The following is a 265,000-nucleotide window of genomic DNA, read 5'->3' as shown; positions in this document are numbered from 1 at the left end:
TTTTCTGCCTGCCTGTTTGCCCCCCCCCCCCTCCCCCCATCCCCCTTTCTCTCTCTGTCTCTATCTCTCTTTCTCCCTCTCTCTCTCTCTTCGGTATATCTCTCCCTTTCTCTCCCGTCCTTTCCGACTTCCCGGACATGAAAGCTGAATAGGTGTCGATCTTGCTCTGCTGTTTGACTTTCTTCCATGTGAGATCAAGGGATCAAAAGGGAGGCTTGGTTTAGACAGACCTACCATGAACGCCAACGCGATGTTTACCAGCTGGGAGTCATCACAGACAATACACGTCAATGTTCCGACATCCTGTCTAGGTAGGTTGATCTCGTCACCACCATCTGTTGCGTTCCTGTCCCATCCATTTCTCCCGTTTACCATCTCTCTCTCTCTCTCTCTCTCTCTCTCTCTCTCTCTCTCTCTCTCTCTCTCTCTCTCTCAGCAGACTGAGGGAATGTCTCAGCGTGTGCCAGAAACCTGCTTTTCTCAGACCACATGTGGAGGGTGCAGGATTTCGGCTCCGGGCGTCTTCTCCAACCCGAGATCGCTAACACTGATTACAGGCTGTAGTCACAACAGAAAGTGAAGCCCCCACTGTGTCACTGATGCCAGCATGAGTCAGTCACTCACTGGGGAATGCAGTAGCCTCCTCACCCCTTACCTTGTGAGTGCAATGCAATTAGCTTATAGTCTGTTTCATAGCGGTGGTCCTAAAGTGTTGATTACTCTGACCACATCCGTCCCAAATCCCAACAGGCTACCCCAACCACCACCACCCCCCTCTCTCTCATTTTTAGAGGCATCCACTCCAAACCCCAATACACACCCTCTCTAGTTTTTTTCTTCAAAGAACCTTGCTTGTTTAAACTCGAGCTTTTTGATATTTTGCACAAAACCTGGTGTTCTATGTAATCAGTCCTTCGGCTTTTCCATATAACAGTGTTGCAATTGTTTAGTCTGAGTTTATTGTGATAGCATATGTAAAGCCTCGTGTTTTACATAACCTTTTGTTGTGCCATCGGGTTTGAAATGTAGACGGACAAACGCATATTTCATATTGTTCCATGAAAAAAAAGTAGTTGTATCGTTGTTTACATAGTTCATGATGCAGGATTAATGCGCTGTTTTTCATTCCTTATCACTTTCTATCTCCCTAACTCTGTGTGTGCGTGCGTGCGTGCGTGCGTGCGTGCGTGCGTGTGTGTGTGTGTGTGTGTGTGTGTGTGTGTGTGTGTGTTGTATTACTCTCTATCTGCTTCCATTCCCCCTCCCCCCTCTCTCCCTCAATACCATATCATTTCGTCCTGAATGAATGAAGCACTGTTTCGTGCCACAGTGACCCACGGTCATCACCACGATCCCTTACTGTCCTTTTGTACTGGACAACAGAGCTGACCTGTGCCAGCTGCTGTAAGTGACACCGGTAGACCTGAACAGCATTAACACTGCCAGTTGTGCCAAGTCCAACCATCACTGTATTTAATTCACCCCGTCAGTACACGCGTGCCCTGTTGTAATTTACGTTACTTTCTCTCTCTCTCTCTCTCTCTCTCTCTCTCTCTCTCTCTCTCTCTCCAGCTTTAACTGTCATAGCGTTTAGGTTGGATGGTCGATTCAAAGAAGCCGACATTTGTATCGTTTTTGAATATACACGGAGAAAGTGCAAATTAACTGAATATGTATAGGTTTACTTTTCTTTTAGGTTCATCACGCCGTGAGTTTGTCGAACGTGGGTATAGCCGTTTTCGACATAAGTGTTTTCTATTGTCTTGCAGCAGGTTTGTTGCTGCGACTTTGATACATATTATATTCATGACTATTTGGTTTGTATGTGTTAAACGATTTTTCTGATGTGTCCCATGCCAACAGGACTGTAATGTCAATGGCATTAAAACATTTTTCAGTTCAGTTCAGTTCTCTCTCTCTCTCTCTCCGCCGACCTCCCGCCTTGTGTTCGCTTCCTCTGGCTGGTCTGTCAAATAATAACAGTAATAATGAAACTGAGTATGCACACATACATACATACATGCATACATACATTAACGCAATCCGTTGCAACTTCATATCAACAAATCTTAGAAAATACAGGACTGGGGTAGAAAATGTTCATCGTCATGGATCACTTGAACCTGAGGACTAATTCAACCTGTATCTTTTAAGCTCTGTTGATAAGATATTGCTACAGATTACGTTAATGTCCGTACAAGTAAAACAAGTACATGCAGTTAGACAAGAGTTTTTACCTTGAATGGTTTCCCTGATTATTAATCGATCGATCAGTCACTCAATATACCAGTCTCTTTTCCCTTCCTCAGTCCGTCTGCTTCATGCCCAATAACTCTCTACGTGCGTGTGTGTGTGTGTGTGTGTGTGTGTGTGTGTGTGTGTGTGTGTGTGTGTGTGTACGCTTTTCTATTCTTGTTCGTCAGCTCTGTGTGTGTGTGTGTGTGTGTGTGTGTGTGTGTGTGTAGTACGCTTTTCTTTTCTTGTTCGTCAGCTTAGTATTTGTTCAGGGATTCAAGATCTGACAACAGCCACGCGATAGTCTTCTGTTTCTCAAGGGGTTTTTTCTGCCCCCCCCCCCACACACACACACACCCATCCCCCCGCCCCCTTCATCCCCCCTTCTTTCTGTGCCTCTCCTAAACCACCACCCTCTACCCACCCACTGATCTGTCTGCTTTCTAACTCACTATGGCTACTGTCCCGTGTTCGTGCCGGCCGTCTCTTTTTCAGGATCTGTGTAGCTAATCTGGCCATTTCTTTTTTACACTACGGCTACTCTGCAAATTTTAGTTGGATGCCTGAGCTCACATACACATTAAGCAGGTTTAGATATAAATAATCCTGGCTCTCACCAAGTGTGTGTGTGTGTGTGTGTGTGTGTGTGTGTGCGTTCGTGTGTGCCCCGGGAAGGCGGGGAAAGATTGTCTGTGAGTCTGTATCTGTCAATATATATGTGTCAGTTTGTGTGAATACCACATAAATTTTCCACGAAATGCCTCTCTCTCAAGTGTAGAAAAAAAAAATCTCAACAAGAGCAACGCAAAAACCCAACGAATCCAGACACTTCACTGAAGCCCGTACCACTCAGTTAAATCAGGCCATGTCTGATAAAATGACTGATAAAACTGACCAGTACTCTCGCCCGCTAGTGCTCTCACGTACGCCTATGTCTTGGAAGAACCAATAACTGTGCGATTATTCAACCCTTTCCCTAAACACCTCTGCAGCACCGTTGGGGGGCAGGGGCGGGGAGTGTGTGGTATCTCAGTGACTGATAAACCCCACGTGGAGCGACGATGACTCATCTGTCCTACTGGTTGCTTGTTATCATCAGGCCTGTGCTCACGTTTCTGGACACTGCTGCTGCTGCTACCGTGCCAAGTGCAACATCTCTTTCTTTCTTAAGTTTTGGAATGCTAAATGGCATGTAGTTGCTCAAAAGCTAAACAAATGCGGCTTCGGATTTTTTTGTTCTTTTTCAGCTTTAACCGACAAATTCTTAATTGGCAAGGGTTCGTTTTTATGAAAATATGAAGGGCATGCTCCTGTTCTGATGAGTTTTGACTTGTGGTCAAGAGGTAAAAAGATGTTGAAAAGAAGAAAAAATAAGTTTTTCTTTCTTTCTTTCTTTCTTTCTTTCTTTCTCCATGACAGCGTGTCGTGCGACACAAAGTGCACCACTCCATTCATTTTCGTCACTTATTTTACGTGCACTGAAACGCATGCAGTACACACGTTTATCATCTCACCCGCGAAGGACTTTTCAGATGACTCACTGACTGAAGGTTTGGCCCATTGACTTGCATTTGACCAATGGGAGATGGAAGAAGGGGGAGGGTTATCTCGAATCTTCCGGGACCATTGCTTCCTAGTCCAGACCTCCTCTATCCAATCCGTCGGTGGAAACCATTCGACATGATACGCATCTCCGTCTCGCTCAACCACGAACCAGATCCGTGCTTTCAACGCGCTTCCTTATTCATCTATCTCAAACACTGACATCACATCGGAAACAAGGGCATGTGTTCCGTCGGTATGAGTCCTGTCTTGAAGCAGGGACCAGTGGAGACGTCGGGTGGGTGTGGCAAAGGCAGACACTCTTAATTGAGTCTTTAAAAGAAGATCGGAAGTGTACGCTTTGTGTGTGTGTGTGTGTGTGTGTGTGTGTGTGCGTGTGTGTGTGTGTGTGTGTGTTTGCGCGCGCGCGTGTGTGCTTCCAACAATGTGTGTGTAAATGTGTGTGTGTGTGTGTGTGCGAATGTGTGTGTGTGTGTGTGTGTGTGTGTGTGTGTGAATGTGTGTGTGTTTGCGCGCGCGCGTGTGTGCCTCCAACAATGTGTGTGTAAATGTGTGTGTGTGTGTGTGTGTGTGAATGTGTGTGTGTGTGTGTGTGTGTGTGTGTGAGTGTGTGTGTGTGTGCGCGCGCGCGTGTGTGCCTCCAACAATGTGTGTGTAAATGTGTGTGTGTGTGTGTGTGTGTGTGTGTGTGTGTGTGTGTGTGTGTGATTTTGTTTGAGTATAAGTGTATGTGTCAGGCATTTTCACAAATATATGTTCAGAACACCTTCCTGCAACAAAACATAGTTTCATGAAAGCTTCTGAATAGCAACTGCATACTGACGATTATACATCAACCATTTGGTGTGTGTGTGTGTGTGTGTGTGTGTGTGTGTGTGTGTGTGTGTGTGTGTGTGTGTGTGTGTTTATCCGTTTGTTTTGTTAAAGTATTTTTTGCAGTGCATGTAGTTATGATACAGTTAAAAACACTACGATCAGAAGTTTTTAGCAGTGCAGTCATTGCTACGCATTAAATAAATATACACATGGAGAGGTGGTGGCGAGACGTATCTGTGCACAGCACGAACACACTCACAAAGTCACACACACACACACACACACACACACACACACACACACACACTCACACGCACGCACTAACCCGGCCGGCACTCACGCACACTCACTCACGCACATACACACACACACACACACATTCACGCTCACGCACACACACAGACACAGACACACACCACACACACAGGCCGGGCAGACAGATAGAGAAGGTAGAGCAAGATTAACGACATGCTCAGATTAGTTCTCCATTAGTAAAGACTTCCTGTCAGACATGGGGCACGGCTGTAGGGGGAGGTGCGGGGCGAGCGAGTGCCGGTGGGAAGTGGGGAGGGCCGGGGACGCGGCGGTTGCCGGTAGCGGCATGTCTGACATTGACCTTGACCAAAAACATATCTCTGCTTTGATAAACAGCATGCACTCGTGTCACAAGTCAAAAGACTAGTGGTATGAACAATAGGCCAAATGTGGGCCATGCTGTACTCAATGCAGTTCCCATTCACTATCTGATCATCACATTTGCACTGCATCAGTGCTGGCGAACGTGCCGGTTTACAGTATTTACATGCTGGGGTGTGCACGGGGACAAGCGGCATGCACTTGCGCGTCCGTGATGCTAGCCACATCTATTCCTCTCCCTCTCTCTGTGTCACTGTCTGTCTGTCTCTGTACCTTTTATCTGTGTCTGTGACAAACACACACATGCGCGTGCGCGTGCACGCACACACACACACATACACTCACTGTGAAGCACACACACACACACACACACACACACACATACACACACACACACACACACACACACCGTGCCACACACACCGTGCCACACACACACACACACACACACACACACACACACACACACACACACACACACACACACCGCGTGCAATAACACAGGCCAAAATGCACTGAATGTTCTTATTTGCACACACAGACACACACACACACACACACACACACACACACACACTTCTTCCCCTTCACTGCTTTGTGTAACTGGCAGAGTGAACGTTCACGCCTTGTGAACACTACTTATTCCGTCTTGAGGAGAAACGTTGTGGATACTGCACCCCCTCCCACCACACACACACGCGCGCGTGCACATTTTCGCTTTTTCATTCAAATACATATGCACTGACAAATATTACGCGCGCGCGTGCGTACACACACAGACGCGTACATACATACACAATTATGCTTTTACATGCAAACACATACGCACAAATATCACACACACACACACACACACACACACACACACACACACACACACACACACACACACATGTATACGATTACGCCCACACGCTGTCCCATTAAAACAAGACTGATAGCTCAGCCGCAAGCTGTTTTTCTCCACCGCGTGTTTACTCTTTTCAGGTAGGTGCAGATCTTTGTCTCCAGTGACGTTAACCAAGAAAAGAGGAGGGAGACGAGATGGGGCGAGGTGGGGGAGACTGAGATAGACAAACTGCCGGGAGGGAGTTGGATAAACAGAGAGACAGACGGGAAGGTAACGACAGACCATACAAACACAACCCCCAGCCTAACCCCCAAGCTCCCCAAAAGTGGCCCAAGTGCACACTTGCGTTTGCAGGTGTGTGTGTGCGGTGTGTGTGTGCGGTGTGTGTGTGCGCATGCCTTCGGTGCGTGGCGTTTGTGTGTGTGTGTGTGTGTGTGTACATGTATGTGCGCATGCGTGTATATGCGTGTGTGCTGGTATGTGTGTATGTGCACGCGCGTGTCTGCGGGTATGCGTTTGCATTATTGTCATTATTCGCTGCTCATTTGATAAAGATCGTTTCAAACTGCTGTACTGTCCACCGTGTGCAAACCTCCAAACACAAGAGAACCTTTCACTGGTTAAGAGCTACACTCTTGATTCTGCTCTGTCTGTCAGTAGTCAGTGAAGCAGTTTTGTCACTTTCAGTTTCAGTTTCAGTAGCTCAAGGAGGCGTCACTGCGTTCGGACAAATCCATATACGCTACACCACATCTGCCAAGCAGATGCCTGACCAGCAGCGTAACCCAACGCGCTTAGTCAGGCCTTGAGAAAAAAAAAAAAAAAAAAAAAAAAAAACAGGGGTCAGCGCCTCCTGGTCAACGATCGACATCCCAGTGACAAATACAAGAATCGCCACAATGTCAGTTTGTGCTCCCAGGAAAAACAAGAAAGGCAAGGCCTTCAAGACTCACTTGTGATAAATTACGTCCCCTAGCATTAATTACAGAGTAATTTCCCTTTTTTACTACCTGCACCAAAACGTTTGCAAAATAAATAAAACTTCCATGCTTAGCAAAAGAAGTTCCCGTTTGAACAAAAAAATGATAATAATGACTCCTCTTGTTGTTGTGTCAGAATAAGAGGTCAAAGTGCCAAGTTTAGAGAATACAAAAAATATAAATATAACAGTAAATGCAGTTTGCGTTAGGCTTCTTTTTTTATTTTTTTGTGCCCATCCCAGAGGTGCAATATTGTTTTAAACAAGATGACTGGAAAGAACTGAATTTTTCCTATTTTTATACCAAATTTGGTGTCAACTGACAAAGTATTTGCAGAGAAAATGTCAATGTTAAAGTTTACCACGGACACACACACACACACACACACACACACACACACATACACAGACAACCGAACACCGGATTAAAACATAGACTCACTTTGTTTACATAAGCGAGTCAAAAAACGAGAAAAAACAAAACAACAACAACAACAAAACCGAGAAAACTGAAGTCTCTGTTTTCTTCTTCTTCTTCTTCTTCTTTGCGTTCGACAGCTACGCAGTCAGGGTCGAAGTCCGAGGGATGCCACAAACTCGGACGTCCGGTGAAGATCGGCTACCGTCCCCCAGAGCTTGGTGTTGAGGTCAGCACCCCCAGGCCAGGACTGCTGCCGCATCTTCTTATACAGGGGGCAGTCTTGCAGAATATGGGATGGGGTCTGGTCAGCCTGGCCGCAATCACATAGGGATGTGGCTGCCACTCCAATCCTCTTCAGGTGTGCTCGGAGGCCGCAGTGTCCTGTGCGAAGGCGGTAGATGGTAGGTCTCTGTTTTCAAATTCACCCTCGCTGAGGGGTCAGTGGAGTGTTCTGCCAAATATAGTTTGCCAACATTGCACATAGTAGGCCTACGCAAAGGACAAGGGTTTAGCAAAGGTTAAGTTGGACACTGTGTGCATGTAAAATGAGATGGAGTGTGTGATTAAGTGTGTTGTGGGTTGGTGTAGTTTGGTGGTGTGGTTTGAATGTGCGGTGTGGTTGTGTGTGTGTGTGTGTGTGTGTGTGTGTGTGTAGGTATGTTGGTGAAAATGAGTGCGAGAGGGCGAGTCTTCAAGGGTGAACTGCGATACCCACCAAATCACATGCAATGATTATGGATAATGAAAACATAAATAATGAAAGAAAGAAAGAAAATTAAAGGGGGACACTGTAACTTGAATCATATCATCTTGCAACATTTGGCCACGAGCAATCGCTGTACAAATATAAAACCCAAACCTCTCTCACATGTCTGTATTGTCCATTTTTATGGCATGTTGTGACCTTCAACTGAGACCCATGATCTCGACTCTCTGTAGAGTTTTTGTTACTATCGTGTCGAATCAATGTACCCAACTTTCATGGAGAATACATGCAAGATCTTCTCTTTCTGCGTGTGTATTCATTATCATAATATGGCATCTTTCAATATTGACCTTTGACTTCTGGCCTTGAATTTCAGTAGAGATAATGCGGTAACTGTAACCAATCACTGCACAAAGTTTGATGAAAAATTTATATAAGACGAATTATATCGAGCTTTTTTCCATTTCGACAAATAATGATCTTGACCTTTGACTTCTCAACCTGCATATCATTCCATCATATATGGGGATGACTTTAAAGCTTTAACTCAAACCCTGTGCAGTCTGTTTCTTTTCCACACATAGTTGCCGAGAAAATGTCAACGATAAAGTTTACTATACGTGCGCGCGCGCACACACACGCCGACACACACACACACCGACGCACACACACCGACACACACACACACCGACACACACACACCGACACACACACACACACACACACACACACACACACACACACACACACACACACACACACACACACACACACACACACACACACACACACACACACACACACACACACACACAACCAAAGACCGAGTGATTGCATCACCTCCCCACAACAAATTCTTAATGAAGTACCTTAAGCGAAGGCGAGTAGGGTTTTGTCTTTATTAATTTTTTTAATAATCCCAAAGTGAAAAAAAGTCACAGTCATACAGTCTGCGCCTGCCAGCCGTTACGAATTATCTCATAAGGAAGGGGGTGGGGGGCGTATAAGTGGGGGGGGGGGGGGGGTAGGCTCATCAGATGCATTTCTCCGAGTATCGATATACTTAACATTAAAAAAACAGCGATTAGCTTGTACAATAAACGGCACGAAGACGGCAACAATAAACAGGACTGGACACCCAGCACTGAAATCACTCTGATACAGAAAAAAATGTGCCCGGACTGACTCCACATGTGGTAGTCCCCCCCCCCCCCCCACCCCCACCCCCACCCCCTCATCCCCACCCCTCCATCCCCACCCCTCCCCCTCAGGGAAACGTTCGAACGCGGGAGATACTGTCATTCCGATACACCGGCAGAAGTAAATCTACAGTAGCGGTGCTGACAGGTAGAGCGAGAGAGAGAGAGAGAGAACGCGGCTGGCAGTCGGCAGGTATGAATAGACAGACGGGGTCAAGGTAAGAGCGCGTGCATGAGTCACACAGGGGCAGCCGGCAGTAAAGCGATGTGTCACCGGCAGACTCTGCCGGGTGGTGGACCCATATAGGTGATAGATCTGAATGTACAGCAACAGCTTCCTCTGTCTCTTCTTTCTCACCAGCCCCCACTCCCCCCACCCCCCCCCCCCCCCCCCCCCCGTAATAAACCGCAGCGTGTGGCCCTAACCCACATAGCGATCCGCTCGCTCATGGGCTCCTGACTGAAAACTGATATTGGGATTTTGTTTTGGGGACGGGGAGTACTGGGGTGGGGGTGGAGGGGTCATGTGTGTGTGTCATCTGATCGGTGGGGACTGGAGACAGAGGGAAGATGAGGACGAGGGAGACATACGGCATGGCACGGTATGGCATACAAGTACGCACACGTACAAAATGCACAAGCGGGCGCGTGCAGGCGAAAAGTGCAAGCTGACGAGCGAAACATGCGTCTCCAGCTGCATAGATATACAGACGTTCACGCACAGCGTCCAGTCTGCTTTTTCTTTCGTGAACATGCACGCACAGAGAATGTACGTGCGTGCGCGCGCTCCGAGTCATGCGCGCTAACACACACACACACACACACACACACACACACACACACACACACACACACAATTGCGCGCTCATACAGAAAAACCAACCAACCAACCAAACACACACACACACACACGCACGCACGCACACACACGCGCGCGCGCAAGGCAAGATGATCAGGCCTTACTGACAATCTTCCCTCTCTGATAAAAGCCATCAGTTTCTCGCGGGTAAAAAATGAAAACACAACACACACACACACACACACACACACACACACACACACACACACACACACACACACACACACACACACACCAACTTGACAAGAATGAAACTTAATTCTGTATTTAAAAAAATGTCCGTGCACAGCAACACAAACAGTCGAACACCGAGACGACATATCGCCGTTCGCCAGGAAACGAAAGCAGCAGAAGATGCACGACATTCCAGAAGAAAAGCTGAAGAATTACAGTGAAGTGGATGTAATTAGGCAATGACGACAGGCATGCTGGCCATGCTCAGGCCATAAGGTGATGACCGAGCTCCCAATTAAGGGGAATTATCGCTGTGCAATATGATGCCCTGCGCTGTAAGCCGCGTCACTGGCAGACCTCCAGCCATATACCTTTGTCTTGTCTGGAATGCGGGTAGTTTCTTGTTTGTTTTGTTTTGTTTCACTCTGTCCCTATATTGAGATGGTAAACGAATCACTTTGTATGTCTTTCTGTAGGTTTTTTTGTATTGGACAAGTGTGTAAATCCATATTTCTTAACCAAAGAAGCTCAACTTTGGCACAACAGCCAAATCTGCTGGGTTTTCGTTCGTTTGTTGGTTCTTCTGCAGTCGCGGACTGCAGCTACCGTGTTCACTCGTATCTATATCATCCGTTTTCGAGGTGTGCATGATGCTATATTCAGTTGGTGTTAAGTTTATAACAAACCGAACCCTGACATGGATAACGGGATCTTTAATGTGCGTATTTAACCTTCTGCAAAGGTATACATTAGAAGAGGATCTGTTGGTTGTAATAGTTAATCGCACGTTTTATTTGTTGTTGTTGTTGTTTTTTGTTGTTGTTGTTTTTTTTTTTGTTGTTTTTTTTTGGGGGGGGGGGTTTACATAAAAGATAACACTGAACTCAATGAAATTTTCAACAACAATATAATTTCTTCCGTAATGCAAGCGGTAGCCCCATCCTTTCAGTGACAATTTTAAGGTGGAAAAAAAGAAGTAAGAAAGAAAAAGAAGAAGAAAACACCTGCAATGCGGAAAATGCTTCGAATTCTCAAGCATTGTGACCCCCCAGTATATTATCGGTTCAACTCGAAGTAAACTAGTTATCAGTTCCATGGCACTGCATCTGCAAACCAGCGAGATATGGATTAGGTCAGTATCGGTCGATTAATTATCTCTGACTTCAGTGGAATTTTGCGACCACAACCTGGTGCGAGTAAGCGAGTTTACGATCCACTCAAATCATGCACATACAAAACTTCAGCGTGATTAGTGACGATCTTTCTCAAAACATTCAGACATAAAAACCATGGTTTGCTCATCTGATCAGGTCTCCACACACACACACACACACACACACACACACACACACACACACACACACTGTGAGCCGACCTGAAACAGTCACGACACTTGTTTGTTGGAACGGGAACACAAATAATGGGCAGACAAGTCTGAATGGGGAACTGAGGTGAGGTAGGCAGGTGTTTAGGCAGATCAACAGACAGGCCTTTTCACTGTTTATGGCTGTCCTGAAAACACTGAATCATCACATGCTTCTTTTTTCCACACTGAGCATTCACAAGCGTTTAAAAATATTCCCCTCCCCACTGGCCACCCCTTTCTCTCCCATCACACCTCCTCCAAACATTCTCCCTTCCTCTCTCCCACTTTACCCTCTCTCCCCCCTCCCTGCCCCCTTCTCTCTCAGGACCCATTACAAAAAAAAAAAAAAAAAAAGAAAACGAAGGTGGAACGGTTGTCATACTGGCCAGACAGAGGCTACATGTTTGTGTTACCTGTGCACGTTTCAAGAACATGATTTTGGTAATGACTGATCTTTGTCACGTGTGTTTTTTTGTTGTTGGTTTTTTTTACCTTGCCTGATCATACTCACACGACAAAACGTTTCTGGTGATTTTCACACGTCAAAGATTATAGTGGGCTGTGAGTGACACGATCTGGGGGGACACGGGGATCACGGACATTCATTTTGAGAAAACGGTCAGCACTGCAGTCTCACGATCGAAGGCTTTAGTTTGAGATCAGAGATTTGGAGAAAAAGAGACGTAGATGAAGAAGAAAGTGAAAAACGAGAAGGAGAAGAAGAGGGAGAAGAACAAGAAGAGAAAGAGAACAAATAGAAGCTGAAGAAGAAAGACAGAAAGAAATGATGGAAGGGAAGGAATATATAATTCGAAGAAGATAAAAAGCCAAGAAAAAACAACATCACACAAACAAATGAAAACAGACGAAAAAATAAACGCGCGCGCGCGCACACACACACACACACACACACACACACACACACACACACACACACACACACACACACACATATATATATATATATATATATATATAGAGAGAGAGAGAGAGAGAGAGAGAGATTGTACACACACACACACACACACACACACACACACACACACACACACACCATAATGCTGAGACAAATCGAAGTTCTTGCACACCAGTCGTCCGTTGACACGCACGCATAACTGATTCAGAGGGGATGAAGGCAAACGAATACAATTTCAAAAGACTTATACTTAGAAAGCGAAAAAAATTTTTTAAAGGCCTGAGGTGGTGTGAGTGACATTAGGAAAAGGTGGATTTGAAGACCAGACTTCAGTGATGGAGCTGAGTGTGAAGACTTGATGAAGCCTTACAGGGAGCTCGCACGTAGTAGATCTCTTTCAAAATTGCTGGAAGAGACATTTGTGTCCAGATTCAAACTGAACGTGGCACTTGTGAAAAGCGATTATATTAGCCGGTTTCCTTTTGTCTTGGGGGGGATAAACAAAAATATCCACTGGTGTGGCACCGTATCTCACGCACCAACTGACGCCTGGATGCTTTGCAAGTAATTACTGGGTGGCACTACCTTAAGGTCTGCAGCCTGTGACTGACACCTGAAAGCCAGTCGATCGTTGACACCGGTGAATGTCTTGATCGCTATGACTCTGTGTGTGTGTGTGTGTGTGTGTGTGTGTGTGTGTGTGTGTGTGTGTGTGTGTGTGTGTGTGTGCGTGCGTGCATGCGCGCGTGCACGTTAGATGCTTCTGCAAGTTTCTGCGTGCGCCGGCACAGCCTGCCATACATCTTATATTTGTTTTGTGAGTGTGTCTTCTTTTCGGTTTTGTTTTTGTTTTTGTTTTGTTTGTTTGTTTTTTTTTTGGGGGGGGTGGAGGTGGGGATGGAAGGGTGTACTTAAAACAATTGTGAGCGCAAGTGTCAGTGAATGAGAGTGTGCGTGGTACGATGCGTGCTCACGCGTGCGCGCCTCTGTGTGTGTGAATGTGTGTGTGTGTGTTTCTGTGCACACAAACAAACGGACGGACAGACGAAGACATTAGAGAACCAGACGACTTACCCGAATGAAGTCTCTCAACTCAATAACAGTGAAACTATCCCGGTGTGTTGCGCGGCTGCCTTTTGAAACATATGTCAATAGTTGAATGGTAACTGTGCTGCACAAGAAAGCATATCTGAGCACTGGATGATGATATCAGGTTACAACCCTCCAAAATATCTAACCAGTATATGATGATCTTAAGATTGTATAGAGTTCAAGAATAGTAACAAACATGCGATTATTTTACGTGCGTAGACACAATACGCAAGGTAGTTGATCGAACTTATTGTGGCTTTTTTTTCTCCTGCACAAGTGTGAGATATCAATCTTAGTTTTACAGGTATATACTAGTACAATGGTTACATTATATTCTCAGTGTAGCAATAGCTGCTTACAACAACCTACCAACAACAACACAAAAAATGGTGAAGAACGAACGAGAAGACGAAACTAAATTCCGATGAACGGTAAGGAAAAATAGAAAAAATGCAATTTATGGTGATAATGGAACAGCAACACGAAATTGATAACAATACTGAATAGTAATGATGACAACAATCGTGATTATGGTAATAATGACAACGTTACCAAGAACAACAACAATAATCATAGTAATGACAATTCTTCTTCTGCGTTCACTCGTATGCACACGAATGGGCTTTTACGTGTATGACCGTTTTTACCCCGCCATGTAGGCAGCCATACTCCGTTTTCGGGGGTGTGCATGCTGGGTATGTTCTTGTTTCCATAACCCACCGAACGCTGACATGGATTACAGGATCTTTAACGTGCGTATTTGATCTTCTGCTTGCATATACACACGAAGGGGGTTCAGGCACTAGCAGGTCTGCACATATGTTGACCTGGGAGATCGTAAAAATCGTCACCGTGATTCGAACCCGGGACCCTCAGATTGAAAGTCCAACGCTTTAACCACTCGGCTATTGCGCCCGTCATAGTAATGACAATAATAATGATAATGGCTCTGATGATGATGCTGACGACGACGATGGAAAACAAACAACAGCAACAACAACAACAAAAAACAACGATAACGACTTCATGTGGACTGCGACAACGAAGAAGAGATCGTTGGGTCCTCTCCACGGTAACAACCACCGTCACAGCTCAAACCAAACGTGAAGCGAATCTGTTGAACACCGTGGCAACCGTCTGCAGCGAGGTTGCTGGGTATCAGCCCTAAGACTCTCCTTCACCAAAACTCGAAGAGAACACGGTAATTTGTCAGTGCGTTGACAATTATTAAAACATGGTCTTTGCCTTGCGATACAAGAGAAAGCTGGCATTTTTAGGTCTCATTTGGAACACACGATATTTAGAGTGGAGGGCAATTTCAGTAGAGTGCATCTTAAATCATTTCTTTCAACAAAATTACGCCAGCAAAGATTTAATCATCTTTCATCCTTACCAATTTCCTCTTGGTAAAGGTTTTTGTTTCAGCTGAAAAGGTTTTGATAACTTTACACTTGATCATTTCCAAATCTATTCTATGAAAGCCCCTGTGTGTGTGTGTGTGTGTGTGTGTGTGTGTGTGTGTGTGTGTGTGTGTGTGTGTGTGTGTGTGTGTTATCAATATGACTGTAGTTGTTTGGTGTTCACATTTATCTCAAACCTCTCTTACCCCTGCAAATCACACATTTGTCAGTTTGAAACATTCGCAAGGGATATTTTCCGGTACTGTTTTCTAGAAACCATTAGCCTTATGAAATGTAATGTTTTTATACGGCGCCCAATAAATCCATCACACACACACACACACACACACACACACACACACACACACACACACACACACACACACTGACACACACTGACACACACAGGAATCACCACACACATATCAAAACAAACACACATATCACACACGTCTTCTGTCACATGCCCCAAGTCCAATCACGGACGATGGATGATTACATCAATGGGACATAAATCTTGCCACCACCACATCACCCCCCCCCCCCCCCGCCCCCCCTCACCATCACCTGAAGACCGACACAACAAGTCAATGACCAAGTGAGTGACAAGACGTACGCGTACACCCTCCACTAACATGACTGGAAACTCCCATACATCTTTCTGGCAACCTCAATTTATAATTCTTTACGCTGTCCTATCAGTCAGTAAGTTGGCATAACTGACTGCAGGTCAGGGAGGTAAAATAAATAGTTTCTCTTTGGATTTCTTGTATAGCTGAGGCTAAACTGACAGGCCAAACCCCTTGCAAGCTGTTATATAAATATATATGATACAATCATAATGTTTATCTGAACACAAATGGTTTTGCTGTTGCTGCCGCTGTTGCCATCCCCCGCGTTTCTATGGACGTTTAAAAGATGGGGAAAAGGGGGGACTGAAAAAGAAAAGAAAAGAAAACTATAGCAGAACTATTTTGACTGAAATGTCAACAAGATGCAAGGAAAAATTGCTTTGAGTTTTTTTTTCGAGCGCGATTACATCAGTTCCACTTCAAAGTAAACTTACCCGCGAAATCGTATCGCAATATCCAATAGTCCTATACCTTTATCAGTCGGTGATGAATCAATAAAACCAAGTACAATAGCGACGGGGTTCGAACTCTTGCAAAGAGATTTTCCGTTCTCCCATATCAACATAATGTGTACACCTGTTTTCAGGTCCTCATTTCGTTCATGTTCGTACGCACGGATAAGAAAGAAAAAAAGCCTGTTCAAAATTCCTTGTCAGCGTTCGATGGTCTTTTGAAACACGAAAATACCCGGTTTACAACGGAATTTGGCTTTACCATAAGTGAAGACGCATTCCACGGAAAGAAAAGAAATAGATGAATACAGCAAATCAAAAAACAAATCATACTGCATCAAACAGCAAGCTACGTATTAGATACCGACACACTGGCAGGAACCCGTTGTTTGTTGTTTCCTTTCACAACCTATGTAGGAGCTCTGTTCTATAAAATAAAATAAAAAAGTTGACGCTTTTGTTTTTACTTCCTACCCGTCTCCCCCATCCTACTCCCTCCCCCCAACCGCTCAACGCCCACTTCCTCCCGCACCCCACTCCCATGCCCTCCTTTGCAGCTTGAAACACGATGGACAATGTCCAAGGATCCATGCACTGACAACAGAACGCTGTGGTTCAAAAAAGCAAAGTATGATACCCAGGCTGGAACAATATCTCACTGGTCTGCTTGAACCCCTCACCGACTCATCGTGTGCATTAACAAAGGAAACTGGTGCTTGACCCAGAAGCCAGCACAGAGTCCGCCACATATAATCATAAAATAGCAGCAATAAAAACACGACGGAACTGACAACAATAAAAGTGAAAGACAAAAAGAATATGGGTATGGGTGTGTGTGGTGGTGGGAGGGGAGAGGAGGTGGCTATTAAGAAAAAAGAGGGTCGTCACATGGTGCCTGGGGAAAGATAATGCGTTCTGTTGCACGGCCGAACGAAATCACACTTCCCACCTTATAGTCTACCCCCAGACCTTAACCTGAAAGGGACTGTCATGAATCCTTATGTGGTCTCTGATCATGTCTTTCATTGTCCGAAATCTCGAGTATCCCGAGGCATCAATATTAATAGTCCACATACATGATTCAGCCCTCCATTTATGTAGGAAGAAAAACAGAAAAGAAGACAGGGCGAAGTGGAGTGAGAGAGTGTATTGTGGACTGAAAGTGGAGTGAGAGAGTGTGTTGTGGACTGAAAGTGGAGTGAGAGAGTGTGTTGTGGACTGAAAGTGGAGTGGAGAGAGTGTATAGTGTGGACTGAAAGTGGAGTTGAGAGGAGTGTGTTGTGGACTGAAAGTGAGTGAGAGAGTGTGCTGTGGACTGAAAGTGGAGTGAGAGAGTGTATTGTGGACTGAAAGCGGAGTGAGAGAGTGTGTTGTGGATTGAAAGCGGAGTGAGAGAGTGTGTTGTGGACTGAAAGTGGAGTGAGAGAGTGTGCTGTGGACTGAAAGTGGAGTGAGAGAGTGTATTGTGGACTGAAAGTGGAGTGAGAGAGTGTGTTGTGGACTGAAAGTGGAGTGAGAGAGTGTGTTGTGGACTGAAAGTGGAGTGAGAGAGTGTGTTGTGGACTGAAAGTGGAGTGAGAGAGTGTATTGTGGACTGAAAGTGGAGTGAGAGAGTGTGTTGTGGACTGAAAGTGGAGTGAGAGAGTGTGTTGTGGACTGAAAGTGGAGTGAGAGAGTGTGTTGTGGACTGAAAGTGGAGTGAGAGAGTGTGCTGTGGACTGAAAGCGGAGTGAGAGAGTGTGTTGTTGACTGAAAGCGGAGTGAGAGAGTGTGTTGTGGACTGAAAGTGGAGTGAGAGAGTGTGTTGTGGACTGAAAGTGGAGTGAGAGAGTGTATTGTGGACTGAAAGTGGAGTGAGAGTGTGTGATGAAGTGGAGTGAGAGAGTGTATGCTGTGGACTGAAAGCGGAGTGAGAGAGTGTGTTGTGGACTGAAAGTGGAGTGAGAGAGTGTGTTGTGGACTGAAAGCTCATCAGCGGCTTGGAGAGGGATGAGGCACAGCGTGGTGTTGGTGTGGTAGTATTGTTGTGTGATGTACCGAAACAGCTCAAAAATAGTCTTTACTATCTTCTTCCCACCAACAAAAGACTAGGGGGTGGGGGTGGGGCGAATCTTGTGCACTCTCAACTCTCAAACCCTGGTAACAAAAGCTCGTTCATATGCCCTTACACCCCTACCCTCTCCTCTCTCCTCATATTTTTCACCAAAATTTAAAAGAGAATGGCCGTGGCCAAGAGATTTGCTCACGTTGATACTGACTGAAGCTTGCGTCCAGCACCCATCTGTTATCACGCGTTGCAGTGTTAGAGCAGATTGCCTACAGCAAGGTATGCACTCAAAGCATAACGTAATCTTCATGAACCTAAAAAGACGACTGAGTGGGGTCCAAAGACATGGACCAAGTGACTTGTGAGAGAGTGTACAGACCACACGAGTGTTCAGCTCCGACATGTACAAACAACTACTTCACACAAGAGAGGCTGGGTTATTATTACAAGTTGTGGCCGAGTGGATAACAGTTCCACTCACACACGAACTCTCTCCATCACACTTTCAGTGGTGGTGTGGGTGCTTGTCTTTTGGATGAGACGATAAACCGACGTCGCGTGGGCAGGGTACTTTTAACACGTGTATGCACGAAGAACTTTCATGACAAAAATCTGCGGAAATTTTCATTTTGATGAATAAACAAATACATAAAAGCAGGCAGAAATAAAATGATGGTAGCGGAATGTGGTGCACATTCTCCTCGGAGACAGCAGCCCGATATCAACACAAACAAATGTACCATAATTAGACGGCAATTCAATAAAATACAATACAGCACAGCACAGCATTGCACAGGTTATGGAAACAAAACGTGACGTAACCAACATGTACATCCCCGGAAATGGAGAATGGCTGATACGGGTGAACGTGGAAGATGCAATTCACGAACGCAGAAAAAAAATCATCGTTTTTTTGTGGGTTTATTTTTTGGGGAGGAGGGATGTTGTTGTTGTTGTTGTTGTTGTGTGTGTTGGTTGTTGGTTTTGTTTGTTTGTTTGTTCTTTTGGGGGGTTGGGGGGGGGGGAATGGGGGGGGATGCGTGGGGGAAGTGATGCTAGAATGAAAAGGAAGAATCTCAAACGACTCCACAGTGCACTACCTGTGGAAACGTAGATCTGTCCCAGGGACAACAAATTGATAGGGGGTGGTGGTAATTTTGTCAAACACCCAAGCCGACAAGCTTGTGGGAAATGAAGCAGCCAGACCGACTGCATCATGTGGGAGACAGACGGTTTATGAATGGAGGAAGGTAGAGAGGAGGGCGAGTAAAGTAATGTATTCCTGGGCAGACAACATGCGTGTGTATGTGTGTGACAGGGAAGGGGACCGAGTAGAGCGCACGGGAAAGAGTGATGGATGGAGCGATGGAGTGCATCATTGCGGGCCACAACCTGTCATCATTGACAGTCCCGTCACCCGCTCCATTCATCACGGCCCTTAATAGTGTATCGCGGACAGGCTGAGCTTTCTCTGTCTCTATCACTATCTGTCTGTCTGGCCGTCTACCTCTCTCTCTCTTTCCTTGATGACACACGGAAACATATGCAGTTTATCACGAAGTCGTCGCATCCGAAAGACATACACCCAGAACACCACTCAAGGTCTTGCGACCACCCTCCTCCATGTGTGTGTGTGTGTGTGTGTGTGTGTGTGTGTGCAGTGTGTTGCTTTCTATGGATCGTGATGAAAAGATAATTAATAAATGTTTTTGTTCTAATTGTTTTAAGTAAAAACATTCTAAATGCCCGGCAGTAATATATTTTCTTCACCTATCACACCTTTGAGAAGTGAGTGGATGGTGACTGACCCAAGTAAAGGAAGACAGTGCCTCTCTGTTACGTACCATAAAGAGTCACTGCAACATGACATGAGTCTACATAACAACTACTACCGAGTCAGTGACTGCCTTCGGCTTGTATCAGACTGGCAAGCTTACAGCTGGACCAACAGCAAAGTGAGAGCTGAATGATTAATGGTTTCTCCACTGCAGTGGGAATTCATGTGCAGCTCTGTCTTTTGTGAAAGATTATGCCTCTCAAACTAGGAGGAAAGACTGCACTGGCTCTTAATACTGCAGTCTTGGGGGCCATTTGGCCTTTGGGGACCACTGGTCCCAATGCAGACTGTCCTAAAGCCCTCTTGGTCGAGAGAGTGGGGGATGTAACGTGGGTAAGACACCCTCCACTACAATCAAATTCTAACCCATATAGTCGTGACAACAGTTACCTCTTCTGCTGTTCTGATGGTCATTGTTGGACTCGTACGACCATCATACATTCAGTTCAAATCAGTTCAAAATACTTTATTGCATGCTTCAAGCAATTAAAACATAAAATTTTCTTTGGTCTCATTCGAATGCTCGTCAACAAATATACAAAGCGAAATAAGAAAACGAATGAGCAACTTTCACACCCTCCCCCGATCACCATACACGTCAATTATCACGTAAATCGTCCTGAGTTTGTCTTTCATTTGGCTGTCAGATTATCAAACCAAGCCACAATGCTGAAAGCCATGACACTGTCTATCAGACCTCTATAAACTCGCTGAAGAAGCGAACAGGTCCAATAATAGCATTCAAATGTTTTGCATTTTGTCTAAATGACTTGCAAACAGTGCATCATCAACACCTCGTCTAACCCTGTGCGCAAATGATTGATCCATGCGATCAACTATGCATTTAAGCAAGTGTCCACAAACAATTTTTTCCATATTTGTCTACGACAGACGTGGGAGCCACTAAGTGGAAATCTTTCACCTGTACAGCACTAGGGAACTTTGGCAATGGGACCACAGTGATCATCTTCCATAAACGAGGCATAACATGATTATCTGAAAGTAACTGAAAGACACTAAAAACTGGCCCATGCTGGTTGGTGTGAACTTTGGACACGCGACCTGGCAGGCCGTCTGGTCCGGGCGCTTTGTTGGGGTTGACACGTGAAAAACACCGTGTGATTTCTGCTGTGTTCAGTTCCTGAGGACAACGAGTAAGTGTCTGACATAGCTCCTCACATGCCGCACGGAAATCTTGCCTGTCAAAACATTGAATAAAACCTGTTCTTTTCATACACTAATACTACTGTTGCTGCTGCTGCAAAGTGCAACTATTACCACTAGAAAAGCAATGAATGTGACGAAGGCTGAGATGACGTAAAACTCGTACAGTTTGTATCTGCTACTGTCGAGATATGACGCCTCTCAGTCGGGTTGGAGACTGGAAGAAACTCGGTTTACCTCAGACCCAACAACCTATCTTGTCTCTCTTTCAAAGAGAGGAGGATTGATTCAATGGACCTCCAGGTCAGTGGTTTTTATTGAAGGGCTTAAAAATAATGTTAAAATCGCGGAACTGCCCCTCCCTTCCTCAGCCAACACCACTTTCAAATCATTCAAATGGCCTGTGTGTGTGTGTGTGTGTGTGTGTGTGTGTGTGTCAGTGTGTGTGTGTGCGCGCGCGCATGTGTGTGTGTGCGTGCATGGCGCACGTCTTGTGTGTGTTTATGTGTGCGTGCGTGTATGTGTGTATTTGAGTGTGTGTGGTGTGTGTGTGTGTGCGTTGGCATGCGTGCGCGCGTGTGTGCGCGTGCATTTGTGTGTGTATGAGTGTTTGTGTGATTAGTGTGTGTGTGTGTGTGTGTGTGTGTTTAGGTGAGTCATACAATTATATTTGCATAATCACAAGTGTCAGGTTTCGTGAAAAGTGCAAATAAAGAAAGAAAAAGAAAGGAAGAAGAAAATACGCCGAAAGGAATCATGTTGTGAATAAAGTCTTTTGAACCGGGTCTTTACATCTGTTCATATGGTTTGTTTTTCGTTTTTCTTTAATGTGAAGCTTTCAGCTGAAAGGCACAGTGTCGCATACATGTAATCGCTCTCTCTCTCTTTCTCTCTCTCTCTCTCTCGTTGACACAAAAAGGTGTATTTTGCGCGTGCACATTGTTTTTGCGTGCATTAGAATGGTGTGAGTAAAAACTTGTGTGCGCCAGTGTGTGCGTGTGTGTGCGCGCGCGCGACCGCGTGCGTATGTGTCTATGTGTGTGTGTCTGCCCAGTGTGTATAGTGTGTCTATATGCCTGTGTGTACATGCATGAGCGTTTATATACACGTGTTGCTGGGTGGACAGGTTCAGTTGAGAACAGGCTCCCTATGCGTGCATTGTACGGCTCTCCATAAAGGCTACCGACCCGGCAGTCCTGATTTTAACTAAACACCACTACCTCTCTCTCTCTCATTTCCGTCCCTGCCCCTCTTCCTTGTGCGCCTACAAAAAGACAGTCACCACCAAAGCAACACAAACAACAACAAGGCGAGAGAGAGAGAGAGAGAGAGAGCAGACAAACAAACAAACAAACAAAATTGTACAGTACATGAAACACGACCAGTGCAACCCAAGAACAGGTTCTCCCACTCTTCTGCACGCTGTATCAAAGCATAACACATTACTCGTTTCACAAACACTTCAGCCAGATTCTCAGGCACTCATGCAGGCACAATAATAATATATATACATTCATCTCTGACTCATTCATAACGCTTCTCCGGGTCCGAGGACGACTGGTAGCGTGCGTGAGCAATTCAGTGGAGGGAGGGAAGGGGTTGGAAGCGAAAAAGAAATGAAAAGGGAAGAAAACTGTCCCTTGGAATGATTGAAAACGCTGATAGCACTTTACGGGCCTCAAAGCCGCCAAGCGACAGCACTTGTTGCCAGAGACTGAAAGAGATAGGCATGTGAGTCATAGAGGTGGTTTTATACTTTTAAGTGACGCGGAAAACGGTAAGAAGGGTAATTTACCCATTTCTTGAAAGCGTATCAAGTGTCTGAGAAATGTACGTTAGAGCACGACCATACAGGTGTACGAGGGATGTCGCTTAAACATTAAATTGGAAAGGAGACAGAAATAAATGTGTGCAAGTGCACGCCGCACAAAGAAGCGTGCGTGCATTCACGCACGACAGCTAGTTTGCACACAGACACACTCACTCAGGTTCACGAGAGAGAGAGAGAGAGAGTGAGTGCAGACACGCGAGAACGCACGCGCACGCACGCCGGCGCACGTACACGCACAAAACACACACTCACGCGTATGCACATACACACGAGACGTGTACAGAGAGAGAGAAGGGGGGTGGGGGGGGGGGGGGCAGGCGAATTGCAATGTATGAACTCACTCGCTCAGTCAGTCTGACACTGGTTTTGTTCATTGTTCATGTGACATTAGTCGGGTTACAGGAAAAGAAAGAAAGAAAAAGAGGGAGAAAAAACAAAACCGCACATCACGACCTTTTCCATCTTACTTTTTCTTCATATTCTTCTTTTTCTCTTTCTATTTTTCTTCTCACGCGTACACCTTGCCTTATTTGGAATTGATTGTCGTTTCTTCAAATGCCAAGATGGCAAATGATGCAGAAATACTATCGACTGTTCACTGCCAGTTATAGAAGTGACATGCCAAATGTCACATAATTTGATATGCCCATCATTGCGTGCATGCGTGCAAACGGGGTGAACGAGAGAGCAAACTAAAGACAGACAGGTCGACAGAGAGTCACACACACACACACACACACACACACACACACAGAGAGAGAGAGAGAGAGAGAGACTTTGTCAGTATCAGTGTGTGTGTGTGTGTGTCAGAGTCACACACACACACACACACACACTGATACTGACAAAGTCTGTGTGTGTGTGTGTGTGTGCTTGTGTGTGTGTGTGCTTGTGTCAGACAGGTTGACAGAGAGAGAGAGAGACTTTGTCAGTATCAGTGTGTGTGTGTGCGCGCGCGCGCGTGTGTGTGTTAGATAAGAGCAAAATGGCTTTAATTGTATGAATTGAATTACCTCAGTGGTTGTAGTCTAAACTTTTTTGACCAGTAAAAATGCTATTTGATTTGGACTCGGAGAAAATACGGCTGTGAAGAAATCATAAATAAAATAAAATGTTATAGTTTCCATTCCCCAAGCTCCCGCCTCCCTCCTAGAACACTTCCAGCCCCAAATCATTTGTCAACAGAATGACGATTTGAGGTCAATGCATATGCAGTCATCATAGCTGTAAATTTCCTTCGTTAAACAGTGGATCTATTCCACGTTTGTCTCAAAACAAATATCAATAACACAGGACCCTACTCGCTCAGTGTGCCAGATCTGACCTTGACCAATTACAGGAATATGGCCGACTTGCGTCAACGTCGATATGAAGACATACAGACATAAAGCGAGTTTGGTGCCTACTCTGCACGCCCTTCGTATCAACTGAGGTCTGTGTCAGTTGCACACGACGAAACAAAGCAAAACAAAACAGCAGGCTATTGTGTGCGAAACGTCACAGCCGCCCACGTATTCTACATCGTCAAGGGCCATCCGGAACTATAAGTACACACCAAGCCTTCGATGATGCACACGACAGTCCCTTTTCTGTCCGCATCGACAAGCAACCTAAGATCATACTCATTTACTGTACTGTTAGGACAGGCCAACGCCAAACCTTATTCTTTAAACGTTCGTGGTTGTTGCCTTGCTTTCCGGGAGAAGTGGACCCACTTGCGCAAATGAAGTGGGGTTTTCCTGAGCGAAGGGAACGAAACCAGTCAAGACCAGTCGTGACAAAGTTCAAGTCAGTGGCGGTGGGCGTATCACCAGCAGAACAATTATTTTATTTACTTTATCTTATCATGTTTGCTTTTCGTTTATTTTCTATTGTTCCGCATTTTTCTCTCCCTGAATTTTTTCCATAAAATCTGTATGAATCAGGACGGTGGAAAGATATGAAACAAAGACTGTCGAAGAATAACAACAGCAAAACAACAAATACAGGGCACATGTAAACTATGCAGTAGCCCGCTCCCCGCACTGTAGGCCCACGTAACTGCTCCAACAGCACTGTAATTGTCCTGCTGCACATCCCGTTCTCGGAAACTTGGCCTATTACGTATCAATTCTACTGACATGCTGCCACTGACAATAATCAATTTATTTGCATGCTTTCTGAGGGTTTTCCTTCAGCGTTTGTTCTTTTTCCCCACTGTAAATTCCGGGGCTGTTTATGATGTAGGCTAGGCCTGCTGGTGTTCTTGCCACAACGACCAGAAGACATGCTGCGGTTTTTGCCATAGACATTAATCGGTCGATCTATATGTCTGGGTGGTTCTTACCACGATCCCTTTGTCCCAACTCAGCCTGCACTGTGACCTGATTCGAATTACAGGGTGTTAGGCTTGAAGTTTATGGCAGTTACGCATACATTTGCTGCTGTCTAGATATGTTCGAATACCACAAAATCTGTGACCACTCCCTAACCCCAGTGCCAGTGTAACGCGCTTCAACCAGCCGTCGGCCCACACAGTAGAGTCTACACGCTAAATGGGTGTAATTGAGTGGAAACTGAACGGATAACGAAAATCGAGGTTCCCATGTTATCAACAATAAATCTGCAATACACGCGTGCTCACGAATGCACATTTTTTAAATACTTTTTTCCTGGGACAAAACATCAAAAGCCCCACCATCATTAACCACCAGCAAATCAAAAAAAAAAAAAAAAAAGTCGACCAAACCAACGAACGTTCGTTGAAAATGTTTACTAATAACATTGAGACGGTGGACACATATATTGGCATCGAATTCTTATCCCACCCCTTCTCACTTCTTCCAAAGGTTGAGCCGTCTTATCTGAGTCTGCCTTGTTCACAGAAATTCGCAAATTATTCAAATTAATATCGTCTGCGTGTGCAGGGGAAACAAATCTTACAAACAACCACCGATTTTTCCACACGATTTGTCTTCTCATTGCACGGGAGTATCAACAAAATTCGTAAACATTCATAAATCTCTCTCTCTCTCTCTCTCCTTGTTATACAGGTGCATGCAAGTAAAGGACAAACACACACTCAACTCTCAATTCCAAATCCCACTGAACCCAACTTCTAAATTAATTAAACCCTACTTGGCTGACTTGTTTTTACACACACACACACACACACATACACATGTTAAAGACAAGGGTAAAAAACATCAGTGGTGTCAGTGGGGAGGGGGCGGGGGGGGGGGGAGTGATATGTATTTTAAACATGACTTTGTGGTTGCTGTGTTTTGCTTTGTTTTTGTTTGTTTGTTCTCATCTCCTTCACAAATTGTTTATGTTGTCTTGATCTAAATTACATGAACTCAGAATGTTTCTCGTTTTGAATCCTTTTGTTCAATTCTTCTTCTTTTTCATGGGTTGCGATTCCCATGCTCACTAGTATACATGTATGAGTGGAGTTTTATGTGCAAGACCATTTTTCCCTCGCCATATAGGCAGCCATACTCCATTTTCGGAGGATGTTTGATTCTTTAGAAATATGTTTGAATCTACATTCACTATGATTCATTCAAGTTATACAACAGGTCAGTAAGCTGAGTGGAACTGATGCACTGGTCATTGCGAGATATTGCATGGTGTGTTTGTGATCCTACAATCAATTAAGACAATGGGAAGAAGGTCTGCACATTATCAAATGAACAGGCAAGTTCTCTGTGTTGTACGTTGTCCCAAACATAACAGGGAAGGAGGGCAATGGGGGGAGAAGGAACATATTAGTTTTTTATTACTGTGGGCTGTTCAGTTTTGTTTTGCTTTGATTTGTCTTAATAGGTAAGATACATCAGTGCTCTAAAAACAATTATATTAAAATGTGTGTGTGTGTGTGTGCACATGTGATTTTGTTTGAGTATGAGTGTATGTGTCAGGCATTTTCACAAACATGTGTTCATAACATCTTCCTGCAGCAAAACACAATTTCATGAAAGCTTCTGAATAGCAACTGCATACAACTATACATCAACCATTTGGTACAACCATTTGGTACTTAAAAAAAAAATATATATCTTTAAATGCAGATGCATGGTATGTAGCTTCTATTTCACATTTACCATTGTATCTGCAATGGTTCAAAATAGGACTGGGATTTCAGTTAGTTCTAATTTTCTGATATGAAACATTAGAAACTGGAACGTCAATTAACCTTAAAACAAACAAAAAATGTTCAAATATCAACCACCATTGAACTCAGAATATTGAGAGGCCTCTCTCAGATCCAAGGAAAAAAAAATGTCTTTCAAATTAACACACACACACACACACACACACACACACACACACATACTCTTTTTTCCCCTTTAAACTGAACTGCACATTCTTACATTTCATAACTCCCCTTACAACACAACTGTTTTTGTATGACTCAGATCTCAGATGATTAAGCAGGACTCTGGAAATATGAAAGCAAGCAAACAACCACCACTTCACCATACACACAAGAGGCAACACATTTTAAAATTTTATTTTGATGAATTATAAATATCTACACTGACATGTTGTTCACTTCTGATATGACAATGCAATATCTAGTACATCTGTTTCTACATGTCGACCTTTTTATATCAACTCCCTGTTATTTTGCAAAATGGTACTCACTCATACAAACAGATCCAACCATCCATCCATTTCAAAACACAACATATACTTAAAAAATTACAAACAAATAACAACTTCCAGGAAAGAAGTGGAATGACTATTTCAACCTTTCTTAGCACAAATACTAGAAAGAACATTTCTTCCTAAATGAATTATATTCTGAAAACTGACCATTGTCTTCCTTCTTCCTGGTTCATGTCCAAAAGATTGTACTTTTCACACCAAAAATTGATAACTGACAGGGAAGGAAATGGATGGGGTGTGGAGATGGATGAATCCATAAAAATATAAATGAACTGGTCAGTGGTTCCTGTATGCATGATGAACACTGACACATCAACTCATGTATCAACACACATACTGTTCCTTGCATGTACTGATGTTTTCTCAGTATTACACTGACCACTAGGTAAGTTTTCTTTCAAAAAACGTGGTTCACCTTTCAATGTGAGGCACAAAACATTAGTCTTTTCAATTATGGTGTTTCAAATTCTTATTATATTTAATTTTGAATGTTTAAATTGATTCTTTCAATGATGTTGCCACATTCATATGAGACTTAGAGCCATTAACCATTAAGTGCCAATGTCACATTTGCAGAACGCACAGCAAGCATTTCTTCTACGTCAATTTATCAGGTGCCTTACTGGGATTGACAAGTAAAAGAAATCTACACCCAGGATATGACTAAAGAAAGATAAAATAACCTCTACAATATTCTCTTTTTCAAGTATCACCTTCCTGATATCATCATCATACCAAAGTGCTGATCTTTTTTTTCTTTTTAAAATTTGAATAATCAGATTTCAAGAACTATTATCCACTGTTAATACAGCAGCAAGCAAAACAATTAGGATTTGTCTAGCTGAATGGAACTGCCTGTGAGAGGACTTTTCCTGTAAATGACAGCTGAAAAAACACACTTGGAAGTTTTTGTGACATGCCAAATATGAATAACATTTTCAGTGAATATCATAGGTGTTTGCACAACTCATTCCAGCAAAGACAAAGAAAAGATGAGAAAAAAAAAAATGTCAATGAAGGTAATGAACTAAATGAATAAATACAAGACAGACATTTCACAATAACATGTCACTTGGCAGAAAAAGGAAGGAGGCAAAGAATAACATGTGCAAAGGCACAGAATCATTATACTTATAGCATATGGCTGGTATTTTTTACGGTACCAGGGGACTAAATCACTGTCATTTTCATCTGTGTTTTGAAGGCGTGGTCTTTTTCAAGTATAACTGTGTTTTGTTTTCTTTTTCTTCTTTTTTTTTTAATCCCAAAGTTTAGACACCCATACTCCATGTTCAAGGGCATTATAATTATTTGTACATACAGGCACAAAATGACTGTGCAAAAACTGTTGAAATACATTTCTTCCTTTGTTGCCTTGTCATCCAAGTACAGAATTATATCTTTAAATTGTTTAAGTTCACTTTTATTTTCCCGTTGTGTAGATTCATGAATTGTTGAAACAAGCTGAAATATTACATTTTTAGGAACGAATCTTCTTGGGTTCTAAAAAAATAGCCAACTAAGAGGTGTGTGTGTATATGTATATTAAATATTCACCAACCAGACATACACAAAACAAATATTCTTCCCAATAGGTACAAATTATTCCTTACTATATAGTTTTCTCCATATACATCTTAAAATATAAACAAGTAAGTAATAAATAATATTTTTGAGAATGAATATATGTGCATGACTGGAAAGGGATAAATCACCAATGTAACCATCACACTAAGAAGTATTTTAACCAGAATTGAAAGTTAAGTCAACAGATTTATACAGCATTTTAGACTTTCATTCAGGCACTTGAAAGCTAATGGACGGTTTATTCACCCAGGTGGAGTGCAAAGCATTTTAATACTTCTTTTTTTTTTCTCCTTTTTTTTAAACAGTCAATGGATACAAAGTACCTTAAAAAAAATAATAAAGGCGGCCAACTGTCGCAAACATACCATGGTATTCTTATAACCTTGTAGACAATATGCATAAAAATTGTCATAAAAAACAGAAAATTCCATGTCTAAGAAGTGACAGTTTAGTTCTTTTTTTCACAAGTTAAAAAAAGAAAGAAAAAAAGTGAGAATATATCATATTTTGACTAGGGAGTAGCTTGGAAAAGCAATGATGGACCCCCCCCCCCCCCCCCATTCCCCTCCTCTCCCTCAATTATCCTTTCCAAATTTATGTTATGGAATGGTGAGCTGCAGAGCCTAAACCAGTTCCACTTAAATTTGTCATGTACCAGGCACCTTGCCCTGTATCCCTTCCCACTGAATCTGACCTATTTCTTCTTTTCCAGTAAAACCAATAACACAGAAAAGGTCTGGTCAAACAGAAGAGAATTAATGGTGAATGCCCAGAAAAGCATATAAACTGACATTGTGTGTGCATGCATGTGTGTGTGAGAGAGTAATGAGAGAGACACGCAGATGGAAAAACATCGACATTCTCAGAGAAAAAGATAAAAATGAGAGAGAAAGAAAATGAATGCATGCCTGTATGTTAATGTGTTTCTTGCAGTGTTGCTAGAATGAAAGAACAGGGAAGATTTGAGGAGGGTGTGCTCATCAAACCAGTGTACTCTGAGACAGCATCCTCATGTGAACCTTACTGATTTCCTAACCAGACACACAGATTTCATGTTGCATAGTTTAGAATGATGATGAATAAAAAAAGAAAAGGAAAAAACCCACTGAATTTGCTCATACAGTTGATATGTGTTGCATCATTTCAAAAGATTTGTGGGCATTCACATGATAGTCAACACATAAAACACACCCAAACAAACCAATATTTGGAAAGGGCAACAACACAAAAAAACATATACATATCTAAAAGGAGAAAATTCAAAGGTGTCAAAATGGGAGGGCCATTTTGTCTCTAAACTACTGTGTTAAATGTACTGAGGCCAAAGACAAGTGATTATCTATGAAAGCAAACACCCAAAATTGAGTGACCTTTAATGCAGAAAATGAACTCTATCATTTGTTGTGAATACAACTCTAGACGTTGTTACATAAATAATGCTGGCATTAAGCTTGACTTTAATTTGGTAAAACAGATAATGTGGAGAAGGAACAGGTCCATAGCAATGTACCTCATCTGATCCATGACTGCAAACAGTCATTGTGAACTAGATATACTAACAGGTTTTCATGATTGTTTTCAATGATTAATACTTCAGTAATGAACTCTATTTATTTGATAACATGCAGCTGAATTTTAAAAAAAAAATTAAACAGCTAAAAGTGTTCTGCTGCCAATAGCTCTTTCATCTTGCAAAGAAAGATCAACTGTTGCTGAGCAATGAATTACAATGCAATGACTTTCTCATAGAACACCATGTATCAATCAGCTAAAAACAGTCATAACCAATGTCATACCTTTCTTTTTTATGGTTTTGTTTTGGCTGCCCTTACATGAAAATTGCCAGATATGTTGGAACCATTTTCTCCTAATCTTCTTTACCATTTTTGCCACTACCAAACGAAAAACGAGGGTAAATATACATCTGTCAGTTATGCATTCACGAATCACCAAACTAAAAATAGAATGGAGGCTATTGAAATCAATGTTCACATAAACCAGTACAACAACAACAATCACAATGTCACTGGCTAACAAGACAGCCAGGCACTAACCTTTTCAAAATTTACCCTTAACTCTAAGAACTAATACTTTCTTAGAAGACAAATGCACTGCAATGACGGGGAAAAAAATCAAAATAGAATCAGTCAAGCACACATCAATACTGACTGCCAATGATGGTAAATATATCATAAATTATCCAAAACAAGTCTTATCAAGGACACATTTCTTTAAATGATATAAAGTCATGCGGAAAGCATGTAAACCATCAAAGGGTCTCTCAATTCAAAGGTCTATTATTTTAAGTCTGACATCTATTAGTATACTCAAAGCAGTCTTCTGATTAAGACAACATTTAGGCAGAAAAATAAAATGGAAAACCCCAAACCTGCACATTACAAAGGTCAGTTAAGACATGTTTAAGGATATATCAAACAAGAATATTACATATCCTAAACAAAAATATGTACATCTAAAAACCAACACTGTACCTGTGCCACTTGTCTGACCACCAAGAACCACCAAAAACACAAAAAGAACATTCATCATTTCAAAATAGTTTTCATTCACAGATAAATGGCAACCTCTTGCTTTGATTACAAACAAATAAATTAATACATAAATAAACGCATAAATAGATAAATAAATAAATAAAATAACCAGTGATTTATCATGACACATTCTACTCATCAAGCTTTGTCAACACTGAGACAAGACAAAAGGCGGCACCGGATTGCAGCGCGCTCTCCCCACAGAGAGCAACCTTAATTTCATCCAGAGACATCTGTTGTGACTGACAAGCAAAACAACATGACAAAGTACAATTCTAAACAATACAGTATAACAAAACATAATGCAGTACAATTCCTTAACCACATTAATCATAACTGCATCATGGATATCAATAACAGACAGAAGAAGAAGATATTTCCAAACTTTTGTTTTGCTGACATAATAATCATACCTGTCAGTTGCAGCTGCATAAAGTGCCACAGTGATACATCTACAAAAATTGTTTAATTGAAAGGTAGTCTTACAGTATCCCACCCTTTTCTTTCTCCTACTTTGTTGCCCAAACTGTATGCCTTGCTCTTCTTTTTCATTCATGGGCTGCGACACCTACATTCACTTGTACACATGAGCGGGGTTTTACATGTATGACCGTTTTAACCCCTGCCATCTTGGCAGTCATACTTTGTTTTTTGGGGCAATGCCTTACTCTGTCAGGTGCACAACCATGTACCAAATAACTAAAATGGCCCATCAAAAGTGAGTGCCTCAAAGGGCTAAAATCTGCAACCATCTACATGTGGAGTCCAGCCAGTCCCATGGCAAACAGTGGTTGTGAGCAACGTGACTAGCTCAGCTAGTTGCTAGCCTCACCCCATCTCTCTCTCCTTCACCTCTTTTTCTCTCCTTCCATTGTCCAGTTAGTGCCTTGATACTAGTGAACAAGGAAGGAAAGATGGGTGGGAGTAAAGGACAGACTTGATCAGCATATTTGGTGAATATCACTCAGAAGCAAACAGGTCTTCCTTGACTGTGTATCAAAGTAAATGGATGCAGATATGAAACCAGATTTTATACTAAAAAAATTTTTAAAATATTTTTTTTAAAACCTATAAAGAAAAGAAAAACTACTTTGGAGACAGAGAAATGCTTAGTAGTGATTTCATACAGAGACACAGTTATGGATCCCAGCATGAACCATTTTACTTTTTTTCGTATGCATGTGCAGTGGTTTGATGTCTACAGGTGTGAATACAAATCAAAATAGAGAAATGTTTCTTTTGGTTACACTATGTAGAGATTTGTGTCAAACTAGACTGCTTTGTTTCTTCTGTGTCTGCCTATCAACCTTTTTAACAGCAGGAAACATGTCTTGGTCAATAAACCATTCTATAGGTCAGTGATTTAATTCATTAAGAGCAGTTTCATGACCTGACACAAAAATACAACAACAATAAACAAACAAGCAAACAAAAACCCAAACAAGCTGGTCTGTATGACTTCTTTACCTGAATACATTACAAGAAAAACACTGCCATAAAAACTGGATGGGTGGATATGAGCTGTGAGTGTGCTCTGACTCTGAACATCGTCCTTGTCCTGTTGCGTACACAAAAGTGTTCATGCTGTATGTCACTTCTTGTCAATGACTTATTTTATCAGGACAATATCACACCTATTTCTATACAACTATCTTGTCATGACTTTTTTTTCTTTTTCTTTTTTTTTTCTTTTGCTTAGCAGACATCCTATCCACACTGGTTCATCTGGAAATGTGGCCTCTCACATAAATACATTTTGCAACGTCCAATAGTTACAGAATGAAATCAGGGAGCTGAGACAAGTTATCGGCCACATGTGACCAGAACTAATCCCAGCCACTTGAAGCAACATAAAGCAGCTGTCAAGACACAGTGAAGTCGATGATGCTGAAATTATGTTCATATTTCACTGTTGTGTATGCAGCCTAATAAGAGTGCCATGGCTCAATGGTTAAGTGTTTTGTCACACTATGCCTTTCACTTCCTACTTTGAAACATTGTAAGCAAAGGTTAAAACACAGTGTAAACAAAGGTTAAAATACACAGTTACAAAAAGAGAGCATCGTGAATGTTATTACAAAACAGGAGATCAAAAGAAAGATGAGACAACAAATAAGCATGACAATGATAAGAAGCATGGACTAGCTCACAGTCATCACCACACAGATGTATCATTACTCATGTATAGACTGATAAATGAATGGTGTATATGTGCATTGTGTGTGTATGAATATGATGAAGTGTGTGTGTGTGTGTGTGTGTGTGTGTGTGTGTCTGTCTGTCTGTGTGTGTGTGTGTGCATTTCAGTATACAATCATATTAGTGCACATGTGCATGTGTAAGCACCTCTGTGTGTGTGTGTGCTTGTGTATGCAGGCGCAAAGGAGACTGCAAACACATGCAACTGAATGAAAGACTGTATGTGTACATGTGTTTTGTGCATGCATGTGCATGTGCAAGTACACATAAGAAAGGATTGTGCATGAGGATGTGGTCATGTTAAAATCAAACATGCTTGAAACCTGGCCTAACACAGTCATTGTGACACTGTACTGTACATCCCAAAACATCTTTTCTCTAGAAAGAAAAAATTCTGACCAAACAGTACTTTGTCCTAAATAACGCTTGTCCAAAAGACAATCACTTAAAATAACTCATTTTGTTTCACACACTTCAGCAAAAACACAGTAACCATAAGTAAAAGCTTCATAACCCCTGAAAGCACATGCTAATATCGGAATGTATTTTTAAAATAGGCAGCACACACACATACACAGGTACACAGCCTCACTGACCACTGTTCCTTTTCTATCCTCCCCACATTGAGATCAACAATGTCACATCCTGATGCATACCCACAGCAATTCATTCATTATCATTTTTTAATCATCTGGCTGACCTCATCTTGATTCTGTTCTTTAAAAAAAGTTAAGTGCTGGTAAAAACTGTAGCACTTAAAACACAAGTGGTTAAAATCAGTTCTGCTAAAGCCAAAACAAAGTATAAAACCACAAAAACTATGAAACATTCATTCCAAGCATGCAAACAAGTCTTCTTTCAAAAACCTTTTTCACGTTTTATACAGCTTGCAGATGGATTCAACTGTACAGTCCCCTGCCATTGCGTATAACATTACCCAAATCACAGCACAGCCAGAAGGAATGTTTAACAAGTCTGTAAAATATCTGAATTAAATAGCTCCAAAATTCAATAAATGTATCTCATTTAACATGTACATTATAAAATCTTAAATCTCAAGAAAGAAAAAAAAAGTAATTCACCACCAAACGATTCGTTTCAAACATGGCATAAACTGATATGTGAAGATGTCACAAATGTACCTCACCCAAAAGTCTGAATGCAATCCGTTAACAATTTCATTTTATTTTCCCTTTTTGTTCATTTAAATGAACAAAGAACATCTCATGGTATTGTATGATACCATATCACTCATGGTCTTAAAAACAGTCACTGTTTTGTTTCTCAATCTGGACAGCTTCACTGCTCCATCTGTCTTGCACTAAAACATCACTCTGTCACAAAGACACAAACAATATGCCCACTTTCTTTGAACACAACTTTTGTTTTTTAGTGTGGTCAACCTCAAAGTCATCATGTGGAATCAATGAACAATGATGATACATATTTCCTTTAAGCAAATGACATGTCCCTTTAACAATCAATCATGATGCTCCCTCTCACGATAATCAGCTTCCATTCACACCATCTCAAACAAATTCCATCCCAGTCACTTGGAACACAGTTTTCTTCACCATGATATCTGCCACAGACTTCTGAACACCCCAATGTAAGTGTTGTGGATGATCCATATTTCAATCACTTTCTTCAGTACATCAGAAAGTATATCTGACATAAACCTCCAAACACATTTCTCCACAGTGATGAAAACATGGCTTATATAAATATAAAATACACGGTGGTGGTTTACATCAGATGGCTTGAAGAGGAAATGTTGAACAGCTCACATACCGAAGCTTTTGATTTCCAAGAGGGATGGGTTCTTTTCCAAGATAGTAATGATGATCCTATCCACGTACTGTTTGAGGCGCAGACTGAAATCCTGCTCCTGCCGAAGCTGCTGCATCAGCTGCAACAAGTCCATCATTATCATCATTATTATCATCATTGATACTTATGGCCCAGCCAACCACATAGGGCCCAACATGGGCCGGAAATATCAGTCCCATAAAACTTGAAAATTTTCTTTAATATCACAGTGAAAGTATCATGAAAATTCCGAGACTTTTCCAGACCTTTGCAGAGTAATACTTATTTCCATGACTTTTCCAGCCCTGGAAATGGCTTCCCATATCTTTGAAGTCTTTTCCAGACTTCCATGACTCTGTGGGAATGCAGAGAGTAAAGAGGTTCCCTGTGTGGCTTTAGATCTCATCCTCATTGCCAATGTAAAATTTTTGGCATTGTATTTTTGTTAACTGTTAGCTTGTTTGCTTGTGTCTATACTTTTGTGTAGGCCAATAAGGGTACTGCGTTCAGGAGTTTTATTCAGTCAATACTAACAGCCACTGTATTGCTGACCCAAAGGGACCTGGAGAACTAACTCCCCCCAACTTTTAAGCTATGGGTTATCAAGGTTTTTCTCCCTTTAACTAAAACCTTGGCTCAAAGCTACAAACACTACATGGCACAGCCATGAACATACCTCTTCCTTGGTCAGCTGCTCCAGCTCCTCTGCCAGGGATTTGGCATTGGCATCCTGCAGAAGGGACTTGCCCTCAGCCACGCACCGATTCATCAGCTGGGCATTAAGATCATCATTACTGCTCTGAAGACCCCGGTTCTCCTGTCACACACACACACAAGCCAGCCCTCCTCTGTCAGTCAAAACTACCTTCATCACTCTTTCATGAGATAAACCTCTTCGTAAGTAAATTATAATTATCCCTTAAGTATAAAAAAAAAACCCAGACTGTCAACATTCTGACAAATAAGGACCTGCATACTGAAGTGCACTGAGTACAAGGAATTCACAATAAATGGAAAATGCTGCACACATACAAAATCAATCCAAATAAATCAGATTATTTGATGCAAACAGTCACGTTATAATGAAAACTGTCTTATCACACTGTCATACATATACGCACAGTCTTTGCAGAACTGGTGAATTTTTTCCTGTCTTGGCCCAACCTCAGAGCTTGTTTGAACAGGTGTCAGAGGTTATAGTTTGGCTGCACATTTGTTTTCTAAAATTCTCTCTCCTTCACTGATCACTCATACATACTTATAGAAAAGCTTTCGGTGATAAGTGAAAGATGGCTTGCTTGCATGTGATTTTACCCTGTTTACTCTCCTTCTTACAATATTAGTAATTCTGCTCTATTCTGTGAAGTTAAACTACATCTTGTAAAGGCTGCTGGATCAATTATTTCCATTTGTGCTGCAAACTGCTTGCAGTCATACAGAAAAATATGTACTGTTGCACAGGTGATTGACATTAAATTTTTCACTGATGCATGCAGGACCAGGTAACATTTCTGGAAACACAATGTGATTGATATCCATTATATGCACCGAGAACACATACATGACAACAAACTGCTGAGATCAAATATATTTTTGTTTAGATCAAATATATTTTTGCTTTGCATGTGTACACAGAAACAATGGGCATCAGTGCGCTAGAAGAGGGACAAAACTATTTTGTAGACCTGCACTGGATCTTTTTCTTACTTTGTAACTTTGGGAAGGAAAGATGAGCATAACATGATTGTTGGTTTGCATCTGTAACTGCAATCAAAATCTTTATATGGATGGTAAAATCTATTCATACAAAAGGGGGCTTCACTGACAAGATGGACAATGAAACTGATGATTCAGGAATGCTGCATATCTGAACTTTAAAGTCTTCAGAGTACTTTATCTGTGCCATGAACATAAACTGTGGTGCAAAAGTCATCTACAAGATGAGACATTGTAGTTTGAGAATTTACAACATGAGGGCAAAATGAACTCTAGTGTGCTTTTTTTTATTTTTTAAATGAATAAATAAATAAAACATAAAAAAAATACTAACAATTTAAAGCAGGAAAACATACATGCAGGTATACTCTTACTTAGATGGCAAGTGTGCACACATAAATAAACAAACATGTATTAACAACATCAAAAAGGCAAAACCCTTTATACAACAAACATCATGAATATATATATATATATATATATATATATATATATATATATTAGTCTCTCTGTCTTTCTTGTCTTCTGTTTGTAAACCTTCAAGTCTGTCTGTCTTTTCTTTTCTTTCAAAAGCTTTTTTTTTTAATTTTGCAGATGCTATGTGGTTTGAAACTTTCACAAACATCCATATCCATTTATACTGTCAAAAGTAAATCACCATATCAAATTCAGATAAAAACAGACACTAAAACTATTTTTTGTGTCAGGGTGTTAAGTCTGAAACATGCAGCAAGTGATTCCAGAAGAAGAAAAAAAAACAAACACAAATGCACAATGAAAAAAAAATCCTCCTCCCCCCCCTCCCCCAATCCCATAAAAAAACCCACTGTAATGTGGATTTAACATAATTGCAATCGCAGAAGTAATACAAAAAACCATGATGCACAAATGCAAATAAGAATATGACTAACACATGACGAATTATAAAACTTAAAAACAACTAATCCATTCCAATCAGTGTGTACCAGTCAGCAAACTGGAAGCAGGCTTAAAGTAAAGAATACAACCCACCTCCTGCATTCTTTATTTGACAGATCAGGGTGAAAAAAAATCTCTGGACTGGCAAAAAACAAAAAAAAAGCACTTATCATGTTAAACCTCTCTGCCCCACAAATGAAAAAGCAGTGCAAATTCCTAGACAAAGCAATACAACCAAATGTTAATGTGGCTGTCCTTTTTTTTTTCTTTTCTTTTTTCTTTTTTTTTCTTTTTTTTTTGAAAGAAAAACTTTCATGGAGGCTGAACAGGACACACTAAATAGAATGTAGCAAGACATTTTCTGTGTGTTATAATTTTTTTTTTTTTTTTTTTTAGCTTAATTCCTGTGTCTATAACTGGTCTAATCTAGCACATGGACTTAACGTAGCAGGAACAAGCAAAACAGACATAGTTACAACATAAAAATACAAGTACCATGTGCAAAAATTTAAGTTCAAGTTGTCTCCAAAATGGTGAACAATGAGTTAGTAAAGAATAAACAGACGAAATGGAAAATAAATGGTCTTATAACCATAAAGGGAGAAGAAAGATGAATACTGCACTCAATCAGATGTTGACAGAAGCTCAAAACACATATTCTTCCAATGAAAAAAAAAGGAGGGTGTGGTGAAAGATGAACGTTATCACTCCATTAGTCATCAGTGGAAACTGTGACTTCACAGAAATGTAAAATAATTCAAACAAATAGATAAATAACAAATAAATGAAAAAAAAACGTTCTGATAAAACAACAAGTATATACATGAAATTCATCCACTTGCAGGTGACATCACTGACAAATGCAAACAGGCTTAGGGGAGAAAAAAAAGAATAATAGAAAGGCTTAAAAGAAAACCACAAGAGCAAGCAAACGACAAAAACTGAGGCATGCAGAGACAACAGCCCCAAGACCAATTTCCATCCAACCCAGCCACAGAAGCCCGCCAGCCCTGAACGGCTGATTGAGAAGACGACAGGGAAAAGGAATACCAACCTTCAGAAGCTCTCGCCACTCTTCCCACATAGCCTTCAAAGCAAAGAAGGAGAAGAAGGAGAAGAAGAAGAAAGCAATGTTAATAATACACACCAACCGTCTCAATGTATGTTAGGATGGCAGTTTGCTCAAGTCTTAGCATCTACAGGCCCATGTTTTGTGGTTTTATTTCAATGGTTTCTTCTGTGGTTGAGATTCCAGAAAATTGGCACAATGTCACAGGCTTTCAATGAACTCAGAGGTATAAGTATGCTGTGTAATTTTAAACAGGTAAATTGGTAACATAAGAATACAAATCACATTGGTTTAAATGACTGATGCAGAAATTAAAAAACTAAATATTGTAAGTAATTCTTTATATGAACTCAACACTGTAAGCGCTTAAAAACAAGGCAGTTAGTATAGCCTGCAGTGATTCTAGGATCAGAAACACTGAGACAAACTGTATGTTACTTAAACAGGGTATCACTAATGAAACAATTAACCCCTCACTGCCAATCCAATCATGAAGGCAGCATACATGTATACACACACACACACAAATGTGCGCATACAAACACACACATACACAAGTGCGCGCGCGCACACACACACGCACACACACACAAAGGAACAAAATATAGGTTCTGTTCAGAGCACACACCAGCGGAAAGCACATCAGCCATCAGACAAGACATGCAGTTAGCACCCTAGGCTCACTGCCTCAGCACCACATGACTATCACAGATCACTTCAACATCCGATGCTGACTTTCACTGCACTGTGAATACGACAATACTTCAAACGTTTCATCTTGTATCACTCTTAACAAAAGAAGTAAAATAATGAGCAACTTCAAACTTCTATAACAAAAATAAAACTTTCCAAACATCAAAAACCAACCAGCCAACCAACTTAAACAATGACCCAGATGTCACAACAGGGTGCATAGCAGATATCCTAAATAAAAGAAATAACACAGAAAAAATAATTGAAACAGTTGAAAGTCTACATCATGACATGTTGAATAAACACATCTGATTCCACATGAAGGCAGACATCTCTACATATAACAAATGAAAACATTCTCTTCAATGAATTTTCTTTTAACAAAAGATTTCCCAGAACATTGGTGGTAACTCGCATACATTACCCACAAACTGACAAAAAGATACTGGTACACAATAAAACAACAAATACAAACAATTCATACTGGTGAGCAGGAGGAGAAGGGGATGAAGATGGTTAAGTAAACAGAAAGAAACAAGTAACCAAAACGTAACCGCAAATTATCTGGTCAATAAATCATCTGTTCAGCAGTCACTAACCGGAACACTAAATCCTATAACATACTCTTCACAAGTTCCAAAAGACTACCTTTGAAATCTTAAAAATTCATAAAGTGAAACCAGCACAAGAACAATGCATTCACACACATGAAGAATCTTACCTCCTTCAGTTTGTGGATTTCACCCTGCAGCTCCTGGTAGCGCCCTGGGAGCTCTGATATATTGCCACTGGGGGAGCGCACACCTGTCTCCACCTCAATTTTGTACTTCCGTAGTTCTTCCAGCTCTTTCCCCAGCTCATCCAGTAACTGAAGAAGAACAATGCAAGTTTCCATCAACGCTTTTTTTATGTAAAAATCATCACAGATTGCATTTCTTTTTTTTTCTTTTTAAATTGAAAAAAAAAAATTTTTTTTTGATTCACTGATCTTTAATCAATGATTCTCTTTTTTTTTTTTTTGTTTCCATATCAACAGTCTTCTTATTTGTTCAACTACTTCTTATTTGTTCATTTCTAAAAACTTGCCTATATTTCATTGAAGTTGAATGTTTCAAACAAACCAACGGTAGGCCCTCATGGCCTGGCCAATGTATTGGGTTTATATGTAGTCAGGAATCTGCTTTCCCATTCCCATTCCTCATTCTGTTTTTTTAACTCTTGGTGCGAACAACACAAAACAGGCAACAATACTGTGTTTTTACTGACACCACTGAAAGGTTACAAGTAAGGCTGGACCATTCAGACACCCAATGGACATCAGAAGGGGTCTATGTGAAGAAAAGGGGAAAAGTGGCCATCCTGAGTGAGTTAAACAGATGCAGTGTAGTGAATATAGCTAAGTGCACATGCTTTGACGTATCCTTGAAACTGAGAAGTGAAGTCCTGACAAGTCCTGTATGAACTGACCTGCCCCATGGATCTCCGTTCCCTCTGATGCATCTCCTCCTGTTTGTGATACTCTGCCTTCAGGCGTTCGTTGTCGTCGTACAGCATGTTGTACATCTCTTGTTTCTCCAACATTCGCTCCTGCAGCTCAACCTTTTCCTGTTAGGGAAGGGAACATGTATATACTTCTTCTTCTTCTGCGTTCGTGGGCTGCAGCTCCCACGTTCACTCGCATGTACACAAGTGGGCTTTTACGTGCATGGCCGTTTTTACCCCGCCATGTAGGCAGCCATATTCCGCTTTCGGGGGTGTGCATGCTGGGTATGTTCTTGTTTCCATAACCCACCGAACGCTGACATGGATTACAGGATCTTTAACGTGCGTATTTGATCTTCTGCATGCGTTTACACACGAAGGGGGTTCAGGCACTAGCAGGTCTGCACATATGTTGACCTGGGAGATCGTAAAAATCTCCACCCTTTACCCACCAGGCGCCGTCACCGTGATTCGAACCCGGGACCCTCAGATTGAAAGTCCAACGCTTTAACCACTCGGCTATTGCGGAACGTGTATATATAAACATTTAGGTTGAGGGTATGTGCTTCAATGAACAGTCAAAGGAGGACTCAAGACCCTGAAGCACTCCTGGGGAACTATTCAAAGACTGGCCCAAAACAGACAAGAGTGGCGGTTCTTCGTTGCTGCCCTACATATCAAAAAGCATCAAAAAGCATGATGGGCACAAAGTATGTACCACCCCACAGGTATTTCAATTGGGATATAAGCAAGCATTTGGATGCATGCATGATTTTTTTTTCAAACAAACAAAAAGGAAATTTTCTATCTAAAATTACGTTTAAATAACATACTTACCGTGACCCAACTAGTGCAGACTCCGGCAGGGGTCTGACATTCCTGTCCTGTGCAAACCATCCGCCCATGCGGAGCAGACGAAACTACGGCAATATTCAATTCATGTGTTCTTTTTTAGATCTGTTAGTCTGTTTTTCAATCCATCAGCCTGTCACATTCTTTCTTTTTTTTCAGCTGTCCCATTGTTCTTGCTTTTTCAAAAGTATGATTTCCACACTGCTTATCCCAGAAAATACAACAAAAGGAATGCCAGCTGTTTCATATAGAATGTTCTCTCTCTCTCTCTCTCTCTCTCTCGCTCTCTCTCTCTCTCTCGCTCTCTCACACACACACACACACACACACCCCTTTCAAAGATCAAGGCTGATTTCTAAAAGCAGTAAAAGTACTTGTACATAAATTCAAAATGCACTCTTTGTTTCTTTTCCACAGCCTACAGGGCTTTTAAGCTGAACGGCAATAAAATATGTCAGTGTCAGTGTCTTCCATAGTTACAATTCTTAAAAACATGGATATGTACGGTGAATAAAAAAAAAAAAAAAAGAGAAAAAAATATACAAACAAATAAATAAATGCATAAATTAATGACGCAGATAAAGAAACGCATTATGCACATATCACAGTTCAAAGAGAAATTTGCTTACCGTTCTCAGCTTTTGAACCTCTGTACGCATCTTGGAGGATTCACCTTTCAATGATTCATATTCACCCTCTACACGATGTAACCTACCACAGAAAGTAAGTAAACTGAGATTTTTGTCTCCCTGCAATAAAACCACACAAACACACTATATAAATATATCTGTTTTTCATAAATGAACTCACATTTACATGGACACACAATCTGGTTCACAAAATTGGCCTAACTTTGATTTAGAACAGATGTACTGGATATTTACTGAATGGCTTACTGCATTTTAGCATTCTTTTGATAAAATAACAACACAAAATGTATGTGATGGGATTTTGTGCATGTGTGAGTATAAGTGTGTGTGTGTACGTGCGCGTGCGTAAAAGCGTGCGCGCACGTGTGTGTGTGTGTGTGTGTGTGTGTGTGTGTGTGTGTGTGAGGTGAAATATAATATCAAAAATTTAATTTTCTCATCTACACAACAGGCAAAGACGTTTCAATAAGCAATATAATAAACAGCCACAAACAGTGATCTCAACATTCACAGATACCACCAACCTCTGTGTCAAATAATCCTGCTCTTCACTCTTTTCTCTGTCTCTTCTTGCCTGAAAAATAATGACCAGGGATCATTCATTCATTGTCAGACAAACTATGAAGACAAAAAACAAAAATCATATATATATTATAAATCTACCATTACTTGTAAAAAAAAAAAAAACCGACATATGTAGGACAGGTAAAGAATGTTGCATGCATCAATGCATCAAGACACATGCGTAGATAATTAAGACAAAAGTTAAACTAAAAAGATTAGTCTTTTATCAGTCATGAGTGATAATGGATATCATACTATCATAAATACTTTGCAACTAAGCAACGTAGATATAATCAAGATAAAAAAAAAAAACGTCACACTGTCATGAATATAATAGTGCTTACTCTCCTTACTTCCCTTTCAAAAGAACAAGACTCCTTTCTTAGTTGTACAGTTTTCAAGCACAAAAATGCACACATGCTTGCATGCATGCACATGTTCATGTACACATACACATACACAGAGACACACACACACACACACACACACACACACACACTAATGGTCCCAAAAAAATCATCAATCAGCAGTTATACAAAGCCAATTTCTTCTTCCAACCAAGTTATTTCAACCAAATGACAAAATATCAAACACACATTTGATTAAAAAAAAAAAAAAAAAGAAATTTACCCTGTGCCCAATTCTACCACATATATACGCATATGCGGTGACAATATCCTACTGCCAACATTGCTGTTTTCCTATGTTTCTGAAGATTTATAAAGCTCCTGCTGTATGAATTTGGGTTAAGGTCCCATAGCCTTTCATAGTAATTAGGACAGTGAATTCATATCCACTTTGTCTAGGGCTCAGCATAGGAAGGCAGGGCCCGACGCTCTCCCTCTGCCACTGCCATTTTAAGCTTCCCCAACCAAACTCAGGTAAAGTGCCTTTCTGAAGAACATACCACCAGCCTGAAACACAGCCTTGAACCCTGATCACTGGTGAACACTGGATCAGAAGTACAACACCTAACCAATTCTTCCATGGCAGCTCTTCCTGCTGTACGAATTTAAAAAAGAAAAGATCAGTACTTATTGTATTTGTAATTTAGTGTCTCTTCATGTATTTTTTGCCTTGTATTTGTCAATGTGATTATATTTACTTTGATTCCTTTTACTTGTCCGTATAAGTTTTGTGCTTACTTGAATCTTATTGAGTAGGGCTTTCATAAACTGCTGGATGCCCTTCCCATGCTTTTTGTGTTTATGTGCCTATGCTATGTTTTTCCTTTGAATAGTAAAGGAAATTTTCTATCTAAAATTACGTTTAAATAACATACTTACCGTGACCTAACTAGTGCAGACTCCGGCAGGGGTCTGACATTCCTGTCCTGTGCAAACTACTATCTGCCTATGCGGAGAAAACGAAAGTACTACGGCTGATAACCTCCCGGAAGTAGATAACCTCCCCTTTGTCCCCCTGGCTAGCGCCCTCTTTTTCCAGCAGCCATCTCAACACCTGTTCCTGTGCACTTCATACGGCTAAGTTTTTTCGCATTTCTGTCTGTCTATCGATTCTTTGGCGTTTCTGTTTTGTGTCCAATTATGTCTTCAAACAGGTCGCAAAATTATGTGGCTTGATTGGGAGATCGGGCTAAAATTAAGGCACGATCGCAATCGATTCGTGATCACTCTACCTCTGCCTCTCTCAACAACGCCAACCCCACACCACCAGTGTGCTGAATAGTTGTGTTTTTTTTAAATTATAAAAAAAAAAAAAGCTCAGTACCATTTGTTCCTGATGTTTCCGTCTCTCCTCTGTGATGCGTTCCTCCCCTCTCAGCTCCATATCGCGTAACTGTTCCTCCAGGTATATGACTCTGTGTACGACACAAACATCAACAGTTTACTTCAGGCTGTGTGCAAGCTCTGCACTGCAATGCATATGTTGTGCAATCAGTGTGTGCCTGTGAGAAATGATGGGTGCTTGAATATGTTTGATAGTGTGTGTGTGTGTGTACGCACAGATTTTACTGGGCTAATGTCTTTTCACACACACACACACACACACACACACACACACAACAAATGTGCATGCAAGCATTCACACAGACACATATACACTCAACATACACATACATGTGCATGCATGTGCTCACACACACACACACACACACACACACACACACACACACACCACAAACACACACACACAGCAGTCAACACCAGACTAGCTGTCAGCTTTACTTTAGTTACTCACTTGTTGACCAGTACACTGTTCTCTTCTTTCAGTTTTGCTTGTTTGGTTGTTGTCTCTAACTGACTGTCTGTCAGCCTCAACAACTGACCTTCCAGGTACTTTACCTGTCAACAGTTATGTACTGCATACACAACATTGGAAAACAACATGAACACTTTTACAAACAAGATAAACAATCTCTAATGCAAGCAACCAAATGGCCAAAATTGTACGCAGTAAAACAACTGAAAGAAAATAGAAAAAAACAACTCCACTTCCAGAGTTCAATGCATTAAACAATAAGCAACAAAATACATACAAACATTTCACAGTAAAGCGAAGAATGCTGACACATTTTAGAACCTGGCTCTCAGCCCAAGGTTTTTAACTTTAATTTGACCTTGAAAAGAAAATAAACTCTCTGACTGTAACAGTGATTCAGTCCATAAGACCAGGGAAAATACTCTGTAAGAGTGAATTGTGTCCACCAGACCAGTAGAAATGGACTATGGTTGTAAAAATGAATCCAACTATCAAACCAGTGAAAACAGACATTTACAACATCTTCATTTTATGATTACTAATTACTGAAAGTCTAAATGCTGCTTTTGATCTTTCTTTTTTCTTTTTTTTTTGGGAGGGGGGCGTGGTGGGGGTGGGGGGCGAGGGGGGTATGACAGAACAATCACCCAAATACAGGGATTTTATCATTAAAAAAAAAAAAATTCAATAACTTATATTAGAAAACTCGAAGTGATTTAGATAATTTCCATGACTGCTGTATGAATGACAAAATGTATCAAGGTTCCTTAAACCCCAAATGATTAACACAACTCACTCTGCCATTGAGGTCCTGAAAGTTGCCGTCAATGTCGTCAAATATTTCATCGGAGCCGTAGCTGCTGCGGCGAGTGCTGCTGGGGGTGACGTCCCGTGAACTCCGCTGCAGTTGGCTGCAACACACCATTTCCCATTATCCATATACAAGACATCAAACACTTGATCTTGTGTTGTTCATAGCACAATAAGTCATTCAACCACAAAGTACATTTGTAATGATTCTACCAAGTAACACATACAGCTGTATAACAACAACAACAATAATACTTAAAGTAAGAAGAAGAAGAAGAAATATATAGTACTTGTACAGCACAAACTCATCAAAGTGCCTCCTGTGAAAGAATACAGGAATAGCAATACATAATGGCAAACAATCACACATGAAGACCATCTATTTATCACTGATTCTTTGGGCCCAACTGAACACAGGGGGCTATATCATGGCTGAGCAAATAAATATATGAGAAAAAAATATATTCACACACAGACAAATACATACAGAAATTTACTGTTTACTAATGCATGACATCTGATTTGGTACTTTTTTCGATCATGATCAGAAATCAACAAAACAAACAAAAAATGTATATGTGCAGTGAAATACTCTGAACTAGTATGTGGAATCAATGACCTGCATCACACAAATCAGTGATTCTTACCTTGCCAGGGCTGCAGTGGTAAGTCTCCTGTTCGTGCTGAAACAATAATGCCCAGAACTCTATAAAGTAATGATGACTGCTGCACTTTGCATTGAAAAATGAAGGAGTTAAATGATGAAGAAAAAAGAGATTCCTGTGTCCACAAGAATCATTTTTACATCGCCTGCTTCCTTCAGTATATAAAGACATATCAACACTATCAAAACCTGTCAAGAAAAATAAATGAATAACACACCAGCATAAAAGCATAAAAAGAATAAGTCTTTTTTTTCTAAATGAAATTGTGAATGAATTAAAAAAAAAATTTTTTAATTTAAAATAAAGAATTATGAATGACCAAAGCATGAAAAGGTTACTACAAACAACATCAAAAACAAAAGATGCCTATTCCATCAACCAATAACCGTTGCCTAAATTCAAAACCAAATAACATGAAGTATTCAAGATTTACATTCCTTCAGTATAAATCAAACAACTGGGAATAGTAACCTGAAGTACAATTTGTAGTTACAGTAGTTTCATACAAAAAATTGTTTAATAGATACACTTCATATTTTCCAAAACAGCTAATAATTGTTCATTCATTCACATTTACATTTCTTGTGTTCGTTTCTTACCCATCCTTTTCCTGTCCCCTCCACCCACCCTATCTCTCCACACACACAACTTTCCATCTCTCTGGGGTTTTCTTCAGCAGTGATGTGTATACAGGTATAGAGATATATATCTAGAAAAAGAGAGAGAGGCTGTGTGTGTGTGTGTGTGTGTGTGTGTAAAATACATCGTTTACTGAAGAACACTTCTTCTGCGTTCGATTCTTCTTCTTCTTCTGCGTTCGATAAGAAGAACACAAATATAGGTAAGGTATAAAATAATAATTAAAAAAATAATAAAAATAAAAAAATAAAAAAGTTCTGCAAAATGTGATTCTGAAAACAATTGGGTAAGTATTAAAAAGCATTATGTGTACTGTTATGTGAAAACCTTTGGGAAGGTCTGAAAAAAATGTCCCATGTAATGTGAAACAATTGGGCAAGTATCAACAAACAAACAAAACACAAAAAAAAGAGGAAGAAAAAAAAGAAAGAAAAAAGTGTCATACACAATCTGAGAACAAGAATGATAAGTGGGAGGGTATTTGAAAAAAAAAACGAAGGCATCATGTCTAACCTAAAAACAAGTCTGAGCATAATACAGAGCAAAAAGAAGTATAATGTGCAGTCTGGAAAAATGAATTACTATTCATCCAACAACTATTCATACTGAAGATTACTCAGAAAACACAGTCTCTACCACAGGCTATATTAGCACTGAATTTCATCAGTAAGTCTTCTCCTCTTTTTTTTTTCTCCATTGTTTCCTGTCCTGTTACACTGTTCCAAACTCTTCACATTTAGGTTTCAGCTGAGAGTATAGACTAAGCTGTACTTCAAGACATGTTCTACTTTTTTAAGATATAAGTCTATTGAAAGTGTAAGAACATAAATCTTACAATTATTTTTAAAATATCTATCATCAAGACAAACATACTGAGCATACATACAAGTACAGTATGTAGTGGGGAACTGTACAGCTTTCAGAAATAGACCACATTTTTTCATGTTTATTTAAGAAAAAAAAAGAAAATATCTGCAACACTGAAAAGCATACCAAACAGACTGATAAGATGTAAAACTGTGACAGAATATGTGTGATTGAGTCCAACTGTTTCACAAACATAGATCCATGATCAAAAGTGTTAGATTTCACCATTCAAACGATTGGGTTCGTGTCAAAGAAAACCTGGTAGGTGGAGGTTCATTAGTTCCAGGAACTATCACATTGCAAACCCAGAATTGGTCAACCAGAGAAGGGGGGTGGGGGGGGGAATGAAAGGAGCAACCAAACAAACAGAATAAACAGGAGAGAACTGCTGATCCACCCTTATGGCAACATTTTCAGAAAGAAACAAGTAATACCAAAAGCAAGAACATTTTGCATGCAGGGCTGATTTACTGGACACAATCTGAGACAACTGAACCTGACAAACATGTATTTTTTGTATATTTTTAATCATACTGTGTAAACCAAGAACACATTGGTCAAATGTAAGCTTTATCATCAAATAAACTGGTTCTTGTGTTCGTGTGGGTAATCTTTCTGTCTCTGGAGCTCACACTTGGGATGGGATCCCTCTTTCACTTCACCAAACCGCTACACTCAGCTCTCGCAGTCTGGCCTAAAAAACTACCTCTTTCCAAAATAGCCCCACCCCCACCCCCCAGGCCCCCAACCCACCCACACACACCATTTTTCTCCCTCTTCCCAATGAATGCTTCTTTATCTTCCAATTTTTATGTATCTTTAAGTTTTGTCTTTCATCTCTCGAATTAGAGCTGTGCATTTGTGTGAATGACTGGTGTGTAAGCACTTTGATTTGTCTCTGAACAAGATTCAGCACTACATTATCATTATTATCATATTGTTACAATCTGTCACATCTATCAATGGTTAATGTCGGCTTCAACATCAAATGAATTTATCATGGTGGATAATCTATCACATCTGTTTGAGAATATTTGTATCAAAAGATTTACATAACAATGTGCATGGTAAAATTACTTGTTTCAAAAGATTCACATGATTAGATGATGCTTGTGGGTAAAGTCACTTATTCTAAATGGTTTGCATTATCGTTACCATGGTCAAAAGAGTAATGTTCATGAAATGATTGCACTAAAAACAAAATAAAATGAAAATAAAGAAAGGAAAAACAAAAACATAACTTTAGAAGGGTTGTTTGAAACAAACTCTAAAGCAAGTAATAAAATGAAAATAAAAGGGGTGTGGGGTAGGGGTGGGATTAATCAACAGTGTTCTGTGTACAGAGGATAATTCTATGCCACATCATACAGGACCAATCAGCACTGTATTCTGGGGAGTATTTCGCAACATAATCTCAGGGTGCCCCTGAAGTCCCACTCCACTTGGCAACTTGACAAGGAGTGTAAGCGTCCATGATCCCACGGCCACAAAAACACTGTCACTAGGTCCAGAACAACAATCAGCAATTCAACTGGTTTGTATTATCTATGAGGAGAGAAATCTATCAAATGCCACCCAGGGAAACTGCCGAAACTTCTTACAATGTAGAATCAAGTGATTTCCACTTAGGCCTGTCAAACATATAAGAGCAGAGAGTAAATTTTAGAAAATAAGCAACGCAAAACAAAAACAAACAAAAATCAATGCATGTTTACAGTACAAGCATTTGTAGGAAACATTTCAATACCAATATCACAAACAGGCAAGAAATTCAAGTGTCTACAGTCTGACTAGCTGATCTGTACTGTTATTTTCAGGCATAAAGAGTGTAAAATCTGCTACTATCAGAAACTGTTAGATCTTAAGCATTTTTTGTCTTTTCTGTGCATAAGCCTGCCAAGTTACAAAACCATAAAATATTAAAACAGTGTAACCCACGATCAAACAAGAAGGAACTAAGGATGTGCAAATAACTAACTGAGGAGTATGTATGTATACAAAGGTTTCACAAGTTGGCTAAACAATTTAAGTACTTTTCAAATATTTATTCATTTATTAGTGTGTGCATGATTTTAATACATAATCTTACTTTCAAGACATCTTTTTACCTGTATAACATCATATACATTGTATATTCATAACTATTAGAAAGTAAAGGTGAACACAAATGGCAATTGGAGACAAAAAGCTTATAAATTTTATGTACATTACCATTCCACATTAATGATTAACTTAACAAACATAGGATGAAGCAAATCTACATTCATTCTTCATATCAACATTCCATCCACCAGAAACTGAAAACACATGAAGCACATACCTGCAAAACCATAACCAAGCACACAACATGAAAGAACAATTGCTGCTCCATCTTCTATGTTTCCTCAGTGGTAATATTCTCATTCGACTAATCTCCAATTTCCCAAGCACAAGTCACACCAACATGAGACCACCCATCAGATGAAATTCTACACTACTGTGGAGTAACTTTGGTGGCATATGCAGTCACTTACTCAGTTGTGACACAACATTCAAGGAATGATCCATACAAAGGCAGCTGTCACAATACCCCTTCAATAACAATGCCCATGATTTTTTTTTCTTAAACCAAATATTTTGACATATGCTCTTGACAGCAGTACTACTTATAGACTTTTAAAACTGAGGATAAGATTGGCCTGCAGGTAAAAATTTAGAATGTCATTTTAAGACATCTGGAACTGTGATCATCTCTCTCTCTCTTTCACACACACACACACACACACACACACACATGCACACACACAAATGGAAAAGGTGTATCATTTTCACCCTTTTCATAAAGATCTGACAGCTTAACTCTGAAGTTGGTGCTTCATCAACCCCTAGTTGTGCTTTTAAAGAAACACAGCACAGTCATGAAAATGAAGAAGTAACAATTCCTTTATCAACAAGGGTCATGAGATACGGACATCAGCAGTGCCAGTCAGGAAATTTAAGCAACAGTCTCAAAGACGTGTGCATAAAGTGGATGATCCTATTCTTTTGATTTCAGATCACGGCATATTTGACACAAAACATGTGTTGGCAGGGACAAACAAATCTAAGACCTCCCAAAATGATCCCAATTACTTCTGACCTGAGCACCAAGTTGAGGACCCATTTCGAGTTATAAATAAATCAATGGCTCGTTTTTTCCCACACACTTTTTTTTCACATCACTCTCACCAACAACCCCTTACCCACATCTTTCTGCCTACCCTTTCCAATCTCCATATTTGGTTTTAACATCAACCCCAACTACTGGCAATTTAACTGATAAGGACAATCACCCAAATACAGTCCAGGGAAGAACATTCAACTAACACCAAAATGGCACTACAGAATAATAATATATTAAGACAGCAGTGTGAAGTCTAATACTGTCATTTTAGATGAACAGACTATAAAAAAAAAAAACACCAACAGTGTGAAGGCCAGTTTAATGCAGCAAACCCAGTGACTGAACCTCACAAAACCTGCCATGCAACCAACTGCGCAGTGCAAATTTGAATTTCTATCCTCTATTTCCCTGTATCTCTGTTTTGAATGAGCAGTCCCACATAATGAAATTTGCAACAGCCACAAACGAAGATAACCAAAGCAGAGTTCTACTGTCACACAAAACATTGCATGCAGAACAATCATAGTCACCCACAAAACCAAATGAAAGTAACTCTACAAGCAAGTTTAGTTACATAAGCGTGTCTGCATCAGTGAGACATGAAAAATTATGTGATAATGTTTAACTGAAGAATAAAGTAAATAAGAAAACAAAAATGCAGAAACCATGATAAACAGTTAACACGTTTTTTTTTTCTCTTCTTCAAGTATGGAGAAGCATTGCCTTTTCAACACAGAACAAATTAGACCTGTGTTTGAGCTGATGGACACAAAATATCAATTAGAATTTATTTGTATATTCAGCCCTTCTTTTCTTCACCAGTGCTTTTCCCTGTATAAAGAAACTGAAATCAACCCCCTATCCCTCACATGAGAGTTATGTAAAATTATTAAATTATGCATAAAGAAATCCATATATCTACAATAAACTGTGTATATTACTTTTAAAAAAAAATAAAACAACACAACTCAAACACAAAACAAAGCTATCTCAAATGTTAGTAAGAGATTGTGACCCAACCCAAAAACTGTTTTATAACTAAGTAGATCTCCATAAAAAAAAAAAATTAAACCACAACAAATTCAACCAAATCCTCAGTGACTAAGCAGACACTTTTATTTCTCTGTAATATATATATATATTTTTAATAAGCAGTTATGATATGCATCTATGATTGATTTTAAATAATCACAGACAAACAACAGTAAACATCAATATGTGATTTCCCCTCTTAAAAGCATCAAAGCCTAGCTGACACAAATAAAAACAGTGACATGAGATTTCCCCCACTTAAGCACTGAAGCCTTGCTGATATGTAACAAATCAAAACAATGACACTCAGAGCTGAGAGCAGAAAATTCAATAAACAGAACAATAAAGTACACCAAAGTGAATCCCACTACAAAAGCCAACAGAAGTAGCTGAAAGAAAGCAGACAAGAACAACATGCAGCACCACTGTAAGAACTACACAAAGAAACCAGTTAGTTTCAAATAATTCAGAGGGCTACAGCAAGTACCAGGCTTTTTTATGATTCCTTGATAAAATATCCTTCTTCTCTCCTCGCTTCCTGGAAGTTACTGGAGTTCTGGAATGGAATCAGTCACAGAACAAACAAAAAATACAATTGCAAGAAATATTATATACATATATATATACACAGTATATACCACAAAATTGTTAACTACTTTCATAAAAACATGGAAAGAAAATTGGGCATATGTTCATATCTTACCACAAAAGCCTGACATTTTGTGATTAATGATGAAAAAAACAATGTTTCCAACAAATCCATCACTTCAGCAAAAAAAAGAAAAAGAAAAAAAAATGCAGGTTTTCATTGATAAAAACAATGTAATAAGAAATCATTTCTGAAGGTTCAGACCAAACTAATATAATAAAGTAAGGCAAAATATGTATAAAAGTCAGATGAGTCCACACGGCTGGGTGTTCACTACCACAGTAAAAAAAAACAAACAAAAAACCCACTAAAATATGATTTACAAATACAGAAAAGAAAGATAAGCACATCAACAGCAAGTTTGCCAGTCCAAGCCCAGCTATCTGGAACTGGCTTTTACACATCAACTATATAATCAAGCTTGAGACGATGAAAACAAGAAGAAAAATGAGAAAATAAAGAAAGAAAATGGAGAACAAACATGATTCCTTAGACAACTGTTAATTGTCACATGACTGTAAATTTTCATTTGTCACACGTAATTTATCGAAGCATTAATCTGAGCAGAATAATCTAATATGATAATAGATTATTGACAAATATCTGGGAGAGCCTTTTTTTTCTTTTATATAATGTATTATTCAATATTTCTGTTTCTTCCACCACATGTAATAGTGAAAGAGTTTTTGTCAATCAATGTTTCTATATTATTGTGACGGGGTGGTAAGGTGGTGTTGGAGAAGGTGAAGACAGGTAGAAGGTGTTTGCAGAAGAGAGCCGCAGCCAGGCAAGGTAGACTCGGGAAGGCAGTGCGCTGGTTTTCTTCTTTTATTCTTTCATTCTTCCAGACCAGGAGAGTTCTCTCTTTGTCTGGCACTCGCTCACTCCTTATATTCTGTTCCGCCGAACCGCAAAGCCAGCGCCGCGAAGCAACTCACGAAACCGGCCCTCCGCGAGCCTTGAGGGGCCAAGCTTGTTTGTTTGACCAATTTTAGCGGCTTCTGACTTTCGGCTCAGGGAACTAACATAGACATATTATATATCACACAAAACTACAAGAGACGAGCATTTTCTTAAGCTAAACCATTTTCTACAAAATTAATGTAGTTAAAAACTTTAAACAAAAAGAGTCACTGAATGAACGAGCTTTTAACGAGTTCATGTATCATTTTTGTACATTACAACAATTAATACGTCGCAATATGTAATATAATTGCAACAATTAAGTAACTGAACATCCTGAATTTCCAACTATATAAAAATCATCCATAAAATCTGCTTCTAGAGAAAGATTTTTTATGTAAAAATTCAAGAGAAAACTCAGCGGATAGCTCCCGTGTCGGCACCGCTTGGCGGTGCTTTTGGCACTTGTGATCGACAATGAAATACTTCGTTTAAACCAACTACAACACAATTATACATGCACGATACTAATCAGATTGATAACAGAAATGCAAACATCTGCAAGACACGATATAAAAATGTGTAGGTATTGTAAAAACGTATTTTGCTCAAATCGGCATTGACGAATTCCAATGGCTTGAAGAAGAGATAGTTTTGTGGCGCCGAAATGCCGTCAGACATTTCGTACCATCGCATGCCTATAACTTAGGTGTACACAGAAAGCAGTACACGAGAAGAAGGCTTAATCATTTACATTTTAATGCACATTCTAAATTCCACGGCAACTATATCGATTTATAGAAAACGAAGGTATTTTGTATGTTTCAACTGAGTGGATTTCGAAGATCGCGCCAAAACTCATTCACATAAATATTAGTTTAAAAAAGTTATAGGCTTTCTGGCCAAATGATATCATTACAGTTGAGAAGTATGATCGTTCTGAAGTTCCATAACACAAAACTATAATCTCATCTATAAGGAAGTGTTTATAATTTAACAAATTGATGAAAATCATCAGACGGTTCCCTGTAAAGGGAGATAACTTGTGACCGATTTACAACTTCCTTGGTAACCTTCGGCGAGTCACAAAAATCGTCTGCTAAGCTGGCCCAACAAAGATCGTAGCCAACCCGGCTACATTATATTTTGTTATAAAATATCAACAATATTTTGTTTCTCTTTCTACAATTTCAGAATTTTGTCAACTAATAAAGTACATCGCATTCAAATCATTAATATATGTATATGCTCTTTCATCTCTTTGCACACTGGTTATCTCTGATTACCCACTTTTACTATAAAAGATTACTGTGTACCACTAGTTGGGGCAATACAGCAAAACCAGCTGAAAACTAATCATGCTTTGTACTAAGAGATGCAATTTAACACAAGGTGTATAAAATCATAATTCTTTGGACTTCGTTGATAAAAATTTTTTGTCTGATAATTCAAACACAATGAAATCTTCGTAACTAGTTTGTTCATGTATTAAAATAAACACACATGTCAAATCAATCTTTAGTCACAAACAATGGCACCCCCTTCCACTAAGAAGACACTTCAAAAATGAGTACAAACTCTTTCAGTGATAACACCAGTTCCTTTCTTTCTTTCTTCCTTTCTTTCTTCCTTTCTTTCCATCTTTTGTAAGTTTTCAGGACAAAATATGCACAAACTCTTTCAGTGATAACACCAGTTCCTTTCTTTCTTTCTCTCTTTATAAGTTTTCAGGACACACCAGAAAAAAAGTGTTAGTCTGCGTCATGGGTAATCCTCTCAGAAACGGTAAACAACACAGCAGCAGGGCAAAACACTTCTGATATAATCAAAACAAAATCTTCCAAACAAAATCAAATTGTTAAATCTCTAGAAAGTTAAGCAAATGGCAACACTGCTTGATGACATAACTGGTACTTTTAACCGCATTTAAGCCAAAATAGGCCAGACAAGAAGAAACACTTTCAAAAACGAGAAGAAGAAAAAATTCACACTTGTAGTTTCACTTCAAATCCCGAAAGATATGTAGATCCTGAAGTTAAGAATTAGAAACTGGACACACATTCAGTAAGAAGAAAACAGCAATGATAATACTCACAGGCCTTGGTCAGAGACATCAGCCTCAGATTCCACTTCACCAAAGTCCTCATAATTCTCCTCGTCTGTGATTTCAGGTCTACTGAAACAATTAATGAACTTCGTAATCCATATTAAAACATTTATTCAGTCCTCTTTTCAATAATGTATACTACTTGAATTTTAGTAAAACTTTCCTCATAGTCTTCTTTCTTTTAATAATATCTACTACTAGAATCTTTGTGAACTTCCAGCCCTCTCAAAGTAATGACAGTGGTCATGCATCACTTGTAATCACAGAAACTGAGAAAGAGAGTGCAGACCAACATACAAGGTGAATGCTATACACCCCCACTCCAGATGAGGAACATGTAATGGATAGTAAATAAACATTTCCCTTTCCTTCAGTTTAAACCACCTTTGTCAGCCCCTCTGGAACAATAATTGTTCACAAACTACATGACCATGAAATAAATAGTTTATAAAGATTCTTAAAAGATATATTAAGGCAATCGATTCAATTCTTTAATGTTTTTACAAACATTCCCTGTAACTCTGTAGACATTTCAAGTCAATGGCACAATGTAACATGAGGACAATGTATAAATTGTATCACTGTTTTGGTCAACAATTTCAAATATGCTGAAAGTAATTTACAGAGTGTGTGGCAAAAAAATATACTGGTAATCATATAACAGTATAAAATCTTTTCTTATGTGGTTTTAACTCCACCAAAATTGGAAACAAGTGCCAAACAAGAAAATTAGATGTTTTCCACTTTACTTTCTTTTTCTATGTGAGAGCATAATTTTGACTGATGTTCTATATTCAGTTTTTGTTGTTGTTGGTGGTGTTTTTTTGTTTTTTTTAGCTGATGCTGTGACTGATAACAAGGATCTCATCAAAGCAAAAATATATCAATATCAATGGTAGCCTTCACAATCTGATGCTCTAACCATGATCCAAGCCTTTTACCTGTTTTCGTTGATTTCAGAAGACCGTCCACTGATTGCGCTATCCCCCTCGTCTTCAGAAACTATGGGTGGTGCTAGCACAGTGCTGTTGAACTGCGGAACAAACAAGGAGTCATTCCCAATGGGAGCACCACTGAGAAGGTCCAGACCACTCAGACTGTCCACAAAACTGCTGTTGTTGACTGGGGTTTCAGTGCTGCTGGGTCCACTCAGGTTCTCCAGACCAGCAAAGTCATACTCAGCATATGTGGACTGGCTCGAAGGACTCACTGTTTCCTGCCAATCCAGCCACACAAAATAAAATCTAATAAGGAACTGATGAATAAATGAGTCATAAATTTAAAAAAAACTGTATTAATCAAACAAAAGAATCCATAATTCAACTGACTGCAACTTATTTTCAAAAGAAAATGGATCCTCTCTTTAGTGTTTTTGATTTTTTTTTTTTTTTCAGAAGCCCCATTGTCTGCTCCATTTCAGTGTCATTACTCTCACGCTGCTCATCCGAAGTCCCCAATACACAGCCACACCAGATTTCATCTCAGCACAAGCAGTTCAAATGGAAGTTCTATCAATGTCATTTTGACAGGATCCGATCACCATATGAAACCTTGCATTGCTAGTGAGTCACTGTGGTGGTGTTCAGAAGTGCCAATTCTGATTCAATGTATGCAACCTGACCTTTAGGTTTGGTTGAAATTAAATTCACAGTTTGTCTGGTGGACTGAACATGAATAACTGAGCAGGCAAATGTATGCACGGCAACACCCTGAGGTGACTACTATGAATGGCATCATTGTTTCCAGTCACACAAATAAAGCAGAAAAAGAATATGCTGTACTTTTGTCATCACCCACTGAAATGGGGCCACACAGCTGTTGGAAAAAAATGAAAGAACAACAAAGCGAGTAGACCTAACAAAGGATGTTTTCCTCAAATGAAACATACTGATTTCAAATCAAATAAGGAAGCATTTCTGTGAATACATCTCAAGTATACAATATACGCATGCTAAAACACAAAGCAATACAAAAACAAAACATCAACAAAAGCATTCTAAAGCTTTACCCAACAAACACACACTGAAGTTTTTAAGGTTTGACTTCCAATCAACTACTCTAAGTCAAAACACCAATGCATATATATGGCAGCTATATAAAAACATGTACTCTCTCTCTCTCTCTCTCTCTCTCTCTCTCTCTCTCTCAAACACACACACACACACACACACACACACACACACACACACACACACACACACACACACACACACACATACATACACACACACACACACGCATGTGCACACTCATGCACAAACAAACGAAGGCAAGTATAATAAAAACACAGACAACCCATTTTCACTTGTTCTGTGCACCACTCTTGAACACACAAGACATGAATCATACTTATTCTTCACTTATTTTAATAGCCTTCAATAAATTGACTTTACTGCACACATATGTACACACAGGACAGTGGTGCTACACATGAATCTGCTAGTTTACTTCTTTTTTTCTTCTTTCTTGTTCTTTTTTTTCTTTTTTCTTTTTTTCATTTTACACCTTTCTTTTCAAGGTTGGATGAAAGAAACAAAATTAAAGAAAAGGCATGAATCACATAAATTTGCATATACACATATTACATATAAAAACACCTTTCAACAGATTGTCCACACAACTAAGAGCAGGTCCCAAACAAGGTTCTCTCTATCTAACTCGGGTTTCAATAATCACCCCTATGCTATTAATTACCAGTTATCAGCAGTCCCCAAGGCTACACACCGGCAGTAACACACTAAGATAGCAAACCCTTGTCAGAGTAGATGGGTCTGTGCAGTTCCAACACACAAACATATTTTACAGCAGGAATGCTATTTGGGTTTGCACCTGTTTGGCCCCAAGTGTGCATGCAATGCTGTGTTCAGTTTTGGGTAGTCAACTGTGGAAACAACTAACTGACAAGCTGCTCTGAGACATCTAGAAAGAAAAAAAAAACACCAAAAAACCTACATGAAGCTTTTTGAATTTTGGGGAGACAGATTTTACAAAACCACAAAATTGCTGCTCTGAATAACCAATGTAAAGTAAGCAAAGTATCAACATAGAAAGTTCTATATAAAAAAAAATTTAATTAAAAGAAACAAACACTGTTTCTAATGAATCAACAATATTTCAAGAAGATTCAAGCTATTATAATTATTTCAATACATTCTGAATTAGTAAATATACAGAATAATTTCATGATCCTTCATGATAGTTCTTCTTCTTTTGCTTTGATCTGATAAATGTTATTCAACTCTTGCTGGTGATAACTAACACACATCTTGCAAGGCTATCTGTGAACACGAGTCTCAACCCTAATCAATATCACCATTGTGTTTATCAGTATGTACTGACCCATGAAATCATACAATTAAGAAACCTGCAAGTCATCAGTTACAACAGTTGCAACAACGGTATATATATACTATTACCAACATAATACTGCTACTGCTGCTGCTACTACTTTAACTACTACTGCTACTAATTATTCTTATTATCATTATTATCATCATCATCATTATAAAATATCTGATTACGAACAGAACCAGTAGTAAGTAATGTAGACTGCCACTTTGTCCAATCTGATCATATGTTTTTGTGCAGAAAAATGTTTAAACTTTGTATGTATGCATTTCACACTATCCTCACACAATAAACACAAACATCAATGCACAGTTCCTCTCTCTCTCCCCCTCTCTCTCTCTCTCTCTGCTTCACTTTTTCAGACCTTCTTTGCTCTCACATAAAACAAAGACATGAGGAGAAACAAGAAAATCAATAGTATTTGATTCAATTATTGTAAAAAGAAAAAGGTGGCAGCATCAAAGCACTGGGACTGGGCCACGTAATTACTTCAAGCTTGAAGCATTTGATAAATTATAAATCATGTCTATCCCAGGCATCACAAACTAAGACAATGCCTCTCTATGCCTGTGGGAAATTCTCTGCACAGACCCAGCTGCTGTTGATTCTGTAAGTGATGAAATCAACAAATAGCTTGTTTCACTGCTTTCAAGCTAAAATCAAATGTGTCATTCTGCACAAATAAAAGAATGCCTCTGTGTATTTATGCAGAATGTGATTCATTTGAAGCTCTTTTTTTAAAGTCAAAACACACACACACACACAAACACACACACACACACACACACACACACACACATATATATATATATATATATATATATAAGATTCAGTGTTGCATTCTGATGTATCATTCCAACTCATAAAATTATTGACCTCTGATCTTCAAGACATGGAAAACAAACAATACACAGGTCAGCTGCCACAAAAACTGTTCAAAAAAGCATACTGTGCTGTTTGTTTTCTCCATGACAACATTTTACTAAATTATTTATATCTGATTAACATTAACTTTACAAACTGTGATAAAGTCACTTACATGCAAGCCAGACAAGTCTCCTGCTATGTCCAAAGGAACGAGGGTATCCACACTGACACTGGACCGGATTCTAGATGACTGAGCTGTATTCAAAAACAGCAACGATCAATCATTCATTGCCATGGACAAAGCAGAGGGGGTGATGGGAAGACAGACAGACAGACTGACCCCACAGACAGGTAGATAAATGGGACAGACAAACACACAGACATAAGGTCAACATTTTGCATATTTTGCATGGTTTTATGATAATACAATTTTCTCAAGTTTCCGCAATATATACTATATCATATAAATATTGCAGTCATTGATATCTTTATCATTCCGAGTTCTGTAGGTATTTGATTCTGCTCTCATTATTCTTTCTTCTTCTTCTTTCCGTTACATGACCAACATGCATGCTGGGTATTTTTGTGTCTCCATAACCCACCGAACACTGACATGCATTACAGGATCTTTTACGTGCATATTTGATTTTCTGCGTGTGTATACACACGAAGGCGATACAGGCACTAGCAGGTCTGCACATATGTTGATCTGGGAGACAGGAAAATCTCCTCCAATTGAAAGTCCAACGCTTTAACCACTCATTATTGCACCATTGAAAGTAAAAATCCTAGAACTTCTTAATTTGTTTGATATAACTTTCATACTTTTCTGTATGGTTTCACTTTCTGAGTAAAAAACAGAAACAACAACAAAAATCTATCAAAAACCTACCTCTCCCATGCTAGTAATACTATATAGTTTGAATAAACTTGCAAGTTATATGTTATATTTTTAGAGGAAAAAAACCTTGTTCATGAAGCCAATCAATGGACGGCTCCATGTTTCAGAAAACAAAAATCAAAGGAAACCTGGAAATATTATACACACATATTTTGAGAGAGACAGAGAGAGAGAACTATAGATGTATGTGAATTAAGAAAGCTGGATGATTGTAATGATCTCACACATTGAAAGATATAGTAATGTCTGCAGCAATATTGTGCAAATGTATGGCAGAATAATCAATACATATATGCAGACCCACCTTGATTCTGTATGTCAATTATCTGTTCCACTCCACGGCAGAAATCGTCGTAGCTGATAAGCCCCCTTCCTTCGGGGTCTAAGAGGTTTATGACACCAGTGATTTCCTGCAGGTCAAGATAAACATCAATACATTATTTCAGGTAACACAACCCAACAAACCTTGCTTCTCCACTTTCACTTCGTGTGTAGAGACAGGCAGGTGTGGCGGCTATTGGATGTGCGGCAATATCATCACTCTTTCTGTCACTGTTAGTCCCTGTGTGCCCAAGTCTGCATGGGTGTATCACACTGTGACACATCAATATGTGTGAGTTAGTTTGTGTGTGGATGTGTGTGGGTGTGGGTGTGGTTGGGTGGGTATTGGTGGCTGCACAAGAGCATGCATGTGTGTATACTGTATGAAGTGTATACCATGTCAATATGTGTGGATGTTAATGAGCCTGTTCTATTGTTTTAAAACATTACAAAACCCCAAAGAAAATTTCTAATAAAATATCAAACAATGTAAACTGCCATCAGCTTCTTCACAGTGACACCAACAATACAAACATGTATCCCAATTTAGAAATTCTACAAGTTTCACCTTCATCATGTTCATGTTTCCTTCTGACAATGTGAAGAAAAGTAACACTAAAACGAGCAACAATTAGTCTTATTCAGACAAGTGTTTTGTCAATAGCTTCTGCTAACTGCCAAACAACGTTGAAAACACATATTCTTGTTCTATCACCAAATGCAACATCGAGCCCAGTTAGTACTCAGATGGTTGACTTCCTCAAGTTCCTGGGAGCACAGGGTGCTGTTCGCATTCCTTTAACTCCTTATCCATTTACTTGTTTACTTTATCATTATGTATATTAATTATTATCATTTTACTCCATTTCATTTTATTTTCCCTCAAGGCTTGACTAAGTGTGTTGGGTTACGCTGCTGAGCAGGCATCTGCTCAGCAGATTTGATACAGCGTATACATATGGATTTGTCTGAACACAGTGACACCTTGAGTAACTGAACAGAACTAAACTGAACATCAGGGTGCCGTATCTTATATCATTATAAAATAATCTTTTACTCTGCTGACATTCTTTCTTAACAGATTTCAAAATAGCAAGAAATATATATACATATGGTTACTGGCTGCATACATCTATCCCCTGTTAAAATATCACAATTTAGCACCCCCAGAGTTAAATATACAGTCGATAACATTTAAGAATTTACGGATCCTCTGAATGAAATAAAATAAAAACTTTCATTAGTTTAAGATATAGGATGCCAATCTTCTAAGCCTTTTCTAGAAATATATCCTTTTCAAAAATATTAGATCCACAGACTACAAGAATTTTTATCCACATGCCACTGAATTCCACATGTGTATTTTTCCAGTGTGTTATAAATATAAAATGTCAGCCTCAACAAATCGCAAGATGGACAATCAATAGCTTCTTTTTTTTTTCTTTTTTTTTTTTTTTTTAACCTTCTCTGATTCACTCATAGTGGTTGAACAGCTGTGCACCTGACTGACTCACTCTGGAGTTTCCACACTGCCTTTTGTACTGGCGAATGAGCTAAAAATAGGTATAAAAAATATCTCACTGAATACTAATAACATTGCACAGATACCCCATATCCTTTCTCTTTCTCTGTTTGTGTGTATGAGCATGTGCATGCATGCATACACACATGCGTGCCTGTGTGCATGTGTGTGTGTGGGGGGGGGGGGGGGGGTACAGATGTGCAAAAGTGTGAATTAGAAGTGAAGAGCTTATGATACTGGTACATGTTTTGATAACACAGCAATGTTAAGTCACTTTTTTTCAAAGTGTGTGTGAGCTTGTAAGCAATGAACATTTTCTAAATATTCATGAGCATATAACTGTTCTCCATAGTCTAAATCTGATTTAAGTTGTCAAGTCTGTAAACAAACTTAATTTGTAATTTCAGGAACATCTTCAATAAATCGTTTTATTATTCTTTTTTTTTTTCAACACTATTGATTGTGCCCATTAACTGGTCAGATGACATGACATTGTCATCAAAGTGGTTGTGTGTGTGTGTGTGTGTGTGTGTGTGTGTGTGTGTGTGTGTGTGTGTGTGTGTTTGTGTGTTTGTGTGTGTGTGTGAGTGTTTATAGAAAAAATCATATAACATATATCTCTTCTGCTTGTGTGTGTGCCTGTCTGTAGATGTGTGTGTGTGTGTGTGTGTGTGTGTGTGTGTGTGTGTGTGTGTGTGTGTGAGTGTGTGAGTGTGTGTATACATTTGTGCATGCACAGACAACACAGATAAAAAGAGGGACACTGGCAGAGTATTTGTTCATGTGAGTATTGATGTAAAACAATGTCTGTGTCTTTGTATGTACAATGTTAACCTTTTTATATCTTAATAAGATTTTGATACATATTCTTATAAGAAAATGAAATTAAATCTAACACACACACACACACACACACACACACACACACACACACACACACATATATATATATATAATATATATGTATACAGAGAATAGAAAGAAACATTTGATATCAATAGTGGTCACTGTTAAATGCAGTCATTCACTGAAAAAATGAACAGTGGATGAGATTTTTCCTAAGCATTCTTATCTATTGGTCTCGATCTTTACTGTCTCACTGTCACAGAGAGAAAGGGAGACAGAGATAGAGAGAGAAAAGGTGGGGTGTTGGGGGGTGGGGGTATGAGGTTGGCTTTGCGTAAAGTGTGCCATTCATCACTGCAATAGTTCATTCACGGGAGCATTAAATCACAATTACTAGTAGAAATTCATGGTAAATGAACTATGCATGTACGATTAAACAAAAATTTATATAATGTTTATCCATTAGTCTCACACTGACAGCAACTGTAGCCAACTGGCGTTCTGGGAAGCTAATGGCATTGCTCCAAAACCAGAAACATAACAAACAAGCTGTTTTTCGCTCCTGACAAATTTTCGGTTGTCGATCACTCGATCTTTTCTTAGCGATGATGTCCAGTTAAATCTTACCTCTAAGTCTAAGCCTTCAGCTCCAAAATGATCTTTTGCGAGCCCTCTGAAATGATCGACATCAATGTATCCATCTTTATCATCGTCACACAAATCGAATATGGCTTTATACCGATCTGCATTGCTTTGATGATCTTCCATATCACATCGAAAGCACACGCCCTCCCGGTGAATCACCCACAGGTATCATCTACCTTCCATTACTGGGCAGCTACCACCTTGTATCCACCACAGGATACAGGTCCGCGACTACAAATAGTTCGACAATAACGAGACTTAGAAATATACTTTTGGAGGTAAATGTGTAATCTTGATAGACCACTTATTGGAAAATAATGGTTTATTTCGTTTTAATGAGTAGTTGATTTCAACATCGCAAGTTTGTCATCCATACTTTTTGATTTTACACCTGGCGTAACAATCTATGTGACGTAGGGGGCGTCACACATGTCAACACAAACAGTGTGAGGCACGCAGACATGCAGCTGGTGTTGACACTCGCACAGCAAGCAAGCAGTGAGGATGGAGCGGTTTAACTGCAGCCTCCACTCCTTGCCTCTACAAAATTAAACGCGAACACATTCCAGTGAGTGAGAGAGACAGGAGCGGGGGAGATGGGGGGAGATGAGGCGTGTTGGGTGGAGGATGCCGGGGGGGAAAGAGTACGCAGCCAACTGATGTGTCTGTGTCTCTGTGTGTGTTAGTGTGCGCGCGCGCGCGTGTGTGTGTGTGTGTGTGTGTGTGCGTGCGTGCGCTGGTGTGTATGTCAGTGTGCAGTATGCCACTGGTGTATGTGTGCGTTCAATCGTGTGTGTGGTTTTTTTGTTTGTTTGTTTGGTTGGTTGGGTTTTTTTTTTTGGTTTTTTGGGGTTGTTTTTGTTTGTTTGTTTTTACTGATTTTGCCCACTATTGTGAGTTTAGATGATAAAGAGAGAGAGAGAGAGAGTGTGTGTGTGTGTGTGTGTGTGTGTGTGTGTGTGTGTGTGTGTGTGTGTGTGTGTTCAATACAAATCCGAGCTGTGTTTGTGAAACTGAAGTCGAAAGAGAGACAGCCAGACCGGCAGACCGACAAACAGACAGACAAAGAGGGGGTGGGAAATACTGATGGGAAGAGAGAGCGCAAGTTTGTTTGTGCCGGTGCCGTTGCTTTTTTATCAGTACAACTCTGTGTTTGTCAAACTCTGCGGTGTGAGTGAGCCTGACTGAGAAAGCCGGTGAGTGTGTGTCAGTGCGCGCACCGCCGCGTCATGTGACGGCCCGGGTATGCCAGTGTGTGCATGTGTGCCGTGGTGTGTGTGTGTGTGTGTGTGTGTGTGTGTGTGTGTGTGCACTGCGGTGTGTGTGTGTGTGTGTGTGTGTGTGTGTGTGTGTGCACTGCGGTGTGTGTGTGTGTGTGTGTGTGTGTGTGTGTGTGTGTGTGTGTGTGTGTGTGTGTTATAGATGTGCCACTGAGTATCTCAGTGTCTCTGTCTGTTTGTCTGTCTGCGTGTTTCTCTATCTCAGTCTCGTTTAAAAAAAAAAAATTCATTCTTTTGAATCCAACCCAAGATGGAAGGGGGATGCGAGGGTGTATAAGACACTGTTATCTTTATTTCATTACCCCAGAAAAACGATATTTCGTATGTTCGGTCGTTCCGACGTCAGGTTCTCTACACCCCCCTCCCCCAGAGCTTTCTCTCTCAAGTTTTCACACACACAGACACAGACACAGACACAGACACACACACACACACACACACACACACACACACACACACACACACAAACACGCACGCGCGCGCACGGCACACACAGAGAAAATTAATGCTAAATTTTGTGGCTGCTTTATATCAGCCCTTTTCGTATGATTGTTCATCATGTTTATACAACTGATTATTTTGTATCAACAGAGAGAGAGAGAGAGAGTTTGATGTTGTTTGTTGTTGGGTGCCGCGCCTTTTGCTTTTGGTTTTCATCTAGTTTAGGTGTGTTCTTTTGTTGTTCTATTGTTGTTCCTGATGACCTCTATCAGCGACTGACAAACACCGCATATCGAGATTAAAAATTTGCGCTCGGGATTACTGACTTCCCACACACCCATCCAACGAGGAACGAATCAAATTTATTTCATTGGGACGTACATTCTATGTCATATGTACCTATCAATCAATTTATGCGGATCATCCGTAGTAGTGACGTATAACTTACACGTGCAACGAAGTTAAACAAAAACTAAATCCATTATGATGCATGTGACAGAACACAAATGAAATTGCACGTGTTTGATTAACATTAAATCTACATACATGACTTTCACATTTAAGTCCAAAGGCAAACCCGACAGAATTTTAAAGTGTGTGTTTTCTCCTCTTGCAAAAACAACAACAACAAAACAAAACAAAAACAAACAAACAAAAAACAAAAAAAAAAAACCCAGAAAACAAAAACACCCGACTGCTTCTGTCCTAGGTAATCAGAATTATTGATTTCTGACAAAACTGAAGCAATGCTTAGCCTATATAGGAACCAAATTTTTTTAATAGGCATTCACTTCTATTCATATTTTCTGACACAGTCAAACTTGGCTTTAGGCCTACATCCTTCCCTCAGTCTTTCCAGCTCATGCAGTCAGTCAAGAACCTTGGTCTCATCCTTAACAACACACTGTACGCGCAAAAAAATTTATTAGCCAGACCTGTCAACCCAGCTCCTGCCATTTACGACATCTTTTCTGTTCGGAAAAACCTGTCCACCGACCCAACATTTAAATTCAGTCGTTGCTTCTCTTATTCTCTCTCGCCTTGACAAACATTCTCGATAGTTTGCCTGCTTTATCCATTCACGCCCTTCATTGCATGCAAAACTTGCTGTTCGACTAGTCCTCAGACAAAAATGAAAAAAGATCTGAGTTCATCACTCTCTTGCAGTCTCTCCTCTGACTCCTTGCTTCACACAGAATAAATGTAGTGTCAGCACCCTAGTTTCGTTAAAAACGCAAATCAGTCCAGCTTTCTTATGTGACTACCTTAATTCAATTCTACACCCCATCTCGTTCTCTGAGAATTTAACTGAGGTCCCAAACGAGCGTGGCTGGTGCTAAATCAGGAGAATCAGATTCGGCTGGCGATCCCCATGCAGTTACTGTTGCTGAATAAAGTCGATAATTATGTGATGATCCGAGGTCTGTGAAGAGTGGCGTTTGATGTGGCCCTTCAGATTTGCTCCTCAGTAATGTGTGACTGCAGGAAACATTTTGGCATGCACAGGAGCTTGCAGAGAATGTTGTAGTATCAGCTGTGTCAGTTCCGTTCTAGAACTGGATAAATCCGACTGTGAAATGTGACAACGTCAATGGGGAGAGGTGGGGGGGGGGTTTACATATAGTCTTTTTCATTTTTTATTTGTTTTGGAATACATAAGTCAGATTTTAATCATTCTTTTTAGAGTTGTTCGTGTGAAAACTAATTTGAAGATATTTGTATTACTCTTTTTGTCACAACAAATTTCTCATAGTCTTTTTCGTTTGTTTGTTTTGTTTTTTTGTTTTTTTTTGTTTTGTTTTTTTAATTTGTTTTGAAACACATAAGTCAGATTTTAATCATTCTTTTCAGAGTTGTTCGTGTGAAAACTAATTTGGAGATATTTGTATTTGTATTACTCTTTTTGTCACAACAAATTTCTCTGTGTGAAATTCGCGCAGCTCTCCCCAGGGAGAGCACATCGCGACACTGACAGCGGCGCCATGCATATTTTGTTGTTTTTTCTGCTGAAATTCGCGCAGCTCTCCCGAAGGAGAGCACACCGCGACACTGACAGCAGCGCCACGCATATTTTGTTGTTGTTGTTGTTTTTTCTGCCAACTATTTTATTTGTTTTCTTATCAAGGTGGATTTTTCTACAGAATTTTGCCCAGAGACAACCCTTTTGTTGCCGTGGGTTCTTTTACGTGCGCAAAATGCATGCTGCACACGGGACCTCGGTTTATCGTTTCATCCGAAACCACCAAACCACAGCTCATATAGTCTAGTGGCGGGGGAAAAAATACTGGCGCCTGCCGGTGTGGTTCGAACCAGTGCGTTCAGATTCTCTTGCTTCCTAGGTGGAGGCGTTACCTCTAGGCCAACACTCCACAACTAGGCAGATACGTAAGTTGAATGATATTTGTATCTCCACTGTAAAATGATCGGTTTCAGTCAAAAAATATGAAAAAAAAACAACAACAACAAAGTATAAACAAACAAAGATGATTCTTCCGGACTTTTTTTTTCTTTCTTCTTTTTATTGTTTCCTACATAATCCAGTATCTACCCCAAATTATCTTGAAGGAATTGGCATGAGCTTTCGAGCTGTCCTATTCGGTGTGACGTGTCTTCTGTTGCTTTAGACTTCCGTATTGTCTGTTTGAGGGATGGCTGCTGCCCCGGCCCAGAAGCCTGTCATGTGTTGCAATTGTGGCCGTGTTTCACTGCACGGGGAACCGGAGCTCTTCTGATGGGCGGTCTGCAGCCTACAATACTAGTGTCCTTTTCAAGGACCGCTGCAGAAGCTGCCATCAGAAGGGAGCTGGTGGTCCTGCTCCCAAACAACTGTCACTTTGTAAGAGGTCCCTATGTCAGTGCAGTTGCCCCAGATTCACCCTGGAGACCTATGTATCAAGTCCTAAATCTGCCCCAAAGGCCTGGATCAGCAGAGCTGGGTAGTAAGGTCATGTGTCAATTAAGGTGGTGTATTCGTGAAGACAAGGAAGAAGGTATTTTGTATAGATTTTGAAGGTCGCGACAAAGTTCCTTCAATAAATACGATTTAGAATTAAGGCTTTCTGACCTTACGATACGCTATAACTAAAATGTAATCTTACTAAATTTTAATTACAAAATAACTATAATCCCAAGTAATAGAAAGTGTTCACAGTTTTAAAAAATCGATGAGAAATAATGCTCACTGGAAAGGGGGGTAAATCATTTATGAACAATTTACTTGAAGATTAAGGGGAGGTAAATCAATTGTGACCGATTTACCTTCAGATTGAAGCCAATCCGGCTACGTGTGTGATAGTTTGTATGACTGCAAGTAACAGAGTATTCGAGTGAGTTTTTTTTATCTTAAAGCTTGTGGAACAGTGTGACAGTGTGTGTGTTACAGTGTGACCGTTTGTGTATGACAGAGTGTGTGACAAAGTGAATGACAATGACAGATTGTGTGACAGAGTGTAAGACAATGTGTATGCCTCAGTGTGTGACAGTGTTTGTGACTCCATGTTTGACTGTGTGTATGACAATATGTGAGAACTTGATGACCTGGAACAAACTACTCATGGTATTGGGGCAGCCAGAGAGAATGATCAGAATCCATTAACGGACCTTGAAAGACTGAGGCAGCCCAACATCTAAATGACCATCTAGTGTCCATTTTTACTGAGGATAGCAGCACTGAAGAGATCTGGGCAGAGTAATGCCTGGGTCTGAAAAATGCCCTCACTGAGCATGTCCCACACAAACTTACAAAATGTAAACGAAGCCATCCATTGATTGATAATGTGACGATCAGGACGATCTGAAGGAGAGACCGCCTTCACAAGCGGTGGAAAAAATCTGGTGATTCAGAGGTGCGCAAGTGATTCAAGACTCTCAGGCGGCTTGTCCAGAAACTCCTGCATCGTCTTTACTGGATGTAATATATATATATATATATATATATATATATAGAGAGAGAGAGAGAGAGAGAGAGAGAGAGAGAGAGAGAGAGAAATATCTTAAAAGTAGAAGTAAAAGTACAACTATAGACCTACATATTTGTGTATTTTGGAAGAGGAAATTTGACTTTTCTTTCAATCATAATACATGGATTTTACCTAGGAAAGCAACAAAAGAAGTACGCTTACATGAATTGCAGTGGAAAATAAGTCATAATATATACCCAACAAACATTATTCTAAAAAAAATGGAAGTAGTAGACTCAGAAAATTGTTACTTCTGTCCTGGTAAAATTGATTTTATTGAACATTTTTTCTATGAGTGCTCATCTGTGAAAATACTTTGGAAAAACATAGAAAATTTGATACTTAGAAATACTGGTAAGTGTATGAAATTACATCCCACAGACGTTTTATTTGGAATTCAGGATGACAGATATAGCAAACATGACCTTATAAAAATAAATCATATTATTTTGATAGGTAAAATGTGTATCAGTATTGCTAAAAAAACAAAAAGACTGTCTATTTTACAACTGATCTTTGAACAGCAATTCAGTATTAGACATCAATATATTATATAATACCTTATGAATCTTAAAGAAAAGGGAAAGAAATCTATATGTAAGTGGGGGGAAAAAAACGACATAGTTATGGAATGCAGGGTATTGCTTTTGATTATTGTCACGGTTTTTGTGTGTGTGTGTGTGTGTGCGTGTGTGTGTGTGTGATTGCTTAGGTTCACTGTATCCTTTTTGTTGCTGTTATTTTGTTCCTTTCCTTTTTTTTTTTTTTTTTTATATAAATAAAACGATGGTCGACCCAAGAAAGTCCGGGTAAAAAAAAAAAAAAAAAAAAAAGAGAGAGAGAGAGAGAGAGAGAGAGAGAGAGAAGACCTCATCACAGACACTCCAGACCAAATCACGCCAAAAAAGAAGTTCTGGAGCTTTATTAAAGCAAGAAGGACTGAAGGCTCTGGCATCTCTGCTCTCAAAGATGCAGGAAGACTCATCACTGACTCAAAGGAACAAGCTCAAGACCTGAACAAGCAGTTCCAGTCTGTCTTCAAAATTTCTTCACTGCTTATCAGGAAAAAATGAAGAGAGAAAGGACATGTTGAAAGGAAAGAAGATAGTTCTAAAAAATGGAAACACTGAACATTTTTTCAAAATCACAAACAATAGCTACCACACGCTACGACAATCTTGAACAAAACTATCAATAGTCTCTCCACTTTCAAAGATGATGCCATGCAGTCTTCTTTCCAGACATTGTCATGCTTCTTTATTCAGAACAACAATAACACAAAATGGAAACCAAATCTATCAGAGAGCAATCTTGCAAACATGTTTTCCATAAAAAAAAAAAAAAACTTGTGTACTTTATTCTTTAAATGACTTGCTGACCTTCGTATGAAAACATAAAATGAAAAAATACAAATCTCCTCAATTTTCATACAACAAATACAAAACTACCGGTATATATATAAAAAAAGGGGGTTGGGGGGAGATAAAAAAAAAGAAAAGAAAAGCAAACTAAACTGATCTAAGGGAAAGATAACCCAAAAGCTGATGTTCTCAAACGTTTCATTCCTGCATTCTTAAGTATTTATTATTTAATGAAGTCAAATCGAAAAACACTTACATTCACCAAACTAAAAACAAAACAAAAAAGTTTTAAAAAGCTACCACCTGGTAACTATTGCCAAAACATTATTTGTCAAACATGATATTCTTTATTCCACACACAAGAAAAAAGAAGAAATAAAAATTATTTCTCTTATTTTAGAGGCAATACAAAAAATGATAAATAATTTCTTTACATTTCTTTATTAACTGGTAACCCCTTCAAAAAATAAAGGAAAAAGAACAACCAGAAACTCAATTATGTCTTTATTCAATAAAAATAAATAAATAAATGGCAGAATAGAAAAGTAGTCTGTGCATATTTTGCAACGAAATAAACTGGATAAACATTTGTGCCACTTGGCTATTCAAATACATTCAGTCATCTGCTTAATTACCCATTCACATCTTTCCCTACATTTTTTTTTTTCAACGATTTGAAAAAAGAAGAAAGAAAAGCAACAATAGAAGCAAGAAAAGTGTAATGAATTGAAATAATGTTTTAAAATGGTGACAAAACATCAAAAACATTATACAGGTAATTTCGGTCCCAATAATACTCTTGTCTGGAGCACTTTTAGTGAGAAGAAATCAACTTGGGTTCAAACATGGATGACAGCTCAAGAGTTACCTGTGGAAAAATATGAAGGAAACATAGAGTTATAAACAGCAAACAAAGAGAGAAAAAGTTAGGAAATATACAACTGACAAAATAACCCACCAAAAAACAAGCAAACAAAAAAAAAACCCAACCAAGAACAAAGACAAAACTGCAAGCAAATAAAAAATCATTGTAACTGTCCAATTAATCACTGTGTTACAAAGTATTTTTCAACAAAGCTGAAATAAGTGTTGCCAGAACAAGTGTATAAATCATATAAATCACTTACCGAAAAAAACTTGACTGATTATGAAATGGAAAACTAAAATAAGTGTATTGATTTGACTTTTTTTTTTCTTTGCTTGAATGTCATTTTCAGAAAGTTTAACACTAAGAACACCCAATGCTTTATACACAGCCAGCAACTTTGCACTCTCATTCAATCCACACCTTTAAGGAAATGATATTCAATCACCAATAACACATATCAAGATTGAAGACCTGGTACTCAAACCTGTAAAGCTGAGCATAAAAAGCTGACATCATGAAGGAGACAATAGCATGAGAAATTATGCAGAGGTCATGTCCATGACCAGCAGAGCAAGAACATATAGTTTTCTTATGGCTGGAGAGCATCTGGGTCTCTGCAGAACTAGAACAGACTCCTCTAGTCTCACAACAACCAGGCTGTTCAACTAACACTGGTGCTACTGCATGGAGCAATGACAAGGAGGACAACACCATGGACACAGCCATGAAGAAGGGGCAGTAACTGTTCTCTGTCAACAGCTGCTTTCAAAAATCATTCAGCTCAGACAGCCAGCTATTATCTGCAGCTTGGAACAACAGCACATAACTTGCCTCCCACCTACAAAAGAGGAGACAGGGAAAGGGAAAATGGAATGGACTGGGTGCTTGAAGTTGACAAGCAATATCACTGTGCAAACATTAATATGGAACCCCTAAGAAAGTGCTTATCAAAGAGGGCCAACTGAAAAACACCTCAACGCAAGCTAAAGGCTGAAACCAGAGTGATAGGCCACATCTGGAACCAATCATAGATAAATGCCACAAAAGTTCTCTGCTGGAGTAATGTCAGCAAACTATGACTTGAGTAGGCTGATGAGCCTCAATATTTTAAGAGTGAAAGTACGTGGAAAATAAACCCTCTAAAAGGTAAAACCTGACAACCCCACTTACTCCTGCTATGTATGTTCTACTTTTATAACTGACTACATGCAGACATCAATAATGGGATGCTTGACATGTATATTGGATTCCAGCTTGCGAAGGGGGTCAAGGCACCAGTAGGTCAGCACATAATTATGCAGTCCTGGGAAACTGGAAAAGTCTTCATCATTTACCCGCCTGCAACTGCCAGGAATCAAACATCAGACCTGTGGGACATACGTCCAATGCTTTAACCACTCAGTCATACTCACGCTCAGCCCAATTATGTCTGATTCAACCTCTGAGTTCTAATGCAGTAAAGACAGATGAATGTTTACAGAGATTGGGAGAAGCAAGATAGGGGAGAAGGTTAAAACCAAACAGTCGCATGCTGTAGTCACTGTTGCAGCTGAACTAACAGTCATGACATGAAATTTAACGTGTAAAAAAACAAACAAAAAAACAACAACAAAAAAAAACATTAAAAAAAAAGTTTGCAAAACTTACTTCTTCCTCCATTGGGGCTTCTTCAGGAAGATCAAATTTTCCCAACGTTTTCTTTGCTGTAAAACAAACAACAATGTTAAAAAAGTGTGTGTGTGTGTGTGTGTGTGTGTGTGTGTGTGCATATGTGTGCACACATTCTGGTATTACGTAATTGACTATGATAACTGAGAGATCCTATAATACCTATTTAGCTTTTTGTCTTCATGAAAATGCTGAGATGTATTTTAAAATAACCATCTGTTGTCTGATAACAATGCAAATAATTTGTATCAGTCTGTGAACTTGCCTGACAAAACAATGAATTTAGAACAAAAATTGTTCACATGTATACTTTTCATTAATCGTTAACCAGTTTCACTTTAAGAAACATAAATGGCAAAACACACACACATATGTAATGTAGCCACTGAGGAGGCGGAACACATGAGGATAAAAATAATCACAAACCCAGTAACTTCTTGGACTGGCAATGACAGAACACAAAAGAATCCAGACAACAATGGACGACACAGGATAATGGATACAAAAACAACCCAGAGACAACTGCCACCAGAGGACCCAACCACACCTAAATCTGTGCACAATGTTCTCCCTGTGAGTGGCAGGAGTTCTATCCACAAGGAAAGTGACAATGCCTGACCCACTGCAATAAAGAATGTTTGGTGCTTACAGTATTAGGGGCCCTAAGATGTGCCCACCTTTCCATTCATGTTTAGATACAACTGTGTGTAGTACTTTGAAATTATTCATATTTTCCAGACAAGCTGCCACTCAGAAAATATGGCCAACGAAACAGCAAGGGATTCACCTACTTGTTATGCTTGATTGTTTTGTAAATATTTTTTTGTCCAACTGTGTACAAATCTGTACCTGGATTAAGCAGGCACAGTGAGAAGACTATCTAAAGCTATTAGACAAATCAAACTTCTTATTTCCAGACCACAGTGTAATGTTCTCTCATTCTCATTTTTTTTTTTATATGTAAGAAAAAAAAAGAAAAAAGAAAACTGACATGGTGCATCTGCACACTCTCCAAGGAGAGCAGTCCAAATCCTATCAGAGAAATCTTCCATGGCTAAAGTACAGCACAACATAAGTATGAGTATCCATACCTCATCCCCCCAACTCCTACACACACAGAGTGTTGCATATCAATACTGATCAGTTTCTCAGAGAATAAAAAGTTAACAAAACATGCCTACCTATGAACAAAACCTAAATGATGCTCATCTTTTTGATGAAAGTATACCAGAGAAAACAAAAAACAACAAACATGCTGAAATGACAACCAGTTTCAACTGCTCAAGCTAGTATTGCTGCTGCATATTTAATGTTAGTCTCATTATATATTCTCAAACTAACAGAAAGTAATCCAACTTACTGCTGACTTCATGAAGTCTGACAGTTACATTCTGGGTGCTTGCATCGTACGCCAAAACTTCAGCTTCCTGGGAAGAGAAAAAAAGAAAATGTTTTACTATAGACAGGAAACATTACAAGGAATCATAAGTGGTGATACGTGTGGAAATGGGGTAGTGAGAATGGCAACAAATAAAAAACACAATATTCTAAAATCTACCAATATCAGCTTGGAAGTGCAACATAAATGACAATATCTAAGGTTCGGAAAATTACTGGAAACAATACTCTGCTATAACAACAACAGTAAACATGATACACTGAGTAAAGAAGAAGTTATACATTTGCATTAAGCCTAAGTTATGGAGAATCATATGCTCCATAGGTGTAATGGGCCTGAATAAGTATAAAAAATGAACAGTTTCCGCCAAGTTTTAATAGTTCTGAAACCAACTTTATTTTGCAAGATCCATGTCAGTATCGACAGTGGCAACATACTGAAAATATTGTACCCTCTGAAATCAGTAAGTAAAATCCAATATCAAATGTATCTCTGACACTGGAATGACTTTAACAAAGGTTTACTGTTATAATGCTTATTATTAAGGAAACAACTATCAATATTCCAGTGACCAATGCTTAAGACCAATCTTTCAATATGGTAATGAGAGGATTTAACTTACTCTGGTTTGGAGTCTAGAATAGTATGAAACAGTGACTAATAATATCTGGTAAGCCCAGCTGTCGATCAATCATTATTCTGAAAAGCTGGGAACAATTGTATATTGTAAAAAGATGACACCAGATCAACTATACCTTGTAATCAGAAATTCCAGGTGTGTAGTCCTCACCCATCTCAAGCACCTGAAAGGATTGACCATAACATATTGCTTTTCAATCAGCTGAGCAATCGACCATAACATATTGCTTTTCAATCAGCTGAGCAATTGACCATAACAGATTGCTTTTCAATCAGCTGAGCAATGTTGCCTGTATCATGACTGCTTTTGCAATTCCTTTCCTGGCTTGTGAACTGTTATCATAAAAGTTACTTGAAACATTTGATTAACAAATCACATATACACATCGACAAGTGAGATATAACAAGGACATGCACCAAAAAGGCGTCTTTTCCTTTATTGATTATATATAATAAACCTTACTTTGAAGTTTTTTTACCACAAATGCACATTAACCCCAACACACCTGCTTTTAACAAGACACAAGCTGAAGAGATGATTTTAGACAAAAGGTACATGAACAGGGAACCTGGGACTCTAAAAGCAATTGTTTTAATCAAATCTGTGTGAACAATTTTTGCTCTTTTTTTTTCTATTCAATTTTCAAACACATAAATGCATGCAACAACATCTCACACAGGTCTTCTTTTGAAAGCATAATATCAAGAAACAGCATTACCTTGTAGGCTATCTGGTCACCTGCTTTGGGGGCAGCAGTTAAGTCATCAAAGAGTGAGTAGTCTCGACTGACAGATGTATGAACAACAGTTTCCTGACTAGCAGCAGGCTGTTTTGAACCCTCTTCCGCAGGACAGCTTCCGTTCAGGTTATCTTCATTTTCTGTAGCACTTGGAGCAGGCATATTCTGAAAGAAGATGGTATAATAGACTTCATGTATGATTCTACCATATTAAGCTGCTACATTGTCTTGATGTTCACCAAATCATTAAATCTTTGCATTTTTCAAATTTTATTATTCATGGTAAATGACCTTGTTCATGGAAAGTTTTATTACTGTACTTTTATATGTGTTTTAGAGGATGTGGCATGTATGTTACAATTAATATAAGCCTTGTATCCACTCATTTGCATTTCCTTTTATTTCAAGGATCAATAAACTTTTTGTATTGTATTGTACTGTACTGTATTGTAATATTGTATAGTGATAAGAAACTCTAGGGAGAGCTGGACAGTACAAGGTCAAGTGTTTTGGCCCTGAACTCCTTGCACTCTAAGGGGGCCGGGCCAAACCCATGTCATGACTCCTGGATGCCCTTGTATTGCTGCTTTTTTTTCTTCCTGGTCCTCAGCAGGTTCAAATCTGCGCCTCCAGGGTGGTTCCCACTTTAGGATTGTGTCACCTTTTCTGGCAGACGCTTTAACCACAAACTACACTATGCCTAGTTTGAGCTGGGAAATTTAATCCTTATTTAATCCTACTGTATTGTATTGTATTACAGCAAACACAGAAGTGAAAATGAAAAGATTCATCAAAAGAATTTTAGTCTGGTAAATAAATATATATTTTCCCAATGAGAAGATTTTAAACTCCGAAGGATGCACAGCTTTTTTCTCCTCTTATCCAACACAAGGAAAGTAAAGTATACCACTGCAAAATAGCAACAGGCAGATTGTTTCTTTCTGGAAGAACTCATCAGATTTGCTATCCCTGGTTGTTATTTTCAAAGAAAAGCTCATCGAATAAAAGAGGGAGCTCTCTAAGACTAAATCACTAATAACACAGAAATGTAATATGGTGAATAAAAATGACAACGTTGTTCACTGTCAACATCAACAGGTCCCTACTCTAATCACAGATGTGATGGTTGCAGAACTTTACACACCACATGGTGATAAACATCATAAATTCATCATGACAATTTCTTTGTGAACATAATCATTTACCTTGGCAATGTACAGAAAATGTGGTTTCTCTAGCTATTCAGGCCTCCTTTCAATTTTCTTGGAGAAAAAAGAAAACTTATCATAATAATTAAAAAAAAGACAAAAAGAAGAAAAAAACGGTTGACAGGTAGTCATTTCCCCTCCCCTGTTCAGTGGTCTTATTGTGTTGTTCCTCAAATTATCCTGCAAGATTTGTGTAGTCAGTTTAGGGGTAAAATCTTAATAATTTGCACAAACTCTCTATCTCTTGTAGAATATTTTACTAAAAATTCAAGATAATATTTTAATTCATTTCAACATAGAAATAATGTAAAAACATTTCAAGACAAAATCAATCTACTTTAGTGATTAGTCATTTAGCGAGAAGAAGACTGAAGGATTTGAACATGATTTTTTCCACAATAGCCTGCAAATCATTCTTTACCTGCATGACAAATGATCTGTTGGTGTTAACAGTTTCCAGCTGTTGCTGTTTGCTGCGTGAACGGGGTGAGGCTGTGGCTGGAGGGTAAGCGTCAGGCTTTTTGAATGGGGAGGAAGCAGTCTTCTGGTTTTTGCTGGCTGCTCCAACTTTCCTGGAGTACAGCATGGCTCCATTGGACAGACGCCTGGCTGTCATATAGGGTGGAACTGTAGCTCCTCGCTCTTCCGGCGACATCCTCAAGTATTCTGGTAGATTTGGGTGTATAACCTGCATCCAAACACACACACACACATATATATGTGTGTGTGTGTGTGTGTGTGTGTGTGGACATGTATCAAACTTCTTTTTCCTCTTAATTTCATTCATGGGCTGCAACTCCTACGTTCACCCATATGTATACAAGTGGGCTTTTATGTGTATGGCCATTTTCACCCTGCCATGTAGGCAGCTGTACTCTGTTTTCAGTGGGTGTGCATGCTGGGTATGTTCTTGTTTCCATTACCCACCAAATGCTGGCATAGATCACAGAATCATTAACATGCGTATCTGATCTTCTGCTTGCATATACACACGAAGCGGGTTTAGGCACAAGCAGGTCTATACATATGTTGACCTGGGAGATTGGAAAAGTCTCAACCCTTTACCCACCAGGCACCGTTACCAAGATTCAAACCCAGGACCCTCAGATTGAAAGTCTAATGCTTTAACCATTCAACTATTGCGCCTGTCATGTATCAAACAATGAGCAGTAACTAGTATCATAATATTTCATGATAATTTTTACCCTTTACCCACATCACACATTGATTAGTACACAAATTATTAAAGTGAGTGTTCTAAATTTTCATTATAGAACTTCTGACAACAATTACTGTTCCCACACCGATGCTCATTGTGGTCAGACATGTGCAAAAAGTATTAACTGTCGCGCGCCACTCTACGGTGCACAACAGTATTTCATGTAATTTATTCTTCTTCTAAAAAAATCTCTTTTGAAGGAATAGAGAAACCTTGTTCTCAAAGGAAATGGAACCTCTTCACCTGTACACCATGTGGAATAAGTAGATTAGGATAGGGTGGTGGGAGCATTTCTTTCAATCTAGTTAGGTAGGTCCCCCTCTTGAGCCCACTTATTTTTTTGTATACAATTGTACTTATGCTTGTTTGGTGTGTTTGTGTGTAAGTGTAAATTACTGTAAATAAATGTTGTGATCTGTCATCTCTTTATCTGTGATTCATTTGTGCAGAGTTGTTGAGTGTGCTGCAATATCCCCTGGCATACTGAGCTGTGCCAAGGATCTATTCCACAGGAAAGATCCTGGTTACGTAACAATAACAATGTAATAAAAACAAACTGGTTAAAAAATCATGTCCCACTTTTTTCCCCTTCTAAATTAGCAAGCTGCACTGTACCTCTGATGTCAATACAGACCAAAGTCCAAAGTATGATTAAAACAACACTTTGACACTGTAGTCATAAATTAACAAGCTTAAGAAAACAGCTGACTAGTGGATCAAAATAAAGAGTGGTGACAGACAATTGTCAATTTTGAGGTAAAAGTATTTTTTTTAAGATTCAAAGCAAGAAATTATAGAAAAGCCTGTCCAATTCTTTTTCAGATTTCACTTTGAGCACCCTTTCTTGCAGTTTCACTCACTTTCAGGCTCAATTAGTCAAAAAAAAGAAAAAAAAAAGAGCAAACTGTTTTCTTAAGAAAAATACATATGATTGGGTGTCATTTTAAACAAAAAGCAGTTCTGTGCTGGGATGTACCTACCTCATGGCGGCCACCTGTGTAGAGATGCACTGGCGTGAGTGCCTTGTCTAATGCTGATGGACACCTGCGCTTCAGATTCACCTCTTCACTCAGTTTCTCCTCATACTGCTTGTCTCTGAACCATTCATCTTCTTCATTCTCTGCGCCCATTTCTGTACTGCCATTCACATCTTGAGGCACGTTTATATCTGGGACCTGCTCAGTGCTAACAAACTCTGTCCCTGCACTAGTCCCATCTTTGTTCTTCGCTCTCTGATGACTGTCTTCTGACAGATTATGTGAGACAGCGCTAGTTTGGAGGTAACTGTCACTGAAACTGCTGTTGTGGTCACTGATACCTCGCTGGGCTGAGGCCAGGCTGAGTGCATCCTGGCTTTTCTCAGCTGCCTCTTCTTGACTGTTGGCCTGATCCATGGAGGCACCACCCGCTCCTGACTCATCAGCCGACTCCCCATCAGATGAAAAAACAATCTTACGATTTTGTGCCTGCTGCCATTTGGGTATCCTGAGCTCAGCTGGTGTTTGTTTAGTTACACTTACTGTCAGCATCTTGGCAGAATTCTCTCCAGCTTCTGGCTGCTTCTGAGCTTTTCTTTTCTGGCGCCGTCTCCTCTTCTGTTTTGTTACAGCTGCTGAATCTGTTGCTTCAAGAATGGGCGTACTGTTGGAAATCAATGCTGTTTTTGAAAGTTGTTCAGTGCCTCCAGGGGCTTCTTCATTCATTTCATTTTGAGTTTTGCTGGCTTTGTTCCTAGCAGTTTGTGTTGAAAGCCCTTTATCATTTGTGTCAGTCACAACTTTCTTGTCGGTTAAAATTTTCTTTCTTAGCTTCTTTCCCGATCCTTTTTCTTTGTCGCTTTGGTGACCATCAAAAGCTTGAGTCAGTTTGTCGTTTTTGCTTTTTTTCTTTCTTTTTGAGTCTGAAACAGACATGGTTTGGGTTGCCATGCCTGCTTGAGTCTCTGACTCTGAACACACAACACCTTCATCTGAATGCTTCCTTTTTCTTTGCTTTTTACGCTGGGGTGATGGGTCATCTTCAGATATATTGGCACTGAAAAACAAAATTGAAGCACTTGAATTTTAAGTGCGCATTGTGACATACTTATCATCAGCATTACTGCACCCCCCCCCCCCACACACACACACACCATCCCCCCCCCCCAACCCACCTCAAATAAAGACCGTTAAATAGAGAAAGGAATGAACACAAAAATAAAACAAACAAAAGGCACATAAGGTGTGCTAGCGATGCCATTGGAACAGGACAAAACAATTAAAATGTTTGTTCAGAACAAATGAGAAATCAGATCAGAGAATAACGAATCTGGGGGTGATCGATGGGGGTGGGGAATTCAGTAGGTCTGTAAGATGCATTTGAAACTCACATACAAAATATTATTGTGAATACATTGATAAATAGTAAAATACAATGATACATGAACATTTATACTAAATCTCATTTATACAATCTCTCCCTTCCAGTTTCAGTTTCAAGAGTCTAAATGTTCCTTGATAAATGGATTTAGACAAATTTATACAAACATGACTGTTTTGTTCTGGCGGTGAGGGAACGCTTGTCTTTGAAGTTAAGATTGCTAGATCTCTCCCCTTTAGAATAAAAAAGTATGATTCTCTCCTAGTTTCTGTGGTCCTCAGATCAAATTCTACCACTTCCTCAAGTTCCTGTGCAAAGCGTGTATGTTAGAGGTAACAATTTGTTCTTGAACTCTTGTCAGGACTTCCATCAGAAACATAACCTGTCATTTACTAACACTGATAATGATAGAATTATTAGATTATAGTTTGTATTATACCTTCTGCTGGTGGAATTCCCAGGTGTCTGTCCTTTTTCAGTGAATTTTCAATTGTCAGTCCAATACAGTAAGTTAATTTGTCTCAATTAACTATGGAAAAATGAAAAAAATAATGGACAAAATGAAAAAAAAAAGTGTTTTATCTTCTTTTAATAAAAAAAAACCATTAATTTTTTATATATACTTATATTTTCAGAAATATTTATATTAATATTTTTATATTTTAATTTTTTTAACATTAAAAGATCTGAAGGTATGTGCAGGTATGTGCTTAAGAAACCAGCATTTTTTAAATGACTTCTGAGTATCAATATTTATTTGATTATAATTAATACAATCATGCTTTGTCCATGCCAGGTGTTTTTGTGTTTCCAAACTCTGACGTGGATTATGAGTTAAATAAAAAAAGAAATATGTACTTTGTCTTCAGCATCAAAGGGGGCAAGTCACTTTTACTAGTTATGCACATGTGTAGAACTTTGTGTAATCATCTGAGACTGGTAAAATTCTGGATTTTCTAATCGTATCAAATGTTCAATCGGAGTTCACACAGACTTAGAATATAAGTTAATCATACGTGTATACCATTTAACTCACTCGATACTAACAACGGCTATAGCCATTGTCCATTTCCATCTGGTTGTATACTGACAACGGCTATAGCCATTTCAACCTTAAAAAATTTCCACAAGTGACGTCGTGACCCAGTGCCACAGACACAGCCATCCATGTCAGAGCCTAATTAGCATAGGCCAACCTTTGACCACTGGAGTGGCTGGCGAGTCACTTGTTGCTGTACTGCTGAGCTATTTTTATTGTCACCCAGGCCTTTGTGTTCAGACAAACAACAATGGTGTCGCAACCCAGTGCAAGTGGTTCACAGAGCAGACAAGGCAGGCATGTTTACACCCTACGAGAAGCCGTGGAACTGGTCTAAACAGAAGAATCAGATGTAGAGTATGGTGAAGAAGATGAGGAGAGTGATTTTGTATCATCTGAGGAGAGCGAACATGAAAGTTCATCAGATATCGAACCTGATGTGGAAGAGCAGAGAGGCGTGGCAAGTGAGGCGGACAGTGACAGTGAAAGAGAGGCCAGTGCACACGGACTACTGGCTGACCAGAGCACGGACAGTTTTCTTCGATTTGTGAGCAAAGAGTGGCATGAAGATTTTAGATTTTTTCCTGCAATTCCGCCATACACGGACCAGGAACTGCACGGACTGCAGTTACAAGGTATGACTGGCCACACCCCCATAGCTGGTTGGTTTGTTTTTTTCCCCCCATGTGTAGACTGCAGCTGTTTTGGATATCAAATAGTGAGTTTTTTCAGCCCTATGATTAGTGTTAGAGTATTCTTAAGTGCAGAAACTTTTGATATGATTATCAGTGTGATGTGTGTCAAAAACAGCTTCTTTTTTTTTCCAAGAACAGTGTGGATTACGTAGACAAGGATAAAGGATACCCCATCTCCATTCACCTACAGACAGAGTACTGAGGGAAGAGCTGCTTACTGTGCTTATTCACTGTATCAATAATAATGTCTCCAAATTTCAAGACTGTGACTTTTTTTTTCAGACCATACTAATACCTACTGTACTGAAGAATGCCACATGACAAATTACGAATTAGCTACTTTAATGTTTAAAAAAAAAAAATTTGTTCATTTGTATGGTGAAGAAACTCTCAAAAAGCCTTTTTTTTATATACTCTGCAGGGTTTGACAATGCAATTTATGTAGAAAATAACCCTTCTTTCAACAATGCTGTGAATTTCACCACTATGATGTGCAACCTTCAATTTTGTTATCATAAAAAAGATAATCCTATATATCTCTGGCTACAAAAAGTGAACCATGACAGTAAGAGCTTTGAAAGTTTGTGCTCCTCTTGTTCACTTTATTGGTAATTGTGTCTCCAAATTTCAAGACTGTGTGAGTTTTCCTTCTTTATATATATATATATATTTTTTTTTTTTTTCAACGCTACACTAAGGCCTAGTATGCTGAAGAATGCCACATGAAAAATTACGAATTTGCCAATTGCGTGTTACTGATATTAGTTCACTTGTAGAGTGCAGACACTCTAAAATATCCATTTTTTTACACTCTGCAGGGTTCCTCAATGTGATTTATGTGGAAAATAACCCTTCTTTCAAAAATGCTGAAAATTTTTCTTCAATGCATTTGCAACCACCCTCAATTTTGTTGTTGTAAAAAACTATGTTTTATCACTCCAACTGCAAAAAAATGAACCATGAAAGTAAGGGCCATGAAACTTAGAACCATGCTTATTCCATTTATCAATAAACATGTCTCAAAATTTCAGGTCATTGTGTTTTGTCATTATTTTTTGAGAATTTTTTCAAAAACCTATACAAATGCCCAGTTTCCAGAGGAACACATGATATGCCCAGTATCAAGTGAGTTAAAATTTGACATTTATGAAATAGTCTGTGTATGCTTTCATGTGCATGTATTTGTGAGTGAGGCAATTAAGATTTAAACCTTACATAATGTTTGCTTTAATTGTTTGATACTGACAATGAAGTCTTAAATTTGAACACGAATGAGCATTACACTATGAGTGTGTGTGGCTGTGCAAACACATCACTTCAAGTTCATGGTCGCAGTTTGTTTAAATCAAAACTCTTTTTTTTCAAAATAGAAAGCAAGATCATAATACTTTTTCTTATTCTACAAATATTTTATTGTTCATTTTGTTTTCGTTGTTTCTTTGTATGTCTGTCTCTGTCTACCTGTAAAATTTGTAATCATGAAATGTGAAGTTTCATACATCACGTGCACATTGTCGTTGTCTCGCAACAACTCAGTTGTTTCATCTGCAGGCAAAACACAGCCGTCGAGGAACAGACTTGTGACAGTCACATTAGAGAATCTTTGTTCAATTTTCTGTTGAATGTGAGCAATTTGCGGACTTTCTTCTGTGTTAACAAACATCCAGAAAGGTTCCGCCGACTCAAGTGAAACCTTAATTCGTGTCTTGGTCGCCATGTTCGTTTCGCTTTTGAAGAGTGATGTCTTTTTAGTATGTGTTCTTCGTAACGAATACATTAAACACAAGAGGCTCGGTCATAGCCTCAACACACTACAACACATGCTACTATCTATTTATCAGTTGTTGTTGATGATTATATTGATTATATTGTTATCATTTTTTGTTAACGAATTGTTCGTATGAAGCTGATGTTCCTGTCCATATGCATAAAAAAAGGCAACCCAGTCGCTCAGTCTCTCTAGCGACTCCGTTTTTTTGGGGCATACCTGTTATGCATGTGTGGGTGTATGTGTGAATGTGTGTCTTCATGTTTTATATTTATTTGCTTATTTATCATCATTGTTGTCTTATTTATTTAATTATTTATTTATTATTATTATTATTTTATCATTATTTTCATTACTACTATCTTTTTTTTTAATATATATATCATAATTATTATTTATTTATTTATGTATGTACGCTTATCTATATATATATATATTTTTTTTTCTCAAGGCCTGACTAAGCGCGTTGGGTTACGCTGCTGGTCAGGCATCTGCTTGGCAGATGTGGTGTAGCGCATATGGATTTGTCCGAACGCAGTGACGCCTCCTTGAGCAACTGAAACTGAAAACTCAGTCTCTCTAGCAGTTCTCTCCCCCCCCCCTTCTCCCTCCCTCTATCTCAGTCTCTCTAATTCACAGACACAGACACAGACACAGACACACACACACACACACACACACACACACACACACACACACACACACACACACGGCACACTGACACTGAAACACTGACGTGACGCCGCGTGTGCACACCCGGTGTGTGAGTGTTCGGGCAGACTGGCACACCGGAGATCGCCCCCCCCACACCCTCCAGACTGCACTCATGAGATGTAACAGTCGGGTAGATAGGATATATATAAACTTTTCTGTTCCAAAATTAGCTTTAAAGTTTCTTTAGTTAAAAACAATTACTATAATTTCCAAGGAGTTCTACCACAATGAGAAGTGTAGTTTATAGTCTTCATTTTGTAGCTGTTCATTTATTTGGTGGAAAATGTGTAAATAGTCATCCATACGGCACATTATCATTTCCGGTGTTGTTTCACGTGTGGTGTGTAATGCACGTACTGTGTGTAATGTTCGACATCTGAATGGTAATACTGCAAACTTCGGAAAACATCAACACCATAGTAATATAGTCAAGGCAAGTATTTGGGAAATTTTTTATAGAAAAGTGAGACAACAGAGGAACTCAGAACTGCAAGTGGGAATATTACACAACGTGAAAGCGAAACATATGATGTTTTCCTGTCGATGTGTGTGTTTGTGGGTGTGTGTGTGTGTGTGTGCCATGGAAGCTGCGGTAGCCTAGGAATGAGTGTGTGGGGGAGGGGGACGGGGGGATGCAGGGTAATTTGGGAGATAGTGTGTGTGTGTGTCGGGGGCTCGTGTACGTTTTTGTGTATTTATTTGTGCTTTCAAAACTGCATGTTTGTTGCATATCTCATCTGTTATGCACATGTGTATGTGTGTCTGAATGTTTTACATTTATTTGTTGTTTATTTATTATCATGATTGTCATTTTATTTTATTTCATGTTGTTGTTTTTTTATTATTGTTAGCATTAGTAGTATCTTTTTTTCTTTTCGTTTCTTGAACTTCAACTTGAACTGGAATCAGACGTTTCAGGCCTGTGAAGGCCTGTTCGTCATCCATTTAGATACAGTGTACCAGCATGCGTGGCCTAATGATAGTATACTGGATCATTAATACTTGGAGAGTTAGCCCAATGAAAGATGACATCATCATAGTAATAATAATAATGGATACTTATATAGCACACTATCCAGAAATCTGCTCTAGGTGCTTTACAAAAACGCTTTTGTTAACATAAAACATTATATCTATGTTACATACACACAAAAATGTGACTACACACACACACACACACACACACACACACACACACACACACACACACACACTGCATACATATACATTTTAACATACATGTGTATCTAACAGCTATCCTAACACATACGCACACACAGGCAGGCACAAACTTACATAAACACACGCACACACAATACACATTCATATACATGTATGTAGTTATGTACACATACATATGTATACACACATAGTCAAGCACAGCTAACGCAAAGGAAATGGACCTGCCACAATTGAACTTATTGCTGAGGGAAAAGGTGAGTTTTGAGACGAGATTTAAAAGATGCGAGGGAATCAGAATGACAGAGGTTATCAGGGAGCTTGTTCCACGTCTTTGGCGATTGAAAAGAAAACGATCTGTGTCCATAGGTCTTACTTCTGACATGAGGTATCCTGAGAAGTCGAGTATCAGGAAGAATGGAGCTGGTGAGACGGGGTATAGATATGGATTTCAGAAAGATACTTGGGGCCAGATCCATTGACTGCAGAAAAGGTCAGAGTGGATAGCTTATAGTCTATTCGATCAGAAACAGGCAACCAGTGGAGAGACTGAAGGAGAGGAGAAACATGGTCAAATTTAGAAGCTGTGCAAATGAGTCTGGCAGCGTTATTCTGAATTCGTTGGAGTCTGTCTAACAGATATTTGGGAAGGCCGGCCAAAAGAGAGTTGCAGTAATCCAATCTTGAGAGAACCAGAGAGCATACAAGTGTCTTGGTTGCATCGGTTGAGAGAGAGTGGCGGATAGAGCTGATTCTATGCAGTTCCAAATAGGCAACTTTACAGATATTCGAAATGTGCTGTTGGAAGGAAAGAGACTGGTCTAGGATTACACCAAGACTGCGAACAGAGGGAGAAAGTGAAACAGGTGTGCTATTGATCATAACAGAGTCAGGAAAGGAAGGATGTTGACGAAACTTCTTTGGACAGGTTATCATAAATTCAGTCTTATCATCATTTAGTTGCAGCTTGTTTTGAGTCATCCAGTCCTTTAGGCCAGCAATGCACTCCTGTGTTTGAGTCACCAGTGCATCAAATTCAGCTATGGAAGCCGACTGATAAAGTTGTGTGTCATCAGCAAAGCTCTCATGCAACATCCCATGATGACTGATGACATCCGACACAGGAGCCGCATACAGCACGAAAAGAACAGGACCTAGGACGGACCCCTGTGGGACACCATATTTCAAGGCAGATACTCTAGAGTATCTACCATTTACACACACTTTCTGTGTACGATCTGACAGGTAAGACGTGATCCATGCTAGTGCAGTGTCACAAATACCAAAGGAAGTTTTAAGTCTGTTTAAGAGGATAGAGTGGTCGATAGTGTCAGAAGCTGCTGACAAATCTAAGAGAGCGAGAACAGATATCTTATCCTCATCAAATCCCGAAAGCAAATCATTCACTATTCTAAGAAGGGCTGTTTCGCAACTTTGACCACGTCTGTAAGCTGACTGGTGGGAATTAAGTAAACCATTTTGTTCCAGATGAGCTAAGAGCTGAGACAATATGATCTTTTCTAGCAGTTTTGATAAAAATGACAGATTAGAGACAGGTCGATAATTTTTCAAACAATTATGATCCAAAGATGGTTGCTTGATGAGTGGATGTACAACAGCAGATTTGAAGCTTTCAGGGAAACAACCAGACAGTAAGGAAGAATTGATGACATGAGTAATATGTGGCAGTAGAACATCAATGCATTCAACCAACAAAGAAGACAGGGCAGGGTCAAGCTCACAGGATTTCGGACAAGCGCTCAGACACACTTTCTTCACAAAATCTTCAGTAACCGGTTGGAAACAATGTAAAACAGGACCACTGTACACGCATTCTTGAACGGGTGAAGAAGGAGACACAACAGAGTCAAGCTTCTCACAAATGCATGATATTTTGCCGATGAAGAAGTCAGAAAACTTTTGAGGGAGTTCCTGCACCGAAAATGTTGTAGGGAGAGGAGTGTTTTTCATTTTACCTAGTAGATTGTTCGTAGCGTTGAAAAGCTGTTTGTCTGTGGTGCATACAAGGATTTTAGAAGAGTAGAACTTTGACTTTGCCCTGTCAACAATGTTTGTTACACTATTCCTGGCTGTCTGAAAAAATGTCCCTACTGATGGTCAAGCAAGTGGTGCGCCAGTGCCTCTCAGCTCTCCTCTCCCGCTTGGCCTCCAACAGCTCTGGTCCCACGGTGTTGTACTAAGGCGACGGGGGACGATTGGAGATAAGGCGCCGAGTCGACGGGGCGTGCCTGACATGGTTGGGGCAGTCACAACACTGTCTGGCAAACCATTCCATTTATTAACGACTCGCTCAGTAAAGAAGGAACTGCGCACTTTCAGTCTACAATGTGATTTATTTAGCATTAAACTGTTGCCTCTTCAGTCTCTACTTACTGCAGCTGATAGTTCCTTTTTTCTTTTCCCTTTTTTTTTTTCCATATTTAAATGTTCATTTACTTCTTTATTTGTTTGATTATTTATTCATTTTGTTTCTTTTTTCTTTTTTTCCCTCCATATTTAAACATCCATTTGCTTATTTATTTTATCTAATCTTTTTTTTATCATTTTTTTTTCTTTCTCAAGGCCTGACCAAGCATATTGGGTTACACCACTGGTCAGGCATCTGCTTGGTAGATGTGGTGTAGTGTATAATGGATTTGTCCAAATGCAGTGACACCTCCTTGAGCTACTGATACTGATACTGCTGTCAATGTAGCATGCGTGTATACAACGTGTGCGTGTGCGTGCGCATGTGTCTGTGCGTGTAAGTTCACTAGCCACCGGTTCACAAGTTCCATGTGTAACAGTAAACAACGTGATTTTGTGTAAGAATTTGGTTGTCTTTGTTAACTAAAAGTAGAAGTAGAATGAACATGTTGATCATTTGAATCGATTACACAATTTAAACTTGATCACAGTGGCAATTGTTCCTCATGCCACCATGTGACAGTTGCTTTGGTTTTGATTTCTGTTACTATTCCAATCCATATGATAAAATCATGGAAAAGACAGGAGCAGGTTTGATCAGTGACTGCATTAACATGATCAGTGAATGTGTGTGTGGGGGGGGTTACAATTACATTTCCATAGTGTGTATGGTTTTATATTTTGTTGCTTTGCATAACAGATGGAATCACAAGATCAGCCCAGGCTGAGAATGGATATTGCAGCAGTGCTCAGAAAGCAAGACCAGGTCCAGGTACATGCAATACTGTGTCCTCCTGCCTATCTCAGTATCTGACATCTGTTTCAGTCTATTTCCCTCTGTCATTGACTGAGCCAGTCTCTGAGTCTGCTTGCTTTCAACTCGTCTGCCTATGTCAACTCATTTTTCATCCTTGGTTGTCTCACTCACACTGTCCCCTTTTTTTTTCTTTTTCTTTTTTATACTGTTCATCAGTGTATTCAGTGAACAGTTAATGATTGATAAAGTAAAAAAAGTAAAAAGAAAAAAAATGTATAGCTCTGTACGTCATGCATTTATTTTGCAATTTATTTGTGTGTTTATGTGCATGTGTGTGTGTGCGTGCATGTGTGCATGCATGTGTGTGTGTGTACAGGGCTTGAATAAAAAATCCAGCATTGTTCATTTGTTTGAGAAAAAAAACTTTTGTGTCTGTGCTGTTAAGCTGTGAATGTACTCATTTACTGTTTAGACTAATCCAGTGATGTGTATGAATTGATCACATTGAAATAGATTTATAGTTATGGTGATGAAGATTTATATAGATATTGAACATCAGTTAACAATTTTCATTCTGTTTTTTTTGTTTAGGCCCCATGCAGAGAATATGACATATTGCTGAATTTCCTCGCGACACCAGATTCAGAGGTATGAGAACAGGATAACAGGATACCAGGAAAATATAGATATTTAATGATTTATAGTATAAAAGTTAAAACTTTGTACTTTTGAATAAGATATATATATATATATGTATTGTAAAAAAACAACAACAAAAAAACAATGTTGTGAAAAACACAATTGTACGAGTAATCTTTGATATTCAACATCATGTTTTTTTTCTTTTCTGAATATCCAAACAGTTTTGACTTAATGGTAACTTATGTGTTTTACTTTTAGTCAAGGCAACACATATACATGCACCCAAGCACATATGCACACATTGTATACAAAAGAACAAGAAAAGTTCCAGATATGTTGAGAACTTTGATTTGCTAAGATAAATTTTTGTGTGATAACTGAGAGTCTGTATTTGTGTTGTTTATTGACAGATTTTTTATGTTGTGTGGTGACCAGAATGAGTCAGAGTTGAAGCTAAATCATATCTGTGCATATATACTAATATAGACACACACACACACACACACACACACACACACACACACACACACACACACACACACACACACACACACACACACACACACACACACACACACACACACACACACACACACAGCTGATTTGCCATTAAAATAGAGATATTTTTGTTTTGTTTTGAATTAAGATGTTTTGGTTTGTCTTGCAGCCCCAGTTATTGACAAATTATCTTCGTCAGCTCAGAGACTGTGTCACCTTAGTCACCAAAGAACATGAACAGTTGGTGGGGATAATTTTGGTAAGTGATATTAACTGATTTAGATTAGAGTTCAAATGTCTGAGTTTCTTTTTTTTCCGTCTTACTTAGCTGTGACTTATCCAGCATAGTTTCCTCATGAAGAGAGCTTATGTAGAGGTGCATTAACAAATTATAAGATTTTAATTCATTTTTGTTTCTTTTTGACCCACTCTGTTTTTTCATTTTATCTTTTATTTCAATTATTGATTTTTAGTTTTAAGTAATGAATTTTATCCACAAAAAAAGTTTTTATTTTGGTTATGAATATAAAAGTTTTGAAAGGGTACAAAGCATCTTTGAAAAGGAGAGTTCATGGCGGAATGGATGAAAAAGGACTGAATCTAATAAAAGACATGAGAAGAGTTATGTCACACCAATGGATGTAGTTTTTGCATGTTACCGCTCTGTCATTTGCCTCTATATTGAACTGTCACCTGCATGATGATGTATCAGCAACTCTGCAGGTCATCATTCTTAAAAATTAATTTGTTTGTTGTCACAGAATATGGACTGGCTGAGCAGAGACCTTGCTTTGACACAGGAATACAAACCACTGATTCTAAACCTTGTGTCTGCCCACCCATATTACTTGCGTGCATGTCTTCGAATGTTGGTCAGGAAGTTTTTGCCTCAAGGTATATTTCAGTTTACCTGTGATAAGTTGATTGATGCATGTTGATGTATGTTTGCTGAATAGGGTCTTAATTGTTTTTCTTTCTTTCATTTTCTCTTTCTGAGGCAGGCTTGAGTGTCAAAGATTCAAAGAAATTTGATCCTTTCACTCCCTTTTGGATGTGGAGGATACAATAACAATGCATACACATTGAGTCACTTCAGTCCAACAATATCAACCAAAATAAGCAAAACACACTCTCACGCACATGCACGCACACATGCACACACACACACACACACACATTCACGCATGCATGTGCTTGCACACACACTAATGATAATCATTGACAACAAATCAGATCAAACTTCAACATACTGACAAGTATGTTCCAGATGTAACTAAAAGTTACCCTCCCCAAGTGTTATGAATTCAAATTGTGTTTTCTTTGCAGCACAAAATATATAGTGCATAAATCGAACATTGACAAATGTGATTAATATTTATGTGGCATCGATGTTTAAAATTGTGATAATTTTAGGACATTTAAAACAAAATGAAACTCACCCCAACATGTCCCATAATACTCAAGATATAGTTGTTGATATGGTTGATAACATTTTGCTTGAATCAGTGTTGTTGATAGTGATAGAAAATTTCCTTTTCTTTCTCACAATAACACAAACAACAACAAAGAACCCAAAACTTTGATTGTTGACTGAAAGAAGAGTGCATTACTATTAGCATGTCAAGACAAATGATTGGTTAGATTTTTGACAGGTGCAAAAATTGATTTTGTATTTTAATTGTTGGTTAAAGTGAGACATGCTGAAGATGTGTTCATTCTTGTTCACCTTGTCAAAATATGTTTCTTATTCAGCTACATCCAAGAGGACAGGTGGAGATAGACTGCCAGACAAAGCAACAAAGGAACGTGAAGAGGCCATGTTCTCACATGTTCATGAATTGCTGAGAGCTGTTGCAAGCATTGTTCCATCGTAAGTTATGTTTGAAAGAGTGATTGCTGAAAAAAACTTATGGGCACAGTAATCTTCACTTACACATCTGTCCACTTTGAGTTACAATAAATGTTTTAGAGTCCCAGGTACCCCCATAAACAGAGTATGGCTGTCTACATGGCGGGGTAAAAACAGTCATACACGTTAAATCCCACTCAGGTACATATGAGTGAAGGTGGGAGTTGCAGCCCACAAACGAAGAAGAAGAAGAGTTCCAGAATATGTGTACGTTAGTGTGTATGTGTGTGTGATCATATTATTTATGGTACATGGGAATTCATTCGGATTATCATTATTTAATATCAAGCATTAATGTGCAAATGATGTGCTGAGTTTTATCATAAAATTAGATAGAATTGTTCTTTATTCTTCTTATCTGGAACAGTTTATTACCTTTTACTGATACTTTGAGCAGAGCATGGATTGCTTATTTTACACAAGAGATAATCTTGTTTCAGTTTTGATACACATACTCTGCTAACTGGTAAATTGATCATATGGGTTTAGAGTTGGACTTTTTTGTTGTTGTTGAATGTGTTCATTTCCAATGATCTGAATGCATCAGAAGACAGTCAAGATTTATAGACTTTTATCCCTATACTATTCAGTTGTTGTTGATTTTTGTTCTTTTATGTATTGATGTATTTTTACAATACTGTTTACGTTTTGAATGAGGGGTATGTGGTCTGTTTCTGGGATGCGAATCATTTTTTTTTATGGACAGAGAATGCTTGATGTACAGATTTCTGTTTACAATAGACAAGGGTCGGATCCAGGGACACTGACATACAGGAAAGTATCTTTTGATGGGAGAAGATGTCGAGACTGAACATAGAAGATGTAAACTCATTTTTAATTGCACCCTTAGTATAAATGTAAAGTAGAGCAGACTGAAGCAGTGAAGGTGTTTAACATGATAAAGATGATTGTGACCAGAACAAGGACAGTGGTCATGCAGTTGATGAGGGAGAGTTTCCCATACCACACACGAGACGTCTACACTCATGAGGCCTACACACGCAATCTGCTGTTGGTCATCCAGTACATTCCTGACCTTCGCAGGCAGATTTTTGAGCTGTTGGTTGAAAAGATGCTGCAGCTGGATGTAAGTTGTTCATGTCTCTGCGCAGTGTCTTGTATATGTCTGCTTAGTGTGTGTGAGTGTGTGTGTGTGTGTGTGTGTGTGTGTGTGTGTGTTCCTTCAGCTTAACTTGTTTTCACCAAAGTGATATGAAATGGGATGCGGGTCAGTGGTGCATGTGCATGTGTTTGTGTGTAAGTGTGGCAGGAACAAGTTGGCATGCTGTACTACTTTCATGGTAGGCTGACTATCAGTGTTTTCATTGGTAAAAAGGTGTGTAGTGACTTATAGTAAAAAAAAAAAAAAAAAAAAGTAGTAATGTGTATGCTGTAAAATTTATTTAAACAAAATTTTATTTGCATGCAATTTATGATTTTGGTAAAATCTGCTTCTTTTGATTATGTTGTTGAATTAATGTTGCTTCTTACACTGCCAGGGAGAAATAAGATCTTTACAGTCAATAAGTTGCTTGTGCATGAGTGTTTTAACATAACTTGTGACTTATGGAGAGTTTCATGTAAAGGTGGTTTTGTCATGATTATCTTGAAGTTGATAAGCTGATGTTCAGTATACATGATTTCTTTACTTATCACTCATTCTGAAGACATTTGACATTTGCTAGGTGCGTGCTCCTCGAAATGACATTGTTGAAGCAGAGGAAAGCAGTGACGAAGAAGATGCGGATGCACAGGATGGTGCCATGTTTAAAATGGTAAGAACAAAACACTTTCTGTTTCAGTTTGGATGATGATAATAAAATATGTGAAAGAAGTTCTTCTTATCTATGATATGTCACATCAGGTCATATGGAGAAGACAATAGGTTTATGATTGTCCTGGGATGTAATTAATTAGTCTTCGGGTATTGTACTGAAAACCATATCTTTGCTATCATTAATCAGTGGGTCATGTTTTGTTTAGTTGATATGTATACGCATTTAGCAGTCTGAATTAGTTGTGTGATTGAAGAACAAGAGGGTACAGTAGTATCTGAGTACTATTTCCTTACTACTTTGAACATGAATTTATGTACATAAATGTATATTTGGTTTTAACTGTAGAATTTTGTTTGAAGAATGTGTGTGAAAGGGGAATTATTTTTCAGTGATTACACTGTGCATTTTAGATGATAATGATAATCTGAATTTTTGCAGCATGCAACCTACAGCTTCTTTTTTTTTTTGTATTGTCATTAACAGGAAATGAAACAAACGTAAACATGGTACTGAGATAGCAAATATGCATGATTCTTTTCACCCAGGATGGCATAGAAGAAGGAAACAAAGAGAACAAAGCGAAAGCAGCCCCAGAGGATGTTACCTCCCTGGTCATGAACCACGAAGAAGCACTGCGACTGGACGTCATGATGGATTTGACATTGAACTACATCCACAGCACTTGTCACCCAAAGGGTATGCTCTTCTGTGCTTTGTGAAACTTGAAAGTTCTGGTCTGGTGTGTGTGTGTGTGTTTGGCCAGCCTGATTATTTGTATTTGTCTCCATAAGAGAGAGGAAATACTGTAAAATAGTTATCATGCAAAGACTATATTTGTCTCTTTCCTTCTTATGCAGAGATTCTTGTGTATACATTTGCATACCAGTTTATATATGTACTCATACACACAAGTACATATGCATGCAGACAGATACTGAGACACACACACACACACACACACACACACACGTGCATGCACATGAATTAAGGAGTGTGGAGTGCAGTGTTGAACTGGAATTTGAATTATACACTTAAAGAAAAGAAAAGTGATTTTATTTTTCATATGGATTTTAAAACAATTATCAGTGTGATGATAGTTTGTAATGACATTATACAGGTGTTGGGTTTACTAATGTTACACTGCTTCTCACACACACACACACACACACACACACACACACACACACACACACACTTTGCATACATACCATTTTTCTCTCTTTTTGTCACACACATGAAAAAAACACAACACTCATTGATAACTATATCTCTCTCTGTCTTTATTTCTGTCTGACTGTCAGTCTGTCTGTCTGTCTCTGTCTGTCTGTCTGTCTCTCTCTGTGCAGTTTTCTCTTTTCTCTCAACTTTCCGCACCCCAGTATGTTCACTCAAAATTTATGGTCACAAACTGGATGTGTGCACACACAGTCTGTCCATCTGACAGACAAGAAGAAGAAGAAGAAGAAGACCAGAGACACACACACGTTCTGAAATGGTTATGGGAAAGCAATAAGCATTTTGCTTTTTTGTTGTTGTTGTTGTTTGTTTTTACTGTACTTATTTTGTTTCTGTATTTTTACAGGCGTATTGGACTGGGAAGTGACAAAGACACTGTATCGAGAACTGTTGTCAGTATTCGACTTGCTGATTTTCCCAACACATGCCTCATGCCATGCACAGTTCCTGCTTTTCTACATTATCAGCTTTAGGAAGGTAAGCGGCATATAATGACTTAAAACGTTTTTCCCTTATTAAAATTGCGTGTGTCTTGGCCCAAAATTGTTAGAATTAATATATTGGTCTTTACTGCTAAATTACATAAGGTCAGATTGTGGTTACTTATGCTTGCGCATACATACAAACACATACACACACACACATATGATTGATATCATGTGAAAAATCATTTAAGTATTAACATATACAAATGATGATTGAACACATCTTAAACTCAGTTTTCTCCAAATGAATAATAATAATCAGAAAATATACTGGCTCTGTAATGCCAGCTGTCTAAAAATACTATGATACTGGCATATTTATGCTGTTTTGTAAATGTGCAGCTGTTGTTTTTTTCTCAGATGTCAAGATAATCATACCACACCCCATAAACTACAGAGACTTGCACAAATGTGTGGACACATCTGCGCTTGCACAAATTCAGCACAAGTAGATGCATTCATCTGTGTAAATTATTAAATGGTGTCTTTTATGAAATACATCAGATATCCTAATTTTCCATTCCAAACATTGCTACTTTGCCCAAGTTAACAGCCCAGAAACGTTAACTGGATAGTCAGTTATCTGTCTGACAGATCTTTTACATGTGGTACTGTTATAGAACATTCCAGAAGCTAGTTATCTTTTCCTACACAATGACCCAAGTATCCAGAAAAAAATTTTTTGCACCAAAGAGCAATGTGTTGTCATTACATTACAGAAATATATTTTATGAAAGTTTTCTCCCCATTATGTAGGAAGGTATGACGTTGTGTCGGAAAAGGCCCCTCACTTTGATTTCCCCCAGGTGTGGCCTTTAACCTTAACATTTTATACAGGAAGATTCCTTTTGTGAAATTTACATCAGTATAAAATTTACCCCCAAAATTGTCTGTATTTTGCAACATAAATCATGGTGTGTTGGTTACTGTGCAGGAGTTGCTGGTTGGCTTCCTGGACTATCTGTGGAAGAAGGTGAAGACCCCAATGACCCAGAATGTATTCCGACAGGCAGCGGCAGGGTACCTGGGCAGTCTTTTGGCCAGAGCTGCTTTTATGGACATCAGGTGAGTGAGGCGTTTCAAAGCAGGTGGTGGTGTTCTCTCAAGAACATGCAAGAGTTTGCTTTGTGAGAACTTGCTGTTTACTTCAGATGGTCTTGTCAGAATTGTTTTCAACAAGAAATTGTATTATCATCTCTAAGTCAAGCGTTATTGTATACAGAATTGTACATGCACAAGCATATTTCAGTTTTTGTCGTTGGTGAAGCATTTTTTAATAAATCATTTGACGTTTCATAGAATAAGTGGTGAGCTTTCAATAATCGGTCCAAAACAAGTAATGTTTATTTCAGGAAACCTCAAATGTGACAAGCAAGAAAGAAAGATATTTAATAGATTGTAATATTCTAGACCTAAATAGATGGGAATCTTCTTTTTTTTTAACTAGAAAAAATGTGGGGGGGGGGGTTTAACAGAGTTTGCATGTTTAAGTTCTGAGCTTCTATTATGATATTATTTCAGAAAAAAGCCATTAAATGCAGGATTTTCATAGCATATGTAAGAAAATTGATCTGATTTTTTAGGGGGGGGAAGGAGTATGGGAGAGTTGATAGGGAGTTGTTTAGTTACTGTCAGTTGAATTCTTTGGATTATTGATATACTGGCTGTCAGTTAAAAATATCACTTACAATTTCCCATCCAATCTCTTCTTTAAACAGGACATCAGAGCTTTGTTCTTAAAAAAAATTAAAACAATAAAAAAAGTTTCCCAGTAGACTTCATCAGTATACAAAATGGGTTATGTAACAGTACATTCATGACAGAATTTCAAGAAGTATTTATTGTTGTGCTGTACATCAGTGCACAAGTATTTATACATATATATTTAGAAAGTATGTGTGCATTTTTATTACTCTGTTTGCCATGTTTCTTTTATAAATACTTGGATCTTAAACAGGTCTATTTAAATAATATTTTTGCATTTGATACCAGTTTTGTAAATTTTTACAGATGCTTTTCTCTCATGCAGATGTCTCTCTCTCTTCCCATATGGTTTAACATGTTTGATTTAAATGAGTGTGTGTTTGTGCGTTTATTGTTTAGTCTTACTTCTGTTGTTTTTTGGCATGTTTCCTTGTAGAATTTCACAGAATTTAATGTTTTATTCAAGCGGTAACTTGGTGTGATAGCATTGTGCAGAAGAATGTGGGAAAATAAATGTGCGTGTGTGTGTGTGCACTATAAAGTGTGCTTTGTGTATATTTGTACATGCAGAGGAGTGGGCGGTGGGTGTGGGGGGCATGTTCAGGTATGTCTTTGCACATGTAACCAGTTTTTTTGAATGCTTGCAAGGAAATTTTCCTTATTTTATGAACACATGATAAAGTCTGGAATGTGAAAATGCTGTTGCAGTACGTTGAAGACAACGGTGAAAATCATGACAGACTGGCTACATGAATACCTCCAGCAGACAGGGAGTGACGTCCTTCATGCAGACCTGGCTCATCATGCTCCATTTTATGCTGTCTGTCAGTCCGTTTTCTACGCCTTCAGTTTCAGAAGTCAGCAGCTGCTGGAGATCGATAAAGGTACATGCATGTTAGGAGTTCTCAGAATTCATTATGTAACGGTTTGTTTGTGCTGTGCCAAGATGGCAAGATGAGAAGATAGTTCATAGGTGGATGGGAATTAACGTCAATAGGCAGACATGGCATGGGAGTCAGTGATAAAGGGTTGAAGTAGTTTATTCATTTTTAGTTAAGCATGCTGAATCAGTGTTGGCTTGAAACAGATTTGACTTGAAGCAAATAACCCTGAAATCAAACAAAATTAACAACCAATAAATACCTGTAACACAATCATAATTTGGCCCCATTTACAAGTACGGTAATACATTTTTTTAACTCAAAATCATTTTATTGAAAAAAAAAATTACTAATAATACAAGTTCATTTTTAAGAAATATTATCAATTAGGCAATTCAAAACATTCTATCAGCTTGATGACAATTTATTACCACAAATCAACTTTGGTTACTTCAGAACCAAATGTTGTTGTGAGCAAGTATTAGACTGAACACAGTTTAGTTTCAGCTTCAAATCCACTTTTATGAAAAATGAATAAATCATTCAAGAATACACATGTCAATGTCAAATGCAGTAAACTGAATAAGAGAACAATTCTTCTTCTTCTTCTTCTTCTTCTGCATTCACTCGTATGCACACGAGTGGGCTTTTACGTGTGTGACCGTTTTTACCCCGCCATGTAGGCAGCCATACTCCGTTTTCGGGGGTGTGCATGCTGGGTATGTTCTTGTTTCCATAACCCACCGAACGCTGACATGGATTACAGGATTTTTAACGTGCGTATTTGATCTTCTGCTTGCATATACACACGAAGGGGGTTCAGGCACTAGCAGGTCTGCACATATGTTGATCTGGGAGATCGTAAAAATCTCCACCCTTTACCCACCAGGCGCCGTCACCGTGATTCGAACCCGAGACCCTCAGATTGACAGTCCAACGCTTTAACCACTCGACTATTGCGCCCGTCGAACAATTCTTCAAAAGCAATAAACTTTCCAACCCAAGAGAACGTACCTTTTCAATGTAACAAACGCTGTTATAATCAAAGAAGTGAACTGGTCCAGTGACTGTGCAACAGCAGAACGGACTACTTAAAATGAAGATGCTCTCACCAAAAATTTAGTGAGACAGAACTCATAATGTCAGAGTTCATAAGATTTATGACTCAGAAAAGATCATGGCAAAAAGAGACAAAACTACTTCGAAACTATTCCTAAAAACAGTGTAAGATTCGCCCCCGGCCCTTTGCTTGCACTATACTGATCAGAACAAACTGAATGTAAGGAACAGATAACTAATAACACTTAAATTATTTACTACTAATAATGATAATGTTAACTCTGCTACATACTTGATTTTAGATACATAATTTCCAACTCGTCTGCTACTATTTGAGCAGAAGTCTTTTATAGTAAGAGTTTGGAAGTTAGTCTGTGCATGCTCACACATATGTGAACTGTTCATTTTGTGCACAACATGAAATTAAGATGAGGATGAGAACACACACACATACTTTTTAAAACCAGAGTACTTGAAAAGTAATACACGAAGCATCAATTTTCATTCAGCAAAACACAAATTATACAAACATGAAAACATGAAAAAAATCAAAAGCAATGAAACAAACGAGATAAACTAAACAAATTTTGATTGTATGTGTGCGATGTGTAATTTGCTTTTCTGCTATAAAAGGCTGTGAAAATTCTAAAAATGCTGAACACCTGCATGAGGCTTTTTCCTGGCCTCAGCAGGATGTTATTGCCTCTGCACCTACTGATGTATGTATGGCCAAGGCACCTGCAGCTGCCAGTCCTATTCAACCACTTCTTTCAGTTCCTATGCCTGGATAAAGTCTTGTTCTCTTTTCGCACATACTTTTGTTGTGGATATTGATGGCTGCCATTTTGGCTACTTGCAGGTTACAAGTGGGCAGACTCACTGGGATTTCAGCGACTGGTCAACTGCAAACTAAATCCTCTCAGGGTCTGTCTCCCACTTATTTGCACAACATTTGCTTCAGTTACCAGGTGAGAATTTTGATTTTTCACTTGCGCATGAACATACACTTACACACTATCTCACACTGTCTCTCAAACTCGTTCACACCCACTATCTCACTTGCTCTCTTGCTGTCATATTCTTGTATACACTGTATTTCTTTGTTTTCTTTTCTTACATGATTTCAAATGTTTATGTACCATTGTTATTGATACTGTTGAAAAAAAAGAAAGAAAGAAAGACAGATTGGAAATGTGTTTGTTTGCCAACTGATTTCCTGATGTAGATACGGTGTGAAGAGAATGTAAGTGAATTGTTTCCTGTTGCAGGGTGCACCAGCTGGCATTATGTGACACTGTCATTCAGCGAAACAACCGTTTAAAGTTCATATCATCACAAGATACTCTGGAAGCTTATTTCCCTTTTGACCCTTACTTGTTAAAAAGGTCAGTGGGAAACATCTGTTGTCAGAAGTGCATGGATCACAACATTTAAGTCTTACAATTCACGTGTCTTTAAAAGTAGGAAACATCTGTTGTTAGAAGCATATGCATCACAACATTTAACTTTTTAAGTCTAAAAATTCACTTGTCTTTAAAAGTAGCTTTTTTCTGACGTTATTGTTGGTTTTGCATACACATAGGAAATAAACTGTGAAGCATTTACAAACCAGAAGTGCTGGTTTCATCTTCCTTTTCTATTTATTTTGCTGTTGATAATGATGTTATAATTTTGTTGGGGTTTTTTTGGTATGATGTTTCAGTTTCATTGGTGCGATTAACGTTTTTCCAACTTGCTGTACATACAAACTGAGACAAACACATTTATGTGCTCAGTGATATTTGTAATGTCAGGAGCAAAACGTCTGTTGGTTTCTGAATGTTAAAAAGCAGAATCTCTAATTCACTGACAATAATTTTTCTTTCATTCATGTGTTTATAAGAACAATACCGTAAAGCTTACATTTGTTCTTCCCCCTGTCCCATAGTCTGGATTGGTTGATGATAAAACGGTTTTGCTTAAAATTTGGAAGGGGAGTATGAGAATGAATCAGAGTGTAGATATGAGCAAAACAAATTTGCACATGCATACACACACACGTACACATGTACACACACAAACACACACACATGTATACAACTCTTTATTGGATTAAAAGAAACTGAAATGATGTGTCTGTATACAGTTCTTTTACCAATATTTTCACTTGCTGCCTGTGTTTGTCTTTTGTTGCTTTATACAGTAATCCTGGCAAGATATGCAACTGATAATGAAAGTAACCGAAATATTCTTTTTGTCCACAGATCTGGCCGTTGGATCAAATCACTTTACAGAGAATATGAAGGAATTCTTCCAGACATTAAAAGAGAGAGTGATGATGAGGAGGTAAGACTAAATGCTTAAATATTGATTATGGTTGAATCTTATTTATTGAGCAGGTTGATCTTTGCACAGTAAACAAAGTACGTAGTTGTGAAATATTGCATTATATTACATTTTGTCACAACAGATTTCTGTGTGTGAAATTTAGGTTGCTTCCCACAGGTAGAGTGCATCATTACAGAGCAGCACCACCGTTTTCTTCTTTTTTCTGCTTGCAAGCATACTTGCATTCCTATCAATGTGGATTTTACAGAATTTTGCCAGGGACATCTAATTTGTTGCTTTGGATTCTTTTATGCATGCCTAATGCCTACAACAGATGGGACCTCGGTTTATCATCTCATCTCATGATCTGAATGACTAGCATCCAGACCACCACTCATCTAGTGCATGAGGAGAAAATACTGGTGTATGAGGGATTCAAAACTGTGTGCTTAGATTCTCTGTCTTCCTTGGCGGATGCTTTGCCACTTGGCCACTCCTCCATATATGTATCAAGAAAACTATCTATGTTTCAGAACAGAGTCCAGAGAAGATGCAGTAAAGAAACATGTTTGGATTTAAGAGCTTAAAACTTCATTTATTAAGGAATAAGAATTTAGATGAGGCTTTTTTTTCCCAGTCTGAATTCTTCCAGTCTGTGTTAATCTACAGCCACTACAAAGAGTATAGAAGCACATGAAGAGAAAAGAAAAAAGAGAGAGAAGATATTGTTGTCTTGACCCTTTTGCTCTATTTTGGAAGAGACATTTCCATGACAAGTCTCTTGTTTCTGCCTTTGAGGTGGAGCATGTGAGCTTTGATCTCAACTTGATACAAATAAAAAATGCGCAGAAATGTGTGCATGATTATTAAGCATTAAAAGACAGTACAATCAGTCTGCATTTTTGAGCAGGTGCTAGTGAATGAGTTAAAACAGATTTGTGACTATTTTAATAATATACAAATGATTTCATACTCCATGTCCACATTATCTAAATTTGCATTTGTTTTGCAGGATGAAGATGATTTTATTCCTGATGAAGACATGGAAGCAAGCCTTGGAGTCTCTTCAGTGTGCACAAGTGCTGATAAACTGGACTTCATGAAGTACAGCATCTCCCCAGGATTCAAACTGTGATCACTCATGTTTGAACCTTGGTCATGTTCAGAAACATTTGAGTCCACACATTCGTTCATCAGTTATTTATAAGTCAAATTTGATATGAACATGATGCACAGTGTGATCTCAGATGGAAAGCTTCTGAATGATTTCCTGTCGGTCTTCATCTCGCAATTTGAAAGACAAACAGTTGCTGTGGTGGTGCTTGGAAGAAGTGGTATGACATCGATTATACAGTGAAAGTGTGTGGTGCAGCCATTGGATACCTTGGTTTCCTTTGTTTTTGGTCTTAAGTCAGTGACAGTGTTCCTCACAGACATTTTTTTCAAGATACTCAGTGAGTGCTTATTTGCAGGCAGCATACTCACTGAAAATCTTTATTTCAGTGAGGGATTATATTATCCACCACATGTCCATTTGGGGACTGACAGCTTATCAGTAAATGCTGTTGCTGCACATGGAGGTCCATGGACACATTCTGAGTGAAGTGATGTCTCTGTCTTTCAGGTTTTTAAATTTTTAATTCTTTTTTTTTTTTTAATGTATATAACAGATGTGCTGTAGCTTACATGGATTGGCCCACATACTCTGACACCTTGAAACTGAGACTTTGGAGAAATGGCCTCTGGCATTGACTTAACTATTTAAAAAAAAGTATCACTGAGGTGTAGAGATAACATAATTATATGGTCCTTATCCTATTCGTGTGCTTATGTTTTTGTCATAGTATTTATCCACCTGTTGAAATTCTTGTCAGGAAAATATTGAAATTCTTTTCAGGAAACTTTTGTTTCCCCACTTCATCAATTTTTTTGTTATGTGTTAACTTTATCAGATCAGAACCTTGTTGTGTCTATCCTCAGATCTTTACTACTTGGGTAGTTGCATAAAATATTAGGAACTTAGAAGGAAATACATCTATGGAGATACTGTGCTGTAAACCAGATCTGTAAGTTTTATTTGGTTATATCTAAGCTATTATTGAAAGACTGAAGACAAGTTAAATCTTATCTTGTGAAGATAACATTAAAAATTTGGCCAAGGTGTTTTCCAAATCTCCAAGTAGAATATAAGCCTTGAGTGTCTTTGTGTTGTTCTTGTGTACCAAAAAAAAAGGACAATTTATTTGATACTGTACTGGTTTCTTCTTATTACAATCATCCATTTGCAATCATCTGTAGTGATACTGAAGATGAAAAAAAAAAAGCCATTTTCAGAGTTGGCACTTTTCTTCGTAAGTCATATATGGGCCATTGATTTGGACTCAAGATTCAAGTCTTTTCAGCCCTCTGTGTTGGCAGAAAAGACTTAAGATGGGACTGAATGCAGGAAATCACAGTGCAGCAGACTACAAGATGTTATTTTGTTTTCACACATGTCAGCAGAACCAGGAAATATTGTCTTTATTCCAGATCATACATTTTAGTTACAATAGTGAGACAGCCTGAATGTTGGTGTGTGTCTGATTGATGAAAATGTGTGCAGTTTTCACTGACCTGGTTCAGTTAGTGAAATACAATTTCTGTACATGTGAATGTAATGTTCTGCTGTTTTTTGTTTTCCTATGCCACCTTTGTTTCTTTTGCAGACATGCGCTCATGTACTCACTCAGACACATGTATACACAGACAGGACTCAATGACTGGACTTTCTGCAAGTTTTATAAAACCAGTATTCCATACAGAGTGAATCAAATCTAAATCCAATGATAAGAGTAGTGATGAAATTATGATGGAGGCAACAGAGTTGTATCTTGGCATGATTAAGAGAAAAGTCATGGTACATTCATGATGTTACTGATACATAAATGATTGACTCTTGTGGTTTATTAATGATTAAGAGAAATGTTATGTCACATTTATGTTACTGATTCATTGATGTTAGAAGCATAAAAAAGCAACTTGAATTTAAATAATTTGAGCAGAGATACATCCTTGACTACAGCATGTAAAGTCAACACCAAATTTCAAAACAAACATGAAATGAGTCCATTCAAAAAGAGAACTGATTTTGATTTTTGATTGATTTTATTCAAGTCTGTTCACCTAATTTTAGTCTTTTCAAAAAGACAATAAAAAGAGCAAGCCGTTTTAGATATATAACTCCACTGTTCATAAGGATTTTCAGTTTGTCCAGTCTGATATTCAGAATCCATCCAACAACTACGATCCATTCATGTTCAGCAACTTTGCTGAAAGGGGACTCAAAGTGGTTTGGCTTAATGGCTTTCACACACAGATTTTAGGTAGTTATGGCTCATCCAATACTTTTTAAAGAAAAAAAGTGTATATTGAGAAAAAATGTATTTAAATGTGATGCTTTGAATAGTCTTGGAGGCTACCATTTTGAAAACTTTGTGACATCACCAGACTGGAGACTCACTTTTGCTTTTAGTTGACTTGCAAAGCAGATCAAAACAAAGTTTGTTGTAACATACTGTGCAAGGACTTTTCAAAAGATAAGAAAAAGATATTGTGTAAGGTCTGTGTCGGGCTGGATTTTGGTTTAGTTCCATATAATTCTGAACCCATGTGTATGAAAGAAGAGTTAAAACAAGTTGCTGAAATGTCAACAACATAGTTCCAATGTAGAAACTGTGTGTTTGCCAACTCTGTTGTGCCCAAAGAAAGCACATGTTGCAGAGACAATGATCTGACTATTACGATAGTTCCAATATAGAAACTGTGTTTGTCAACTCTGATGTGCCCAAAGAAAGCACATGCTGCAGAGACAATGACTTCTGAAAATGATGAATGTGATGGGCCTTCAGTTTCTCACTGTTGTTCTAAACTGAGCAATCCAGGAAGTTGTTAAACACAGTCCATCAACTGACCTCTGTTTCCTTTATAGAGAGCCAAACCCAATATGGCAGCATTCTGTGTTGTGCCAGACAGGAGGAGTTTGTATTATACTCCATGTTTGGTGATACATATACTTACCATGTCAAACTGATGCAAACTAGGCCTATCGGTTTGCTCTGCTTGGCCAAATTTTGTGTGGCTAACAGTGAAAAGACGACCTGTCTTGCCCGGTCCGCTCTTAGCCAATCAAAATCCTCTCTAATAATTTAAATCAGTATAACTGGTTTGATGCGAAGATTCGTTCAGTTTAATGAATTGTTCTGTAATCATTTACCCATTTCACAGGTTTTTGGACCATGATGCTAGTTTACTTCATATCCCAATTGCCTCTGCTTATTAACCCTGAAAGTGCTGGATATAATATAACATACATACAGAAATCATGCTTAAAACAAAGGGATAGTTTGCCTCCGCTACCTGTGCTCTGATTTGGGGCATTTGTATGCTTATCAGTAAGAATAAATAGGTAAACCTATACATTTTTGGAAAGTAGAGTGAATGAAGAATCAGATAAAAGTAAGAAAAAGGCTGTACCTTGTATGTAGTTGGAGATATTCCATAGGATTTAATTAACAAATTTTGCACACTTGTTTTCCAAAAACGTCAACCACAATGTTTATAGGTATTTTCACATCTTTTCCAGAGTCAAAATCTCAAAATTGGAATTAAACTGTACAAAAAATGTTCTGGCTGGAGAATCATGATATGAATATAACTGAAACAATGAAATTATAAGCATTGTATTACTTGTTTGAGACACACCCACCGACGCCACGCACGCGCACATCTACAATACTTTATGCAATCACAGGCAAAAACAGAAATAAATGTTTTCAATTAGCTCATGTTGCTTTCAAAAGCAACAAGAATGCTTTAAATCAAAATAATTTCCAGTTTTCTATCTTGATTTGGTCAAGAAATCGCAATAGATCCATGCCTAACCCACTTTACCACCCCTCCCCACCCCCATCACCCACCCCCCAGTTTTTGTAGCTGGAGACACAAAACTGAATGAACAACAAGCAAGCCAGCATGCCCAAGTGTCAAAATAACAAAGCCGTTTTCACCAGAATCCCTGTCAGCAAACGAATCATCACTGGTGACAAGGTCACTCATTTCCTGAGCTTTGTCAACTTCAGTGTCACTCATTGTTTACAAAAATACGAAGATCTGGACTTGTAAACTCGGTCAAAGTTTGTGCAAACACAAGCATGGAGGCAGTAACACCAGAACGAGGCAGTTTTACGAAGGCTGCCGATCATAGCCGTACAATGTCGGACCTTATGTAAACAGAGCCACGATTGTGGCCCATCGCACTTCACCGGGAAAACCACAATCGTGGCTCATCGCGCTCTCCGGGTTAAGTATTCTCTTTAGAAATAAACATCTTTGCAGCATGTCAATATAGGTTGAATTCCTGCTGGTATGTCAGGTTTTTGGGTAATGTTTGTGTTTCCTTTAGGTGTTGACCACTTTTCAGCATGTTAGAAACATTGGATGAACAAAAACACACAAAAAAAAACCACAGTCATACAATAAAAGAAATATGTGTCAGAAAGAGTGTCTGTAAATTTGCTGTCTATATGGACGGAAGTCTAATACACAAATCCCTTGAAGTCACTCCATACATTCTTTTGTCATTTCCTTTGCACAGTTACAAAGGCTTCCTCAAGTAACTTTAAAGGATCATTATGACCATTCATTCATAAACATTTGTCATTTTCCGGCTGGGCTGCCCTTGTGACTCAAAAGTTCAAAAATCTTCCCCCATAACTTTCTGGTCACCTTCCTGTCTCAAAAACACACTCATGAAAGAAAATTCCCATAGACACAGTGACAAACACATTAGAAAAGTTATCACAGGTTACCAACAGGTAGATTACAAATATAACTTGTGTATAAATAGAAAAAACAAATGACAAATATGGATATGTGTGTAATGTGGCTCATTTTTCTCCCATTCACTATTTCTCCTCATTTCAGTTCATAAAACAAAACTTTGTTTGTGTGGATACAAGTGCCAACCACAATATTTTCTACAATAACTTCAACCCAGCAGTGGGTAAGGTCTTGAAGAACATGGGGGGGGAGTTGAGATTTACGCTTTTTCCCACTTCCCATCGGGCAGTATGGAGTATTTATGCTTTTTCCCACTTTCCATTGGGCAGTTTGGAGTATTTATGCTTTTTCCCACTTCCCATTGGGCAGTTTGGAGTATTTATGCTTTTTCCCACTTCCCATTGGGCAGTTTGGAGTAACAGCGTGGAATGTTTCCCTGGAAGAGTGCAGTGGAGTCAGGAAAGTCCTTCATGTGCTGGAGACACGCCCTCACGTCATTCTCAAAGGATTCTGGCTCCTGGGCAGGAGATGTTGACATATACTGCAAACATACACAATATTTATGTAGTGTATTGCAATACTGTTTTGTCACAACAGATTTCCCTGTGAGAAATTTATGTTGCTCTCCTCAGGGAGAGCACATTGCCATAGTGCAGCACTACCCACTTTTGTCTTTTTTCTGTCCTCATGTATATTTGTTTTATTACCAGTGGAAGTTTTTCTACAGAATTTTGACACAAAAAGCCCCTTTGTTGCACTGCGTTCTTTAAATCAATATACGCTTTGTGTATGTTTCACATGGGACCTGAGTTTATTGTCTCATCTGAAATACTAGCACCAAGACCACCACTCATGGTCAAGTGTAGGGTGGGGAGGTAAAAATCCCTGTCTGTTGCATGGCTCAAACTCATGGACACTCTCTTTCTAGTTGGGCACATTGATGCCAGGCCACTGCTCCAGCCCCTGTGAGATAAAATATGCTGCTCACTGACTGTACATTAAACACAGTATGTGTGGCAACTGTCTGGCAATGATTGCTGGTATGACCATGGAAAAGAGGGATTGCTGTACATGCAGCTATAAACACTACACTAATACAACAAAACTGTACAACTGCACTAACAGTTAAATTTATATCATAGCCAGATCAACTGCAATGCAGATGGGACATACACTACACAGTATGAATGTATGACATGCAACTTTACCTCACTGCTGAGAAAACAACACATTGTATGTCTGCGATGACCATGATGGCTAAGTTACTAGCAATTCAAAGGGCCATCCCAAAGGTTTGAACCCAGCAGCGCCAGATGGGCTAAGAATGGAGACTTAACTGATTTTAATATATAAGCCCAATTGTAGTTTGAGCTTTTTCATATGAATATTTATACACACTGATGATCAAATATACATATATCCGTATCAATGGTTATTTAGTGGCTTAAGACATGTGCAGTACCCCTGAAACAAAAGTTTTGTTGCCTAACTGCAGAGTAAAAATCATGTGTGAAATGAAGTTGTTGTCATACCGATCTAGTCTAGCCAACAACAAAAGCCAGAGCAGATTAAGTAAAACAATGCAAAATCATGGAGCAATGAATGCCGTGGCAAAACAGTTAGCATCATGGACTAATGACTTGGAGGATGCACCTTTAAGTCCCAACAGAGGTGGCAATATTTCAGTCTGTTGTAAGCTCCTACCGATTGTGGAGTCAGAGTGTGCCATGGGCTTCAATGGGAAGGTGGGGACCACACAGCTGAAGATCATCCACTTCAAGGATCTGTCTTACAATATATTTCAAAACAACTTGTCTGTAAAAACTGAAACTGGAAAGTAAGGTGCTGCAAACCCCCTTTGTTACCTGTGATTCAAGATATGACAATGTGACAAAAATATAACAGATGCCACAAAAACTGTCAATGCCACTTTCAAAATAATTCTTGAAGGCAGAATATTTGAAGATGGCTTCTGGGGTGCCTTTTCAGCTGTACTGGCTTAAGGAACATGCACTTACTTCTCCAACTGCAAGTGAAGTTTGTTTATGTAGATTTTTTTGATGATGAATGATGATGGGGGTGATGATAATACAGCTATAGGCTTGGGACTACTTGACAAGGCTGTATTCTCATAACACATCCTGGCATCAACCAGGCTGAGATATAAAACACCAGCAGTGTTGGCTGGGAAATTTGAGGGACAACTCAAAGAAGCATTGTGAAGCAAATGACCCTTGACTGCGTGGTCCCAGTCTTCCCATTTGAGCCCGTAGCACACTCAGCACTGGATGGGAGCAGGCCACAAGCCAAAACCCCTCCACATCTGATAGGGATCAAATCTGCACCCTCCAAATCTTCAGTCTGTGATGCTAACCAGTTTGCCACAGTGGTTCGCTAATGTAGATATTCACTCCATCCATGTGGAGCTGTTCTGGTCACCAATGTGTCATGAGAAGTATCTCACAGAAATTTTTTTTGTTTGGAGGTTTGTTTTCTTTGTTTTGTTTTTTCAAAAATCACAATAAGTTGCGGGCATCAAAGGGTTAAAGCATTGTAGATCAAATGAAACTGACCTGTCTATACATTGCATTGGATAAGCTGAGCAGGTAGTCAATGTTTCTTAAAGGTGTGTACTTGAATGGGCCAATGGACAGCTGTTTTTGCTGCCAGTTGTAAACCAGCAAGTTCTGGAAAAGAAAAAAAAAAAAATCACAGGGAACTCTGAATATGCTGAATGCTCTTTTTTGTTGTTGTTTTTTCATGCAAACAAAGTATTACTCAGTTCTGTGCATATGCAAATTCAAACAAGGCAAAAACACTCTCACATGTATGCATACATACATACATACATGAACAAGCCTACAAGCTCACACACACACACACACACACACACACACACATCAAACCTAGTGTTAGTGAACATCTCAAGGAATATTGCTCTTGACAAAATGATAACAAATATTCATCATTGCTTTTAAGTTACCATTATCAAAAACATTCATTTTCATTAAGAAATGACCTGACAAAACCTTTTCATAGTACACCAATCGGAATATAAAATTATGTCAATTACCACAAACAAATTTATTCATGCTTTAATCATGTGAGCAAACCACGTTGCTACCAACTATTGTCTAATCAGAACAGAACAAGAGCACATGTAACTGTCATAAGAACCATGTATATGATTAAAACACAAGCTTTAGTGATATGGATAATTATATATTAGCACCTATCCTTGGTCGGAGATCAAGTTCTAAGCACTTTACAAATATGGGGTCATTTGCACAACAGGCTGACTACCTGGGTAGAGCTGACTGATGGCTGCCTTTGGGCGCTCATCAATCATTTCCTGTCATTCGATCAGATTTCAGGCATGCACACGTACACACTAAGACAAACATGTAAGATCTTATGTGTTTGACCATTTTTTTTAATACCCCGCATTGTAGGCAGCCATACTCCATTTTTAGGGGTGTGCATGCTGCCTATGTTCTTGTTTCCCTAACCCACTGAACACTGACATGCACAGATTAAAAGATCTTTAATGTGAGTATTTGATCTTCTGCGTGCAAATTCACATGAAGGGGATTCAGGCACTAGCAGGTCTGCACATACGCTGACCTGGGAGATCGGAAAAATCCCCACCCTTTACCCACCAGGCACTGTCACTGAGATTATAACCCGGGACGCTCAGATTGAAAGTCCAACCATGTAACCACATGGCTATTGCACCCGTAGTGCACATACACATGCAATGCATACATAACCCACATTACCCATTTTTCCTTTTTATGGACACAGTCTCACGAGTGATTATACATCTTTTCACCCTCAGTCATGACTGAACAATATGGATGCTAATAAGAGTACTACTGAATACAGAAGACACACACACATACACGAACACACATACACACACACACACACACACACACACATGTACATCTTACACTTCGCCCTCCACCAAAGACATAGGCAGACCGTAAGGGTTGGTCAGGACCATGGTCAGGAAAAGTGGCATTGAAGATCCTTCCTGTCTCCATGTCCACTGCTACAAAAATGAACATTACACACACAGTAAGATTCTGATATACTTTCAAGAAATCTACCACACACATACACACAATACAAACTTAAAATTTATTCATTGTATGTACAAAAGAGCATTAAAATTAGTATTGCTGAAGTCAAACTCCTTGACCCATATGGATTATAAACTACTTAATGTATTATCTTTCCACTACAGGCTTTTCTTCAACAAGGCTGTTTGCATGCATAATGTGATATATGGACATTCTCCCAAAAAGATTATAGAAACTTTTAAAACTAATGACCACAGACACAACCGTATGTTATGTACACCTAGACCTAGAAACAACCTTTATAAATCCAGCTTCCTATACTCTGGTGGAAATTTATGGAATAACCTTTCACTCATTTTAAAAGATATAACAAATATATTCGTTTTAGAAAAATCATCTTATTAACTGTCCAAAAGATGAACAATAATACAAATCTGTTAGTTACCACTTAATTCATGATTTGTGAAATGTTTTGTATATGCCTTTGGTGGCGGTTTGCCTGTCGTATGAGGGTGTATGTGTATGCGAAATGGGATGTGTTGTAAATTGGTGTACGTGTACGTGTACGTGTTTTTGTGCATGAGTGTGAAACAGAAACACTAATGTGTATTTAATTTTCTCATGATTCTTGTATGCATGTAACTATATTTTCAGTAATTTTGTGTGGTTTTTTTTCTATGCATCTCCCCACTCTTTCTTTTTCTCTTTTTTTTTTCAGATGGCTTGATGTAAAAAAAGCAGTCATTGTTTATTCAATTACCATCTTGAAATAAAAATTTTGACACACACACACGCACACGCACACTCTCTGTGTCTCTCCTGTTCTTTTGCTCACTCTCTCTCTCATGCATATACTTGCTGACACAAAAACTGAAATGTTAAACAATTTTAATAACTGAAATGAGGTATTAAGTTTTCCATTTATTTGATATTTCATCATGTCTTGCTGAATTTACTTCCTCTAAACAATGACTTGAGTTCCATGTAAGAAATATCAAAATCTCAGTGGTGAAAAATGTTATATAATTCTTTTTTGTTTCTTTTTTTGTTTCTAATCTCTCTTTTTCTTCTGCATTTGTTGGTTCCAACTCAAACACACATTTACGCATTCACTGTGTGTCTGAGCTAAATACTGGTAAGTCTTCTTCATGATTTAACGCACATAAAATCCACCACAGTTTATTTTACAAGTCTGAAACAAAATTATCAACAGTTTCTTGTGCAAAGCAACAGTCATATGTTACTCACCAATGCCATATATGATCGGGAAAGGAATTCCTTGCTTGTAAACTGTGTTGTGCTCTGCAGCAGGGAAGCAAACACACACACACACACACACACACACACACACACACACACATTCACACATACAACACACACTTCGTGCTGAAGCAAAATTTTGAAATAGGCTATTTCTGCAGAATGAAGAAAAATCATTTCAGTGGGTCGCAGTATAGTATGTGTACTTAAAATCATTTTCATTTCCAGTCTACAATCTGTGTTGTAAGAAATATGTTAAGCTATGGAACAGCCTTGAAGATCTATCATTTGGTATTGATATGGAGTAGATTCCCAGGCCCACTCAAGATGTTTCTAACAGCCGGCATCAGCTACAAGCTGAATCTCTTGTTATTTTTCTTGAAATGAGAGCTTGAGCATTTTTCACAAAATCAGTAAATGCATCACGATTAAGCTGTCCCAGCAACATTAAAATGTCTTCTTTTTTTTCTTTTTTTCTTTTTTTTTTTTAACTTACTCATTCATGAAACCAGACTTGCAATTTTGAGGTTCTGCAGTAAAAACATTTCCATCTCCCTTTTAATTCATGTTACACTTATCATCTCACCTGCTTTAACTTATTTCTAAACCTTTTTTTTTTGGGGGGGGGGGGGGTAGGCTTTTATCATATCAGTAAATAACCTGCACTCTAAAACTTCTTGATGGGAATTAAACTGTCTGCCAAGCAGCAGTGGCCTGGAAACTGTATGCCTTTGTTTCGTTTTGGAGCAAAACTTGCCACACTTCTTTATTGATTGAGTCAGGTTTGTGTTGATCTCACAGGAAGCTGGTCTGGCCTGATTCAGCCTGGGCACAACTGTCCACAAATGACAATGAGCAAGAAAGTTACCCACCTCCAATACAAGCAGTGACCAGATGGATATCAGCATCACACCTGACCAAGGCATCTGGCAACAGAACCACAAAAAATAACTGATTGTCCATACAGTACTGTGACAGCAAATCAAATCATCAGAAATAACTGATTGTCCATACAGTACTGTGACAGCAAATCAAATCATCAGAAATAACTGACTGTCCATACAGTACTGTGACAGCAAATCAAATCATCAGAAAAAACTGATTGTCCATACAGTACTGTGACAGCAAATCAAATCATCAGAAGTAACTGACTGTCCATACAGTACTGTGACAGCAATCGGATCATATTGCTTAAAGCCCAACTGACTACAAATAGGACATTTAAGGGCTGACTGTAACAGCATACAGAAGCATAAATATACCTGCCAATAAAGATCAGCTAACTACTTTATTACCCATCAATTAAGAGTGATATCTGTGATTCCTACCTAAAAACAGATCTTTGTGTCACATCTCACACACAAAAATCTGACAATGAAGCCCTGGATAATAACTGACACAGAAAATACAGGACGCAGAGATCAACTTTCCATTTAGAAATATTCCTGTTACTTCCCCAGTTCAATGCTCAGCTTATATCAGAGACTGACATAAGCTTACATTTAGGCAAACAGCAAAGTGAGAGCTGTATGATCAATGGTATCTCTATTGCAATGGGAATTCATTTACAGTTTGGTCTTTTGTGAAGGACTGACTATCATACTAGGGGAAAAAATTGCACTGTCTCTTTGTGCTGCAGCCTTGGTAGTTGGTCTTTGGGAACCATCCCAGCACTGACTGTTCAAAAACCCTCTTGGACGAGAGATTGGTGATGTAACTTGGGGAAGACACTCTGCACTATCATCCAATTCTAGCTCAGATAGTTGGAACAGCAGTTGCCTCCTCTGCTATCCTGATGGTCATACACACACACACACACACACACACACACACACACACACACATGCAAACAAAATTCCTGGATTTGATATTCTTCATCACGTCACTCCAGTCTTAAATGAGAGTATTTGTGGTGACAAATCACTCACCAAAGATATCCATGGAAACATCTTCAGAGTTTCTCCGTTCATCATCAAACCCTCCAACAAGATGCAACTCCAATCTGTAACAATTACACCATACATAGAATCACAGCTTTCACACTAAATCTCTGTTCTCACTGATATGTCAATGAGTAAAAAGAATGGGAAAGAAGTATGTGAAGTCATCTCTCATTTATTTTCGAGCAAACATTTCCGCCAACCATTCACTGAGAGAAGTAGATCAGTATCTGTGACACTGAAAACTATTTCTTATCAGGCAAACAATTAAGACAAAGTGATTACCACACACAAGAAATGATACACAACAAACACTGATGAGTAAATGAAACAGAGTTCATGTGCACTCATGCTCTAATTAATGTAGTGGTAATCAGTGACAAATCACATTCTTACTGAGGCAGTTTTCTTGGATCTGTCATGTTCCCCACCCCACCCACCCCTTCACCCTCCGTGTTTTTGTGCAAACATATCTTAATCTCTGTGCTGGAGATATAGTGTTGTCTGTTCTGCCTTTCTCACACCACTGAACAGACATGCACACACACATAGTGCACATGCTTTTGAACACACACATGCAAACACAAAGAACAAGCATTCACAGACATACTCTTTCTCAAACACATGTATGTGCAATATACATATGCAAACACACATTCACATGCATGCGCACAAATATACACAATTTTACAAGTACAAAAACAGTACACACCTGTCTTCAAATTCACACACACACACACACACACACACACACAAACACACATACACACGTTTGTTTTTATTTGCATATAAATGTGCAAACAAACACTCACAAATACATATGCAAACATAATCACATACCTGTTCCAATACACACACACACAAGTGCACACACAAAGTGCACACACAAGTGCACATACAAGAGCACACACACACACACACACACAAACACACACATTTTTGTGCATGTCTGCATATAAACAAGCAAACAAACACACACATATGCATACACAAACGCATGTCTGTTCAAATATGAAAACAGCACATGTACATACCTGCCTTCTGGCTTCATGACAGACAAATCATTCACCAACTTGATCATACTGTGCAGTCCTTGCTGTGTGTTACTGCCATCAAAATGCAGAACACTTGTTGCCCCAGAACCTAACACACACAAAAAGATGAACATACTGTTTTGGAGACTACTATAGGTCTTGTAGAACACCCACTGCAACAAAACCTTCTACGTTCAAGAGAACATAAGATACACTGCTGGGTTTTGCAGGGCTTGCTGTTCACAACTATAACCAAAACCATTACACAAACTACAAGAATACTCAAATTTCCTAAAATGGTTTGTACAGAACATCTGTTGTCCCTGTATGTATCACTTACAGAACAGTTTATGACGCTTCAAGATTCCAAAGAGGCTTTACAGAACATATACTGTCACTGTATTTCTTGGTAGTCTAGTCCATCGCAGTCTGTAGATGACACAGTCTACATTCTCAATCACGGGAGTGCAAAGTGCTCTACAGTTCTTGACTGGAAGCACACAGGTTCCTGCAAGAGTCACAAGGTGTTTGGAGTGGAGCAGCCAGACATCATCGTTGACTCTGTTCAAAGGCAGTTGTGACTGGAAATCTGCAATGACCATGCTGGTCTGTTTGCTGCAGGGCATTATTGTCCCTGTGCCTACATCTACCTCATAAAGAAGATCAGAATATGTTGCCTTGAAAATTTAAAAGCAATACTTGTTTTGGACTCCTATTAACCCTATACTTAGCTGCACTTATATATATATATACACACACATATATATATATGACACCTCTCCCATTATAGGCATATCACTGTGGGATTGTTTGGATCCTGAAGGGCTCCAACCCAACAAAGCTGTGTGTGTGTGTGTGTCTGTGTCTGTGTGTCTGTATATCTGTGTGTTTAGCAATAGATATATGGCAGATGAACAGACAGACTGGACTAAAATAAATAGCTCAAGCAATGGTAGTCAAGATCATTACCTGTATGTCTGAGAACACCAATATGACATGTTGTGGCATCTTCAGATCCAATGATCTTGATCACATCTGAGACATATAGACAGTTTTCCATCACACAATGATTCATTATGTATTACCAAGCTGAGTCAACGTTTAAAAGAAATTTGCATTTGGTAGCTAAAAGAACAACAACAGTAAAAACTAAACAAAACAAAACAAACAAAAAACCATGTTCATGGCTGGAATGGGACTGAGAATGAGTGATAAGTTTTAAAAAAAAGGCAAAAAAAAAAAGCAAAAAAAAAGAAAAGCAGAAAGAATCATTGATAAATAAGAGGCAGATACATGAGATTGGCAGAAGTATCACTTAAATAGACACAGGGAGGGATAAACGGATGGATGGACAGACTGATGGACAAACATACTAAACGGACTAACAGAAAGACATAAGGATGGATAGTGGATAGACAGACAGAATAGATAACTGACAGCTGGATGGACAGATTGATGGACAAACTGGGACTGACAGGCAGACATAAGGTAGGATAGTGGACACCAGTTGCTGAGGAATAGTGGTTATCTCACAGACTGACCACTGGGAGGATGCAGACTCAAGCCCCACCAAATGTGGGATCTTTTGGCCTGTGACAGGCTTCTACCAAGAGATAAGTATGTAATGGGCTCAAATAGGATGACTGGGACCATACAGCTGAGAGTCATCCAGTTCGCTGATGCACCTTTCAAAGCATTGTTCAAAATTCCTGACCAACACGTGGGTGTCTCTTAGGCCTGGTTGATGCCAGTATATGGTAAGAAAGGAAGCCCAGATTAAAGCCTTGTCATGCCGTCTGAAACCTAAACAGCAGCAGCAGCAGCATTCTTGCCATAATTCATCATCAACAACAACAACAACAAAATTGTCCTATATTCTTTGACATGATACAGGTGATGGGATATCAGTAACAACAAACACATCAACAAAAAAGAAAAAACAGTGGAAAGACAGACAAATAGGGTAAACACTCATGTGATTTAACAATACATCGTTTCACACACAGTGCATTCTGTTGCTGTCATTGTGGGTTTTCACAGATCTGTGAATGTCTTTGAATTTGATCACTGATCATAATGCTCATATTAATTCAAAGTATCCATCCAATAAATCCCCCCTTCCCCTACTTCTTTAAAGAAACCTGGTAAATGTCAGATAACTGGTGAGATTTGTCAGTTCTATCACCATTGCATAGTTGTATTTCTAAAGACAGGAACTTTTTCACAATCATGACACAGTATCTGGCACAGCTAGGCTTCTTTTTTATTTACGAAAAACTGACACAATTAAGTACTCCACCAGGTCAAGGCTTGACAGAATTAGGTCAACTGTTGTTTATACACACAAACACACACACACACACACACACACACACACACAATTACACTGACACACACTCTTTTTCTCTATATTAATCAATATTTTGCTTTCTTTTTGTCTCAATTATATTGTGAAATCCTGCCAGTAAAACTAAATTGTCTCAAATTAACAAACCTTACCTGCGGAGGCTGAACATTAATCCCTTCATATAAAGCACCAGATATAAACAAGGTGGAGATATTGAGTCTCACTAAGCAAACTGACCAAAAATTTCAATGAAGATAATTGGGTAACATATCTTCAATCAAAAGGATGTAAAAAATACTACAGTATGAAATGAAATTGACTGAATACAAGCCAGTACACAGACTCAGCACCCAATTCCCAAAAATTCACAGTTGAAGACAAACTCACACATATATATATAAACCTCAAAATGTTCAATACACTTGCTGCTCTTGTACTGAAATCACAAAAGAAATATCAAAAGACCTTACCATCATCTGGAGTTGTTCCTCCATATTCTCTTTGTCCCACGTATAGAAGCCCCTTTGGACCTACAACCTCTGGTTTGTGCTTAGTTAGTTGTTTGGAAGCATCCTGCAACAATTTCTAAATTGTACAACATGTAAAAATATAAGAAAATATGTTATTTTTACAATGACTATAAAAATAATAAAGTCATCTCCTTCTCTACCCACTTCTTCTTTGGCAAGGACTGGGTTTTGACGAATGTTTATAGCCCAGCAGTGGAGTCTGCTAACCTAATGGTATGAAAAGTGGGTGGCCCATAGTTCATCAATAACTTGGTCTAAAAGGTTAAAACTTTGTACATGTGGTGCTGCTGGTTAGTTACTCTTAGCTGAGCCAGTATGCTGACCCATATTGGCCTGGAAGAGCCCCAACAAAGGAGCATCTGTGAGGCTGGGTTGCAGGTTGTTCCACTGTTGCAATCAATAGTATTGTATCACAACATAGCCATTTTTTAATCTTTTTCAGATATATTTTTTACTGTTTTAGACAATATTTCTTTAAGTATGTTTTCTTTCTAAAACTGGACCAGTTAAAATCTTAACTTTGAAATTAGCAAGCTGTTCTCCAGGGACATGTTTTTGCCAACTCAACGGCGGGGTGACCATCCCCTACCGGGCGGGTTCCCAAGTGGTAAATGGGGGGGTGGCCCTCAGATATGAGGGTTAGCTATGATACTCGTAGCCTTGGACCAACTGGTGATGTTCCTGTCAGGATGGAACAGGGCAGGATGCCACACTGTTACACTCACTGAAATACCCCATGTGTCCTACGATGACTTCAGTATCAATCATGTGATCAAGAGGCATATTATAACCTCAGGTACCTGGGTGGGATCCTCATAGAACCCCCCCCCCCTTCCACCTCCCCAACTCCCTACCCCGTGCTCACAGGGCAGGTTTTGGGGCCATGAGCCAAGGGAGAGGTAACCCCGACAGATATCCCAAGTGCTGAAGACAGAGGTGTTGGGCCGTATGGCACACTCTAACAAACCACAACATCATGCATCACCACCTATGACAAAGTCAAGACAGCCACAATACAGATGGCACTAGCCCATCAAGGTCCCTCTAGGGTGAGGCAGCACCAGGCTCCAAGCCTCAATGGAGTCCACCTGCAGCAATTGGAGGTCACTCATGTCCATCTTGTCACACCATGGGACAGCAGAAGAAAACAACTTGCTGTTCTAATTAATTTTGTCTTAAATTCAATCAAATGATTCATATTTCTTCATGTCCCTTTGTTTAACGGAAAGAAGTTGAAAATTTTTCCAATTAGGTCATGTATAGACTGACAGTGAGATGAGTCACTTTGATCACAAATGGACACACAATTATAAAATGATCATGAAAAAGATGGAAAAAATGCAAGTTTCTAAAGTTAGTACATAAGCACTGGTGTCACAGCAAGTCATTAGAAAATTAATTTGACCAAATAAACAAGTCCAAATTTTGAATGATTTCAACATGAATGTTTTAGAATATTAAAAAGATTATAAAAAGAAAAGAAAAGAAGAAAGCAATAACTATGAAACCTTTGTTCCTTTCTCATATGCTCTTAATTTCTCTGGCACTCTCATGGTTTTACTTTTTAAAACCTTAAAAAAAAGTGTGCCACATTAAGTTTTCATTATGATACAAAGATCCAGGGTCTAGATATGGAAGAATTAGTTTGCCTTTTTGTGTGTGTGTGTGTTTGACAGGAACCAGAAGCATGGTCCTTTGGTACAAAATGAAAAATTTCATTTTAATGCCTTGCCCCGGTCTGTGTCACTGAAGTTGAAATGCTGAATAATGTTGATTATCAGCTCAAGCATAAAAAACAAAGTATTCAATAATCAAAACAATAACCTCTGCCCAATCTAATCAAGCAGTGATCTGTCTGCCTGACAATAATGTATGACTGTTGGGGGGAAATAGGGCTTTTTTCTTCTTCTTCTTCATTTCCTGTTGTTTACATGCAGTGTCTCAGCACCTAAACAATTTGACAAAATAAAAATAAAATATGTGTCCATCCCTTTTTGTTGATTTGATAAACCAATAATTACATTGTACTTTTCTGCAAGCCAGTCCAGCTGATTGTTTGACACATGTTGTTTTATTAATAGTACCATGCAGTGTATACAGCTATACACATGTTATAAAATGCCATGATATAGATGACAAGGTGGAGCACAATATTATGAGTAAGGTGGAGAACAATATCATGAGTAAAAACTAAATGAAGGGTTGAAATAATTATAAATGAATTGATCCAATAATGCAGTCAGTTAACACAGAAATAGCAGACTAGTTTAGATGGTAAGAAGACAAACAAATCTGCAAATAATTTGATAGACTGAAAAAGACCCACTCAGAAAATCAAATTGATACAATGAAGAAGTGACTAATCTATGGTCCTATAGAAAAATAGCAGATATAAAAATGCAATGCAATTTGGATATTGTCTACTATCTCCTAACAACCAGGTATGAGAGAGAGAGAGAGAAAGTGAGAGAGAGAGAGAAAGAGGGAGAGAGAGAAAGAGAGAGAGAGAGAGAGAGGTCAAGACAAGACAAGACAAGACAAAATTCTTTATTTTGAGGATAATAGATAAGCACTAGTGTGCTTTTTTACATCCAGTCCCCACCGTGAATAGGGTCCACACAACACAATACTAAATAAAATTAAAGCATGATGTTAGTAGAATTACATAACAGAGGAGAAAAAATAATCCCAAATCTTAAAAAAAGAAAACACACACACACACACACACACACACACACACACACACACACACACACACACACACACACACACACGGCATACAAGCACAAGCATGTGTTAGTACAATGCATAGGAAAAATTGAACAAAATGAAAGAAACAAACACACACAACACACACTGCACCACAGACCAGAATGGGGGATGGAGGGTGAGGGAGGTTCTCAGTCAACCATACACATTTGACAAACAGTATCATTAAAATGAATGGTTTACATGACACATTATGGCACAAGGTGGGAAAGGCAATGTTTTTTTAAGGTGGTTGGACAATGGTATTCCCATGTTGTTTAATTGTTTCTGGGAGTGAGTTCCATAGGGTTGCGCCTGAGTAAACCAGGCTGGATTTGAACAAGTCAGTTCTTGGTATTGCGATATGGACTTTGGGGGTTCCTTGTTGAATTTACAGAAAATTTAGAGAGAGAGCGAGAGACAAGACAAGACAAATTCTTTATTATCGAGGATAATAGATCAGCACTGGCAAGCTTTTTTCATCCAGTCCCCGCCCTGAAACAGGATCTACACTACATAATACTACATTATATATGTCATTGCATGCACTACACAATGATACTTAAAGTCATAGAATGCGAATACTATACTATATAAAGGCATAAGCATGGTAAAAATAACACACACACACACACACACACACACACGCACACGCACAGAGAGAGAGGGAGAGAGAGGGAGAGAGCGAGAGAGAGAGAGACAGAGAGAGAATTACCTGAAATGTATTATATGAGTGAAAAAAGTCTTTCACCGAAGATGGCGCTTTATGCACAACACGATTTTGAATATGAAGTGGCATAACTGTATATTATATTATTGGTCACCAACTTCTAGTTTCGATTTTGATTTCAGCGGAAACCGAGTGGTTATTTTATCTATTTATTTATTTATCTATCTATTTATTTATAAACAATCCTTTGTCTGTCTTCGGATCTAAAATTGTCTCTTCCGAACGAGTACTCAGTAGACTGCTTGATCCCTGTAAAGTATACGAAACACTGATTAAAAATCTCAACACCCTGTCGTTCGAGGCGATCCATTTACCAACACGAACCTGCTCGTCCGTGAATCACCAAGCACATGTATACTATACACACGGTAACCGTAACCAGGAGGAGAAGGCAGCATCGTTTCTTATTCTCCCTCCACCCGTTTTAAATGAGGTGGCGGTCGGTTCCATACATCAGTATACCTAACTCGGTTACAGGAGCAAACTTATCTTCTGTTAGTATTTGATGAAGCCTGACAACATACCCATTCAAAAAATGAAAATAGTTTTAGCCCTTTTAACCATTCAGCTCAACCAAATATCTTGCGTACAGTCCTGTACACAAATTCTGATAATGGTCTCCTTAACAAGAAAAATGAACTACTTGCTTTAATTGGATGATATAAAACCCAGTATAATAGCAATCACGGAAGCTAAAGCTAAAAATCAAAAAGATTTCAATTATTCTGAATATGAAATTCCAGGTTTTGATCTTTTCCACAATCAGAATCCAAAAAGAGCTGTTGTTTTGTACATAAAAGAGAGTATGAATGCGAAAGAATGTAGTTTAATGAACGATACAGATTTTGAAGAGTGTATGTTTGTGGATCTTGTAAGCGGAGATGGACAAAAAAACCTTGTTTGGTTGTGTATATAGAAGCCCAAACAGTACCAAAGATAATGAAGATAGACTATTTGAACTCTTGCATAGAGATTGCCTACATAAATATGACTGTGTCTGCATAGTAGGAAATTTTAATTACCCCAATGTAGATTGGACAGGAGGGTGGACTGGTGAAGGTGATGACAAATTTAGAGAATGCACACGAAATGCATTTTTATACCAAATGGTAAATAAACCCACAAGAAGAAGAAAAGGACAAAAAACTAACATACTCGATTTGGTTCTTGTAAACAATGAACAAATACTTTCGGACATTGAACATTTGTCCCCACTGGATAAAAGTGACCATGAAGTTCTTGCCTTCTGTCTATATATTGCAGACCAAAAATGTAAAGAAAAGAAAGAGGAGATGAAGTATAATATGAACAAGGCAAATTACAATAATATGAGATTGGACATAAAATCCATAGACTGGAAATGCCTATACGACAAGGATGTAAATGACAGTTGGGAATATATTAAAAAGAAATTACACTCAACTATAAATAAAAACATTCCTAAAATGAGATACATCAAACGAGAGAAATATAAACCCATGTGGCTCGATAAAAAAGCTATGCGGACTATCAAAAAGAAATATAACTTATATCAGAGATTTTTGAATACAAAAAATGGTAAAGATTATCAAAAATATATTGAAACAAGAAACCTATGTAACAAACAGATCAAAAGTGCAACTAAAGAATTTGAGAAAAAGCTCTCTAAAGATGGCAAATCTAATCAAAAAGGCTTTTGGAAATATGTCCAAACTAAAACTAAATCAAAAATTGGAATAAGCCCCCTAATTGACAAAGATGGCACGAAATCTGTAAGTGACAAAGAAAAAGCCAATACTCTTAACAGTTTCTTCTCAAGTGTTTTTACAAAGGAGAAATTTGATAACATACCAAATCTGGACCCTGGATCTAGATCAAATGGCAAAATGGTAACTGACATTAAAATTACAAGTGAATCTGTAAAACAAAAGTTGAAAAAACTAAATCCAAATAAAGCTCAGGGCCCAGATGCAGTACCAGCAAGGATTCTGAAAGAGTTAAGTGAAGAGCTAGAAGAACCACTAAGCATATTGTTTAATAAATCAGTTGGACAAATGGTAATACCAGATGACTGGAAGATGGCTACAGTAACGCCAATATTTAAAAAAAGGTACAAGAACTGACCCTGGAAACTACAGACCTGTTAGTTTGACTTGAATAACATGTAAAGTTCTGGAATCATATGTAAGAGATACTATTGTTGATCATATGACAGAAAATTGTTTGTATGCGGAATGCCAACACGGATTTCGGAAACACAGATCATGTGTAACTCAATTACTAGAAGTCATGGAAGACTTCACACGAATGATAAACAGAGGCGAAGATATTGATGTGCTTTACTTAGACTTTAAGAAAGCTTTTGATTCTGTGCCACACCAGAGATTATTAAAAAAGATAGAATCTTATGGAATATCAGGAAAAGTATTAAATTGGACTAGGGATTTTCTAACTAACCGAAAACAAAGAGTTAAGGTTGGAGATAGTTATTCAGAGGAAGCAATGGTCCTTAGTGGAATTCCACAGGGTAGTATTTTAGGACCCATACTTTTTACATTATTCATAAATGACTTGCCTCAAACAGTGTCAAGTGTATGTAAAATTTTTGCAGACGACACTAAACTTTACTGTTCACCAAGTTCGCGACATATAATGCAAAATGACATTGACTCCTTGATATAATGGTCTGAAAAATGGAACTTATACTTTAATGCTTCCAAATGCAAAGTATTACACATTGGTCGAACAAACCCAAAACATAACTATGTAATGAAAAATGACGACGAAATAACCAATATTGTGAAATGTGAAGAGGAGAAAGACTTAGGGGTGACGTTTGATAAAGACTTACTGTTTGACAGACATATTAACCAAGTTGTTAACAAGGCAAATCAAAGGCTGGGTATTATTAAACGTACTTTTTCGTTTATTGATAAGGATATTTTTCTCCGACTTTATAAAGCTCTTGTAAGACCTCTCTTGGAGTATGGTCTCCCTGCCTGGTGTCCTAGACTAATACGTCAATCAATTACTATTGAAAGAGTGCAAAGACGTGCTACTAAACTGGTGCATGAAATTAAGGATTTGTCTTACGAAGAAAGACTGAAATTCCCCAAATTAACCTCAATGAAAGCAAGACGAAAAAGAGGAGATTTGATTCAAGCCTATAAGATACTAATATGGAAACAAGAAACAGTGTTGATAAAATTTATAAACAGAGACATAACAATAACACAAGGAAATTTGCTTCCAGTTATAGGGTTACTAACGACTGGAACAAAGTAACCACTAACATCAAGTATGCTTCCAATACCAGCAACTTCAAGAACCTTATCGATAATCACAAAATTTTAAAAGACATCTGGTTTGACTTTGATGGTCCAAGATAATTGGAACTGGGTCTACTTAGACTGAGACAAGACTGATAACGACATAGCATAAAGAAGGCCGTGAGGCCTTGTGCAAACCATAAATTTTTTTTAATGAGACGGGGCGTAAAAAGCCGTGAGGCTACGATGATCAACATCAGCCCCAAACCTGAACCTGAACCTGAACCTGAACAACAATTTTTCCATCAGTATAAACTTGGGACATCTTTTCATGTAGTGCCGACTGTCTTTTTATTATTTGTACAAATATTTTTCCATCGTTATTTCCATCACTATAAACTTGGCACACCTTTACATGTTGTGCCGACTACCTTTATTGCTGTGTGTGTGTGTGTGTGTGTGTGTGTGTGTGTGTGTGTGTGTGTGTATGTGTGTGTGTGTAAAACATCAGGTATGCGACCATAAAAAGAAACATAAACAATCCACAAGGTAAGAAGAATGAAATTATTTGTGTCGTGACCAAGTTTTTATTTCTCGCATTAATGGCGTCACCGCTGCCATCGCAAACACAAACACACACACACACACACACACACACCACTGCGGTATCATTGCAGCAGCAAAATGTACAAGTTATTGTTGTGAAGCCATCGTAGCTATACTGCCATAGCAGCAAGGTGAAATTTCCTCTATTTGGTTAGTTTTTTTTCTCCGCAATTAACATCCTTCCAATTTGGAGCATAACAGAAAAATATTTATCGACATGTTGATTGTAGCTACTGGAAGATGAAAAATTCATGTGTGACGCCAAAATTGCACAGCTGTCTTCAATATAGGACGGTATCAGTTTTATGCCAAAGATTTTTGACGAAAGAAAGTCCAGTATATTTGGAAACAGCTATAATCTAAAGACCTTTTACTGTCCAGCTCTCCCTAAGTTTCTTATCACTACCGAAGCTTGAATTGATAACACATGTCAAATGATATTTTTTAAACATCAGAATACTTGCGAATTGATTTCTTCGGCATTTTCCCCATCCGTGTTTTTAAAGCGCGACGGAAATGTGGAAACCCCGTCGAATTGCACATCACTTCCTTTCCAGTTCAGCGTTTGACTTCGCGTGGTGCATGTTGAAGGTACGTGCTCAATTTTTTGATGGTTTATTTGTATCAGTCCAAATGAAATGACCTTATTGCTTATTAAGGTGTTAAGTAAATGCCTCAGATGGATTTAAACCTCTTATTTATTTGTATTTTCTGTGCATTAACAGTTATGGAAGGATTTGTTCATTTCCATGTGTGCCATGTGATGAGCCAAGCCGCCATTTTGTACGGCATGGGTGTTGATTTTGACACATTTTTGTACTTGGATATGGTACAGGAATGAAAGATTTGGCATTTCAACGTTAGGATGCCCTTTCATGTTTTTCGTCTGTTGTGAATTTGAGTTACATGCAATTTTTTTTCCACTAAACTTCAGTAACAATTCAGTCGCCACATGGTCAAACCACTTGGTCGACGCATCATTTTAATCGGTACTAGTAATGTCGTATGAAGTATCGCGGTTTTTAGGCTTTATCAGCCTTTTGGCTGATCAAATAGGACTTTAAAAAAAATCACCTATGAGTGCGCAGTTAATGTTATGGCTAGCTTCCTATGGAGAAATCCATACTTCTTCCAGTGTTTATCTAATAAATTCTTAAAACTGTTAAGTGTTCCTGCAGTGACAATGTTACTGAGCAGATTATTCCAGAAGTTAACATCCCTGTTAGTAAAAAAAAAAAGTGTGAAAAAAATTTGGTGAATGTCTTCATTAGTTTTGTAATGACTGATCACTACCACTGACAATTCAAGTTAGTGGAAAAGAATTGGGGAGTAGACGAACAAACGTGGCAATTATTATATGTCTGAAAGGTCTTGACTTTTTTATTTTTAATTGATAAAGTAACAACATTTTTGTAGAATGTAATCCTACTCGAGACTTCTTTGTGGAAACTTAAGATCATTTGACACACAGCACACTGTGTAGTTTGATTTCCAGACCTGCTGGCCCCTAGCAAAACTTGTAAGTAATGCGTAGGGCAAAGTGTCAGTTGTGAATGCCGTTTATATTTTCTGGAAAAGACCAATCATTTGTAAAAGGCCCGTTTGTTGTATGTTGAGCTGTTGATCCAACTGTCTTATGCCAAACATTGTCTTCATTCTCACATGGTTGTACTGTCTGGCAGTGTTGTTCATTGGAAGCAATTGAGCATCACTGTTTAAAAACCATTATATTTATAATGATTATTATTGACAATGTAATGGCTTGCATCTGTCCTGTTTTGTGTATGCAAGTTGCAAGTACAACAAGCAGTTTGAATTAATGTGGAAAAAAACTCAAGCTGGAAACCATGGAGAAGCCAGGTAAAGGTTAAAACTAATAGATTTCATAACTGTTGAACTGACCCAACAGCGTGGCATTTTGGGAACTGAATGGCTAATATGGTCCGGAAGTGTAAACCCCTTTCACGCAGTTGGAGAATATTCACTAGACCCTGTGGCTCTGTCAGGTGGAAGTGACCTCTACATATTCCAGACCTTGCCATAGTCGCTGATGACATTGATGGTGTAGGTAAACCATGTAGAGGACAATGCATTAAGTAATTGTGTGACAGTGTGTTTCACAGATGAAGTTATTAAAATGAGAAGCATTTCAGATAAGTGATTTTATTTGCATACTGTGGATGCTATTAGTTGTACAGTAACACAGCAGAGGGATGTCTCTAAATTTTAGGAAGGTCAATTCCAAATGTTTTATTTTACTAACTTGTTGCAACAGGTATGCTTTAGAGGGGGTTGGGGTATCTTTAGCCAGTTTCTAATTTTATTTCAACTGTGTGCAATGTTTGTTTCAGATTGATCTGCAACAGAGATGTCTGGTGGTTTAGATGTATTAGCCCTCAAAGAGGAGGATGTTACTAAGCTGCTTGCAGCTAGTGTTCATCAAGGATCCACAAATGAAGACTACCAAATGAAGCAATACATCTTCAAGCGGAAACCTGATGGTAATAAGAGAACTACAAAAATTTGTAAAAGAACTATGAAAAGTCAAAACAGTAGACCGTTGGAGAGTTTTGTGTTCGTCTTGGATCTTACGCATGCGCATCTAACTTCAACTCAGAATGGCGAGCAATGCTGAAGGTGATCGACATAGGTAAAAGCAGCTAACGTGCTGTCTTCCATTGCTTCAGTTGATAGCTTACATTGCTGCAAGTAGTACAACCAGACTGTACAATGAAGTGCCATTGTATGCACAGTAAAATCAACAAAATATGAAGCAAAAAGTCATTAAAAAGAAGCCTGCTGAAAAGAAGCCTGCTGCTATGCATATTCTGCCTCTCTCCATTGCTTGTGATTTTGGAGAGCCATTCAACTTATAGAGCACATACATATGTTATGCACCTCTATAGGTCATGAAAGCAAGGAGCTCTCCAGCGGTCTGTTGCTATTTTTTTGCAAGTAGACAATAAAAGTAAAGTTGATCCCTATCATTTTAGAAATATTAATGAGATAATGGGCTTGGTTGTACATCAACTTGGAATTCTTGATGGGCAGTTTGAAAAAAAAAATTTTTTTTATTTGTGTGTGTTTTTTTTATCCCACTTATATCTCCTGTATTGAATATAAAAAAAAAAAGAGGACAGTAGAGAACAGGTATTGGGTTGATTATGCCTATCAGATTGGTGCAGGTGTTCAGTACATTATGATTTTTTTTTTTAATTCATTATGTTTGTGACAGGATGAGGTAAGACTTCAAAGAAACTTGGAAAGCTGTGGCTGAATTTATTGTGTCAGTGGTTTTAAGGGTTTATATGCAACCACACTGTCTGACTTTTCCTAATAGTGTGGCATTGTGGGAACTGAATGGCTTTTGTAGTCAAGAAGTGTAAACCCGTTCTGCACTGTTGGAGAACATTCACTGGACCCTGTGGCTCTGTCAGGTGGAAGTGACCTCTACATATTCCAGACCTTGCCATAGTCACTAAGTGACAATGATGGTGTAGGTAAACCATGTGGAGGACAAGGCATTGAATTTATGCTCATGTGAGGATTACCATGCCTTTCACATATGCAGAATTCGTGGTCAGGATGATGTAAATTTAGTAATTTTATTTGATGGAAGCAGTTGCATCTGATTTTAATGGCAGTTATCTCCATTGAAGTCTTCCCCCCCCCCCCCCCCCCCAAAAAAAAAAATGGGTGGGATTGTACTTGTGAGAGGAATTTAAGCAGTTGTTATTGAATATGACAGTTTCATTGAATATGACAGTTAAACCCTGAACATGGAGAAATTTTCACCTGTTGGGATTTTTTCTTATGGGTCATTAGATCTTCTATATTTCATTTGTGTTTCCATCACTGTGGATGTGTATGAAACTTGATATATATAATTTTATGACTGAGGTTATGAAAAAATAAGGGAAAAACCATGTTGAAAATGAATAATATGACATCACTAGATAAACTATTTTGTTTTGAGAGTTTTTTCCCAACAAATTGTTTAAAATCTTCAATTTTTAGAATTTTGTTGATGGAATTTATTATTTTTTTAAAAATGTGTTCAATTGAATTGATCTGGCACTATGGCGTAATAACTGAATGGCTTGTGCTATGAGAAAGTGTAAACCTGTTTTATACAGTTGAACATTCTCTAGACCCTGTAGGTCTGTCTGGTGGAAATAACTTCCAGATATTCCAGACCTCGCCATAGTCACAATTAGAAATATTGAGGTAATAGGTTTGGTCATACATTGGCTTAGAATTCTAGATGTCTGTGGTTTTTGTTTTTTTGTTTTTTTTTACCCCACTATGTCCTATGCATTAAATAAAAAAAATGAAGGTGGTAGAGAACAGGCATTGGGTTGATCACATGCATCAAATTGCTGCAAGTGTTACGGCCAATTAGATATTCAGCATGTTAGTTACAGGATGAGGTAAGTCTTCGATGAATTTTTTGTGCCAGTGATTTTAAGGTTTTGTATGCAATCATACTGTCTGGCTTTTCCAATAGCTTGGCATTATGGGAACTGAATGGCTTTTGTAGTCCTGAAGTGTAAACCTGTTCCACACTATTGGAGAACATTTACTAGACCCTGTGGCTCAGGTGGAAGTGACCTCTACATATTCCAGACCTTGCCATAGTCACTAAGTGACAGTGATGGTGTAGGTAAACCATGTGGAGGACAAGGCATTGAATTCATGCTCATGTGAGGATTATCATGCCTTTCACACATTCAGATTTCATGATCAGACTGATGCAAAATAGCAGTTTTATTAGATGGAAGCAGTTGCATCTGATTTATCATTTTGAAAGTCTTATTGGCAGTTATCTCCAACAAAGTCCCTTTTTTCCTGAATAAAATGGGTAGGATCATATTTGTGAGAGATTGAGCAATTCCACTTGAATATGAGTTAAATCATGAACATGGAGAAACTTTTTATCTGTTGGGATTTTTTACTTATGGGTCATTAAATCTTTTGCTTTGTTTTATATGCCTTTTCATCACTGCGAATGTATTGCTGTATATGAAACTTCATTAATATATTGTGACTGAAGGTATAGAAAGATTTAAGAGAAATACCATGTTCAGCTAGGATAATGTGACATCCACCAGAAATTTTTTTGTTTTGCCAGTCTGTTCCCAATGAGTTTTAATTTGTTTTAAATCCTCAGCTTGTATGATTTTGTTGATTGATTTTATTAAAAATTTAATTCCATTGAATTAACCTGGCAGCATGGCATAATGGGAACTGAATAGCTTGTGCTGTCAGGAAGTGTAAACCTGTTCCATACAGATGAACATACACTAGACCTTGTGACTTTGTCAGGTGGAAATAACATCTACATATTCCAGATCTTGCCATCATCACTAAGAGACCTTGTTGATGTAGGTGAACCATGGAGTGGACTAGGCTATACATCAGATACCAATGAATGCAGTGTTAAAAAAAAAAAAAAAAAAAGATACTTCATAATCTTTGTGATTCTGAAGCTAAATCATTTTTCAGATTCTAAGTCATACAGTACCATGTCAGACAATAGGCCATCAGCTGTCAGTTTGCTGTGACACAGAGCAACCTGTTGAGTGTTGGACAAGCTTTTATATTCAGTTTATTTATTTTTTTATTTTTATTTTTATTTTTTTTAGAAAAGAAAAAAGTTTTAGATTTGAGGAGGAGAGAGTTCTTTTTTCAAATGGACCTGACAGTTTCAGAGTGGTTCCTTTTGATAAAAGTAATAACTAATGAATTAGGCTGACAGGAATTTGAACATGGAATTAATAGAAAAGAAAGCTTTGCAGTTTCTACTTTTAAGTCTTTACCTTTTTGTATTTTACCATTCATTTTCACCTGATGGTGCAGGTATGGTGTCAGATTTTATATGATTAAAAAAAATTTTTTTTAAAGTTCACTACAGTAACTGTTTTCCCCCCATCAGCACATATAAGTATTATTACTAAGGCAGATGAAGATTAGTAAAATCGAAACTGAAAGGATAGAGAAAGTAAGTTTTACAAACAAAAGCTGAAATACAAAGGATGAAGTTACACTAAAAAAAAAAAAAAAAAAAATGACTCGCAAATATCCTGGATGTCAGTAGCATTTGTTCATGGTACTGACATTGTGTGTGAAAAGCAGTTTAATTTTTTGTTTGCTATATTACTTGATTAATCATTAACCCAATTATGTGGCATCGAGGGAGCTGAATGGCTCATGCAATGAAGTGTAAACCCATTCCACACAGTTGGAGAACATTCACTAGACCCTGTGGCTCTGTCAGGTGGAAGTGACCTCTACATATTCCAGACCTTGCCATAGTCACTAAGTGACATTGATGGTGTAGGTAAACCATGTAGAGGACAAGGCATTCATGACTAATGATAAATACAGTTGGTTGAAAATGAGATTTTTTTTCTCTTATGTAGGAAGTTAAATTTAGAGTGCTATGATTTTTTTGATTTTTTTTTGGATTTTTTAAAATATATTAACAAATGTGAAGTACAAAAAGAAAAAAGAAAAAGCATTGTCATTCCATACCATCTGGCTTTAAAAGAAAAGAAAATGTTAATTCCAGCAGCCCTTGTCCATTGTACACTTATAGCCAGATATGAGATATGGCATAGAATAAAAAAACAACACCACATGGCATAGAATCATAGAAACCTAAATTATTTTATCTAATATGCTGATATATATATTTGAAAAGAAAAGAAAAAGATAATAGTAAAGAGTGGTAACTCTCTCCATTGACAAGGTACACAACTTCAAGTCAGTGCTGCTTACGCTACCAATTAAGCTAGCACACAGGTAAATAAAAGGTACATTGGAACAAACCCAGACATCCTCAAAAAGGAAGTGCCGGGCTTGTCCTTATACCAATCATTTGACATGCGCACACAGCAGCAAAGACAGAAGAAAAGTGCAAACACAAATAAGCTTTTATTCAAGGCTGGCATAGCCTCTTTAATCCTGAACAAGCCACACCCAATTGCATGGCATTATGGGAGCTGAATTGCTCATGCAGTCAGGAAGTGTAAACCCATTCCACACAGTTGGAGACAATTCACTAGACCCTGTGGCTCTTGTCAGGTGGAAGTGACCTCTACATATTCCAGACCTTGCCATAGTCACTAAGTGACATTGATGGTGTAGGTAAACCATGTGGAGGACAAGGTATATCTTTTTATTGATTAGATAAAAGAAATTTAAAGAAGAGCTGAACAATATTGATCAGTCGGGCTTAAAAAAAGAATGTAATATTTGAAAACAGGAAAAGTGAACAAGTCATATATCAAGATCTAGTATTGTAGAAAATACATACCTGCTCTTCACATATTTTAGTTAACAAATTGAGTCATGTACAGTCTTGATTTAAAGGTAGTCACTAGTGGCAGTAAATTGACAAGAGGTGTGGAACAGGATTTTGCCCTGTCATGACTAACCTGTTTATACTCCTAAGTTGGGGTTTTAACGATACTCTATTATGAGTAACCTCAGAATTTTGTCTGCAGTGAGTTCAATGGGGGTAAGGGAGATCATTACTGAGCAGTCAGCTGGCATTATGAACTCCGATTTTGGAACATTCCTTTGTGTGGTTGTAAATGAATTCTATTTTTTATTCAGCTTGGGCAAGTGTGTATTCCTTTATGCAGTGTATAGAAAAGTGTTGTACACATGCACTTTGGGTTTCCAAGTGTGTGACATTGTGGGAACTGAACGGCTCTTGTAGTCAGGAAGTGTAAACCCATTCCACACAGTTGGAGAATATTCACTAGACCCTGTGGCTCTGTCAGGTGGAAGTGACCTCTACATATTCCAGACCTTGCCATAGTCACTAAGTGACATTGTTGGTGTAGGTAAACCATGCCGAGGACAAAAGTAATTTTTAATCATTTTAAAACAAAGGCACAACTAAAATGAATGTTCCTAGTGTTAACAGCTTCCTGTCTAAACAAATAATAATGATAGTATTTATATAGCGCTGAATCTTGTGCAGAGACAAAAACAAAAGGTTCAGATGAATGAACCAAATAATTCTCCTTTGTATTTTGTATCTTAAATGTCTTTATTTTCCTACTCTTTTATGTTTTTTTTTGTGTGTAAATTTGCGGGTGCTGATGGACAGATCCAGTTTAAGGGATCTAGAAGTTAAGTGGAATGTTACTGTGAGCTTTTTCATTTGAAAAATTAAATTTTATATATATATATGTGTGTGTGTATGTGTGTGTGTATATATATATATATATATATATATATATATATATATATATATATAAAGGGGGGGGGGGTCTGCAAATTTTTTCCTGATTTTTATAAGGTTTTAAGGAGTTTCAATTTTAATTGACATTTGTTTACAGGATAGGTTACCTGCATTGTAAGTAACATTCTCATGGGGTGTGTATGTGAGTATATGTATTATTTTATAGAGAGAGGCGCTAGATATATATTTACATATATTTGAATAAAACAGATTGGAACATTATCCCAACTATGTGGCAATGAGGGAGCTGAATGGCTCATGTTGTTGGGAAGTGTAAACCCATTCCACACAGTTGGAGAACATTCACTAGACCCTGTGGCTCTGTCAGGTGGAAGTGACCTCTACATATTCCAGACCTTGCCATAGTCACTAAGTGACATTGATGGTGTAGGTAAACCATGTAGAGGACAAAAGTAATCTTTCTTTTTAATACAAAGGCAGATAGCTGAAAACCAATAAAGTTATTGTTTTTTTGGGTTTTTTTTTAAGTTTCTCATTGGGTTTTACTCTCTGAGGTTCAGAGATACAAACAAGGGGACTTGCATCAGAAGGGATCAGGAAGTTTTTACCGTGTTGCAGTTTAAGTTTCTTGCTTTTCTTTTATATATATATATATATATATAGTTAAATAACTATTGTCGTAAATAACCTTTACATTAATATTCCTTGAAATATTTTTTTAGATCATTCTTTAATAGTTGATGGCATTTATAAAAGATGATCATATAGATCATCTGAGTATAATAGATGATTGCATTTATAATAGATGATCATACATCGACCCAACTTTGTGGCATTGTGGGAACTGAATGGCTTTAGTCGTCAAGATGTGTAAGCCCATTCCACACAGTTGGAGAACATTCACTAGACCCTGTGGCTCTGTCAGGTGGAAGTGACCTCTGCATATTCCAGACCTTACCATAGTCACTAAGTGACATTGATGGTGTAGGTAAACCATGTAGAGGACACTTTAAAGCATGATGTTCACAAAAATATTTGCTCTCCTTTTTTTTTTCTTCTTTTTTTTTTTTTCTTTAAGCTTAAGTTCATTCATGAAAATTGAAAAATTGGTTTATTTTTGGGAAAAGCTTTGTTCACGTGGCATGAATTTTTTTGATACAGTTCTTTTAATTTGAGCATTCCTTTGCAGGTGTCCACATCATCAACATCAAGAAGACATGGGAGAAGCTGCTGTTTGCTGCCCGTGCCATTGCTGCCATCGAGAACCCAGCTGATGTGTGTGTCATCTCAGCCCGCCCATATGGTCAGCGTGCAGTGCTGAAGTTTGCCTCTGCTACTGGAGCCACTCCCATTGCTGGACGCTTCACTCCTGGCACCTTCACTAACCAGATCCAGGTCAGGGTCATCATAAATATTTTCACCTGAACTTTGATAAATAAATTAAACTTAGCTGTATGAAGAGCACAAGATCAGGAGTCAAGATGGCTGCTGGAAAGAGGAAGCTAGTCAGGGATACAGAGGGGAGGTAACTTACTTCCAGCTGCTTTCGTTTTCTCTGCATAGGCAGGTAGTAGTTTGCCAGATGATACAGTTGTTACAATCTAAGAAATGGGAGGGTGGAAATCTATGCAGGGTAAACTTGCTTGATATTGATGATTAATATCAGATGCAAATGCTTTGTGCAGGCTGCTTACCGTGAGCCTCGTCTGTTGGTTGTGACTGACCCACGCATTGATCATCAGCCAGTCACTGAAGCTTCCTATGTCAACATCCCTGTCATTGCTTTTTGCAACACTGATTCTCCACTCCGACATGTTGACATCGCCATCCCTTGCAACAACAAGGTATAGTCTCCACTAAAGTTCTCCTGAATCAAACCTTTTCACTTTCTCTCCATAATACAAGCTGGCAGAAGGAAATTTTTTGGTGTCGCATACTGTACCTTGTCAAACTGATGCAAACCAGGCCTATCTGTTTACTCTTCTCGGCAAAAATTATTGCGGCAACTCAATGATGTCTTTGGGTGGCAGAAAGCGATTTGTTTCTTTCATTTTCTTTTTTCATTTATTCAGTAGGACAGGCACCTCTCCTCCCCACTCCCCCCAGAATATTCAGATAGATATATGTGATTACTGAATTTATTGTATTTGAATCTGCAGCTCCACTTCCCTCTCTCTACTTATTGAAATGTTACAGGGAAATTTAAGGACCAAATTAATGGCATTTGCTTGAGTAACTTGCCACAGTGAGCTGTCCTCATATTATGGTGTTGAGTTGCACACAATTTACTCCTGGAAATAATGGTGCCTACATGGTGGGGTAAAAGTAAAACCACATTCATGCTTGAGTGGACATGTTATTTGCAGTCCAAATACACAAAAATATATAGGATTTTCCCCCAAAACTCTGAAGTGGTTTGTTTTGCTTCCAGGGTCAGATGGCCATTGGAACCATGTGGTGGATGCTTGCTCGTGAGGTTTTGCGCCTGCGAGGAACCATCAGCCGTGACCACCCTTGGGATGTCATGGTTGACCTTTACTTTTACAGGGACCCAGAAGAGGTAAGTTTGGTTCTGCCACCTTACATGATGGCATATGCCACCTTTATGTGTGTTGCTGTGTAAATGTAGGCACATGATATGCAAGATTAATGCAGTATTTATATGTACATGTTTTTCAGGTGGTGCTTGTCTTTGGAACATATTTTTTGTGGGGTAGGATGTTTAGAGGGTGGGACCTTTTATGTGGGTTAGGTGTGGGTGCACATTCTTTATACATGTAACACGTAGGTTTGAATATGGCCCATTTTATTTTTCGTTTGTATCTTATTACATTTTATTATGGTATATTTATAAAGAAGCATTTAACCCTTTCGCTGCCAGGAGAATAAGATTTAAGTGAAATCTATTTGCCAGGGTTTTTTCACAAAAAACGGGTATAAATTTTCCAAAAATTCTGTGCTCTTTGTTATTGGAGAAAGACCCATAAAAGTATATATTTTCTGAAAGGTAAATGAATAAAGAATACAAAACACATGCTATTTTCCCATTTTATATATTTTTAGTGACATGTTGTTGTTTTGAAATCAGTGTTTTGTTTTTTGTCACATTTTCAACTTGTTCATTACAAACATTAGTCAGGTAATTTGCACAAAAACATCATATTTTCTGGACAAATGGATATCTGCAAACACAAAATCATACTAGAACAACCACAATATATATATTTTTTTTTTAAGAGATAGATACACAATACATTGTGACTTCTCCAAGTGATAAGATGGATGTGAGGCCACGCCTCCTCAGTCTCCACCGCCCCCCCCCTCCTCCTCACCCCTCTCACACGGTCACTTGATTCAGTTCTCATCAGACCACGTTGGCTGCTTGCCAAGAATATCGCTCTGCTGCTAATTCGGTCATCTGTCGTCTGCTAACAGCTGTACAGCTGACATCACTCACTGACAGTTGCATCTTGGCCACTCTCTTGATTGCTCCCTTTATTTTCTATCAGATCGTCCTATAAATGTTCATCTCTATCTTCTCCTTCGAATTTAGGCTTCAGTTCTTTCTGAGCATCAGCTAAAGAAAGAAATCATTTTTGATTTAGTTCGTCACGATCGCATGTCTTGAGCACGGCGTCAGTCCGACATTTTGTTGAGCGAGCGAGGAGAGAAGTCAGGCAAACACTTGGACAGTGACCCAACCAAAACGTTCAAATAAAGGACTGCTTCATGACGTAGATGGGGTTTCTAGCTATGAATAGAATCTAGAGAGATTCCCCAGGCTAAAGCTACCACTATTTTTGCCAAGGAAGTGAATGCAAACCAGGGAAAATTCAGAATATTTCGATGACGAGTTATCTCGTCATGCAGGCAGCGAAGCATACATGCTTGCCATGACGAGTTATCTCGTCATGCAGGCAGCCTAGGGGTTAATATTTATAAATAAAAATATTGATGGGAGTCAGATATGGTGTAGCATATTAGTGGACCATTGGCAGTTTTTTACGACTGGAAAAAGTGAACCATTGAGCTTTCAGATCTACTTGTCCATTACTAGGTTATGGAAGGTGTGCTGAGAAATAGATATATTAATGGGTTCTAAAATGGTTACATTCTGTGCTCAGCTGTCAGTTTGGGGCCCAAGTGCAGGCCCAGTGTGTGTATCGCTGTCTGTGAGCTGCAAAACGTGCTCTGTTAAAAGGGATTCCTCTCATCCTCTGTGGAGTAAACTGCATGTAATGTATTTCTGGACTGGACAAGTGTTTTGGAAAGAAAAAGGAAACCAGAAGTTCATGAAGTTCTCACGTTATTGAAGGTTTAGTTTACTTAAACAGATATAACATGGATCAATCTAGTGCTCTGACACCTTGAAACTGATAGAGTTGGAATGTTTATTTGGGAAGAGGGTGTAATTGAAGCTTATTGGATATCTTTGCTGTTTTCAGGTTGAGAAGGAAGAAAAAGAAGCCCAGGAGCGTGCCATCGTCCAGAAGGAAGAGGTGGCCCCGCCCCAAGAGCAGTGGGCAAGTGAAGTGCCTGAGGCAGTGGCTGATTGGGCCAGTGAGCCTGTGGCCCCTGCTGTGCAGCCTTTTGGCACCACTCCGGCTGTAGCACCAGTACCTGCTGCTGCTCCCACCGAGGACTGGACCATGCCAGCTCAGGATGACTGGGCTGCACAGACTACCACCACCACCACCACTGCTGGCACCAGTGATTGGGGAGGCGCAAGTGGCTCCTGGGCTTGAGTGCAGCATGCAGTTACAGTGTAAGCAAGCTGGTGCATCTCCCCGGTCATCATTTGGGACATTACTTTGACGTGCCCTGGTACTGTTCTTGTTTACAACAGTTACAGTATCCATTGAGCTTGCAAATAATAAAAAAAAAAATGTAAGTGGATTGTGTGCCTCTTTTGTTTGTGTGCTGTCATTTCAACTGGTCAATTGGACTGTTCCAGGTGGAATCTAGCAGAAAGAGGAATTCACACGTCATTATTAGGGTTTGTATAGTCATGCAGGTCTGGAACTGTCTGGGGGGAAATGTTTTGCCCTTTAGGGTTCAAAAATCTTGGAATTTTCAACAAAACCTGTGCCAGTCAACAAAGTTCTTTAATGATGGAAGTTTATATGAAGTTTGGTCTGAAAAAGACGTCTGTAGGACACTGTCAAACTTGTACCAGATTTAGATTTGGGGAACATGTTGCATTTTGAGAACAGCATGTTTTGTGCACACAGTGCTTTTCTGTTCATGTAGACCAAACATTAAATATACATTTAATCCTGAAAAGATGATTGACAGAAATACTTTTACTCATAAAAAGTTATCAGACAACACATCGCTTTTAAACTTCACCCTTTTTGGGTCGTGTCTTTACTGACCAGGAGAGCCACACACATAAAATGCATGTTCATATGCATGTCAAAAAAAAAAAGGTATTCCCCAAACACATCAGAATCCACAACAGAAAAGGTAACCCTAGTGCAATTCTTACTCTTCACAAAAAAAGGGAAAAAATATGAAATCACAAGATGACGTGCAGCATTTCCAGATTGGTCCTTTTCAGAAAGAAGCCCCCTGCTATCCTGACAGGAATGGTGAAAACTGAAGATCTAAATGTTTAGCTCTTTGTCCAACTCAGTGCAAACAGAAAATTGAAGGGACAACTGTATTCATACAATAAACTGAACACATGTCAACTTTTTTTTTAATACAAGTCCTGCAAAATGGAGAGGAAGAAATATTTACCAACAAAACACAAAGACCCACATGTGGACTAAAAATGTGGAACCACCACAATGAAACTACAACAAACAAAACACCTGATATATCTGGAAAATGACATTCGCCACAATAGCTTTGACCTATGGAACAGCTATAATGTACTGAAAAGCTGCACAGGATGTGTACATTTCAGATCTGTTAACCTCTGTATACTTAACATGTTCATTATATTCCAAACTTTGCAATACATATTTGTATTTCTTTCTTGTCTATCAAAAACTTGAACAAATTGGTGGCAGAACTCAGGATCTGTATTTTCTCATTTTTTTGTTAGACAACCGGATTCCTTGCCTAAAATTTCTAAGAACAGAATTCAAGCTATGCTCGTTTGTGATGAATGCTTACAACTTCAATTGTTAAAGAAATGCATCATGCTAATTATGAAAACGCAGTGTTAATTATTTAATGGATTGTAAATAATGCTCATGATGAAACACCAAATTGAGAAAGTTTATGAAAACTGTGGGTTGTAAAATAAGACACTTTTGATAAAAGGTGTTCAACATTTCAGACCAAAAATCTGTCTTCAGGGACTGTTTTTTCGAACTAACACAGTCCCTGAAGACCGACCTATAGTCTGAAATGGACACCTTTTATCAAAAGAGTTATTTTACAACCCACAGTTTTATAAACTTTATCCATTTGGTGTTTTTATAGACTCGACAGTCATTCTTCATTTTATCGCTGTACCTCAGGATGAAAGCTTATAATGTCAATGGATTGTACTTTAAACCAAAAGTGAAAACTATAAATGGCAATTCACCGACACAAAGGAATGAAAACAGCCCTGAGAATTTCTGATGCTACACCACTGCTCAATCCAAAGGAAAAAACGTTCTGAATAATATCCCTTTTTCTGAAAACCAAGCAACAAAAATAACACATTCAAAAGAAAAATGCTAACATTTGGTTTTCTTCTTCGATGCTAGGTTGGAGTCATTCTGGGATTTTCGCTTTTTAGCAGGATGGGGTGATTCGCTGTCTAAAGTGTTGGTGTTGGTTGTATCAGAGTTGAGCAGGCAAAGAATGTCATCCTCCTCCATTTTCTTTGCCATCTCCACTGTCCACAGGACCAATTCTACCTTGTGTGGTGTCCACCCGAAGTCAATGTCTGAAACACATGGTAAACTGCACAGTGCAGAACTCTACAGATCTTTTGTTTGCCAGAAGCAGATACATATCTTTTAAGGTACAAGTGGCAGATATATCATAAGGCACGAGTACAAAATAAGTGCATTGTCAAATGTCATGGCAACCAAAAATGCAAGCTTGTCCTTGAAAACGTGAGGACAACAGCATCTTGATACATTCTGCTGCCAACTTTGTATACTTGACAAAGCACTCCACTATCTTGTCTGAAATATTTTCCAATGTAAACAGGTAACAGGGATCATACAGACCACTTAAAACCAACTTCCTAGATTTCATTAACTTTTTCAAAATTCAAGGGAGCAATGTGCACAGCTCTAACCTTATTTTATCAACTGATCTCCCGATCAGCATCCAAACGATTGCGAGGTAATTAAACTGTTTCTGGTCTGTCGGGGGCCTTTACCTCAAGCTATGCTTTTCAGCGATGTGAATATTTACTTTCACCCCATAAGGTGGTCAAATAATAAAGTCACCATTAAAAAAAAAAAATTCTCTAACTGGAAAGATAATGTAAAAACAAATATGCAGGAGTCAATAAAACTGCTTGAAACCGTCTTCTATTTATAATCTGAGTTTCTATTGATCTAAATAGATCTGTTTACAGAGAGTTGCAAACATTACTTACAAGAGGACTATAAGAGGACAAATTAAATTCACTATTAAAAAAGGCTATTATTTCCTGCATATCCAGGTTGAATGCTCTGTATGAAATACACAATTTATATGAGTGCCCTGAAAATAATTAAAAAGAAACAATGAAAATGAAGATTTCACAACACAGATGATAGAGATACCCTTATGTACATCCCCTGACACACAGCACTCACCCTACCCAACTAGTAAACAAAGTGTAAACCTGGTCAATCAAGCCATACATCCCCTTCATACACACAGACATATGCATACTTAGCCAAGAGTTTTTCAGTGAGTGTAGGCCTGACAGAATAAATATGTAAATCTGAGTTTTTAGTCAGCAGTGATGGCACATTTCTCAAAATGATCGGCAGAGTACTTAACACAAAGCTGAGAGCAAAATTTGCCAAAATATTTTCATTCTGGAATCAAGTTTTCAAGCTAATGATCTCAGATCGTAAGAGTATCAGATGTCTTAAAATTATGTAGAGGGTATGGAGGAAAGGTATTTTGGAAGGGACTGATTGAAATGACAGTATCATTGATGCCACCAGAACTGCACTTTTATATCGAATGTTGAAAAGTAACTGGAAGCCAGAACAAAGGTTTCAACAGTGGTTGTAACAAGGTTGCAGTGTGATGTTCTCATGATCAGTCTGGTGGTACAATTTTGGACTCCGTTTTCTTCATAATTTTGAAGATATTATTTCTGAGTAAACTGACATAAGACTGCATATTTTTAGGCAATAGATCAATCCAAAAATATAACATAAACCAACCACATGCTATATCCACAAACCTTCCTTTGTTGGCAGTGATCGCAGAATCAGTACAAACACACAGATGATGACAAAGAACTGGCCAGAGTTGCATGAAGTTGTGATGAATTTACATGTGGCAAAAAATTCAGTTATTGTACTGCTGCCAACAGCTGCAGTTTTTCTTCCTTTTGTGCTCTTGTCCACCTTTTGTGCTCTTGTCCACAGCTCACAAATCAAAATTCTTTTCACATCTTCAAAGTGATTTGCTGAGGAAAGTCTCAGTGATTTTGGTCTTATTCTTCCTCAGTGGTTTAAAGGAAATTTACTGAACCACTGTTCTCTTCTTTTTTCTTGTGACAGAAACATTTGCTGATGACTTAGTTTTCAATGGATTTTGTTATAAATTTACCGTTTGGTGGTCAAAATGGAGTTTCAAGAAGTAAATAATCTCTTGAGTATAAACAATGTACACCATATTAACAATTCTTCAGGTCAGCATGCTCATTCTGAGCATTATTTTTTCAAGTATCTGCAAAGCTGGGAAACAGCTTTACCTTGTTTCTGTAATGAGTTGGCAATGTCAGACATTTGCTTGGCAAAGTCCAGGAAAGCTGGCAGAGTGTAGCTCAGAGGCTGGAGGCCCGGCAGTGCCAGCATGCTCTCATCGGCCATGAAGGGGGCAAGGTGTGGGGCTCCGGCAGCGAGCACAGCTACACACACAACACACCCTCGTCAACAACTGAAGTAGCTTTTGTTTCAAGGGCACATAACTCTGGGCCATGATTGCAGACCTCTTGTATGTACTGGCAGTGGCAAATAAAAGGTACAGAGGACAAGATCCAGAAATGATGTGTGTATGAAGGGGATGGATCTAAGAGACAAAGTGAATCTGTGTGCCTTTTTGCTTGTGTGGTCTGGTCTGGAGGGGAGTTGAAAAGGGGAGACAGTTTTTTTCCCCCTTAATTAACAGATTACAGATTCCATGGAATAATTTACTTCCTTTGGTTACCAGCAACCGCTTGGATGAAGATTCTGACTTAACTCACTGAAGAAGAAAGTGTTCTGCAATAAAAGCCAAAATAATCTACTTGTCAGATTTCCAACACATACACATTTCTCTGAACTAAAGGTGAACAAGTAACTTTGTAAGAAGTAAGAAAAAATAGGATCATGCTTCCTGACTGTACCAATCACAAGAAATCAAATATATCTAATCCTCTCTGGAATCTGGCTAATTCTTGCCAGCTAACTGTTTTCTCAGTCTTTTCAGCCAGATCATACCAATATCATTATAATGCACTTATCAGATTTCCAGCGCTTACACATTTCTCTGAACAAATGGTGAACAGAATTGTAACTTTGTTAGAAGTTAGAAAAGATAGGATCTTGCTTCCTAACTGTGCTAATCACAAAAAAACAAATTGTATCAAATTCCTTCTGGATTCTAACTCTTACCAGGTGCTGTCTCAGTCTTTTTAGCCAGATCAAATCAACCACAGAATGAAAATGAAACGGCATGCTGAAAGAACAATAACTCTAAGGAATGATCAGAATAGATGCAGGATGTCAGTGGATGTATTATAGGCACTACTGGAACACTTTGTGCAGGATGTCAGCTGACATCTTCTAGGCACTGAACGGGTTAACACTGCTAAAGATAATTTGAGCCTTATAATAAAAAAAATAATAATAATTATATATATTTTTTTTTAAACCAAAAAACACCTCACTCCACTGCATATGCACAAAAAGTATTTCAAAATGCCTTTTTTTGTCTTTTTTTTTTTGGGGGGGGGGGGGGGGGTATCATTCTCCAATCAAAAATGTGGTCTTTTCTTCCTCTCTATCATCTTCTTCTTCCTTCCTTCCTCTTCTACTTCTCATTAATATCATTAGTTCAACATTTATGTTCTTTTAGTTTGTGTGTTGTTTTTGTTTTTTTCTGTACAATTTTGAGCATGTATGTATCTGTCCTTGTTATCTAAAAAAAAGAAGAAAAAAAAGGGGGAATCATTTATTTGATGTATACTTCTACTTAGTGTGTTTAAGTGTTTGTTTCTCATTTACTTAACGTGTACTTCTGCTTATGTGGGTAGGGGTATCTTTCTGCTCCAATTCTTAAATCCTTCATCAAAATTTTTAGACCCTTTGCTATAAAGAATAATAGCCACACCCTCCTGTCTTATCAGTTAATAAACGGTGAAACACACTTTCTCCGAGCAAAGAACAATATACAAGTATGCATGCTGACTAAACACTGACCTGATGCTGTAGCTGGTCCAACACCTTTGAGCACCGTCAAAGCTTCCACAGCCAAGCGAAGGTTGGGCAAAACTTTGAATGCTCTTTTGCTGGCTGTTTCAACACTCTCTGCACTGTTACCCTCTACCAGCTGCTGCAGACGAGGTCGGAACTTTCCTCTCTGCCCACAAAGAATTAAATGGACTTTAATTCTAAATCATATTACAGAAAGACTAACTGGGTACCACAATGCAACTTTTACTGGGTTTTAGTAATATACATAAAAAAAGCAGATATGCAAGACCAGACAGGAACCCTTGCATAGATTGGTGAGACCAAGAATAGAAACAGGAACTCTGAAGAACTAAAACAAAACAAAACACACAGGAAAAGGTATACCCACCCAAGGAAGCATGAGATGATAAAAATGCTTTTGCTTTATTTTTCAGTGAAGGAAGGCATACTTCAATTTGACAGAGCCTTCTTGCTGCAGTCTTGCAATTCCAATGACTGTATTCTTCTCCACCATATAGAGTGAAAAATTGAGGGTAAAATATTTTTATCACATAAAACAAAGACATTAAAAAGGTACTTAGGAATCAAGCTGATAAATCATTTAACTAAACTAGGCAACTCATCTTTTACTGTGTACAGTTAACTGTGCTAAGCTTTTTAGACAATCATAAGAAATCGTTATTGACTGGAAAATTCATGGTCTGTGCTCTGGTATATCAAATATAAAACCACCACCACCACCAATGTTTAAAAATAAAAAATCACTCAATGCAACATTCAGTTTCAAAAGTTGGGCTAATCACCATTAAGTTCATTTAAACATTGGATTCAGTGCTTCAATATTTCTCTACAGCTGTGCACAAATGCACATGTTTAAAGGTCCTCTGTTGTGTGCATGTGTCATGGGAGCTGATGTGTAGGAATGTGTGTCACTGTGTGTGTGTGGATGTGTGTTGGGTGGGGTTGGGGGGTTGTATGTGTGTTGTGGATATTATGGGAACTGCAGAATATTGGAATGCACGTGTGCATGTGTTGTGCGAGCCTGTGGTATGTAGGTATATACGTATATGTGTGTGTGTGTATGTGTGTGATGTGTGAGATGAGGAATGTAGATGTATGTGTTGGGACTTGCATGTTTTATGTGTAATTTTGGGCCCGTGTGTGATTTTTTTTTTTTTTTTTTTTTTTTTTGCTGCCCCATCATCTGAACTGTTTCAGTGGCATTACTCCCACGCCGCTTCTTTAGATTCCCCCATACATGGCCACACCCGGGTTTGTCCGTCACAGTTCCAGCGTCTGCAGTCCACAGGGAACCATCGATGTTATGTCACCAGAAAGCCACACACCAGAGGAGACCCTGTACTGCTGCGGAGTCACTTCAGTTGTGTTCAGTTGTGCCTGTTCTGATTTAACGTACTTAGGATTCCACCTGCTAAGCCCCCTACTAACGACAGTAATAGCTTAGTCGCGGAGCCAGACTGAGTGAGCGTCCCTCACAGAGTGGAGACCACCACCATGTCCCTCAAACAGCAGCTCCCCATGAATCTGCCGACACTGAAGACATTGACAGAACTCAACCCAAACACAGAAGTGAAGGGGTATCGAAACTGAGGCCACCATGAGAGCAGGGCATGAAAGGCCACAGACTTTGAGACTGTTTTGTTTATATTGATTATGATGAAGGAGGATGACGATGACAATGACGATGTTGCTATGGAGGTCCATTTTGGTTTGGGACTGCGTGACAAGGCTGTACTCTACGCTTCCTGTCATGATGATATCCCAGCGTCAACCAGGCCCGAGAGATACAGACACTTGCAGTGTTGGTCAAGTAATTAGAGCAACACACCCAAAGACACATCCTTGAAGTGGATGACACTTGACTGCGTTGTCCCAGTCTCCCCATTTAAGCCCACAGCACACTCAACTCTGGGTAGAAGCCAGCCACGGGCCGAAAAACCCACCTCCGCTGGGATTCGAACCTGCGTCCTCCCAGCCGTCAGTCCGCGACGCTAACCACTTCGCCACAGCGGCTGGTTCCATGTGTAATTGTTTGTGTGTGTGTGTGTGTGTGTGTGTGCGTGCGCGCGCGCGTGCATGTGTTTCATGCTAGAGTCAGTGTATCTGTGTGTGGGGGTGCACACGATAGAGTTTCACAAAGCGTGGCTCATTTTCTTTCACGTTTTTATTTCAATCTTTTGCCTTCTATCTATTTTTCCCTGCACTATATTTCAGTGTACTTACCTTTAATGATTATCATCATTATAATCGTTTGCTTATTACTTCATTTACTTATTTCAATGTACTTACCTTTAATGATTATCATTATAAATATAATTGTTTGCTTATTAATGCATTTACTTATCCATCAATTTATCTATCATTTTTTCTTTCATCAAGGCCTGACTAAAGGCACTGGATTACACTGCTGGGTTATACTTAGCAGATGTGATATTGCATATATTTATATGAATTTATCCAAACACAGTGATGCCTCGTTGAGAAACTGAACTGAACTTCAAACAGAAACTAGCTGAGTACAGTTTTCCAAAGATGTCATATGATAAATGTACCATATTTTGTAATGACAGTAAGAAAAAAAAATCACATGAGCATATGGAATTCTCACCAATAATTTCCATTTCATCAGTTTGGCCAGTTCTTCATGTTTGATGCTTTTTTCACTTCCCTGCTGGTACCTGAAAAATTCTAACAAATTCTGGAAACAGGAACAGCGAACACACACACACTTAACAACACACAAACAGAACTCCTTATCTGCTTCAAAAGCAACTCATCTGGTAAGTTTTGAGGGAGTGATGATGACTATTACTAATACTGTATTAGTATAGTCTAGCAGCTTTGTCTTCTAGAGCTGGACCCTTAACTACAAAACAGAATTATCCTTGACCATGACCCCAAAGAGATACCTCTGTGTCGGGCTGTCCTTGCATGGGGAGAAGGAACACCCAGCCACATTTAGTCCCGCATCCATGGTGTTGGACCCAGAGACTCTTAAGAGTGGCCCTAAGAAAAAGTCCCTTACCCTTCAGTACCTCCAAACCCACTATCTTGGACTGTTTATTCTGACAGTTCTACCAAGAAACTGTACGAACTTGCGGGGCAGGAATCTATATTCAGTACCCAGGAGGCAGAGAGGAAAAGATCTGCTTTACTTCCAGCCTATACACTGTCAGGCTGAGGCAGAAGCCCAACTGCCATATTTACACACAGTGAATTTTGGGGACTGCTGTTATTGGGTTAAGTGTACGAGTAGTCTCCAAACTGCAGCATATGTCCAGGCTCTACAACTACTGTTGTTGTTTGGGGAAGAAGGGAAGTGGGGGTGGGAGAAACAGACAAGAAATGGCTGCCTAAAACTGAAACATCCCTGCTAATAATGGCATGGGACTGCAAATGAATGAGTATGAACCAGTATGTGGAGTACATGATGAATAGAAAATTTCCAGAATAAAACTGTTTCTGAGGACATTTTATTTGTCATTCGCACAAATTATAATGGCATTCAACTGCACACTATTTCAGATTCCAAGTAAAAATGTTTAATCGAAAGGCAATTCTAAAAATTATTATAATTGATCAACATTTTTAAAGGCAAAGCTCTGGCTACCTACAACTCCCAACATCATGAAAAACACACAAAACTGACCCAAACTAAAAATAAAATTTGCATCAAAATTATCACAAAAACCACTTACTAATACTAAGCTCTAAAATGTCAGTACAAATTTGTCTCGACTCATGCTGACAGATACCCGTTGGGAAAATGGAAGAGTGGGGTACAAGAGACCTCTCCGAAATATGGATTTGACCGAACGCAGTGACGCCTCCTTGAGCTACTGACACTGATACTCTCCGAAATGTTTCGCAAACCAAATTACTGAGAGGGGGCAGTGAATTAATAAGTGGGATGGATCAGGTAAATGTTATGTTCAAGTTATATGGCCCATGAGAACGCTGTTCTTGACAGACGCTATCAACGGACTGAAGTAAGCACACCATTTATCAAGCGTAAGAAAGTCCTGTCTTTTCTTCTTGTCCTTCTGGGTTGCAGCTTTCGCCATCAATACATTTTCATACTGTACAAAAACACGACGCCAGATATCACTGGGCTTATCCAGTATAGTATGTGGAGCCATTTTCTTGGGCAAATGAAGACTGTTGTGCGGTAGCAGTCCCTTCCGATGAGGTTTTATCCACCTCTCGAACTTTCCAATGCTTTTTATCTCGCGCGGTATCCAGTTTTCGAGTTTATCTTCTTGCCAGAACTTTTCCAAACGGAGCCAACAGGAACAGAATGCATTCCCGCAAAAGGCAACCGTCTAGGACAAGGCAGGCCGTGGATGGGGCAAGCAGAAGACACAACCCAGCTTGTATGCCGACTACAAGACCTGAAAGAAACAAAAGAATTGGAGGAAAACCTCGAAAACCTCAGTCATCTACTCAACACAGCCATTTCACCCACTCAGTCCAGGGAGACTGACATTGTCGGGAACTATGGCCAGAGGGCCGCAAAACTGATGCAGAAGTGAAGCTACTCATAGAAGAAAACAGTTTAGAAGAGGACATAATCATATACACAGATGGCTCAGTCATCAAAGACCAATCCGGCTGGGGAGTCAGTGCGAAACAAAATGGAAAAACAATCAGGGAAGAGAATGCTGCATCAGTACTATATACAAAGTCACGGCAACGTGACCTCCAGCCTAACCGGATTAAATTGAAGCTGTGACACATGCTCTCCAGTGGAATGGGAAGCCCAGAGTGGCACGAGGCAATTCGCAATTTGCAGATTCAAAAACTTTTATATGGTCATACTGCCCGGGACATGCAAGTGTTAAGGGAAATGAGCGAGCTGACAGATTTGCTGGTAACGCAACAACAACGAGCGGCCTACATCTAGGAAAATCGGAAATCCTCAGAAAAGTCAAAGAATACCAAAAAGGCCAGTCACACCATAGTCGACCGCCTCAAACTGAAGAAACAAAGGCAGAGAAAGGGAGCGGCCGTAAGTCTGGCATGAAAGGTAGAGCACGATGCTTTGCAAATCAAACGGATATTGGCATCCTTTCCAAACCAACATGTGCAAATTTCTTCAAAACGGAACAGAGTCTCTGTGTGACTGTGCTTTTCCAAATAACGCGCTAGACGCCACGTTCCTGGCATCAGAGATCTTTTCGGCCCACCCTTCTTGCGGCCAATTAGTGGCAGCCTCTGTGTGTGTGTGTGTGTGTGAGAGAGAGAGAGAGAGAGAGAGAGAGAGAGAGAGAGAGAGAGAGAGAGAGTGCCAGTGGGTGTGTGTAGAGGATGAAGTGTGTGTGTATGCATGTATGTATTGTGGGAGCAACCGAATATTGGAACGTGCGGATGTGTGTGGGGGGAGGGGGCGGCGCAGGGGGGGGGGGGGGGGGGGGGGGGGGGGCGTGTGTGTGTGTGTGTGTGTGTGGGGGGGGGGGGGAGGGGTTATGGGCGCCCAAGTATGTGTGTGTGCTTGTATAAATGAGCGTGTGTGTGTGTGTGTGTGTGTGTGTGTGTGTGTGTGTGTGCCGTGGAAGCTGCGATACGTACGGCCTAGGAATGAGTGTGTGGGGGAGGGGGGTGATACAGGGTAATTTGTGTGTGTGTGTGTGTGTGTGTGTGTGTGTGTGTGTGTGTGTGTGTGTGTGTGTTTTATATTTAGTTGCTTACTAAGTTTGTTTATTTATTAGTTATTGTCTTTTTTATTTTATTAATATTCATTAATCAGTATCATTATTATTATTATTATTATTACTGCTAGTAATAGTAGTATTTTTTTGTGTTTTTTTTCCTATCTAGATATTCATGTACTTCTTTATTTGTTTAATTTTTTTCTCAAGGCCTGACTAAGCGCGTTAGGTCACACTGCTGGTCAGGGATCTGCTTGGCAGATGTGGCGTAGCCGGCGTATACGGATTTGTCCGAACGCAGTGACGCCTCCTTGAGCTACTCAGTGATACTGATACTTCTCTCTCTCTCTCTCTCTCTCTCTCTCTCTCTCTCTCTTATATGGTTCCTGCCATCATTTCGGATACAAGGGAAATGTTCAATGTATGTTTAATTGGTGTCATTAATAATATGTAATGCAGCTAAGAAAACAAAATCCATATTACGTTTGTTGTCCAGCAAAGTTCTACATGAGTGAATGATGGTTCTCAGCAGGGGTTCACCAAGACTTTTCAGTAAAATCCGTGTCTGTTCAGATATAAATCACTTACGACATCCAAAAATGAAAATGTCTGGACTTCCATGTGTCTCGTATATTTGTCTACAAAGCAATGAGGGTATTTTCTATAATGACATCTGAGGGTGTGTTTCCTTTGCCGCTAATTCTGTTTACATTAGTTATGTAACTAAAGCTATCAATTTACGATTGCCCGAGTGTAATAACCCTTTCAGAAAGGGCGGGGCTATGGCCAAATCTATATGAATAAAAATATTCGCATTAGCATTCTCTCTAGCTCTGTCTGCCTGTGTGTCTGTCTCTCTCACTCTCTCTCTTCAAAGTTGCATAAAACAGCTTATGCTGTCTCTGCAACATGGCGTAAACAACCTAACAGAATGGACTGATCATAACCACGAGGCAATCCACCCTCACAAAACCAAGTTTATGTTGACAACGACCAGACAAGCCTCATACATACGTTTTCCCGCATTCAAATAAATATTGAAGTCATTAATGAAGTTGGTAACCACAGGGCCCTTAACTGGAAATACAGCTGACAACAACTTATCTTGGACTCATAACTAACATATGCAAGCAGACTTCCATAAAAAACATACCAACTATCAAAAATCAAACACTTCTATGATTACCACTCACAAATTTTTTTTCAGGACATATCCAATCCATTGTTGATTGATGACATAGACAATATTGCAAAAGGAAGAACTTTCAACAGCAGCAATGGCTTTTTCATTCCATTCTGTATGACAGACCAGCTACAGAACTCATTTTTTGTAAAAAACAATAGCAGAATGAAATCAGCTGGAGGAAGGAGTTTGAGTGCAGGGACCACCGCAGCATTCAAGGTGGCCATCAAAAGATCCCTGCCAGCTACTGTTTTCCATCATTAACAGCAGTTTTGTTTGTTTTTTCTTTCTTTCTTTTTTTTCATGCGCTCTCCCAAGTTCCGTTGCGACGATGGCCATACTGGCCCCTGCGACGTATAGTTATAGATCCTGACCCGGCTGATCCTGATCCTGATCGTGCATGGGATACTGCATGCGCTAGCGCCTCGGCCACTTCTCAGCCTCCACAAACGTGAGCTTAAACTTGTTCTAATTAAAACCTCATCCTTGACAAAATCTGACTACAGAAAACTTAACATTCTACCGCTGCACCAAGACTGACTTACAATAAAGGAGTACTGATGCACAAAATAGTGACAGGTCGTGCTCCAGACTACCCAATGAATAAATGAATGTTCCCTAAATGACAACCGAAAAAAAAAAAAAAATCAACAAAATTAAATGTCCCAATTCCTATAATAGACCTATATGAATCCAACCTTGCCTCGGATCTGGTTCATGATGGACTCTGGAACTCACTCCCAGTATCCATTAAACAACACGAAAACATCTCGACTTTAAAAAAAAACAAAAAAACAAAAACAACAACAACAACAACAAAAAAACCCAACAAAACAAACAAACAAAAAAACCACATTATTTTCGTTTTAATCTGCTATACTTTGTTTGCATTTATAGTAGTAATAACATTAAAAAATGGATGATCGAGCTCACTACACTGTTTATACACAATGTGACTGGAATTTGCTCCCACCCTCGCCCAGCCCCCACTTTTCTTTTTCTCATATTCTTGATCTGAATCCCAATTGTTTCACACACACACACACACACACACACACACACACACATATATATATATATATATATATATATATATACTGAGAGAGAGAGAGAGAGGACCAGTTGATGAATGTTCAGCCTCATCCAGTGAGTACTCTTTTTTTACCTCTTCCAAAATGTACATTTACACATTCTACTTTATTGGAACAATTCAGTTCAGTTCAGTCGCTCACTGAGGAGGAATAACTGAATTCGGAAATATCCTTATACGTTACACCACACAAGCAAATACAGAACCTCCACAGCAGCGTCTTGTCTTGTCTTGTCTAAAATCCTGTGGTAAAAATCCACAATAGGGGGGTGCGCTCTAGATGACTGATGTCTGTGTACGACTGTTAAGTCAGGCATAGTGGGAGGGGAAACAAATCAGTAAACAGTATCAGTATCAGTAGCTCAAGGAGGCGTCACTGCGTTCGGACAAATCTATATACGCTACAACACATCTGCCAAGCAGATGCCTGACCAGCAGCGTAACCGAACGCGCTTAGTCAGGCCTTGAGAAAAAAAAGGTGAATAAATAATAGATAAGCGTACATAAATAAGTAAATAAATAAATAAATAATAATTACAATATAAAAAAGGTAATAATGATAATAATAATAACAATAATAAATAACTAAATAACTAAATAAGACAACAATGATGATAAATAAGCAAATAAATGTAAAACATGAAGACACACATTCACACATACACCCACACATGCATAACAGATATGCACCAAACATGCAGTTTCACAGATATGAAAGCACAGTCAAATACACATAAACGTACATGAGCCCCAACACACACACACACACACATTACCCTGCACCTCCTCTACCCCCCTCCTCCACACACTCATTTCTCGGCTACGTATCTCAGCTTCCACGGCACACACACACACACGCACACACACACACACACACAGATGAACACTTACTTGTACAAGCACACACACATGCGCCCATATCCCCCACCCCCAACCCCCCACACATACATACAAAGATATATATACACATCCGCACGTTCCAATATCCCGTTGCTCCCACAGTGTAGGCATGCATACACCCACATACCTCATCCTCTACCCCCCTCCCCTCCGCACCCCCACCTCCCCCTCACACACACATACGCACGTGCACCTAATATCACTTCAAGTGGAAAGTCGTTAATTCACGCAGTACGGCCAGTCCTCTCTTCTCCTCTACACAGACCCCTCGGATGTCCAGTGGGTGTCTCAATGATCCAACCTTTAGCTTCCGTCGTCAGAATTGTGGTATTCTTTGTCAACATTCACCTCTTCAGTGTAAGAGCCTTCCGCTTGTAATATTTTGATGATGGTAATTGGGGAGAAACGCTGTTAACGTCGTCTCTTTCGCCGTTCGTATGGAGAGAGTTAAACTGAAGACGTACGTGCACAGAACTCTCCTGACACTTGTGTACACTTACACCCTCGCGCATGCACAAACGCACTCAAACACACAGACCCACACATACACACAAACACACACACGCACAGAGGCTGCCACTGATTGGCCGCAAGAGAGATGGGAAAAGATCTCTGATGTCAAGAACGTGGCGTCTAGTGTGTTGCTCAGTCTATTGTATTTGGAAAAGCCCACAGAGACTCTGTTCCGTTTTGAAGAAATTTGCGCAATGTTGGTTTGGAAATGATGCCGATATTTGTTTGATTTGCAAAGCATCGTGCTCTACCTTTCATGTTAGACTTACAACCGCTCCCTCTCTCTGCCTTTATTTCTTTGAGGCGATCGATGGTGTGATGGCCTTGTACCTGTTCTTTCTGATATTCTTGGACTTTCCTGAGGGTTTCCGATTTTCCTAGATGTAGGCCGCTCGTTGATGTTGCGTTACCAGCAAGTCTGTCAGCTCGCTCATTTCCCTTAACACCTGCATGTCCCGGGCAGTATGACCATGTGAGTTTTTTAATCTGAAAGTTGCGCATTGCCTTATGCCACTCTGGGCTTCCCATTCCGTTTTCAATTTTCTGTATGAGGTTCATTGAGTCGGTTAGAATCATGGCATGTTGGTTTCCGGGCGTATGGATGGATGATAGCCACTGGAGGGCATGTGTCACAGCTTCAACTTCCATCGTTAGGCTGGAGGTTGTGACTTTGTAGGCAGCATTCTCTTCCCTAATTGTTTTTCCATTTTGTTTCGCAGTGAATCCCCAACCGGACTGGTCTTTGGTGACTGAGCCATCTGTGTATTTTATGATGTCCTCTTCTTTACTGTTTTCTTCCATGAGTAGCTTCACTTCCGCACCAGTTTTGCCCTCTGGCCATTCCCGACAATGTCTTCCAAGAGTGGGTGAAATGGCTGTGTTGAATAGATGGTTGAGGTTTTCGGGGTTTTTCTCCCATTCTTTTGTTTCTTTCAGGTCTTGTAGTCGGCATACTAGCTGGATTGTGTCTTCTGCTTGCCCCATCCATGATCTTCCTCGTCCTAGACGGCTGCCTTTTGGTTCTTTGCGTCATGCAGTGGGTTTAGAGGGTTTTCTAATGCTTTGAAGTAGGTCTTAACCTGTTCTATCTTGTTTCTGGCCTGCACTGAAGGAAGGTCAAGCAGGTATCACATGGTTTCTGTGGGCGTGTCTTTTGTTGTTCCAAGGATCAGCCTCATAGCTTCATTTTGAACTCTTTCTAATTTTAGGAGGTTGCTTTGAGATGGTGTTGTTAGCCCAAGTCCGTAGTCGATCACACAGAGGACGAGTGATTGGTATAGGAGGAAGAGGTGGCGTTGTTCAATACCTTTGGTTGCCATTGCTTTTAAGACTGAAAGCCCTTTTTTGAATTTGAGAACATTATTTTCCGTATGTTTTCTGAAGGTCAGCATCCTGTCGAAGTGTATTCCTAGGTAGCGTAGGCATTCAGTTTTCTCGATCTGAATCCCGTCGAATGACACAGGTGGTGGTGATTTGCTCGCGGTTCTGTTGTTGAGGGTGCACAGCAACGTTTGGGCTTTCGCTGGATTGATGGAAGATCCTGTGTCTTTGCACCATTGAGCAATATTGTTTAGTTGTTTTTGGACGGCTTTAGTTCTTTCCTTAGCATCTTTCGAAGTTTTGAAGACCAGGCCATCATCCGCAAGAGTAAGCACCCGAGCTATTCCATTGTTGTTTAAGTCTGCAAGGCCCTTCGTGTAGACATTGTAGAGGACAGGAGAGAACGGAGACCCTTGTGGCAGTCCCATGGATAGTTTAGGTCATGTTTAATATAAGAGTTACCGCCCTTCGTCAACAAGCAAAATGGCAGTGCAGAACATCAACTTCATCAAGGATCAGGTGTATTTCAGTAAGAAGGTGAATCAAACTGTTGATTTCGATAGCAATTTGCTGTATTGACCATGGAAAATGAATGAAAATGGCTTGCTGGACGAGACTTTGGTAAATTATTGTATCCAGCCCAATAGATTAAGAACATGCACGATGTGCATTCAATTTTGTCGACTGCTTCAGTCTCAGGGTCTGACGGGGCTGATACCCGGTGCATTGGTCGGCCAGTTGTCAGCTTTCTCTGGGGACTCCATATCAAGGCTTGCCCTGCCAGTTTATGTTGGATGCGGGTTTGAGCAGGATGTGTCCAATCCACCTCTGTCTCTTCTTCTTTTGAGTTTATCCTTGGCAGATAATTGTATATTCTCTGCCAGAGGAGGGTGTTGTTGATGGCGTATGGCCAGTGGATCTGAAGGATACTTCAGAGGCAGCTCTTGAGAATAAAACCCGCCTCTTAGTTCAGTCTTTGATTAGATTTATTAGCTGATTTATGTATCACGCATTCACACAGTGACATACAAACACACACACAAACATGCACACACAGAGCACACAAAAACACAAACGTACATGCACATGCACATAAAACCACAAACACACATGCACACACGCACACACACTCACACACATGCACATAGGCACACACAGAGCGCATGCACACACACACACACACACATACACACACACACATGCTCATAGGCACACACAGAGTGCATGCACACACACACACACACACACACACACACACACACACACACACACACACACACAGAAATTAGGAAAACACACTTGGTCACCTCTTCAACAGTTGGACTTCTATACCCAGAATGTATAATTCTCTTGACTTGGATAAGTTATAACACTGAGAAAACCAATGCTGCAGTCAGGAGACTGCATATTTGTCAGAATCATGCTGGTCATCTACCAGACAGGATCTTCTATGTTGCACCTTGGTGGCTTCAGTTTTAGTTATCTTCACATTTTTTTTATACACCGTGAGATAACCATAAAAACTGAGAATAAACACAAACTCTAAGGTCACCTTACATTATAAATACTTTGAAGCAATCTATATATGGTATTGTGACAATAAATTGGATTTTGTGGGAGTGGGGGTTGGGGGAGTGTGTGTGGGAGGGCAAAAGAGAGAGAGTGAGGGGGGGAGTGTGTGTGGGAGGGTGTGTGTGTGTGTGAGAGAGAGAGAGAGAGAGAGAGAGAGAGAGGAGAGAGCAATAGGAAACAGGAGCATGCACTTGAAAACTATACAGAAGTGAGGAAAGGTAAAAGATGTATTGGATATTTTTCAGGTTGGGATGCTTATGAAAGGCACGTCAGATGATGGGTCACCCATACCAGGCTATCTTTACCAAGAGATTACAGGTTGTACATCATCTTATTCAGTGTAACTGAATAGTATTTCATTATATATATATAGCCATTTTCATTGAATGATATTTTGGTTGTCTCGCAAATGACACTGCATCGGTCTTCTGTTTGGGATTCATTAAAAAATGGTGTTTATGCTATGCCATTATGTGTAAAATACAAGACCTTCATTTATAAACGGTGTGATTAGTTTGGTAAAACTATTTTTGGTACAATGCATACCATAGCATAAAATGACATACATTTTCATAAAATTTCATGTGTTTCATGAAAAATATGCTACAAAAAAACAAGAACAAACAAACAAACAAAAAAAAACAACCCCAAAAAACAAAACAAAAAACCACCAAACCCCAAAACACAACAACAACAACAAACAAACAAACACTGTCTTTAGAAAAGAAGGAAAACACATGTGTATACACACACACACACACACGTTTTGTTAGATCAATGATTGAATGCATTTTACACAGGTAAATTTTGACATCAGTTTTAATCAGCAAAATAATGTTCTTTTTCTTTGTTTCATTGGGGAAAAAAAGAAGAAATAAAATAAAATTGTTGTCTGAAAATGTGACAGAAAGTTTGTGATATTTATTTTCTAATGGATTTAGAGAGCCACTTTATCCATATTTTTTAACGATTGCCCAGTTCTAGTGAATATTCTTTGCCAGTCTTTTTTGTTCACTGTAAAGGTATTTCTGTTCCATATATTTATCACAATTCACAGGTCTACCTGTCTCTGAGAATACACCTGTACAAATATATTCATGGTTGTCTCAACACCTTTCTCTGTATTTCCCTTCTTTTTCCCCCTTTCTTCTGTAGTTTACCGTACTTCGTTTTGAAATTATAAATGACACTTGTACATGTCTGAACATTGTAGTTTAACGAAGTTTCTTTTTGTGATTCCAGATCTCAGTTGTCAGTCACCAACGCACTGTGAATTTCTTGTGGAGTTCATGGTCAAAAGGCTGAGTAAAAATTCTTGCCATGTTAAATATAAGGTATTTCCTCTGGACAAGAAAAAAACAACTGAAACACACATGCACACACACACACACACACACACACACATGCATACACACACACATGCACGCACATGCATACACACACACATGCACGCACACACACATGCATTCACGCTCACACGCACATACACATGCACGTACTTACACATATACAGACCACCACTACCACCACCAACATATAAAAACGACAACAAACAAAAAATAATGTCACGTGTCTTGCTTGTTTGTTTGTTACAGGTGATAAGAAAGAGTACATTTAGATCGTACATGTTTATTCTCTTTTTCTTGTTTCTGTTTGTGACAAGGATGAGTACATTTTAGTTTTTGTACGCTGTCAATCAAAATCAACGCTATTGGGAATGAAAGCATTTTTCTTTCTGACCTATATTTTTTCAGAAGGAAGTGAAAGAACGTAAGAAGAATGCGCAATTGGTAAATTGTCACCAAGGACACTGTTTTCTGCAACATGACAATTTGGTTGAATATGAATAGTGTAAGTCCTTCACACATAGTGGAAAAACAAAACAGGGTATTTATGCTTGATCTCATATTTTTTGTATATTATTGTATTTTGTGACTTAGATCATTTAAAAATAATTAAGTCCCGCTACATCTTGAGATTGACTTCCCATTAAATGGGCATAATTTCAGTGCAAGTGGCAACTGTTTGCAGAAGTATACCTTATATACTAAGTAGAAGTTCTTGCCATATTTACTAAAATGATAAAATGTCTTCTAAGAATAACCTAATTAGTATGTAAGACTAAAGTGATAAAGTTTTGAAAAAAACAACAACATTATTATAACATTAATTTAAAAAAACAATTAAAATTTTTTTTTAAATTTATTAATTTTTTTGCTGCACTATCATCTGGACTGTTTCAGTGGCATTACTGCTACGCCGCTCATTTACATCCCCCCATTCACGGCCACGCCCAGGTTCATCTATCACAGTGCAGCGTCGGCAGTCCTCAGGAAACCGTCGATGATTAGGTTGCCAGGATGCCACACACCAGAGGAGACCCTGCACTGCTGCTGAGTCACTTTGGTGGTGTTCAGTGGTGCCTGTTCTGATTTAACGTACTGAGGACACCACCTACTAAGCCCCCTACTAACGACAATAATGGTTTAGTCGCGGAGCCAGACTGAGTGAGCGTCCCTCCCAGAGTGGAGACTGCCACCACGTCCTCAAATAACAGCCCCCCATGAATCTTGCCAACACTGAAGACATTGACAGGACTCACCCGAAGCATGGAAGTGGAGGGGTATCAAAACTGAGGTCACCATGAGAGCAGGGCATGAAAGGCCACAGACTTGAGACTGTTTTGTTTATATTGACGATGATGAAGGAGGAGGAGGATTACAATGACGATGATGATGTTGCTATGGAGGTCCATTTTGGTTTGCGACTGAGTGACAAGGCTATACTCTACACTTCCTGTCATAATGATATCCCTGCGTCAACCAGGCCCGAGAGATACAGACACTTTTAGTGTTGGTCAGGTAATTAGAGCAACACATCCAAAGATGCATCCTTGAAGTGGATGATACTCAACTGTGTGGTCCCAGTCTCCCCATTTAAGCCCACAGCACACTCAACTCTGGGTAGGAGCTGACTGCGGGCCGGAAAATCCACCTCTGCTGGGATTCGAACCCGCGTCCTCCCAGCCGTCACATTAAAATTTCTTTGTTTGGGGAAAAATGCACTGTATCAATTTTTTGTATCTAACAAGAAGTGCTACAGCATTATGATTGTAATGATTGTGAAGAACTGATATTTTTCTATTTTTAAGCCAAATTTGGTGTCAGTTGACCATGCACTTACAGAGAAAATGACAATGCTAAAGTTTACCACGGACACACAGACACACACAGACAACCAAAGATGGGTTATTACATAGGCTCACATTGTTTACACAAGCGAGGCAATTATGAAAAAAAAAAAAGGGTTATATGCAGCATTCTTTATTTTCCCGTTAGATTCATATTGTCATGCAGAAATATATATCGGTTTCTTGTCAACTTTTATAGCAGAAATGTGTGAACAAAATCTTCATTTAGTCTTAGTGGAGGTCTTGAGCAGTTGCTTCCCATTATTTTTACACATTGGAAAGTGAGTGATCATCACAGGAGTAATACTAATTGAGATAAATTTTAAAGGTTATAGTCAGTTTAAGGATGCAGTTGTGTGTGTGTGTGTGTGTGTGTGTGTGTGTGTGTGTGAGTAGGATTTCTAATTCTTCGGTATTCATAGCTGCATCGATGATGAGTATGTTTAGAAAATTATGAAAAGTTGTGGTTTTATCACATGTTAACAAATTTTAATTGTTTTAAACCCCTTTTTATTTTTGTGTTTTTTTTATTTTAAAATTTTTTTAGAAAATTTTTGCGACCAAAAAAAACCTTTTTTTGCAAGGTACCACATTTAAAAAAAAGGGCTCAAAAGGTTGGGTTTCAAAGTACCATTTCTTTTTCATTTGTTTTTTTAAATTTTCTTTTTTTTAAATTTTGGGTCCGTAGGGTTTTTTTGCTTGTTGGTTTTTTTTTTTTTTTTTCTTGCCATATTTGGCGTTTCTCTTATTCAGGTTTTTTAGACCCATCCGGGAAAAAGGGGGGGGGGCCCCTTTGCAGTTCAGGCCAAAAAAACAAACATCTTGTTAGGCGCTAAGGCCAAAAAAAAACCAAAAAGAAAACCCTTTTGGAAACCTGTTTTTGCTAAATTTCTTTTTCTGGGGTTCAGGGGGGGGTGTTTTTTTTTTCCCTAGGTTTTTTCAAACCTTTTTGGCAAAAACCCTTTGCCCCGGGGTTTATTAAATTTCGGGTCTTCTTGTAAAAAATGTTTTTATTTAAAAGCTTAAAACCCAAAAAAATTAATTTTGAAACAGAAAGGGGCCAAAATTTCGGCCAAATTTTTTTAGTTTTTAAGGTGTTTTAAAGGGGGGGAGAATTCCAATTATTTTTTTTGGGTTTTTTTTTTCCTTTTAAAAAAAATGTTTTTTTTTGGTTTTGTTTTGTTTGCTTTGTATTAATTTTTTACCTGTCTAAATTTCTTAAGAAGAAAACGAATTTTTTTTAAAAAAAATTTGATTTTTTTAAGGGGGAAAAAAATTACTTTATTGGGGGGTTTTAACCTTCGGCAACCAGGTTTTTAAAGGAAAAATTCACGGGGGTTTTTTTGGAACCAGTCCCTTTTATTGGGTAGAAAGAGGGGGTAACTGGGTGGTTTTTTTTTTATTCGTTTCCGGGGATAAACTTTTTTTTCAAAAAAATTCAAAGGCCCCGCAAAACATAAAATTTTCCAAGGAAAAAAAGATTTTTTTGTAACATTTTTTAAAGGTTTTGACCGGTTTTGGTTTTTTTTTTTTTTTTTTTTTTTTTTCCCCGCCAGTGGCAACCCCACCCCCGGGTTTTCCCCCGGGGGGTTTGTGCTTTTTCCCTGGGTAAAAATTTTTGTTTCCCTAACCCCACCGAAACCCCGCTTGGACATTTGGGGTTTTCAGGTCCTTTTTCCCGGTTGCTTTTTTTAAAATTCCCGGGGTGCTCAAACCCCCGGGGGTTTTTTTCAGCAACAAAGAAAAAGGTTTTGCACAATTTAATGGGGAAAAAAAAGGGAAAATTTTCCATTTTTCCCCCAGTGTCAAAAAGAATCAACGGCCCCTTTTTTTTTCAAGGGTTTGGGGGGTTTTTTCCAGCGCCTTTTTTAACCATTCTTTTTTGGCCCTAAAATTTGGTATATGTGTGTAGTAATTGTATGCCAATGTGTGGGTGGGTGGATTGGGGTTGGGATTGTTCATGTGATTAGAATGTGAGTATTGTTTTCATAATTTTAATAAATGGAAGCTTGTGCAAGGAGGATGGATGAGATGGAGGGAGGGAAAGTGTGGTTCTGAGAGTGGGGAGCAGGGTGGAAGTGGGAATGGCTGTGTTTGTGGTTAGAGATGGGAAGAGGAGAGTAATGTGTATGTGTCTGTGTACTATAATGCCCTTTTAGCTGGACATTCAATGCATGCATTAAAATACTTGATGATTTCATGTGGTGATGGAAGCCAACTTTGTGATCTGCTCGACAGTGAAGAACGTGACTGTGCGCATGTGTTGAAAGTAAAATCTCATTGACTTGCAGACTGAAAATTGTATGTATAAATGATTTGATAAATGTAATTTGATTGGAAGGAATGGAAAATACAAAGATATTATGCATATATGAACTGTGTCATTGTTAACAATAAGATACATTTGCTAAGTCGTGAACAAAAAAGTTAATGATTATACTGTTAATCACTTTGTTGCTGTGCGCTGGGGTGTGCATAGTCCTTTTGTGCAGTCTCAGGTGTTGCTGGAGGTTGTGGGGATGCTGCACAAAAGTGTCATCTACTTCAGATCATTGATGCTGAAAGGCCAACAAATGTTTACATGATGACTCATGTGACCTCATTTAAGTAAATGATATATTACATGGTTATGACGTAGGACTTGTAATTAAAAAAAAAGAAAAAGAAAGAAAAAAAAAGATGATAACACAACTTAGACTTATTCTGCTGAAGAAAGATTCGGAAGAGATCTTTGCAATACAACGTCAGCGAAAAAAAGGCTGAACGATTGTTTAATATTTTCAAGTTGGAAAAGGCTTTCTGTGTAATTTATTTCATGCAGCCAAGACAATTTGGATAAATTTAAGTAATGTTGCAAAGATGAGCAACGTAGTCTGATCTATCCTGAGGTTTAATACCAGAAAAATACTATCATCATTTATGTTGTGTTTCATATAGTTTGTATTCTGTTTTTCTGATAGTTATGTTATTTTTATTGTTTATGTTTAATTTTGGTGTAAAGTACTATTGCTATTATATAATATCCTCCATGCCCCAAAAGGGGTCAAAGGATTGAATATTCTTGATTCTTGATTCTTCTGTCTGTATGTCTCTATGCTTGTGTGTGATTATATTGTGCTGCAATACTTTCTTAACTTTCTTGAAACTTACTCAGATTTGTTTATTTACTGTTTATTCTGATGTTTGCACATGCTGAACTACACATTTTTGTACAAGTACCTTGATATGGACAATAAACCAGTCCTGGGTGCACAATCAAATGGTGACTGGATGTTAGCTTTCTCCTGGCACATCTATATGTCACTGTTGTCTTTTGCTATGGAAGTGTCCTTGGCTGCAGTTCACTGCCTTTCAGTGATTACCTGTTAAATTTATATAATGATTTATGTATTGTGATTGTGGTGTCTGGATTTCATTGTGATCAGTTCTTGAGATATGTTTATTTACTTTGCATAAATCATTCATGATGAAATGGATATCTTCAGAGGGAAATGATAGGGTGCCAGTGACAATACTTTTAAGACTAATTGTAGTGACTAGAAGTAATAATGATGTCATAAAGCTCCCAGTCACCAGTCCAAAGATTTTTCATAAAGTCAAAGTTTTACTGTATTATGACATGCTTTGGCTGAGAAGTTCCCTGATTTTAAGGCACTGGAGCGGCAATGTAAATGAGTGAAAAGCAGTGAGAAATAAAATTGTTATGGTTATGTTTTACTGTATTCATCTGCATGGAGAATACAATTTTTTTGGGCATAATCCTGTCAGTGTTAAGCATTTTCTGCAAGACAACAGCATGATTCTGCTGCATGCACAATTTGAAAATTTCTTGCAGATGATGAGTCATTCTGACTAAGATTACTTTACTTCTTTTCCAGTTTTGATAAAACCTGACATTTTAGTTCTAGGGTTCTTAAAAGGTTTTTAAAAAAAGGGGTTTTTAGGATGGTTTTTGGATTGAAAACCAAATCAACAAAAAGGGGAAAAAGGTTTTTTTTGGGTAAACCCCCCGGCCCGAAAAAAATACAAAAAAAAACAGATTCCCCTTTTTGGGCCCTTTTTTAAAAGGGGCTTTGTGGGGGGTTTCATAAAAATAATTTTTTTTTCATTTAAAAATTTTGGCCCAAAAAAAATTTTAACAAAGGAATTTGTTGTAAATTTAAAAAGGGGCAAAAGGGAAAATTTTTTTTGGTTTCCAAATTTCCCCTTTTTTTTCCTTTTTATTTTCCTTTATTTCCATTTTTATTTAAAACATAAAAAGAAAAAAAAATGGAAAAACCCCCAAAAAAACAAAAATTTTAAAATATTTAAAAAAACATGAACATGAAAAATTAAGGGGGTCATTCCACAATGTTAAATGAAACAGAATCAAAAATTTTTCCACAAATCAGAAAAAAATCATGAACAATTGAAAAATCATCCTTTTGAAACACCAAACATCACCCAATTTAAAATATTTTCGAAACCTCATTTATTTTAAAACCCCCCAACACAACCTAACAAAAAACAAAAATTTGGGAAAAAAATGGTCCAACATAAAAAAAACTGGTTTTTCTCTAAACAAAAATTTAAAAAGAAAACAAAAATGTCACTTCAAGTATCAAATCATGAAAAAAAAAAGGGAAAACAGATTGTATTTCTTATTTTTTGTTTTTTTTTACAACAAAAATATCCCAAAAAAAATACATGATGCAAAACATGGAACAACAAGGAAAAACATTTTTTGTTTTTAAAGGGGCAAAAAAAGTTTTTATTCAACAAGTTTCGCAAATTGAAAACATAAAATTTTTTTTTTTTAAACGGAAAAAAATTTTTCCCCATATATTAAAAACTTGAAATTTTTGGGAAAAAATTTAATTTTTTCCCAAATTTTGTTTTTTTTTTTTTTTTTTGATTTAAAAGAAGGGGGGGAAATTTTTTATGTTTTTTTTTAGAAAAGCTGCTCAGTTGTGACATGCCTTTTTATCACAATAATAAAGTTGATATGAAGTGGTGGTTTTTAACTACCTAAAGTACTGCATCTTCTTTTTTCACAGAATCATTGGGCAGCACAATAATTGAGGGGATAGAAAAACTGGCTGACCAGTTTGGAGAAACATCAGCTCAGCGTCAAGCTGCTCTGATGGCCCAGCTGGAGAAGAACAGCAGTGGAGACTATGCCCCTCCTGTTGTGGCCCCACAACCCCCCGCCTTAGTTAAAAAGGTGCCTTCAGCAAAGAAAGGTCAGTCCATGCACATTGAAAACAAACTCATTTTCTGTCTCTGCTTTTCTTTGATACATCTTCCTACATGTTGCACCAGCACACAAATGCACACACATACAGGGGTCTGCATCACAAGCATGCACATTTGAAGACTTTCATACACACACATACTACATACACCCCACACATACAAATACATATAATATGCACTCTTTCTCTCTCACATACATATAGAAATCAGCTTGAATTTAATATTTAGTCAACGAGTGGGATGGTTGCCAGTTTTCTGGTTTGAATGAACAACAGATGCAGTAGGCAAAAAGTCTATGTCCTGGGTTCAATTCCTTTGTCATCTTCTGGTGCCCACAAATGCAGAAAGGAACGAAAGAAATGAACAATAAAGAGCTGGTGAAAAGTGCACACTCAACAGATACTAAAGAACATTGGCCAGAAAGGTGGTTGTTTTGGGTGAAACCAATTAAGGGAAAAAAAATCCAATTGCAAAATGAAAACTACATGGCAGTGTTTTTAATTTGATGCTGAAATGCAGTCAGCAGCAGTTCAAAAGTGATTATAACCTGAACACTGTGGAGACACACATCCATTTAGAGAACGGTCACCCACTGCAGTCTGCTAAGCACAGCTCCTTCATTCTTTTTCCAGACCTTCTGTTCATAATGAAGTGTTAGCCACCATAGTGTGATATAGTAATGATGTCAGCAAAAAATTCAACTTTTGTGTTTTGGATTTGGCAGCTGTCTATTCTTTTTCTGCTTTTCTTTGTGTCCTTTCATTCTTTTTCTTTCTTTCTTCTCTGTTCTCTCTCATTCTCAACTTTCTCTTGTGCGTGTTTCTGTCTGTTTGAACCCCTTGTGATGACGGTACTGTGGGATATCTGTCACACAGTGGTACCAAAGTCTTACGCCCCAGGCCGTGCCGGTGGTGGCTGGGACAGTGCAGATCATACAACCCACAACCAGAGTTCTGGGAGTGAAGGGAGCTGTGATTCATCAGACAGGTGCTGTGTGCATGTCATTGGAAAGTGAAGGGGGGAAAAATTACACACATGCACACGCACACACATGCACGCATGCACACGCATGCATGCACATGCAGACATGCACACACACACACTCTCTCTCTCTCTTTCTTTCTCTCTCTCTCTCTCTCTCTCTCACACACACACACACACACACAAACACATGCAATGAAATGAGGTTTACAGTCATTGTAAAATGAATCAAACAGGAGTTGCATTGAAAATAAATGTGTGACATGAAAAATGAAGTAGACAAATTGCTGTTTCATGAATAAATTTTTGACCACATAAAATGGCTGTTATATTTCTGAGGAAGAAGTAAAGGCAATCAGAGAGAGTGCAGTCACATTCATTATGTATTATATTTGGTTGCATGGCTACAGAATAGCGAGAACAAGTCCGAACAAAACTTAGGTTATTAAGAAATTATAAGAATATTTGGTGTGTGTGTGTATGTGTGTGTGCAAGTGTGTGCTTGTGTGTGTGTGTGTGTGCATGGGTATGTGTGTGTGTGTGTGTGTGTATGTGTGTGTGTGTGTTTTGGGTGCACATTGAACAAAGAGAGAAAATCCTTTATTGTATATTTTAATTTATGGTTGCAAGAAAAAATATCTAAAAACAAGAGAGGCAAGGCCTTCAAGACTCACTTGTGATACACTAAAAAAAAAAATCTAATCATTAAAATGTGTTCTGTATTTGTTATTATAAAGCTTCGGGTTAAAAGAAAAAGAAAAAGAAAAAATCCTAACGGCAGATTCGAACTCTGTGTGAAGAAACCGTCTTAGCCATTACACTATCGTGGCTCCTTTACTGACATTAAAAAACATAATATTTAAACATGCTTCTTTAAAGGGCTATAAATCGAATCGTATTCGCAGTGAGAATGCTGTTTAAATCATATTAGTCTGGTGTATCTTGGGCATTCAAAAAATCTGTAAGGGCAATTAAAAATTCTTTTTAAGTCCGCGGTAAAGGAGACGTGGCTATCGCCGCAATCACACTGCAACATTTAGCCATTTTCTCTGTATCTAGACAGATGTACAAATTTAGTTACACCCGGTTGACACCGACGGTCGATTCAGTTTCTCTTTTATGTTCATTCTAGTTTTATAGTTTTAAAGTTGATATGAAAATTGAGTATTTTGTTAAACTAATAGCATGTAGAGCCAAGTACAAGTACTTCTAAACGTTGTATGAAGTGAAAAGGACTTCATTTTGAGAAAAGTCAAGATTGGAAATTTTTGTTTCATCAGTTCAAGGGTATTAACTCTCATGGTTTATTATTTTTAACTGTGAATTCCGACTGATTCTGTGGATATTTTTATGGCAGTTTGGGGGATAATCCAGTAAGTGATGAGGCGTTCACAAATCGTTCTCTGAATAAATGTTTAACGGTCTCCTTCTCCAACTTTCCATCACATGTTATCGTGTATTGTCCATTGAATATAGGATTGAACGGGCAGGTCAACAACTTGAAACAAAATGGTGTCGTTCGCGAAGAATACGAGCACGCGCTTTGAATATGTATAAATATGTGTACGCAATTGATTTTTGCCCATGACCTTCAGGGCTCAGCCAATAGATCTATAAAGTCCACTCGTTGTATTGATTTTTAGTATTTTCCGAAAAAGACCACTTGGGCGAATGAACATAGTGAAAGCCTGTACACTGAGAGTAAAACACACAAGCTTTTTATGTATTGAGTATAATTTCAAAATGTAATGTTTAAGATGAGAAAGATCAGTTTAAAGCAAATTAAGTCCCCTAGCATTAATTACAGATTAATTTCCCTTTTTTACTATCTGCACCAAAGACATGCAAAATAAATATAACTTCCATGCTTAGCAAAAGAAGTTCCTGTTTGAACAAAAAAATGATAAAAATGGCTGCTCTTGTTGTTGTGTCAGAATATGAGATCAAAGTGCCAAGTTTAGAGAATTAAAAAAAATATAAATATAACAATAAATGCAGTTTGCATATAATGTAGCTTCCTTTTATATTTTTTGTGCCCATCCTAGAGGTGCAGTATTGTTTTAAACAAGATAACTGGAAAGAACTGAATTTGTCCTATTTTTATGCCTAATTTGGTGTCAACTGACAAAGTATTTGCAGAGAAAATGGCAGTGTTAAAGTTTACCACGGACACACAGACACATACACAAACACACACACACACACAAACAACCGAACACCGGGTTAAAACATAGACTCACTTTATTTACACAAGTGAGTCAAAAATAAAATCTCCCTCACATCGAAGGTTATATTTTTTTCTTAAGACATCAACGTCATCAAAATTTGCACTGTTCACACTATGCATGTTTATGTTTTTAAAAACTTTCTTTTTTGATAAAAAGACCCACTTGAAGGTATGTTTCTGTGTGACAGACTGGAGACAGTGTCAGTGACTGACTGGTCAGCAGAGGAACAGCTTGTGATGGAACATCTCCTCCTTGACAACACAACACAGTTTATCCTTCTGCGTCCATCACAACTCAAAGTCTTTAAACAGAAGTGCCAGAACCTGAACTGTGAAAAAGTGGTGGATTTTATTAACGAACGACTGCAATCAACTGAAGATTACGTAGTTGTGGTATGTGCTGATTAAGAGCGTTGCTGGTCTTCTCAAGTCTGATATTATGAATATAACCCATGCAACATTTTTCTCTTTATCACAACCTTGTTATGATCTCAAATAATGAAGTTGTGGGTATTTTTGGATAGGACAACAGTGCAGCAAAGGATGGTTTAGATTTCTGTAATGAAAAATAAGCAATTTACAACGCCTTTCTTGCAGTTATCCATTAAACTGCATCTAGACAGTTCTTCAGAGTAGAATATTCTCAGTTTGTAGGTTTTCTTGAAATTAATTGACTGTGCCAATTGAGACCTTCATTTTATTTTACTTGACTGTACTGGTTTGGTCAGCTTTAAATCTATGCAAGCTAAGTCACATTTCTGCTTAGTTCTGTAATATATCACATAACTTTCAAAGTATTTGTTTCATTCATCAGCCCTGAAATGGCCCCTTTGTGATCAGTTGGGGTATAGGCAACATGATCTGATTTGCTTCAGAGTTATAGAGAGGTATATATATGTTTTATATTTGTCAGATTGTAGACCCCTCCCCCTAACCTGATGCATTGTTGGACTGATTTCAGAGAGCCCTGCTGCTGATGGAAACCTTTCTGTTCAGAAATGATGCTGTGAGCCTGGACTACATCGTCACTGTGTGCCAAAATCAGCTGAACCATCTGGTTCACTCCAGTTCTGACCAGCGCATTGCTGACAAAGCTGAAAAGGTGACTCTTCTCCCCTTTTCTCCTCTGCATCTACAGTCTTCTCCCCACTTTTCTATAGTCTCCTCGTTTTTTTCTTATGGATTTTCCTTCCGATTTGTCTTCTAGATTCTTTTTTTTTTTTTTCCATTCTGGATTTATCTCTCATCTTCTTTTCAATATTTTTTTGGTGTTAAAGTCTTTATCTGCATACATGTAATCATTTATTGTTAAGTCTGTAACAGGTATATGATGTGAATACTTCTTCTTTGTTAGTGGGCTGCAACTCCCACATTCACTTGTATGTACACGGGTGGGCTTTTACGTGCATGACTGTTTTTACCCCACCATGTAAACCATACTCTGTTTTCGGGGGTAGATGTGAATACAAAAAAAAAAGAAAGAGAAGAATAGAAAAAGATTGTTTTTTCTCAAAATGTATAAATTTAGATTTTTTTTATTCATTATTATTATTATTATTATCATTTTGATGTGAATACAAAAAATAAAAAACAAAAAGTCATACATTTTGAGGGGGAAAAAAAGGATGTTAACTCTTTCATTCCTGCAGCTTGGTTTTCTGGTTTACGGGAATTTTACCCTCCATTCCTGGAGGTGGAAAACCATGCAGCAGAGAATTCCCCCTTTCCTTCCTTAGACACAGAAAATCGGTTCTAGCGGAAAGCGGTTTGAACTTCATGCATACGTCATGAGCGGGCATCATCTATCCTTGACCGGGTCATTTGCGGGGCAGTGTTTATGAATGGAATGGATGCCAGACAGCCCCCTGCCCCTCCCTGGGACGTGGGAAAGTGACTGCCCCAACATTCTTGCTGATGTGTTGTGTACACACCCAGAGAAAATGGATGTGTGGAAAGTTTGGATTCTGAACAGTTTTCTGTTGAGTTTTACAATGCTTTATCAGATGATTATTTTGATCTGTTAAACTGAATGATGAGGAGAAAGTGTAATTAGCTGCTGCTGGTGCTATTGGTGCGCACATAGCAGGTGATAAAAAGTTAAAAAAGTGCAAGTATAAAAATTATGTGGTGCATATTTGTGTGGTAACTGGGGTGACTGCTTCAAGGTGTATCACACGTGTCACCTTTGTGTGGCATATTACGTGATGATTGTGACATAGACTTGTGTATTTAGATAGTTTAATTTTTGAACAGCTTTTGCTCAAAAATGGTGTACATAATCTGATTAGTTTCGTTTCTGAATAGTTTTTGTTAAAAAATGGTGTAGATAATATCTGATTCTGGTTTAGTGACTGCTTATGTAATGGAAGGCATATATTCTCTTTGAGACAAAGTTCATATCATTCATGTGATAAGGACAATAACAGTGACAATTATGACAGTTTTTCATGGATATGACTAACAGAATGGCTCTGAGATACATGTGAGGCACTACTCGGTGAATACCTGCATGATGTGCTTTGATGTGCAAACCCTGCAAGCAAAACACTGCCCTACATGTATGTGTTATGTACTTGTATGCATTGTGTTTGACCCCAAACTCACCTGTTTTACACCCAAGTGTCACCAGAGATGTCACCCTATTGTGTCAACATTCTCACAGACAACTTCTCACATCAACTCTGTAGACGACAGTACTGTAATTAGCCGCATTACTTTAAGTCTCTGAAATAAGTACCCTGAAGCATGAAGAAGCAAACCAAACAATGAGATAGTGCATAGAGGGCTTGAATAAATGCACATACACATTTTAGTGCATATTTACATGCACATGCATGCATGTTTTTTACTAAGCAGATGGATATCACAGACACACACAAAGGAACGCAGTTTCTATATGTTGTTCACTTTCTTTCTCATTATCCTTTTGTTTGCATCATTTTTCATTTTTCCCTTGGCGTTCTTTAGTGCTTTACTGCACAAAATTTGGATAACTGCTCATTGATGACAATGCCTCTGTGCTGGACTGATTGCAGATCATCAGGATTTTGGAAACCTATTCCGGCCATGCAACAATCCTGGTTCCTTCAGACCAGTCAAATTGAACATTATACTCACCGTATATACACACTGTTGGCATGTGTTTTTAAATTCTCAAACAGAAAGCATGCAGAGCAAAGAATGTGGGCGAATTGTACACTTGATGCGTTAAATTTCAGCAAGGCAGGGCTTTTAATTTTGTCACTGTCACCAGTTACTGCTGAGGAGTGTTGCAGTAGCCTTTTTGAGAATGCTGTAAGTTTGCCACATTGCCAGCTGCCAGGATGCATTGGTCAGTATCAGAAACCAAACTCTAAAGTGCTTTACAAAACAGTCATTTGCACAACAAGCTGCCTACATGGTAACGCCAGTGGAGAGCTGCCTTTGGGCGCTCATTATTTGGTTCTTGTGTCATTCAGTCAGGTTTCAGTCATGTACAAATGCACACACTCGCACATTTGTAACTTTTTACATGTATGACCTTTTAAAAAAAATGTTTTAACCCCACCATGTAGGCAGTTATAGCCTATTTTCAGGGGTGTGCTTGCTGGGTGTGTTCTTGTAACCCACTGAACACTGACATGGATTACAGGATCTTTAATATGTGTATTTGATTTTCTGTGTGTATACACATGGAGGTTCACAAGCAGGTCTGCTCATGTGTTGATGTGGGAGATCAGAAAAATCTGCAGACACATAATTCCCATATTCAGTGAACATCTCTCTCTCTCTCTCTCTCTCTCTCTCTCTCTCTCTCTCTCACACACACACACACACACGTTGTGTGCATCCTGCAGACACATAATTCCCGTATGAGGTGAACATCACACACAACACACACACACACACACACACACGGTTGTAGATCAAGCATTTCGTATTAAGACAAAGCATTGATGATTATTAAAATGTGATATAATTTGTAGTAGATTGACAAGGAAAGAAATGATTCAAATAATTGCGTGTATCAAATAAAGGCATGTGTTTTTAGGGTATGGATTATGGTTGATTGCAGGGATTGTTCTTATTTTGTCTTTTCTTTTTAATGATTGTTTTCACATAAACATAACACACACACACACAGAGACTTAGAGAGACACACATACACAAACACTTTTACAAGTTTTGCCGTTGTATGATTAATTACTCATTGATACTCACTGTGATATAATGTGTAATGAATGAATAGATAAAGAAATGAATTTAATCAGTTGTGTGGGTCAGTAAACTGTGGTCTTTATGGGGAAGGAAAATGGCTGGTTTGCATGGATTAAAGAAAAATCTTTTCTTTTTTTTTGTGATTATTTTCACACACACTCACACACACACACACACAAGCGTACACACGCGTACACATGCATGAACTCATGTACGCACGCACATGCACACAAAGAATCACAAGCATAAAATAATTGCTTGGGTTACAAAATATGATACCAGGGTTCCAAAGAAAAGACTAATTATAGGGAAACCTATTGAAATTAGAAACAAAAAGTTCAGAAAGTAGGAAGTCATCTCGAAGCGATTTACTTACAGCAGCAGATGAAAGAGGGGGAATACTGGGGAAATATAAAAGCCAACAATCCCCAGATGTCATCACCAGTATGTGTGATAGGACATTAAACAAAATTCCTCCTCTTCCAAATGCCAACAGATTCAAGGCCCCAAACAAATGAGCCTATACATCCTGTGAAAACAACAAAAAAAAATAATAATTAAAAAAAACAACGTACAAACAACCAAACCAACCAAGTACACATTGAGAGTCAACAAAAACATTAATATTCCCATTGGATGAGGGGAAATGGATTATTAGATACCATTTGACGTATACTACCCCAAACATGATCTACAAAATCCACGAAACTTATGTACGCTGGGTCGAAAGAAAATCACGAACATTGCTGGGCTAACCAGTGATGCATATAGATTGTAAAGTGAATAATACAAAGTCACTGCTCATATGAACGTTTTCAATCACAAGACAATTTTGTCTATGATCATTGTTCATGTGGAACATAGGAATGAAAGAGAGAGAGAGAGAGAAAAAAAACCCATTAAAAAGGAGTTATACTGGTAAGTGAACCATGGGACCTTGATAGCTGTTTTAACGAAAGAAAAGGTTTAACCCAACACTCAAACAGCGCATACAATTTAATAACTAATGTGAATGGACTTTTTCTTCTGTGCCCTCAGGATATTTGTATCTCTTATATGATTATCATTCAACCCCTTCCTCCTCCATCCCTCATCCTTTTTTAATTGATGCTTATTTGAAGCTTGTCCCCTCCCTCTCTTGTAGATTCAGTGGCATGTACTATACTGTAACTATACTGTAAAGGAGTCTGTGGGGAAATGGTGCTCCCTCTCTGTCCTGTTCATTCTCCTGCCTGGCTTAGCTTTTATTTTCTCACCCCAGCCCCCGTCTTTTTCATCTTTCTCGTTAGCGACCACAATCATCAATTTGATTATTCTGTCAGTTGTAGAGGGGGAATCTGATCTTTAAAAAAAACCCAAACAAAAAACAGAACCACAACCATTAAGTACCCCCGGTTCAGCCAGGAGAGCCCAGGCCCTAGCAAAAAAGCAACAACAACAAAAAAAAAGAAAAAAAAAAAAAAAAAAGGGCTGTCCTGTTGAAGTTTAAATTTGGAGGCCCCTGACATGAATGTGTCGATGATCTTGGCCTCCACTACATCATCATGTAAACTGTTCCAGTCCATGATGGTCCTTGGAAGGAATGAAAACTTAAGGTACTGGGTTCGTCGCTGCCCTGGTGGAGCAGGAACTAGCTCTTGATGTGGTCAGTGTGGACCAGGTTGTGGTGGATTTTGTAAAACACAGCAATGCGTGCTATCCGTCTCCTGCCCTGAAGGCTGGCCTACTTGACATCCTCTATCATGTCTGAGGGACTGGAGGTGTGTCTACAGCGCCTCATTACAAAGCAGGCTGCTCTTCCTTGGATGGCTTCAAGTCTGTCAATGTTCTGTTGAATATGAGGATCCCAGACTGAGCATGCATACTCTAGGATGGGATGTACATAGGATTTGTAGGCCATCTCTTAGATGCTTCTGGAGCATATCTTCAGATTTCTTTTCAGGAAGTCCAGGGTCTTGTTGGCTTTTTTGCACAAGGTGTTAATGTGCGAACTTCAGTTCAGGTCTTGGGTGATAGTAACACCAAGGTACTTGATGCTGGTGACAGTTTCCAGAGCATGCCCGCGCAGTACATAGTCGTTGGTTAGGGCTCTTCTGTTGCGGGTCACAGGAAGTGTGGAGCACTTCACAGGATGAAAGGTCATGTCCTATCTCTTCTCCCACTCAGCAAGCTGGTTGAGGTCTTCCTGCAGATGAAACTGATCATCCCAGGAAGTGGTCGTGTTATACACAGCAGTGTCATCTGTAAACAGACGTGTGCTGGACATCAGTGTTGCCGCAGGTCATTTATATAGACCTGAAACAGGCATGAGCCCAAAACTGACCCTTGAGGGTCTCCTGATGTCATGCTGACAAAGTCTGAGCACTCTCAATTTACAACTACAGCTTGCGTTCTGCCACTCAGGAAGTCAGTGATCCACCTATTGATTTCTCCTCGAATCCCATAATGGTGGAGCTTGTATAATTGGAGGCTATGGTTCACCTTATCAAAGGCCTTAGCGAAGTCCATCACAAGGATGTCTCTCCGCTGGCCACTCTCCATGCTCTCAAAAAGCTCATCTGTGAAGTCGAGGAGTTGCGTCTTACATGAGCTTTTCTTCCCGAAGCCATGCTGTCGGTTAAAAAGAATGCTGTGCTGCTCTAGGTGGTTCATGATGGTGCTGGTCAGGATGTGCTCCAGCACTTTGCAACAGATGCTTGTCAGGGACACTGGTCTGTAGTTGGCGGGGTCGTATTGTTCGCCATAATTAAAAATTGGTGCTACATGAGCAGCTTTCCAATCTGATGGTAGTTTTCCAGTGTCCATTGAGTATCAGTATCAGTAGCTCAAGGAGGCGTCACTGCGTTCGGACAAATCCATATACGCTACACCACACCTGCCAAGCAGATGCCTGACCAGTGCTTAGGCCTTGAGAAAAAAAAGAAAAGAAAATAATATACACGCACATGCACATAACTCTCCTGACACATGTGTACACTTACACACTCGCGCACGCACACAGGCACACAGACGCACGCGCGCGCGCACAGAGGCTGCCACTTACTGGCCGCAAGAGGGGTGGGGAAAAGATCTCTGATGCCAGGAACGTGTCTAGCGTGTTGCTCAGTCTATTGTATTTGGAAAAGCCCACAGAGACTCTGTTCCGTTTTGAAGAAATTTGCGCAATGTTGGTTTGGAAATGATGCCGATATTTGTTTGATTTGCAAAGCATCGTGCTGGACTTACGGCCTCTCTCTACCTTTATTTCTTTGAGGCGATCGATGGTGTGATGGTTCTTTTTGATATTCTTTGACTTTTCTGAGGATTTCCGATTTTCCTAGATGTAGGCCGCTCCTTGTTGCGTTACCAGCAAGTCTGTCAGCTCGCTCATTTCCCTTAACACCTGCATGTCCCGTTTAGTATGACCATGTAAGTTTTTGCGCATTGCCTCATGCCACTCGGGTCTTCCCATTCCACATTCAAATTTGAGTATGAGGTTCATTGAGTCCGTTAGAATCATGGCATGTTGGTTTCCAGGCACATGGATAGATGATAGCCACTGGAGAGCATGTGTCACAGCAACTTCCATCGTTAAGCTGGAGGTTGTGACTTTGTAGGCAGCATTCTGTTCTCTAACTGTTTTTCCATTTTGTTTCCCAGTGAATCCCCAACCAGACTGGCCTTTGGTAACTGAGCCATCTGAGTATATGATGATGTCCTCTTCTTTACTGTTTTCTTCTGTGAGTAGCTTCACTTCTGCATCAGTTTTGCCTTCTGGCCATTCCCAACAATGTCTTCTTATCTATAGAGTGGGTGAAATGGCTGTGTTGAATAGATGACTGAGGTTTTCGAGGTTTTTCTCTTATTTTTTGTTTCTTTCAGGTCTTGTTGTCGGCATACTAGCTGAATTGTGTCTTCTGCTTGCCCCATTCATGATCTTCCTTGTCCTGGACGGCCGCCTTTTGGTTCCTTGACTGCATCAAGCAGTGGGTTTTGAGGATTTTCTAATGCTCTGAAGTAGGTCTTAACCTGTTCTAACTTGTTTCTGGCCTGCACTGAAGGAAGGTCAAGCAGGTATCGCATGGTTTACGTAGGCGTGTCTTTTGTTGTTCCAAGGATCAGCCTCATAACTTCATTTTGAACTCTTTCTAATTTTAGGAGGTTGCTTTGAGATGGTGTTGTTAGCCCAAGTCTGTAGTCGATCACACTGAGATCGAGTGATTGATATAGCAGGAAGAGGTGGCGTTGTTCGATACCTTTGGTTGCCATTGCTTTTAAGACTGAAAGACCCTTTTTGCATTTGAGAACAGTATTTTCCGTATGTTTTCTGAAGGCCAGCATCCTGTCGAACTGTATTCCTAGATAGCGTAGGCATTCAGTTTTCTCGATCTGAATTCCGTCGAATGACACAGGTGGTGGTGATTTGCTCGCGGTTCTGTTGTTGAGGGTGCACAGCAACGGTTGGGGTTTCGCTGGATTGGTGGAAGATCCTGTTTTTGCACCATTGAGCGATATTGTTCAGTTGTTTCTGGACAGCTTTAGTTCTTTCTTTAGCATCTTTCGAAGTTTTGAAGACCAGGCCATCATCCGCAAGAGTAAGCACCCGAGCTATTCCATTGTTGTTTAAGTCTGCAAGGCCTTTCGTGCAGACGTTGTTGAGGACAGGAGAGAGCGGAGACCCTTGTGGCAGTCCCATGGATAGTTTGGAAGGTGCAGACATCCAGTCTCCGAGGCGTAGGACGACGGTTCTTTCCTGAAGTGCTGCTGCTATCCATCTTGTCAGTGTCAAACTTACTTCATACCTTAGTAGCAGCTCCACGAGGTGCGCAAACTGGATTTTATTGTAGGCATCTTCAAGGTCGATTGCTACTGCTAGTGTTTCTTCTTTTCTTTGAAATCCTTCATATACCTCATATGCCAAGCAGCCGCATTTTCCCATGTATACTTACCTGTTCTGTAACCACCTTGATTTGAAGGAAGAATGTGCTTCTGTTCAAGATCCCTTGCAAGTTTCCTGGCTATCATGCGTTCCCTGAGCTTTCCAGCAATGTTTTGCATGGTTAGGATTCGGTAGGCGCTTACCTGACGATGGCCCTTTCCTGGTTTTGGTATGGGTTTTAAGAAGCTGTGTGTGCAGTTTTCCGGCACATGTCCATTGTGGAAACTGTTTTGATACATGTTGAAAAGTTTGCTTCTATCTTCTTCCGATAGCTCCTTGATGTCCGAGTAGCGAACTTTGTCTGGGCCAGGAGCCGATTCTTTCTTGCATTTAGCTATTGCTTCGTTTAGATCAAGACCAGCGGAACACCAACCCACAAGGACTCGCACTTGAAGAAATGATAGGGGAAATTCTTCTTTGCCCATTAACAACCACATCCCCAACTCGCCCTGGAACAAGACGAGGGGACAGTGACAGTGTGATCGACATCGCTCTAACATCTCCAAAATTCAGAGCAGGAATGAATGCAGAGACACTTCCACACCAAGGCAGTGATCACCTCCCGGTAGTTTTCAGTCTACAGAAACTATCAAACTACCTGTATGACACCGCGTGATCCATTTCAGTATGAAACCAAGAGACAACTGTCATCGAAAAATTAAGACGCAGAAGAAACAAAAGAACGGTACTGAACGGGAAGCAAACTATTCAGTCCCCATGGTGGAATATTGACACAGAGAGAGCCTGGATTTAGAAAAAAAAACCATGCGGCTGTCAAACTTTGGCAAAAAGAAAGAACAAAACCTTCTCCAGACTAAGAAATTTAAACAAAAACGAAAGAAAAAACAACAACACAGTTTGAAGTCATTGCTCAAGAGGGCAAAAATGACAAGTGGAAACAGTTTTGCGAGGCACTCAGATATGACACAACATTTGACAGTTTCAGTTTCAGTTGACAGAGTTCCGGTAATTCTGTCTTCGCATGGAATGGAAAACGTGCATAATAACCCCAGATATGTTAGATACTGATGGAACCAAGCTTAAGACAAATGAGAAAAAGGTTCCGCCCTGCTCAAACGTTTCATACAACAGAGTGATCAAGGAAACTTATATGAAAAAAAAAAAGAAATATGTTGAGGAGTTAAGCCAAAACCTTATGCAGACTGGACTTGATGATGACTCGACAATAGATGATCTAAACGAAGTAATAGCTAAATGCAAGAAAGAATCGGCTCCTGTCCAGTGAGGACTGGTAGATGATGGTCAGTGATGGAGCTACCTCACTTGTGAGTTCCTTCAGAACACGGGGAGAGATGTGGTCTGGGCCAGGTGCCTTGCCGGGTTTCAGCTTCTTCACTCCCTGCACACTGATGTCAATCTTGTCCAAGGTAGGGTAGGCATTTCTCCTCAAACTCATCTACTGAGTATGTTTGGCCCTTATTGAACATAGTCTGAAACTTTTCAATATGCCAGCCTGGCCTTTTGGGTCTGATACTAGGTGTCCTCTTTCCTTCAGGGGTGCAACTCCAACATTGGCCGTCTTCTGGTGTTTTATATATGTCCAGAAACGTTCGTTTGAAGCCACTCGTTCTGAGTCTGCATCCCTGAAGGTGGTATCCATGTACTCCCAGTAGGCTCTATGCAGTTTCCTCTGGGCTTCTCTCCGCATATGCTTGTGCTGCTCTTTGAGCTCTTGTGTTCCCAGCTTGCGCATCTTCTTGAAGGTTCGGTCTCTTTTCCAAATGAGGAGACAGAGTTCTGGGGTGATCCAGGGTTTGCTTTCCTTGACTCGGTTTTGTTTATGTGGAATATGTTCCTTGGCTCATTCCATTTACTTTGCGAGAAAGCATGGAATCGCGAGAAAACTTCGGCTTACAGGGATTCTATTTGAAGGCCTGTCTGTCTTCAAGCAAAAATCAGAAAACTGTGTCACAATACTGGCACACCAGAAACGACACTGGTGATTGCTTACAGACACACAAATGGATTACTGACGCTTTTGGGTTTTAGCTGTGCATGTCGTAAGAAATGACCATGTGGGACAGTCTCTTCTGGTGAGGTAGTCCAGATACCATGTAGTTCGTTTCCTGAAAACGTGAATTTCCTCCATTGCCTGTGGTGATCACAAGCACACAAGAGTTCTCATTCTGAACACACTATAAAGAAACTTTCCAATGGACACTAGCAGATATGGGTTTGTGAGGTTCCAGGATGCTGGAAATATAGAAATGTTGAACAAACGAGTCTTACTACACACTGCAAATAATCTCATACTATTCACGGTTTTTGATTCACATGGATTAATAGCCTTGTTAATCAGAGCATCTTTCATATCAGAAACTGATGCTGCGCCCAGGTAATCATCATCACACAATTTCTGACAAATAACCCGGCTATCCTGTGCTATCTCCATGTGATCTATCTTCAGTCTCCCGAAAGAGCAATGAAAATGGTCAGCAGTTGTGGCCTGATGCATAGCTATAGCCGCGCAACTGTTAAGGACAGAAGCCATTTTCTCATGCCCTGAAAGAGAGAACTCGAAAAGTTTTATCAGTGTAGACCATGGCCCGTTCTTAAGGGGTGCAGTGAATATGAACAATTCATACTGAATTTGCAGTCTGGCTGAACAGTAATATACCGACAGTAAAGCTTAATGAAAGTGCATAACGGTGCACTGCTTATAGGCTTTCTGTGAGTACATACACACGTTCCTTACAATTGATTTACCTTGATTTGCCATAAGCAAAACAGTGCGGAACAAATAAGGATATTAACAATATTTCTTTGTGGAAAGCTGTGTATATGCTCGACGTTCAATAAAACACAAACAACAACAACAACAACAACACACACATATATTAGGTACATTGTCATTAGAGCATCTACTAACACAACACGAGTCAATTTTAACACAACAAAATCAAGACATAATGTGAGGAACGTTTGCTCGAAAATCTAGAATAGCACCAGCCACAACATTTCAAATTCCAGTGCAGAAATGATACGCTGTTTATAATCTGAATGATTCGCTCTATTCCCACGCATGCATTCTAAGTTTTAATCCGGCTCTATGTTAATATACACACAGTCTACGTCTGCATTAAAAAATAAAAACCCACCTGAAGGAGGTCATTTTCAGTGTTAATAAAAATTATTGCATTATTATCGTCACTGTTTTTGTCGATTATTGAATTGCATAGCATTAATGAAAATTCATTCAGTGTGTGACTCCTTCAAGTCGACAAGCCGGATTACACCGTGCTTATAACACGGCAGTCAATACAGAGAGACGCACGTCCGCACGCATAGACAGGCAGACACACACACACACACACACACAAACACACACACAGAGGCACACACACATACACCCAGACGCACGTCCGCACGCACAGATTGGCAGACACACCCAGACAGACACACGTACAGTGTGTTTTTATGTTCCCTGCACAGAAGCACAGCACAGCACAAGTCAGTTGAAAATAGCCTGTCAAAAGGTGGATAAAATGAATACATGCAGGACAGCTCTGTTCATTGTGAGTCAAAGGGGTGGGGAGAGACACGGTCCATGGGGTACACACAAAGAGACGGTCCATGGGGTACACACAAAGAGAGAGAGAGAGAGAGAGAGTAACATGATCCAATTCAGTATGGCCACAGCCCCGTATCAAGGGGTGTGAACACGAACCACAGTTTGGATAACACAGCGTGCATGATACAATTTCCCATATACAACAACATCAACGCATCAACATCAAATTATATATGTGGCTAGCAAATTCTGAAATATAAATATAAATTTGAAAATCTGTACTTCTCAAACCTGTTATAAGAATTGTCAACCGTAAATAGAATCGTATGATAAGGCAATTTCACTTCTATTAATTAACACAACTAGATTTCTCATAATTTGTTATATGTGTTCGCTACTAATATTTTGAAGTTATGTTCCTTGATGATGTGAAAAAGAGGTAGAGGTGAAGGTGGCACTGCTGTTCAGGGGAATTGGGGGGTGAGGAAGGACAGAAGGTAACGGGATAGGGGATCGGGGTGGGGGAGGTGGCGTGGGGGGTGGGAGGCACTGGAAGGGTTGTTTACTGCTTGGAGACCCTTGACACAAAAGTGTCAAACGTTCTGGCCTCCACAGCTACTTGGGGCAGGCAGTTCGAGTCTATGATGATTTTAGGTAAAAATGAAGAGCTTCTGTACTGTGTTCTGGTGGTGATGACGGAAAACTGTTGGTTGTGTCTTCGGCGTTGGCGAGACTGCAGTGGGCAAAGTTTCCTTTTGAGGTTCTGACAGTGGGCTTGATCGGTGTAAATTTTGTACAGCATCGAGAGCCTGGAGGTCTTGCATCGCCTCTCCAGAGAGGGCCAACTCAACGACTCTAGCATTTCGTTGACACTTGAGGTGTTCCGGTACCTGCCCAGGACGAAGCGAGCTGCTCGACGCTGTATGGCTTCCAGTTTGTCAGTGTTCTTCTTAGTGGAGGAGTCCCAGACGGATGAGCTTTATATGCTCTTCCTTTGATGTTGATGGAGCTGATCTTCAGGTTCCGTTTGAAGAAGCCCAGGGTTCGATTAGCCTTGCAGCAGATATTGTTGATGTGGTCATCCCAGTTCAGTTCTCTCTGGATCGTGATGCCCAGGTATTTAACTGATGAGACGGTGTCCAGGGTGTGGCCATGCAGGTCGTATGAGTGATGGAGGGGGTTCCTGCTCCTTGTGACGCGGAGAGTTTGGCACTTCGCAGGATGAAACTCCATGTCCCAGTTCTTCCCCCAGTCTGCTAGGCGCTGGAGGTCATGTTGAAGCTGGTCCTGATTATTGCCGCTGGATATCATTATGTATACTGCTGTATCATCCGCAAAGAGCCTTGCCAGTGAGGTCAATTTCTCTGGAAGGTCATTAATATATACTAGGAACAAGCATGGTCATAGCACAGACCCCTGAGGGATTCCAGACTTCACGCTGATGTAGGAAGACGTGGCTCCATCCACTACCACTGCTTGGCGCCGGTTGCTGAGGAAGCTGGAGATCCATGCTTTGGTGGTACCCTGGATGCCGTACTGCTGAAGCTTGTGGAGTCGCAAGGAGTGGTTGACCCGGTCAAACGCCTTTGAGAAGTCCATTATGAGGACGTCGGTCTGCTTGCCTCCCTCCGTGTTAGTAAGCAGTTCATCTGTGAATTCCAGGAGCTGTGTCTCGCAGGATCTTCCACTCCAGAAGCCGTGTTGGTAGTCGTTCAAGATGCTGTGGGCCTCAAGGTATTTCATCATGCCACTGGTGATGATGTGCTCTAGTAGCTTACATACCACACTGGTAAGGGAGACTGGCCGATAGAGGGGTCGTACTGTTCCCCTTTTTTTGAAAATTGGAGTGACATATGCTGTTCGCCAGTCTTCTGGAACTATGCCTGTGGAAAGGGATGACTGAAACAGTGTAGTCAAGCCAGGTGTCAGTTCGGCAGCGAGTTCCTTCAGCACCCTAACACCGTCTGGACCGCAGGCCTTGTAAGGGTTGAGGTTCTTCAACAGGGCTAGCACTCCACTTTCAGTTACTGTTATTTTGTCCATAACTGGGAGATCCTGACTGGGCATTCCTGTCTTCTGCTGGAACTATTCCTCAGTGTACTGGTCGCCGCTGCCAAATACAGACTGGAATTGTTGGTTGAGGACATCCGCCTGTTCTTTTGGGACGGATGTCAAGTGTCCATTCTTCCTGAGGGGGGCAACACCTACATTAGCCAACTTCTGATGTTAAATGTAACTCCAAAAGCGCATGTTCTTATTAGCCTGACCGGGTGTGTTCTCCTCCATGAAGATGCCATTCAAGTACCTCCAGTAGGCTTGACGGAGCTGCCGCTGTACAGTCCGGCGTAGGGTCTTTACTTCAGCCCTTAGTTCCGCTGATCCTGTCTTCTTCATTCTCTTATATGTTCTGTCTCTCCTGTGGATTAGTTTCCTGACCGCTGCATTGACACATGGTTGGTTGTGCTTGGCTCTTGCTGTCTTGTGTGGAACATGATCCCTAACTGCGTCTGTCATAGTGGTCTTGAACATCCCCCACAGGTCTTCTGTTGTGGCCATGTCTTGTGCCTATTGTATTCTGCTGCTTTCTTCAGGCTATCCCAGTCTGCCTTGGAGTACACAGGGGTCTTCCATGGTGTCTGCTTCTTCTTTGCCATATTGACGTTAAACTCGCAGTAGGGAATACTATGGTCTGACAGGCCTGGAACCACTTCAACCCGTGGGATCAGTTGTGGGCAGTTCGTCAGGAAGAGGTCCAGGTCCAGGTCTAACCTTGTTGGCTCCAGCACCATCTGTTCCAGGCCATTGTCTTGATGTCTTGATGCGTTGTCTTGTCACTAATCTCCGGTGGAAGTCAGGGTAGGATGCCCTCGGCTTGAGAGTCATCGCCGTCCAGTCCCAGCCTGGGAAGTTTAAGTCTTCACCGACAAGGAGGTATGCATTTTTCAGCTGGGTTGCCCTCTGTATTGATGCCTCGAACTTCTGCAGGCTTGGTTCATCACTGACGTCGGGTCTGTAGTATGCCCCCCGGTACAGCGTTCTCCTCCCTCTCAGCTTTACCCTCACCCAGAGCAGTTCGCAGCCCTCCACTTCCAGTTCGGAACAACGTAGCTATCCAGGCTCTTCCGGACTGCTATGAGAACTCCTCAGCCGTTTCTGTTTCTGTCCTTTCTGTAGGCCTTGTAGAGGACTGGTAGGAATTCCGTATCTGTTATGGTGTAGTCCAGCCAGGTGTCGGAACCAATGATTATGTCCGGCTTCAGGCTTTCAATCAGGCTGGGGAATTCTGATCTCTTTGAGGTTACTGATTGAAAGTTCATGTTCAGAATGCGCAAGGATCTTTTCCCTCATTTGTCTTGTTGACTGTAGCGTGTTGGAGTAGAGGTGTGTGGTGGATGGTATTGGGATTCAGTTGGGGTGGCACAGCATGGGTTCAGCGACAGATCTGGGTCTGGGAGAGTGGACAGTGACCAGTCCACACCTTGTAGGTCAAAGATTGATTGTTGGGACTACCGCAGATGGCACAGAACCAAGGAAACTCTGCATGCTCCCCCAGGTAGTGGTAGTACTCTGTGTTGATGCTGGAAGGGCAGGGAAGTCGGTGGATGAACACGGAAAGTGGGAATGCTGCAACCACTGGATATAATCTATTACCCACTGGTACGATTCACTCTTGACACCCCCCCCCCCCCACCCCCCCACAACAAAATAAGGGTACACAGCCAAGAATTTATAAAAACGACAAATCTTACAACAGTTGAGGACAATTACCCCTTCCAAAACTAGGACTAGAACATTGCAATTTTGGCTATTTAACTTATTACAGAGAAAGGTTGATATATAGAAAATGTATTTCTCTGATTTAAAGATCCAAAGACTGGCAATGAAGCCACACCCACGAAACAAAAGGACGTGACGGAAAAGGATAAAGGGGGTAGTTGGGATATCTTAGTTTATGTATCATACATAATACAGTGACACACACACACACACACACACACACATTGATAGAGCTAATAACTGAAGGGGGGTTCACAAGGAAAACTTAAATCTAGATTTAACGGTTGAACCCTTCAATACACGTAACAATTATTTTATCACATTCTTATAAAATTTATGTCTAAAATGCATACGCATCCTACAATGCACATAAAAGAGCAAAATATTATATTTACTTAGATATTCACTCCCTCCTCTCTCTCTCTCTCTCATTCACGGACATGAACACAAGACGAACAGACAGAACACAGGTTAGGACTGTCTCCTCTTACCTTCCAGAAGAGGTACCACTACCCCAAGGCTGGAAGTACACACAGAGAACACAGAGACGAAGAGCACACGACCACTCGGAGGAAAGTGATCCCCACTGACTAGCATCAAGACGGGCAAACGGCCCTGAAGCACCCAAAGACTAGCACGGCTGCCTCTTCTGACAGTCGCGGGCGAAAAGCCCAGAATCTTGTCATTTGTTAACAAGGAAGAGGCTGATCTCAGTTCAGTAACAGCCTGAACTGAGACTGAGACAGATTGAGAATTTCGTGCAATCAGCACAAACCACACTCTCTTTAGCTAGATGGGGTGGGTAACAAGGAGGTTTAGCACTCATATCTGATTTTGTCATGAGATGTGACAACAGCCCCCCTCACAAGTTCAAACGAAGATTGAAACTTAATTATAAACATGTCACACAGAATGACAAACACAACAACAAACATTCCCACTGCCATATCATCCACAATGTTTCCTCAGACAGAGATAAATGCCAAGACACTGCCACCCGGAAACTAAATGTAAGGAAAAGGCAAAATAATTAAATGGTAAAAAAAACACCCCAAAAAACAAGAAAACTATGAAGTCTGGAATAACAGGATGAATTGCAAATTTTAGAATTTCTGGCCTCACTGTCTAATAAAACTTGTTAAAAGATCACCATACACATGGCCAGTATACAGCTGACTCATTCAGGCATCAACACATTGTTACAAGGATCAAACAGGTTTCCTCGTTCTGACTGTTCCCCAAGAACGCTCAACGTATTGCTTTATCATGTTGGTATGGTACAGTTTTTCCTTCTCACCAATCCGGATGCAGTAGGCTGCGATTCCCACCTTACGCAGAACAGTGTATGGACCTTGCCATTCAAGTTCCAGTTTGTTTTGTTTGGTGGGGCGAAGGAGAAGTACTTTGCTCCCCTCAGCGAACTGTCTTCGCTTTGCCTTGGCGTCAAAATAACGCTTGTACCGCTTTGAGGCCATTTCGAGGTTTTGCTGAGCAATGGTACAGGACTCTGCAATTCTGTTTCGCAGTTCTACCACGTATTCAGCAGCAGTCTGAATTTCTGGCCTCTCAGGGTGGAGCCAGTGTTCTCTGAGGATCTGCATGGGACCCCGTACTGTTCTCCCATAGAGCAGCTCGAAAGGCGAATAGCCAGTGCTTTCCTGGGAAACTTCTCTGTATGCGAATAACAGAGCGGGTATCCAGCGGTCCCAGGCTCGAGGTTTCTCGTGTGATAGCCTCCGCAACATTGTCTTCAAAGTAGCGTTAAAACGCTCCACTAACCCGTTGCACTGAGCGTGGTAGGGGGTTGTGGTCAAGCCCCGCACAGACAGAAGGCGATAGACTTCCTGCATGACACTGCCTGTGAACTGAGAACCACGATCAGTGAAGACCTCAGCAGGAACACCTGTACGTGTCCACATGGTGAACAACGCCTCAGCCACAGTTTCAGCCGAAACGTGTTTGAGAGCGACAGCTTCTGGGTACCTGGTCGCATAGTCGACCATTGTTAAAATGTACCTGTTGCCGGACTCAGATGAAGGGGATATAGGTCCTACAATGTCGCTACTCGACTGAAGGGCCCTGAAATGAGGGGCATCTTGACGAGTGGCACTTTCAGGATTTGACCCTTAGCTACCGTCTTCTGGCATCTGTCACAAGAACGGACGAAACGCCGAATGTCAGCACACATGCCAGGCCAGTAGAAATGTGAGAAAACTCTTCACTGCGTGCGCGTAACCCCAAGATGACCAGACATGGGGGCTTCATGGGCAAGAAGCAACAGTGTGGAACGCAGTTCCTTAGGAACACAGATTTGGGTTGCTTCCCCCCGATGGTCCTTGAAACGCCGCATCAGTATTCCCTGCTTCCTGAAGTACATGACCTCTCCAGATCGTGCCTTTTTGACGGCTTTAGACACAGCCAGCTCCCGAGCTTGACACAGGTCAGGATCGCTATCCTGCTGATGCTCTAGGTCCTGTCTAGACACATGGATCTGGATGTCCTTGACAGGCAAGGGAGATAACCCTTTAGCCCTGGCAGCTGCCTGGCCCCGCGTCTCAACAGCACCCACAAGATTGGCGTCCGAGTAAACGGGCACGGGCACTGAAGTGCCATCCTCGCGCCAGGCAGTATTGCCAATAAGGACCTCTTCCACAGGAGCCTCCATTACTGCCACGTCTAGCCTGCCTTCCACGAAAGGAGACTGGTAGTCTACCCTGGCGATGGGTAGGACAGAGGTGCCCTTTGATTCGGCCAGCACCACACGGACAGTCGCTCCAGTGAAAGAATCTGGACTGACCAAACGACGTGCAACGACAACCATGTGAGCTCCAGTGTCTCGCAAAGCCGGGACTGAAAACCCGTTGACCGCAGCCTCACATCGTGGTGAGTACTGCTTTGCAGCACAGGAAACGCAAAGAGATGGAGGTGGGGAATGGGAACCCTGCTGCAGAAAGCTCGGCTGTGCTATAAGAGAAACCTTCTACCTCTGGCGGCACTCTTTGGCCACATGTCCAAGTTTCCCGCAGAGGAAACAGGTAACTCCTCTAGTGCCCTCGACACCCCTTGAGCTGTCACTAAGAGCGGAGCTACCCTGTCCAAGAGATGCGCCCTTTTGCTCGGCATGAGGTTTGGAACCAAGACCATGATCCCTGGATTTCCTGGAGGCTCGTGCTTCACTCTCAGCCATCCGTCCCGCTCTCCTGGCACCGACAACCTTCGAGGTAATGCGTGCGACATCATCCACCCTGTCTGGTTCTTCGCGCTTAACCTCACTGACGAGGTCAGGGTTAAGGGTAGCCAGGAACTGTTCTTGAAGGAACAAGTCTCTTAGGTCCTCTGCACTGTCGTAATCGCGACCAGCAGCTGTGCACCAGCGAGACAGACAGACCTTAAGTCTTTCCAGAAATTGGACAAAGGTCTCTTCCGTAAGCTTCCGCATCGATCGGAAACGCTTACAATATGCATGGGCATCGAGCCGAAACTCGCGGAGTAAAGCAGTTTTTAAAGACTCGTAGTCATGAAGTCTCTTCGGAGGCACTCGCATCAAGCGTCCCTAGCTCGACCTTGTAACAAAGTTACTAAGCGAGCTGCCCATGAACTCGGCTTCCACTCATTGAGAAGCGCTACCCTCTCAAAATGGGTCAGGAAATCGTCGAAGTCGTCCTTCCCTTTGTAGGGAGCGAGGGAAAACGGCTGGCTTATTTGAGCCTCGACCTCTTCTTGCCTGAACTCCATTTTCCTTTCAAAACGCTGCCTATCCTCCTCATCCCTCTTCTCCCTATACCGTCTTTCCTCTTCTCTGAATCGTCTTTCCTCTTCCCTATGTTCATCCTCCCTGTGGTCCCTCCAGCGCCTGTAACGGCGCTCTTCTTCCCTATTTGCGCGCTCTTCCTCCTTAGCAGCAGCATCAACCACAAACCGCGCAAGGGCCTCACCAGTCAAGCCCATGTCAGCACCCATGGCTTTAAACTTAGCGTACGGGTCTTGGGAAAGAGGAATAGATCTTCCTTTATCTTTATCCATATTAGGACTGTCAGGGCTGAGGTATTTCATTTGACCCTGGATCCACCCAGGCAAATCTGGCTTATCCCCATCAGGAGTGGGGTTGGAACCACTAGCCCTGTCCCTCTGGGACTTTGACTCGGGAGTGGCGGCTGCAGCCATTTGTCGCCGAGTGGGCATTTTTTTTCCACCAAAAATTGGAGAAAATCAGATAAAAAACCAAACGAACAAACAACCAATCACACAAATGAAACAAACAGCAAAACAATCCCGCCTGAATAATGACCAATCCGTTCAATGGGTATTTCCATCCAATACAACTTCACCTGAAAATCTTTCAGGCGACACACAGCACAATTTTAATCAGAGATCATAGAACGTCAAATGGGAACAGGATATGTACACAGGTAACAGACAAAACGATTACACCCACCCCCCTCCCACTCTAACCTAACGTACCCCACCAAATTGTCACGCTCCACCAAATTGTCACGCTCTATATGCGAGCGGACTAGAAAACCCCACCCAGCCCAGCACTAACGCCCAGACACCACAAACACTGCCACAAGCACACACTTTTTTCCCGTCTGAAGTTGGGAGTCCTTTTCGTTAAAAGACATCCCATAATACACCTCGCGCTTGGCCAACTGTGTGCTTTGTTGACAAGAGACGAGTTGCCATTTTGTCAGAGTCATGTTCGTTCTTCTAAAGGTACGCAGCGCCAGCATGATTTCAGCTAAGAAACTACTCTGCAGAGGTAAGGTTTGAGCTAGTATGAAGGAAAAATACAATAGTTTCTGATCCTGATCCATTGTTAGCGGTGGTGAGAGACAAATACTAGGTAGCGGCAGCCCCCATGGCCGATGCCGGGAAACCTAAAAAAAATGACTAATTTTGAAGTGCATTTTCTCAAACTTGATTTCATTTTGTGAAAAACTATCCAACTGAAATAATTATTTATCATCCATATTTTAAATTTTTATTGTGTTTGCTTTATGCAATGCGTGAATGAGTTCGCGGATGGAAGAAAAAGAAGTGTACTGTAACGCGAAATAGCGATCCTTGTTCAATGGAGGCCTGCATCTTTCTGAGCGCGACACAGTTAGTTTCAACCACATAGTGGAAAAAATCGCATCCGTTGTTTTCCATTCATTGGTTACTGTTCGAAAAACTGGGAGCCGTGAAAGGCGAAAGTTCAAGGAGAACTTTCGTGTGTTTTTTTCCAAGCCTTGGGCGAAGTAGGGTAGTTAGATCTGAGCGCAAAGTTACGGGAAGTTTTCGGCTATCTTTCAACGCCTCGCGCAGTTCGAAAAAGAAATCTGACCCTACGTGATACTGTATAGAATAGAATAGAATATATTTTATTGTCATGAAACCGTAAGGTTTATAAGACACAAATGCAATGGTAAATGAATGAACGAATGAAAAACACACAATCAATCAGTTAATGCAGTAAATTGCAGCAGCATTCATAAACAAATTTTCCCAATCTTGTTTGTATATACATGTATTCATCATCTGTTAGCATCACCTGACTGGGAATATGTCCTGTGTTATTCGAATTTTGAATATCCTTTAAAAATTGTTGCCTTAAGGTTTTATATTAATTTTCATACAATGATCAAGAAGATGGATTTCGTCTTCCAGGATGTTACACTTGTTGCACAATCTGTCTTCTTGTGGAATATTTAAATATCTACCTTTCTCAATCATTAGGTCATGCGCGCTTATTCTGAGTTTGGTTAAAGCTTGTCTGTGTTTTGTATCTGATATATTTAAAAGATAGGTTTCAGTTTTGTACTCTGCTACAATCGTATTGTAAAATTTTAGCTTTAATGTTTTTTCTCTTTTATCTTTCCAGTATTTGAAATATTCATTTTCTAATTTTTTTTATACACGACTTATTTCAGTCTATGTACGCTGAATGTGAATTGATTTTTCCAAATGTGATCAAGGCCTATAATTTCGAGTATCTTTTTAACAAAAACCAACCATGGAGAAGTTGTATTTTCTTGTTGGTACATGGACTTATATATTTTGTTGATGAGGGAAGTTTCTGGTAATTGAATAATGTGAATCCAATATGTAATAATTTGGCACATTATCTTTAAACTTATTGGGAATCTGCCCAGTTCACCTAACACAGGAAGCACCATAGCTTTTTTGTGTACTCCAAGTAATTGCTTACAGAATTTAATGTGTAATTTTTCATGTGGAAACTTATTTGATAAGCAGTCGTCAAAAAGATGTGCTAAATTGAAAGAATCATCCGGTTTGACTTGGTAAGGTAACCATACCTCCGCCCCATAAATCGATATTGGCGTTATCAAAGTATCATATAGTTTAGATATGGTACCTGGATTGATGTTAATAGTTCTGAATGTTCTTTGTAAAGTATGCAATGCTTTGTTTGCTTGTTAGGTGTTCCTGTGCTCTTATCGGACTTCCACTTTTGTGGAATATAACTCCTAAATATTTATATTCTTCTGCTGCTTGTATTATATCTTCCCCACAGTAGAAATATATTTGTACTTTTGGGTCAGATCTTGTAAAGATTACCACTTTCGTTTTTTCTCTATTAATTTTTAATCCCCAATTATGGCAATATGTGTTCAAATTATGTAATGTTTGTTGCAATCCTTTTCTTGTTAAAGACAGAATAACCAGATCATCAGCATAAAGTAAACATGGTACATTGCTGGGTGAAACAGCATTGAATTTTGGAGAATCGTTACTTTCCATAGATTTTACAATATCATCTATGAAAATATTAAATAAAGTTTGGCTTAGTGTATTGCCCTGTTGTACACTCTTCTGTACAGTTATTTCTGTGCTGAGACCTCCGTGTGAATTTATTTGAATTTTGGAATTATCATACATGTCTTTAATTATATCAAAGCATTTTCCAGTTATGCCCATTCTTTTCAACTTTAGGAACAGGGCATCGTGCCAAACATTATCAAAGGCTTTTTCAAAATCTACAAAATCTACTGTATGAGCGGTAAAGAGTATTTTCTGCTGATTTCAATGGTATCCGAAACTAAGATTTTTGATCCATGAGCAATTTGCTCAAGCGATTCAAAAGCAGGTACCCCTCTTCGTCAGTTGCGTCGGCCCAATCAACATTCGACACAGGAGAGCGGCACTTCATCTAACACAAAAATGGCATTGTTTCTCCAGAAAATCGTAAGTTTCATCGGTAAGTTTTATATTATTTTTGAAAACGAATGTCTTTAGCACTTTCATGCACAATATTGAGCTGAAATTCTTTTAATCAGGATTTTGATCCTGATGTCAGTAACTGAGCAGCTTGGATCTATTTCATCAGTGTTTTCGTAACGTGACACCGTGTTTCAATCGGAACACGATTTAATTTTTTATGAGTAAAACACACAAAAACTATTGATACAGAATGAAAAATGGACATGTTAAAACGGAGCCCATGAATTCCAATTACTAATATTTGATTGATTTTTGTTTTAGTAAGCAAAATATTACCTGGGTCTAAAACCGGAAGTGCTCGGGACAGCATTAGCGTCGTCTGCTACAGACTCGGTGAGTGTTAAATAAGTGAGTAAAAAATTGTAATGTAGTTTCTTTTTCCATAAAATGAGCATTTCATTCAACATCACACAAAAGTCTGATATTCTAGTTGCTTTCTGCTTCGATAGCTGTGGAACTTTGTATTAATATATACAGACAGATAGATACTATGCTCTCACATTCCAAATAGAACAAGAACACCAATTCATACTAACCCCCTGCCCCCCCCCCCCCCGGCCCCCCCATCCCCCAACCTCTCTCCTCTGCAAACTTCACTTTAATAATTTGCTTAGAGTTGTATAATCATTCTCCTCACTTGTCTCTGAGTATCTCCCACCAATGATAAGGAGAGGGGAGGGGGTTGTCAATGGTTGTGGCAAACTTGGCACAGAGCCAAATCACTGACAACTTGCTCCGGCTTAGAATCCCTGACTGCTGACAGTGATATAACCCACCACCTCCTCCCTCCTGTCACCCCCTTCCCCATTTCTTTCCTGTCAGTGGAGTAGGTGTGTGTGTGTGTGTGTGTGTGTGTGAGTGAGAGAGAGAGAGAGAGAGTTTGCATTTGCACATGTATGCTTGTGAGTATGTGTATGTATGTATGTCTGAGTATGAAAAAAGTGTAATGTGAAGAGATATATGATTAATTTGAACAGTGCAGTCAACATCCTGTTTCTTAAAAAAATTAACACCAATTTTTAACAAACTAAAATTAGTAAAAAGAAAATCAGTACAATAATACCCATAGCCTAAGCTGCAGATCAGGTTCAGTCAAACTATATAACACTATCTGGGATCCAGCAATTAAGAGTATAATGTGTGTGTGTGTGTGTGTGTGTGTGTGTGTGTGTGTGTGTTCATGTAACCCATGATATGCTGTGCATCTCGACTGCATGAAACAGGAAACAAAGAGATAATTCATGAAATGATAAAATGCAAAATACCATGCACATATTGTGAATGAAATATTCACTTTGATATATATATATATCTAAGACATGCATTCTCACATACACACACAAATAAAGGTGAGTACACAAAATATATATCAAAGAATAAGATACTAAGTATGATGTGCATATTAACAATAAAATATTCAATATTTAGTAATCATATATACCTAAGACATTTAGTAATACATTCATCTCGATCATGAAATGTAGTACCCTGAAGTGGAAATATCTGAGTAAATAATCGCATGCAACAAAGACACGTAAGTTGAACAGTACATGTAGATGGCAAAGCTCTTGTCAGCAACTGGAAAGGACAGACCCCCAAAACTTCAGCCTCAGTTGTCAAAGCATAAGTTGTTGCTGCAATTTGAGTTATTGTGTGAAAGGTAAATGCAGCCAAATAGTTCAGTGCAGTGAATTTTGTGTTGCTGTTGAATGCATACTTACCTGTTAGTATGCCATTTTATAATTCTGTTATCACAGTGTTTTCCTCCCACTCAAAACACACCGAAATTGACAAAATCCTAAACATATATTAAACTGAGAGCTCTGTTTTTGGTTGTATGTTTTAAATTGAATATAACATTTGTTCTTTCTTATGAGCTGATCTGTGTATCTAACATGTTGCAGAAAGGGCTGCTCATGGCAGGGCATGCAAGACCTATTCAGTGATCCAAAAAGGCCAGTATGAACAGCTCAGGTAGCGAGCAGCATGTTATTGCTGATACCAGGAAACCTGTGAGTGCCAAAAAAGAGATTTTTTGGTGTGCATTTTCTCTCGTGAATCAAATGCCATTTTGTGAAGAAATAAAGATGAATCATCCACCTTTTATTTCTTATTTATTGTGGTTCTTCTACAATGAAATGCATGACTGGGTTCATGGATGGAAGAAAAAGCTAGAGAGCTGGAAGAAAACAGATTCATATATCTGTCATTTTTGCTAGCAACTTGGTAATATTTGCTCCCTCTTGGGAACCTTTGTCGTGGAATGCCCCATCAACCTACCCATTCTGTACAATGCTCTCAAGTTGCATTTGTTTAAAAATTTGCAGTAATTTTGCAGAAGCTGATCAGCCAAGACCACTGGTAACTTATTGTGGCTGTAACTTCAATATTTTTTCAAAAACAAAAATTTTGAAGAAGTCTCATCCACAACGTGCACCCTTATTTATGAGAAAATCGGGTATCATTCCTTTTCTGCCAACTTTAGATGGAAGTTTTAAGATTGATTTTAATTTATTTTGAAAGCTGACATTTCACTTAACACACACACAAAATTTCCTGGTCCTACTTGTGACAGTTACTGAAATATTCATCTTTGCAGCATGCTACCCCAATAAACAGTCTTTTTTCCGCTGGTCAAATTGAAGATTTTTCAAAGTTTGAGACTCTTGATACTTAAAATTCAGTTAATTATCCTGCCTGAAAATAATTCAGTGCACTTTTTGTGATGTATTCTGCAAGATATTTTATTATGAAATGCAACTGTCTATTCTTTTCAGTGCTGTAGACCTTCAAATTTGCTATTCTGTGCAGATTGACATGTCTTGATTTTCTATTTCCCCCTACTTTGACAGGCATATTTTCCAATTTCTTTGCTGCTGAAGTGTTATTTTTTTCTTGTGCAATATGCCATTATCATATGGTTTTTAGAAGTATATGAGTTTTCATTACAGTACCCTCATGGACAGTACAGTATGACTGTGAAAATGTGAAAATATTAAGTACTAACAGCATGTACACATCGTCACATCTTTAAAATGGAATATCTTCAGAACCAATCAAGATATTCACTTACTCTTTTTTTTTGTTTTTCATATATTGTCTTGTTGTTTGCCAAAAATCACATTTCAGTCATTGTAATGAATATTTAAATTTTCACTGCCGCCACCAACAAATACAGTATTTTCATTTGTTTTATTACATAAACCCCATTACTACATATACTTAGATAACAGTTACAGGAACTAATTACAAAGGATTTTTTGTTTCATGAAAAGAAAAAAAAATGGAATAGCAGCCTACTATTCTGTCTCCTCTTTTTTTCTTTTCTTTCCAAACAGTGCTCAAGTAACTGATTTGGACTGTAAACGACTGACCGAACAAAATACTTACAGTCCATTAATAATAACTTTCAACAAGGAAATTCCTTTCTACGGCTTTTTTTTTTGCGTCAACAAGAAGTTTTTTTTGTATGCATAATGATAATGCCTTTGTATAAAGTCAACCGTGATAAAATGGTAGAAAATAACCAAAAATTGATTTTTTAAAATTGTCCATGCGCTACTTCTTACACGATGGGACGACCATAGAAGCAGTGCGCTCACATGCCTCGAATGCGGCGTGAAGTGCCTTTGAAGTTACTCACTCCCTGAAAAGGAAGATATTCAATGTGTATGGTGGCTAGTTTGTCAAAAGAGAGAGAACATTTATGCATAAGATATATATATATATATATATATATATATATACATATCTGTGTGTGTGTGTCTGTGTGTGTCTGTGTGTGTGTCTGTGTCTGTTTAATAGAAGAATGTGCTCTGTATCCGTATGATAGAAAATCGATTCCAAATATCCCCAGGAGTGAGATCCAGTTTTTGATATCAGATGATGTATTTTTAGATTTTCTGTTAATGAAAATCAGGTCAAAAACAATAGTCTATGCATCAATGAAAAAAAAAAGGAAAGCAAATCAGGAAGAACGGGAACTTGATGCAGATATATACATTTTAGAGAAGAAAGAAATTAAAACACAGGAAGATTTTGAAAATCTTAACTCTTCGTAATCCTTCGTAAGAAAAGAATAGAAGTACTCCTTCGTTCAAAGGTTAGATGGATAGCCGAAGGAGAGCAGATATCAAAATATTTTTTGTAATTTAGAGAAAAGACACTATATAAGTAAATGTATGACCAAACTTATTGATAAAAATGATTCGGTTATTACTGAACGAAGGGATATATCAAATCATGTTAAAGGATTTTATGAACAGCTTTACAGGGAAAGCGATGTTGAACAGTGTGAAATAGGTCACGTTTTTAGGAACATGCCAAAATTAAACACTGAAGAAGCCAACAAATTAGAAGGGGAAATAAATTTAGAAGAAGCATGTGAGGCTTTAAGAAAAATGAAAAATTCGAAAAGCCCAGGAACAGATGGATTCTCTGAAGAATTTTTCAAAGTGTTTTGGGGCAGGATAGGACCCTTTGTTGTCAGAGCTCTAATACAGCATATTCAAAAGGTGAACTCACTCCAACACAAAAAGAAGGCATTATAATTTGTATTCCAAAAGGAGACAAAGCAAGAGAAGACATAAGAAATTGGAGACCAATATCCCTCATAAATACTGTTTATAAGATAGGATCAACATGCATAGCTAACCGAATAAAGACTATTACCTACTCTGATTAATGGTGATCAAACTGGTTTTGTTTCTGGGAGGTATATAGGAGACAATATTAGATTAATTTATGATTTGACAGAGTACCTAAATTGTAAGAATCTACCAGGCCTGCTGTTGAATATAGATTTTGAAAAGGCTTTCGACTCGTTAGATTGGAACTTTATGTTTAAGGTATTCAAAGCTTTTGGTTTGGGGGAAAGCATAAACAATTGGATTAGAACCTTTTACACTAATACTAAGTCAACTGTAATTACTAATGGACATGCATCCACATGGTTCTCTGTCAATAGAGGATGTAGACAAGGTGACCCAATCTCTCCTTATCTTTTTATTCTGTCTGAAGAAATTCTTGCAATAATGATTAGAGAAAATGAAGATATTTAAGACATTGTAATAAATAATATTGAACATAAAATATCCCAATATGCAGATCATACAGAGTTTACTTTAGAAGATGATAAAAAATCATTTGAAATGTGTATATCAGTAATAAGGAATTTTGGAGCAAAATCTGGGTTACACATGAATGCTGGAAAAACAAATGTAGTGTGGTTCAGATGCAAAAAGAGGTCAAAGACAAGACACATGCAACACCTAGGCATAGAATGGAATCCCCCTAGATTCAAAGTGCTTGGTATTTGGTTTACTAACGATCTAAAAGATTGCGAAAACGTGAATTACAATGAAAAATAAACAGAAATAAAATCACTGTTTAAGATATGGACCAGACGACAAATAACACCACTTGGCAGAGTTGCAGTTCTTAAATCACTTATCCTGTCAAAATTAATTTATTTATGGTTATTGCTTCCTAATCCCCCTGGTGATTTTATAGATGATTTGCAAAAAAGGTGCTATATTTTCGTATGGAACAATAAACAGGATAGAATAAATAGAAAAACGGTAATAAAAAATATAAGTAACGGTGGTTTAAAATTTCCTGAATAGAAAACATATTTGCACTCTTTAAAACTAACATGGCTTAGAAAAATTAAAGAGACAAACTGTAAATGGAAAAATATAGCATTAGAGAATTTTTATTTATTGATAATATGGAAGATTATGGACCAAAGATATTAGGAATATATAAAACAAAAAAATAAATTTTGGACTGAAGTTCTTAATGCATATGATAAATTTTATTATAAAACTGAAATACAGAATCCTAGTCAGATGCTTACTGAACCCATTCTCTTTAGCAAAAGAAAAAGAGTTGGTCAGAGTATTCTCTCTTACAAAAATTGGATTGAAAAAGGTATTTAAAAAGTTGCTGACTTTATTGGAGAGAATGGACAATTTTTATCTTTTACAGAATTCAGACAAAAATGTGATTTAACAATTCATTTTGTGACCTTTACTGGAATAAAAATGCCAGTTAAAAAATTTCATACAAAAGTGTAACATATCTATAAATGTTAATACCATAGCAGAGAAAAAACACTGCATTGCAAACACTACATTCTGGTGTTTTTTTTTTTAAAAAAAGGAACACAACTGTATTACAACATCATGTGTGATAGTGGACCAGAGCCCAGATGTTGTAGGAAGTGGGAAGAAAAATTACTGCAAGAAATCAAATGGAAGGAATGTTTCCTTAAAGGAAAACAAATTAGAGATATCAATTCAAAATGGCTTCAGATTTGAATAATCCATAGAATTTTGGTAACAAATGTAATCCTTAAAGAAATGGGAATAATGAATGACAATAACTGTAATTTTTTTAATACTGAAAAAGACAGTATTGATCATATCTTTTGGAAATGCCAAGTTACACAGTGTTTTTGGAAACGTATTCAGACTATGTTTAATGAAACTTGTGAATTAACATCAAATTTGAGATTAACTGAAAACCTGGTTTTGTTTGGATGTGGTGGGAACATCAAAACTTATGTGGTATTTGATTTTATTATTCTGGTAGCTAAATCCTACATTTATAAGTGTAAACGGGATAACAGTCAGCCTGACTTGAATATATTTAGAACACTACTTGCCTATAGATACAAAATAGAAAAGCACATAGCAAGTATAAATTTTAGACTAAATGAATTCTCTGCCAACTGGTGTTATTACAAAAACCTGCTCACTGAAAACCCCTGACTCGATTTTCTTTTTCTTTTGGGGTACTTTTTATTTAGCAAAAAGAAGCAGTGCCCAACAAATGATATGTATTTGCATTATTTTTTCATGATAACTTGACATAATTAATTAGTTAAAAAAAAGAAGAATTCTGTTTACTATTATTAGAAAACATTCACCATATGTTAACTTGGTATAGTTTCAGTTTCAGTTTCAGTAGCTCAAGGAGGCGTCACTGCGTTCGGACAAATCCATATACGCTACACCACATCTGCCAAGCAGATGCCTGACCAGCAGCGTGACCCAACGCGCTTAGTCAGGCCTTGAGGAAAAAAAAAAGGTGAATAAATGATAGATAAGCTTACACAAAGAAAGAAATAAATAATAACTATATAGTAAAAAAAAAAAAAAAAAGAAGAAAAAAAAAAAGATAAATAAGCAAATAGATGTAAAACATGAAGACACACATTCACATATACACCCACACATGCATAACCGATATGCACCGAACATGCAGTTTCAGAGATATGAAAGCACAGTCAAATACATATAAACGTACATGAGCTCCAACACACACACACACACCACACACATTACCCTGCACCTCCTCTACCCCCCTCCTCCACACACTCATTTCTAGTCTACGTATCACAGCTTCCACGGCACACACACACACACACACACACACAGATGAACACTTACTTGTACAAGCACACACACATATGCCCATATCTCCACACACATATATACAAAGATATATATATATATATATATATATATATATATATGTGACCAAGCGCGCTATGCTTGCTCCAACACTATTCACGCACAAGCCACAGCAGACGACAGTTTTCCCTCATAACCCGCCACAGAATGTGTGACGTCACTCCGCTTACATCATTTTTGTCCTGGCCAGACCACCTGCTGACTGCTCGACCAGTGTCGCGTCGCGATACGTCATTGGCTGAGAGCAAACTTGTGTTTCTGTTCCACAGTATTTAATTAATTAATTAATTGTGCCGTACCCCTATTAGAACCACTCGGTACACGGCTACAAAAGTGGCGTCGCCGACAGGATAAAGATCCATCACAACATAGGTCCAATTATTCCCTTTAAGGTTTCAGTTCTTTTAACCAAATTCAATCCATCCCTAAACCACAGCCCTTTACCACCAAGTGTACCTTGTTTCAACTTGGCGCTGTGAGCATAGGATGTGCTAGTTCTCTATATCTCTTAATAAATCAAAGCTCATAGCCAAGCTTACTCTATCACATACTTGGCACTGTGAGCCAGGATCGTACAGGAACAAGAGGTAGCACTAACGGTCACATAGGGATAGTTTAACATAGGAGAAGAGAGAAGACAGTGCAGCAGGTACGTCAAGTCCACAAGAAGAAACGTCGCCCACATCAAGATGGCTTCAACTGACTTCCTGCCAAAACTCCCGATGCTATCTGGTGAGGAAGGCAGCAGTGAGGTCGACGACTTCATCAGTGAGGCCAGACTGATACTCCAGCTACAGCCCCTGGATGACGCGACAGCCTCTCTCTGGCTGATATCAGCCCTTGCAGGCCGATGTCGCCAGCAGATCGTCAGGCTGCCAGCGACAGAAGTGGACACCCCAGCCAAGATCCTTCACATCATTGAGGAGAACTGGGGAGAGCAGCGAGATGCCACCGACCTTGCCACTGCGTTCTTCAACAGACAGCAGCAGTCCAAGGAGACGGTGATCGACTACGCATCCCATCTTCGGCACCTATGGACCAAGGTCAACAAGGCCGAAGATGGGGTGATGCAGGTGCCACCAGCCATCCTCCGCGACGCCTTCGCCAGAGGCCTTCAGCCAGCTGCACTCAGGCGCGATGTCAGGCGCTTCATCCGTGACCACCCTGACACCACCTTCGAGGCAGCGAAGAGGGAGGCCCTGCGATGGCTGCGGGAGGACAGCCACACCTACAACATCTGCCCTGGCGTAGACAACACCACTGTTGTCCGCCTACAGTCCCAGCTGGCCACACTCGCAGCTGAGAACACCAGCCTGCGACGTCAGCTGCAGTCACCCATGCCAGCACACAGCCCACTTCCTCCACAACCAGCACTTCATCCTCAACGCTGTGCTGCTGAGCACACCCCAGACCCCTCGCACTGTGTCTGGTGTGAGAGGTCTGGCCACACAGAGCACCAGTGTCGCCACAAGCGACGCTACCAGGCCAGGCGACAGAATGCTGACCACCAGCCTGCAGCTCCAGCCCACAACCAGTGTGTCGCTCCTGCACACACTGAGCAACCTGGACCAACACCAACTCCAGCTCCAAACCAGAGACGCAGGAGACGCAGACAACGGAGGCACCACAGCATCACACCTGATGCTGTCGTCCCACACTTGTCTCCACCTGTCATCAGCCCCGCACCACAGAGGTCCAGTCAACAACAACTACCTGCTGTCACGCCGACTCACCCGGTCCCACTGCACCACAAGAACAGTAAGGTGTCACACTCAGACACTGATACTGATAGTGACAGTGGTGTGTGGCTGACCAGGCCCATGCCTCCACCCAGGACATCAATCCTGCGAGCTGTTCCAGAGCCGCCTCCACTACCACCAGATCCTGCACCTAGGCGCTCCACACGACTGGCAACCAGGGCACTACTGACTGTGTGAAGAGACTGGTGAAGAACCATTTAACAGCCAGAACAGTGAGACATTTCAAGAAAACAGTCATGATGTTATACCCATGTTGTTTTTCATTCTTGCTGAACTGAAGCAATGCTGATTATGCTATTTTCATAATTCCTGTTCATGCTTTAATTTTGTTTTCATTTTCAGATATTTCTGCACAAATTCATGTTTTATGTTTTTTTCTTCTCTTCTTGCTTAACTTAACCTGTGATCTAGCTGGTCACAAGGTCCTAGCACTGCAAAGTATGTTTATAATCAATGCTTTTATACATGTATGCTATTCTACATGTGCGTCTGACAGTGATAAGATAGATAGATTGATAGGCACACAAATGAATGCTTTACATCTTCATAGTGTATTTACCTAATTGGGACCCCTTCTCAAAATCAAATTGTTCAAAGTTAAGTTAGGATGCATTTGACTGTGTCCAAACTCTTAACTTAACCTGGCTAAAGCCACTTTGAATATAGAAGTAGGGTATTGTTCCTAAGAATGTTGCAGTCATTTCACATTCACTTAGCTATCAGTTATCAGCAAAATTATCTCCCTTACCTGCCCAATAATTCTTGTTTGATGCTCAGCTAAGTCTGCTCACAAGAATTACTTTTAATTAACCATCGCGGACGATGGTTTTCAAAAGATGGGGGGAGGTGTGACCAAGCGCGCTATGCTTGCTCCAACACTATTCACGCACAAGCCACAGCAGACGACAGTTTTCCCTCATAACCCGCCACAGAATGTGTGACGTCACTCCGCTTACATCATTTTTGTCCTGGCCAGACCACCTGCTGACTGCTCGACCAGTGTCGCGTCGCGATACGTCATTGGCTGAGAGCAAACTTGTGTTTCTGTTCCACAGTATTTAATTAATAGCTCTTTTGTCAGATCAGTAAACTACTAGTATTATATACTGGCAGAATCGTCTTAATTCCATCTTTAAATCTATTCCATTTATGTTTGCCTACGTGAAACTGATTTAACGCAGTTTGTAATTTTCAGTGACGAGCTCGTTAAAACTGACCCTGTTCAGGTGACTTAAATTAAGATTATAAATTTATCTTAAATAAACAACACTTCATTTTATACTCATTATAAAGTAGGTGTTGAGCTCTTTCTTTTGCAACTTATCCGACGTAAATCGGTTCAGGAATCATTTAGAAATCTATCACTGAACACCTTTAAACAAACACAATTGTCATCGGATTCTCCGTGATTAGTGACGATCTGCTTGCAAGCACACGTGACGCACTTTGCGGTCCGCTAAATTTGTATAAATTGGCTGAGCGGGTGATGAGTGGTCACTTCCACACCCGAGCCAGCCGCGGCCAGCACCTGCTCTCTTTGTCTCTTGCTGTGTCGCGGGCAGTGTGTCGGGTGTGTTCTCACAACAGTGACACTTCGCTACGTATCGCTGTAAGTACTAGTGTGTAGAATGTGTTGATTTGTAAATTGTATTATTTGACACAGTACTTGTGTTTATATGAGTATGTTCAGTTATTGCTTTGTTCAGTTAATTCTTTGTTCAGTTATTGCTTTGACAAGTTAGTCACAGATCGGCTATGACTGATCTAAATAATCGCCATGTCGTCATATGCTCGGAGCAGTATTCCATTTGCTTCTTCTTAACGTCACAGTCAGTGACGTCTCTGGACACAGATAGTTTGTTCCAGAATGTTCTAGTGAGTGCGTAAAGTTCATTCACCACTTAATGGTTAAACCATGATGGTGCTTCACTTACTATCTGGTCTATCAGTTTGCCAGTATAATATCAAAGCCACTGATTCTATTATCTTGTTTATTATTCATGTATTATTTTACATGCTGATATCAATTGTACTGCTACAGTGTGCTCAGTACTCTAAGAGGTGTGTAGTATTCTGCTGTTGTGATTACAAGATAGTGTTGGATTAATTGTTTCAATCACTTTAACTGAGCTATTTAAATGTCATTTGATGTCAGCGTTTGGTCTTCACACATATGCATTATGTTGTTGCGTATCCCAAACCCGAGTGATAGTTTTTCCATGTAAAATGTATACATGTGCTTTACTATTCACTTGTGTTGACATGTTGTACTTATGACATTTGTTTGTGTCATTCCAGGCACTGTCTTCTTCTTCTTAGTTCTCCTAGATATCTTCTTCTCTTAGTTTTTCTCCATGTAACTATTGTAAATAAAACAATAGAAAAACCCATTTGTGACTGGCCTCTATATGTTCCTGGCCTGTGCGTGGGATCTTGTCTATCCTTTCATTCAATTAATCACATTTAGTTAAGTCTTTTGTGCCGTACCCCTATTAGAACCACTCGGTACACGGCTACAAAATATACGTTCCAATATCCTGATTGCTCCCCACAATAGGTCCATTATTTCCCCAACTCATCCTTTTACCCAACTTCCACCCCCAAAAAACCCCCCTTTCACCCCAAACCTTTACAACCGCCGTGCAAGAACTACTAATTTTAATTAATCGCCATGCCAAAGCACCAAAATACGGACACCAGGATCACAAACCCCAAATAACACAAACCCCACAAGGTGCCACATTGGGAAGAGAGGAAAACAGATCTCTGAATCCCAAGAAAAGTGCCCTTTAATGGTGTTGCTCTGTCTATTGTGTATTGGAAAGGCCCCCAGGACTCGTTCCGTTGGAAGACAATTTCCGCAAGTTTGGTTTGGGGAAAAGCCGATTTGGTTTGGTTTGCAAAAACCATTTCCGAGCTCTACCTCCCGGGAAAATGGCACCCCCCTATCTCTTTAATCTTGAGGGATTCGGAGGTGAGATGGCCTTGACCGTTCTTTGACCGGAATTTTGAAGGATTCATCGGATTTTCCATATGTAGGGCCCTATGGCGTAAAACCAGCCAAGTCTGTCAGGTGCCACCCAACCACCTGCATGCCCGGGCCCGAGGCCTTGAGTTTTCTACTGAAAGGCGCATTCGCTTTGCCCCCTGCTCCACCTTCAATTTTTGAAAGAGGCCTTCATTTGGTCGGGGTTAGAACTCCCCTTGCCTGGGTTTTGGCCCTATGGTTTTCCGAAGCCCCCTGGCAAGGGCTGTGAAAACCACAGCTCCATCGTTAGCTGAGTTGGACAAACACATTCCCTCCCAAACACTGTTCCATTTTTTTTGCAGTGAACCCCCAACCCGGATTTTGGGCTTGGTGTGAACTGGCCACCCGTGAATTTGGAGCCTCCTTTTCCCCCACATGAATGTGCCCCCCTTCCGCCCATCAAAATTTTTGCCCTCTCAGGCCAACCCGGACAATCCGCTCCCAGGAGAGGAGAAAAGGGGTAAATAAGATCGTTGAATTGTCCTTTCTCCCCCCCCGATCTCCCATTCCTGTTTGCCCTTCAGCTGATCAGCAAAAACCATACTAGCCCGATTGTGTCTGTTTGCTGCCCACCCATCCTCCACCAGGCCCTCCTAGTGTTTTTAGAAAGCTCCATGCAGGATTTTGAAAGGGTTTTTTAAATGCAACAGGCTTGACCCGTTTCTAGACTTGGTGAAGGCCTCACCCGAAAGGGAAGAAGGACAACAGGTTTTCGCATGTTTTTCTTTCTTGCGGTCTTTTGTTTTTCAAAGGTTCAAGCTTTAGTTCATTTTGATTTTTTCTAATTTTTTAAGTTTTTCTTTTGTTTGTTAACAAGTCCCTAGTGGGCAATCCACACTGAAAGAGGTAATTGTTTATCAGAGGAAGAGTGGTCTGCGTTTTTAAATACTGGTTGCCACAAATTTCTTTTAAACTGAAAGGCCCTTTTTGCATTTGAAAACAGTAAAATTTTCCTTTGATGTTTCCAAACTCATCCTTAATGTATCCATTTAAGTAGGAATCAGTTTTTCCGATCTGAATCCCCTCGATACACAAAGGTGGTTAACTTACTTTACCTGCGCCATTTGTTTTTGCTCCGTATGTCTCTAGAATATTTTAATTCCTGGGCTGGTCAAAATGGGGGGTGCCACCGCTAGTTGGGAATCAGGAATACCCATTTTTATGGTGTGTGGTTGTTGTTTTTGTTGAGAACCTTGAATTGACCATGTTTGGTAAAACGTCAAAATTGGTAAAAGGAAAATTGTCTGGTTAAGATGTTTAAAAATACCCCCCTTTGCAAAGGGGAAATGAAAGAAAAGAAAAAGTCCTTTCCATTTTAACATGTCCATTATGTTGCTCACGGAAAAAACCAAAATTTAACAAAGGTTAAAAAAAAAAAAAGAAAGAAAAAAAAAAAAAACATTTTATATTTTTTGTTTTTGAGCCCTTTCAAAATTTCCGGACAAATCGGTCAAGGGAACCAAAATTTTGAATCAACTCAACAGCCAAAAAAACTCTTTTATCTTCTCCTGTAGTTACATTGGCAACAACATGTACCATTTTTGCTGCTGATTTTAAAAAAATCAAAGGTTTTAGGAAAGGAATCCATATGGTATTATAAAGATCGCCCAAACCGGTTCGTTGCCTGGTTGTCCCTGGTGGTTGTTACAACGTCCCTCCTTACATTAACACATAAATGGTTTTGAAAGTTTTATATTGACAGGAGGTTTTGAGGAGAACTGACATTTTTCTTTTCTACAATTAACTTTAAGAGCTCTTTATGACTATGCCCAATTGTCTGGTCGAACAGGAATTTGTTCCAGCAATATCCTTACACAACAGTTGGTTCAAATGGGGGCATATCGAAAAGTTTCTTACCCCCTTTAATGGTTTTACGCGAGGATGGACTTTTCTGCTATTGATAATAGGCCACGGTTCAAGTTTTTTAGGGGTTTTTTTACAGTTTTTGTCGTCGGCAGTTCTTTAAGGTGTCTGGGCCCCACGCCATACAAAATGGGGGGAATTTTTCTCCTTTCAATTAAAATTTTGGGTTTTGTCGCTGACTTCAAGAGAACGGATGAGGAGTTTTGGTTGTTCTGAGGTCCAAAAGGATTTGCCATGAAAAAGAAAATTTGCAAAACATTCTCTATGTTTTCATGTGTTTACCATTTTTTTTTTCTATTCCCGGCAACGCCTTTCCCAGCTGCTAAAATTTTTCAAACCTTTTTCTTATGTCCTATTTAAAAAAATTTGAAAAACCCCAAAGTGCTCTTTATTTCCGGAGTGGGGAACTGTCTTTTTCTTTAAAACACGTAATCTTTGCCTTCCCAAATGGTACCGGTCCTAATCAGTGTTCCATTTTGTTCTCCCAATGTCAGATTCACAATCTTGCTTGAAGGCCCCACGCTGACCCCCATCAAAAAAACAGTTCCAGACTCCAAAGACAAAATGAAGAATTCTGACCAGTTCAAACTTAATCCTCCGAGCCAAAAATAAATGAACATAAACAAAAACCCCAATTCCACACAAAAGGTATATATTTGGGAAGAATGGAAAACACGGTGAAGAAATCCTCCATTTTGCCGTCTATTTTTCAAAACCCCCAGCTTGTGATTTTTGAAGAAATTGCGTTCGTTGGAATGAACCGTTAGTATGTTTTTTCAAAACTTGCCTTTCACATGAACCAAATCGCCACTCCTCTCCGCTTAATTATTTTTTTGGGGACAAAACGATTTATATCCGTCCCTTTCTTTTTTATTTTTTTTTCAATTCCGCCAGAGGCCCCTTGGGGTTTTGGTTTCCGAAATCCCCTGTTATCCTTTAAAATTTCAAATTTTTTGGATAACCTGTAATTAAACGAAAGTTTGCCATTTTTGCCCCTTTTTTGTTTTTCTTTTTGAATTGAAATTCTTAATAATATGGCAGATTCTCGGGCGTAAAAGGTAACCCCTTTTCCCTTAAAGCACTTTTTTGTTGTTGTTTTATTTGTTTTTTTGTTTCACAATTCACAACAAATCAAACTACCTAACCTTGGGGGTGCATTTTTTTGCACGTATAGTCGTTTTTTTCGTTGTTTTTTTTTTTTTTAATATTATTTTCAATTCCACTGTAAAGACTGCTGAACTAAGTCTTCGACGAGCTTCAAAGAAAATGACAAGGAAAGGTGCTGAAGAGGAAAACAAAAGCACGGGAGGAAAGGGACACACTCCCAGAGGCGCAATATTATTTTAAACAAGATGGCTGGAAAGAACTGAATTTATCCTATTTTTATGCCAAATTTGGTGTCAGTTGACAAAATATTTGCAGGGAAAATGGCAATGTTAACGTTTACCACACACACACACACCCGAACACCGAGTTAAAACATAGACTCACTTTGTTTACACAACTGAGTAAAAAAACACAGAGCAGACTTGTGCATCCACACCCATTAATACAAGAAAAAAACGTACCGCCGTCCACACAGTCATCACACGAAATAAAGGAAGGACAGACATGAGAACTATTGCAGTATCAGGTCTGCCACTCTTTGGTAAAATATTAAAAATCATAGTCACAACGCATGAGATCAAAAGGACATGGTCACTATGACACATGGTCACACGTGGTCACAACGACATGTGGTCACACGTGGTCACAACGACACATGGTCACAACGACACGTGGTCACACGTGGTCACAACGACATGTGGTCATAATGACACGTGGTCACAACGGCATGTTATGTCCGATAGCAAAGTGTCATCGTTTTTTGCTCTGCATATCACTGCTATGGTTTTGGAGTGCACTTGCTCCAAAGAAATGTACTGCCCTCTGATCTATAAAACGCAGCATTTTCAAAATGGGGGCACAATGGTTGTTTCCTTTTTATTGGTCAACTTCATTCGATTATCTTTCATAACTATTATTGTGTGTGTGTGTGTGTGTGTGTGTTCCAGTAAATGATAGACAGAAACTTATATTAGGCTGTGATACGGACTAATAATTTTAACATATCGAGAGAGTAAAATTAAACTAGTCACCCAAGACATTCATGTCGTATTCGGAACATATTTAGTCGTTCGCCCGATGTACTCTTTCCTTTATATGGAAGAGTGCCCGCATATTTTTGCTTTTTTATTTCAATATTCCCGAAAAGGCTAGAAATAATTTTTTGATGTTGTTACATATCTTGGACATTGCATCCAAATCCAGTTTTGTAACATTCATGTCACAAACCATACATAGTTTGTTCGATCTCGATTTGTCTTTGTTCTTTCCTCGTTCAGTTTGTAGTCAACAGTTACTTTCGGAACGAAGTGTTCAGAGGGCACGCTATGAGCTTCGGCTTGTTGCTGCTCTACGTGTTTGCGATATCTTTATTTTCTTCTGATAATAAAGTCATGTTTAACCGAATGTTTAGAGGGAAGAGAGAGTTTAAACTGAATGTTCGGAGGGGAGAGAGTTTAGATTTTCTGTGTGTGAAAACCGCACATTTCGATATGTATCATATCCAGCCTGTTTGGTTTTGGTCTACATTTCTGCTGATAACAAGGTTTAGTTCTTCTTTGTTAATGTTCACCTGTGTATCCAGTGAGCATGAAGGTACATTCGAGCACTAGCTTAGTTACTCTTTGCAGTTCATCTTTCTATTCACTCAGCATTCAGCTCAGTAGTGGCGTCAGATATGATAGGCGTCCGTCCGAGTCAGTCTAGGAAAACTGGATTTTGCGTCAGGTGTGGCTGTCAGGCCGATTCAGGAGTGGCAGTCCCTCCCACACTGCACACAGGTGGTCTGACGCTGTTCTGTCTATCTGACATTGGGCCTTTCTCCTCAGTCTCTTTGCCTCAGAACGCTGGGCGAGCGTCTCTTCGGAGAGGCCTTTCTGCACCATCTGCCTCCAAGCCAACCTTTCTGAGACTACGGCTTCTCATGTGTTCAGGTCGACGTTCAAGGCCTTCATATTTCTAATTCTTTTGTTGTTATCATTAATGAAATAATAATGTTGCTTTTCATTTTTACTCGGAAAATGAATAATGCTGTCGGCAAATGCAATAATCATAATCGAGCTGGTATAACAGTCACAATATATCGCTCGCTGAACTGTTAGTGAGTCGTTTATGGCTCTGTCATTTATGAAAGATCTGTGTCATTTGTTTTTCTGTTCTTTAAAATTTTTTTTTTTTTTTATATATATTATAATGAATATATATGTCAATGAAATTTACCACAGGATGTTCGAAACATTATTTATTGATTACCTCGTGTTTATGCGATAGATATGTGAACAAAGAAGAAGAAGAAACAGGAGATAAGGAGCCTGAAGATCATCATCACCAACTCACAGTTGCTTCTATACGCTTCCATGTTCGCTATAAAAACGATTGTGCGTGTGTGTGTGTGTGTGTGTGTGTGTGTGTGTGTGTGTGTGTGTGTGTGTGTCTTGAGATGTGCTGAAATGTGAACGCACAACATGACGGTCTTGGTCAGATAGGACCGGTATTGCACTAACATCCAAACAACTTATGCTTATATGTTCGCATCTGTAGATATCTAATCCCATCTAGGCCATGACGTTACCGTTCAATTATTTCATAACAAAAGTAGCTGTCCAATCTAAGGATTATATATATCTCTCTCTCGCTCTTTCTCTCTGTGTTTCTGTTTGTCTGTCTGTGTCTGAACACTCTCCTTAGACTGGGGTTAAGGCTTTCATTGAATAAATCATTCATTTTCTTTGACTTTCACATTGCAGGGCTTGCGGTATGTCTACTACTGCTGCTCAGTTTGTACGCTGTGCAAAGAGTGTTCCAGTATCAGCAGCAGTACAACCTGTCTCCACGCTTCCGCTCCTCCACACAAGAATTTCTGCTGAAAAAACCGGCCCAGAGTAAGCTCGCCCACACTCCCAGCAAAAACCTGCCGGCCTACTTCAACTTGGTGGACGCAGAGACTGCGTTAACAAACCAGGAAGGTGGTACTGATGGCACCAACTGTACTCTTATGAAGACAAGACCAGCATATCGCCTATGTGTGCACCCACGACATAAAGACAAGTTCATTTCAGGTTCTGTGCTTTCTAAAGGAGTTTATGAACCCCATATTATCAAGCCGTTGCAGCGTGCTCTGCGCATACACCCCAAATCCACGTTCATTGACATTGGTGCCAATATCGGACTCTTCAGTTTGCTGGCAGCATCCATGGGCCACAAAGTGATTGCTGTGGAACCCGCTCCACAAAACGTTAAGAAACTGATACAAAGCATCCAGGTGAATGGATTTGCAGACAAGATCCACGTCCTCAATAACGCTGTAACTAAGAGCCACATAAACGTCAGTCTGTTGGTCAACAGCTTCAACCAAGGTAATACGGAGGTGTTGGAAGACAAGAACCCCGACCATCAGACCATACAGACCATTGTGCTGGATGACTTGCTTCATCTGATTGACACCCCCACTGCCATCATCAAAATGGATATTGGTAATATTGTTTTCGTCAAATATCGCTCTCTCTCTCTCTCTCTCTCTCTCTCTCTCTCACGCACGCGCACGCACACACGCATGTGCGCGCGCGCGCACACACACACACACACACATCCTCTCTCTCTACCTATCTCACACACACACACACACACACACACACACACACACACACTTTCCTCAGAACCTATAATTGAAAACCTGAAAAACTGACGGTGAGTACATGATACATAGATAATGTGAGAAGAATGCTGAACCAGACACCGCATTGCATGCTTACAGCACTCTGCACAAGGCATATGTCATGACCAAGAAGAATCATGTTGCAAAACACTCCTGTCAATGACTGAAAGATCCTGCCACTCATCTGTTTCCTCGGATGATAGATCAATAGTTCAAAACATCTCCCCACAGCTTCCAAATTATTCGGATGACTAATGAATGCAAGATCTATTTAGAATACGGAAGGCATCTGAACCACAGCAAACTTTGCAATGGAAGGCAGCTAAGCCACAGCAAACTTTCCAATGATTATTTCATTTGGTCTCACTTAATGATGAAAATAGCGACACTATAGAAATTCAGCATTCTCTTGACCCACCTCCCCTCCCAACCAGCCACCAGTGCATTTTGATGTTTCTTCGTCAATATAGGATTCAGCCAAGTTATATGAGGAATTTCGTATCCTGGTTTTCTCTTGGGCCTCTTGAGTGTAAAAAAAAAAAAAAAAAATCAAACAAGTACACAAATAATAAATGATGAAACGAACCAAGGCTTCATTATTAATACAAATACTGACTTCTTTTGAACTTTTTACAAATTGGCAAACTGGTTTGATGAGCCTACACATTCATTTGTCCAACTGTTCAGGATGTTGACCTCACTAATATTCTGTTTCGCTGTTAACAACATAGTATAATATCAGATGTTCTTGTTCTTGTTGCTTACAGTCCAGCCGATCGCACAGGGCCATATCAGGACTGTCAAACCATGCAAGTGCTCAACCGCGTCAACACAAAGCTGTCACATCTACAAGAAAAAACATTAAGACAAGACTAGGCGATGCTGAGGACGCCAGCCATTCCGCTTTAATTTATCATCCCAATGTCACAAAAATCGTAAAAAAAAGGAAAAAAAAATACTTCGAAGCAAAAACAAACAAACAAACAAACAACAACAAAAAATCTAAACAGGAAAGGAATGAGAGAAATGTGGAAACTCCCAACATCACAACAGACATGCATATCATCATCCAATGAAATCTTCCCATGACTTGTGTTGCAGAAGGCTATGAGTGTCAAGCAATGGCAACCTCATCTGAGCTGTTCCACAGTGTCTACGTGCCTTACATGGAGATGGAGTGGCGCTATATGTACTTGAAACGCAAGAAGGTAGCCTCTGGTTGTCCTGCCCCTCATATGCAGCAAATGACCGACAATCTTGTTCATCTGGGCTACCATCCTCATAACGCGCGCACAGGCGTGGAACTGAAACCACAAGGCAGTCCTGATTGGAATGTTAACGATGTGTACTGGAGACATGTTGATCAGCCCCGTCTGTGACACTGCCAGGGAAATGTGAACTCTGAGTAAATACTTATGCCTGTAAATAAGTTATGTTTGTTGTACAAGATTTATGACTGAGGTTACTGCGTATTTCTATTTCGGGATTGCTTGTTTTGCTTTTGCTTTTTTTCTTTTTGAAATGTGTGTCATTCGTTTAGGGAATAATATATCATGTACTCTGTATGAAGGTGGTTATCTCGAGCATAGAAAATACATATATATTGACAATTAAATAACAATTTATATTTTTACATACAAATAATAATTTCTCCAAAGTGATCGAAGTGATTTCTTCTTTTGGTTTATTTTCTTTAGATCACGAGGAATAGATACTAGGGCTTATATTTCACTTTACCATTAACATACATATTGCTAATTCTGCTGAGTTATGCCTTGGATTCTCCAGTGCAACATATTCACGTTCTTCGCAGACGTAACAACAGTTTTTGACAAAGTTTGAGTGGAAGGTCTTCCCCTCACGCTCCTTCAAATGAGTCTGAAAAGATGGATGACCTGATCCACTGCGATCTATTCCACAGATCAACCGAAGTGAGATTAGACGATCTGAGGCGAGCTTCACCTGTAAATTCACCTTTGCAGTCGGTATAATACCACTTTCATTCTTTATGAAATGTCATAACTGGTAAGAAACTGTAAAACATTCATAAAACCAGTCAACACAGCCAGTTCTTAGAAACAACCCCAACCGAACAAACTTGACCTTATGGGTGAAGGCGCCAATGGGTCGTTAAAACTCCAACAATCAGTTCTTAGCTGTCTCCCAGAAGAACTGAACACTGACAGGCTGACTGACTGATCAGTGACGTGAGGTGCAAGGAAATCCTTGTTGGGCTGTGAGTACATGACTTGTAATGGTTTTATGTTATGTTGATAACTTAGTTTTGTTGGGAACAATGTTTTGTGGCAGTGGACAGCCAGTTTAAGTTGATCTTGTGGCTGGTGGAAAGAAAGGGGGTTAATGTGTGGAGGGAAGTACTGGCCTGAATCTTTTGAGCCACCCCCCACCCTCCCTCTACTATCTTGTTACAGAGATTTTGTTCTTATTTTTGGTTACAATGCTTGGTTCAAATGGTGTAGTGTCATGGCGCACAATAAGGGAAGTGCATTGATATGTCAGTGTATTGTCAGTGTTGACTGACTGTGGAAACAATGAAAGCACTAAAAGATGAGAAGCCATGGAGATGGTATGTGTGTAGCAGGTGTGTAGAGTAGTTTGGTTTTGCGAACACCTAAAGTGGGTTTGGTGTACTTTAATGCATTACTTATTGTGTATATAGTAGGTGGTGTTGGTTCAGTGTGAACTGAATAGATCTACAGGCTAACACATTGTCAGTGTTTGTTGAGGGTTTTTCATGTGTGTGTGTGTGCACATGGGGGTAACAGTATCAGTATCAGTATCATTGAAGCAATGATCATAGGAACTAAACAAAAACTGTCTTCCATCACAGTTGACACAATCAAACTTGGCAGTACATCCATCCCTCTTTCCACGTCAGTCAGGAACCTCGGTGTTGTCCTTGACAATACACTGTCCATACAAAAATTTATCAGTCAGACATGTCAGTCCTGCTACTGTCAACTGCGACGCATCAGTGCCGTCCGGAAATATCTGTCCACTGACGCAACATCTAGACTTGTCGTTTCTCTCATTCTCTCTCGCCTTGACTGCTGTAACTCTCTATTGTCTGGTATGCCTGCTTCATCCATTCAGTCCCTTCAGCGCATACAAAACTCTGCTGCCCGACTCGTCCTCAGAAAGAAAAGATCTGAGCACATCACTCCTCTTTTGCAACATCTCCACTGGCTCCCTGTCTCACACCGAATAAAGTACAAGATCAGCACTCTATGTTATAGATGCATTCACAAAACTGCCCCTTCCTATCTCTGCGGCTGCCTTCACCTCTACACTCCATCTCGCTCACTACGATCGGCCTCTGATCCACTCTGTTTACGCATACCCAGATTCAAACACTCGACTGTTGGCCGCCGTTCTTTCTCTGTTTCTGGACCTTGCGATTGGAATGAACTTCCTTTTTCGCTTCGTCAAGTCTCCACACTCAGCTCTTTCAAGTCTGGCCTTAAAACCCACCTCTTCCCAAAATAGCCTCCCTTGCCTGCCCTTCCTTGTCTTTAGTTTCTACAGTATTAGAGTTATGCATGCGTGTGAATGACTGGTGCGAAAGCGCTTTGATTTATCTCTGCACAAGATCCAGCGCTATATAAATACCATTATTATTTATTATTATTATTAGCTCAAGGAGGTGTCACTGCGTTCGGACAAATCCATATACGCTACACCACATCTGCCAAGCAGATGCCCGACCAGCAGCGTAACCCAACGCACTTAGTCAGGCCTTGAGAGAAAAAAAAAGAAAAAAAAGAAGTAAATAAATAATAGATAAATACATGAGAATTTATGAATATGTTGTTATAGGTATAACTGTAACTAGTGTAAGTTTTTGTTAGTTTAGCAAATTTTACTGATCATTAATACAACTGAAGTTCACAAACATGAACTGAAAATAAAACATAGAGGGAAATGACTTTCAGTTTCAGTTTCTCATGGAGACATCACAGCGTTAGACATTTATCAATGCTAAACACCACATCTCCTAGGCAGATGCCTTACAGAAGCTTTAGCAAACACACTTAGGCTTTAGAGTGCTTGCATTTAAGTACATGTCATCAAAGTTGATTTCTTCTACGGAATTTTGCCAGAGGACACTTTATGTTGTCATGGGTTATTTTTCAGTTCTCTAAGTGCATGCTGCACACAGATCCTCCCATCCGAATGACGAGACTTTCAGTTTGATTTTCCAGTCAAACCTAGGGGAAAGGGAGAGTCTGAGAATCGAGCCCGGACCCTCACAGACACTGGATAAACATCTTATTCATTCCGCCACCTTCCTCCTCGCGAATGAACATACATATGTTTTACTAAGCCATCAGCTTTTAAAGATTTAAATGAAATTGCAATTAACCCCCACCTGGATCTGCCTGACATTGCAATATGTTATTACATTTGTTTCTGCAAGTGGTGGGTGTTAATCGCAAGATCATTCAAGATCAAAACACAGCAGTTTGTAACCGGTAAGCTTTTCAGCATCTGGCTGGTGTCTTTCAACTCCCTCCATCGTCACTGACATTGAAAAAAAAACCATGACTTGTCACCGTCACTTTAACATGACACCTTATATAAACATAATATGTAACAAAACATAAAACAAAATTCCACAGTATTCTGTGAATCAACAGTCTGGGTTGGTCAAGGAACACAATATTGAGTTGCATTCATCTTTGATCTCACTCTGGCACCATCGTACTTGATGTCAGGTGACTTACCTTTAAAGACCAACTCTGTTGATGGTTCAAGAACTAAAGCCTGCTCTGTTTTTGCCATAGTTTATCTAAAGAAATGTCTTAGGGGGTACTTGATATAAATTAGTAGGTAATTTCATGAATTTTCTGCTTCTGTTCTTGGGTAACAGCAAGTGTTGTGGATCACATGTTGACTTGTTGGTAGTTGTGATAACATGTGTAGTTGTGCTATGTGTCAGTGGTTTACTTTGTTCAGACAAAGTGGTAAAGCACATTGTAATGTGGATAATGAGTTGATCAACAAGGAGAGCACTGAGGGTCAGTGCTATGCTATTGCACATTGCTGTTAACCAGAGATACGTTGGAAGTAATGATTTCCTTACATGTACTTGTGTCAGTGGGATACCTTGTGAAGACAAAGAGGAGATTTGTTTGGAAATGGTAACACATAGTTTAATTGAATGATGGGCACTCAGTTATGACTCAACGTTGACAGAGTTCTGGCAATTTTATCGTCGCATGGAAGGGAAAACGTGCACAACAACAACCCCAGATATGGTAGACACTGACGGAACCAAGCTTAAGACAAACGAAGAAAAAGGATCCGCCCTGCTCAAACGTTTCATACAACAGAGCGATCAAAGAAACTTAGATGAGAAAAAGAAATATGTTGAGGAGTTAAACCAAACCCTTATGCAGACTGGACCTGATGATGACTTGACAATAGATGATCTAAATGAAGCAATAGCTAAATGCAAGAAAGAATCTGCCCCTGGCCCAGACAAAGTTCGCTACTCGGACATCAAGGAACTATCGGAAGAAGACAGAAGCAAACTTTTCAATCTATATCAAAACAGTTTCCACAATGGACATGTGCCAGAGGACTGGACACACAGCTTCTTAAAACCCATACCAAAACCAGGAAAGGACCATCATCAGGTAAGTGGCTACCGGATCCTAACCATGCAAAACATCGCTGGAAAGTTCATGGAATGCATGATAGCCAGGAAACTTGCAAGGGATCTTGAACACAGGCACATTCTCCCTTCAAATCAAGGTGGTTACAGAACAGGCAAGTCCAAAAATGCAGCTGCTTTTGCATATGAGGTGTATGAAGGATTTCAAAGGAAAGAAGAAACACTAGCGGTAGCAATCGACCTTGAAGATGCCTACAATAAAGTCCAGTTTGCACACCTCATGGAGCTGCTACTAAGGTATGGAGTAAGTTTGACACTGACAAGATGGATAGCAGCAGCGCTTCAGGAAAGAACCGTCGTCCTACGCCTCGGAGATTGGATGTCTGCACCTTCTAAACTATCCATGGGACTGCCACAAGGGTCTCCGCTCTCTCCTGTCCTCTACAATGTCTACACGAAGGGCCTTGCAGACTTAAACAACAATGGAATAGCTCGGGTGCTTACTCTTGCGGATGATGGCCTGGTCTTCAAAACTTCGAAAGATGCTCAGGAAAGAACTAAAGCCGTCCAGAAACAACTAAACAATATTGCTCAATGGTGCAAAGACACAGGATCTTCCATCAATCCAGCGAAAGCCCAAACGTTGCTGTGCACCCTGAACAACAGAACCGCGAGCAAAGCACCACCTTCTGTGTCATTCGATGGGATTCAGATCGAGAAAACTGAACGCCTACGCTACCTAGGAATACACTTCGACAGGATGGTGACCTTCAGAAAACATACGGAAAATACTGTTCTCAAATGCAAAAAAGGCCTTTCAGTCTTAAAGGCAATGGCAACCAAAGGTATTGAACAACGCCACCTCTTCCTGCTATACCAATCACTCGTCCTCAGTGTGATCGACTACAGACTTGGGCTAACAACACCGTCTCAAAGCAACCTCCTAAAATTAGAAAGAGTTCAAAATGAAGCTATGAGGCTGATCCTTGGAACAACAAAAGACACGCCCACAGAAACCATGCGATACCTGCTTGACCTTCCTTCAGTGCAGGCCAGAAACAAGTTAGAAGAGGTCAAGACCTACTTCAAAGCATTAGAAAACCCTCAAAACCCACTGCATGACGCAGTCAAAGAACCAAAAGGCAGCCGTCTAGGGCGAGGAAGATCATGGATGGGGTAAGCAGAAGACACAATCCAGCTAGTATGCCGACTACAAGACCTGAAAGAAACAAAAGAATGGGAGAAAAACCCCGAAAACCTCAACCATCTATTCAACACAGCCATTTCACCCACTCTAGGAAGACATTGTCGGGAATGGCCAGAGGGCAAAACTGATGCGGAAGTGAAACTACTCATAGAAGAAAACAGTAAAGAAGAGGACATCATCATATACACAGATGGCTCAGTCACCAAAGACCAATCCGGTTGGGGATTCACTGCGAAACAAAATGGAAAAACAGTTAGGGAAGAGAATGCTGCCTACAAAGTCACAACCTCCAGCCTAACGATGGAAGTTGAAGCTGTGACACATGCCCTCCAGTGGCTATCGTCCATCCATACGCCCGGAAACCAACATGCCATGATTCGGAATGGGAAGCCCAGAGTGGCATAAGGCAATGCGCAACTTTCAGATAAAAAAACTCACATGGTCATACTGCCCGGGACATGCAGGAGTTAAGGGAAATGAGCGAGCTGACAGACTTGCTGGTAACGCAACACCAACGAGCGGCCTCCATCTAGGAAAATCGGAAATCCTCAGAAAAGTCCAAGAATATCAAAAAGAACAGGTACAAGGCCATCACACCATCGATCGCCTCAAAGAAATAAAAGCAGAGAGCGGGAGCGGCCGTAAGTCTAACATGAAAGGTAGAGCACGATGCTTTGCAAATCAAACAAATATCGGCATCATTTCCAAACCAACATTGCGCCAATTTCTTCAAAACGGAACAGAGTCTCTGTGGTCTTTTCCAAATACAGTAGACTGAGCAACACACTAGACGCCACATTCTTGGCATCAGAGATCTTTTCCCATCCCTCTTGCGGCCAATCAGTGGCAGCCTCTGCGCGTGTGTGTATGTGTGTGTTTGTGTGTATGTGTGGGTCTATGTTTTTTGAGTGCGTTTGTGCATGCGTGAGAGTGTAAGTGTACACAAGTGTCAGGAGAGTTCTGTGCATGTGTGTGTGTGTGTGTGTGTGTGTGTGTGTGTGTGAGGGGGAGGTGGGGGTGCAGGGAGGAGGTGAGATAGAGGATGAGGTATGTGAGTGTATGCATGCCTACACTGTGGGAGCATCAGGATATTGGAACGTACAGTATAGACCGGATGTATAAAACACCGGATGTATGAAAGTCTGCATGTATGAAAGGGGCAGGCAGGGTCCCGGCAGAAGCTACTCTTTGTTATTACTTAGCATTTTCCGGTTGTATGAAAATCGGATGTATAAAAGTCCGGTTGTATGAAAGCAAATCTCTGGTCCCGAGCAGCACAAATGCGCTGTTGCAAGACCGGTTGTAAGAAAACGAAACCGAAAGTAGACCAAATTCACCAAAGTGTGGTAAATTCCCCGTAAAATTATTTCCCCTTCAATAGCGACTCGATCTTGCAAAATGGCGGACCCGCACCGCAAAGCGAAAGGTACAGGCAAACGCAGAGTGTTGACATTGTCTGAGCGCCTTAAAATCATAAAGGCAGTAGAGGACAGTCCATTCAAATCCCGAACACAGATGGCCATTAATTTAGGTGTCCCCCTGCCAACGCTGTCAAATATCATGAAAGACAAGAACAAATATCTTGCTCAGGCAAGAAGCGGCGATATTGTGACGACTAGCAAGCGGGCACGGAGCTCTCAGCTGGCGTCTGTGGACAAAGCGTTGCTGGACTGGTTTACGTCATGCAGGTGGGCTATTCTTATTTTTTCTTTATAAATTTTTATTTGTTGATTGATTTGAAACTGTATGTTCATACTGTCCGCGCTCGAAAAGTGGGTATCAGTGTCTCACAGTGTGTGTATGTGTGTGCACGTGCGTACGTGTGCACGTACGAACACTGACGTGTGCGCGCATGCGTGCGTGATAGTGTGTGTGTGTGTGTGTCTGTGTGTGTGTATGTCTGTCTGCCTGTCTATCTTCCTGTCTCGGTGCCCGTGCCCCTGTATTTTTAACCTACACATATATGCCTTGAGCCATCCGCATATGCAATATGACTTCAATGTGCCCAGCAGTTTGCTTGGAAATTGGTAGCAGTACATTGGTAGTAAAAAGTTTGCGACCGCATAACGGGGGCAATACAAGTGTGTGTGTGTGTGTGTGTGTGTGTGTGTGTGTGTGTGTGTGAGTGCGTGTCAGTGTGTGTGCGTGAGCGCATCAGTGTGTGTGTGTGTGTGTGTGAGGGGAAGGGGGAGGAAGTGGTGGGGGTGCAGTAGTTGGGTGTGTGTATGGGGTGCGTAGCTATGTGCCCTCGTCTCTGCTCCCAGCACTCAAAAAACGTCTCTATCTGCCCTAAACTCAGTTATATTTTTAAGGTACAGTGTTCTATGTGCGCCCATCTCTATGTGCCCCCGTCTCTATGTGCCCCCATCTCTATGTGCCCCCGTCTCTATGTGCCCCCATCTCTATGTGCCCCCGTCTCTATGTGCCCCCTTCTCTAAATGCCCCCATCTGTCTATTTCTGTCAAAGAGTGTTAGAGTATTTTGCATCTATACTGTAGCGCTACGGATGTCATTTTATAGCTTGATTGAAATACTATTTATTAGAACGAACAAAACAATTTTTTTGGTAATATTTTGTTGAATAAGAAAAAAAGTAAAATTTTTTAATTTAATCAACATACTGTGATGTTGAGAAAGAAAACAACACCACACACACACACACACACACACACACACACACACACACACAAAGAGAGAGAGAGAGAGAGAGAGAGAGAGAGAACTCAGAAAATTTTATTTGCTACGTCAACGGCCCTTACAAAGATTCCACGACCAAAAACATCGTCAAAAGCGCAAAAGGGTTGTGGAGGGAACACACACAATACAGTCGTGCCACACACACACACACACGCGCGCACGCGCACACACACACGCACGGAGGGAGGGTGGGGGGGAGTGCACAGCACATGCAAAGCAGAACAGTTCCCACAAACAGTTGCTCTTTCTACCGGTTGTCCTGACTGTGTGTATGTAAGTACATGTACTTTTCCACTTGTTATTCACAAACCTTTTCTTCTTACTAGGATATGTATGAAAACATTTAAACATAAAAAAAGTAAATACAAAAATAACATTAAAAAAACCTACTTTTATCAAGTAAAAGACGCGTGGCCGGATGTATGAAAGTCGATCCTCAATATTTTCATACATCCGGTTATCCGCTTGTAGTAAAGACCGGATGTATGGAAGACAAAAAGTGGGTCCCGACGACTTTCTTACATCCGGTCTCGACTGTATATATTATATATATATCTTTGTATATATGTGTGTGGGGTTGGGGGTGGGAGATATGGACGTGTGTGTGTGTGCTTGTATAAGTAAGTGTTCATCTGTGTGTGTGAGTGTGTGTGTGTGTGCGTGTTTGTGTGTGTGTGTGTGTGTGTGTGTGTGTGTGTGTGCCGTGGAAGCTGCGATACATAGACTAGAAACTCCGAGTGTGTGGAGGAGGGGGTAGAGGAGGTGCAGGGAAATTTGTGGTGTGTGTGTGTGTGTGTGTGTGTGTGTGTTGGAGCTCATGTACGTTTATATGTATTTGACTGTGCTTTCATATCTATGAAACTGCGTTTTTGGGGCATATCTGTTATGCATGTGTGGGTGTATGTGTGAATGTGTGTCTTCATGTTTTATATTTATTTGCTTATTTATCATCATTGTTGTCTTATTTATTTAATTATTTATTTATTATTATTATTATTTTATCATTATTTTCATTACTTTTTTTTCATCATAATTATTATTTATTTATTTATGTATGTACGCTTATATATATATATATATATATATTTTTTTTTTTTTCTCAAGGCCTGACTAAGCGCGTTGGGTTACGCTGCTGGTCAGGCATCTGCTTGGCAGATGTGGTGTAGCGTATATGGATTTGTCCGAACGCAGTGACGCCTCCTTGAGCTACTGATACTGATACTGATGGGTAACATGAGTTGGAACACAGGGTTGTATTGGTCAGTGATATGTTTTGTGCACAGTATGGTATGTCACTGCTGGTGGCAGGTAAGCTTGATGAAGCTTGTATTACCTCACCTAGAGTTATGTGTGAGAAGAGTGCATTCTGGTGGACATGTGATGAAAGGTGCTGAGGGGGTATAGGCCTTTCATGCCAGTGATGTCAGGATATTTTGAGATTTTACCTGACCTGGGTTTTGGTTGCGTGTTTGTGTTCCAGGTGTGCTGCTTGTAGGTGCTGCTTTAGGCGTAGGGTGAACTTTTTACTGTGTGCTGCTTGTAGGAAGTACTTTAAGTGTAGGGTGAAGTGCTTTATGTAGGTCTGTGTGTTGCTTTTGCTAAGTAGGGTGAACTGCTTAGTGTGTGTGCTGTATTGTAAAGTAAACACTCTTTAAAAACCACTCCATGTGGCCCTGCTATTGGTGTGAGGAGAGAGTGAGTGCAAGAGTGCAACATCTATAGTCGATCCAGTACCTCCCTCTCTGATCCTCACTCTTGGAATCGAATCACACTTTCGAACAGCAGTTTTTACAAACACATAAAGAACATGTGATTTCCAATTAATGTAACGCAGGAAATGAATACACACAAAAAAAGTCTCTAAAATGAATACGATCTTTCAGTGGGGCATCATGATTTATGAAAGCGTGTATTTTGTTGGGACTTTGTTGGGAAAAATGAACTGGACTTACACAAGTTTGTTCAGTACAGCGTTGTGTCAGTAGAACTTAGTTATGTTTTTTTGCGTATCTTCATTGTTTTGTTTCCCATGTTGCTCTCTGTGTACTTTTGTGAAAAAAATGAATTAAAAACATAAAACTGAGAAAATTAAAAAACAAAAAACATCATCATCAACAACAACAACAAAAAAAGGGGACTTCCCACGCTTTCTCACACATTGTGAGAAATCGTTAGGGCGCCCCCCACGGTTTTTCGCGGTTGAGAGAAAGCGTGGGAGGGGAACGACCACACTTCCAACCCGTCTGATCCTGACTGGGGCAGACACAGACGGGCGGGCATTAACAGTGAAAAGCTTTCTTGACAGGGAGAGGCTGTGTGGCTTAATTGTTCGCCTCGGGTGACGGCGCTGGAGGTAGTGTGAGAGTGACCACTGCATGCTTAAGGTCAAGTTGTTCTGGACAGATGTCCAGCAATAGTCGTTTTTCGGTGGTCAAAGATGTTCAGTGCTGTGGTCAGTAAACATGTTTACACACATATAAATGATTTATGTAAGCCAATACTGACTCGACACTCGGCCCCGCGAGCGCTTCTTCGGTGTGCCAGCATTCTCCAAATAACTGTGGAGGGCGTGGCGCAAGTTCGTAACGGGGTTCTGTGCTGAAAAACTTTAATCTGCGTTAATTTGCATAAATCCCAACAGTGCTCGACTGTTCGTTCAGACTGTGACCTGGTTTAAACTAGTTTATACAGTGTGTTTAGAAATGAGTATGCTAAAAAAATTATTATCATTATTGTCAGCTTGGTCCAGTTTTTTTACATGTGTTTTTCAGTTTCTTTTAGATAATCATTTCATGCCCCGTTTATGGAAGATGACAACTATTGTTCCATTGTCAAAGTTTTCTGGTGCTGTCCCAATGGCTCTCATATCTGTCATTGCCAAATGTATGGAAAGAGTTGTCTGTGGACACTTGTCGACTGATCACATGGATCCATTACAGTTTGCGTACGGGGCTAGACGAGGTGTTGATGATGCAACAATTTCTTTACTTGATCTAATCGCACGTCATTTGGACAAATCTGGAATATCTGTTAGGGTACTTTTTGTGGATCTGTCCGCTGCTTTTAATACTATTCAACATAATATTTTAGTAAGGAAAGTTATAGACCTAGATGTAACAGCTGACCTTATTTTATGGATACGACAGTTTTTATGCGATCGACCACAGCGTGTTTGTTTGAATGTCAGTTCTGGCTGGCCCATATTGTCTGAAAATATTACTGTGAATACTGGAGGTCCGTAGGGCTGTGTTTTACCCCCTTTGCTTTTCTCCCTCTACATTAACGACATCAGGTGCTCAGACCTTTTTCTCAATCTTGTAAAATATGCTGACGACATGGCTTTAGTAGGTCTTTTCAAAGACGAGTTTTCAATTTTAAAGTATTTTTTTAGAAATTAGTGTCATAAACTCTTTCTTAAAGGATAACTTTCTCTGACTGAACGTGGAGAAAACAAAAGAAGGGACACACACACACAAAATCCAGTTATAATAGATCAGAAACAAGTGGAAATAGTGGACAGTTTTAAATATCTAGGGACTATAGTTGATCACAGTCTCACATTCAGTGAACATGTTGATGCCACTGCCAAGAAAGCGCACCAGAGACTCTTTTTACTGCGAAAATTAAAAGTTTTAATGATAGTCCACACATACTAGAGCTGGTGTACAGAAGTCTGATAGAAAGTGTCATGGCTTTCAGTATTGCGACCTGGTTTGGCAATCTGACTGTGAAGTTAAAGACAAAAGTAGGACGAGTTGTAAACCTGACCAGCAAAATCATAACCAAGCCCCAGCAACAACTGAACACTCTACACCAATCCACTCTTAGCAGAAAAGCACTCCAAATTTTTAATGATTCCACTCATCCACTTAACTCTGTCTTTCAGAAACTCCCTTCTGGTAGACAATGTAAAATCCCTCTTGGAAAGAAGAATGTGTACAAAACATCATTTGCCCCTTCTGCTGTTGCTGTGATAAATGATTCGCTCAAATAATGTTTTTATTCCATTGCCTGTGATTTGTTTATTGTTATGATGACAGTTGTCTTTCTTCCCTATATGTATGCATGCATGCGTGTAAAGAAAGAATTGAGAGGAGGGGGTGAGGGGAGAAGTGTGTGGGTGCGCGCGCGCGCGCGTGTGTGTGTGTGTGTGTGCGCGCGCGCGTGCTCAGTGTTATTGTTTTGCCGCAGAGGGGCGTGAAAGGGGCTTTACATGCTTTTAGTCTTGGTGGCGGTGTTGACCCTTCAACTGTGATTTCATGTTCTTAAATGTTATAATTATCTTACCGAATATTTTCCTTTTATATCATTGAAATGTTTTACTTTTACCTTAAAATGTAATTTTTGTTTTCTTACCTGAATGTTTTCTTTTTACATGATAGTTCAAGTGTACGCTGTGATCAAGGAAGGGTATGCCACTTGCTCGTTCGTTTTTCGGTTTTATTTGTTGATGAGCTTTTGTCTTTTTAAATGTTATAATTATCTTACTGAGTATTCTCATTTTTATAATGATTGAAAAGTGCACATACGCGGGCGCGCGCTCAACACGCAGGCACACACACGCGTGAGCACGCGCTCGCGTGCACACGCACAGAACGATGCATGCACAGGCACCAACACACACGCAACACACACACAGTTGTTACACTCTAAATCAAAATGTAATAGTATCTTACCCACATGTTTTTCTTTTTACATAATAACTGATATGTGCATGGTGATAAGTGAAGGGTGTGTCAGTTGTTTGTTTTTATCTGTTTGATTTTTGCTGACGGGCATTTTATTTTAAGTGAGCCTAAAGAGAATTTTCTGTTTTTGGTTGAAGCAGATAATAAAGTATTTTGAATTGAATTGAATTATTTCCACAGGGCGTGACATATGTAATGTGTGATAGTGTATGCACCTTTTTGTGTTCATTGTCAGTAATTTGTATATGTGTAATTTTTTTTCTCAGTAACATTGTTGAAATGTTTAAAAAAATGGAAAAAAAGGAGAAGAAATCAACAACACATGTCAAAATAACTTCGTCAGAAATGTTTGTATCATGGCATTGTAGGATTTGTGATGAGTACACTACTGCTCTTCGTGTTAGCACTTAAGCCCGTTACGGTCCTGAGATCTATGGACAAGAGACACAGACTGACCCACCTCCTCCTCTCTTCCACACTTCTACAGGACAAACTGGGTCAGCGTTAGCTCTTCCACATTCCCACCAAAGACATTTACCTGCCGGCCTACTTCAACTTGACTCTGTGTCAACAGACAAACATGGTTGTTGCAAGCATCTATATGTACTGCACTTTGACCAAGACAAGTCAGCGTTCCACATGTGTGTGTACCCACGGAAACTGGACATCTATATTTCAGCTGCTCTGACCACTGGAGGTGTGTGGAAGTCCCAGATCATCATGCTGTTCCAGTTAGCCCTCCACAAGTTCCACCAGTTTGCACTCATTGAAACTGGTGCCAATGCTGGATACTGCAGTTTGTTGGCAACGTCCACGGGTCACCAAATCAATGAAGAACATGAAGAAGCTGATAGAAGGCATCCATATCAAAAGACTAGCTAACCAGATCTATGTCTTTCAGAATGCAGTAGATACGTCAGTCAGCCAGTCACTAGTCATAGTCAAAGTGGAATCATGGTGTCGGAAGACAAGAATCCTGACCATCAGACCATAGTGCTGGGTGACTTGCTTCATCTGGTTGACAACCTCACTGCCATCGTTAAAATGGACATTGGTAACTTTTTCAGGGGGTCAGTAAGATAGCACAAACACAGACATCATCCTCTCTGTCTGTCTACCTATCTAGTATCTATGCATGTACGAGGGATGTCCTTTATAGAATTCCCCTGACCCACTTCCCATGGACTGAGTGGAACGAACCTTGGCACACTTATTAGTCTTTCTCTACATAGTTACGAACAAGGGTGACGTGTCACATGATTTCTACCTTTCATAAAGAAAAATATTAGGTCAACTGTTATTGTAAATGGTCAATGTTGTCCATGCTTTTTTATTGAAAGGAAGTGCCTACAATGTGACCCGGTATCTCCTTATTTATTTCTACTCTTTGCTAAAATTGGAATGTGATATCTGATAAGGGTGAAGAAGATCATCATATATATATATATATATATATATATATATATATATATATATATATGTGTGTGTGTGTGTGTGTGTGTGTGTGTGTGTGTGTACACACACATAACGTTGAACCTAACACTGTCTAGTTTTCAGATGACACACACATCATGTCTGTAGGTGATGAGTCTTCGCAGATGATACTCAAATCATGTCTGTAGATGATGAAATTTATTCAAACTATAAACACAATTAGTAGCAAATCTGGTTTATTCATGAATACAAGTAAAACTCAAGCCATCTGGTTAGGCAGTAAGAGACGAAAAAGACAAAATACTTACCCCTTGTAAAGTTGGACTGGAACGCACATACATTTCAGACCATTAGGGTATGGTTCTCACCTGAGTTGACAGACTGCGAAGATCTGTCTTAAGACGAATAATTCTCAGAAATGATGATATTATACAGGGTATGGGTCAAAAGGCTGATAACTCCAATAGGAGGAGTCACAGTTTGGAAATTATTAATATTACGCAAAAAATATTCAGTTGTGGATGTACCGTCTAAATCCAACTGACAATTTCATGGAGAAGATGCAAGTTATTTTAAATGTGTATGAAACAGGACAAAATAAACATGGAGTAATAGGTTTGCCAGATGTAAGGAGATTTATGGAAGGACTGAAACTGACATTGATCCGAAACTTGAAAACTTCCTTTCGAAACTGGAAAACTATTACAACATCAGCCGTTCCAGACATTTATAGTCTTGAACTATATGAACTACGTCTACCCCTAGATAACACAGTAAGTCACTTCTGGCTTTTGGTCTCATGTACTTTTGGCATACAAAAATGTTCTGCAAAAGCGGATCCGAAAAATGTACAAAATTAATTTCGAAACTAACTTCTGTAATGAAAATATAAAAATTGCAAAACAATATGTAATATACATGAGATTTGTCACACAAAATGTGCTCTCTATAGCTGATATCTGAGATACAAATAGGGCTAAAAAAAAAACAACCCCAAACTCTCGCATACCATGGTTGTGTTCAAGCAATGTAGAACTACATAAATAAAACAACACATTGAACAACAAAACGTTAAATGTCAAGAAAGCCATGTCCATAATCAATCCAATATTAAGAAAAACTAATACAGATTATGATATTTTGTTGAAGATAATACATGTGCAAATTGTTGTGAGATTGAATATAAAAAGCATGAAGAATATAAACTGGAAGAAAAGGAACAAAAACATTCTGATATACTTGTTAGAGTAATTTTGTTGAAGATAATACATGTGCAAACTGTTGTGATAGGTGGAATATCAAAATCATGAAGAATATAAACTGGATAAGAAACTTTCAACAAATTGAAAAATATATACAATAAGTAAAACTTAAATAGTTCCAATTTTGGATAATTCATAAATCACTGCAAGACACACGCTGTTTTAAAATACAAACTGCAGAAGACAGATGTACTTTTTGTATAACAGAGCCAGATGACAAAAAACGTGTTTTCAGAGATGTAACATTGTCAAGACAGTTCTGGTTATTTTACTTCATTTTATTTTATACATATTTCTTAAAGAAAAACGTTGACATGTTCACTGCTTGAAACTGCATGAAGAATTCAACATTTCTGAAAATTCACAAGATGAAGGATCAGGTGAGATATTTGGCATTATCATATTGTTTGCCAAACACTTTCTGTTATCAATGCAATTTAGAAAAGAATCATTCATATTTCTAAAGAATCCTACGGTAACTGCAAAACCAGTTGAAAATAGGAGAATATATTGTATACAAAAACATGTCTAAAAATCGTTTTACTGAAAAATGGTTGAATTACGTACCTCTAGTAAACAGTTATAAACATGTATTGCCTCGAAAAACACATCGCAGAATAGCAAAAGGGTATGACAAAAAAAACCCTTTTTCTAAATATATATATATGCATTTGTATGTATCTATGACATGAGATACTATGAATGCACATGTATGAATGTGCATATCCCCAGTTTGCCAATATTGCTATGTCAAAATCAATATGTATGTCATAAAAAACAAAGTTCTGCTTTTTCCACTTTACATATTTGCATCTAGTTGATTATCTAAAATAACTGTTTTGTATGTCTAGAATATAAGATATTACAACACAGTTTTATCTGTTTAATTTTTTCTATCAGTCTGTCTCCGTCTCTTTCCCCGCCCCTATTTCTCTCTCATGTCCTTTTCTTTCCTTATGTATATGTAAGTGAAAGTGGATGTGAGTGATTTCTATTTATCCTTTTCCTTCTTCTAAGTACTGTCTTCTTTCTTTTCTTTCCCTTTTTTATTTACTGTAACAAGTCATTCTCACATGCCATAAATATGACATATGTATGATGTATATATGAATGTTTTTGTGAGGAAAGAAAAGAAACAAGGACAGGTTTTGCAAAGAGCATTCACATGGCACATGCAAAGCGACGTGGATGAAATGGTGCTCTCCATTCCATTTACGCACCTACCCTGTGTAGTTTCTGAACACAAATGAAATACTACGGATGTTAACCAAAAATTCTTCTTAAAAAAAAAAAAAAAAATCATTGAACAGATGCTGAGATATGGAAACAGGACGTTGGATCAGATGCTTCTCCGAAAAGTTGACACCAATATCGTCAGTCATTAAATCAGATGTTGTCTACTATGTCTGTGTAGTAGGCTCTACAGGCATTTCTGGGCTGTTGGACTCTGAACATGACCTTGACATAGATGCTCCTGTTTAAAGCATGACAATGGAGAGATGACGATGCTTAGGAATTGCATCAGTACAGTGGCTTGGACAAGATGTAAGCAGCTAACAGCAGAGTAACATTTCCCGGTGAAAAATGGCAGACCAGTTAGTTGCAGGTCAGGCCACCATCCACAGTGAGGGTGGTGCCATTGATCATGGCTGCTTTGTCACTGAGCAGGAACAGTACTGCGTTGGTCACATCCTCAATTTCTGAAACACATAACACACCCGTGTTTCTTCATGCACAGCTCTCTCCCCAGAAACTATTGCCTACAGGCTCTCTCTCTCTCTCCAGTCTACGAAGATACTCTGTCTGAGAGATTTAGCGATGTACAGTTTTTACGCCTTCAGATTGCGAGATCAGTTGCTGACACTTCAATAGTATGTATTATTGATGTATGCACTGATGCAATGTCTTCTTGTTTTTCTCCTTTACTGTCCTTTTTTCCATTCATTAACTTTGGCTAACTCAGTTTGTGTACAGGTCGGTGACCTCACGAATTAAACCTGTTCAGAGTTCAGAGTTCTCTCTCTAGTCAGAGAAAGAGACAAAAAAATATACTCAATGGATACACATACATTCTGAAAAAAAGGACAAAAATCTGACACGGATCCTTATTTTCCGATGAGTTTTGATGAAAGACACAAAAAGAAGGTTGGGCGCATAACGCGCGCGTGTGTGAATACAATGAATAGAATAGAACAGATTTTATTGTCATGAAACCTTAAGGTATATAAGACACACAAGTGCAATGGTGAATGAATGAATGAAAAATACACAATCAATGCAATAAATTGCAACAGCATTCATAAACAAATTTTCCTAATCTTGTTTGTATATATTCATCACCTGTTAGCATCATCTGACTGGGAATATTTCCTGTGTTATTCTAATTCTGAATATCTTTATCTTCCAGTATGTTACACTTGCTGCACAAACTGTCTTCTTGTGGAATATTCAAATATCTTCCTTTCTCGATCTTTAGGTCATGCGCGCTTATTTTGAGTTTTGTTAAAGCTTGTCTGTGTTTTGTATCTGATATATTTAAAAGATACGTTTCAGTTTTGTACTCTGCTACAATCGTATTGTAAAAATTTAGCATTAATGTTTTTTCTCTTTTATCTTTCCAGTGTTTGATATATTCATTTCCGATTTTTTGAAAGACCACGTATTTCAGTGTGTGTACGCTGAATGTAAATTGTTTTTTCCAGATATGATCAAGGCCTATAATTTCGGGTATCTTTCTAACAAATATCAACTTCAATTGAATTATGTCAATCCAATATGTAATAATCTGGCATATTATCTTTAAACATATTGGCAATCTGCCCAATTTACCTAACACAGGAAGCACCATAGCTTTTTTGTGTACTTCAAGTATTTGCTTACAGAATTTAATGTGTAATTTTTCATGTGGAAACTTATTCGATAAGCAGTCGTCAAAAAGATGTGCTAAATTGAAAGAATCATCCGGTTTGACTTGGTAAGGTAACCATATTTCTGCCCCATAAATCGATATTGGCATTGGCAAAGTATCATACAGCTTAGAAATGGTACCTGGATTGATGTTGATATTTTTTAATGTTCTCCGTAAAGTATGGAATGCTTTGTTTGCTTGTTTAGTTAGGTGTTCCTGTGCTCTTATCAGACTTCCACTTTTGTGGAATATAACTCCTAAATATTTATATTCTTCTGCTGTTTGTATTATATCTTCCCCACAGTAAAAAATATATTGGTATTTCTGGGTCAGATCTTCGTTTTTTCTCTATTAATTTTTAATCCCCAACTATGGCAATATATGTTCAAAATCATGTAATTTTTGTTGCAATCCTTTTCTTGTTAAAGACAGAATAACCAGATCGTTCTAGGAAACTGAAAAATCCCCCGGGGGACCAACAGACGAGGGGGACGATTTGGGACATTACACCGGCATATTGTGTCTCATTGATTTATTTTCATGGGAGAGAGAGAGAAGAGAGAGAGAGAGAGAGAGAGAGAGAGAGGGCACCTTTTGTCTATTTATTTTCATGGGAGATAGGTAAGACAGCGAAAGAGGTACGAGCACGTTCTTTTCATCTATTTATTTTCATGTGTGTGTGTGTGTGTGTGTGTGTGTGTGTGTGTGTGTGTGTGTGTGTGTGTGTGTGTGTGTGTGTGTGTGTGTGTGTGAGAGAGAGAGAGAGAGAGAGAGAGAGAGAGAGAGATCTGTCAATGAAGTTTTAAAGTAGCTGGAGGATACAATCACAGAGTGGGAAATGTTTCATCTGAACGGACAGGCTTCAGTCTGGCACTTTTTCTACTCTTGGTTCCTGCGCCGATATCTCGTCCCTTCTGATTCCATTTTTACTGCTACCGTACTGATTGACACGGTATTGATTGTGTTGTGTGGAGCCAATTTCTTTTGATGGCGAACATATCCGTGTGAAGGTCCAGATGTTCTCCCTCAAGGAGGAGGAGGGGGAGGAGGGGAGGGGTGGGGGTGGGGGGCGGCGGGAGACGTATGTTAATGGTGGGGCTCAGTCTCAGGGGGTGGGGGACTCCAGTTCAACGCGGCACAAACCTTTATATATATATATATATATATATATATATATGTATATATATATATATATATATATATATATATATATATATATATATATATATCCTGTTCGGGTGTATTTGTTCATTTTAAATTAATACTTTTCAAACGGATTCTCGCAGTGGTAAGTTAATTTGATTTCTGCCTGCGGTTTCTTTACATGCGCTGAGCACACAATGCACGAGGGATCAGTTTACTGTTTTAGGGAAAGAAAAGCACCTTTTCTATCGCTCACAGTCTAGTGTACAGGGGCGTGGGGAAGTAAAGTCATCTGCCTTTGTCACATTCAAGCCATGGACCCGTTTTTTGTGTGTTTTTTTCCAAAATAATTATTTCAACTCAAGATCACCGTTCTACTTTAATCATTCATCATCACTGACAACAGTCTCTGGTGTAAATGAGTAATGTTAACTTTCTCCTAATTCTTCCGATTCACGCCGGAGCTTCTGTCGATATCAAAGTCCCCACGTGACATTTCTCATCTAACCATTCTGTTCAAAGCAATTTCCTGCAGAATTTTGCTGGGTTGATAGTTCCTGGCCAAACTCCGTTCGCTCAAAGACGCAGTCACTGCATTCGCTTTGTCTGTTTGTCTTTACGAGACCTTAACGCTCTCCATCTACACACATTAACACTTCTTCACCCACCCACCCCATCCCAGTTCCCTTTACTCCCCACGAACCCCCCTTTTTTTCCTCGGGGAAAGACGTTATACATACAAACATACAACTACAACAACAACAACACTACTACCACTACTGCTACTACAACACACACACACACACAAGCATACACACACAGGGGAAGGGGATCTTTTAAATATCATGGCAGGTGATTTTTAACACTTGCTCCACTTTCTCCATGAAGATGAAGTTAGATCCTGGGGACATCCATCCATCTTGTTTCTCCCCGAGGGGATGGTGGGGGCTCTTTCAATTTAAATACTGGCAGTGTCCCAGCTTTCAGGAAAATCTGAGCCAGTAATGTTCTGTTTTCTATCACTTTCTGTGTTTCTGACTGTTTCCTTTTCCATAAGTCATCTCTTCCTGTCATATTCTCTGTCACCCTGGTCCATTCACCTATATTTTTCCCCCCAAAAGGCCACTCTTACTGTGTTATCTTTTTTCTTGCGTCAATAATGTGTGAGGTGCTCCTTTGTAATTTCAAGTTTTTTGTATGCATGTTTATATATAGGGTCTAGTAATTTTGCTTTTTGTGGATAATTACGCATTTATCAAGGTTATGTTTTTGTGATCCTCTGGTGAAAAAGTAATGGAAAAGTCCATGTCAGAGGCATGCTCTTGGTTTGTGCGCATCGACGTTACTGTACTTACGCCTAATTACCCTCACCAGTTTAAGCAACAAAGATATAAATCCATCTTGTTTTGTAAGCCGAGATACACTATGCTTGTTCAACGTATTGAATGAATGCTGGCTTCTCGATGCAACCCCTCTGATATAATAATAATGGTATTTATATAGCGCTGAATCTTGTGCAGAGACAAATCAAAGCGCTTTCGCACCAGTCATTCACACGCAGGCAAGGGAGGCTATTTTGGGAAGAGGTGGGTTTTAAGGCCAGACTTGAAAGAGCTGAGTGTGGAAACTTGACGAAGCGAAAGAGGAAGTTCATTCCAACTGCAAGGTCCAGAGACAGAGAAAGAATGGCGGCCAAAAGTCGAGTGTTTGAATCTGGGTATGCATAAACAGAGTGGATCCGAAGCCAATCGTAGTGAGCGAGATGGAGGGTAGAGGTGAAGGCAGCCACAGAGAAAGGAAGGGGCACATTTGTGAATACATCTATAACATAGAATGCTGATCTTGTACTTTATTCGGTGTGAGACACGGAGCCAGTGGAGATCTTGCAAAAGAGGAGTGATGTGCTCAGATCCTTTCTTTCTGAGGACGAGTCGGGCAGCAGAGTTTTGTATACGCTGAAGAGACTGAATGGATGAAGCAGGCAAACCACACAATAGAGAGTTTTACAGTAGTCAAGGCGAGAGAGAATGAGAGAAACGACAAGTCTAGATGTTGCGTCAGTGGACAGATATTTCCGGACGGCACTGATGCACCGCAGTTGACAGTAGCAGGACTGACATGTCTGACTGATAAATTTTTGTATGGACAGTGTATTGTCAAGGACTACACCAAGGTTCCTGACTGACGTGGAAAGAGGGATGGATGTACCGCCAAATTTGATTGTGTCAATTGTGATGGAAGACAGTTTTTGTTTAGTTCCGATGATCATTGCTTCAGTTTTGTCCGCTTTCAATTGTAACTTATTTAGAATCATCTAGTTTTGAATGTCCAGGAAGCAGTTGGATGTTTCTTGTAAGAGCGACAACAATTTTTCAGGGGTATCACTCTTCTGGAGTTGAGTGTCATCAGCATAAGAGTGGTGACTGATATTATGGCGGTTGATAATTTCAGCGAGAGGAGCAGTGTACAGTGTGAAGAGCACAGGGCCTAAAACAGATCCCTGTGGGACTCCATGTTCGATTTTTAACGGATTCAGACTGGGTTTTTCAAACATGCTATGAGCGATAAATACCGATAACCTTTACGTACCCCGAGGGCTGTTTGTAAGAAAAGAAAAAGAGTCCCAAGACAAAAAACCGACATTTTTTTTTAATGCCTGACAGTGGTGAGAGTTGTTTTTAAGAGAGATATATATATTCTAATCTCTGAACAAATGAAAAAGATCAAGAGCTAAAATGAAAGGGGAGATATGGAATTATTTTATCGATTATTGGAGAGGAAATTCTCTCTCTGTTGTTTGCAGATGAAGCTGCTCTTGTGTAACACACGAGCTCAGGACTACAAAATCAACCCAATCTTCACACTGACAAGTACTGGTAGATAACTTCGAAAAGACAAATGTTACAGTGTTCAGAAAAGAACGATAAAATACAAGGAGTGATATCCAAATAGCCAACAGCAGGTAAAAGTATATTTTACCTCGATAACACAAACTGCCAAGTTATTGTCTGAAAAAGGTCTACAACAGATTACAATAACAGCGACGAAGAAAATTATGTGCACGTGTGTGTGTGTGTGTGTGTGTGTGTGTGTGTGTGTGTGTGTGGAATATCAAACCATTCAATTATCCCCCAAACAAACGAACACAACAACAGAATACCACACAATAAACACTATACTAACGAATCCCAACACAGTCCCCCTTCTCAAAATCCCCAAATACACAAACAAAACAACAACTGAACAAACATACAAATGTACAGACACACACACACACAAAAACAGGTCCTGAGACTTACCGACAAATTTGCCAAGGGGAATCCTAGCCAGGACGGGCCCAGATTTTTTTGGGTCACCCCAGTGTTTGCGGCCCATGTCGGTCATCACAACTGTCGGGTTCACAGAGTTCACACGGATCTGCACACACACACACACACACACACACGCACGCACGCACGCACGCACGCACGCACGCGGATTTCACATGTGAAGTCATCATTTTTGAATGATGTACTACATTCAAAGGTTATGAGTCTACACTTACGCTTCATACACATTCATCACTTTTTTTTCCCTATCATCTCGAGAAGTTCAGACGTTACTGAATAAACACTGCATCCGTCGACTGTTGTAGGAGCTGAAGGGGGAGTAAGTGCCAGAGAAGTGAAAGAGAGAGAGAGAGAGAGGGTGTTGGTGGGGGAAGAGACGAAATGAAACGAAACTAAAAAAATATATTTTAAGAAAGAGCAAAGTGAAAGCCAAATGACCACAACAGCAAATAGAAAATTACGTAAGCATACACAAAACACAATTATGTGTATCTATGTACAATACCGTAATGCCATGAATGAAGAAGCGTGGTGGTGACTGATAAAGCAAGAATATGAGAGATAAAAGAACAAGAGAGGCAAGGCCTTCAAGACTCACTTGTGATACACTTTAAAAAAAAAAAATCTAATCGTTAAAATGTGTTCTGTATTTGTTATTATAAAGCTTCGGGTTAAAAAAAGAAAGAAAAAAAGTCCTAACCAGATTCGAAACCCGCGTGTTCGGGTGAGAAGAAACTGTCTTACCCATTACACTATCGTGGCTCCTTAACTGACGTTCTAATATTTAATATTTGAACATACTTTTTTAAAGGGCGATAAATCAATTGCGGTATTCGCAGTGAGAACGCTGTTTAAATCATATTATTCTGGTGTATCTTGGGCATTCAAAAAATCTTTAAGGGCAATAAAAAAAAAAAAAAAAAATTCTTTTTAAATCCGCGGTAAAGGAGACGTAGCTATCCCCGCAATCACACTGCAACATTTAACCGTTTTCTCTAGATCTAGACAGATGTACAAGTTTAGTTACACCCGCCGTGAATGTAGTACGACACGGTCGATTCAATTTCTCTTTTATGTCCATTCTAGTTTTATAGTTTTAAAGTTGATAAGAAAATTTAGTATTTTGTTAAACTAATAACATGTAGAGCCAAGTACAAGTACTTCTAAACGTCGTAAGAATTGAAAAGGACTTCATTTTGAGAAAAGTCAAGACTGGAATTTTTTTCGTTTCATCGTGATCAATTCAAGGGTATTAATTCGCATGGTTTACAATTTTTAACTGTGAATTCTGACTGATTCTGTGGATATTTTTATGGCAGTTTGGGGCATAATCCAGTAAGTGATGAGGCGTTCACAAATCTTTCTCTGAATGAATATTTATCGGTCTGCTTCTCCAACTTTCCATCACATGTTATCGTGTATTGTCCATTGAATATAGGATTGAACTGGCAGGTCAACAACTTGAAACAAAATGGCGTCGTTCGCGTTCGCGAAGAATATGAGCACGCGCTTTGAATGTGTGTAAATATGTGTATGCAATTGATTTTTGCCCATGACCTTCAGGGCTCAGCCAATAGATCTGTAAAGTCCACTCGTCGTATTGATTTTAGTATTTTCCGAAAAAGACCACTTGGGCAAATGAACATAGTGAAAGCCCTGTACACTGAGAGTAAAACATACAAGCTTTTTATGTATTGAGTATAATTTCAAAATGTAATGTTTAAGTTGAGAAAGATCAGTTTAAAGCAAATTAATCCCCTAGCATTAATTACAGATTAATTTCCCTTTTTTACTATCTGCACCAAAACGTTTGCAAAATAAATAAAACTTCCATGCTTAGCAAAAGAAGTTCCTGTTTGAACAAAAAATGATAATAATGAATGCTCTTGTTGTTGTGTCAGAATATCAGGTCAAAGTGCCAAGTTTAGAGAATACAAAAAATATAAATATAACAGTAAATGCAGTTTGCATATAATTTGGCTTCTTTTTTTAAAATTTGTTTGTGCCCATCCCAGAGGTGCAATATTGTTTTAATCAAGATGACTGGAAAGAACTGAATTTTCCTTATTTTTATGCCTAATTTGGTGTCAACTGACAAAGTATTTGCAGAGAAAATATCAATGTTAAAGTTTACCACGGACACACAGACACACACACACAGACAACCGAACACTGGGTTAACACAAGTGAGTCAATAAAAGGGTCGGGGTGTACAGCAGAACACGTTTTTATGTGTCACTGCTGTAGTTGTAACCAAAGATGGACATCTGAGTGCTCAGTAACAGATGGCAATATTGGACGCCTTTGGTGTTTTTTATTTTTTAAACACACACACACACACACACACACACACACAAACCGACAACAACATCTGATTGGAGATTACCAAGCTGTGTTTTTAAAGATTTGTTTTCTTTTGTAAGACTATCCGACTATGGCGGAATCCATCCATATATTGCAGTTCTCTAGCGGGGAACGGCCGTGTACTCATGTCAGCCGATCGTTTTCCAGAGGAATTGGGGGCGAAATACAGTGTGCGTCTGCGACATTTTTAGGGTGTCCCTTGTCGGATGAAGGACGATGGGGCGATTTCTTTTCGTTCAGTCTCTACAAGGCCGTTGTCTGGGTAGTGTGACGGAACAACAGGAGTGGGGAGAAGGATAACAATTTTTGTTTTGTACCCCCGCTGCACTAGAAATTGCTGGGCTCAGGATGGAGAGGGGAAGATGCCTGGCAAACGGAGAGAGAAGGCAGTGTCATTTCACTGGGATGACTCAGACACACGGTTCCCGGGAAGGCCTTATAGAACGTGGCATGGGTCCACACAGTATGGACGTTCCCAACAGCATCACAACTTTGTTGGATAAAAATGTCTTTATTTGTTTTTTTTCAGTGATGAGCATTCGTCTGCGTTCCAGGTAAAGCAGTCTGCGCCTTGAAACAGCAATGTACCACTGTAGCTTAACTCTCTCCATACGAACGGCGAAAGAGACGACGTTAACAGCGTTTCACCCCAGTTACCATCATCAACATAAAATAAAGACTTAATGTGATGCTTTTCGTTTTTGTTGTTCCACAAAACAGACGAATTTTAGTTTTACTGAGGCTACCTGGCGGTGGATAGTCAATAAGTGGGGTAAGTGAGGTTTCAACTTCACCGTTTTGGTCAAAATCAGAAATACGAAATTTGATGTCCGTGTCTTCAATTGGCCGAATAGCGGTAGATCAGACTATTCCTCTAAAAATTGAGTTTTTTCATACTACAGAAGAAACGTTTATGGATGACATCAATGGTAAGTCGATGTGTTTGGTCATTTTGATCGGCCATGATTAGGTTATATAACGAAAAATGAAAAATAATACACACGAATACATACGATAGACAAGTTGACACTGTACATGACTGTGTAAGACAAGGTATGCCGCGGTGCTCACCTGCTTTAAATCAGTCCATGACTTGTACTCGGAAAATACTAAAATCTCCACTTGTCTCACCCTACGTGCCGTCAGCACATCAGTATTGAGCACAATAACGGCATGAAAACAAACCTGTAATAGTTTCGAATACATCCTTTGTGTCTACATATGTAATCAAGAAGAACACAGTAGTGAGTAACAGCGCGGATGCATCCGAAAACGTTTTTCAATCCAAAATAGAAAGACACACACATATACATACATACATACATATATATAATGAAAACGAAAGGAAAGAAATGACCGAATTTCATTGTGAAGCAGAAACAAATACTTTTTATTTCTAACACAACCCTGTTGGTGGAAACATTCACAAAATAAAGAGTGTGATAACTCGTTTGGCCGGTATATTCAGACGAAAAATATAAATTTAACCCAAATCGTTATTTACCGGGGAAACACGTTGAAAGGTAAGATGGGAGAATGGGTGAAAAAGAGAGGAAGGGAGGGAAGGAGAGTTTGAGGGAGAGTTTGAGAGAGAGAGAGAGAGAGAGAGAGAGAGAGAGAGAGAGATACTGACAGACAGGCAGGCAGACATTGTACACAAGTAGATAAACTCTGTATGAAAACTGAATCGATTTTCTCTTTAAACCTGAGCCCTGCCACACAGACGCAGTTCTGGGCTCTCCCCCGTAAACTATTGACGACATCTCCCAATTAACATCACCGCTGCATGGTGCACACAGCCCATCAGATTTCCATGCTGCAAATATTGGTTTATAAAAAGAAAAATTTTTTTGAAGCAAATATCCCATATTATCCTTGACGGGCATTGGACCCTGTATGTGCACATTTCTCCTGTTTAAAAGGCTGTGCGAGAACGTCCAATAACACTCGCAGCAGATTGCATCTGTAAAATGCGCGCATGTTTTAAAGTGGATGGGGACGGGGTGAGGATGTGACCGGTCTACATAATCTTGTCAATGGTGAAGGAGGACCCTGTCTATATATCCCACTCCAATCTGCGGTAGAAAATAAAAGCATTTAAAACGCAGAAAAAAAAGGTTGGAACGAAACTGAGAAAGAAAAAGGACAGTAAGAGATAAAAAAGGACGCAGACAACATGGTAAACGGCTAAAAAACAGACTGAAAACAACTTGATTAACATCATCATATCATGAATAAAAACAAAAATAATAATCATCAGAACAATCAGTCAAACAAACCAACCAAGAAAACATGCTAGAGTATACGCAGACACAAACAGGCACGCGCGCACGCATTAACTAACCAAACAAACAAGATGACAAACATTCAAAAGAGAAAAGACGATATGCTAAGATTGAAGGAAATCAAACTCTCTCCTGCAAATCACAGTTAAGCAAATACACTAGAACAAGGAATGCACAGTGGTTGAATGCGCAACACGTAGTGAGACTGTTGATTTGCCTCCAGAAGAAGTGGGAAAAGACACACACACACACACACACACAAACACACACACACACAGACAGAGAGAGACAGCGACAGAGAAACAGAGACAGAGATTGAAACCGTAGTTTTGTTTGAACAGGTAAGGTACTCGTAAAAAATCCAGTGCTGTATACTGGGGCTGATATCGATTCCTGAATTGGTGAGAATGAAAAGAATACATACGCTGGCAGTCTTAAGCCCGTCCTTTCAAATCAAGACTATTGAATATTGTGCTGTCGTCATAATAAGGTCATCATTATCACCCACATCAGCGTATGCCCTCTTACCCACCACCCCCTTCTCATCCGTCACACGTTCAGCTCCCTCTCTCTCCCTCCCTCTCTCTCTCTCACACACACACAAACCGTCAAATACACGCAAGAACATATTCTACTCCACCCACACCTTCCCCCTTCTCCACACACTACCCTCGGCTCAGGCTGGAGAGATATATAATAAGAGGCGAAGCCTTAATGACTCACTTGTGATTCCTGATGAATTAAAAACTTCAAGAATGAAACCCAAAACGCGGGCAGTGGTGATGGAAAGTGTACAGTTCTTTCGTCAGAATTATGATTGGCGGGTCGAGATTTCCAACAGAGCAGTAATGAGTGCAGAGACGTTTCCACAACAAAACAGCACTCACCTCCTGGCAGCTTTCAGTTTAAAAAGGCCATCCAAAAAACTAAAAAAATCAAACCCAATAACCTGTTTCAGTATGAAAACAGAGAGAAACATCATGGGAAAATAATGTGGCAGAAGTTTCAGTTTAAATGAGGTGTCAGAGCGTGTGGGCTGATCCATATGCCACACGTCAATTCAGCGGCACTCCTCTCCATTCCTTTAATCCATTGACTGAAACAGAAGTTCATGAAATCCTGAAGGAAATGATAATAAAATCCTGTGAGCTCGATCCTATACCAGCCTCGGTCTTTTCCCAGTGTGTCTCACAGCTTCTCCCTACAATCACCAATATTGTCAACTCATCCCTTCTCACTGGAACGTTTCCATCCACTTTCAAAACTGCAATCGTCCAGCCTCTTCTGAAGAAACCCAACCTTGACGCAAACATTTTGAAAAAACTATCGACCAGTTTCTAATCTTCCATTCTTGTCCAAACTCCTTGAAAAAGCTGTCGTCAAGCAGCTCAACAACCACCTTTGTTTCAACAATCTCATCCACCCATTTCAGTCTGCCTATCGCGCTGACCACAGCACCGAAACCACTCTCCTCTACATTCTGAACAATCTACTGATAGCGTCCGATTCAGGAAAAAATTCCCTTCTCATTCTTCTCGACTTGTCAGCCGCCTTTGACACGACAGACCATTCAATCCTTCTTTCCCGTCTTCATTTTTCATTTGGTATCAACGGCACTGTTCTAAACTGGTTCAAATCTTATCTCACTGATCGATTCCAGTCTGTCATTATTGATCATTTCCCATCTGAACCCGTTAAAATCGAACATGGAGTCCCACAGGGATCTGTTTTAGGCCCAGTGCTCTTCACACTATACACTGCTCCTCTCGCTGAAATTATCAACCGCCATAATATCAGTCACCATTCTTATGCTGATGACACTCAACTCCAGAAGAGTGATACCCCTGAAAAATTGTTGTCGCTCTTGCAAGAAACATCCAACTGCTTCCTGGACATTCAAAACTGGATGACTCTAAATAAGTTACAATTGAACGCAGACAAAACTGAAGCAATGATCATAGGAACTAAACAAAAATTGTCTTCCATCACAATTGACACAATCAAACTTGGCGGTACATCCATCCCTCTTTCCAGGTCAGTCAGGAACCTCGGTGTTGTCTTTGACAATACACTGTCCATGCAAAAATTTATCAGTCAGACATGTCAGTCCTGCTACTGTCAACTGCGGTGCATCAGTGCCGTCCGGAAATATCTGTCCACTGACGCAACATCTAGACTTGTCGTTTCTCTCATTCTCTCTCACCTTGACTACTGTAACTCTCTACTGTGTGGTTTGCCTGCTTCATCCATTCAGTCTCTTCAGCGTATACAGAACTCTGCTGCCCGACTCGTCCTCAGAAAGAAAAGATCTGAGCACATCACTCCTCTTTTGCAAGATCTCCACTGGCTCCCTGTCTCACACCGAATAAAGTACAAGATCAGCACTCTATGTTATAAATGTATTCACAAAACTGCCCCTTCCTATCTCTGCGACTGTCTTCACCTCTACACTCCATCTCGCTCACTACGATCGGCTTCGGATCCACTCTGTTTACGCATACCCAGATTCAAACACTCGACTGTTGGCCGCCGTTCTTTCTCTGTCTCTGGACCTTGCAATTGGAATGAACTTCCCCTTTCGCTTCGTCAAGTCTCCACACTCAGCTCTTTCAAGTCTGGCCTTAAAACCTACCTCTTCCCAAAATAGCATCCCTTGCCTGCCTCTTCCTTGTCTTTAGTTTCTACAGTTTTAGAGTTATGCATGCGTGTGAATGGCTGGTGCGAAAGCGCTTTGATTTGTCTCTGCACAAGATTCAGCGCTATATAAATACCATTATTATTATTATCATTATTATATGCGCTACAGCACATCTGCTGCGAATTCACACACACACACTCCGTGAGCCAAATGATGCTTCAATAAAAACAAGGCCACGGTCTCATCTGAAATGGGGTGCACCAGTCCTTATGGCGTTCTTTATTCATCAGTTCATTTTTGAAGATTTCCTTTTAATATTATTTTGTATTGCCTACGACTGGTGTTAAGAACTGACAGGTATTTAGCCCTGAAATGGCTCTTTGCGGTCGGCTGGGTTATAAGACTTGATTTGATTTTGATTTGATTGAAAAGGGTAATTTACACTGAATATCTGTCAAGCACTTATGTATACAATGTATGCATATTTCAACACGCTGTCTTTTCATAACAAGGTACACTATCGTTTGAATGACTTGTACAAATAAATACAATGCAAGATTTTGAAACATCTTTTCATATTTTGATGCCAAAAGCATGAGAAGCTTAAAAATGCTGATCGTTGGTAATACTTTGAAGGAATACATTTTTACCTAAAATCTACAAGCAGTGGGCATACTTAATATAACGCACTAATCTTCTTTGGCAGATCTAGGCCAGATATGGTTCGACTTTCAATAGTTAGTATGATTTATTTTAGCAGACTAAATAAAATAAAACATTTCACTTCCCTAATATGACTACCTCATTCTTGACATCTGCAGTCAATAATTCTGTTAAATCAAGCTAAAAACTACAAAAACAACATATCGATCTGCCTGGATGTCAGCCTTTTCTTCCGGTGTAGGTGTCATCTAATGAAACAATGTGGTCTGTGTCTGTTCCCACCTGATCTTCTTGCTCGCCAGCGAACTTTCCTGCACCCGTCCGTCTGTTTTTCTGCTGGTAGTTACTAGCTAGATCAAATATAATAAATTCAGAATACTGTCAACCCGCTGGAATATTAATATAAGCAGCTTAAATCTTGCAACCATTTATTTTCGACAATGTTTTGTGGTTGTCTATTTATTCATATATTCATTTATGCATTAATTATTTAACCATTTATTTAAAATATATCAGTCCATCCATGTATTTTTTCTGTATTTATTGTTGTCAATCTTTCCCTTCGCTCTCTTTCTTTCTTTACCTTCATGAATTCAATATCTGCCCTTTTCATCATAAAAAAGGTCTATATACGCTTCGTTTCTGCCTTTTCTTTTTCTTTCAAAAGCCTCTTGCTTTTTCGTTTTTCTTTTCTTTTCTTTTTGTCTTCCCAGTTCATTTATCGGTGTGTTCAAGAAAATTCCAAAGATCTTTTTTGGCCTTGATAATTGGACACTTTTACTGGAAACTATTTTTAGCGTCCAAGAAATGTGACGTGTCCATTGGCTGTTTTTATGCTGTATATGCCTTCATCTATGTATTTATAAATGTACTAAGTATAATCACACTCGTATTCAGGTTTCCTTTTCCTTTTTTCCATACCTCTCTGGAGAAAAATTGGAAGGATTATAAAAAGAAATCATCTGACGAGATAGAAGAGGGAATTGTTAGCGCCAGGGGCACTTATATTATTAGGTTAATGCGCTGTGTGATATAATTGCATCTGTGTCTAATTTTCTTTTCTCTTTTCTCCTTCATTTTGAGAGTGATTATTCTGCGATGTAACGTTGAAGGATTTTTGTTATTTTTATTTCTCCCATGAACTTCCAACATCGAAACGAACAGCTACAACTGGGTTATATCAGTGGTTGGTCGGAAAAGCTGAGAAAACAACGACAACAACAAAACAAAAACGAACTCTGCAACCCATCCCTCATCCCTCTCAAGAGACGTTCTCCCTTCATTGCTCCTTCCCTTGTTTTCCCCTCACCGCCATCATCCCCATCCGTGCCCAATCGATGAGGTCCGGGCGAACTTCCTTTTGGCGTGTGTCTGTTTCTTCTTGACATCCGAGGGACGACGGAGGAGGGAGGTGGGAGGAAGGTTGGGGGAAGGGGGTATGGGTCTGTAGGAAGTTGATCGATAGGCAGGAGACGGCAATCTGCCTCTGTCATCTTGTTGGGGAACTCCTCTCCTCCATCCACCCACCCCTCCACCCAATCCTCCCAACTTGTCCTCTTCACCAGTCCTCACACCTCTTCTGTGGAGCGAAGAATCCTTTCTCGCAGTGACAATCTGTCATTTTGGTGACAACCTCTCCTTTCTCCTCACCCCATCCTCGCCATCTCTACCCTTGCAGACACCGTCCACCTCTCTCTTTCCCTGACAGTGGAAAATGAGGTGGGCGGAGGTGGGGGGAGGGCGGGGTAAGAGAATGGAAGGAGCGAATCTGAAGAAAAAAAGTAGATGAATCAAGCGATGCTTTGAACTGTGGCTCTTGTCATCTCTCAGGCTATTAAATCCTTTCATCCAAAACGTGAGGCACCACATATTATGGAATCAGAAGACGAACAGCCAGACGCCCTGTCATCTTGATGTCATCTTCTCTTGCTAATCCCCACTGTTCTCTCATCTGCTATATGTTAACGACACTAACTTCTGGCTTTGAGTATGGGACACAGCCAAGGGAGGCGAAATGTGGTAAGAGGGAAGAGAAGAGCCCTTTTTGTACAATTCATCGTGGTAATTATCTTGAATGTTTTCTTTCTTTTTTTTTTTTTAACTATTCAAGCACGAGATAATGATACACAATTTCCTCCAAATCATCCAGTCGTTTACACACACACACACACACACACACACACACTTGACGTGTTAGTGCACTGAATCATGCGTGAAAGCGGTAAGCAGAGAGCGACCTTATTCTGTATTCACAGACGAAAGCCCGACTCCACATCCATCAGTCACGCAGTAACGCACAAAAAGAAAACAAAGGAAGATATGGCACACGTCAGGAGTTTGTCTTTCCCCAACCGGCTGTCTCTCTGAAAAGCGAGGACAGCTAGCTGATATGTACAGTATTCTCTCACCGGCATACCTCTCTCTGCCTCTACCTATCTACCTCTCTCTCTCCCTCTCAAAAACCGTGGCATGGCGGAGGAAGCAAAAGCCATCCAGTTTAAATGATTGCACGGAGAAAACGTTCCCGACAAGCCATTTCTGTAGAGCAAAGAAAAACAAGACCCTTATCAGATTGTCAACAAGCGCTGCTGTTGTCTTCACTGGTGATAGCGAAGAACGGCGTAAGGACTATCGGCTTCCCCATCATCACTATGTAAATAGCACTTTGGATAAGGTGGACCTGGGTTAACTAACTGCATTGAAACGACAATCGTTCATTCACACTTCAAACACACAAACAAGCGCGCGTGCAAAACAGCATGTCTCACAGATGCTTGGAATGTGGAATTACGACCATTCTCTCCGTTATTTACCACATGCACCAGAGCTGATTTATCAAGTTATGTATATGCTGATACCGTCATTTCGTTTAGTTATCTAAACAGATAGCTTGTTTTCTTTTATACAGGATCTCAGACGATCAGATAAAAGCACCAACACAATGCCACGAGCAGCCTTTCATTCCTGCATCCAAAAGCTGACACAAACACGCCGTAGGGACGCAATCAGACATCGTGAGTAAGAACTCACAAATCAGACATGTTTGCCAAATCCACATCGCAGAGATAAAGGGTGGCTAGCAGATGATGTTGGAAATGGCTTGTCTGTCGTCTTGGAAAACTGCAGGAGCATTAGCAAACAGTGGTTAAAAGAAAGAACAATAAAAAGCAAGGAATGAAGAATTAATGACAGTAAGAATGGGAAAAAAAAAGAAGAAGAAAAAAGAAAAAAGAGGAGCACACTTCGGGGAAAAACCACCCTTCCCTTCAACGAACAAACAGAATGATTCAATTTCGCCGACACTTCACCACGTCAAAGAAGAGAACGAGAGTCCATCAGCACGCACACACACACGCACCGCGTCCTATCCTTTAAAATGTGCATACAAGAAAAGCTGACAGCTTCAAGGGCTTGTAACCTCTTTCTGGAAACGGCAAACTACACTTCAGATCACAGGCATTTTACGAAACGAATACAGTTGTCACAGACTGCAGGTTCTTGTCACCAGAATGCTGTCAACATGAACAACGAGAACACACAACAGCCTTGGAAACTTTCAAGACAAGTTACATGTGACTCCACATCAAATCACTCTTGGTACGACAAAAACAGCCTTGAGTCACCATAACACTGAGTTGTTTTGTTTCTGCAAATGCTCAGCAGACCTCTCTGGGAATGACCCATTACAACTGAACAGCCCTGGAAAGGTCAGTGCTAATGAGGCCTGTCAGTTGAAAGAAAGGTTGATTTTTGGGGGGAAGGTTGTTTTTTTCCGTTGACCAGCCGACGATAAAGGTGATCTCAGGGCCAGGCACGAATCAGGTATCCTGGACCTGTCTGCAACCACTCCATTTCAGCACAGCTGGGACACCTGCCCCGACGTCAGTCTTAACAACTCGTCATCTCTCTCGCTCTCTGATACCTGCCTATCTACGAAATTACCTGCCTTTCTTCCTTCCTTCCCACATGTCTGTCCATTCGCAAACTACATCTACACCTGTCTCACCATAGCAGTCAGTGTAGCAAGTTTTATTTCACAAAAACATGATGTAAGGCATGCGCTTTGCGGAGGTTTTGTGTGTGTGTGTGTGTGTGTGTGTGTGTGTGTGTGTGTTTTCCAAATAACGACCCTGTCCTTTGACCTCTCACCTTCCTCACCTTTTTCTAATCATTATAAAGGGGACGACTAGAAAGTCTATGTATTACTGTCATTCTACGAAGTTTAGTTCTTACACTACTCGCTGTTGCCAAGAAAATTCAAACGTTTAAGTTTACCACGGACACACATTCACACACGCATACGAACAAAGACTATCTATGTTTACACACAAAGTCAAAAACTGAACTTACTCCGTTCAGAAATGTAAGACTGCATAGTGCCTCAACAGAGGGGATCAGAGAGACGGACAGAGGGAAAAAATCCTGCACATGTCCTTGTCGATGAAACGTTTCAAATCTAGTCAGTTCTTCGCCTTTTACATAGAAACTGGATTGCTTTCGGGGAAGAACACTATTTATGAAAACCGAGAACCGAGACTGTGAATCAATAGAGAAAAAGAGGTGCAGATACCAAGGGACAGAGGGACACCGTACAATGACGACGAAAATGAGAGGTATTTTATTCCCTTTCTCTAAGTTCTTAACCTCACCATCATCAAGTTCAATCAGTACATTACTCATCCTCCAATCCGATCGTGTCAATTTTCTTTCCTCTCCTTTGATCATATTCGCTTTCACCTTTCATTCCTTTCCACCAGTACCCTTACATTGCCAGAGATGTCCTACTGTGTCACCCCGTCCCAGCCAGCCCCGAACAGACAGATAATTATCAAATTTACAAGGAATGAAGCTATGTAAATCAGATAACTTCGTAATTATCAGGACACACTTTTCCAATCGAAGTCTTCAACGACGAGAAAGGTCGATCGCATTTGAGCCGTCAACCGCGAGGCCATTTTCCTCTTGCAAGTCTGACATGTCGAGCAGCCCACAACCATGTCACTCCACTCACTCCACTCGTCCTATACCAGGAGCAACACACATCTCAGAAATCGATCAGGGTGGGAGAACGGAATCCACTACAAATTGGAACCGCAGGGCATAAAGTGGGAGGGGCTGTAAAGAACAGAAGAAAAGGTAAGAGCAGAAGGACGGAGGAGAAATAGCGTCATTAGAGCGGAAATCATTCGCAGATTCAATTTCGAAGATCAGACAGACATACAGAGGCAGACAGACAGACAGAGACACGGGGTAATAATACACTTACGCTTCAAAGATCATCTGATCTCCAAAGTAAGCCAAAATGCATGCATGTAGAACTCTCAGTTCGTGAGCCACTCGATGGTGAAAATGCAATTGACATTTTTAAATGAAAAGGGTTCAAAACATGTATCATATTGACATCCAAAAGTAATCACACACACACACACACACACACACACACACACACATATATATATATATATATATATATATTGCGGGGTGGGGGTGTGGGGGGCGACTTGAAACCTTTCCCCTCTTTCATGCTCATGGTTATAAATAAACTAGTATGGATCTCCATAGCAGCGCCATTATCGCCCTCATCCTCATTAGTTTTCTTGACAGTGAAAAATTAAACATTCGTGACCCTCCATGCACTGCTCTCGTGATGACCTCAGTTTTGGTTTCCGACCCACATTCATCATGCCAGTGGTGACCTCGCGTCGAAGTCAGCCGGTGGCCGTGGATTCAGCAATCTGCAGTTGGAAGGACATTCTCCACACTTGCGCTTACACTCGCTCAGTCTGGCTCCCTGACTGACCTAGTGCCTGTCGTCAGTGGGTGGTTTAGCAGGTGGTGTACTCAGTCTGGCGACTCATTACAGGTGCCATTAAATATCACTGAATGGCTTGGTAGCTTTGTGGAATCGATCCGATGGATTCCATTCTATCCTGAATTCTATATTCATCCAACTCGGAGTGATTGCACAGCAGAACAAAAGCTGACATGTGCTTGACGAATGTAAACAGTTGTAAGCTTTAACATGAGGCAAAGCCTTCATGCCTCATGAGCGATTCCTGTTGCATAACAGCGGCAAAACCGAAAACAGGAAAGGAATCGCTGCAACGCTATTTTCCGACAAAACAGCCACATGGACGAATGTAGACAGTGTGAGACGTTCATGCTCAGTATCACAAAATGTCCAGATACATCTTTCAAAGAAAGAAAAAGTCTGTCTTTTAGATTATACTGTGCACAATCACCTATCTATGTATCTATCTCGGTATATATCTATTTTATTTCATTTAATATATTTCATTCTTTCTTTTTTTCTTCTCAAGGCCTGACTTTGCGCATTGGATTATGCTGCTGGTCAGGCTACTGCTTAGCAGATGTGGTGTGGCGAAAATGGATTAGTCCGAACGTAGTTACGCCTCCAGGAACTGAACTGAACCTAGATAAGATTTGATTCCACGAGCGGTATATATATATATATATATATATATATATGTGTGTGTGTGTGTGTTTGCACTGGCAGTTTGATGTAAATTAAGAAAGTGGTGCTTTCCTGGAAACTCAACATACAAAAATACGACAACCACAAATTGTCCAAAGAACAGCAAGTGACAGTAGTGAGGCTCCGAACCGGTCACAACTGAGTAAGCGCACACATGAACAACTGCAGGCTAGCGCCCTCACTGACCTGCCCTGCGGTTAAGAAGACCAAACAGCTGATAACGTTCTTCAGAAATGCTCTCTTCATCAAAAAGGACAGGTGGTATGTAAGGTTAAATGCAGGATCAGATGAAAAGTTCGATGTCTTCCTCCACTGAGGACCAACGCCTAAGACAGCCTGGAGGACCAGGAGAACACGTGTGACTGGGTACAGACTGTGTGACAGCGAACATAAAGAACGAGTTACTCAGCATCTTAGCGATGTGTCTATGTTCTTTCTGCCTATATTGGATGCCAAGACTGAAACATGAAAAGATTCTCCTCCGTCCCCCATGGCCTTTCCACCTACCACATGTAAGCATTGTGGCCAAATGCCGATGTGCATCAAACTTTCAAAGTTGTGAGTTTTCTTTCTCCATCTCTCTAATTCACACACAGACACACACCGCTCACACACACACACACACACACACTATGTCTCTATTTCTCTCTCTCTCTCTCGTCATCAACCACACACGTCTGACCGGTTGTCTTTCTCTTCATCTGTTGGTACACATACAAGACGCGCGCGTATATGTGTTGTGTGTCTGTGTGTGTGTGTGTGTGTGTGTGTGTGTGTGTGTGTGAGCACGCGCGCGTGTTCATGTGTGTATATGTGTGGGTGGTGAGTGTGCGCGCGCATCTATGTTCTTTTTCGTGCTCTTCAGACAGAGAGAGGCTTGCAACACGGAAATAGAACACACACAAAGACACACAGACACACGCGCACGCACATGCACACGCGCATGTAATGCATGTTTTTGCAACATTTTACGCTGCATCACGTGTGGCTGCATTTTGGGGTTCGTGACCAGCGGTATTGAGGAAATGCTGTTGAGATGGCGCAGAAAGGACCGGCAGCATAAAACAGAGAGAGAGAGAGAGAGAGAGAGAGAGAGATGGGAGAAGGCAGCCTGGAACAAAAAGAAACCTGAAACTGTCGGTTAAGTTGCTCAAAGACAAACATAAACGAAAAAAAAAAAAAAAAAAAAAAAGCAACAACCTAACAACATGCAAACAAAATAAAATATGACAAGCAAATGTCACAGCAGTTCTGAATTCATGTATTCAATGTATTATAATTAACATCATTATTTATTTAAAGTACTTCAAACGTAAGCATGTGAATTAAACGACCTACTTCCGTACCAAACAACGAACAATAAGCTGACAGAAGTAATAGCAATACTAGTCTTACACACACACACCACACACACACACACACACGAGAAGAATAGGTAAATTCTTCCATGCCACTTTTGCTCCAGAGTGAACACCGGAAAAGTACTGACATGAACACCTTTGAGACGGAGAAGGAGAAGAGAGAAAAAAATAGTGACAACAGCAGTAACAACAGTTGTAGCAATAGTACTTAGTAGTTAGAATCGTTGTGGCCAATCCCACCAGGTAGTGGTATCTTTTTTGACAAACAAAAAGAACTGAATTGCAATGATAATAATAATAATGGCGATGATGATGACGATGAATAGCAGTTTCACATTTCGTGGAGAACAAAATGACTGAACATTCAAGACAGAAGAAGAAATGGCCGTTAAAAAGTAACTGAATGAAACAGAATGATCCAAAACAGAGATGATCATGATCATCACGATCTGTCACGTCGTGCCTACGTAGTTCAGTTTGATAATTGCGAAAAAGGTTGTGAGTTCGAATCCCTGGCATCCGTCGTAAAACATGGCACTGTTTCTGCCATTCATTCCAGTGATGCCAGCGCCAGCGCAGTGCCACAGACAGGTTATTTTCCTCCACGCTCTTCTGCCATTGCTACGCCTGTCGGTCTTATGATTGAAGGTGGCTGTCCACGTTGAAGAAGACTATAAGGGACAGATCTGGACGGCTTCACTGAACGAGGCTGCCTGGCTATGTCGGCACCCTGCTGTCTCCTGGATGTCAAACCTCTCCTTCCTTCCCATCACCTCTCCTGATTGGAGCTGACGGCCGGTGGAATAACCATGAGATCAATATCCGCTGTAGAAGTGCATTTTGTCCGTGTGTACAAACTGACTTATGCCCCCCCCCCCTTCTCAATAAAAGCAGGGACTACTCTGTGTGTGTGTGTGTGTGTGTGTGTGTGTGTGTGTGTGTGTGAGAGAGAGAGAGAGAGAGAGAGAGAGAGAGAGAGAGAGAGAATTTTATGGTCAATATGTTATACAGAAAAACGGCTTCCACATGTACATGGGATATCCAGTAAATAATCAACATTAATTTTTGTCAAACACATTAGCTATATTAAAGAGAAGTCATTCCGTTTGAAAATGTAACAGTTAACTGATTTTGAGATTCAGTGTATATTATCAAACTGTTACCAAGGGAAAAAATCGCAACAACGAAAATAATTTTTTTTATTCAGTTTTTTAAAATAAATTTTTCAGACAGCATCATCGAAAGGAACTTATTGTTTCAAAATGTTTATTTACTTATCTATTTTTAACAAGAACCGTTTCCACTTAATGAGATGTAGTCATAGATAGAACATAGAACAAAACAAAGAAAGAAGATGAAGACAAAGACGAAGCAACACTGTGGAATTCTTCTCATCCCCTTCAAGTGGAGAAAAAGAACCTCAGACATCCTGTTAAGTATGGAAAATGGGAAGAGCCACAGAAAAAACAAATCCAGTCCTCTGGAGGGCCTGGGGGATGGTGTGTGTGTGTGTGTGTGGGGGGGGGGAGACAATCACCGCGTCTTTCTTGTCTGTCCTCGTTTTCCGCCAGTTTGCAGTGGAAAAATAGATCTGATGGACATCACACATCCCTCTTAAGAGAAGAGGAAGAGGAGGAAGAGAAGGAGAAGGAGAGAGAGAATTAGAGATAGAGAAAGAGTTAGAAAGAGTGAAACAGACGCAGGCGCAGTGGTACACAGCAGAGCAAGAGAGATAAACAGGGATTCTCCAATGGCAGGACAGCAAAGCACTGAAAGCGTCTCAGATACAGGAAGTGAAAGGGCTATCAACCCCTTAAAGTGGTCGGGGACTGAGATCATCCTGTGACGTATGCAGGCGTGTTTTTATCAGTCCTGTCTGAAGGAGGCGGCCACGCCATGTCAGTGCTCTGCTGTCCTCTGGAAGCAGCCTCCGTCATCCCCCCCCCCCCCTCTGTATCCCCTCCATCACGTTTCTCCGAAAAACGAGTTGGTCTGACGAAGACAAGGGTCGATATCCGTTCAAGATGTGCACATTACTCCTGTATTAAAATGGATCTATGGCGTGGAAGAAGAAACAAGCAAGCAGACAGAAGACAAGAGAGAGAGAGAGAGAGAGGGCGTCAAAACAAAAGTTCGTAACGCGCACCCTGCATTTGAGGCGTTGACATACAAAATTATACAGTTGACAATACGTAAAACAACGAGATGTACTAGGGCTGTCAAATGACAAAAAACACTATAGTAATCCTGTCACAATACGATGTCTTTCACCATGAGCAAGGGAACATCAAACCATAGTTACGGTGAAGCGAAAAAAAAATATATATATATACTGGCCAACAGCATAATAACATTATTTCTGACATTCTAGATTTTCATTTTTCTTCTCCTGTTCATAGCATGAAAAACATATCTTGACACACTGAATCTGTGAGTACTGTTAGTTGCTTTGAGTAGCTCGGACAGTGCTACATCGATAGAAACATTCAAAAACTTATTTTTTAAGTCGTTAAACATGAAACATTCAAATAAAAAAATGGAACTCATCTTCAATATGTGTCTTACAAAATGGACATCTTTTATCTTGATCGCATTCACTGTATCGAAACACGTTGTTATTAAGAGGCAATACATTAAATTTGATTTGTGAAATAGCAACACGAAAACAGTAAGATTCAACACAATAAATGTATTTTTCTTTTTCGAAAATTCATTTGAAAGACCTGTAATTCTCATATCTATCTATCTCTGTCTCTAATTGTACCAGACCATTCTTGAATAAAGAAATCCACTAATCTCTGTTTGAATGAACACAAAAAAGCTTTAACATATTCAACGCCCTGATGAAGCCACACAATACCAAATCCTGTCTCACACAATATTTTTCTGATGTTTGACACCCAGCATTTCTTCCCGTTACAATCCATATCAAGCAACATTCTGCAGGCATTGAAAGGTAACTTGTCAGGATCCATCTGAAGCAATTTAAGCCAATATCTGAGAGTGTTAGTATATGAATTAATGATAATAACAATAATGATAGTATTTATATTGCGCTGAATCAAATCAAAGCATTTTCACACCTGTCATTCACACGCATGCATAACTCTAAAACTGAAGACAAGGAAGAGGCAGGGGGGGGGGGGGGGGGGAGGGAGGATAAATTGGGAAGAGGTGGGTTTTAAGGCCAGACTTGAAAGAGCTGAGTGCGGAGACCTGACGAAGCGAAAGAGGAAGTTCATTCCAAATGCAAGGTCCAAAGACAGAGAAAGAACGGCGTCCAACAGTGGAGTGTTTGAGTGGTATGCGTAAACAGTGGATTCGAAGCCGATCGTAGAGAGCGAAATGGAGTGTAGAGGTGAAGGCAGCCACAGAAAGGAAAGGGCAGATTTGTGAATACATTTATAACATGGAGTGCTGATCTTGTACTTAATTCTGTGTGAGACAGGGAGCAGTGGAGATGTTGTTAAAGAGGAGTGATGTGCTCAGATCTTTTCTTTCTGAGGACGCGTCGGGCAGGAAGTTTTGTATGCGCTGAAGGGACTGAATAGATGAAGCAGGCAAATCAGACAATAGAGAATTACAGTAGTCAAGGCGAGAGAGAATGAGAGAAACGAAAAGTCTGCATGAATCGTCTGTGGACAGATATTTCCGAATGGAACTGATGCGTCGCAGTTGACAGTAGCAGGATTGACATGTCTGACTGAGATCTTATCTGAGCAATCTAATGCGTTCGTTTTTAATCGTGGCAGAACAAATCAGGCTTTCTTCTTCAAAACACTCTTGTTCAGTTTACCGGTGCGAATGTTAGTGTGCGTGTTTTAAAAAAAAAGACTAATCACTCTTTGTTCGTTTTTTCTCCCTCTTTTCTTCCGAGCTCCATCAGTGTCATTACTCTACCCAACCTGGTTCCAATGAAAACGACTTCGTTTACATACACGTGAAATTTCGCGTGCTTAGTAGCGATTATCACTATTGAAAATACACAGACTATCTGCAGCTAAGCAATGAATGTTTAATAAAGTAACAAGACCAAACACCCTCCCCATTCCTCTACCTATTCACCTATTCATTGTGTTAACTGGGTGAAAGTAGTGGAGACCTTGACAACCCGCTGGAACGTTCCCCCCCTCTCACCTTCCCCTTTCACCAGTGTCCTAAATTATCCCTCGGGGGACCCATCAGTGTCCTAAACCGTCCCCCAGGGGACTAGTGAGTATCCTCAACTTTGTAGGACACTGACTAGTCCCCCGGAAAACGTTCTGGGAGCCTCACCCAGCTGTTCCGGTCCCTCACAGACATATATGAAAATCTGTACCAAAGCGCCCTACACACAAACAAACGTTCCTGTTTTCACTTTATATTTCAATACATTCCGTGAAAACTTTGACAAGTATCAGCCTTATCATGACCTCTTGGCAGGTTTTTACCACTGATCACCATTGTGTCGTTTATTGCTGAATATGACCACTGCTGACCAGTACCCAAAGGTGTTCAGAGTGCCTAATTTTGTCACGACTGTGCGTTATGTCTTGGCAGATTTTTTTTCCGATGAATGGCCACTGCTGATCACTATCGTTGCTCAAATTGCATTGTTTTGTGATGGTTATGAAGTGTTACGAATTTCTGAAAGGATATGACAATTACCCGTGCACTACTGACAACTGCTGACCATGACAGACCACTACATGCCCATGCTGACAAGTAACCACAACCAAAGCGTTCAGACTGCGTTGTTCTGTCGGATTTGTGCGTATCATTGGCGGGTTTTTGACTGCTGATTTAACACAGCTGACCACTATCCAACTGTTCTGGATTTATCATTTTGTGACGGTTTTGTAACATTGGGATTTTTTTGAAAGGATTGGCCCATTGATTAACCATGACTGACGACTACAAAAAAAGTTTTCAGAATGTGGCATTTTATCGTGTTCATGAAATGTTAAGTCTTCTTGACCCTGTTCGATTATTCATTGACCAGTACTGCCCACTACCCAAACATGTGCGGCTTGCATTATGTTAGTTCAGTTCAGTTCAGTTACTCAAGGAGGCGTCACTGCGTTCGGACAAAACCATATACACTACACGACATCTGTTATCTTAATGATAAATTATGTTAACATCATTTGCATCATGAGTATTTTCATGCAGTACTTGTACTTTTTTTTTTTTTAAATGCCGGTTTTGACCATAGACCAATACTGAATGCTGGTGATCACAACTTACCACTACCTAAAAAAGTATGCATTAACATGACATAACCTTCAGAATAAGACATATGGAGATAAGTGACATTTTCACGCTGTTTTTCTGTTGTTGTTTGTTTGTTTTTTTTTGTTTTTTTTTGTTTTTTTTTTGTTTTTTTTTTACAGAAGCAGAATAAACAGTGAACATACGTCAGTTTTGGTCATCTCCATGTAATGTGACCAAGGGATCTATGTTGAACACAAAACAGGTTGAAATTAATTTCAAAGCAATTTTGTTTGCATAGAAAGCGAATGTTGATGAAATCTTAAAGGACTTTGATCTCAAGTGGCTGCTGAGTATCTACAAAAGAGTTACAACAGATCTGCTCCTCCCCCACTCTTTGTTACAGAGAGAGAGAGAGAGAAAGAGAGAGAGGAGAGAGAGAGAGAGAGGGGGGGGCGGGGGCGGGTATGGGGGGGGGGGGGGGTTGGGACCGGCAAATTAAATGAGAGAGAGGAAGACACATACAAGACAAATTCTCTATTATCGAGGATGATAGACAAGCAGCTCTCTCTCTCTCTCTCTCTCTCTCTCTCTCTCTCTGTGTGTGTGTGTGTGTGTGTGTGTGTGTGTGTGTGTGTGTGTGTGTGTGTGTTTGATCTTCAGTTTAACGTCTATTCACAAGATGTGTTATTAGACTGAAAGAGGTGGTGGGTGTGTCATGCTGCCGCATTCTGACTTAACTCTTACCCAGGGATATACAAAATGACAACATAAGGACACTCCTTTCTGATTATCAACAAATCAAGGAAAATAAACAATCAGGTCCACAGTTTCCCTTCAGGGATAAATCATACGAAAGTCCAATCCAAGAATTCACAACCAGTAGTCTCCATTCTCTCTTACACCTCCCTGCAACAGTTTCCAAATCACAACATTAATAATTTCATTCGTTTCATTTCACGATTGTGCTGGCTTGGTGATTCCAAATATCTTTTGGTGGGCGATACGTCAGACAAACACCATCGTCTGATATCAGGCACTGAGCATCCTGAAATATCCTCAGAACCTAACTTTAGTTAAATAGAACAATTAGTAGAAATAGTACTTATGACTTGCGTCGCCATTCTCGTTTTACTGAACCAGTGTTCAGAAACGGGGGAAAAAAAGAAAAAAAAAGAAGGAAAAACGTCACAGAATTTCTCACTACCAAACTCGAAATCACTGAACTCACCACTACTTCAAATCAGCTTCCTTGAAGCTCCCAGTCCAAACATCAAGACTGACATTCACATTCTCTCTTAGAATGGTAACAGTGTCCCATGACACTCTCAGACACGAAGTGTTTTTTTTTCAGGTCACTCACGTGACCTGTTCAGCTGTGCGCCCGGAGTGGAGTGGTCTTATATTTTGGTGCACTTCACAACACAACTCGTGAACACATGCACCACGAGCCTTTCTCCACAAATCGAGTTCAAATGATACAGTAACACAGCCACGCCATACAGGAAATATTCCCTTTACAATAAGCACATTACGACAACCAAACTTGGTGTCATGACAGGGTGAAAGAGAGGGAATACTTGTGTGAGTATTAGTGTAGGAAAGTGTTCATGTATGTTTCATAGGAAATGAAAATAAGTCTATTATAAGAAATAAAAAGTTTAAAGAGATGGTGGTCTGTATTAAATGAAGTGTTATAGGAGGGAGATTAGGTGTATGTATATCAACAAGCATCAACTTAAAACAACAAGTATCAACCCACAACGATATAAATATGAATAACGACATCAAAGAAGGATACCAACTGGACTGGAGTTTAAAATTTCCGAAAACATTTTAAGCAATGAATGATCATTCAAAATCTTTTCAGTGGCTAATGGAGCATTGGTAGGAAAGTGATCAGCCACGGCTTTTGATATTTACTGTCTTATGCTTGGACAATGGGTGAGTAGATGGCTTACAGTTATTTGATTACCACACATACATTTCATACGAAAGGCATATAAAAGAATTCTATAATAAGGCTTGTAATTTGTCTCGAATGTGCTGCAGGTATCAAATTCAGAAAATATTAGGGATCAGCCGTATTTTATGTGTTTACACAATATTGGTAATAATTACCATTCGAATCTTTAAACAGTTTATCAGATCGATTTCTAGATACATTTTCTATACCACTAAAGCATTCATGTATATGTAATTGGACGTCGAGTTCTATTGCGCCTTCGAAATTACGTGCTGCTCTTCAAGCGGCTTGGTGTACCCATTCATTTGAATATATTCCACAGTGCGAAGGTGCCCATCAGAAAGTTATATTAATGTCCTGTTTTGTGAATTGATGAATAATATGTTTTATTTCGATTGTCATCTTAATTCGCTTCTTTAAATCTGGAGATTTAATAGCTTGTAATACTGACTTCGAGTCTACACATAATAAAACCTCACATATAGTTTTCGGAACGTCTGAAGTATAATTCAAGGCCTTTCGTATGGCTATAGGTTCAGCTGTGAAAATGGAACATTGTCTACCTATATGGTTTTTCTTCTTCGTTCGTGGGCTGCAACTCCCACGTTCACTCGTACGTACACGAGTGGGTTTTTACGTGCATGACCGTTTTTATCCCGCCATGTAGGCAGCCATACTCCGTTTTTGGAGGTGTGCATGCTGGGTATGTTCTTGTTTCCATAACCCACTGAACGCTGACACGGATTACAGGATCTTTAACGTGCGTATTTAATCTTCTGCTTGAGTATACACATGAAAGGGGTTCAGGAACAAGCAGGTATGCGCATATATTGACCTGGGAGATCGGAAAAATCTCCACCTTTTACGCACCAGGCGCCGCTACCGACATTCGAACCCGGAACCGTCAGATTGAAAGGCCAACGCTTTAACCACTCGGCTATTGCGCCCGTCGATATGGGATGATTTTTCTATTTTAAATGAAGGAATTACCAAAGCCGCTTCCGAGTTACCATTTTCAAGAACAGATCCATCTGTGTATATTTTTAAATACTTTGAATATTGATTTTCCATATGGGAGAGTACTTCAGTTTTTAACAGATATGGTGACTGGCTCTTGGATTAATCTGTATAATCTATGTCCAAGGTAGCTTTGCACTGCTCCCATTCAGGAACTGGCGAAAAAGTAGGTATTTTTGCAATCTGTTTGCCTTTTGATTCTGTGGCACTAATATCTGATGCAAATGTATCAATGGATGTCATGGACTGCATTGTCTTAGCTCTTTTAGCAAAATCGTTTTGTGAACTCAATTTAACTTCTTTTGAAAAGGTTTCATATGCGGAAGATTCCAAAACAAATTTTGCTCCTGAAGCTCTCCTTTGTTCGTCAAGAGATAAAACATCTGCTTTTCTGTAAGTTCCTAAATTTCATGTATGAAGGGACACACCCAGAGCGAGTTTATATGCCTTGCAATCAATGCTCTGTAGCTTCTTTAACAAATGCAGTGGAGCATTGAAAATTATCTCTTGAGCGTATGTCAAGCGTGAACGTACGAGGGAGGTAGCGAGAGACATCAAAGATTTGTTATCTTGCCCCCAGTGTTGTTTGCAAATTCTGTTATGGAGTGTGTGTTTGTGTGTGTGTGTGTGTGTGTGTGTGTGTGTGTGTGTGTGTGTGTGTGTGTGTGTGTGCGTGCGTGCGTGTGTGTGTGTGTGTGTGTGTGTGTGTGTGTGTGCACGCGCGCGCGCGCGTGTGTGTTTAATCCTGTCCCCGCCCTATATAATGTCTATACTACACAATTACACAAGATATAAAAGTATACAAATTGAAAGCACCCTCCACCTCCATCTCCCCATACACACTCGACACACATTCACACAACAGTTACTGAATGCATAAAACATGCAAAAGCATGCAGTACAAGTTCTAGCAAGTATTCATTAAACTCCTGCCCTTTCGCTAAACAATGTACAGATTACTTTATGTATTGGTCGCTCACTTGCTAATAGATTTCTTCAGCGTGGTTATTCAACACAATTCATACCTGAAAATCGTTGCTCAGGAATGAAGTTAGTTTATAAGTGTTGGGGTTGGTACAGGTAGATGACACTTTTCCGATTAATAATAATAAATAATAAAGTACATTTTAAGACGCTTATTCCCTTGGAGAGCTCTAGGCGCCATCACAATTTCTTAAGAAGGCATGAATATTTACACACTTATCCACAAAATTATGCTCATCCACACACAAGTATACACTTATCAACAAAAAAGTATACACACACACACACACACACACACACATATATATATATATATATATATATACATACATAAAATATTAAAAGGTTTCATCACTTAAAACCTATGGCGTATGTTACACCTGGTGTAAACTTATTCAGTCAGATGGAGTTTGTAAAAGTGGGTCTTAAGCCCAGCCTTAAAGGCTGACAATGTGGGAGCTTTTCTAAGTGTCTGGGAGAGTGCGTTATAAGTTGAAGGACCAACAAATGAAAAAGAACGTCTGCCATATCTCTCTAGACGGAATCGGGGAATGGCGAGGTGACCAGCATTTGAAGACCGCAATGATCTGGATGGCACACACAGGGTCAAGAGATCAGAAATGTATGCAGGGGGCAGACCATGAAGGGAACTGTAACAAAGTGTTGCTAATTTATACGCCACAAGTGCGTGCACTGGCAGCCAGTGAAGTTGCCTGAGAAGTGCTTTGGCATGGTCAACTTTACGCTTGCGGAGAACGATGCGTGCCGCATGATTCTGGGCTTTCTGAAGCCTCTCAAGCAAGCAGTCAGGGAGACCAGCAAACGGTGAGTTGCAGTAGTCCATTCTGGACAACACAAAGGAAGACATGAGTTTCTCTGCAGCCTCTACAGACAGAAAAGGACGAATATGACCAATGCGGCGCAGTTCCAAATAAATGGATTTGCACAGCTTGTTTATGTGGGTTTCCATGGTGAGAGAACAATCAATATGCACGCTTAGATTGGGGACAGTTTGAGAAAACTCAATTCGGGTGCCATTGAGAAAAAATGAAGTACAGTTTGAGACCATTTTGAGTTTGTGACCAGTTCCAACTGGCATGACTTCAGTCTTTTCATCATTTATCTTAAGCTTATTTACAGCCATCCACTTCTTCACTGATTCTATTATCTCCTGTGCCGTTTCAAGGACTTGTGAGAACTGAGCAGGAGGGGCAGATTGTTGCAATTGTGTGTCATCTGCGAAAATGTGATAGTGGGAACCAAATCGTCTGATGACCTGACTCAGTGACTGTACATACATACATACATAGTAAACAAAACAGGCCCAAGAACGGAGCCCCGGGGCACGCCATAGTTATGCGTGGTTGCCTTTGACTTGTGACCCTGGGCAACAACTGTCTGAGTGCGCTCCTGCAAGTATGATGCAAAGCACTTCAGAACTGTGCCTGAAAGACCAAATGAAGTCTGCAATCTATGGAGCATAATCTGATGGCCAAGCGTATCGAACGCTGCTGAAAGATCCAGCAAAGACAGAACCGACACGTCACCTCGATCACAAGCAGACAACAGATCATTCACAACCCGAAGTAGGGCTGTCTCTGTGGAATGAAAGGCTCTGTATGCAGACTGACAATATTCCAGCATGTACCACCGAGTCAAGTGATCCAGCAGCTGGTGCAACACAGCCCTTTCTATAACCTTTGACAGGAATGGCAGGTTTGACACTGGTCTATAGTGCTTCAAAGCACTGGGATCAAGATTTGACTTTTTCAGCAGAGATGTGACAATAGCGTGTTTGAATGAAGGATGTACAACTCCTGAAGACAAAGACTGATTGACAACATCTGTAATGACAGGGGTCAGTTCATCCAGGCATTCGTAGAACACATATGCTGGGATGGGATCCAGAGCACACGACTTGCGTGGTGCACTAACTAAGATTTCTTTCACTTGAGCTTCCGTGACAGGCTTGAAATCACACAATGAGGTGCCAGCAAAGACACTGAACTCTGGTGTGCCTCCTGATTGGTCCAGTTCTCGCCTTATCTGTTCAATTTTGTTCACAAAGAACTCACTAAAGGCATCAGGCAGTTCTTTTGCTGGGATACAGTTAGGCAGAGTCTTGTCCTTTGCTTTGTATGTAAACTGACCGACAACCTGAAAAAGACCCCTGCTCGAAGTACACTCTTGTATCTTAGTGCTGGTGTACTGAGCTTTGGCATAAAAAATCAACCTCTTGACCTCTTCTCTGTGATACACAAAGATCTGTCTGTGGACTGTTAGTCTTGATTTTCTCCACTGCCGTTAAGCGCGGCGTCGCTCTTGTTTGTCATGCTTCACTTCCAGTGTTGGCCAAGGAGCTGAAGGGCGGTCCGTCACGCGTTGTGTGGTGAGGGGAGCGAGCTTGTCCATGACTTCTTGCAATCCCCGCTTGTAGTCTGCCACAGGGTCATCTGAACCAAACTGGAGCGCCGTGACATCAGCTTTTAGGGCCGCCATGTCCACTGCACGCAGGTTTCGTGGAGTCACTGTGCACTTGTTGAGGCC

The 265,000-nt window shown here is 39.7% G+C and overlaps 9 protein-coding genes and 2 long non-coding RNA genes across 16 annotated transcripts in view; 6 read left to right on the top strand and 5 right to left on the bottom strand.

Moving 5' to 3' along the window:
- Window positions 1-27,654: 27,654 nt before the first annotated feature.
- Window positions 27,655-65,596, bottom strand: LOC143284314 (rab11 family-interacting protein 4-like). Of its 6 annotated transcripts, none has more exons than XM_076591023.1 (18): window positions 65,389-65,596; window positions 62,377-62,482; window positions 61,344-61,426; window positions 57,898-58,172; window positions 56,945-57,025; window positions 53,785-53,853; window positions 50,725-50,754; window positions 47,600-47,635; window positions 46,939-47,053; window positions 46,122-46,225; window positions 45,651-45,741; window positions 43,880-43,929; window positions 43,335-43,416; window positions 41,839-41,976; window positions 41,093-41,239; window positions 39,664-39,696; window positions 36,652-36,792; window positions 27,655-36,075 (listed from the first exon to the last, which is right to left on the bottom strand). In XM_076591023.1, the coding sequence occupies exons 1-18, from the start codon at window positions 65,527-65,529 to the stop codon at window positions 35,950-35,952; spliced, it is 1,848 nt and encodes a 615-aa protein (XP_076447138.1). In that variant the 5' UTR covers window positions 65,530-65,596; the 3' UTR covers window positions 27,655-35,949. The 6 variants fall into 6 exon arrangements, with proteins under 6 accessions (XP_076447138.1, XP_076447146.1, XP_076447162.1 ...); XM_076591031.1 differs by having other exon boundaries at window positions 56,945-57,022; XM_076591047.1 differs by lacking the exon at window positions 39,664-39,696.
- A 6,397-nt stretch (window positions 65,597-71,993) lies between these two features.
- LOC143292823 (uncharacterized) lies at window positions 71,994-85,997 on the bottom strand. The gene is made up of 8 exons (XM_076603434.1): window positions 85,780-85,997; window positions 81,169-82,222; window positions 79,391-79,657; window positions 77,741-77,926; window positions 77,138-77,185; window positions 76,344-76,410; window positions 74,963-75,018; window positions 71,994-73,315 (listed from the first exon to the last, which is right to left on the bottom strand). The coding sequence occupies exons 1-8, from the start codon at window positions 85,995-85,997 to the stop codon at window positions 73,262-73,264; spliced, it is 1,950 nt and encodes a 649-aa protein (XP_076459549.1). The 3' UTR covers window positions 71,994-73,261.
- A 1,077-nt stretch (window positions 85,998-87,074) lies between these two features.
- On the top strand, window positions 87,075-108,552 carry LOC143284262 (RNA polymerase I-specific transcription initiation factor RRN3-like). Its single transcript, XM_076590950.1, has 16 exons — window positions 87,075-87,195; window positions 91,069-91,140; window positions 91,717-91,773; window positions 92,435-92,524; window positions 93,027-93,159; window positions 94,018-94,135; window positions 95,093-95,261; window positions 95,860-95,949; window positions 96,498-96,648; window positions 97,535-97,665; window positions 98,608-98,738; window positions 100,086-100,261; window positions 102,177-102,285; window positions 102,586-102,702; window positions 103,561-103,642; window positions 104,637-108,552. Exons 2-16 carry the CDS (start codon window positions 91,069-91,071, stop codon window positions 104,757-104,759), a joined length of 1,749 nt encoding a protein of 582 aa, XP_076447065.1. The 5' UTR covers window positions 87,075-87,195; the 3' UTR covers window positions 104,760-108,552.
- Window positions 108,553-108,578: 26 nt separating this feature from the next.
- On the bottom strand, window positions 108,579-124,446 carry LOC143284271 (protein N-terminal asparagine amidohydrolase-like). Its single transcript, XM_076590962.1, has 10 exons — window positions 124,101-124,446; window positions 120,578-120,680; window positions 118,730-118,795; window positions 117,761-117,869; window positions 116,715-116,788; window positions 115,659-115,712; window positions 114,775-114,828; window positions 113,395-113,495; window positions 112,015-112,128; window positions 108,579-109,982 (listed from the first exon to the last, which is right to left on the bottom strand). Exons 1-10 carry the CDS (start codon window positions 124,182-124,184, stop codon window positions 109,821-109,823), a joined length of 921 nt encoding a protein of 306 aa, XP_076447077.1. The 5' UTR covers window positions 124,185-124,446; the 3' UTR covers window positions 108,579-109,820.
- A 4,032-nt stretch (window positions 124,447-128,478) lies between these two features.
- Window positions 128,479-141,070, top strand: LOC143284254 (small ribosomal subunit protein uS2-like). The gene is made up of 6 exons (XM_076590937.1): window positions 128,479-128,560; window positions 130,321-130,470; window positions 137,377-137,582; window positions 137,873-138,031; window positions 138,619-138,747; window positions 140,633-141,070. Exons 2-6 carry the CDS (start codon window positions 130,338-130,340, stop codon window positions 140,930-140,932), a joined length of 927 nt encoding a protein of 308 aa, XP_076447052.1. The 5' UTR covers window positions 128,479-128,560; window positions 130,321-130,337; the 3' UTR covers window positions 140,933-141,070.
- Window positions 141,071-141,523: 453 nt separating this feature from the next.
- On the bottom strand, window positions 141,524-149,762 carry LOC143285078 (uncharacterized). The gene is made up of 5 exons (XM_076592320.1): window positions 149,698-149,762; window positions 149,397-149,466; window positions 146,774-146,933; window positions 145,066-145,221; window positions 141,524-143,076 (listed from the first exon to the last, which is right to left on the bottom strand). Exons 1-5 carry the CDS (start codon window positions 149,760-149,762, stop codon window positions 142,865-142,867), a joined length of 663 nt encoding a protein of 220 aa, XP_076448435.1. The 3' UTR covers window positions 141,524-142,864.
- An 8,131-nt stretch (window positions 149,763-157,893) lies between these two features.
- On the top strand, window positions 157,894-160,402 carry LOC143292821 (uncharacterized). Its single transcript, XR_013056685.1, has 3 exons — window positions 157,894-157,979; window positions 159,260-159,332; window positions 160,257-160,402. It is a non-coding gene; the product is annotated as an uncharacterized LOC143292821 (long non-coding RNA).
- Window positions 160,403-167,246: 6,844 nt separating this feature from the next.
- On the top strand, window positions 167,247-175,829 carry LOC143292814 (AP-4 complex accessory subunit Tepsin-like). Its single transcript, XM_076603412.1, has 5 exons — window positions 167,247-167,426; window positions 168,315-168,426; window positions 170,836-171,040; window positions 171,609-171,749; window positions 173,683-175,829. The coding sequence occupies exons 1-5, from the start codon at window positions 167,327-167,329 to the stop codon at window positions 173,749-173,751; spliced, it is 627 nt and encodes a 208-aa protein (XP_076459527.1). The 5' UTR covers window positions 167,247-167,326; the 3' UTR covers window positions 173,752-175,829.
- Window positions 175,830-191,619: 15,790 nt separating this feature from the next.
- On the top strand, window positions 191,620-215,597 carry LOC143284246 (uncharacterized). Its single transcript, XM_076590925.1, has 3 exons — window positions 191,620-191,830; window positions 212,276-213,001; window positions 214,285-215,597. Exons 1-3 carry the CDS (start codon window positions 191,767-191,769, stop codon window positions 214,560-214,562), a joined length of 1,068 nt encoding a protein of 355 aa, XP_076447040.1. The 5' UTR covers window positions 191,620-191,766; the 3' UTR covers window positions 214,563-215,597.
- On the top strand, window positions 194,053-196,862 carry LOC143292808 (uncharacterized). The gene is made up of 3 exons (XR_013056684.1): window positions 194,053-194,259; window positions 194,557-194,628; window positions 196,200-196,862. It is a non-coding gene; the product is annotated as an uncharacterized LOC143292808 (long non-coding RNA).
- Window positions 215,598-229,043: 13,446 nt separating the features above from the next.
- Window positions 229,044-265,000, bottom strand: part of LOC143284237 (L-xylulose reductase-like) — a 117,288-nt gene continuing 81,331 nt past the window's right edge. The window contains exons 6-7 of the mRNA XM_076590915.1: window positions 237,460-237,577; window positions 229,044-231,809 (exon numbers count right to left, since the gene is read on the bottom strand). Coding sequence (XP_076447030.1) covers window positions 231,706-231,809; window positions 237,460-237,577 — 222 coding nt within the window. The 3' untranslated portion in view covers window positions 229,044-231,705. The remainder of the gene's footprint in view (window positions 231,810-237,459; window positions 237,578-265,000) is intronic.

The sequence above is a fragment of the Babylonia areolata genome, chromosome 1 (genome assembly GCF_041734735.1).
Source record: "Babylonia areolata isolate BAREFJ2019XMU chromosome 1, ASM4173473v1, whole genome shotgun sequence".
Taxonomy (NCBI): Eukaryota; Metazoa; Mollusca; class Gastropoda; order Neogastropoda; family Buccinidae; genus Babylonia; species Babylonia areolata.
This window is presented reverse-complemented; position numbering and strand designations above follow the sequence as displayed.

Coding starts and splice junctions, on each gene's coding strand:
- LOC143284314 (XM_076591023.1), bottom strand. CDS start 65,529: ATGGAAGATCATCAAAGCAATGCAGATCGGTATAAAGCCATATTCGAT. Junction 43,417..43,879: donor CAGGATTATTTGACACAGAG/GTTGGTGGTATC, acceptor TTTCTGTGGTAG/GTTACATCGTGTAGAGGGTG. Junction 39,697..41,092: donor AAATCCACAAACTGAAGGAG/GTAAGATTCTTC, acceptor TTTGCTTTGAAG/GCTATGTGGGAAGAGTGGCG.
- LOC143292823 (XM_076603434.1), bottom strand. CDS start 85,997: ATGGCGACCAAGACACGAATTAAGGTTTCACTTGAGTCGGCGGAACCT. Junction 79,658..81,168: donor ACACAGGTGGCCGCCATGAG/GTAGGTACATCC, acceptor GTTTGGATGCAG/GTTATACACCCAAATCTACC. Junction 77,186..77,740: donor GTGACCAGATAGCCTACAAG/GTAATGCTGTTT, acceptor CAATCCTTTCAG/GTGCTTGAGATGGGTGAGGA.
- LOC143284262 (XM_076590950.1), top strand. CDS start 91,069: ATGGAATCACAAGATCAGCCCAGGCTGAGAATGGATATTGCAGCAGTG. Junction 98,739..100,085: donor GCTGCTTTTATGGACATCAG/GTGAGTGAGGCG, acceptor ATGCTGTTGCAG/TACGTTGAAGACAACGGTGA. Junction 102,703..103,560: donor GACCCTTACTTGTTAAAAAG/GTCAGTGGGAAA, acceptor TTTTGTCCACAG/ATCTGGCCGTTGGATCAAAT.
- LOC143284271 (XM_076590962.1), bottom strand. CDS start 124,184: ATGCCACTTCATATTCAAAATCGTGTTGTGCATAAAGCGCCATCTTCG. Junction 114,829..115,658: donor GGTCACTGCTTGTATTGGAG/GTGGGTAACTTT, acceptor TCCCTGCTGCAG/AGCACAACACAGTTTACAAG. Junction 113,496..114,774: donor CCCGATCATATATGGCATTG/GTGAGTAACATA, acceptor TCATTTTTGTAG/CAGTGGACATGGAGACAGGA.
- LOC143284254 (XM_076590937.1), top strand. CDS start 130,338: ATGTCTGGTGGTTTAGATGTATTAGCCCTCAAAGAGGAGGATGTTACT. Junction 137,583..137,872: donor CCTTCACTAACCAGATCCAG/GTCAGGGTCATC, acceptor TGCTTTGTGCAG/GCTGCTTACCGTGAGCCTCG. Junction 138,032..138,618: donor CCATCCCTTGCAACAACAAG/GTATAGTCTCCA, acceptor TTTTGCTTCCAG/GGTCAGATGGCCATTGGAAC.
- LOC143285078 (XM_076592320.1), bottom strand. CDS start 149,762: ATGGATGCGGGACTAAATGTGGCTGGGTGTTCCTTCTCCCCATGCAAG. Junction 149,467..149,697: donor AAGGACAGCCCGACACAGAG/GTATCTCTTTGG, acceptor AGAATTTTTCAG/GTACCAGCAGGGAAGTGAAA. Junction 146,934..149,396: donor TGATGAAATGGAAATTATTG/GTGAGAATTCCA, acceptor CTTTGTGGGCAG/AGAGGAAAGTTCCGACCTCG.
- LOC143292814 (XM_076603412.1), top strand. CDS start 167,327: ATGGCCCAGCTGGAGAAGAACAGCAGTGGAGACTATGCCCCTCCTGTT. Junction 167,427..168,314: donor GGTGCCTTCAGCAAAGAAAG/GTCAGTCCATGC, acceptor TCTGTCACACAG/TGGTACCAAAGTCTTACGCC. Junction 171,041..171,608: donor CTGAAGATTACGTAGTTGTG/GTATGTGCTGAT, acceptor GACTGATTTCAG/AGAGCCCTGCTGCTGATGGA.
- LOC143284246 (XM_076590925.1), top strand. CDS start 191,767: ATGTTCGTTCTTCTAAAGGTACGCAGCGCCAGCATGATTTCAGCTAAG. Junction 191,831..212,275: donor TAAGAAACTACTCTGCAGAG/GTAAGGTTTGAG, acceptor TTCACATTGCAG/GGCTTGCGGTATGTCTACTA. Junction 213,002..214,284: donor CATCATCAAAATGGATATTG/GTAATATTGTTT, acceptor CTTGTGTTGCAG/AAGGCTATGAGTGTCAAGCA.